Source organism: Desmodus rotundus, chromosome 9 (assembly GCF_022682495.2).
Source record: "Desmodus rotundus isolate HL8 chromosome 9, HLdesRot8A.1, whole genome shotgun sequence".
Classification (NCBI taxonomy): Eukaryota; Metazoa; Chordata; class Mammalia; order Chiroptera; family Phyllostomidae; genus Desmodus; species Desmodus rotundus.
In genome coordinates this window covers 955,538-1,241,949 of record NC_071395.1, presented here as the reverse complement: position 1 = coordinate 1,241,949, position 286,412 = coordinate 955,538, and the positions used below count along the sequence as shown (strand labels likewise).

The following is a 286,412-nucleotide window of genomic DNA, read 5'->3' as shown; positions in this document are numbered from 1 at the left end:
TTAATTTAGCCAGTCTCCTATTTACCCCAAATGAAAAACATTTTTGAAATAAACACACCCAACCGTTCCTGCTCTCCTCTAGGCAGCCCGCCCTCCAAATGTTTTAAGGTAATAAAGGCCGTCCCTCTGCCTGGATCACAAGGGGTACGTCCCTCTGCCTGGATCACAAGGGATACGTCCCTCTGCCTGGATCACAAGGGATACGTCCCTCTGCCTGGATCAGCAGTATCCCTAGCGACGACAGAGGCCCCGACTCACAGGGAAAGCGTAGCTACCCCAATGCGCAACGTAACGCATTTGCTTGAAATACCAATGTACTCAGTACAGCTCCCGAAAATACATGTGTAATCTAGCAAACAGTGTTCCCAGAAGACACACCAGGCTAAGTACTGGGTTGGCCAAAAACTTTGTCCTGTTTCCCATACAATTGCATTAATGGCGCTTAGTTGTCTTAACATCATTCAAACCCGTTTTGTTAGATTGTTGTGACAGCTGTCACATCAGCTTGCATTTAAAAAAACTTACCAAACTGGCGAATTTGTGTGCAGCCATTTTAATATTGGAGATGGCAGAAGATAAGCAACATTTTCATCACATTATGCTCGATTATTTCAAGAAAGGTAAAAATGCCATGGAAACGCAGAAAAGGATTTGTGCCGTGTGTGGAAAAGGTGCTGTGACTGATTGAACGTGTCAAAAGCGGTTTGTGAAGCTTTGTGCTGGAGATTTCTCGCTGGACGATGCTCCATGGTTGGGTACACTAGTTCAAGTTGGTAGCGATCAAATCAAGACATTAATTGAGAACAATCAACATTCTACCACACAGGAGTTGGCTGACATACTCAAACTATCCAAATCAATAAAATTATTGGTGAGCCCTGGCTGGGGTAGCTCAGTGGATTGAGCACTTGCCTATGAACCAAGGGGTCGCCAGTTCGATTCCCTGTCAGGGCACATGCCTGTGTTGCAAGCCAGGTTCCCAGTGGGCGATGCATGGAGGCAACCACCCATTGATGTTTCTCTCCCTTTCTCCCTCCCTTCCCTCCTCTCTAAAAATAAAAATAAATAAAGTACTTTAAAAATTATTGGTGAAAATGAAAAATGAAGGGGAGCAACGGGGGAAAAATCAGGACAACTGTATTAGCATAATCAATAAAATATAATTTTAAAATACAAACAGTCTGTGTTTTACTTTGAGGAAAGAAACTGCACTGTCTTTTTGACCAACCCACTATAATGAGCAAGGTCCACTGATGAGTCGGGGAAAGTGTCTGTCAGCCTCAGCAAGCCTGTCGGGGACATTCTCAGGCCGCGGAGACAGGTTTGTAAATTAACCTACCAAGGTCCTCACACCTGATTAAAAACTATACAACTTTACCTCAGGAACACAGAGGAACATGGATGTTTAAAAAAGACTAAGAAAAGCAGATTAAGACTGGATAACAGTATTATATTCTTTAAATAGGAAAAAGGGTCTTAAAAATCAGGAAGGAACCTCAAAACTTGTCTTGCCTTTTCTTCTGCCAGCAATCCCAGCATTGTCACAAACAAATCATTTTTTTAAAAAAAGAAAGTGGCCTAATTTCTCACTTAAAAAACAGAAGTAAGAAAATTCAGAGAAACCTCATATATACGTTCAACCTTCTCATGCTATCAGGGTTTGCTTTTGTATATCGTGAAACCATATTTATGACTTTGTTTAAAATACAGTTGAAGAAATGTGTGTCTTTCTCTTGTTTTTCCTGCACGGAGGCCAGTGATTTATGATTTGTGTTGATCACACTCAGTGTAATTCCTTCACAGCTCTGTGTGTGTGTGTGTGTGTGTGTGTGTGTGTGTGTGTAGCGATCCCTCGAATCTTCTGCTCCCTGGCTGGGCATAAAGGGGGTTTTCTAGAGCAATGGTCTCCTAACTTTATAACTTTACTGGCTAAAAATTAACTTACCCTTAAACACATGTTTATTTATAAATTATACACCAATCTTATATTAATATACGATATACACATCACAAGTAGGTAATAATGGAAAGAATAATAGAAGACACAGAATAAATGTGGTAAATTTCTAATTTTTTTGTCTTACCAAGATCCAAGCCACTCGTGGGTGCAAGTGTCTGCGAGTCAGTGGCCGTGAATGTCCGCAGACAGCTGGGCGCCTGAAATTCCTCTTCCCTCTTTCCTGCGGTTCTTCTTCTGTCCCTGATGATGCCACCCTTCCAGACATTAAATTTCAGAACTGAGGTAACACATTACCCTCCTTTGAATGCAGTCGGTTTTCTATGTGTCTTACGTTGCCCAGTCCCAGACCTGGTACTGATATTTTAAACAGTAGTCTATCAGCGGTCAGAGGACCCCAACAGAACATTAAAACAGACCTTAATTTTACTTTGGGAATCAAGTTCCTTAATTTTTTAAACAGATACACATAAATTCCATGTAACACAAAGTCTTTTAACAGCTAACTTCTTTTTTTCCTTTAATTCTCACATCTCACCCATTAACAATCACAGTTATGACAGAAATGGTTTCATGGGCCTCTTTATATTCACAGTGAACTTTTGTTTTTTGAAACGTGGGATAAATATACATTTTAGTGGTTAAATAATGAATACTGGCTGGTGTATCTCTCCACACCATGCCCCTCCCCTCTCTTGGAGATCGAATAAAAACTTTATTCTCTCCCCAAAAAGTGAATAAACTACAAAACGTGTGTCCAGTGTTTGCCTGCAGCATGTCAGCCGAAGGGGCGCAGAAGCACCGACTGTCAGTATTTGGAGGGTCCTCAGAATAAGTGTGCAAACAAGTGTGCCTGGGAGCAGGAAAGTGAGGCAGCAGCAACGCTCCTTTTCATTGCAAACCTGAGTTTATCCAGAAAATGCCCCTTGAAATGTGCAAGCACGCGTGTACACACATGTGTGTGCGTGTGTGAAGTGTGGGGCTGTGGGACAGCGAACGACTGTAGGCCAGGAAGAGGAAGGCAGGCATAGTCAGGCCTTTATCTCATTTCAGTGGAATAAAAGGCAAATTTGGGAACTTAGTTATAAGCTCGAATTGTACCTACTTGGAACGCATTTTTATGTGCACCTCTGCAGTCTCCTTTCCACCGTCGCACCTGACAGAGCAGGAGGAAGAACAATTGCGTTGATACTCACAGACCTACAGCGATGTCCTCCCCCGCATCCCTGGGAATTCTCACTCCCACCAGGTCCTTCCTCAGCCCTGTGTTGCCGTGAAAACACAAGTGTACTTTTGCATCCAAATTCCAGTCTTCCCAGACCAGTCAGCCACGGCCACCTCACCTTCCTTGGTTCCAGGAAAAATGCACCACAAGCCTCAGATCCTTGTTTTAATTTTTGTATTAGTTTTTCTCCCTTGTTTTCTTCTAAGTAAAATTAAAGCAATTTTAAGGTAAAAACACTGTGTTATATTTGTGTGTGCATGTATACACATATATATACATACTATGCACACACATATACACATATTCATATACATACACGCACACACAGATATGAGGTCTGTCCAGAAAAAGCCCAGCCATTGTTAATATAAGGAGAAGGGTCTGTGTGACATCGATGTGACCTGGCAGCCAAGGACAGTGGACTGGGATGTGCATGTGTGAACAAAGATGGCTTCACTGTACTAGTCAGTGGGGGCAGTAGCTGCTGTTGGGTGACCACGTGTACTGTGGGGCCGTCACAGTCAACATGTCTGAGCAAGGAGAGCAATGAATCTGCATCCAATTTTGCATTAAGCTTGAACATTCCTCCGCAGAAACTATTTGGATGATTCAGAAGGCCGCAGCTGTGGGCAGCGGGCGATTGGCAGCTTCATCACGACAACTTGCCTGGTCATGTATTACGTCTCCTGCAGAGTTTTTTGGCAAAACATCAAATCATCCAGGTGACTCAGCCCCCCTACAGCCCATATTTGGTGCCCTGCGATTTCTGGCCTTTCCAAAAACTAAAATCACCTTTAAAAGGGAAGAGATTCAGGAAAATACAATGGGGCAGCTGATGGCAATTGGCAAATAGCTGATGGGAGAACTGTGTGAGGTTCCTAGGTGACTACTTTGAAGGAAACTGAGACATCATTGTCCTGTGTACAATGTTTCTTATATCTTGTATCTTCTTCAATAAATGGCTCTATTTTTCATAGTGCACGGCTGGATATTTTCTGGACAGACCATTCTTTCTTTCTATCTATCTATCTATCTATGTATCTATCTATGTATCTCCAAGAACACCGGATCCGTAACTTTCTAAATGAAGTTTCAGTTTATTGGTATTGGTTTTAGCTCTTGACAAACGGTTCATATGATCTGTAATTGGGAAATGTGTGACCCTGGTTGTCCTGAGGGTTAAGTCACACGGTTGGGTGTTGGGATGTCACCTTAGTAGTTAGTGGCTCTCCAATAATCTCTACCTAAAATTCACATTCTAAAGTGTCCCTACAACGTGGCAGATAATCTAAACATCTGTGGAAATATGTACATAACAGGCCTTTTTATTTAGTATACATCATAAGTAGCTAGTTTATATACATCTCTTAATGATGTCCCAACTTTGTAGGAAATGTGAAGCTATTTTCTCTCAATTCTGTGTGATGAAGTGATTTCCTCACATGTTTTTCTAGAAACTGAACTTGATTGTAGATCTTCTCAGTTTTTTACTCAAATTTTTTTGTACTTAGCTTTTAAGTTGAAGAGTAAAGGAGTCTCATGGAACTGTGTGAAATTTCCCTCCCCAAATGCTGAAGCCCTGTGGGGCAGAGCGGTTGGCCCTGCACCACAAGAGCTCAGCTGCCTGCTGGTCGTTCGTCTGCGGTCCCCGCCCCATCAGGCCCCGTCCCGACTAGTAAATACTGGCAGGCTGTTAGCTGTTCTAAAAGGAAAAGGTGAGGAAACCCAAACTTTCTTGTTTTCCTATTTAGTTACACTGTGGAGTGACCAGAAAGTCCATTCGCTTTTCTAGGACGATGGCCCTAGTGGCACTGAGCTGTCTTTAACTCCACTCAAAACAGTGTTGGCAGACTGTCTTGTGGCAGCTGTCATATCAGTGTGCATTCGAGAGGCAATTTATCGAAACTGGTGAATTTTTGCGTAGCCATTTTGATGTTGGAGATGGAAGAAGGTATGTAACATGTTCCGCATGTTATGTTTTATTATTTCAGAAAAGGTAAAATTGCAACTGAAATGCAAATAAAAAGTTGCGCAGCATATGGAGAAGGTGCTGTGACTAATCAAAAGTGTTAAAAGTGGTTTACAAGTTTTCCTGCTGAAGATTTCTCACTGAGCGAAGCCCCATGGTCAAGTAGACCAGCTGAAGTTGATAGCGATACAATCAAGACATTAATTGAGAACAATCAATGTTCTATCACACTGGAGATAGCCGACATAATCAAATATCCAAATCAATAAAGTTATTGGTGAAAATGAAAAATGTGTTTTTTATTTTACAGGAAAAATACCATAATGAAAAATGTGGTTTTTAGTTTACGGGAAAAATACCATACGGACTTTCTGGCCAGCCCGATAACGGAGAAAGAAGAACGTTAGCAAAGTGAAACCTCGCCGACACGCCAAGCCCTCCTCATTCACAGGCTGCTTTGACTGCCCCTCCCTGAGCCACCTAAACTCAGCCGTCGCTGAGACTTAATCGGATCATTGGCAGTGCACTCTGGTCTAGTCCAAGCCTGAACAATGTGTGTGGCACTGGTAGAAGGTAGGATGGGACTCTAAGAAGCACGGCCACGGGTGTGTGAGGTGTTCTTCTCACTTGACTCGCCGACCCCAAAGGGGCATGTCAGCCACCTAAACGAAGCAGGAGCAGGGACGGAGCATCGCGTGGGTGCTGCACCAGGGCAGAGATGGTGCTGACCCGGGGTGGCTCCTGTGGGGACCATGAGACCAAGCATTTTGTCGTTGTGCCTGTGCCCACAGGACACCCTGTGGGGACGCGCTCACTTCTCAGGGCCACGGTACTCAGCATCACTGTCCCAATGCCACGAGTCACAGCTGCCACGAGCTCAGCAGGGAAGGCGCAGACCCCACCTCGGGTTTGCAACAGAGGAGAGATGCTTTTCTCATACGTGGAATTCTTAATGCGAGCAATTGTAGGGGCTGATGAGAATAGGATTATACAGGAGATTTATGAAGTAAAATGCCCTATTTATTTAAATTCAAGTTAAAGACAGTATTATATTTTCCAAAATGGAGCAAGAAATGGTGGTTGTTAAATTATATGTGGCTGTCCCTCAGAACTGTTCACACTGTCCTGTGGTGGTGATTTTTTTTAAGTTAACAATACACCTGGAATATTGAAGATTCTTCCGTCATTGGCAATCTGATGTCTAAAAACGTCTATGTTTGAAACATTCCTTGACTTTAAATATCTTCTTTTTCTTGTCCATAAATCTTTATTTTTATTTCTATTTTTGTAAAAAAAAATAAACTGTGCATATTTGTCTTCTGTTTGCTAGTGGGTTTGTGGAGGTGTTTTTCTGCCACGTTGTAAGCACTTTCATTGTTGAAAGGATTTAAGTCCTCCATAATATACAGCCGATATTTTTGCCCAGTCATCTTTTTTAAAAAGCTGCAATCATCAAATGCTACGATTTTTTAGGTTTCTAGCTTTTGTGACAATTCTTCTCACATAAAAGTTTTCCACACTAAAATGATAAAAATAGTCACACATAATTCCATAGTAATTTTATCAATATTTATACTTCCAGGGTTGGAGAATTTATGAAAAACAGATATTCCCTCCCCCCTCCCTCCCACCCACCGCATGCCCTGGGGCAGGACAGGAGAGCTGAGAGACCAATGGGGACAGCTTGGGGGCTGGGGGAGGGGACAGACACATCTCCTGAGTTTGGACTGGCCTCTCCCATCCTGAGTTGTCCCTTGCATCTCACGGGGACCTCACCTGGGACGTGTCACATTGGGTGTGACCAAGCCCCTTCTCACAGTGTCTTCATGCCATTTGGAATGGCCCGGAGAGGCGGGAAGCAGGGACGTAAATTTGCCCTTCCTCTGGTTCTGCGTAGGCGTTAGATGGACGCTGCCCGATAGTGAGGGTTTTCCCCTGGGAAGGTGAGCTCAGAAACATCTCTTTTTCTATTTAAAGGCGTGGCCATCGCTGCTCCCACTGCTCAGTCAGCAGGCACCGCTTACCCTCAGCATCAGCGCTTGGGAGGGAGCCTAAAACCCACTCTGCTCACCTCAGGCAGGCGCGCCTTTCCTCCGGATCAACCACACGTCTGCCCCGGGCAAGGACGCGCGGGCGCCCCGGGGGCTGCCCCCCGGGGGCTGCGGTGTGGTGAGGCCACTCCAGAATAGCATCTCCACCGCCAGCCCTCAGCGCTGCGGTCTCGCCGCTCCCCCAAAGTGCTGTTCGGGCACCGTGCCTGTTGACCAAAGCGCATCTTCCCTCCCCAAATTCCTGCCTTGGCTGCTTACAAGCTTGTTCACCTCAACAGGAGAGAGAGCAAAGGGGGCTGCCCAGGGCTGTCTGGAGTCTTCTGCACCCACTCCCGGCTGGGCATGAGAGTGTCCCCGGTGCCGAGTCGCTGGGAGATACGATTCTGTGCACACGGCGTCCCCTTTCAATGTCCTGCCAGCCTCCTGCGGGAGGGAGCCCCTCCTCTTACAGAACAGGTGAAGGTGATTGTTGAAAGAAGTACACCAGGATGCTGTACTGGCGGCAGATCCGTGCGTGCGGGCCTTGTCATTGTGAAACCAGGTACTCCTGGGGTGGCTGGGCTGGGCAGCTCTCCATCGGGCTGCCCTCTGTGCTTACATGATCGCTGGACTCTGGGTGAGATGTCTTTTTGCGCATCAGGAACGGGCTTCTGCCTTCATGTTAAAGAAAACCTCCCATAGGCCTCTCTTGTCAGCCCCGGGGACGGGGCCTGTCCACTTCCTGTGAGTCCGGATGACGTTTACAGCCAGTGCCCCCGGCTCGGCCAACACGACAGAAGACCATTGGAGCCCCTGGTCTGGTCAGACACACCGCCGGGCACCACGTCCCAGCGCAGAGGGACACAGGTCCTGGGCGCTCACACTCCTGGTGCCGTGTGCCTTTGTTTTTAGCTGGTTCGACCATAAAGTTCTCTGCTCTCTGTGCACATATCCATCTTCCCTGGAGGGACCCAATGACTCTCCATTCGTCTTGCCTTGGATGTTAAGAAAAGTGATTACTAGACCCCAGGGTGACTGTAGCCCCCCGGCAAGGAGAGTATCTATTCTTCTTCATTCGCTAACACTGAGCACGGTGCTTAGTGTACAGAGAAACATTCAATACGTGTTTGTAAAGTGAATTAACACAGATTTGCTTGTAGGCTGTACATGCTCCCTACCTCGACCACGAGGGAGAACACCGGTTTGTGCGAGTCTGCGTCCCAGTGGCCTGGGAGGTCTTGGAGCTAAAGCTGCAGCGGGGCTGTGGCTGGAGAACACGGTGAAGCCGGTGAGCAGGTTGTTGAGGGTGGATCGGAGGGGGCTGTAAAGGGAAAGAACAAAACGGGAGGGAAGTTAATAGTCAACAAGGTAAAACCAAAGAGCCAGGAACACAGCGGATCCCATACACAGGTGCATCTGAGTGCGGAAGCTACCGGAACTGGAGACCTACAGCCAAGACTCAGTGGCAGAAGCAGACCCTAACAGACCTAACTCCCCGGGAATGACGAGCATCGGCAGGGGCCTTGGCTCACCTGCGTTAATCCTGACACTGCTGTCTCTCCTACTTCCTTCAAGTTCAAAGGGAGGAACCAAAGAAACCAAACGGAACAGAGAAAACAATTTGAAGAGACTTAATTAAACTGCGATATTTACATTATGATTTCTTCCAGAGTTCAAGGAACCTTCCATGGGAAGCTAGAGTCTGTTTCTCCAGTTCCCTGTCCCGTCTTGCCACTCAGAGCCCTCCCTGGCCACACACTTGCGATGACGCATTTGGGCCGTGAGAAGTCACTAAGGAAAGCTGAAGGGGACATGGACAGGCTGACGGACTGGCTGTCCCGGCACTGTCAGCAAAGAGGAGCTGGGCTCTCCTTCCAGCTCCCTTCCTTCGATGTGTACCTGCCCGTTTAGGGAGCACGGGGTCTCAGCTTCCTTCTCCCTGCACCGCTCCCTCCCTGGGAGAACCGAGGTCCATCACCAAGATTTACAGCGACGGTTCAAATGAGGGCCTTGCTGAAATGTTCACTCTGCCTCCAGCCCTGAAAAGCAATTAGTGTTCTTAAAGCCTCCAGTAGCCTCGGCTGGCAGCCACACTATCGATTCAGAAGAAAGGAGAAAAATGAACCTGCCAGTGTGCAAGTAGGGTTATCTATGGCAATCTCTGTATTAATATTTCCCAACCCACCGCCAGAGGAAATATATGTGAGCAAGCTCACTGCCTAGCGTGTGGCGCAGGTATAGTCGATGAGGTATAGCAAACAGGGTTCCTCCACCTTTCTCCCTTTTTAATAAAGCTAACAATCACCTTAGTTATTGGATAGCTTTTTTTTACGTCTTTCCTATAAGGAACCGCTAATAATGACATCTGAGCAAATACTGATAACATATTAATTTCTTAATGTAAAAGTATGTAAACCTAAAGAATAAAATTAGAACTTGTCATGCTAAACAAACAAGTAATTTAAACATGCCTGGATTCTTTAACTCAGTTACATCAAAAATACATCCTACACGTACATGCAGTAGCCCTATTGAAGTTCATATCCGTACCCAGGTGATGCGTTAGGCAAGGTACTCAGTCACTCTGGCCTCGCCTCAGGCCACTCACAGAAAAGGGGAGCACTTGAGGCAGGTTCTCTCAAAGACCCCCAGTCCCACCGTCCTGGGTTCAGCTGTCCTCCCTCTCTCGCCCCCAGTGCGTGGGGCCATGTTCCGGGCGAGGCCGTCCTGCGCAGTGGCGAGGGGGCGAGCAGGTTTGGCCCTGCCATCCGAGACTGTGGAACTGGGTCCCCACCTACACTTGAAAGTGGTAGGACGCCAATTCCGGATGGGGGTCGGTGAAGAGTACACACAAATTACTTAACAGAACAGCTCTCCCGCAGTGCGTCACGTGTGTCAACTACAAAGCTACTGTGAATGTTGCGGGGCCTCCTAAGGAGCCACAGTCAGAATAGTGTCAGGAGATACTCATGTGAGTCCTGTGCCCCAATGTCATCAACCAGCCGTCGCTTGGGGAGGCTGCCCCGCCGATGCACAGCCTGTGCCCAGGCCCTGCGCTGTGTGCCTCTGATGTCCAGCCACAGGCGAGCTGGGTATTACCGCTTTTTAAAGCTCACTGGGGAGAAGAACCGTGCCATTCAGAGTGGAGTAACGAGACCACGTCATGACGTGGCCAGAAGCAGGGCAGAGTGTAAAGTGAGGGGACGACTTGATCAGCTCTCAGGCTGCTCCCGGTCCCAGGGAGGGGGCGGGAGGACACACAGCTGGGAGCGATGGCTCATCTGCTTTCCAGGCTGCAGGTGCCGTTCACGCTCGTTCTTTGTGCGTGCGTGCTTTTACGGATTCCACAGCGAGCCTCTCCACTCTGGTAATACACAAACGTGTGTGTCCGACCATGCTCGCCAGGTGCACCGTGGGCGGGCAGATAAGGAACAGCATTTCATTCTAACTATCTTTCACATGACCAAATTGTTGTTTTTATTTTCACCTGAGTCTTGGGTGTTGTGTCTGTTTTGTTTTTGCAGTGAAATGGTCACTTTTAGAAAACTCACTCATATTGAAGCTGCCATAAATGACCCAATAGTGAATATTTTCTCAGGATTCCAATGAGCCAAAACTCAACACTTTGACTGAAACTCTTTAAAAACCTTAAACACTCAGCTGAACGTTGAATATTTCTTTCATCCATATTTCAAACACTCAACTTCAAACTTCCTGCCTTGATATTCTCAGATTCTGATTTCTTTTAATATTAAACCCCAGTAAATTAGTTTTCTGGCTTTGTTTTTAATACCAAATGGTGAACAAAAATTTTTCACTTAAATATCAAAGACCTTGAATATGCGTATTTGTTTCACCTACTACAGCTGTTTCAGCCCCAGGAGAGGAGCGCCCATAGTGAAGAAGTTCCGACTCTGACGGCAGGCTCCCTGAGCTGTGTGCATCGAAAAGCAAGGGGCGCCCACAGGGCCCCTCAGTGCAAACTAAGGACACGTCCACCGGGCCTGGGGACTGAGGGGGCTTTACAGCCCACGCAGTGGTTCTTGCTGACAGCTCCTCTGACCCAGAGGGTGGATGGAGGGAAGAGAGAGATACAAGCGTTCACATACACATTTCAGGGTGTGGAGAACCCACTCCGCTCCAGAAGAGGCCAGTCCAACAGAAGCGCTGCCGGGAGCCTTCCCCACATCATGCATTGTTGAAAATGGGCCGCTTTCCACGGAAACAGGCTGTTTGTCTCACTCTGCTGTTGGGCTGAGGCCCTGCTCATTAGTGCACCGATCGACTCAGAATTAATCACGCAACGGTGCTTCCTGCCTTCCGCAGGCTGCCCTCCGCAAGAAATGGGACTTTCAGAGCAGATGCTCGAAGGCAGGCCACCGCGTGCACAGCAGAGATTCTGGTTCAGGGGCCAGTGGCAGATGGTCACAGAAAACACTTCAGAGAAGCCGTTCTGAGAGCATGGGGTTTGAAGCCGCGAAGAGCTAACAAGACTTACTAGCAAATGCGGCTCTGACCCAGTTACTTCCTCCTTTTAAGTCCCAGATTTCTCACTTTTCAATGGGTATAGCGATAGTACCTATCCCACCTGGTAGTGATGAAGTTAACTAAAGGACCTAACAAGTGGTACTGGCACAGAACAGCGTAATTGTGCAAAACCGTGTTGTCCGGACCTGTATTATCGTTGTTATTCACGAGTCAAGTACTCAGCACGACACAGTCTTTTTTGTTCACTTGGTAAAGGTTTGGCTACATTTTGATTTACTTTATCCTAAGTCCAAGGTTAAATGCTGATGCAGGTAATGAGGAGTCAAGATCATATATTATGTCTGACCCTGTAGTAAATGTTACTTTTGTCTTGATGAGCAGTAAAAAGTTCTAGGCCAGAAAGCTGTACTCTACATTCTCTTCCATCTAGGAAATGAGCATTTTAACCTGATCAAATAAATAAATAAACACCACTAGGAAAATCTGGTTGTCCTGAAGACGATCCAGCAGTTCCATGTGAGTTACAAGACAGATGCTAAAAACACGCGTTTAAAAACAGCAAGCCTGTCGAAGGGGCACCGCACATATATAGTGGGTATTAGCGACTGTGTCATCGGTCTGAGACTAACGCCATGACTGCCTGGTGAAAAGCCATCTCACGTGACGGAGGTGTGAGGGCCGTAACGCCGGGCAGAACCGCGAAGGCGAGAACAGCGGAGAGAAAAATCATCGTCCAGGCCCATAACTGGTCATGGTTTCTCATTACACAGATGTGCCTGGACTTTCCCTGTGGCCAGAGGGCAATTACACCCAATAACCACTGACCTGAAGGTGGCAAATTAAAGCCAGCCACGCCCCCACTGCCACTGAAATCGGGATGCGCCTCTTGTTTCCTGGCCGAGCCTATCGCGAAGGCCCTAATTACAGACTGGCCACCGTGCACGCTACACGTTCTTAGATTGATTTCGAATTTAAAAAAATAGCTTCTGCTCTTTCCCGTCAACATAATAGAAGACGGTTTATAACACATTTAAAGGAATTAAGTTTCAGCATTTACTTACCTGGTCCTAGAAGACTCCAAGGTACACATTTAAATTAATAACACGGGTGTCTTTTCAGTTGAAAATGCACAGAAAACAAGTGTTGTGATGAATACAATTTACCTTTACTTTCTTTCCGTAGACTTTTAACTAAAATATAGTAATAATAACAGTTCCACTTTCTATATAATCTGTCTTTGGCCAAAGGGAAATAAATAGGCCAAGACAAATTTTATTAAATAAGAATAATAACCAATGAAACCTTATCGCACCCCTACTAAATAATGATAGTCCGTGTGAGTAACTTTGTTTAATAAAGACATATCGTGTTAAATCTAAAGTAGTTATTTCTTGTAACTAATCAAATAAAGAATGAGACTCACAGCAGCATTCTACACACCTCACTTCCTGGTGGAAAACTGAAGCGGGCCGGTGACTTTCAGAGAGGAGACGGAGCTGCTGACGGCAGTCACCTGCTTAACAGGAATTTCACAGGAAACATCCGGCGAAGGCATTTTCTGAAATGTCTTCAACACAGAGACCTTTTACCTGTTACAGTTCTAGCCTGGGCTTCTCGGCCAGTGCATCGGGCAGCATCTCCATCCATCTTGCGGGAATATAACTTAGGGGCTTTTGCCATAACTTACTGGGAACAGAAATGGATCATTTTACCAGCTACTCAACCACACCGCTGTCTGCACGGCTCAGACCCCTTTGAACCGTCCTGTGACGTCACCGTAGCTCCCAAAGCGTCCACGTTTCTAGAGAATTTAGCATCTGTGACCCGTGTCAGCTCGCAGGCAGAGCTGGCTCAATAAGGTTTTAGTGGTGGTTGGTTGTTTTTGCCAAAAGATCAAGACAAGCTACAGACAAAACCCAAAAGCTTTTAATAAGTGAATTTGAGGAAATTGGTTGTTTTAGGTTCAGTTTGTAAAGCCCAACTGATTACAATGGTGTCAGCTTGTAAATTCGGCAGTGCGTTATTTTGTTTGCATGCAGAACTCGATTGAAACATCCAGGGGAAGAGCACCGAACGCTAAGATCTCTACGCAATATTATATATTGTTTGTTCTTACGAGTTTCACCTTCCTCATTTTCATCACTTCAACTTGTGAAAACAAATAAAAACTGGAAAAGACATGCTTTCTTTCACGATGACTCTGGTAAAACAGCGTCGTGTGTGACAGAGAACCCCCCGTCACTGTCCTCAGACTTAGTCCCTCCTCCCTGCCCGTCACACGACTGAGAACGAGCACTCGCATTCTCAGTCCGACTCATCGAAATTCTCTCTCTGCCGCTGGCTCTTGCCTGTGGGCCTTAAAAACACCTGAACTTTTTCTGTCTTTAAGCTAATTGTGTATCTACCTTTTACATACATAACCGTGGAAATGAAGAACAAACCTCTGAGACAGGGGTGTCAAACTCATTTTCACCAGGGGCCACATCAGCCTTGTGGATGCCTTCAAAGGGCCGAAATAATTTTAGAACTGTGTCAATGTAACTACTCCTTAACTGCTAAGGAGTTGAAATTACATTCGGCCCTTGAAGGCAACTGCAAGGCTGATGTGGCCCCCTGTAAAAATGAGTTTGACACCCCTGCTCTAAGACCTCGCCCACCCTGCATCCCTGCAGCCAGGCATGAGTAGAAGCTTTCACTCCTCCATATACTTCAGCGCCTTAAAAATGTTGTGTATTGGGGTAGAATCAAGACAATCAATAAAATATGTTAGCTGGTTAAAGAAATGGATGGTGAGGAAAGGGGACCCAGACCCCGAGAGCACTCAGGACCCCCCTCTGTTGGCTGCACCCCCTTGCCAGGCCCTCTCCGCACACAGCTGCTTGTGACACCAGCTGGGCATGCTCACAGGGCGGAGAAAGATGACTCTCCTCTCCAGCTGAACCCAGGTCCCCTTGCTAGGGTCACCTACCCCCTCCTTCCAGCGATCACTGCAACCAGGAAGATGGAGGACTCAGCATGCGTCTGGTTGGGGTCAAGTGCACGGGAAGACAGGAAGAGTGGAGTGACAGTTGTCACTGTGAGCCATCTGTCAAGTGCTTTTCTCCTCTCTAAGTGTTTTTCATGACCATTGGTCTGCTTTAAATATGGTCCCTAAGTTAGTGATCCCAAATCTGTATCCCTGGTTCAAAGTTCATGATAAGGTTCAGATCAATACTTCAATGGCCCCTGTGCACTGTAACCAAGGGGTCCCCACGCGTCTCACACCAACGCGACCAAAACCCTCACTCAGCTCTCGTCTACACCGCCTTCCCCAGCTCAGTGGAGGACAGTGTGAGTCACCTCGTTCACTGCACTGGAGCTCGGAAATCCTCTTGGACAGTGGCATTCGCCTGGTCCCTCTCATGGTTTCCGAGTTTTTCCTGGGCAGACCCACACTGCCTCAGGGCAGGCCACTTGAGGGGCCCTTACTGGTCTCACTGCCCCCAGGATTAATCACCTCTAATTCTTTTCACAAATTGTCATCTTGCTAAAACAATCATCACGAAATATCTGTGGCAAATGTGAGCTCCACACAAGGGCATGCTAATTAAAAAGAAGTGCCACATTCACTTTATGCCAGTTAATAAAACTGAGTCCGTTCTGAATGGTGTCGCACCACAGGAGAAGAGCCCTCCGTGAAGGCCTTGGAAGACTTCAGCTCCCAGATCAAGGCGAAGGTCCTAGGGGGGCCTCCAACCCCCCACACTGGGCAGACTCGGGGTCGTGCTCGTATCTGCCAGCACAGGGGTACCTGGAGCCCATGTGTCCTTGAGCAAAGGGGGCAGGGAACAGACACCATTGTGGAATGCGTCTCTCTCCGCCCCACACATCCTGAGCAGGCACCTCTTCAGCGTCTCCTGCTCGGCGTCTGCTTCCTAGTTTCCATGATGCGTGTGACCGCCCCCCACCATGGGGCTGCTTCTGCCCCTCGCTCTTCACATCCCAGAGCTCACCCCCCCACATCTGTATGGCGTCTGGACTGGAGAGTCCCAGGATCTCGTCAGCCTTAAGGCTGTTCAGTTTTGAATAAAGAATGTTTAAAAATAGATTCATGCTAACACTTAAACACAGATGGTTTCATGAGAAAATCTGGATTTACAGCTTCTCTTGAAAGACTGAACAGCTGGCTGAACTGGGCCTGCGCTTCTTCACGTGCAGGAGGTGGAGCAAAGGCCCTCCCGGACCCACGAGGCCTCTCTGAGTCAGCCGCGGGGCCTCCCACTCTGTCCTCACGGCTTAGTACTTATTTACCTCTGTGGGCGAGTGTCACTTTCAACCAACTGGGCTTTTTTTTTCAAAAATGGGAAAAAATTAGATAACGGGCATTAAGAAAAACATCAGAGTTATCATATGTGCCCACATGTGAAGTCGTCATCTGACATTTGGAAAAAAAGTAATTAAACATAAGTCAATGTGTTAAGTCATTCCTCAGTCCTACAATTTACACGTTATCTATTTGAGATTTAGATTCAAAATACATTTCAATATTTTGCACACATTTAATATATTTATTATCATTCAATCAAATGGACAGTTTTCTGTCCTAATAGTGCATATGCCACGTAAGTTACTGAAAACAATACTGTTGATTATTAGAATGATGATAATGATGCACTACCCAGCTCTTCAAACATTTTCTGTATTCAGATGCTCTCCTTATTATCACAGGTTGCCAACCTATAAATTCTTAGTGAGTGATGGATTATTAAGGGTATTTTTAAAGTTTGAAACTTAAGATTTGTTATGGTGTCAAACCTGAAGTACAAAAGAAAAAATAATAATTTCAGGGGGTGTGTCAAGCAAATGAAGGAAAATGCAGATTAATGAAATGGCCCCATAGATATGGCAGGTGTCTGATTTTGTGTCATTTTTCATCCTTTTCACTCAGAGATTGCACACTGAGTTTCTGTAATATTAAATTAAGGGTGTGGAGTGTTGCTCACAGACAAACACTGAATCCTAAGCAGCTGAACTACCTACTCTTGTTAGGACTGATCTTTTCCAGAGATTAAATTCCAGCATTTTTCCGGCATCACAGCCTTCCCTGTAGCCTGCAGGCCAGCACATCAGCTGTGCTGTGCTCTCGGAACCCTGCTGCCCTCCATGCAGATCAAAAGAAAGCATGTAGCTCCCCACCAGAGATCCACGTGGCTCCCTCTCGCAGACGCAGCCACGCAGGGGACGAGGGGACAGGGAAACATTGCCCCGTGGCTGCGCGCCGTGTCCTCCCCGGAGGCTGAACCGCTCACGCAGTTGCTTGGTGGCCGTTCCACGGATGCTCTTTGACCTTCACATATAATTGGATTGATTCTTTTTCCATTAACACTTGTCCTCTTGTCTTTCGTTATGGAAAGTCTGTATATTACTGTGAATGGCACAGAGGACAAATTTTGTGTCAGTACCCATACTAGTGAAAGGAGTTAACCTTTACTTTTCAAAACTGCCTTGTTGGCCGACGGTACTGATTATAATTCACTGAGCGTCCACTGTGTGCTGGCTACTTTATACACATTATGTATGCAAATTACTGCCCCTGCTGGAGGAGATGGCCCCCATTTCACCGGGGAGGCTCCAAGTTGTCATAGGGTGAGCGATGAAGCTGAGGTTTGGCTACTACTTTGCCTGATACAAAACCAGTCTGTGGCCACACAGTCCTTTATGGTACCGTCTCTCATTGTTGGGGGTCTTAGATTTCACTCCTAACACACACACGGGCAGTTGAATGGACACACTGAGCAGGGATTGGCCTGGTAGTTTTTAATAAAAGAATAAAATTTAAAATGAGAAAATATGGGTTCTCAAACTTTTACGTAAACATAGCAACACCAAATGTCTTTCGCTAGTTTAAAAAAAAAATGAAATCAACCTCATACATCAATCTAATTACCCTCCTCAAAACACATCAGTGAAATATTTTCAACGCACACGAAGAAGGAAGGGGACGCTGGGTACCTTACAGGCGGGCTGTGACACTCCCCAGACCCGAGTGCGGGACAGAAAGAAGCTGTCAGAGTTACGCGAGGTGTCGGGGGGCATTCTGGGTAGTGGCTCATAATTTTCAGTGTGTGGAAAACTATTTCCTGGGCAGATGCTTCTGCGTTGTCTCGGTGTCCCTGCCTCTGTCAGGTGGCGGACATTTTCTCTGGTTCTGCTCCAACGTGCTCATCATTTCCAGCCTTTCCCGATGACCCCCGGGGACCACTAATTAACATTCGAACGGGCAGCGACCTCAGCGCCCTGGGCAAACCAAGCCGGTCTTCAGTGCCTGGGGCCTTGCTCGAAAGTGGAACTTACCATGAATCCCCTGGCCTTGAAAACTTAGAATTAATTGGGGTTGGGCTGTTTGGAAATTATCTCAGAAAAACATCATTTAACACGTCGTTCCTTCAAATCCGTGACGCTGTGGAGCAGGCGACTGCGCGCAGACTAGTTGGCGCCGACAGCCTGAGTCGCGTTTGCGTGGGTGTTGAAGAGCCGTGATGGGCATCGAACCTTCCTTGTCGAATTTCATTTTAAATTGCCCTTCAATCCGGCATTAACTATTTAGAGGCTAATTATTCAGTTTATGGCTTTTCTTCATCTTTATTTCTGTTCATTTCTATAGTTTTTTTGTGTGTATAGCAATTAAAATCCCCAAAACTGTAGGGAATGGGCAAAGGAATATATGTTGATTATTCAGTTTTATTAATTATACCTACTCCTAATGAAAAGCTAGAGATTATTGATGGTTTTAATGAAATAGGACTGGAAACTTGTACATTTAATTTATTGTGGTTATTTATGTGCCAGAATAATGAAAAACTGTGCGATAACTTTTTGAAGTTAAAAGAAAGTTAATCCTAAAACAGTACTAGTCAATTAAGAAAGATTGGAAATAATCTTAAAATTTTAAAACTATTCTCTATGAATGACTTTCTTATCATCATTAAATTCAGAGCATAATATAAAATGGTATAAACAATAGAAATGTAAAAGGTATCCTATGTAAATGTTTTTAAATATAACTGAATTACATCAATAATCTAATCCCCAAATCAGTTTTAAGTGTAACATTGTCATTTTAAAATGCTCAAAACATGCCTCTCAGACATTAATAGGAGTGTATATTAATTATTTTATTCCACTCATTGATTAAAAAACTACTCCAGTGATTACTTCACAAGCATTTAAAGAATCAGAAAGTATAGTCCACTGTGAAAGCCATTTTTTAAAGAGGCGTATCATGAAAATGTTGTGGGTAAAACACAGATATAATGCTCGTAGCTTTGGGAGTTATCTTTTCCACCGGAAATAAACTTGCAAGTGACCGCGCAGCTTTGCAGTCGCGGAGTTCTGGTCCAATAGCCAGTAACAGGTGAGTGCTGCTGAAGAAATAAGGAAGTTTTAGGTGGGCTTATGAAAACTTCTGCAATGCTTTTTGGCCTAGGCTTATATAGTTTTCCTCAACACGGTTTTTATTGTTGTTTTGGTCATAATCTTAAACAGCAGTGAATTTAACAAGAAGGCTTGTCTCTCTGTGTTTTGTTTGAATGTTTAAACCTGAAGGTGTTAGCTAAGAGTGAGCCTCCTTGAAAACAAATGATTGAGCAACTGCTAGAGCCGTGGCCTTGACCCCGACCCTGCACTTCCGTGCAGAGCACAGGACTGGGCCTTCGGAGAGCCTCTAGTACACCTGACGTACTTATTGATCTTGGGGAACTTCGGTCTGCTCAGGGTCCCCAGAATACCCTCAGGTTTTTGCCTTGCCAGGAAGGGAGGCCAGGGTGCTTTTAGGTGTAAAACGGGTAACAGGCTGTTTTCCTGGAATTTTCTTTTTTACACGTTGCTAGTACGTATAAAGTACAATCCTTGTTATTTAATAGAGGGGTTTTCAGTTCTGAGTCAATGGGATTTATTCTCAAATACGACGCCGCGTATGTCTTGGTGGGACAATCGATGCCGGTTAAGCAAGTCTGGGGCAGGGTCTGGCAAGTGTATGCAGACAACTACGTTGCCATAAAAATTAAGGAGACAGTAAACTATTTGTTTCTGAAATCTGACCTCCAACACAATGGATCATTAGCAAATGAATGACAGACTCGGTGGCTGCAAAGCAAATATTCCTGTAATTGTTCTATCAATACTGCGTTTTTTCTTACCCCTCCTAGAGTCAAATCATTTTGGGGCAGGAAAAATAGCCCAGATGTTAAGGGCAAATTCAATACAATTGACTCAGTTGTACAGGAAAACCAAGAAGTTAACTAATGAGTAACTTCCTGTTGCAGTTGGAGTTGAACTGGAATATTTCTCTGAGGTGACTGCTTTGTAAAGGATCGGGTTTGTAAGCAGCTGTGAATCTCCAAGACAATGTTTTGGGTTCAGTGAATTAGCAACTACTTCAGCCAGACAGATTAATGTGTGTGTCCAGAGAGACCGCAGCATGCTTAACACATCGTCCTTCCCCAGCACACCGGGCTTGTCTCGTTGCACCTGACTTTTCGTCTGGGAAGAAAGACAAGCGCTTCTGAATTAGATGACTAAGATGCACCTGCAGCCCTCAGCTCTAAACGCGAGATAACCCCCGTAAGTTTGGTTCAATTCTTATTCTCAGGCTCTTTCGCTGCTTTTGGTGCAATTAACTGCACCTGTTTATGTGACTTTCTGTGACTCTATACAAAGTCTGTTTAGTAGCTACCTATCGTGAAGTATAGCCATTGACTTGCCAAAGTTATGGTTCCCTGCTTCTCCAGTTAGTGATCTTTTACCCTCCCCACCCCCACCCATTTCTTGGCCTGCACAGACTGACACAATGTTAGAACTAAAACTACTTTATCATAAAACCCAAAGTCTTTCTTAGACATGGGATGGAATAAGACCCAAGAATTTATGCAGCTCCTTTAAGGTCATGTAGCAAGTATGTGGGAACGTCAGCCTGTGACTCCAAGACTCCTAGCCCCGTGTTCTTGCCATTGTGTGTTCCTGCTAAAATGGAAAGATTCAACTTGCGAAGTTCGCTCAGGCAAGTTCTCTGAGGGCGCCGCCGCCGCAGCACCTTACTGCAGTCAGAGACGACTTCTCGCCTCCCGTGGCCTTCGATGGCAGTGGCCTTCGATGGCGGTGGCCTTTGGGGGGACTCTCTCCACTTTACCGAGCTATTCAGAGACTCAGGCTCTTCCCTGTGTGGTTCCTCGAAGACCTTGGGATGACCTTGGGAAGACCTCGGGATGCCCCATGAGAGCCCCTGCATCTTGTCAGGGAACGAGGAAGGTGAGAGAATTGGGAGACTGGGTGGGAGACTTTGCATGTTGGAGACCCAGGCCTGGCTGGCGCCCACCACTTCAGCTACAGGGCTGTGACTCCAGTTCTGTCCCATGTCTCCAAGTGGCTGCAGAGGCCTGAGAAACGGTGTCGAGCAGAAGGCCCGGGAGGAGAGCAGGCAGCTGCTGCGCAGCAGCTGAGCAGGCATCTCAGCAGCAGCTCCTGGAAGGCTGGGAGCAGAAAGAGGGCAGATAGATGCTGCAGGGGTCCCTGGGGCGGAAACTAGTCTCGCCCCCTGCGGCCCCTTTCCTTCCCGTCCTCTGCACCCATTTTCAACTTCTGTCCCCTTGGATCACATTTCCATTTCCTAACTTGTCTCCCCTTCCTTTCTCCTACAACTCTCGTGGAGCATAGAGAAATAGCCTTAGAACTGGAGCTGCTCATGAAGTCTACCCACTTCAGAGGAACTAGGGCCTGTCTCCCTGGGTGCCCCGCCGGGGGCGGAGTGGCCGCAGGTCAGGAAGCAGGGCAGAGTCAGAGAACAAAGTGGCAAAAGGCAGAGGACAGAGGCAGTGTGTTTACAAAATCGCGTTCATAAAGGCAGTATGGAGACCGCAGAGGCCTGTGCAGTTCAAACACAAAGCTCTTAACGTAATTTCACCAAGAGGGTTTTGTTGTGTTTTTATTTAAAAGCTGTGTTCCTACATTAAAGTGTTGTGAGGGCCAAAGGGTTTCAATTATACTTACTCTTTTGTTCTCAAAATATATTTGGTCAAATTTGGTAAAGCAGATGTTGGGAATACAGTACAATGAGAGGTACTTCAGCATTCTAAGATATAACCGATGTAAAAGTCAGCGATTTACTTTATTTTGATTTATCAATGAAGAAAAATTGTTTTACTTTGAAGTAGTATATTTCAAGGAAGTAAAACAATGAAGTAGTATAGCTCTAGAGAAGTCATTTAAACATAGGTTACTTTGCATTTATGTATGATACAAAGTATAAAGCCACTTCATGCAAAATAAATGTGGCTAGCCTCTGTGTTTCATATTATTTATTGCATGAAAAAATGTGAAGCTTAGAAGCAGCAGATTGACAGGCGGGTCAAGGGGGCACTTATATAGGACAGCAGGGTAGGAGACAGGAAGTTCACGGGTAAGAGCAAAACAGGAAGTGGTGGCTTATCCAACACAGTACAAAACCACCAAGGTTCGACAGAACTCTGAGCACTGGGCCATTAACAGGCAAAAGGTAATTTTAAGATTTTTTTCCATAATTTCTTTACTAATGATAAAATTGCATTGTTTTAATAGTGATTAAATATATTCACTGCATGCAAAGAAGCTGAAATAACTTGTTTTCTTAGTATTTTACTGTAACACTATGTTACTTAGAAACTACCTATGGTCCGGAGGGGTCATGGCCTTGGGGTTTCATGTACAGTCAGAAGAAACTAAACTCACCAGGTCTAGCTTACAAAATCAACCAGGTAATTGGGTTCATTTCAAGAATATTAGCTGCTGAAAGCAGGTGGTATGAAGACTGAATTTTGAAATCTTGTAAAAAGTTACATCTGTAAATTGATTATATTTATGCTACATTTATAGGAATATATGTTTGAATATTAACTATGTCCCAGAAAAAAAGTATTTTCTTACTTGTTTTTATAATCCTGCCTAAGCAGGAATCATGCGAAAGGTGAATTCTAAGATTTAAGGCGTAACTAAGTACAAGGTTAGTTACTTAGGGGTTTTTTAGGGGGGAAGGGGACAGAATTACTGGATTAAAAGTACAAATGTACTTCTGTACATGACTCTTTTTTAAAAAAAATATTTTTTAACTACAGCTGACATTCAGTATTAGTAATCAGACATTCATGTGATTTACAAAGTGATGCCCGCAATGCTTCCTGTACCCCCCGGGCAGGGCAGGGTCGTCACAGTGGTGCCCACTGCAGTCCGCTGCTGTACTCAGATCCGGGAGAGTGCTCGGACCACCCCTTTGTGCTTCGTGTTCATCGGCCTTTCCCCGCCCCTCTGGCAGCCCCCAGTCTGCCTCTGTATCTACGTCTGTGCAGGCGACTCTTTCTATGAAAACAAGTATTTCGAGCTGACCGAGAGGGCCCTGACGTCCCCTCAACCTGACTAAACTGTAGACAGCTGTCTTCCTGACTCTAGTCCCCTGGCTTCCCTTTTCTCAGAGCTTTTACTTTAAAAAACATGCCACTGAAGGTTCTTCTTCTGCCCGAGAAGGTGTGAACCTTCCACAGGTCGAGGACGTCTTTCTGCAGGCCCTGGAGCTCACCGCTGAGAAATGTAGTCATCTGAGAAGATGGGCCACCTCTCCCAGTCTCTGTGCGAGGGCAGGGCCCCCCCTTGGACAGGCCAAGCAGCAAGCACAGGTGGCCCGCTCTCGGGGACCGGCCTCCACCCCTAACATCCATGGGGGGGAACTTTCCCCTAGCTTACCCCGCCCTGCCCTCCAAAACCCCTCTGACCCTCATGTCTGTGGCGTGGCACTCAGTCTCTCTCCTGGTGTGGTAGTTCTGGCCTCCACTGCAATCGTCTCCCTCCCCTGTTTCACCATCTGGCACAGTTTTTCTTTGCTGGTCCAGAGCATGGCGCTAAGAATAGTTTAGTATCCGCAAACCAATCTCAAGTGCCCTTCCCGCTGCTTTCTCTTCCAGAATGAAAACATACCGATCCATCACGTCAGTAATTGTTTTCTGAAAATTTTAGGGGACAAGATGAAGTAAATAACATAAGGAGCTGCTGTAGTTTTTCAAACTATTCTCAGAAATCACTGAGGATAACTGAAAATAGGAGGCCTTTGTATGCCCATGTGACAATCTCATGCACCAAACACTGTTCATTAAAGCCTTACGTTTAATACCAGTGTTGGTAAAAGTCTCTAAGGAATGCTGAAATTATGTGTTAATAGCAGAAAATCTAAATTTCAAAATATATATAGCATTTCAGCCGTCAATTTTACTTAATAGAATTGTATTTACACGAAGAAGAAAAGAGAGAGCTGTGCGTAGTGGCAGTAACTAAATATCAAGGTAAAATAAAGTCTCAGTGGCGTGGCTGAAGGTTTAAAATAGAGGTAAAGCCAGAATTTCTGAACAATGAACCATCCGTGTACCTTTGCTGATGAGAAGCTCAGAGACAACTGATGAAGTAGATGTAATCGAGTATTTCGGTTACTTTTATTTTGAGCAAGTTTTATTTTTCCCCCAAAGCTTCCAAAATTTCTAGAAACACGTGAGAAGGTAATTTACACTGTGAGATAATCACAAAGGAAAGGTTTTAGTTAATTAGGCATTGACTTGGCTTAATTATACAGAATTCCAAAAATAAAAGGAAATAAAATGGCCACTTAATTAAAAATGCTGGACGAGTTTTAACTCTTCGCAGAGAGAATTTTCTCAGGTCTCCATGTGCTGGCAGCAGTTAACGGCCCGTGTTCTGGGCCACGGGGTGCTGACCGCCCCACGGTGAACTGACCGACTGAGGGAGTTTCAGAAGGCAGGAGGCAGGAGGCTCTGAGCAGTCATTCTCTGGGGCGGCCATCGTTCTGGACAAATTCACCCTAAATCAGGAAAACGTGCGGTCGCAGGGAAACCGGCGGGAAAGCGCACATATCCCAGCAGCACCTGGCAGTCTGGGGTGAGGACAGGGGCAGACGGGGATGGGTCTGGCAAGCAGACTATGGAAGCAAAAAACCAAAAAAACCCTCCAGAGAGCACCTCTTGTTCTGAACAGATATGCCGCCGTATTCGCAGCAGAAGCGCGGACACGACCGCTCACAGCAGCACAGTTCCTCAGAATCCTGGTCTGGAACCAGCGAATGGTGGTCAAGGGCATTAGACTGGAGAGACCGCGTGCGCGCTGCGCCCTGGGCCCTCAGGGACGAGTCACCGCTGCCCACGCACAGCCGCACGTGCCACGAGGGGACCCGGCGGGGGCTGGCGGCCGGCTCCGTGTCTGTGCCGATGCAAAGGGGCAGCACCGGCTGTCCTGAGGGTCGCCTGGTGACCTGGGTGGGGTTGCCGGCAGGGGGCGGCGGGTGTGGGTGCGGGGGACCTTCTGCTTTGCTGGTACCGTTCTCTCCGTCCGTGTACCGGCTCCGTGAGGGTGCTGACTCTCAGAGAGTGAGTTGACTTGAACTCGGATTATGTCCACCTTTATACTTACTTCTTTTAGCTTTAAGTTTACTTTTACAGGTCAACCTTAAATACATAATACGTCCCTTTTTGTGTAATGTTAACCTGTAAAGCGATGTCCCTTCCCAAAGCCCGATGTGAGATATACAAACTGGCTGGATGGGAAATATGTTTAAAAATACAAGCTAACTCAGTTTACGTTCGCGGTTATCGCTCACTTGGCCGCGGTCATTTTTTGTAAGATGGCAAAATTTACTCAGACAAAGCAGGAGTTAGGATATTTGTTTCACAGTCCATCAGAAAAATATCTAAACCAAATGGAGGTTGTTCCTGTAGTAACAGCTTTGCTGTTCGAAACCGTTACTGCGTGTTACTGGCTGCTTCTCCGGCTCTTCCAGTGTGATGGGCACCCGGACGTCCCCTGAGTTCCCTCCCGTCGCTGGGCCGCAGGTGTCGGTGGGCGCAGGGGCACAGACAGAGTCTGGCTGTGTCTGGCGCTGAGTCCCTGCTGCGTCGGCAGGAGGCTCCAAATCCCTCTGAGATGATTTGCATTCCTTCAACATTGTGCCCGCCCCTCGTACTTGCTTGGTACACAGCAGGTGATACGGATCTACTAAAAGCCGGCGAAAAGAACGAATGTGGGAAATGAAACTTCGCACACCCGGGGCACCCCTTTCTATGGGGAAGTGGCCGGTTTCCAGTTATTCCAAATGGAAGGGTCTCCATGGTCTTGGGTGAGAGAGAGAGGACCGTCTGTCCTGTCAGAAGCTGCGGCATCAGTGCAGGGCAGACAAGGTGACAAAGGGTGGAGGGTCACAAAGACGAGTTAGGAAGACTCGTTGAGGACGGGGCACCTCAGCGCTGATGAGGTTTGTGTCTCCAGGCACCTGTCGTCTTCACACCGACCTGCCCTTTCCAACGAGCCGCTCGCTAGTCTACTGCCCTGTGGGCCACCTGCACTTCATTTGCTTTATACAGTCACCCGTCTGTCCATCTGTCTATCCGTCTACCCATCCAGAGACAGAGTGGTTAGAAGGGAAGCCAATGTTTTCATGCCCCTGCTTTAAAACAAAAGGTGCAGAGACAAGGACACAAGTCACCGGCTACACCGTGAGCACTTCAGCGTGACAGCGAACAGTGGGAGAGTCACGTACGGTTTCCTGAAGGCAGGCTGTTCTGAAGGCATGAAAAACTGAACTTCCAGGCACAGGAGCCATGCTCATTTTACCTTTAAAACTATGCTAGTCCCATCAACTTGCACAAAACCTGCGTGAGAAAATGGACTAAAAACTGCAGCAGTCACTGGCATTTGAAAATTTGCTAAAGCTGCTCAATTTGTGAGTCGTGGAAATGCTGCCGTGTCTCGTGACGCCGTTCTCTGGTTCACAGTGCAGTTCGGGGGTCCGACCTGTCTGGTGTCGCGGGCACCAGGGTGTCACGGCTGCCAGGTGATGGGTGGTTTGAGAACTCGGTGCTCAGAATCTGTGGCTGCAAAGCCAGCTTCTCAGGTTCCAAGCACCAAGGTCTCAAGGCGAACGTCCTTTTATAGTGTCCAGGCTCTGAGTCCCTGAACTGGCAAGTGAAATGCTGACGCCTCCTCCCTCACTGGACACTCTCTGCCTGTCTGGAAAGAGAGAAAATGTCCCGGGTCCCTTTGTCTTTTCTACAGTATTTTGCGAACGGCATGCAAATGGAATCCACTCGAAACAAAGAGCCATCTCGGGAGGCAGCCTTACATGCTGGCTTATGTTCTCGGGCGTGGTCACCTTTGTTTTGGGGCAGAAGGTGCCAAGAAGTGTGTCTGCCAGTTTGAAGCAGTGCGTGACAAGTGGTGCTCGACAAGCTCTTCGTCCTCCCGGGAGAACACAGGAAGACGACCGAGAGCAGAAGGCGTCCACAAATCATGAGTCGCCTCTGCCCACTGACTTTGTCAGAAAAGATGCTTGGCCGTACTGTCAGCGTGTTCTGATTCCAACCGCCCGGGTGAAGTGTTTGGCAGGACAGAGCTACGAATGTTCTAGTTAACACACTGTGCCGGGCTGCGTTTCAGCCAGAGACAGGAGACAGAGCGCCGGCTCACAAAGCGTTTTACAAAGAGCGAGCTCCTTCGGCTGCCTGCTTTGCCCGCAGGCCTGCGTGCTTCTGTGCGGTTGCTGGTGCGTAGTGACATCCGTGGGCCCTGGGGTGATCAATAATGCATTTCACTATTTGAGATTATCTGTAACCAGTGGAGGAGCTCTCTCCTTTCCTCCCAAGGCTGCATGTTTAAACGCCCACAAGCAGCCTGAGAAATGACACGGCCCTCCAGGTCAGACTGGAATGCCAAGAGGCTGAATTAGATGTCGGGCAAGCACAGCGGCCTTTCCTCGCCCTCGGGCAGCCAGGGGTCAGGAGCGAGACCTGGAAACGTGGACCAGAGGCAATGGAGTGCAGACAAATGGTGAAAAGGGACACTTGTCTCCACTGTGAGCGTCCATCCCTGCTGGCCTCAGCGCCACGGAGAGGCGTGTCCTGCAGGGGCCTGTCCCCAACAGCGAGCTGTTCGCCGTACCAACCCTCAACTTGGTCGCCTTCGTAACGGGAAGTGTCAGCTTCTACCACACAGGGAGTGGAATAGTTGGTATAAAGCATTTGGATCCAGGCTCCTAGGAAGCCCACCCTTAAATGTTAGCGATTATTATTACTATCGGTAATGACAGAATGGTGACAAAACCCTAATTTATAATATTGAAATTTATGCAGGGCTTGATAGAAATATTCAGTTGTGAGTTTATAATCATTCTGTATCAAGCGGCTTTCTTTCCCAAAGTTACTCTCAATCACAGGACCCCACTCTTTAAAAACATTTCAAATGTTATCTTACTTAAAAGTTTATTTTTATGTTCATATTATAAAATAATGAATTTTTCACTAAATCAGAAACTTTACATGTGAAATTTGAAGTGAAGATATTTTTTTTAGTTTCTCTGGAATTTGGCGGGTAATCATAAATTCTCAAAGGAAGACTGACTCCAGACGTACACAGACCGGCCCTGCTTGCCTCTTCTCCCGGGCCCACAGAGTCAGTGTCTTCACACTGTTCGGTGCACAGGACAGACAGTTTTCCATTTTCCCTGAGGTGAGCTACCGAATACATCTGAAAAAGAAGCATAAGAATAATCCCTCCCTCAGACCAGGCAGGTCAGAGGGGGAGGCAGGCAGGGCACGGGAGAGTGACACCACCATTTTCACAGCTCCCTCTAAGCGAGGGAGAAAAAGCATATGAAGGGTGGAACTAGGTCTCCTGTGGCCTCGGAAAAACCACACCTGATGTAAACAGCTGATATGTTTAAGTCCTGAGTCAACTTAAAAATTAACCAGTTGGTTAATGCACTAATAGTGGAGGGTGTTGGTCACTTTCCTTTCGAATTTCAGATCCCGGCATTCTCTGTTCCAAAAGGTGCTCGGCTCTCTCACATGTAAATTTTTACTGAGACCTTGAAACAAAAAACTATCAACACATCACCATAAATCTGCTTTCAAGACAGCAGCAGAAATTCATAAAAATTTGCTTATTCACAAGAAGGGTACTAGTTACCTGTCATTTAAAAATAAATCATACATAGTCAGGGAGACAGGGAAAGAAAGATACAGACCTGGCAATATGGAAGAAACATTTTATTATTTGCCTTTATAATTGAATATTATGCATAAAATAGCCACTGTATCCACTCCAGGTGGCAGTGACTGATACTGAACAGTGGGCTCACACCCTACGGTGAGCCTGGGACCGACAAGCCGGGGCTGGACCTGGGGTCTAGCATTTACTCACTCCCACAAGGGAGCGTTACCTAAACTCTCTGAGCTTCTTCTTTTGTCTCTCAAGTGAGACGGAGTTAATACGTATTCCTGAAGTTTTCTGTAAGAGCTACACTACACAGCAAGTGAAGATTACATTGTGCACAGCCAATAAACTGTAACTATAATCTGGAGTTCCACAGGTACAGGTTTTGATCATAAATAGTCTTAGTGTCTTTAAACCAACAAAATGTTTTCTTATTAAATTTCCGTAGTGCTCCATTCCAGTCGCATCTTGTTACGGGAAAGTGAAACAGAGAGTTTCTGCCGTGTGGCCCCTCCTTCCACGGAGGGACAACTGCAGAGAGGGCCCCTTGCTGTGTACGGAGCCCAGTGAGTTAGCATGTCCGTAGGTTTTGCTGTATTGTCGACGGAGAAACTGAAACCCAAAGATGAGATATTTTGATGAGAGTTTTCTTATCTTCTGCCTAAACTACTCCCAGACCTCACGTTAAATGAGTAAGAGGGAATATTTACTTGTTCGACACACTGGAAAACCATTCAGTGAAGATAGGAATGTACCGCTGACTTGGAAATATGTAATAAACATTTGAGGCAGGGGTCTGCGAGGAAAGAAAAAATAATAAACTAATTCTCAAAGAGCCGGATGGAGTCAATTAGACATCAGCCTGCCACGGTCACGACGACTCCCCCGCCTGTGCTGCAGAAGAGATACTTCACAGGAGATAAACGCGGAAAACCTGCATCAGGACCGTTCTGTGGAAGAGGGCGATGGAGCTAAAGGAAGTAAGGACTGGACATGGGGCAGAGCCTGCAGAGGCCAAGCAGAGCACACCACACCTGCAAAGTGAGCGTGTAGAACATGCGTGCACACACATTGATAAACATACACATCTCTGCTGGAACGATGAACGAGTGTCCGCCCGCTCTGCCTGTTCACCACCGACCTGCAGCGAGCTTTCGTCTTTAAGGAGCGCAAGCCTCCCTCCACTGGAGAGGGCGCAGGAGAAGGAATCCGGGCAGCGGTTTCTGGGCGCCCAGGGTTCCCCATCCCAAGAGAAGACGCGGGAGCCTCTCTCCTGCCCCTCAGGCCACGTGCAGACACCAACCCAGAGCGTGCCCCCGAGAAGCTGGAGCCGCGCAGGTGGCGGGGAAGCGGACTGGCTGGAGGCCTGGGCCCAGGCCCGCGGGGACCTGGGTCTCCTCCGGCTCCTCTCTCTCACCTCGGACGCGCTGCCGCCGAAGCGGGCTCCTGAAACCCAGGTGAGAGTGTCCGAGAGGAGGCTCCCCTCTCTCTCAGCCTGCACATTGCTTCCCGCTGACAATCCGACAGTCCCCTCCTGGAGGCGTGTCCAGAAGAGCTGGAATTGCCTCCGCAGCCCACGTGCGCGCCAGCACCGCCCTGCGGGGTTGGGGACATTCGGGAACCGAGGGCTTCCTGGGAGCCCGCAGGAAAGACTCTGGACCACGGGGAGCCGGCCAGGGGACCCTGCTGCCCTCGGGCTGCGTCTCACCGCCCGGACAGCTGGGGGTCAGGAAGCAGCGGTGCAGCGGACGCCAGTGGTCACCCGGGGACTGGACACCCGGGCCGCGGGGCGGCTTTCTCCCGGCTCACGTCCAACTCCGGCGCAGAGCCTGCAAGAGCGCACGCGGCCGCCGCGACGCCGTGTGCTCCCGTGGGCTGGGTCACCTGCCGTGTCCTGTACACGCCAGCCTTGCGTGTGGAGCAATCCGAAGTGAGACAGCGGGGAAGGACCGAGTGGTCCCGCCCCTCTCCTTTGCAAACCGCCCAGTCCCGGCGCCTGACTCGCCCGCTGTCGTCCACGGAGGAAAAGGCTGCGCTCTGAAATTTTACATCTAAAGAAACTTGCAGCAAATACAGATTTTACTTGAAAATGAAAGCTTAGCTGTGGGCTTAATTTCTGGGATAGAAACAAAACGTTTCTACGGATTTTTCACGCTGGGATTCTTCCAGCGGAACGATTTGGGAGGGATTCGGAAGCGAGTCTCATTTTGTTGCAGAGATGGAAAGAACGAAGAGCTCTTAGGAGTCGTGGTGCCCCAACGGTCGCACAGCTCAGAGACAGCGACAGCGGGAAATTGCACTCGCGTCCCCCGCCGCAGCCTCAGGGAGCCAGGGACGCGGGCTCACAGGGCGCAGGGCGTTTCCATGACGAAATACTCCAAGTTAATTGACTGTTTAATAATAAAAAGTAGCTTTGTTTGGATTGAATGGGGGGCTCTCAATTTTATGTGATAAAATGTGCCGTTTCCATTTGGTTTTAAATAGACTCTAAAATGCTCTAAATATTAAGATTAGAGCATTAAGGCTAAGATTAGCCTTAATCTTTTGAGGAAGGAAATTAATGGACATGACATTATGCATTAAGGCCTCATTGCAAATTATATTTATACTCTGTTATACATGTATTTTTACTAAAAATATAAATATAAATAATATATTAAACTTTGTCTTCATACTGTTTGAAGATTCAAATTAAGTGTTAAGAGTAACCCGACTATAAGCGTATCAATTCCCCTAAACTGTCGAAGTGTGTGCAGCTAACCTTCGGCTGGATCTGAGCGGACTTTTGTGCCTCTGTGTTCACCATGGTGACTTACGACGGCAGACTTCTCTATCGCACACACTCTCCAAAGCATCCGTTATTAATGCAGGACCTTACTTCATTAAAACAACAAGTCTATTCCATTTAGATCAGATTTATACATTGGGTAAAAGAAAAGAAGGTTCCTAACTCCGCGGGCTAGAACTACATTCTATCGTGGCTGTAAAGAGATCACTAGATTCCTAAGTGTTTCCTCTACCCCCACACATCCATGAAACCTTAGTTAATAAATTGGCCATATAACTTTATGAATAAATCTTAAAGCCAGAGATAGAAAGCTTCTTTAAAAATAATAATTAATCTTTCAGCAGGCTTCTTAATTTAACAAGTGAAGTTTAAAAAAAACATGGAACTGAAATATTTAAAATATGAAGAGGTTAAAATATCATAGGTCTAGAATTTCTAGGAATTCTGGGGAAAAAAACCTTTCAAGACTGTGGATAAACATTTTCATATAAAGAAAACTACCAGTTTACCAAAAATAGACCTAACTTAAAGGGAGTTCTAAAAACTACACTTTGGGGAGAAAAGTTCTAAAAACTACACTTTGGGACGAACGCGACTCTAGTGGTGACAGAGAGGTTAGTGCGCATGCGGCTCACCAAAGCTCGTCTGTGTGAACAACGGTAACACGGTGTCTTTTCCTTGCGTTGTTAAAGGTGGAAAAGAAAGAACCTCTGCACCAAAATGGCATGGAACTCCGAGGAGTTAATCCTGGTAACTTAGAGCATCCTAAGATCCTCGTGTTTCTTAGAATGCTAAAATATACACGCTGTACTTTAGCAGGTAAAAAATAACCTTTATATTGAAAGGAAGGCAAAGCTCAGCTCCAAAGGAATAGAAAGAAATAGAATAAAGGGTACAAATGCTCAAAAAATTACCTGAACTTTTTTGTGAGGCTGGAGTGCTGAGAGGGTTGACCCGGCGGCGGGAGCTCTTACCACCGTGAAAGGAAGCCTTTAACAACAGGGCCCGACGGCACAGGAGGGACGTGGGACGAGATGGGAGCGAATATTTTGAACAAGTATTAACCAACGATCAAAATAGATACTAAGAGAATACTTTGAACACCTCTATGAGAAGCAATTTGAAAACAAATGAAGTGGATATAACGTTAGCGGATGTCCCCATTCTCCAGAGTTAGAAGTTGTGGACACTGTCCGTGATCGCTCTCCAATGTGTTTTGTGACGCCAGTGAAACTCTCATCGTCATTTTGTTGCACCTTTACTACTTCCTTGCCTCGCTTTCTGACCCCCCAAAAAGCGATCCTCAACTGTTACTCCTTCCTCCTCCCCCAGGCCCCGCGCAGGCCTGAGACCAGTCCCCAGCAGTGAAGAGTGTCCGCTCATCGACGTTCCGTTCTACTGAGAGACGGACGTGGTGTAGCTGTGGGGCTGTGCTTTTCTATTTATGATGTTCAGGACCCAAAATAAATACCAAATAGGAGCCCGGAAAATTATGGTAGTGACGGCGGGAAACCTCTTAGGCTCCTCTAAGGAAATGCATTATTGGATTACAAAGGAGTTAATTGAAGTCATCATCATTACAATAGTTGATTCCTTTGATGTATTGCTTCTGGGCTTGATTAAAGATTTAACAATATTGGTCTTACATCCCGAAATGTGAAAAATACCTAATCATTTGTTCAATAGTATAAGGATTATTTAGAATCAGAAAGCTAGGAAAATGCTGTCTGCATATAAATTAGCCTGACAAATTTAGTTTCCTCATTCTAAGGAACAGATGTCTAAAGAAAAAAGATGTGCATTTATTTAAAACAGAAACACACTACAACTGAAGAACCGCGAAGCGCGGAGTAGTAGAAGGACAACACAGTTCTAAGTCTCAGGGGCTGCACCGCAGGCCCAGCTGCTGGACTTCCTTGTGGGGGGACTTCAGGGCACAGTCACCATCGGGGCGTCTGGGTCCCTTCCTCTCTTAAAACAGTGGCCTCTCCTTTCCTGCCAACTGGAACCTTCTCATCATTCACATAACACAACATTAAAAAATGCCACCCAACATAGAGATTAGTTACTATAACCCGGGGCATTAATTCTAAAGAATATTATAACACTCTCAGGATAAGTTAACTCCAGTGTTATAATTCTTAAACATTACTCAGCATTTCAGGAAGGTTTTAGGATACAACCTCAAGTTGATAAAAAGTGCTGACTGAAAAAACTAGGAAAGAAAAAGATTAAAAATCACCAGAGTTTCGATGCATTTCCGACACGACTAACATTTTTGAGCATCCGCTCAGTGTTAGGTGCTGTTCATGGGAACTGTGTACTGGTATCACACCGAGTTCCCACAGGAACACCGAGGTGCAGGACTTAAGTGATTTTTGAGTTCAAATGCTAGTAAGTCAGAATGAAGGTCAAAACCTAGGCAGGCAAGATGCAGAGCCCACACGTTGAACCTCTAACCACACGCTTGTTCTTGTGTCTGTGTGTGTTCTCTGCCCACCAGCCAGGCTGCACACGTACTCAGTGACCGTCACTTTAGCTCAGTTAAACAGAAAACGGTAGTGAGTTGCTTGCGTTCTGCACCAGCCACATTAGTAGTGGTTTGTGCCGCCGTCCCAAAGGAGCAGTCCTCACGCAGACTATGAGGTGCCGTGGCCAAAATTCCCTTCATTGACTTAGTGATGAACACAGAGTAGACGTTCTGTAAAATATCAAGCCCGGTTTCCTCTAAACAAGAATTGACACCGCAGAGGTCTTTGATATCTGTGAGAATTTTCCCTTTCAAGACCTACATTAGCTCTAAAGACAGGATGTGAGAGAAGGCAGCTCCACTTAGAATCAGGTCACGTTACCACCCCTCACACCTGAGGCTCAGCAGCCAAGATGACCCTCTTCCACTGCAAACTTGTATTGGCTGAGAGAGGTCTCACCTGCCCGCTAGCGGCAGTGGCCCCATGGAAGGACTCGCTCCATTTAAACGGGCTCCCAGCTCAGCACGGCACTTCTGGTCTGTGGGCGGTGTTTGCGTGCGGCACTCGTGCCTGGGAGAGCACTGTTCACAGACTATTCAGCATTATTTCCATGTTCATCCCCAAAGTCCAATAAGCTCTAGAGTCAAGGATGAAAATACAAAAATTTTAATGTGTCTCCTTAGATTTATGCATGTGTATAAGTGGGGTTCTTTAAATGATGTTAGCATAATCGACTTTTCAGTATTTCATTACGATTATAACTGTCGGATTCTGTTTTTCTCCTTTGAAATGAAAATATGTGTTTCTCAACAGAGCTAGAGCATTTGCAATACACTTTGCAGGGGTGGTCAAAGCTGGACCAGTGGAAGCCAGAACGCAGTCTAAGCAGCAGTTAGCTTAGAATTACAACAGACATGAAAATACAGTTTGAAGGAGTAAAAAACTAGTTAAAGACATACAGGTAAAATGGACATCTGCATTTACCTTCTTTTTTCTTTTTTACAAATCTATACGAATGAAAAGTAGGAGAAAAATAAGCTAAATCTACTTTCTCAGTATTTCCACCATTATCATAATTCAGCAACCTTCTGTATCAATACCAGGTTTAGTCAGAATAATTGAAAAGAGGGATGAACACTCCCCATGTGAAAATGCGTCAGTGATAACACTGTACTAACTTCAGTCTGCAAGTGACCACTGATTTTTTTGTTTGAGATACTCTGGGCCTTGCGAGATCTCCGCATCATCGACACGACTGCGAGCAGATGGTGGATGTGGTGGAGTAACCGTGATCGCCCACACAGTGTAAAGACCGTCCTGCTGACCGACATTCCCACATCGTTACTGTTCACAGGACAGCACTGATACAGACGTGAGTCCTGTCCAAACAACCCCTATGCCAAAGACTCACAAAAGCATCTCCAACAGCCTTCGACCAGACAGCTGGGCACTGTCCCTAGCTAAGCTGACTTGCAATCAACCATCCGGGGCACGGCCGCTGAACTCGGAGACTCACTCAGTGTGGAGCGGTGCGGTCCGTCACAGGTGTCGGTGATGGGGAGAAGCAGCTTGAGGGGAAGCAGTGCTGGCTGTGAAGCGCTGGCCAGACTTGGAGGAGGGCAGGTGGAGCCACATCCAAACCCTGGGAACCCACGTGACGGACAGGGGGCTCGTGGAGCAGGGGAGACGCAGAGCTAGAGCAGCCGCGAGAGGGACTCGCTAGGGACTCGGGCGAGTCCCGGGCACAGGGTGCTACAGGGCGTGTGCGGTCAACATTGTCGCTCACCTGGAGGCCACACGACGCAGGGGGGAAGCGTGCTCTTGGACCTGGTAGTGTGGAGTGATGAGTGAGGAATCTATAGGTTCAGTACCTTCTTCAAACCGTTAGCTCCAAGGCGTCGCTCATTACACATCATTTATTCCCTTCTCTTGCATCTCTTGAAAGTTCTTGAGCATTTCAGTATCCAAAGCCACATTTTTTGAACATGTTACCTATTTTACATAATGTAAATATATAAACAGTAATCTGAAAAGTAAATATCTTTTGCTGCTATATCTAATGACATTGAAGAGATAAATCCATAGAGTCCCACACAGAAGACAGAGGTACAGTCACACACCTTCACTGCTGGTCACGGACAGGTGTGAGTCTGCCATGTACACCGCTGGAATCCACCTTGCAACCTCCTTTCCTTCCAAGAACAATCTAGAAAGAGTTACAGATGCACCGAACCTTTTGTTAACATGATATAAATGCCATGATTGAGGATGTCAAGAGGTAATTATGCAAGATATCAATACACAAACAAAAAATTGTGCACCTCAATCTTAAATGGGTAATATGTTAAAGCAAAAGCCAAATGTATTCCATCCAGGGGGAGGAAGTGGTTACGGCAGCATTACACTTCAGAACAAGGCCAGAGGGTTTGCACTTGATCCACCACTTAGCTGTGAGACCTGGGGCGAACTGACCTGCCCAAACCCAGTGCATATCTTTGCCTGTTAAAAAAGCCAAAACCCAGAGTAAAACTTCCTGCACACAGAGCCTCAGAGGACTGAGACCCAGAAGGTAACAGGCACGGTGAAGTAGATGATACAGTGTTACAGACTCGTGTGAGAATGCTCCCTCCCCCCTGCTCTGACCCTCCAGGCCCCTCCCCCTCCAAACGCAAACCCAGAGGGGTGTGTGTTTATTCAGAAAGGGTATCTCTAGGCCCTCGTTCTGTGCAGCCGGCCGGGGGGGGGGGGGGGGGGTGCCTTGTGCATTTCACACTGAATTACCCGAGGGTGTCGGACTCTTTAACGAGCGCCGTGTGCAGGGAAATGTCCCAACCACCAGTCTCCACCACCCAGGCACGCGGAACTTTTCATATTCAATTAACTTCCCGGGGAAGTATGGAAAGCAAATTGATATAAATTGTATTTCTGGCTTCCCAAAATGTAATAAAAGACTCCAATGAATACCTGCCTCAGAGACTCACAACACAATAAGAGTGGTTCGGGTAACGCACCCTCTAAGAGGTAACCGAAGTCGATGCTGCGTGAGCTTCACAATTCTCTTACGCGTCTAATCCTCCCAAACTTAATATCGCTACAGATACATTATTCAAAGAGTGAAGCATTTGGATTCCCTCATCTAATTCCCCACGATTCCTGAACTGCATTTCTGAGTACTGGGCCTTTTTTTGTTTTTCTAATTCAGTTAAGATGTAACAGAGTTCTTCAAAGTTTCAGAGACTGGGCGCTTTAACAGTAAGCTGAGCAGTGGTTTGGGTGGAGCTCCAGGGAAGGCAGAGCTGGGTTTCAAAATGAATGGTGGCGACTAATGCACAGGGAGGGAACACTGCACATTCGCCCAAGTTCATGTGCATAAACGTGTGTGTGTGTATATGAAGACAGTTATGCAAAAAGAATCATGAGAGATATTGTGAATCTCATAACTGAAAGAACGACTTTCATTCATCAGTAGAAACTGTGGTACAATGGCTTCACCACAATATACATCTGTTGAGAGCTCGGAAAACGGCTGCGGTGGATTTACCTCCAGAGGATATCTTAGCCTAGGAAACGCCCGAAACTGGGCCCACAACACGGAAGGGCTCCATGCAGGTTTTTCAGTAGTTAGTCTTAGTGAGCCAGGGACACAGACTGGGAGAATGAGGGCGGGGGAGCCCATAAGTGCACGTGAATCCCTCCTGCACGTGGGACAGGGCCCAGTTCCAGGGCACGCGATCAGAGCAGGCTGCGGGAGGCTGACTGCCCTGCTCCTATCGCCACCTTGGGGCAGGGTAAGGGCGCTAGTCGCTCTGGTTTCAGGTTACTGCCAAGAGTGTCGGGTAACTTCCAGGACATCCACGTGTCTGGAGAAGCCTTGAAACAGACAAGATACTATAGGCACCAGGTGCCTCTGAGCCCGTGCACGAGGGTCCACAGAGCCTCAGCCAGAGTGACACGCATGACAAAGAAGTGGGTGAGGCAATCGAGGCTCCCAGCACTGCCCCGCGAGCTCCATCACAGCCTGTCCCTGAGCTTTCCAGTTGACGGCTGGCGCGCTGGTGCCGGTCACGTGACAACCCTACACAATGGCCCCAGAAACAAACCGTGGTCCCCGCTGTTGTCACAGTCATCGTTTCCCTCTCCCTGCACACATTCTAGATTTTCCTCCAGGGTGCCTGGACCAGGAACGCAGCTGCTCTAGATGACACACTCGCCTGCCCCACTGCACACCACCCACGTGACACCCCATGAACCGTCGGAAATGCTCATTAACACGCATGTCTCTGCGTCTGTGCAGGGTCTGTCTCCCACAGGAAACACATGAGCACCTCCTGCTCACCGAGTGGGTCCGGTCTCCGCGCTGTGAGCAAAGCAGGGGCCAGGGGGGCGGCGGGCAGCGTGCCGGGAGAATCAAGGCACTTCGGAGTGCTCCTGGGAAGGGTGCAGGAAGAGTCGCCCACCCTTAGGCAAGACAGGATGTTCCCAGGTGCTTTTCACAAAGACAAAGGCTTCCATCCCTCAGCTGGAGCAGCGCAAAGAGGGTGCCTTTCCCCTGGCAGCACCAGCGTGCTGAGAGTCGGAGGCTGGGCTGACGTGTTTAGGCAGCGATGCTCCACTCGCTACCACAGACGTGACTGGGGCTCACGACTGGTTAAAATGATGGTGTTCCACCCTCAGTTGTTACTACCCGTCTGGCTTCTGCAAAACCAACACTGTGGAATTGAATGTGGACATGGGAGCGACCTCACCTTCAACACCCTCCAAATCCAGGAGGGCAGAGGCATCTCTTGCTGAGAGGTGTCATCTCTTTACCTCACTGATCTGTCTGGCAGGAGGGGGCAGTTTCGATGCTTCTCAGGAGCCTCTTTCTACCGAAGGGCTGTTACGCCATCGGTCAGAGAGACGATGGCTTTTGCCAGCTGCTCACTCGTCGCATGTGGTCAGACACTGTATCATTTCTAGTAAGGACCGTCTTCGTGTGCAGCCCTGTGACCCAGTCTTCCCTTCCATTCTCGTTTCCCTAATGGGGCACCTGTCTTGTCCCCCAACATCTGCAAATCAAGCTCCAGTGGGCTCCCTGGTGGAGGTGCAGGAGGAAGACACTCCCCGAGTCAGGACCTCCGTATTCAGGCCTTGGATCGCCCCAAGCATAGGGCAAAGCAGTTGGCCTCTGTCATTTTAGGGTTTTAGCTGCTAAATCAGGAGCTCAGATCAGATGGTCATTTGATCATTTATTGTGATGCAGGCATTACAGCTGGGCGATATAGGGGCTTGTCAGTTAAATGTCTAACATCCCATTCGGTTGCCAAGAACATTGCTGAAGTAGGGAGGTTTCTACGTGCCCCGACCCGGTCATTGCTGCACGGGGATTAACCCTGACGTCCGGTCTGAATGGCATGTTTGCTGTGCTAAACGCTTTATTTCTACTGATCGCCCATTCTAATCTCTCACCAAGCCTTTGGGGTTGCGGTTGTTATGACTCCCATGCATGGATGATAAAACTGATGGTTGCAGGAGACAGTGAGCCCAGCTTCATCAGATGGCCGGTGATGAGTGGAGATGTGGTTTGAACCAGGCGGTCCACGGCAGAGCCCGCTCCCCGGGGCCTCTAGGCGGCACAAGCACCCAACACCGTCCGCCTGTCAGACACCCCACTTGGCACGGAGGAAAAAGTCCCCCCGTTTGAGCAGGTTGTCACGCGTTCAGCTCTGCCGCAGGGATGGCCCTGGTGGCTCCAGTGAGGAAGAACGTTTCTTACTCAGCGAGTGTTCTTTATTGACGAGACAGCTACTAAATACACACAGTGAAGGTGAGAAGGACATGAAACATCTCTGCATAACTTGCTGGAGCTCTGTGGTAGAGATTTTAACTTGTCTTTCTTGAGGACTGCAAAGCCAAAGGGGCACAGTTAAAGGAAGAGTGGGCCACCACCTCGGAATGGCCTGGTTTCTTCCCATCGGCTCTAATTCTTCCCTGACAGAAGCTGTGCCGAGAGGAAGTGCAGGCGTGAACTAAACACACCACACTTGACCGTCTGTCTGCACAACGGCTGTGTGGCGGGTGGGGGCCCACCCCGCTGTGGCTTCATCAACCTGCCCCTACTGACCCTCCAGCTTCCCAGGAGCAGCAGAGTGGAGTTAGCAAAAACCACTTTTTGCACTCAAAAGAGTGAACAGCCAGAGAATATCAAGCCGTGCTGGAACAGAACGAGTTTCTTTAAACAGCCTGCATCTTGCCCTGGCCCCAGGGCAACTGCACTGCCCACCCCTCCCACTCCGGAACTCACTCACGGTGGCCGTGGAGAGGCGGCTGGCTGTCTGAACGTGGAACCAGCAGGCACTATTTTGGCTCCACTGAGCATCACAGGTCTTACGTGCACATGCGTTGCTCTGTGAGTTGAGAAGAGAGAAAAGGAACGGTTTTTCAAAGATCGTTTTCTGATAGAGGCTACGTGTAGTAAAGGCTGTGCTTGAATTTGAATGCTCATTTGAATCTTTTTTAAATTCCTCACTACCATCAAGAAATAAAATAATCTTAACCATCTGATACCTAATACATATTTGTCCCATTATATTATACTATGAACTATAATTTGTCCATTTTCTGTGATTTTTTTAAAGACACTGTATGCAAACCTAGGGAAAAACGGTTGTCTTTCATTTCAGTCTAGTTTTTTATTAGTTTTGCAAGAGAGGCTTTGAGGGTTTTCTTTTTTGTTGTTTTTGTTTTTGGATTTTGCAGGGAGGAAAACTATAGGTCAATCTTATTTAAGATATGTTTGGTTTTGTGAAATTCACCTTTGTCATTTCTCAAGTGCTTCTTTTCCTGACATTCTGTCCAAATTATTTCATCCTTGACAACAACAGGGAGAGTCCTCTATTAGTTGCAAGCCTATCACATGAAATTAAACACCAGGATGCGCAGTAATTAGAAATCATCTCGCCCTGGGGCACAGGATGATGGCAGAGCCCTTGACTCAATCAGCGGAGGTGAAAGCCGTGGGTTTCTAGCACATTTGTATAAACCTGAGACAGGCCGCTGATGAGAGAGAGTGGATGAAGACACTACAATTAAGGTGGACTTAATCAGGCAGAAGCAGGGTATTGTAAGCACTGTGTCCTCACAATGGCATCATGCAAGTGGAAGGATCTCCAGCGTAAACTAACACCCGGGCCCTTTCCTGAGCTTTGTCTTCCATCCAACTGCCTCTCGAGGAACCACTCGGCGTCAGAAACAGCATTGGTTCAGAATGTGTGTGAATTAGGAGGTGCGAAGCACAGATGCAAAGGGATGTGGCAACTGTAAACTGTTTGAACAGGGAAAAAAGCTAAGCCTGACCATCTATCCAGTGGCCAAATAAGCATAGACTGAAGATGCAAAACATGAAACTATAGAAGTAAAACCAAGAATCTGCCAGTGTTCTTCGATCAGGGGTTGGGAGGGTCCCTCTACACATAACACCTGACCCAGCTGACACATCACGGACGTCTCATTATGAACAGTGTAAGTGGGCCGACGCACAAGAAGTGTGCTGGATCATACCTGGTAGTCCTGAATGGTGCCGCTCCTGAATAAAGGCACCGCATTCTTGAGAGAACCTCTAGGGACATTGCAAACACAATTTCCTGATTTCTATTTGTTTCCTAATGCTCTATAACTCACATCTCTCTTCTGGTATCTTCTCTACCTCCCCAACAGCAACATGAAAGTGTTTACGCTCACACGCTAATTCCCTGGGTGGCGGTTGAGGCCGGAGGGGTTCCGAGGAGCTTTTGCTGCTGTTGCCTGTGCTTGTCACCACAGCTCAGGGCTCCTGGCCTCGCTGCGCAGATCTGCACATGAAAAGATTCCACAACAGGAAACAAAAGGGAACTTGAGTTCAATACAACATGGGAAGCATATTAAAATTACTAAACTCTTAGAATTCTGAGAATGTGTCACAAAAGATTATGATTAAAAATGAGATAAAGTAACTAAAATGAAAAGAAAAGTGATTAAAATGCAAAAAAATATGTGGGTAAAAATATTAGAAGGTAATTAACTCTCCCAAAGCAATATTAAAATCATATTCAGAGATCACAGAGAACTGAACTAAGACAACAGAAAATAAAAGGAATCTGATAGAGAACTTGGGAACCACTCATAGAATATGTAGGAAAGACACAGAAGATAAAATAATAGGTAAGAAGTTGTTAGAAATCTTGAAATGGTGATCCAGTTTCTCGAAGGAACCAGAACTAATGAAGCAGAAACAATTATCAAATTAAAACAGATTTCTTAAGAACTGTTTTTTAAAATGACTAAAACAAATGTGGTAATGACTCACTGAGATTTCTCAAAATGAGTCAATATAAGTCACCACCCTTGAAATGGGTAGGTGGATTTTTTTTGTAATTTTTAAAAATAAAAAAACTTGGAAGCACTCAGACAAAAAAACTAATGAACTAAATGAACTAATTCCTGCCCCCCACCCCAGCAAAAAAAAAAAAAAAAAAAAAAGCAGCTTAGGAGAAAGCAAAAATCATATTGACCAAAAAATTTTCAACAATAAATTTCGGCACTGGATGACCAATCTTATTACTTAATACTAAGAATTTTTTTCAGTCCTTTAAAGAAATAAATAAGTTAGAGACTCCAAGATTTGAAAAAACAGCATGGTGATATCATTCACCAGTGATGTAGCAAAAGACAGCAAAAATTTATCACGTGAGCACTTAAATATGTGTTGTTTAAAGAATTATGTATAACTTCATAAAACTTAACATAAATGCTAAATCTAAGACATGAGTTCTGAAAGAGAAGCTAGTAAACAAGCACGGAATCCCTAAGAAACATAAGTCTAGTCAACTATAGTGTCCATATCAGTTAGGACAAGGACAGACGAGGGTGAGAAAGGAAATGCTGCTCCTGAGGCTCCGAGGGCCCATGCTGGACCCCGGCTTTCTCATGGCCAGAGCTTGAGCGGCCACCCCGAGACCCCCAGGGAAGGCCCAGGTGATACTGGGGACGCTTGTCCCCTGGTATTTCTCTCAGCTCATGCTGGCCAGGACCTACTCCAGATTTGTTTTTATAAGAAAATCTCCCATTACTACAAGCAAATGTAATTAGATTTTAGTTACCTACAGTCACATGGGACTAGCCTCTTAAGACCTCACTAGCTTCTTTCTCACTAGATTCTTAGACTCATAAAAACCGCTAAACAAGCACATCACACTTAGCAATGAGTGTCAACATAAAGTGACCACCCACGGAATCTAAAACATTATGTACACTACCCAGTTTTTCTAGATCTTAAAAAAAGAGTATAAAAATGGTCCATAACATAAAAACAAAACAATGAAAGCATCAAGAACTGAAATCATAAAACAAAAACAAAAGTTTATTAAACAATGAAAGTATTTAACCCTTTTCAAAAAAGATTGGTATATTCATTATTTATAAAGTATATAATACTGGCAAAGTATAAGTAACAAATTGATCAGTGTCATCAAAGAAATTCAAACGAAAATGCAAGATTAGTTATAGTACTAAACACAAAAATGAAGTACATCTCAAGGTAAAAAGCATTGAAAAGAAAATAATCATAATAGAAAAAAGCTTCTTAACTACATCACTTTGAATATACATGTCACAAATTCTTAGAAATATGACCACAAACGAAAGCAAACATGAGAAACATTAGCAAACCACCTCATTCCTTTAAAATAAAAGTAAAATACACATATTCATACTCCCTATGTAAAAATAGTTTAAATACAAAAGGAATAGAAAACAGAAACTTTGTGTTCACCAACACCCATCGCCTTAAACACACTGAGGCTGTGCGAGGGTGTGCGTCGAACCACACCAGATATGAGGGGCAGCTCTACCTCTACAAATTGTTCCTACTCAGACACCAATAATGGACCATGAAGAAGGTCCTGATAAACTGTAAAGAGGGGCAACTCTTATCAGTCCCGCCTTCTTCAAAAAGCAATAAAATTTAAGTTGACTGACAACTGTGTCACTGAAAATATTCACTTGAATGTTACACAGCATCAAAAACCACGGCTCGATTAGGATATTCTACCTAGAATGTGAGATTACTTCTGGAGATGGGAATACTTTAAAACACATTAGCATGTGGCCACAACTGTTTTCTGAGATAAAGTCAAATGCTTTCATTTTAAAACAATTAATTAAACCTTGAATTTGACAAAAAATTGAGAAATTCAAAGAAAGAAAGGGGAGGACATAGACAAGTTAAAGAAGAATTGTATAAATTAGAGACACACAAAAATACAAATCAATCAATCAGGGACTGTTTCTTTGTGGCAAATAATAAATATATACATATATGAAGGTTTAGCAAATTTCATTAAATCGCCCAATGGAAATGCTATGGCTGCTGAGAAAACAACAAAAACAACGTTCAAATCCAGTCTTCAACATGAGCTCCTGCTCTCGCTCCCCATGGGACCCTGGCTCAGTCTCTGCCTGAGGCCCCCAGGGGCCTGGAAACAACGACTTTTGGGTCGGTCATGCCCCCTGGAAGCATCACCTTGTAAGCCAGCTAAGTGAGGAACCCAGCTGCTCCACAGCTGGAATTTCCTCTCTTATTCCCCTGACCTGATGGCTTTTGTATGTCTTGAATTCCTCTTTGAGTGAGTTTTCATAAAGGAAAAAACATAAAGGTTCCTGATCCCTCAGTCCTGCGTGTCTAACCAGAAGCCTCAGTGAAGTCAGTGAATCAGAAGGAATGAGTCCTTAAGACATGCGTTGGGGTAGCCACATTTTGAATATAAGTGATCAATACAATTGATATAAACGGATCAGAATAATTTTGTGCATTTTATCTCATAATCATGGGTTTTTCTAGTGTGAATTTATTGGTGACTGACACTATGAAGACCAAGCAAACTTTGTCTTCCACGAGGCTCTAGAAATTAGTAAAACTTAGTAAAAATTAATCTGTTCTTTGTAAAAATCTAGCAGCAGAATTTGGAAAAGAACTACGCAGTGAGGTCTGAGACGGCTCATAGGTTTTTCCCCCTTTACCATATTGCTATTGTGAGCTCTTTGTTTTCTTATTATTTAATGCTTCCTTCTCTAAGTGGAATGAAGAAAAAATTGCATTTGATTGATGCTCAGTTTAGCTCATTCCACGTAACTTCAAATTTAAAAGTATATATTATACTAATAATCTGATTTTAAAATGAATTTTAGGTGCCTCTTTATGATAAGGAAATATTTCATAAGTACAAGTTTTTAAAAATTACTATATCCTTTGAGAGACTTTTTTATTCTAAGTCACTGACACCATGTTTTTGCTGAGAGCAAATAAGCTTAGACCTCAAAGGACTGACGTCGGAAGTTAAAAGGTCCTTTTCGGAAGAGGAAACCCGCAAGGCCCTAATGGAATTTAAACATAGCCGGGCCTCGTGGCCACACGGCCATTAACGGGAACAAGGCTCTTCTGACGATGTTTAAGGATGTTTAAGGATCTTCTCCATAAACCCCACAGGCCAACCAGAGTGAGGACAAAGTGGTAACCTCAAATTCAGAGCTTTATTCTCTTATTTCATTTTATGTAATGGTGCTGTGTTACTTGTAGCCAGATTATTGTTTTCTGTAACTTGGCCCTTGAAATAAAAACAATATTGTTCTTTGTTTTAATACTAAAAGTCAATAAGGAGTGAAACAGAATAGGCAGTGTAATGAGACTGGAAACCACAGGCCTGAAATTCGCTGACAAATAACCTTTCCTCGTTATCACACACAGGGGTTTCTTCCCAGCCGTGAAGATCAGGTTTCTGAATCCACCGGGTGGGGTTATTTTCAGTTGCCACACTTATGTAAGACATTTTAAAAGACAATTTCGATAAAATAGACCCAGGCCTAAAATAAAATGACTAAGACAGCACATAAGTACAAAAGAACCAATGAAGTGATATATTTTCTTAAAATATTAGGAATTGGTATCAGCTATGTAATTTTTAATGACTCTTCCTTAGTCACTGTAAACCTTACAAGTTAACCTTGCCACAGAGCGTTAACAAAATGCTAGAAGTTGCCTTTTTTCTAAAGACTATGCTTATTAAAACTTTCTTTTAGTCCTATTCTATTTTCTGATTTTATAGCTCAAAATGCTAGACTTCAGCTTTTCTGCTCCCAGTGCAACAAAGCCTTTTAAAATAGAAAAAAAATGAGATAAAATTTTATTAAGGCATTACTGGCAGATAACTCAGTAGGCAGCATTCCAAGCCAGCCACGCCGGGAGGAGGTAAATACCGTGTCATTTCACTTCCTGCCGCTTCTCACACGTGGAGGCCTGAAGATGAGCCTAGTCTCATTCCAGCTCAGGGTCACAATGTCAGTTCTTTCACTTTGCTTCCTTTATATCAAACTGTAGAGGGTTGAGACTTTCCTGTACAGACTGACTTTGAAGTCATGATGGTCTCACCCCCGGCATCCCCCAGGACCATCACTGGGTCATGGCCATCGGGCTACACGGAGGCTCTGCGCTCCATGATGAAAATAGTGTCCTCCTGTCCCAGCTTCCTCGGTGTCTAAACTCTTTTTTCCTTCATAGCCACACTTCAAGAGTTATTTATAATCTCCACTTCCTCCTCCCTCTCTACATTTTAATCTTTGCTACCTTGTTTCTGTTTATTTTTTTACATTTAGGGATTTTTTTAAATGTAAAAAAGAAGCTTCTAATTTCTCATATTCCCTTCACCCCAAACCAACCACCACTAACACTGTGTTGCTATTACTGTCACATTGTGACACAAGAAGCTGTTGTTTCCACCTGTCTCTGCGATTGTTCTATTTCAAATCAGGTTTCCATGTCTGCTTGGATCTACTTCCATCCAAGCTCTCTCTGAATTCAGTCCCCTTTGCCTGTGGGTTTAGTCTGTGCTCCTACAGCCACCTGGTAAGAGGTGGAAAGGCAGTCTCTGCCCATTGACTTTCTCTGGAACGCCTTTGGCCATTCTTGCTCATGTGCTCTTTGGTATAATCAAGTTGTTAAATTAAAAGTAAAATTCAGTGAAACAAACCATATTGAGAATTTCACTATATTTCCGTCTCCATGAATTTAAGTTCACATTGTAACATTGAGTTTCCCAATCCCTGAAATAGTTATAATTTCTACCATTTTGTCATATTTTCATTTACGTCATAGTAAACATTTATCATTTGCTTTCGATAAATTTAACACATTAAAAAAGCTTTATTTCTATTTTTGTTGCTATTGTAAAGGCCACTTTTTAGTTTATCTTATTAAGCAGTGTGTTGACAGCTGCTACATTTTAGAAATGCCATTGATTTTTGTAATTTGAGACTTGCTAAACTCTCATTAATTCTATTAACTCATCAGTAGATGGGGGAGGGTCTTTGTGGAGAATCATATCTTGCATAAATATAAAAACTGCCTTCTGTCCCTCCCCCCAGTGCAATCCCCATCTTCACCGGTGAGGACCCCCCCCCCATGTTGGGCACAGTCCGGCGAGGTACCGGCAGGACTTCGGAGGGTGGCTCTCATTCTTTCCTCAGTTGACTGTGACACTTGCCAATTCTTTTTGCACGTGTACGCTAGTGAGCTAAAAGAGACTTTGCATTCCTCTATCGCTAAACATTTTATGAAGAATGAATGCTGAATGTGCACATTTTCCCCACCATGTATCAAGGTAATACGATCCCTCACCTTTTCAGTTGCTGTGTAATATGTTACGCTAGATTAATTAGCTGGAGAGTTTCCTATAGTGTTATCTTCATAAACGTCCACGCTCACACACCTGCAGGTCCCTCCGGGCATCCTTCCGGGCAGCGCGGTGCTGAGGGGTTTCCCGCCCCGCCTCGCAGGGCCTGCCGGAAGTGAACCCTGTGGAAGCAGGACCACACGAGGCCCACACATACTGTGCCGAAGACCAGCGTTGGTGCCCCAGACATTAGTGTCCGGACCCCAACCGGGTCTCTGGGCCAGTGCCCTGAGCACACAGAACCTAAGTGACGTCCCTGCGACTGCTCCCGTGACCGGAAACGCAGTCTATCCGTGGGGCACACTTCCGGCTCCAGGCGAGGTTGACCAGGTGGCCCAGCCGGTGAGCCGTCTGTTTGCCTCTGTCCAATTTTTTAAACTTCATCCCATAAGAGCTGCGCCTTCTGCCCACCCTTCCGCCCTCCTGGGAGACTGTCGGCTTCCGCAAGTGCCCAGTCAGGTCTGTTTGCATCACCTAAGTTGTGTTCTTCCATCGTTTTCTCACAGCCTTCGGCAAGGAGGTGCGGCACCCAAGCGGACAGCTGAGGCCCTTGGGGCGAGGACCCGGCCAGGCGCCCCCACCTCCGCGCTCGTCTGCTGTGCTCCCCGCTGTCATCCCCGCGAAGCCTCGGTAAGTCACACTCGGATCTGAGACTCACTACTTTGCCTGCAGCCCTCTGATCCAGACACACTTCATTTTATGTGTGTGAGGTTCCCAGGAAGGTTCTGGGTGGCCGAGCAGGTGGCAGCCGCAGGGGACTCAGAGCCTCCAGGTAAGTCCACAGCGGCACCACCAGGGGGGTTGGGGAATAAGCTACGATGAGAAACGAGGCTGTTTTCACCACCACAGTAAAAATCTGAGTTGGCACAAATCACACTGCGCAACGCGTCACAACACCCCCCTGCGCCGGGATCTCCTTGTGGAAGGAGTGGCGCATCCGCTGCTAACAGGGACCGTAGAAGCCAAAGCCCGACACCGGTGTGCACAGCAGGGCCTCGGAAACTCTGAGACAGGTGCTGGTGGAAAAGAAGAGCCGTTTATCCCAGTGCTGGCCCTGGAGAAGATGGGGCTCCTCATCCCAGAGCCCATGGTGGCATCTCAGTGCAGGCTGAGGGGGTTGGGGGGAAGGAGAGGGAAAGCGGACAGACACCAAGGGCAGGGCGGGTTGGAAAGTTCTCTGCTGCAGACAGCACAGTCTGCTCGGGTGAGGACCTTGTCCGGCCCTGGTCTGCTGTGCGTCGGCCTGGTTTTATGGTGGAAGGTCAGCAAATCCGTGGTAGTTGGAGTGCCTAAAGGTCAGAGTCTGTCTTTTGAAGTTAGTTCCTGGGATTCTTGTAAAAACGTGCTGTTCGTTGATAAGCCAATGTCCTTGACAACTTTTAAGGAGGATGGAGTAGAGGGCGGAGAGGCATCTGGCTTGGGCGGCTCTGGCCACTCAAGTCGGCCGGCCGGTTTCTGTCCTGTCCTCAGAGTTTTGCTGGGAAACTTTGGTGAGAGAAAGCGATGCCTGAAGGTCAGCTTTCTGCAGAATACGTTGTATGTTACTTTAAAGACATGTGCAATGGTGATCTGATTTCTTCAGGCCTTTAAGAGATGTCCTTTATAACTTGACGGTTTTTAATGTGACACGTCAGAGATTAGCCACCATGGTGACAAGTCATATCGAGATGAAATCTGGGCATCTCTGTCTCTCTAGAGGGAAACTGTTTAGGCTATAGACCAAAATATGTTGCATGGGAGCAACTCTAATATGAAATATTTGTAAAATGAACCCAAGCTGTACATAGTAAGAAGAAAATCTTTAAAAAATGTTTCAGATTGTGTTAAGAAAGTGGCCCTAAAATTCAGCATCAATCTTAAAGGCCAATGAAGTGTTTCTCAGTGAGGAATTAGAAACCAGCAGGAAGTGAGCCTCAGTGTTTCTGGTGCTGGCTGTGTGGTGCTGCTCCCGGGCCTCACGAAGGTGAGGAACCACAGCTGGCCGTGGGGATGAACTCGTGTGGAAGGAAGGAAGGCTGGATCAGGAAATAGTAAAAGGAGGAACTAATTTTAAATGAGAATTAAAATGAGGGAGGTGGAGAACAGACTTTCACCAGTGTGATTGTGACGCCACGCACAGGGCGACCTCTGGACTATTCGCGGGTCCTCTGGTGCAGGACGAGGGGCTGCAGCAATGGCCGCTGTTCCACCAGCCAGGCGCTCATTGGCCCTTCCTGTGGGAACAGCACCTTTTTCTGCCTTGGAGGGCCGTGTCCCCACCACCTGGGTATCAGCCCACACTGTGAGTGTGGGGAAGGTCGGGGGTTGGCTCAGGGCTGACTCTTCCCGGAAAACTCATCCAGTTCATTCTGGCCTAGTGAGGGTCAGGGCTCAGCACCTGCTGGCGCTGGGTGGAAGGTCAGTCCATGTTGGTGGGGTGTTCAGCTGGTCCGATATAATTTAGTAACTTTGTGGAGGATCATCTGATCAGATGGAAGCGTCACAAAGGAGCTACAGAGTGGTGTGGAGGGGAGAGAAAGGTGCGCTGCTGACTCAGCTGAGAGCCAAGCCTGCCTTGGGGAACTTTGGGGACTTGAGCGGTAAGCTCCCTTGGTGATGCTCCGAGGATCTACAGGTAATGGTCTGTTACTTCCAACCAAAAAGATCCTGACTAATAAATGTGCACTTTGAAATCCAAATGGGAGTAACCGAAAAGTCAAAATTTTACACTTAACACAGCAGGTGTAATATCTGTAAACTCTGCTCATGGGGCAGTGGCAACAGGAAACTAAATCTATTTTAAAGTACATGAATTTAGGGATAACACAACTGCATATAGTTCTACATTTTGAAAAGTCAAAAACCTAGTATAATATCGAGAACAGCAATACCTGCCACAGAATCGTCTGCTAATGATGCCATTGTTTCTCTTTGATTACGTTGTTTATTCCTCTGCTGTGTGAAAATTTATTTTCTTAAAACATAAAGAAGGGAGATGTTAATAGTCTGTTCCAAAATGAGCATATTTGGTTTTAGTAGGGAGTATTGAAGTGAATATATTATGCTACTGGGTAAATTTTAATAATTTCTTCTTGAGCTAAAATGACAAAGAGATTAGAGGATTCTTAAAGGTTATTCAGGCCATTCTCAAACTTTCACAGTTTAATTATCAAATAAGCATGTAGCTTCTACTTGGATTTTCGCGTACTTCCTTCTGCATCAGGCAGCTCTTTCTGTCAGAGGATTTTAGTTGTGCGGAAGCTTTTCCGTGCATTGACATAAAATATGTCCTCTTTCAAATCTTAACTATTCTTTCTCACTCTATTCTGAAACCATGCAGACCAAACATCCTCGCCCGATGAACAGTTTTCATTTCTGTGTGTCAGTGGCTTATGGTGCCCCCAGAGCAGTGCTGGGCAGGACATGCAGGGACAGAGTGGGCAGAGGACATGTCTCCTCCATGAGTCGTATTCTCTGGATGGAGGTTCACAGAGGCACAAATACAAGGTGATGTGTAGCGCTGCGACCGTAAATAGATGACATGATGAGAAGGTGTTGGGGGAACATTAGGTACCGTGACTGATGAAAACATTCGTCTTTTCGGAGGTGACCTGGATCGTAAGGAAGGGCTGAGGGCCAGGGAGGGTCCGGGGGAGGCCCGCGGGGCAAAGCCAGGAAGTGTCTCCAGGCGCCCGGCCTCCAGGAGAAACTGCTTGGTGATGATGCAATTTCTAATCCCCTCTTTTCTGGCACAGTCTAGATTTTTTACACTCAAAGTGAGTCTGAGAGATAGCGAATTTAAGCTAATTTTCATGCACTCAGGTACAGTAGAAGGCTCCGGTCCTGTGATTGGAGGCTTGGTGAGCACAGCCTGAGCGGGCACCGGCCCTGTTGGCAGTCCGACCGCATTAGCCATTCGTATTAACGAAGCTCCGTGTCAGTGCAGTTTTTAAACATAATTTTTCAGGTAATTAGTTTCATCAACATGGCTCCTTTCCCTCACACTCTTGGGAATAACTAAAATAAGGAATTGGGACTTTGGCACCAGAGTTATATTAGCAGTTATAATTAACACCAAAAAACTGTAAACCCGCCACTGTTAGGAGTCTGGCAAACCTTTCCACTCTCACCCTGCAAGTCCTGAATTTCACCGGTGAGTGCAGAGTTACAACCACCTTGTCTATAACAGGCGACAGCTCTGTAAGATTACCACTTCCAACCTTTCCAGTGTGTTTAACTGAAAATTGGGATTGATTGTCTTTTTCATAAGAATGGTTTATGATAAGAGATTAAAACCAAGTGGCATTTATAGTAAGGGGGTTGTATTCTTTGTCTTCATGTTCCATTTATCTTTCCTGGTGTTGCTTTTGCTCCTCACTCCTGCGCATTGGAACCCCTCCCCTGTGCATGCGCACTCCCTCCCTCCGCTGAGCGGGCTGTCAGTGGGAAGGGCATCCTGGGAGTGTGCTCCCAGTGGGACACTTGGGCGCGCAGCCACCTGCCACACTGATTCTCTCCCTGACCACGTGCGAGCGTAGCATAGTGCATGGGGTTGCAGGGAAACAGACTTGTTTTGGGAAATCACCCACAAATTATTCATGTCAGAAAAGAAAAGAAGAGTAGAAAAGAAAGGGAGGGGGAGGCCAGGACTGGAGGTGGGGGGGAGGGAGCAAAATAAGGCTAGCGGCCTGTTTGCACAACTTCAAGATACTCAGTCATCACTAAAAATAAATGTTGCAGCACGCTCACTGGAAAAGGGAAGAACTGAAAGGATTCCCCGCCGCTGGGACATTTGCTTATTTAACATGTCCCTCCTCCTGTCCCTCACCAGGCACGGCCGCTCAGCAGCAGCTCTGGTAAACGGGTAGAGGGCATGGCATTTTAGTTTCCTGGAAATTAGCTCGCACTTGTCCCGGTAAAACAGCCAGGGCTTTCCTGAGCACTCTTGAGTGAGGAACACCTTCTGGAAGCTCAGAACAGCGGAAGCAACCATGACTCTTTATTTTGCCACTGCAGAGTCTACATATCTATGATAAAATGTCCCTAAAACAGTGGAAATTACTGTGTGAATAATAGGACAGCAGGCGGGCTGGAAGCCCCTATCATATTAATGGGTCGGAATACCTGCTGAAGGTGTTTCTCTTTGTTACTGCGTCAAAGACTGTTTCAGAGAGCCCTGCACATCTAAATACATTTCACAAACGGCTTCCAGCCAGAGCGCAGACGGCACTGGTATCAGATCAGAATCTATAGTGTTAATGTTTAATTGGGCATCTGCGGGGGAGACGTGCCGAGCTTCTGGGTATATTTTTAGGTAAAGAAGTCGGGAAACCACAGACACCTATACCTTGGCTGTATTTCTATCTTTATTTCAAATAAGCTTCTCTCTTATCAAATTAATACCACAAATAGATCATGATACCAAACTCAGGCTCGGCTGCCTGCCGCTTCAAAAGCCAGTCCTCAGAGACAGGTGCTGGTGAGAAGGAAAGTGGTTCATTCAGGGGCCGGCAGACCGCGCTCCTGAAGACCATTCCACCTCTAAGGTGGGCAGAGGACTCCACTGGCACAGAGAGGGAAAGCAGCACAAGAGAGCAGGGGAGGGGGCTGGGCGTTTTCTACGTGTGAGTCAGCACCATCTATTCCGATGATATCTCCAAAGTGGTCAAGCAGAGGGCTGGTCTTACCATCCAAGGTCAGCGAATCTCCTGGAGCTGCAACATCCGGTTGCTGGAATCAGCCTCCTTTGAGTTAGCTCCTGGGACACTTACACCAACATGCTGTTTATCCACAGTTTACATATTAGTTAATGATTCATCTGTCACAAAACCACTCTTAACAGAAACAATATTAAAAGAATGGAGGGGTGGATTACAATTATGCATTTTAAAAGTTGGGTTATATTTTTCTTGTTGAAATATTTGTTTAATGTTACTTGAGCTGTATTAGAATGATGATAATATTTCAATAATAAATATTCAAGAGTTAATTTTACTTAGGTACACAAAGCCATAAGTTGTTTATTTTTTCTAAGCAGTAACTCATACTGGTAATGACCACAGGCAATCTAAACAGAGAGAAGGAAGTGCTTGTGTAAATTCACAGTTGGTTCACACTCACGTGTAAACTTTCAATTTTCTTAAGTTTTTATTATTTGGAATCTAAAATATTTATGTTTGATATCTTGTATATTCAGCTGAGAATATGTATTTTTAGGTAATCTTTCTGATGAATTTTAATAAATATAAATATTTAAATATTTATAAATAAATATAACAAATAATTTACATGTCTGTTAAAAAAGAAAATATAATGACCAGTAAGACTAGACGAGAATGGACAATACACACAGAATATAAAGAAACATGAAACGTACAGAATGATTTAATATAATTTAATGTAAAATTTACTGAAATTTAGTCCAGTATATCATTTTATGTTCCACAAATGTCTATTTTAGTGAATTTTCAGTCAGTTTTTACTATCAGAGTATGTCATTAGGTAGCCCCATAGTTCATATAATGAAAACATGTTCAAGTGAAATGAGTGGTTTATTTGCAAAAATTTGGACTGTGCCTAGAGTTTCCATGAAGTAGGAGAATTTATTGAAACTTGCATGTAAGAAACGAAAGAGCGTGTTGCTAGCCCACCATGGAGTTGGTATGAAAACTATGAGCTCCTTCCTTATCTAGGAAATTATGGTTTTCTCTTTTTTTTCCCTTTTTCCTCCCTTGAGTGCAGGGAGTTAACGACTAAGGAGAGAGTGAGCATGCAAGGATTTAAGAAATAATGCATGCGTCAGTTTTGATATTGAACCGCTACTCTTATCAATCCTTGTAACGCATGGTGTCATCGTTTCGTTGATTTAAATAGATGACTCACGTTTACTAGCTTTAAATATGAGAGACGTACTGGTCTTCCCGAAGACCTTGCAGAGGGAGCTATATTTCAACAGAAGGTTGACAAGTGGAACCTGTCGAGGCTGTTTCTCCGGGAGAGCCACAGTTGGGCGCCTGGCCCCAAAGGCTGACTGGGTTTGGTCCGCTGCACCCTCTCCCAGGCTGGCAGGAAGCTCCATTGGCCTCTCGGCGCACTTCTCTGCCGGCAAACACTGTGCTGGCAGGGACCGTGGTTCGTGAGGAGGAGCGTAGGGCGCAAAGCGGGCACTCCGGGAGGGCTGGTCCTGAGACCGCAGGAGCGCCTGTGCTAGTCTGAGTGTCTGGGTGTGTCTAGGAGGCAAAGTGAGGGGAAGAGTCTCCGCCCCCTTCCCGTTTTTCTGATGTTTGAGCCAATTGCCATTAGCTAGTCATGCAGATGCGGAGCGGTATAAGCTAGTTACACACCAGGAACTGTGATTTAACTTCTGCGAGCCAAGGTGCATACCTGTTACCTATTAACGAATGGCTTCCACTGTTTTTCTCAGAATGCTGTTGTTTGTTTGTTTTTTTCTAAGATTTTATTTTTTATTTATTTTTAGACAGAGGGGAAGGGAGAAAGAGAGGAAGAGAAACATCAGTGTGTGCTTGCCTCTCGAGCGCCCCCAACTGGGGACCTGGCCTGCAACCCAGCCATATGTCCTGACTGGGAATCGAATCGGTGACCCTTTGGTTCACAAGCTCAGTCCAGTGAGCCACACCAGCCAGGGCCAGAATACTGTTATTTCAAATAACGGAAAAATGAATTTCAGGAGCTTTAAGGTCCTGTAATGCAATATTCTGGATGTTTTCAAATATTGTAGTATTAAACAAAAGGAAACATTTCCCAAAGCATTTTGCTTTTGTTGAGATGAACACGGGCAGAGAGAACTTTTTGGTTTTTAACTATACTAATTTTTGTTTTTTAAAAATATGGAAAATGCCATTAGAATTTCAAAGTTAGTGCAATTGTGTACATTACAAAAGTGTTTTTCATATTAGAGTGTAAGAACATTAAGGAGAAAGCAAACAAGTATTGATCTTTTGCTCAAAATTAATACCTAAGTATTACATTTTTAGAATGATTTGTTGGAAGCTAGTAAGATTTCAGTGGTGAATTCAAATTGCATTTGACGATTTCTACACGTATATGGATGACAGCGTAGTGAGTTACATATTGAGGTTTTCTGTTACATACACGTTTCACTGAAGATTGTAGTACGCAGCTTCTTTACCCTCTGACACTGAGGACTGGCACCTGTCTGAAGTATCACTTCTTTGAGAGACAGGCACTGCAACATACTGTAGGCAGTAACTTAAGCCACAGTAAATATTTACTTGTTTTTGTGGAATCTTTAAAAAAATACTTAAAGTAGAGAGTGAGTATATTGTGGGATATGTGGATGCCGATTGTCCTCCTTTACAGTTGCAAGTATCTGCACTAATCCCTCAGCTGATAAAACTTGTAAAGCAACAGCTCTGTAGCTTAACTGTAGCAAGTAATTTATACTCTAAAAAGCCAAATGACAGTGACTGCATCCACATAATTGATGAGTTAAATGAGTTTTATGTTCCCCAAACAATTTTAAAGCTGAGTAACCCAAATTTATTAGCCATATCCAGATGGAATATAAAGTCAATATATTGCTGTTTATGTATCAAGTCAGGGAAAATTATTAAGGATGATTTCAGCCGTGGATGGTTAGGGTGGAGGACCTTGGTTAAATTTTGAGGCTATAATTCAAGGAAACTTTGGTAGCTACAAAGCTAGTGTAACAAATAAGATAACTGTGCTGTAATAGACTTTAGCTGAATCATTTTCCTGACTTAAAAAATGTACAACTGGAGTTGAAGGAGCAACTCCATAAAACATTTCAAAATATACTGTTGTAAAGAAGAACTTATTCAGGCTCAGTAGCAAAAGAGACCCCATATTCGTGGGACTTGTAAGAAAGCATATATAAATAGATATTTTAATACAATTAAAATAGAAATTAGCTATTGACAAGTACCTAAAAATGATTTTGTTTTAGCATCATTTAATTGTAGGAAACTGGAAATATTTTTGTTTTCAGAATGATAAAGTACTAAATGGCTTTAGCTGAAAGTAACAGCATGCATCTTGGACATTAATAATTGCCACATAGACATGAGTATAATTATAGAATATGAAAAGACATTAAAGGGACAGATACAGAGAGAAGATTAGAAATACAGCTTTTCACAGGTACTGGGGTTTTCCGTTCTAGTATTAAATGATATTAGACAGGCCGCACGGGGCCCAGCCCCCAGTTCTCAAGCTATTCACTGTGCTCTTTGGGCCAAGATGCTTAAGTCCTCAAGACAGTGTAAGCAAGCAAGCTTCACTCCAAGGAGTCCCAAGCGTGAGCCTGCTCACCCGATGCTCCGGAGATGACCTGCCCCCTGCTCCAGGGGAGACGCTCAGCCTGTCTTCGGTGGTGGTTCACTACACAGGCAGCCCTGAGCACACACCCAGAACAAAGGAGAGGCCAGTCTCTCACTGCAAGATAGGCAGAAATAGGAGAGAGCTACGGAAATGGGTCCCCCACCATACCAAGCACCGTTCACTCGCTCAAAACCATTGCACAGTGCTGTGCCCAGACACTGTCCCGGGAACCTGGGACATGGTGACGAACAGGACAGGCTGGGCCCGGCCCTCCTGACGCTTCAATCCTGGTAAAAGGGAACACGTGGGAGGACTTGAGGAGGTGACTGGGTTAATGCTGCTAAAAGAAACTCGTGTCTATAAGTTATGCAGTGGACTCAGGGGAGCCTTCTCTGAGAAGACATTTGAGTTGAGTCCTCAGTAAAAATATCTAGGAAAATAAGAGGCATAACCAATGAGAAAGGGAGTAGAAAGACCCCATTAGTTGTATCAAAACAAAGATGGCTTTGTTAATCAATTGGAAATTAGACATAGACTAATTCCTACAAATGTGGTGTGTGTGCGTATATGTGTGTGTGTATGACCTTTTGCAAGAAGAAATATAAAGCATGAATACCCCTAAGGCCTTTAATAAAATTGTTCAATATTTAAAAATTTTCTCACAGGGAGTATTGTGTTCAGGCAAGGTTTAGAAAATATATTGTATAATCAACGAATACATCTCTAAGAATTCTAATTATATGTAAACTTCTCAAAATGAAAAGGAATGAAGAAACAGAAGGGAACTGGCCCCAGCACACCGGGTAAGCCACAGGAATGAAATGAACGCCTCTTCCGGGGAAGATGGTGACGGCAGTGGCTCGCAGGCCAGAAGCCGAGGAGGAGCCACGTGCAGAAACAGAAGCGGTCAGGTTGCTGAGCACCGTCAGGAGCTCACGGGTCATGATCAACATTCTGGGCAATTCCTTCCTCGTGACCTTGACCAAGAGCACTTTCAGGGAGGAAGGCCCGGCTAGCAGCTGAGGAGGTGGGCATTACGCACAGGAAGCTGGTTCCCTTATTTTAAATATCACCTTCTTCCGAAGCCTTTCCTAACTCTTCACACCAACTGAAATGTTGCTACTGTGATTTGAGCCGGTCTCGTTGGCTGTAAGGAGGCGTCCGCCGCTCCCCGGGGGCTGGGCACCTGGAGGTTCCTCCTGTGCCCATCAGAGCAGCACCTGCGGGTGCTAAGTGATTAATCACACGTTTCTAAGTCAAACTGAATCAGAATGTTAGGTAATACTCAAATTCCTCGAATTTAATAACTGTCTCGTCTTAAATAAGGGGTGCACATTATTCTTAGTAAGGCCTGGAGTCGTTCATACCCAGTGGCGGTGCAGCACTAGGGCAGCGGCTCCAAATACTCGGGCAAAGTCCGTTTAGACGTGGGGTCCAGGGCGGTGCTGTAGTGGAAGTCGCCCTCACGGGGTTTTTAAAGGTCATGGAGAGCGGGGGGCTCCGCACTACGCAGAGGCGTCCACAATGTGGGGCACGTGGGGGCGAGTGTGCCGGCCACGCCGAGCAGCATCGTTGCGTCCGAAGTTCTCCCCGCTCGTTCAGAAACCGCGAGGGGGCTGCCGACCCCCGCAGGCCGCCCGGCTCTCACTCGGGCTTCCCCGGAGGAGCTTCCGCTCCGGGACGCTCAGACCCTCCTCCGGGAAGGCGTGCGGTTCTGCGGATCCTGCATTTCGGGCAAAGCCCAAGGTGCTTGTGAAGTTAAATGGGCGCCGTTTCCCTTTGACGGTCACGCCCGACGACAGTCCGACGTCGGCCACACAGGCAACTGGGCCCGGTGGGAAGGAGGAGACGGCTCTCGGGAGCTCCGCTTCACACAGTCCTCGCTCCACAGTGGTCCCGTCGCGCGTAACCGCTGCAGTGTTGCCGGCGAGGAGGCTGCGGAATCGCTCTCACGAGGGTCGTCGTTTCCTGGAAACCGTCGCGCCCCCGCCCTCCAACGGGTCGTCCTTCTCGGCCGCCCGTCTCGAAACGCAGACCCAGCCCTGGGCCTCGGCTTCCCTCCCAGAAAACCCAGGATGGACGCGAGTGTGCGAGCGGGCACGGGACCTCCCTGCACCGCCCCAGCGCGGCGCCCTCCTGACGTCGTCACCGGACACTCCACAGCCAAGGTCTCGCTGCTGGGCTGGGCTGGGCTCCGCCCGCGCGCCGGCCTCCTGCGGGGCCACGTGGGGCTCCTGGCTTCTCCGGTCCGGTCTCCACCCGAATCCACGGACGCCCTCTGCTGCTTTCCGGGGTGGTTTTCCTCGTGGCACTCACCTCCATCTAATACGTGGTTCACTTCCCTTCTGCACTTCGTTTTCTGGCTCGCCCCGCTAAAATGTAAACTTGTTAGTGACGTTTATCCTATAAAATTGTGATTTTGATTATTTCAGAGGCATCTTTTTTGTTACTCCGATATCGTCTGACTTCAGTAACAAAGCAGACTGCTCCTCCGGTACTTGATGCTGATCAGTTTTTCCTTGCATACTCCCATGCTTCTTGAAACTAAGAAAAAGCGATGTCTTCATGTGGAGAGTAAATATATCGTAGATAAATCTGAAACGAATATGCTTTGTTTCTTTTTAGAAATACAGAAAATGTATTTTAGAAATTAAAATTGTTTTCTCTGGCAAGTAGTTCAGTTGCATCATCGATATTTTTCATAAAATTATAAAGTCATTCTTGCTGCGTTAGAACCCACATAACACGCTCTCTTCTGGTACCAGCTCGGTTCCCAGACAGCGTCAGGAAAGGAGAGGAACTCCTGAGTTGGCCTGGACATCTGCTGGAAGAAGTCTGTTCCAGGCTTAAATTCCTTATTCAAAATCAGTCACTTCACTGCCCTTAAGTTGTTTTAATTAATGATTTGAGATGCAAGACAATTAAGACATAGTAGACGCAAAGAGCACCTAGTGGCATAATTATTTTTTTAAAGGCACTGTGGAGATAATGGAGCTTGCAAGGCCTGTGGCCTCACTGCTGCTTCTCCCGTGTGCCCTGACGCTCCACGTTTCTCCGTGTTGTGGAAGGTCAGCGAGGTTGATTTTGCGTCTCTCAGCGGCGCACACTCCGATTCCGCAGTAGGAAGTTCCCGCCTTTTGCACAGATACGTGATGAATGGTGCTAAACATCACACAGTCACGTGGAAGTCAGGGGAGCACAGCTTCAGGAAATGTTAGTGCTTTGGTGATTGTTTGGCAAATAATGTATTATTCAAGTAAAATGCAAAAGCAGGAGAAGAGCATGCATATCGAGATTAGGGTAATAGCTACTGAATACAGAGGTGGAAGATTTAGGTGAAATTAACCCAAGAGCTCGTCATGCACTTATGACGAGACCCAAACATTTCAGCCAACTGGATGTAACCGGAGAGGGAATGGGCCCCCCATTAGTGTATTCTTTATTCCTTCAGATGCTCCTGTGGGCACAGAATACAGTATCTTTGAATATTACAGAATAAAATCAGTTACAATAAAGAGGTATCATTAGTGTTTGGGGGCCTTAGTAATGAATGTTGCTTTCTCGGACATTTTTGTCCCCTATAGGAGCTGAGCGGCTGACATTAATATTCATCTCCTTCTATTCTCGGGTCTAATTAAACATGATCAATTGTGCTTGGTTGATTGTCTTTGATTGGCAAAGTCTCAATTTCCGTAGTCATAAATACTTATAATAACCTTCTGCCTTCGAGGAATACTGTGCTTTCACTAAGGACCGCAGCTGCCTCCCCGGGTGGAGTGAGTGTGCGGGGCAGCTGCTGGGTGCCTGCCCTGACCTGGTGCGCTTAGACGGAGGAGGTGTCCTGGAGTTGTACTGAAACCTCTAGTAGAGATTGTATCCCCTTGCTTTGAGTTCGACTACAGTTTTATGTAGTGTAAGTACTAAGGTGTTTCCAAACGCAGAACTTGGAGGTAAACACATGCTTTTTGTTGAAGCAGGGAACCCATGGTGTAGAAACACAGTGGTCTGTGCCCTGCCCAATCCACGTCCCTGAGGAAGAAGCTGCCCAGTGGGGAAACCTGCCCACCGCAGCCCCACTGCCATGGCCCCGCCTCCGGGCCCCTGTCACCTCACGGGGCGCAGGTGAGGAGGGCCGCCTGTAGACCAAGTGGCAGCTAACAGGCCAGGTGTCTGGAAGGAGGAAGGCAGCGGGTGGGCACCAGCCAAGGGCCAGTGAACCTCGTTTCAGAGAGCAAGGGCAGGCCCTCCTCACAGCAGAGCTTCCTGGCAGAATCGGAGACAGAGAAGGAGCAGACCTACTCGGCTAAGTACACAGTGAAGGAAGCCTGCTGGCTGAAAGGACCAGCTGCAGAAAGAAAGGTTTATGATGCAAAAAGGTGTTGTCAGCAAAACAATTTTTACATGAAATTTTCAAAATCTAGGAGATGGTAACCAAAGAAAATCACAGAAAAAGTGTGATGGGACTGTTGTCATCAGTAGGAATGAAAGTGCCTCCGAAGTCTCCCAGTGGGAAAAGGGCGGAATGACCTTAAGAAGGTAGAAGACCAGTTCCGGGAAGAGGGACGAGCGACATGTTGGTGATAGATTTCATGATATGATTTCATCTGTGAGTTAATGTGACAGGTGATTTTTGGCTATTTCAACTGGGATCCCTGTTTCTTTTAATAAATTAAACATACTTTTTATTTACTGATTATCCATCTGCTTTTTGACTCATCTTTTGAAGTCCCTGATCCAATATCACTTATTTTTCTTTCTTCTCATTGATTTGTAGGAATTTCTTATATAATCTAGATACTAGTCTCATGTGAGTTTTATATGTTGCAAATAATCTCTTCCTAATATGCCTTCTCTCAAAATGATTAAGAATTTTATATCATATTTTACCTTATGGTTGGAGCTAGTTGAATATTATTCAACATCATCTCCCAAAGGTCCTATTTTCCCCTTTTCATTTTATTACCTTTATAGTTATATCTGTAATATTTTGATCTTTAGTACAATAGAAATCTACTAATATACAGTTTTATTTTTCTCCTTAAATGAGAAAGGTTGCAAAACACTATTTGCTAGGCTCTGGCCAGGTAGCTCAGTTGGTTAGAGTGCTGTCTTGATACACCAAGGTTGTGGGTTCGACTCCCGGTCTGGGCACATACAAGTGTCAACCAATGAATGCACCAGTAAGTGGAACAACAGATCAATGTTTCTCTCTCTGTCTCCTTTCCTCTCTCTCTAAAATCAATAATGAAAAAGCACTATTTGCTACACAATCCATCCTTTCTCTACTAACTGATGCCGTTACTTTTACAATAGACGAATGTCCCACATGGCAGCGTCCACGGTAGCACTCTGGGTCTGGTGTCGTCGGTCTTGTCTCCATGGTCACGTTGACACCACCTACCGGGGCTCCGGCCCCCGGGCAGCCCTCCACTCCGCACTCCCCAAGGGCCCGCTGCTCCTGCTTGTCCAAGGACACACCTAGAGTGGTTTTAGGATTCATGCTGATCCACCCACAGAATTTGATTAGAATTGCAGTGCATCTAGGTAATACCTTAATACTCCTGGAATATTGGCATCTTCAAAATGTCAGGACGCCTGATCTCGGAGCAGGAAGTGCTGCCATCTGTCCTTCCACAGAATCCCATCGCTTCTCCCAATTGCAAGGTAACTTCTACTTGACAAGTCCACTGTCCTCGGGATCCCTTGCACCACATCTCACTTCCCCATTGCAACTTCCTTTAAAATGCATCATTATTGATGTAAACAAATAATACCATTAAATTTTGTAATCTATCTATCAGAATCACCTGGTATATTTAAAAATGCTGGGTCCCTAATACTTAGTGGTAGTGAGTGAGCTGAAACTCTCTGGATAGGGTCCCCAGGCTTAGCAAACAGAAACACAGTCCACTTGTATTTCAGATAAAGAACAGGTAATGTTCTGGTATAAGTATGTACTGGGCAAAAATTGGGGATACTGGAAGTTGTTTGTTGTCTCTCTAAATTCAAAACACAGGACACTGTATGTCTTGTGTTTAAACGCAGCAACTTTATTCCCAAGCACTCCCACTTCAAAGGCAATCCTGAAAATAACTCATGCCACTGACTATAGTGCCTGCAACTTCAAATCATTACACTTCGTTCACTTTTAAGTAATTAATACATTTCCTTATGATCCATTAAGCTAATGGAAACATGTACGATGCTTATAGGAAATGTTTTATGGGTCTGCTCCATTAATGCCAGCTCGTGTGCTGGGGGTGATTCCGTGAGGCCTCCGTGTTGAGGGGGACAGCCCTCCTTTGTGTGTGTGTGGCTGTCCCCTCCTGGGAACTCCCCCGAGACACCATCTGAGCTGCCGGAACGCTCAGACCCCAGCCTGAGTGACTCCTGTGGAAGTTTGGGGGCGGAGCCTGGGGTGTGGCCATTGCTCTCCTGTCCTCAATTTTTTAGAACGCTCTTCACATTAAATGTACATTGTGAATGAGCAATAAGTACTCCATAGGTGCATGCTTGCCTTATATTTGCTTTCTCTTCCAGAAGAATTTATAAGTTTGTGTAAAACCAAGCAGAGAACTCAGCAAATGCAGAAAAATAGGAATCACATAATAAAAAAAATAGTTTTTGCACTAAATTAAGTTGTGCTGAAAATACCATTTTACTAACTGATGCAAAGAGGCAGTTCTAGTTAAGGACTGAGCCATGTTCCCGAAAGCGAGGTTTGGATTGCGGGGTGCTGCTCAGTGAGACGGAGCCCACACTCCCAAGGGTGCCAGGCCCCTGGGGTCTCCACCAGGATGGGACAGGAGATGGGACCGCAGAGCCGGAAATGCTTCCTCACGGAGCTGCGCCCTGTGCACCGTCAGTCACCCAGGCCCACCGACCGCAGGTGTTCTTAAAACTAATGACGTCAGCCAAGGACTCAGCATCTCCTTTTGTAGGCTTTGACCCCTGTCGTAGGTTGAAAGGGATGTACATCGCACCCTTGTCTGCCTATGACGCTGTCCAAGTTGAAGTGCTTGAGTAGGAAGACTGTTGTGAAAAGTGACCAAAAATGGGAGAGAGATGGAAGAAGTGAAGCTGGGAATTACCGTCAGCAAACTAACCCTGCTGGACGTTTTTCTCCCAAACTGTCCGTGAATGAGAAGCCCCAGAGGTCACCCCGGAAGGTCGCCTGTATTTGAATGAGACACTACATACTTGAATCTGTTGATGTGTTTATACAAGCAGACATCTCAAAATAAAACTTATTTCCAAAGACGTTAGGTGAAGAGAGAAAATAAATAAGTAAGTGAGCTCACAGACCCATAGTGGAACTTTGCCAACCTCAGAAGGTTACAGAGGCGCCGGCTGCGTCTGTCCTGACTCAGGCCTTCTCCAGGCCCCACCGCGGTTCATCTGAGCAACAGGACACCCCGTTCACCGAAGCTGACCAGCCGGGGTCGTGTCTGTACTGCAGACGGACTGATTGCTGCCTGCGAAGCTGGCTGTGTTTCTAATTAGCGAGGTAACCTAGGTCGAAGCAAATATTCATCCAGGATATTTAGTATCCTTACATGTGAATAACCATGACAATTCTCACCTCAAGGACAATCCAAAGTTAGGACTCTCCCTGAAGCCCCTTGTCCCTCCTGTTCCTGCCCCTCACCTCCTCCATTCCCGAGAGCCTTCTACCCGCCACCGTCCTTTACAACTCGCTCTAGCATTCCACGCACCCGGGTTTAGATACACACCCCAAGGTGTTCTGTCCCTTGTCCCTGCTGCCGCCATCAATGGAGAGACAGCTTCTAGGAGTTTGTTCTCTCTCTTCTCCAAGTGCAGAGGAGTGTGTATGAGCCCAGAGGCGAGAAAAGGGTGGTGGGAGCCAGGGACAACAACCGGTGAATCTGCAGCAGGAGCTGACTCACTGCTGCCGCCTTCCTCTCATTGCCAGTATTGCCTTTATCTGCCTAACTCTCCGCTGGCCCCTCAGTGGCACCCATTGTCACCTTAGCAGACAAGAAGCAGCAGAGCCAGCTGAGTGTCCAGGGTCCTGCCTGAACTCCCTCCTTTGTCCTGGGGTGAGTTCTGCAGAGAAGCCAGCCGGCGTAGACCAATGCACTCCAGCCATCATCCCGTGAGTGTGTGCAGACATGGAACCCTCCGGCCTGAGGTTGGCAGGACAAAACCGACCGAGTCTGAATCTTGCTTTTTCCCACCTGGCTCTGACTTAGATATGACACAGTTCGATGGGACAGGGCGGCCCGCCTGCACAGGTTGGAGCTGGGTTATACGTGTAAAGTGCTTAGCTCTGTTTCTCTGCTTGATGCTTACTAAGAATTCAACAGCTTTTAGGTGGGTTTTCTTTGGGGGGGCATATGGGGGTGGGCTTTATTTTGTTTGGACACCAAAATGTTATATCCCAAAATGTTATATCCCAAATTTCTCCCAAACGTTTTTCCCAAAGTCAGAAATGGGAGGCCAGTTTGTCCCAGAACATCTAATCCCTTTAACACATGGCCACCACCCGACCTGCCCCCCGCATTGTAGTTCGGGGTCCCCTCCCATCTCACTGCCATGCCAGCCTGTGCTTCTGCCCCCCATTTCATCACGCTGCCCCCCAACTCCTCTCGCTGGGTCACCTGGGCGGCCAGCCCCGCTGGTAAACCCTCAGCCCCGCAGGGCCAGCACATTTCAGGGGAGACTTCCTTCTCTTGCATGTGTGTGGAGAGGGCAGCTCCTCTTATTTCTGGTCAGAAAAAAATGGAAAGCGTCTTCCTCCCCCTCACTCTGGCTCGAAACCAGCAATTTTCCACTCTCACTAAAAACAGCCTCTGAGGCACCTCTCCATCCTCGGGAGCTGCCGCCCCTCCTCCCTCCCGGGGACGGTGGCCTGAAGACTGCATAGTTCTCCGCGCAGCCGAAGGCTCCAGACCGTGAGAGTTTTCCATACGTTGCCTGGGACCCACTTACCCTCCACAACGTCTGGCTGCCCAGTAGTTGTATCTTTAAAACAGTCCCACCCAAGCTCTGGCATTTCTCATTATCTAAATATTTGCTTATAAAGTTTTTTGAATCTCAACATTTTTCTCTGGATACAATCCCCGACCCTTTCTGCTTTTAGAATTCTTGCTTCTGGTTCTCCTTGATGTCTCCAGGACCATCCACTTCATCATGTGCCCAGTCTGTGCAAAGCCCCCACCTTCCTACCCCAGGCCCGCCCAGCCCTGGGTGTCCCAAAGCTCTACTGCTGGGCTCTCCCCTGGCGCCCTCCTCCCACGAGGAAAACGAGCCACCCCTGCAGACACGCACCAGCACTAACTGCACCCCACAGTCCCTCGGGTCCTCCCCCGGGCTCTCTTGCAGGGACCCTGCCTCGCACTCTCCCATCATCTTCCTCTCCCACCTGTGTCTGCACGCCCAGAGAATGCTCCCTGACCCCTGAGTGGGCGACCCTGTCCTTACGCTCTGAGTTTCACCCCCACTTGTTCCTTGGGGGTCCCTTGTCCTCCAACCCTTGCTGCATTTCTACCCCCAGAACATATCACACGCCCCAACGGATCATTCCGCTTGACCAGGAAACAAACGGAAGTCCTCAGAACACCCCCCGCCTCGCCTGCCTCTCCATCCCCTGCTGGCCTGCGGGCCTCCTCACCCAGGCGCCAGACTCTGAGGGATCGGCATGTGTGCCTGTGCTCTGGGGCACTCCGCCTGTTCCTCGGACTCGGTGTTGCCTCGAAACACGCAGGGGCTGCTGTCCCCCGGCCCCAGGGCAGGGCACGGGCCACACAGGACATCCGGCCTGCTGACCGCACATCCCCATTTGGAATTCCTTTCTTCTTTGGCCTCTGTCCTCTGGTTTTGTTTGGTTTGCTTCTCTTTTATCTCCAGTGACTCCTTCTCAGCCACCATTTTGCATGTGGACTTCATGCCATTTCTTCACCTTTAGATTTTTTTCCCCCTTAAACCTTTGCTTTTGATGACTTTATTCACCTACAGGTTTTGTAAGGAAAACATTAATGTGTTTATCCAACAGCTAATCATCAGGGACTGTTCCTTGCTGAGCAAGCCTTCCGGCGATGGGAGCGCACAGTGAACAGAACTGAGTGTGATCTCCTCGCAGATCAGAGAGTCGAGCGGGGGAAACAGATAACAAACACAGAAACACTCGTTCTCTGCTGCAGGAGAAAATGAAGCGAGATGAATGGGCCCATGGTGCCGGTGGATAGCAGTTTGGAAGGAAAAACCATGCAGAGTAACCTGACATGCCAGGTGGCCAGTTTGTTAGAGAGGCCAGCAGGCAGGGACACGGGTCTCTGTGCCACATGGTGTTGGAGGACAGCTCTGCAGAGACCGGGCCCCAAAACGTGAGCCTGTGGGGCTCAGAGCAGAAAGCTGAACCCCCACTTGGGCAGAACAGACTGCAGCTGTCCTGTCCTGTGGGGCTCTTCGGGAGAGACAGCGGTGCTGGGGACAGAGCAGCGGCAGGGAGAGAGGGGACCCTGCATGGCGTCATCGACTCCAGGGCTGGGCAGGGCTGTGAGGTCAGAGCCCTGGGCACGTCAGCTGTTTACAGGGTCCCCGAAGTCTGGGCAGCGAAAGGGGCTGTGTCACGAACAGTCGAGTCACGGTCCCTGGCTCCTTTAGGACGTCCTGTGCCCTGTGCGCTAGGTTGTCTTTGCTTCTGACCCAGCCTGGCATCTGGCGTCCCAGAGGCCAGGACAGAGGAACCTTGGCGATCGATGAAACCGCATGCTTTTCAAAGCAGGCTAAGCAACCTGATATGTTGACTCTGCGCTCTACACGGTTCAATGTGAACTCATCACCGGAAAGGAAATACTTTCCAGATCTTTCACTCATTACAACGGCCTCAGTAGCAGCACCAGGGTCAAAACACGCCCCCACCCCCAGCTCCCCTGGGAGGTTGTCCAGAGGAGGGGGCCAGAGCCCCGTGAAGGACTTGGCCCGGTGGCTGTGGGCTGTGGGCAAACGAGGACCTGGTGGGAGTGTCCTGTTGCCAGAAACGTTAGGGGAATAAGTATAAGAGTGAGAAGTCAGTTCAGACGGGTTTCCACTAAGCCAGGTGGGCACCAATGAAGCATTTAGAAATTGTACCACTTGTCATTTTGCTGTTATTTACTCGGTACATAATTGGGTCTGCGGAAGGCCGTGAATTGATAAGTACATCCAACAGAGTTAAGTACGGTGAGAGGGAGCTGTCTGAGAATGAATGCGGTTCCAGAGGGTGGTTCCCATTTATTTCTCATAGGGATTCTAATACAGGTGTGCATTTCCTTCTCATGTGTTAGGTGCCTGTTTATGAAGCATAGGTGTGTACTTGGTTCGGTCTGGTTGCACCCGGCTGGGCCTGGGGCTACGGGCTCAGACACCCGTTCTGGAGACAGACGCAGACCAGGGCTCTTCGCCGTCTTGTGGTCCCACCCGCTCCCACCACGCAGGCCCCTTATTTTCAGTTGTCAGTACAAATTGACTTTCATGCATGAAAATTAAAATCAAGCAATGAGCCGATGGCAGTATGTATATTTAAGAATCATATAGAACAAGCAGATATTGGTCCCAGGAATTTGAAATCCACAGTCAGTATAACTTATCACTTACGTCTACAAAACAACTGTTCTCTCCTGCCGTCTATGTCAACACAGACCTCACCGCCCCAGTCTCAGGCACTAGGCTTACCAGCTGACTCCTCCTGAAAGCAGCTTCAATTCTTTACCACCATACGTGGGTGTTGCCTCCTAAGGGACTCGTCGCTGTCCCCTGGTCGTTCCCAGCAGTGCCCTAAACTTCCCACCCACCCGCAGTCGGGGGCAGGGGCAGGGTGGGGACGACTAGGTGGACTGCAAACAGGCAGGTGACTGGAGCACGTTGCAATTTAAGAGTCATGTGACTGCCCTTGGCAATCCTCGACATGGCGCTTACTTACTCTTTTTTTAAAATATTCAGTTCTAAACTAATTTCTGCTGAAATATTAATTATTCATTACTCCAGACCTTTTATTAAAAAGGTGACTGTAGCCCATACCCACTTCCCAGCCAGGAAGCGGGGCCGGCATCAGAACTGTCTTCATTAGAGGTCATGGGATCAGGCCAGTCTCCTCAAAAGGACAAATAATGACTTCATTTTCATTATTTCAAACAAAAACTAGTGTGTGCTCAGAATTCTTCACACACCTGGTGTCCTCCCTCACTGCCTCACTCACCCTCCTGTTTCACCAGGCACGCTCGCCTCGAGCCTTCACCGTTTGCGAAAACACGATGCAGTGTGGCTCCTGGTGGGGGAAACGGGGGCTCCCAGCCTCCAAGGGTCCGCTCGCCCACCGGGCCTTTCTGTCGTCCCTGAGCCTCCCCAGCGCCACGCACAGACTCGGTCCCTCTGGGTCGGCAGCCTGCCCGTGACGTCTGTGCTCTGCACATTCTGTCCCTCCTCCGTTTCCCCGTGTCCCTCTCCCGTCCCGCTGAAGCTCCAAATCACAGGCGCCCTTCCGCCGGGGAGACGTGCACCCAGCTGGGGCGCTCTCTGGTTTCTGCAGCCTGTCTCCGGCTAACGTGGTGAAAACGAACTTGCGTGAGGGCTGAGCTGAGCCGTGAGCGTCAGCATCCCCGGGCCTGAGTCCTGGGTGCAGCCACCAGGGCCGTTCCAAACGCAGATGGCACCATAACGCTTAGACGTGAGCTGTGGGGAAAATGCTCGAGGCGGAGATTAGAACATTTCGTATTGTAGACTTTATTTCAGGAATAAATGTACAGGAAAGGCACTGATGAACAACCTCCAGGGTGCTAACTAGACACGTCATCTCACCGCAACTGGATGGAACACTGATCACAGGCGCCGCCTGCGCGGTTTCAGTAGCAGGACATGCCCCCGCCCCCCCTGCTGCAGCCAGAGCAGGGGGCACCATGGGCTCTGGGGCTCTCTCCCTCTGGCAGGCCTGGGTTCCGTTTGCCCGTAGCCTGTTTGAGGACGTGTGATGACGCGTCCCCACGGTAGCGTCACGATAACATCGGACCGTTATTTCTGTCTGAGTTAGAAGGCGTGAATGTCTTTCATCCCTCCCGTCTGTGGTGGCTCTGTGTCCACGACTCAGCCTCTGTTAGTGGAAACCCCAGTCCTACGTCCTGGGTCCCTTTCACTTTAGGGTAATACCTACTAATGACCTGAGAGGCGAATTGCGTAGTACTGAGAGGAGTGATTGTTAATACGTGATTCTCCGGGAAAGGTGTGTTTGGACTGTTTCTTTCAGCCCCCGTTTGGGGAGCATTCTGGAGCAGTGAGTGCTGCGTGAGTTGGCTGGTCAGTCTCGCAACGCAGTAACCCTCAAGTTCTAACGTCTCTTATGAGAAACAAACCTTTGTTTATGAAAATAACTCTGATCGCTGTAGGATCGAGATGTCTGTGTGCCCTTTAAAATAGGTTTCAATGCACGGCAGCCCATTTAATGCGCATTACATAAAGGCAGAGGCGTCCAAAGCTTTGACCTTTAAATCTGATAGGTGTGCTAGGGAAGTAACTATGTTAGATAGCGGAGACAACTCTTTGGCAGGAAGTGGGTATCTGATTGAAATTTAACTTATCGCACTTATTCAACAAAGCCCCAGTGTTTCCCCAAGGACGGCTCGCACACCATTTCCGAGGCTGTGAAAACAGCTCAATCCAGCGTGCTGTCAGCTCTGGCGGCGGCCAGTGTCTGCAGGGCCTCACACGCAGGCTGCTTCGGGGGCCGCCTGGGCCCGGAAACACTACCCGTGGTGCGTCTTCAGTTCTTACTTCAAAGGCTGGAGGTCAGAGTCAGCCTCTCAGAACACCCTGTGTAACTTACATTTGAATAGTCACAGAACCTGAGCAGAAAGCCCTGTGCTGTGGTCCTACAAGTCGGTGTTTGTGTTCTGGTTATTTTTAAAGTCAGATATGAGATTCTGCTGAAATTTGAATTTTTAAGAAAATGTTATCGGTGGTCCCATTATTAACGTTATTTAATGCTCGTAGCTTCTGTCCTTGTCTGTCTGTCCTGCATCTAACCTTCCCTCTAGGTTTGCCACACTAGCCAAAAAGGAAGGAAGGGAGGAAGGAAGGAAAAATAGCTCATGTAGACTTGCTAAATCTGTAAGTGCTCAACCAGAGGCAATTTACGTGGCTCGTGACCATGAACTTCGACTAACATCATCTATCCAATCTCAGGCCACCTGTAAAGACCTTTCAAAGGGCACCTGTCTGTGAGGTACTTCGCTCACTGTCCCGGCTACTGTTCACAGCTTTTACTGCAATGGTCTTAAGCGGCTGTTTTCAGTAACCTCGCCATGGAATACATGAAATAGTCTGACGCACTGTGGTCTCTTTCCTCATGGTATGTCGTCGTCAGTAAATTTGGGGCAACTTGACCATTAATATTTTTCTCCCAGTTAGCTAGACAAGACTCATCGTGAATGCAGGTGTTGTGAACTGAACTACAATAGATTTGATTAGACTTTTATCGTTTTCTGTAGTTCTGTTATTTTATGCAGACCGAGTCTTATTCTTGCTGGATTCCTCTTAAATCTCTGGACACACACAGATGAGACACAGTCGTGGTGTTCGTGAACAGCAGCGCGACCAGGGAAGCGGGGAGAGGGACTGGGCACAAACCTAACCACACTTCCTTCGGCGCCCGACTGGCAGATTAGCCAGGCCTGGACAATCGCGGAGGTGTAACAGTCAGTAGGGAGACCGACCCCTAGTCGTTGGCCTGCACACGTGTGACCCTAAAACTGGGCCCCTGGGCGAGAGGAAAACAGGGTTTAATAAAGAGGGGAAGGTCCGTCTGCATAGTCGGCGATGCTGGGGTAGCAGGAACTGCATGAGTGAAGTGACACTCCCACCGGAGGGCTGTGGGCTCAGGTGCGGCGGCTGAGGTGACTCGTCTCGGTTGTGTGCCGTCAGACACCAGAGCGCGTCGCCTGCTGGGACGAGTGCACACCGCCAGCATCTTGGGCTTCGGGGCCGACCCGCCAGGTGCAGCTGGACCGTCACCCTGCACAGCGTGAGCCTCCATGTACACCGAGCTTCATACGTCACCGTACACAGGAACGCCGCTCAGGACTCAGTGCACATGGCCCGTATAGCTTCAGATGCCAGAGTTTACAGGACATTCCGAGGTCACGCACCCTTGTGTCCACAGCACATGCCTGCGTCTGCCAGTGGACACCACTTCACATGCTTGAGGAATTCAGACCAATGTGTTTCCATGTGGAGAAATGGGGGCAGGAGAGGAACTTCCTAAGTATTGTGCATGTAGTTCCATTATCGGTGCTTTTTAAAAGGACCCCTTTAGGGCCCTGGCCAGGCAGCTCGGTTGGGTAGAGTGTGGACCCAACATGCCAAGGTTGCAGGGTCCATCCCGGGTCAGGGCGCATGAGAGAATCAACCAGTGAGTGCACCGATGCGTGGACCAACAAACCAACGTCTCTCCCTATCTCTCCCTTCCTCTCTCCCTTCCTCTCTCTTTCTCTAAAATCAATAAATAAAAAATAAAGGGTCCTCTTTAATAATACCCATTCAAGATGTCACACTGCATGCAGACGGAATGCATAATGCATTGAAGGCATGATTTCGTACATGTTGGCGTGTTCCTCCATACTCAGGAAGTGCCCAGAATAAGCAAGAAAACAATTACAATCCATTAGGCCACAGGTGCTGCGATATTTTAAATGACAGTTTTGATTTTTTAAATTTGATATCTTCTGGTTCGTCTATAAAAAAAAGCCTGCCAATTCTCCGTGTGGCCAGCTGACCTCATGACAGGCCAGAGAAAACCGGGATGGAGTCAGTGAGGGGCGAGATGACTGTTGCCATGGTGCTGTTATTATGGGATGTGGTCAGACCCGGACGTGCCAGTGGGTCAAAGAAGAGAAGAGATGGGGGCAGAGGTTGGTGAGTCCTTTACCTGAGAGGACAAAACGGATCTTACTGTATTTTGAAGACCTGTCGAATAGATGTGCAGGGACACGCACCCGCGAACACAAACGCTGTATTTCTGTAACTGCGCATAAAAGTGTGCAGTACTGGTGACCAGAGAGGAGCACTGGTCACGCAGCTGACAGGTGGGAGGCTGCATGTTCCACTGGTCTCCTAGGGCTTCTTCAGCCAAGCACTGCACTCCACGTGGCAGAAACTTCCCGTCTCCCAGTTCCGAAGCCCAGAAGTCAAAGGCAAGGTGGTGGCAGGGCCACACCCCATCTGAGAACACAGAGGGATCCCTCCCTGGCCCCGAGCTGCAGGCAGTGACCACCTCTGCCCTCCTTGTCCCTGAGACCCTCCCTGTGTGTCTCTCCCTTCTTGTGTTCATTGTCTTACGAGGACACCAGCTGTGTTGGACCAGGGCCACCCTTCTCCCACCTGATGGCCTCATCTCACCTAATCCCAGCTGCAACGCACCTGTGTCCCAGCGAGGCTCCATTCTCGGGTTTGGGGGTTGGGACCTGAGCACGCGTTCCTTGTGGGGAGACAGGTCACCCATCATTTCATTCTACTTAGCCCTATTATTTAGCTTTGATTAGCCACATGTTATGGATAGAAAGAAGCTCTAAACTAGTTTTGTAAACTTCCAACTCCAAATGGAGGAGCTGACGTTCAGACCTTACTTTCCGATCACACAGCCAGTGAAGATATTCTCATGAAAAAGGCTCACTCAGATACAAGACACCATTAAATCAGTGCCCCCAAGAACAGTGGGAGCCGGGGGGGTGATCCCTTGCTTCGGCCTGGAGGGCTCATGGAGGGCAGGTCCTTCCTGCCGTTTCCACCTGGGCTCCTGGGGGAAGGGTGCGGGGGAGGGAGACCTCTGTCAGGGCTGGGAGGCTGACGTGAGAACAGAATGGTCACAGTATGCAAACCAACTGTCCCTTCAGCTGCAAGTGACAAGTGTCAGAAACCCCTGGTCAGTCCCACTGAACCGAAAGGAAATGTGTCGGTTCATGTAATCCACGGTCCGGGAGCAGTGTGGGGTTCAGTTAGCTTCGTGGAGTGGCTTCAGTTCTGAGGGTGTCACCTGCATTTCCCTTGGCCATGCCGCCTCCTTCCACTCCTCGCTGGGGCTGTCCTCCCACGGTGGCCTCCGAGCAGCCATCGGTTCTCTGTGTGGCTGCCAGGAGAAGAGGTGCCGTTCTCGCCCGGCGTGAGGAAAGCGCTCCTCAGCTCCCACTCCCCAGCCCGCGCCCATCCTGTGGGTGGCTCTGTGCGTAAGGGAGGGTGTACGTGGAAAGACTCCAGGACAGGGCAGGACCACCCTTTGTGTTTACAGGTGTTGCTACTACTAGGGGCCCAGTCTCCGGGACCCCGAGAACTCCGCAGCTAGGTCCCTCATTTTACCTAAGACATGATCAGAGATTTCATTGTTCCAGGGTTTCCCCTCTGTCTTACTCACCTCACCTGCCCATTACACATGCCACCAGCTCAGTCACATGGTGCCGGGGGGAGGGGGGCATTGAATCGGTCCTGGTCCTAAACGTATTCACTGGTAAGAAACGCCACGACGGAGTAAACACATCATGTCCACGGTTTCAAACGCTTTTCTCAAGGTTCCAGCAGCATGAGACATGGGCGCACCACCCAAGGGTCATCATCGCAGACGGGCAGGTCCAGGCGCCACGCACACGGCGTTCGTGCCGACGGGAGGCTTCCCCCACGCTCACCCCGTTTTGTCTCGTTACTGGTCTCAACACAACCGGCTACTTTCTGCTTCTTTTCCAAGAAATGTTTGTTACAATTTCAAGTGTAATTTTTCTGGTTATGGTCTGTTGTTTCTCTTACACAGGAAACTCTCCATCTGCTTCTTACAACAAACAAACACTAACAAAACTTATGGTCCTGTTTTGAACAGATAAGATACGTAGTCAGACCTTCAACAGTTGCCATTCCTTCAACCCATCCCATTTATCCGAAGACACTAGTTTGTCCTCACCTTGTGATTTCTGTGCGGTTCATTATGGAAATGGCTTTTGTGAAGTTTCCACTGATTGATTACCTTCTCCATTAATCCAAATAACAGATCTCTGTTACATGAATGTTAGCACTGATTTCCTGAATATTTATGAGCATGCAAATTATTTACTGGAAATCTCTCCTCTTCAGGGGTTGTATCCTCAGACTGCATTTAGTACTTAGATTTCCGAAGCTTCAGTTTAGGCCCAAGGGCTCTCAGGAAGCAGCGGCAAGACCGAGTTCTGGGTGCTCCTGACTGTAGGCTGGACATGGGGTCGGGGTGGAGGGGGGTACCTGGGAGGCTAATTGGGTGGTTCGAGTTTGGTTTTGCTCTTGCTCCGACGCAATGCAAACCCTGAGAGGCTCTGGGAGCGGAGAGGGAGCAGGGAGCAGGGAGCAGGGAGCCGGCAGGCTGGTAGCACCCCGCTGCTGTTCACTCACAGAGCGTCCCCAAAACCCCGCTGCTCACATTTGAAGTTCAAGGTCGGGTGGAGACAAAACTGTCTTTCCTTGGTTTCCTCTAAAACTAACTCCCCACCATGATCTTTTGAAAATCTTATAAATTAAAAAAAATGAATTTAAAAAAAGGTTGACAAATTTTCTTTACCACAGTTGTCTCATGTCACTTGTGCCCTTTCTCCCAAGCGTCCGCCGCATTTTCCCGCCAGGCACGGTGTCCCTGCTGCGGTCACGCCCCTGGCGGCTTCCTGCCGAAATGCTGAGCCTTGCCTTGCCTTACTTTTCTTAAGGGAGGGGTCTCCCCTGGACCGACTTGAATCTTTCAAAATCAAACTCAAGGGTGCCACGGCGCTACTTCGGCACCCTTGGAGCTCCTTCAACAGGCTGCTTCGGGACCGACACTCTCATTTTGAAGAAATCAACTGGAAGGTCATTGTGGAGTGCAAGGTGTCCCACCAGGTGGTGTTAGCGTCACATGCTGCAGGAGCTCCAAGTCCCCACTGAAGGTGGCAGGAAGACCTCCGCCCCCACTTGAGGTGCCAGCGGGGGACGGGGGTGGGGGGGGGCTGTCACCGTCCTCAGAGGAGGGGAGTCTGGACGTTCAGGGTCCTGTGGCGGGCTTCAGTGCAGAGCCGGTGTGGGAGTGGGGGATGGCCGGGGAGGTGGGATGGGGGTCGGGACAGCAGAGTGGAGGCCGTGGGGAAGATCACGGAGAGCACGTGGGACCAGGATCTCAAAGGATGTTGGACAGAAAGTAGACCTTCGATTTACCTGCTGAAACGTTAGACAGTGTTCACCTAAATGGCTACGTTGGTGAGGCCCTCAAACAAACAAGCCATTTGCAACCTTCCTCCTCCTGGGCGGACGTTTTCTGGGGCGGCGGTGATACCGCTATGACTAGACAGTAGAGTGTACCGTGGAGGCTGCGCATCCTCAAAACACACGTTCCAACACGCCGAGACCCGCGGTCCGTGTGTTAGGGCCAGACCCAGGAATCCGCTTCCTGGTCGTGAGGCTGGGGTTCTGCTCACCGCCATGCAGCCCTAACTTCACCCCTCACGCCCCCAAGCATCGGATGATGTACTGTCTCAAGTTTAATTGACTAAGAACGCATTTTGAATACGGAGACAGATGAATTCCAACGGAAAACAATTCTTTTGTGCTTCAGAATGCTAGGTTGCAATTTAACCCATTTCAATAGAGAATATAAATGTATCCAATGAAATAGAAAAGCCATAAAGTTCTTCCTACAAGTGAAGATATTACAAAGCACAATAATATAATTCGAAAATTCAATTTTACACACCCTATGAGCTCACATAATTTGATTTATTCAGTACCACTCTCGCCTTTACAGAGCTTAATTTCAACATTTTTCTGTTTTGCACATTTTGTAGTTAATAATTATAACTCAGTAAACCTTGAAAAATTAGAAATTTTGGGGGCTTCATTCTTGAAATACTTTGTTCCAGTTTTCTAAATGCGTTAGAAAAGGACCGAGACAAAGTAAAGAGAACTAACACATTAGAAAGTACAATGCCACAGGAGGGAACTGAGGTCGATTCACAAAATCGTCCTTCAAAGGCCAGAACTAACTTTCCTGGCAACTGATCGGCGACTCTCAGCAAACAGAGGGCACACCTGCGCCTCACTCAGGGCGTGTCTGCGTGTGTGCCGCCGGTCACCGGAAGGTGCTTAGAGACACCGGGCTCCCTGGGTGTTTGCTTTCGCTTTATCGTGAGACTACAGCTGGTTTCTGCTCTGTTCTTACTTTGCTCCTCCCCTCCCCTTTCTTACTGTTATTATTATTTCTCACCTGTTTGTGGGCTGTAAACGCCACACTTATGTATCCCCTGTGCTCGGGGAAGGTTTGCCCAGGTCCTGTCCCAACCTGGCCCGGATTTTGTTGAAAGTTTGAATGTGTTCCCCTGAAGGAAGCTCAGACCACTGAGCACGCTGCCAGCCCCACAGGAGTTGGGGACCAGTGGCTGCTGTCACTGCCACCTCCCCCCCCACCCCCCGGCGCTCGGTGAGATTCCCCGTGGCTCTGGGGCCATCAAGGTCATTATTACTACTTCGCCTTGTTATTTGGGAGTTATCTTCACTCCCATTTGTTGAGTTCAAAAGGTGAAGGGTTTGAGGCATACTAGCCATTTGTTGAAACATTTCTTACATAGAAGTATCAAAATGGTTTTTGTTCATTTTACCAGAAAGAGAAAGCAGCAAATCAGCAGCTCCCTCGTCAAGTCAGAAACCAGACGGTGAGGCCGCCGTTTGTTGGTTTCATTTTTGACGGGGTGCAGGGTAGCGCTCCTGTGCGCGCAAATCAGTGAGATGCTGCTTTGCCCTCACTTCGAGCCGACTAAAGCACCCAACATGAAAATTTATGTTGAGTGTCTTTGGTTATGAATGCACTTTTATTATAGCACAATCTATTTTCTTCACAATTGCTGCTCTAACAGTAAAATCGATGGTTCTCTAATCCTAAATGGCATCAGTCAAAAAAAAAAAGAAAGGTCTTCCTTCATAAATTTAGGATCATTAATGCCAAAGCAAAAAAGTTTGGTTTTTTTTTAACTCTTTTTGAACATGTACTTTATCCCATATGTTAACTAGAGAGAAAAAGATCTTATTCAGTTTATGAGTGACATTTCTGCTTTGCATCCCATCTCTACCTTAGCAAAGAGAAAAAAAGAAATGTGTCATAGAATGCATTTGCAGAACTAAACAGAGCAAAGACAAATCTAGATATTTACCCACATTTTAAAACCTCTCTCGGCGGGAGAGCTGCAGAGTGGGGGCGGGGGCTTCGGGGCAGGAGGGTCATCGGCAGTCCCACTGTGCTTCCCTCCTCTGCTTTATCTTGAAGCCCTGACCTGTCCCCTCAGATCAGAGCTGCCCATCACAAGGGCACATCAAGGACATTCCACAAGGAAAAGCTTTCTCTAACTTGAGCGTTAGCTGCTCTCGTGGCAGACAGCGCGTGCCCACGGGGAGCTGGCCGGGGGCACCCTGAGACCAGGCGGCCCCCCGGGCAGCGCCCAGAGAGAGCCGCACGATGCTGCCCCAGGACTGGCTGTCCTCTCACAAACGGGCCCGGCGAACTCCGACGCCACCTTCCCCGGCTCCGAGCAGCTCGTCGCTCCCTTTAATGGGGAGTTGGGGATGTCTCCGTGTTTGTCCATAAATTTATAATCGCAAACAATTAAAGTCCTACGGGGAACTGAGACATTAGTCATTCTGCGGTCGTCTGCTTTAAGAGGCCAGTGTCCTCGCTGTGTAATTGAAAGCTCCACTTGCTTCCGTGTTCATATTTAACCCGTTGGCCCTCTGGCTCCGCGCCCCCAGCGAACAGCCTTGTCTACTGGTGCTGTTTACTCGCTTATTTGTGGGGCAGACACGCTCTCCTGTCTGTATGATACAAAGAGTCCGCTAAATGGAATGAAAGTAGGAAAAAGCTTCAGTGATAAAACCATGCAAATGACTTGATCTTTTTACATTCAGTATTGTGGAGAAATATAATAAATCCAGATTTGAATCTTTTTTAATGGAGGCCGTGTTTCATTACATGCACCTACATTAATAAATTAAGTCACCGTTTCGCGATGCTCACGGAAAGGGGAGGCGTTGGATAGAACCGGCGCCACGCAGAGTTACAGCGAGAATGGTCTTGTGAGACTCTCCCGTCTCGGCTGTGTGTGGCGTGCCTCCTCTGGACTGTGAGGCAGCATGGGTCTCAGGAGTCTCCGGTACACCCCTCTTACTCTAACCAGAGAAATAAATTCCACAACTTACACAGACGTCTGGAGAAACCAGAATCTCACAAATGTCCCTCGTCTCATCCCCCGTCAGCAGATGTCCGTGGCGAGACGTCCACGCACCGCTGAGGATTTCTGGGCCTGCCTTAGACCCGCCCACAGCAGCCCAGGGGGCTGCTTCAGCACGGAGGGGTCTTTGTGCACAAGACCTTCGTGGGGCAGTAGAAGGTGGAATGCCGCCAGATTACCGCTCACCTGCCCCGTGGGGAGATCCACAGGACACCCCATCCCATTGAGTGCCCTGGAGAGCCTGCGTTTCAGGGAGCCACCAGCAAGGCCATCGGCCTACGGAGTCCCACCGCAGAGCGCCGTGAGGACAGAGGCACTCAGGGAAACGCTTTGGTGTGGCGGGAGGCCACTGGACGGGACCGCTGAGTCCTACAGGGTCCAGGCCTGCTGCTGTGTCACTGTGTCCCTGCCTGTCCAACGCGGTGATACTGCAGGGACCGCAGGGTCCCTGTGAGACTCCAAACAGTCCACGAGGACGTCTCTGGTGAACGCCAAAGAACTTTCTAACGTCCTGAAGATAACGTACTTCCTGTGTAGATGCATCATGAAAGCGAGCACGTGCAAACTTCTGCAGACAGCAGCGACCCGGCGCAGCAAGTTCCGCTGCAGACAAGGCCCAGCAGTGGGTCCCGCTGGAGGAGCAACTTCTTCCCGGGTAACCTGGGAGACTGAGGTCAGGAGACAGACCAGGTTGTCCCCGATGTGACTGCTGACTGATGCATGCACACGGCCCGAAGGTACTTTGGCAGATGGAAAATATCAATTATTTAGACTTGAGAAGTTGCACTTGATAAGTAATGAGCTTTATTCTGCTGATTAGCGTGACCTAACTTCATCTAAACAATTTATTTTACTTTGGTTTGGCCTTCCAATACAAAGCAAGATCCTGAATCAAAAGTCTACTTTTTCTATTTCTCATGACGAAGAAAGACTGAAAATGTGACCTACAGTTTTATTTATTTCCATTCATTTCTGTTAGTTTTGAAACCCTGTATGTCTTCCTCACAGTCTGGGGAAGGACATCCCATGGCAAGGGGCCCCGAGCCCGCCACCCGTCTCAGAAGTGCGCCCGAGGCACCGCCGAGGGGCATGTGAGCGCTCCTCACCCCACGGCCCCACGGCACTGCGAGGGCCGAAATCTGTAGGCAATGGGATATTTAGAGCGATAGGATTTAATGGCATGGCACAATGCACAAAGTCCCTTCTTCACTACCTCAGTGTAAGTCAGTGCAACATAGCCGTTACTATAAAGGTCATTTGAGAGTAAAGGCTGCAAGTTGTAACTATATTTAGCATCTGTAAGGGCGGGACTTAGGGCTGCTGTCCAGCTATGAGGCAGGGAGGCCTGTGAGCCTGGTGTGGTCAGTGATAGAAGGAGCTCTGGGACCTCTGGCCTTGCGTCCTCCACCTCCCCCCCCAACTGTGGGTGACCCCCTCGTTCATCTCGACCCCCTCCTCACCTGGGGTCTCCTGGTGCCCCGGCACCGCACGGCCCAGAGTCCGGAATTCAGAGGTGCTGGATTTGAGACACAGATGTGGTTTTCCTCTTACCTGCAGCTGGCCTTTCTTTCCCAGCCTGTGGAGAAGCCGCCGTGTCATTCGCATTTCCCCTGGGGTAAATGACTGTGCAGACAGACGTGGTTGCATGAGAGAATGCGGGGACAGAGGCCAAGTACAGGTGGAACTGGGGGCGGGGGCCTCAATCTGCCAGTAAGGAGGACACCAGGCCCCTTTTCCCTGCTTTGGATGAGTCACCTCTCCCGGCACCTGCGCATCCCTGAATCCATCGGTCAGAGGGTGAGGGCAAGTCCGTGCCAGGCTCCTGGTCTCCGCAGCTTTCCTCGGCAGAGACGAGTTGGCAGGGTCTGGGCTCGCCATCTTCTGTGCAATGTTGCCCTCTATGGGAGCCTAAGGTAGTGGAGACAGTAGCAGGGCCACGGGCGCAGCCTCGGGCCCTGGCAGGCGTCAGGGGCTTCATCTCCCTGGAAATGTCCTCCGCCCCCGCTGCCCAGGCAAACTCATTCGTCAGCCCGCTGTCGCTGTCCGGCAGCAGGCCTGCAGCCTCACCGCGCTCGGTTCAGCACAGAAGTCCTCTCATTCCGCTGACGTTCTGTGCCAACTGATGGCAGGTTTGGCCTTCTCTTGGTAATCTGTTTCTGTCTCAGGGCACATTTATTTCCGGTTAATGTACGGTCATTTCACGTGTGATAAGTTCCATTCAGAAAGGGGAAACTTCAATTAAAGCCCTAAAGTAAAACGATGCGTGTTAAAATGTAGAAATAGACAAATTACATTACATGATGGGAGCATTTAGGAGTTACAATGTCATTCTTTCAATCCTGCAAATGCAAATGAAACTAAGTATATATAAACATGTACATACTTAAAGAAGCAGCTCACTAACACCTCTTTGGCCCTGACGAACATACAGGGGGTTGCAGTGGCACGTGCCCTAAAGAGGGAAACTCACCTGGGTTTTCCTGCCCAGGGATCGCTGCAGCCTAGTGTATCTGGGCGTCGTCTGCGCGAGCGCTGGGCTTGTACCTGCGGGATCCGGAGCCGCTTAGGCAGGTGCAGTGAGCCCGGGTCTTTGAGCGGAGTGTGAGTGCGCCCTCCTGGTTTCCTAGCTCTGAGGCGCGCCCTTCATTCATTCACAGGTTTAATTGTTTAGCGGGCAAACATGGGACCCCCACCAGCCGAAGCACGTGTCCTGGAGCTTCGTGAACGCCCACCCTTTTTCTCCAGCCTCTAACAGAACCGCGCTGAAGCTTCTCCGCGCAGTGGTCGGGCGGTGGCACATTTAATTTGCACTGCCCGCCCCCACGGCCCCCCCCACCCAGTGCGCCCTCCGTGCAGCAGACCGATGATGCGGTCCTGGACCCTCCGGTGGGCCTCTGCTGTTCCCTGAGAAGCATGTTCTCCTAGGCAGCGGCTCGCGGGACTGCGGTGGACAGTCCGGTGTGTGTGATCTTGGCCTTTCAGGCCTCCACATTCACGGGGTTTATTTGAAGTCAGACCATGCCGGTTGCTCTCTTGTGGAACAAGGCACTCAAGTGACCCCAGCAGAAGAGTCTTCCTTTCAACCCGCGGTTCCCTCTTTTCCCTCATAAGAACTTGAGGACCAGAGAGATCCAGATGCGTAAGGGGAGCGCTGCCGTCTGCGGCCAGAGGGCCATGGGCTGCGCAGGGTTTCTAGGCACCCGTGTGATTCCAGTGGACTGGGCGCCCATTCGCTCGCCCACGCACGCGCCGGGGCTCCCCTGGGTCACTCCCAGGGCAATCCGAGCCGTTCTGTCCGAGGTACCAACTCGGAGCGTGGCCGTGTGTGTGTCTTCTGTGCAGGCTAGCTCGTTTCAGACAAGACTTGGTGAGAGCCCTTTGTGTGAGCTGGAACAACTGGAAAGCTGCTCATGATAAAAAACATTTCTGCACGAAAAGGAGACGAAGTTATGCCGTGATAATACAACCCTGCCTGCTTAAGCTGCAACACTTTACAGTGCAGATTAAATTACTTACAGGCATTCAGAAGTCATTTTTTGCATTAGAATTAAGAGAAATGAAACATGGAAAAATAAAAAACCTATATTTAAAGCTACAAAATCTATTTCTAATCTGTATATGCATGAGAAGGGTTTATTAAAAATAGAAATTGCGAGGTACTTGCAAATATTTCTTTGGGGTTTTCTTTGCAAATTTCTATTTATTTTAAAATGATGGACTGAAAATTGGCCTTTAGTAACAGTTAAAAAAGAAGTTAATGGGAAAGAAAATAATGAGTAGAAATTTTAGAAATTGTTCAATGTGCTGAATTTTTCTGAAGCCTTTACTATTTCTATTAATAGATATAATTACTCTCTGACTTTGTTAAAAAAAATTAACTGACATATCAACCAAAAAATTAGCTTTCTTTTTAAAATAAATGTGTGGTTTTGTTTTCTGTTTCTTCCATTGAGTGGTCACTGATATATACTTTATGTTCTTTTTTTAAAGATTTTATTTATTTATTTTTAGAGAGGGTAAGGGAGGGAGAGAGGGAGAGAAACATCAATGTGTGGTTGCCTCTCTCCTGCGCCCCCTACTGGGGACCTGGCCCACAACCCAGGCATGTGCCCTGACTGGGAAGCGAAGGGGACCGACCCAGTTTGAGTCGCAGGTCAGCACTCAGTCCACTGAGCCGCACCAGCCAGGGCTACTTTATGTTCTTTGTATGCATTTTAACTGTGTATTATACAATAATTTCAAAGTTTTTCATTTTTTTCAATTTCAAAACCATATATATGATACATTTTTTGAACTTCAAGGAAACTCAGTTGAAAAAAGACATATTTTGATAGCAATTGAATAAAAATATGTAGATCCTCAAAAACTTATTTGTTCAATAAATTTAATTCAATTTAATAAAGATCCATTGAAGCCTGGATCTTTGTCTTAACAGAGAAAGGACAATTATTTTGTACTTCAGTGGGTGTCCAAGAAAAGTAAAAACCGCATGGACAGGCGGAACGGCAGGTTGATGTTTTTCTCCCTTTCTCTCTAAACTCAATGAATACGAAAAATGTTTTAAGAAAGAAAAGTACCTCTGAGTGTTGGGGAGATGGTTTGCCTGGTGGCTGTTATTACAAGCTAAGTAGAGGGACCCTACATCTGACTTAAGTGCAAGGCCCACAAATTGTGGGACTCAGGGCGAGTGATATGAAAACATCATATCACTCGATGATATGATGAGAAGGGAGAGAAGGGTGAGAAGGGAGTTCTTCCCTGACTTCTCCCGCCTTCCGCCTTCCCGCCACGCAGCACTCAAGGTCGTGTGCTTCCTTTCTGCAGCGTGACAGGTCAGGAAATGATAAAAATTAATAATTTCACAAGTAAGTGTTTTAATCCTTGGGAAATATAGTAAACACAGGAAGAGTTAAGAAAACTAGTCAAGGTGCCTTTGGGATTATTTTATTTTTATTGTGTAGGGTGGACACACGAATTTCTCCAACCTCCCCGGAAGAAGGAAAGAAAGCTCTTCTGGTTGGTTTCGTCACTTACGCCCAAGCACACGGTGGGAGAGGGGGCGGGCTCTGCCCCCAAGGTTTAGTTTATTTCTGAGTAAACAGTGAGAACAGGACAGTGAACTGTTTTGTTTTGTTTTGTTTTTCTTACCGTGAAATTGAACTCAGAATCTTGGAGTTTTTTGTTTTTAAAATTAGTATTTAACAGATATTTTAAAGGATTTTATGTTAGAACTTTTTAAATATTTTTTACTTATTGACTTTAGAGACAGAGAGGAAGGCAGAGACAGAGAGGGAGGGAGAGAGAGAGAGACTTGTTGTTCCACTTACTCATGAATTCAGTGGTCGATTCTTGCATGTGCCTGATCGGGGGTCGAACTCGCAGCCCTGACGTATGAGGACTCCACTCTAACCAAATGAGTTCAGAACACCTTCCCTGCTGTTTCGTAGAGAGAGCGTCGATATGTCCAAGTGCTTTCACGTTAGTATTCATTTTACTTCAAGCAATAATGTTACATTTAATTAGCTACAAACAATGTTTATAGACTCACCCTGGAGAGGAGGCTGATCAGCCACTCCCACTTCCCATCGGCTACCCCCGTGCTGAGCCCATGACTCCGCATGAAAACTCGCGTTTCAGCGCCGTGGTTTTGAGATCAAGGGCCCAGTGTCATCGTTTGGTTCCAGTCACCGAAGCCACTCTGATAAAGTGGCTTGCTTTGTTGAGCTGTAAGGTAGAAATATGTCACCGCAATAAAGAACTGGAGTATTTTTTTAACATTTCTTTTCACTTTTGCATACATAAGACAAGAATGATGAGTAAATGAATAAATAAAAAGGCATCACTAATATGAGAAAGTCCATAGGATGGAAAATATTCAACCAGGTTTTGTATTTATTTCATTTTGCTTCTCGGTAGTTAGTGTTTGGCACGATGCTGTTCTAACAGTAACTATTTTGAAAGACACTGCTGGAATACTTAACTATTTACCTGTTAGGAATTTGGATGTGCATCGCTATGGAATTCTGACTTGACCTTCAAGGCATCTTTGCCTCCCAAAGGTTCCTAAAAGGTAGAAGTAGTTCCTGGACTCTTTTTCGAGGATTTTCACCCCGTAAACTTTCCCTTTCGTGTATATTTCAGCCTGTGCACCGGAAAAAGTAACGGAGCCGCGATCTGTATGGTGACTTACCAGTGGCCGTGTCCATAACTCACTAGCTGGTAGATCTTCTTGGGAACGTACCGGATGCTTTCCTCTCCTCTGTCTAGCTTGTGTCTGCAGCTCGCTGACGCTCCAAGCTTTGTGCAGTCCAACAGCCTGGTAACACTGGGTGCTTTAAAGTTATTCATCCAGAAGACCACGTCCCCGGTGAATGCTGAGTTTGAGGACAGGGCCACTGATCCCCCAGCAATCCAAGCAGAACTCTATCACCAAAGACACACACAGCACAGGGGCCTTTGGTTGAGAGAAAAGTGTGCGGCTGTCGTCTCCAGCCTGTGAGGGGCTCGGCCAGTTGTCACCAGCACCTCTTGTTGGGCTCGGTTCGGTGGTGGAGACTCCAGCGAGAAGAACGCAGGGAACCGCAGGGCCCGAATCAGGGAGAGCCCTGAGGCGGGTCTGGTCCAGGAAGGCCCCAAGCGTGGAGTGATGTGGGCGACGTCTTCAGGAGTTAGCGGGGCTGGGAGAGAGCAAAGAGCAGGTGATCCTCATCTCATGCTGCCAAGCAGGAAATGAGACACAGAGACCTGGAGACAAGTGGTTTGGGGAATAAAATTTCTCCATCATAATCCTGTAACTGACCTCAACTAACGAAGCAGTTTACACGATAAACACACACGTGCCTGCGCGCCTACCCGTTCTTCCCGTCTGGTGCGTACTGTGGACAAAAATGCTGTTGCCGATTTCAGGAGCACGGAGCTCCCCGCCACCCTCCCAGGCGCCGAAGGTCCACACCCTTGTCGGCCTTCGTGGGGTTCATGGGTGTGGATCACACACACTCATCACCCAAAACCCCACCTTGAACTTTTCTGTCTTTACCCAAAGGAACCCTTCGGCGTCATGGCTGCGAAGTGGCATTTCATTCTGGAATCCCGTGGGCCCCAGCCCCACTGGGGGAGGAGCGCCCAGTCCACCCCAAGGTGTGCGGCCCTGCGCGCGGCGGCGGGGACGGGCCCCCGTGCACCAGCCCTGCCCGGTGACATCACAGCAGCCCCCGGGCCTCGCAGCCCTCCGCACGCTCCGCCGGAGGAAGCGGCGCGCCTGCCAATCATCCCCGGCAGAGCCGCCCAGCCGGTCCGAGCTGGGGGCGGAGAGACGGCCGCGCAGCGGCGCAGCTGGCCGGCGGGGTCCGGGTGCCCGCGCCGCCGCGCCTGCCGCCCGCCGCCGGAACCCTGCGTCCCAGAGGACAACGCGCGCTCCCGGCGCCGAGCTGGGGCTGAGTCCCTCCCGCTGCCGGCGGGCTTGGGAAGGGCAGCGTGCGTGTCCGTGGAGAGCGCGGCCGGGACTGGAGCTCGAGCCCGATCCGCCGGCGGCGGCGGCGCGGGCACTGAGCTCCCGCTGCACCCGGCGCCCCTCGGGCGCGGCACCGGACAGCTCCCCGCGGACTCGGGACCCCTCCACCGGGGACAGGCGAAGCCAGAAATGCTCCCCTAGGTAAGTGTCGCTTCCTTTGCGGACACCGAGGCGTGCGCGGTCGGCGAACGCTCGCCGCGTAGCTAGGCAGGCGGGCGGAGCACGGGAAGTTTTATCGGGGAGAGGTCTGTGCGCCAGCAGACCGCTGGTTCGCACCCCACCCCGTCCCCCTCTGAGCGCGGCGGTGCCTCCCTGTCACCGCGCTGCGCACAAGTTCTTTTGGCACTGCGAATGGAAGACACAGTGCAGCCTGAAGAAAGAGAACTTGAAATATTTTAAACTGTTGCCGGAATGTCTGCATAATGAACAGCTCGCTCGGTGACAGTTCTGGCCTTTTCATACCGAAAACGCAGTTGTGCGAACTCGGCATCCAGACTGCAGGGCTGTGCGCGTCTCCCCCAGAAGAGTAACCGGAAAATGGCATTCGGGTCCCTTAAGATGGGAACCCGGCGCTTCGGGACACGAGATTTCAGGCATGCTCCGTTCCGTGGTCTGCCTCGGCGAAGCAGCTGCCACAGACGTGTGAAATTATGTGACACAGCTGCAAATTGCTCTAAAGAAAGAGACGCTTCCCTGCTCGGTCCTGTCAGGGCAGAAACATAATTCCCACGGCAGTGCCCGTTCTGCGCCCCCAGCCCGAGGGTGGCCAGGAGGACAGGCCAGACCGACGCTGCACCTGTGACAGCCGCCCCCGCCTCCCGCACCGACGAGCTGCAGCAGCAGAAGTGTGATTTAAGTGACACAGGGTTCTTGATCCATCCCTTCCAGTGTCTGGTGGAGAAACGGAATAAAAGGGGCCCTTGGACCGGCGTCCTTCTGTTAATGTGGCCCGATTGCCGAGACCGTTGCCGAGAGCCGTAATCCCAGCATTTCCAGCCACGATCTAATTTCACGGTGACAGGTTACTCAGGAGCCCGAATTTAGCTCTGAAGAACTTCCAGGAGTTCACACTGTATCACGTCTCTTTCCAAGTCACCTTCGCTCGCTTTCGGAATATTTTTCATCAACTCAAGATTATAACTGTTCCAAAGTAAATGGCATATAAAAATATTGATGTGTTTTCCTAGTGATTGTAGGGTTGTTTTTTGTTTTTTGTTTTTTATTTTTTTGCTTTTCTCACCAACTTTATGGTTCAAATCCTGGATTTTTTTGCCACAAAAGGAAATTGATGAAGAAAAAAAGTGACTGTCATTGGTTGCATTTCTTCAAAGCTAGGATGTAATGATTTTCCCCCCAAAGACTTAAAAGGTGATTTTTTTTATATCAAAAGAATAATATTTATTTATTCTTTTAAAAAGAAGCCAGTCAGCCCCGTCCAGGCGCCGAGGAGGTGCTGTGCGTAGGCCACGAGGTTTGCGGGCGGCAGATGTGCGGGGCCGGGGGCGCGCCGACCACACGGTGCGGTCTGCACGGGAGGCCGGCAGACAGAAGTCACAGGGAGCTCAGCGGAAGGGCCCTCGCCTCCACGCAGCGCCGAGCACCTGCCGTGGCTGCGGGTACTCAGGGGCCCTCGGGCAGTTTACCTGGGAGGGCTCCTCTCACAGAGCACAGGCACCCGGGGTCTCCCGATAAGCTGATGGGGGGCGGAAATTAAATGGTAAACAGAACAGTTCCTTTTTTTAACTCTATCTTGCTGGCAGCCCGTCCGCACCGAGACTGACGCTCAGACAATCCCTGGGGGAAAGTCACAATGGGTGTGACTGATTAGCTGTGACGTGGAGCTCGGCCTCGGAGGGAGGCAGACACCATCCCTGAATACAAAGGGTAAAACTTCATGAGGATTTTAATATTTGATCTCCTTCCAATAAGCCTGCAAATTATATAGATTGCATTTTGTTTTCTGCAGCTGAAGTTATTATCTAAGAAATGTGTCAATTTAAATGATTTTTCCTAAATACCAAGAGGAAGTAAATGGAGATGATTATATATATAAATATATAAAATCATAATTTGAAAATTCTGTATTTTATAACCAAAATAGAAAACCATGCTTATCTATGCCTATTTAGGTATGTATATATATATATATATTCACCTCACAGTTTTTTATATTTTATCCGAGTGTTAACACTATTATACCTGTTCTTTCTCACCCACCCCCAATTCTGTAATTAGATTTAAAACAGACTTGCTCTCTTAATTCAGATCTCAGTGCTAACCTTCCTTCTTAGAGCAGCTGGATCACTGCCTCCAACCCGGTGGAGTTGGGGGTCCCCAGGACGCCTCGTGTTTCCTGATCCCCGGGAACGTTCTGGGTGAGCAGAGAAGGTGCCTTTGAGGATGAAATCCAAAGATCAAACTTTCTGTGTTCACGTGGTAGCAATTATCAGGGACAAAGACAGAGGAGCGGAACGCTTACATGCTTTCTTCAAACCAGAGATGCTGGCTGGCACTGCCTCCCGGATTTGGGGAGCAATGGGGAGACATAAAATAACACTGGAATATTGGCCCTGGCTGGAAGCCGAGACAGAGAGCTGTGGGCCTAGCAGGCTCATTCCTTTCGGGCTGAAATTCATTGATAATGCATTATGTTGCAAGTCTATCCTGAAGGGAGACTTTTTCTCTGGTACCTACTGTGGGATACTTAAGGAAGAAACATAGTTTCTGACTGGAATCAAGTTTTACAGTAACAAAGCTTTCTTCCTATTGAAACTGGCTCTAATGAAAGATGTAGGTAGCCTGGCAGAAACTCCTGCAAGGTGGAGTGTGTGCTCCAGAGCCGCGAGACCCAGGGACGAGGCCCATGTGGAGCATTTATCTGGGCAATGGCAGGGGCCCAGAAACCCTACGGGGACCTGCCCACGCCCAAGCGGGAAGTGCACGGGTTCTGTGACTGTGGGGTGCACCTGGCCAGGCTGGACCACAGGGGCGAGAGTCAGCTCCCACCGGTGTGTGCTCCCGGGCGGGGGCCCCGGAGACAGGCTGTCTGCTGCTTTGCTCTAGGTCTGAAGTGAGAGGGTCGGGTCAGGTGTCAGACAGCGCTCGGCAGTGTTTCCCCCCCTTTTCTGAAATACCTCAGGGCACCCTCCTCGAAGCCTTGCCAAGTGTGAAACGCACCCTCCCTCAAGTGTTTTCGGCACCCTGGGGAGTCCGAGGTGTCGACCGCAACACAGAACTTCGATGAACACAGTCCTGTCTCCAAGCTTCCTTACCTGGTTGCTAAGGAGTGATCTTCTAGAGCAGCATTGACTCGATGACAGGTCCTCCCCAAACCCAAACCAGTCTGACAGTGGAATCCAAGCATCGATGGCGTCGGGCGCTCCGAAACACGTGATTTTTAAAACGTAACTTACTCCTTAACCCCCCTGGTGACACGTTTGCCTGTGCGACTTGATGTGTTTGTCTGCCTTGCCCTCCCATGAGGTGTCTATATTCCTGCGTGTTCACGCCTGCAGGCCGTGACAAGCAGTCTAGCAAAAGCACCTGCACATGACGACCTAAATATTGGCCTTGAAGCGACTCAGGGAAGGAATCTGCATAGAAGGGCTATTTCGGAAATGTTTTTCCAGGAGCTACACTTAAGGTACCTCATTAATACTAAATAAATACCGTGGTTAAGTACATAAGAAGAAAATGAAGGATTAAAAGCATATGTTTGAATGATTGAGAGCTTAATTTGACAATGTCTTGAGGATATTTGGGAAACCAAAAGTGATGACTCTCCGAAGTCGCAGAATTGAGACTTCTCTACCAAACTCACCTCTCACACTTTTTAGAAACTATTGTTTTACATATTTAAAGAATTTGAGGGAGAAGGCAACTTTTAGCAAGCTAATACACACACACATTCTTTTTTCCCCCCAAATTAAAAAAAATTTCCCCTGTTGGGACATTCCCACATCAGATTAACTTGTGTAGTGCTTTAATTAATACATTTAACTTTCTCGTGAAGGTCTTTAATGGGATTTATCTTTAATAATAACCTTGTGGAAGTTGAAAGTCAGCTGGCCAGGTTCAGCATATTTAAGCAAAAAGTAGAAATGCTTCCTGAATCACTCTCTTCTTTCTTCTTTTTTTCCCCTTCCTCCTTTTCTTTCTTCCCTTTTTCTTCCTCTTTCCTCTCTTTCCATCCTTTCTTCTTCCTAGTCACTCTGTCCTCCCTCCCTCCCTTCCTCCTTCCCTTCTTTCCTTATTTGTTTCTCTCCTCCCTCCATCCTTCCTTCCCTCCCTCCCTCTTCCTCTTCTCTCTTCGTGTTTTGCCACCTCAGCTGAAATGCTCTCTTGTGAAGTCCAGAGCAGCCGCTGATGTCACTGTGTGGTGATTATTCATCCACAGGCCTGGTTTGCACGTGGAAGTGGGCAGGAAATGCCCAGAGAAAGTGCCTAGAGTGCGTCAACAATGAAAGAAAGTCAGGGAAAACGGGAAATTCATGTTGGAGTAGTGACGTCAACCTTAACATGTTGGCTGTTCTCCTACCAAGGAATTATGTTGAACCTACCGATTTCTGCAGCAGAGCCCTCTGCTCCCTGTCCATGCGTCTCCTGTTCGTGGTTGGTGGAATCTTTCCTGTGTGGCCAGTGCAACTTACTGACAAAAATAAAATAATAAGTGTCAGTAATCCTTATCCTGGTATTCTAGGCCCTCTAAGTCACTTTCATATTGAGTAGTTTAAACACAGAGCATCCCTATGTGGCCCAGAGGCCGACTGCGTGCTAGTGGAGAGAGGGGGAGGGATGCATTTGCCCACGACGCTTTGGCCAGCCTCCATTTCTGAATCGGAAATTCTGTCCTAGACTGCTGATCCACGGAACTTGTCCTATTTCATTAGGCATCTCCAAAGCATGCTCCTCCTTGATGTACCAAATAGTCGTTCCCGCCTACAGACACTCATTTAAACCCCAGAGACAGAGAGGGTGGCAGGAGGATTAATACAGGAGAGGAAGCAGACGCCGAGAGGCACATGAAGTCCTGATTGGGTGCATTGCTGCCCAGAGCTCCAAACTAGAACTCAAACTGCGCTTCGCTTCCGGCTGGTCTTTCACTGCGAGCTCCGTCAGCGCAGCTGAGACGGCTCACCTGTGCAAAGTTGAGACAAACGAGGCAGTCGTTCAAAAATTACACTTACGAGGCAATAATAAAAACTACACTTACGAGTGCAGTTAAAGTGTTAGGGCTCCTGACACCCCAGTTTATGAAACCGTTTTCCTTGGAATAGGACGTTTTCTGAATAACCACGGGGACAGTGCTCAATTCAGGGCTTACTCAACCTCATCTGGGCACGCTGTCCTCCTCGGCCAGAGAAGAGAGCCGTTCATTTTTGTTTAATAATGTCCACAGTGACAATGCACATCATCCGTAATCTGTTATGTGTGCCAGATGCCTTTGGGGTGCGAGGGGGGCGCAGCAGCTCACAGGAGGCCCCGTGGCAGAGTGGGGACAATGGCTGTGGGTGAGACACTGTGCTGGGTGAAGGGGGTGAGTGACAGCTACAGAGCTGGCCAGGCAGTGCTGTCCTGAGAAACTGATGCTCAGAAGATCTGTTGAAAAGCTACATCCTGTGTGGAGAACACTCCTTCATCTTGCAGAAAAATGTGACGAGGAGTAGCCACTTCTTGTAAGATGTGATGTGACCGGCCGCACTTGCTCTGCCTAGTAGTTCTTGTCCCCGGTTCTGTGAAATCATAGGTCGGGATATGACACACTGTTTACTGTGTTCTCTGGAAAGTAGGAAGTACAACGAATTTTAGAAAATGTAGTTTTCAACTTCCCTTTTACTCTTTATAGCTCTAAAGTAGTTAAAATGGAGACGTGGGTACATTATCTCATATCTTCCCTGTGCCCTGAAAGTTTCTGCTGTCATTGAAACTTGCACAGCAGAAGAAGCAGAGCCCTGTCTCCTCATGCACCAGTGGGCGTCACAACCAATATTCTGAAAACACCACTCGGGTGGCTGGAACAATGGACCTAAAATAAGGAAATTACAAAGAGATACATGTGTTTATTAAATTAAAAAGTGTTTTCCTCAATTACAAAAGTACTTCCAACTCAGCAAGAATAACATGATGAGACTGATACAATGCTAATTCACACCAGGTGAGCGGGTGGGGTCTCAGGACCTTGATTGGTGCCGTGGATACTGGTGGACTAACACAGCAAAGATGCTGGGGGGCATGTTTCTATGCAGCATCAGGAAGAACAATACATTCTAAAGATCGGTGAGTTTCCGGCCAACCCAAACCACCACTATGGCGGGGGGCTCCTTTCCCAGAAGACTCGTGGGGAAGAAACTTCTGTCTTGGGTGGGAAGCCAGTGGCGGTTTCCAAGGTTTCCGGAGCTTTTCACTGCGTGGCTGCAGGAAGTGTGGGTGCCAGCCTCAGAGCCACCGCCGCCCACCGCCACCCACCTATCCCTGTTGGCTAGCAGGCCGGCCGCCAATCCAGGCCCATGACCCTTGGGTGCAGCTACAAAGCAGGGATGTGTGCTTGTGCATCTGGGGTGTAAAAGCAACTTGCATAAAGGACCCTTTGACAAGGTATAATCTCTCAAAGATAACGAATTGATAAATATCTTAATTAGGTAGATTGATTTATAAATTTAATCACACTGCTTTCGCTACTCCCTTGAGACAGTCCAGGAAAGTGCATATCAAAAGATTAAATGGGAAAGACCCCCGGGAGAGACCCCTGGTCCAGGCCCTCCCGGTGGCGAGGACTGTGGAGACTGAAGTGCAAGCCCGTCTGGGGGAGCGGCCAGCATGGAAACAAACGTGAAGTGGGGTCGCCCGGGGGCTGCGGCCTAGTGAAGCCAGGAGGGGAGGTGGACCCTCTCTGATGCCAGATTCTGATTCCCGCTCTGCCCTTTCTTGAGACAGGACCCTGAAAAAGCTTGTTAGCCCTCCCGTGCCTCCCATCAGAGCCCGGCCAGTGGAGGTACTAAGTCCTCCTTCCCAGAATGGCTTGGGAAGCTCCGTGCGACCGCGAATGCCTGGCAGCAGGTGGGAGACAGAGCCCCGCGAAGTTGAGAGTCGAGAATCAGCTCTGCGCGTCAGTACTCCGGCGCCGCCAGCCCCTTCTCTGGGAGGGGGCTGTCCCAGCCTCCTCTGCGCCATCTCTCCTGTACTTTTGATCACATATTTGCATATTAATAACAGTAAATCTAACTTAAAGGATCATATGTCATCAGTTAACATTTTCGTATGACTCATCACAATTTTGAAAATTAACTCACATTCAACTCTCTTAAGGAAAGCAGACCATAAGCTGCCTTGATAAGAGTGAAAAACTGTCAGAAAAAACGTGGTGAGTGGCTTATCTCGACTTTCTGGCATGCTGGGGTAAGGGAAGCAGGGGTTAGAACACAAGAAGGCGAATTTCAGAAAGTGAAACTGGGTCAAACTGAGAAAAGGGAAATGTTACTTAGTTTGCAGTCTGCGCTAGTAAAACACTAAATAATAGTTTGTGTGGTGTCTATATTGACACATCTTCCAGAATTATTACAAAGGTTGTTTATTAATGTTTTGAAAGGATGCTAGGTGCTATAGTAAAAACAATTCACTTAGCAAGCCTATTTGGTAGATCTGAAATGTAAAATTTTTTGTTTACGTTATTTTTGGTCTTGAAAATACCTTTGGAAAAACTGGGGAGAAGGAAGAAATGGTTTTGTTTGACACGTGCCAGTCATGGGCCGAGCTGAGAGCGCTGCTGCGGGCTTCTCCCGCTTGTTTCCTGCAAATCTTTTGAACAGTTTTCTAACTCACTGTGAGGGTGGGCCTTTTAGTGGCAGAGCGTCCGTTCGAAAGGCCTCCTCCATGCCTCCGGGGTCACACAGCAAGGAACACAGCTGGGCTCAGTGACCACCACCCCCGCTGCCCCCTGGCAGGCGCCCCTTCCACAGAAAGCCCCGGACGGTAGAGCAGTGCCTCCAAGTGACCAGTGCTGGCCCGGACCAAGAGTGAACAGTACAAGTTACGCTGTGAGCCCAGCCAAAGCGCGGTGATGCATCTTAAAGGAACCGTACGGCTTTCTCGTGTAAAACAACACCCTCTTCACTCTGTTCTTTTTCTTCCAAAGATACTTTAAAGATCACCAAAGTATTTTTCATTTCAGAATCTCCCGGTACTTTCTCCCAAGTAGGTTTGCCAAGTGAGTTACGTTGGTGCAGTGTCTAAGTCTCCTTTCAGAGCATCCACAGGAGCACGTACGTGCAATCGCTCCAGAGCCCGGTGGGCGGGTGTTAAACCAGGAGCCTCTCAGGACAGGCTGCCTCTGACCAGGGGCAGGATGCTTGACCTCACGCCAGGTCCCCTCCCAGGAGTGCTCACCACGCGCTTCCCCAACGCTGGACGTTCTGCGTCCTGCACTGGTTCTGGGCGGGAGGGCGAAGTTCTGCACAGGACAAACTTACCTGCAACCAGCCACGTGGTTTCTGGTTGGTGGCCAAGCTTGCCTCTTACCCTGCAGGAGCTGAAAGTTAAAATTTAACATAAAATACGAAGCAATCAGATTTAAAGAAAATAATAACAGGCACAGATTGCCAGTGGAGTTGGGTGGAAACCGTCTCCCTCAGGTGAAGGATTAGCCAACTATACCGTGCTGTGTAAGGTGAAGGACGCCCTGGAGTGTGGTGGGAACAGCAACTATCGGACATAGAAAACCTACAGGTAGAAGACAAATCATCGGGAGAACATCTCAGCATCTCCATTTCACTGAAGTCCTTCCGAAGTCTCGCATGTGGCGTGGAGCTCTCCTCTGGCACAGGTGGGGTGCCGTGCAGAGCTGGGGGCGGGGAGGGGCCGAGAACCCTCTGCACTGTGGGTTCGCGCCGCGGTGTGACATGGGACGGGTCCCTTCCTTTTCTGTGCGTTAAGTTCTCCCCCATCCTCACCGCGGGTCCCGTGACTAGTGATCTCGCTAATCGGCATCGGTAGCGGTTTGTGCGCAAGACTGAGCGCCCGTCCGAAAGAGTCTGCTTTCTGTCTCCAGCGGCTCGCCCTCAGTCCTGTGGAGCGTTCCACCTCCTTCCCTGCGAGTGAGATGGTGTGATGAACCCCCGCAGAATTCCCATAAACGCGAGCACCTCAGTCACGCTGCCCCGGAACAGCCTGCATTTTGTCCAGACTTCTGCGGCCGGTACTGGAGGAGTCTCTCGGCGAGAGAGTCAGTGGCAGAGAAGTGGGAGTTGACGTGAGTTGTGGGAGCTGGTAGTCGCTCGTGACTTCCGACGCGGGAGGGTTCCCGTGACGAAGATGAAACGAGGCGTACGTCAGTTCAGAGGCAGGGCGGCCACGCTGCTAACAGGGCGGCTTCTCAGGGGCTCTGGGGATTAGTGCTCCTTACGAATGTGCGTGCAGGGCTACCGGGAACACATTAGCTTCCCAAGTAGGACGCCGTTGGATACAATTTTTTAACATAATTTATAGTTTAATAAAGTCCTCTGTGATTTCTGGAAATTAAACTCCAATATTAAACATTAGACAAGTGCTTTCCCTCTCCCTTTGCTCACTGGCAGGCGAAGAGGCCCATTTCTCTGTGGTGGCCTCGCTGGGGTCCCCGTGTCTCTGTCCCCGCGCCGGTGCCAGCCGGAGGCTCAGTGACCTCCGTGTTTGTGTTAACCGCTCCCAGGACGGTCTGCTGAGAGCAGCCACAAGCACGCAGATCGATACTAAATATAGCGGCAGGGTTTAAAGGAATGATGACCCAGCACAGCAATTGTGGGTGGGCGGCAATCACTTCAGTGCCTCCGGCCCTAAGCTGGCCCCCCCCCCACCCTGCCCCGGGGGCGCGGCAGCCCACGTCCAAGGGCAGAACCGCCCGCCTCCTTCTCTGCTCCCTCCCACCTTCTGTGACCTCACTACACCCTGGACACTTGGCCAAGGTCACCAAAGCCGAGGCCGACTGTCAGTTGTATTTCTCGACTCATCAGTTGCATCCAGTTCCAGGGACGCGTGTCCCTTTGCTGGTGGCTTCCCGGGCCTCTCCCTCTGGCCACAGTCTCCACAGCGGTGAAGGCCTTCCCGGTGCCCCTCTGCCCTGTCGCCGCATGCAGCCCCTTAGTGTGTCCCTCGGCGCCGTGGCCTTGCCCCCCCCACATCCCAGTGCCAGCCCAGACTGGACACCAGTCCGGCAGACTCGGCAGCCCTGTGGATGTTCCCTTGGTACATCTCACAGACGTTCCACAAACGGCGTGTCACTCTCCGCGTTTTCTCCGCCCAGGTCTTCTCAGCTCCGTGGTGCTTTGCACGGTCCCCACCCTGTGCTCCACACTCTGTCACAGTTGCTGCCTCACCCCAACAGTGTGGGAGAGGCTTGCATCGCTTCCAAAGAGCCGGCATGCTTCAGGGGGGCAGTGCTTTCAGCCCTGGGGGGTGGGGGGCAGGAGTTCAGCAAATGCTGCGCGGGTGACTGAGGACACCGGGGTCTGGGCAGCGGCCCTCCCCTCACTGCAGGTTGCCGCCTCCAGGCAGGCGACCTCCGTTTCTCCCTGGACGGGTAGGGTGGGGGTTGGGGTTGGGTGCTTCATACATTTTGAGGCTATGATATTAGATGAATTCGAATTTAAATTTTAGTTACTTTCAATTAGATTGAACTTTCTATTATTATTAAATCTTCAGTAATTCTTTTCACTTTAAATCTGATTTCCTAATATTTACATCAGTTTGCTTTAATTAAGGTATTTTTCCTTTATCTTTTTTTCCAGCTGTTTATTCTCATATGCTTTTACATGTCACTTGTAAACAGCATACACTGGATTTGTGGGAGTTTTGGTCAATCTTCCAGTCATTGTTTTTGAGAGATAACTTAGTTCATTTGTATGCAATGCAGTTACTGAGAAAATAGACCTATTCATTTTCTTTTCCATTGGTCCTACCCACTTTAGGTTTCTTTTTCTCTCCTTTACGTTTTTGAGTATTTTGCTCACATTTCATTTGTCCCCCTCTCCTAGTTTCGAAGATGGATTATTGGTTCGTTGGAAATCAGAGTATATTAACTTACCGACGTCTGGAGCCCATTAATATCATGACCTTGACACAGGCTCCTCAGAACGTTTTTATCTCCTTTCCTACTTCGGACTTCCATTGTATTGTTCTGTTTATGCCAATTAGTCTTTGTTTTCATTGTGAATCCCATAAGGCTTTATTATTACCATTTTATGTGATTAAGGTCACTTAGATTAATTCACATTTTTATCAACTCTCTTACCTTCTATTCAACAATTTGAACACTCTTCCTGTGTTTGAGAAATTTACAGTCTTCTGACTTGCCCCCTTTTGCCTTCAGGGGTCAGCTGTGAATGTCCCGGACTCTCTGATAGCCACGTCATGGGCAGGCCACCGACAGGGGTCTGATATGGTGGACCCCTCGCAGCCTGAGGCAGAAGCCGGTGGGGTGACAGAACCCCCCAGGCCAGGACGCCGGCACCTGCCTCCGTGGGCCAGGGGCCTCGGCAGCAGCGTCTCCTGAAGAACCGCCCAGGTCTGCATGTTGGCAGGCCGATCGGCAGCGTTTATTGGTCAACGGCCACTTTGTCCAAGTGGAGCTGTGCCATTTGGGGTGTGTGTGTGAGTGTGTGCGTGAGTGAGTGTGTGAGTGTGGCCTTAGCCATGGCCAGCCGGGGCAGAAGTGGGGACTGAGTCTGATTCAGAACTGTGTCTGGACTGCGTTCTCCCCGTCTCCCTGAGGTCTGCACCCAGTTTCCGTCTGTGCACCGTCGTCTTCAGAACTCACTCGTGGCATGACAGTCCCTAAAAATTCTTCCCTTTAAAAAATTTTAATGACTAATTTTGAGAAACTGGCTTTGGAGAAAAACTCGAAACATGAATAGGAATTCTATTCCACACTTTTCACATCTTGCTCAGGGTGGTTAATCTGAGTCGATTCCGTTGCACGGACAAGGTGCTAATGCCCCACCATCTTCCAGACAGCCCGCGAAGCAGACGCATCTCAGCAGGTGTTTCCACAGACCCCAGGTTCGCAGTACCTCCTAACGGAAGCGCACGACGTTACAATTCTAAGCTGTAACTGGACGGTGGAACTCAGCATCCAGAACCCTGCCTTTGGAAATCAGCCAGACTGAGTTGTAACTCATTTCTAATGTAGTCGCGTGTTCTGTATTTCCACGCCAGGACTGAGACGCATTTGGGAGGTGACTTGAATCAAAGTGGACATTTATCTGTGTGTGTTGCTTCTTTGTGTTCTTTATTCTTAAGATATTAAACAGTTAATCATTTAAGGGGATCAAATCATCCTTAAAAATCATGTTTTGGGGGGGTGCAAATGAAAATATTGCACAAACACATTTGCATAATAGAAATAGGCAAAACTTAATTGTAACTCTCACAAGAAAAGCATATTATTGTATTTATTTTAGAAATAAAATAGGCATATCCTCTTTGAATTACAGATATACTTCTGTTCTCTTAGAGATAAAGATCTAGATATTAAAAATTCACCAAAGTTAGCGAAGTATTAAGCAAAGATGATATATCATTTGTCCCTTTCTTGGGCACAACACCAAAAACAGATTTAAATTAAAAGCTCAGGGTAAGAATTCAGAAACAGGGAATTGTTCAAGTTAACATCGATCGCTCTCTACAAATAGGAGGAAGGTATGGGCTACCTGTGTTTGCTGCAGGCTTGCTCCCAGACGGCTCTCTGAGTCACAGCAGGAGGCCTACCTGTGAGTGCTGCGCTCACCTGTTCACACTGTCTTTCTGTCTTTTGTTTGGGAAGCTGTCTTGGAGAGCTGGGGCTTCGGGTCCATTTTCACAATAAAAGCGAGAACATATCGCCCTCTAGTGTGGAAAAGATGAGGCAATCCGAAAATGGTTTAGAAATACAGAAATAATTCGCTTCAAAAAGCAAATTTCTTATTTTTTCTTTTCAAATAAATACGAGGTTCTGGCATACAGGTTACCATTTTGAATTTTAGGGAGACAAATGCCAGGCATGATTAATCTACTTTGTGGCCCATGTAATACACAATGCTAACTGAACTGAAAATAAACTTTTTTAAAAAAAGATCTCCGGTTTGCAGGACGACACCCAACTAACTGAGCCACACCAGTCAGAGCAACTTAGGGTTTTAATACTTTACTCTTTGTAATACTGATTATATTATTTTTATGGTAGTTTTAGATGGCTATTTTAAAACTTTAGGGAAGCTAAATTGGTTATAATACTTACCTCCTAGCATTTTTATTACTTTGTATTATGAAAAGTAACTGTAAATATGACTTGAATTGTTAAAAAGTAAAGAGCCCAATTCAGTAGCATAGGTCTCTCCGTGGGCACAGGTGGCTTTGTGGGTCCCGGGCAGCCAGACTCTGAGCCCCGTGAAAAAGCCTCCCCCTTCTCTGAAATGCAAGACCAAGGCTTGGATACCAAGTTCCCTAGGAAAAAACCTTCCACAAAATCACACGAGGAGAAAGTTAGTGACCAGGTGAGAAAGAACAAGAGTTTGTCATTGTATTCATAACATCACAGTCCGATACAAAGCAAATTCTGGAGGAAAATGTGCCAGTATGAGAAAATAACCCAAGTGTCTCCAGCTGTCCACGCCCATGGGTACGGAGTGTGTAAGCACAGGAAGAAGCGTGTACAGGGTTCAGCACCGTCTGCAGTCTCAGGCAGGGCTGGGGGCGGAGGCGCGGTCCTACCCCCTGGGCAAGGAGAGCCTGCTGTCTGTCCAGACCAGGAAGTGCAGCTCGGTCACCTTGGGCAGCTCCCGCATAGATAAATTGTTTATACGGGGAGAAAGACCACGAAGGTCGGAAGTGCAAACCCTGCTGCACAGGTGGGCTGTCCGCAGACAGAAGGAAAACGGTAAATAAAGAGAAATTACACGTGAACGGAAACAAAGAACCCAGGTGTGTGCTGTGATGAGTCAGTGTAGTCACAGAGTCGCAGGTGTGCCTGGGGAGAGGGCGCTTGTGACAGGCTGGTGCACTGACCTGTGGAGTGGGCGCCGGAGGGCGCCTTTGCCCCTGGCCTGGGGGAGAGCGGGGGCGGGGGGGGGGGGGGCGGCGCGTGTCCAGGGCGGCACTGAGTGTCCGCCAGTTCCACTTTCCTGTAGGGGTTGGGGACCTATCATTTGAAAAAACATATATCTTTCTTGAAAGATGATTTTAAGTTTTGGAATGTTCCTTCCCCAGGAGAGCGGAAAGTTCCATGAACATTCGGGAATAAGTGGTTAAATGTTTACACAGCACAATTTTAATTAAGGACCACCGTTTTATTAACGTGAGCTAATTCTCCATAATATTCCTAAAAGCAAAGAAAAATCTTACGAAGCAGAAGCTCATGGAAACAGAGCCCTTGACAAAAGAGTTCCCACCCACGGACCATGAAAAGGCGGCGCTGGCTGAAATATTGCGAATTCTGAGGTCACCCCAACTTCCAACACAGATTCTGGTGGGCAAGTCCCCCGTTCACCTCTAGGTTTTTTCCCACATTTTTGATAGGTATTTCTAACTTTGACTATCCAAATGTTTGATTGCAATAAAACTTGCTGATACGTGAGTTAAATTATTTACGCTAATCCCTGTTTTGGTTTCATGTCACTTAGTCCTTGGATTTTTCACCAGTGCGACCTCATCTGTCCCTTCCGTAAACCCTCTAAATCTCCATTTCCTCTTCTTAGAGCAGGGGTGTCACACTCATTTTCACCGGGGGCCGTGTCAGCCTCGCGGTTGCCTTCAAAGGGCCGTATGTAATTTGAGGACTGTATAAATGTAACTGTTCCTTAACTAGGGGCAAGGAGCTCAGCGCTGCCACTGGGCAGAAACAAGGTGCCGGGCGGATAAAAGAAGGTGGAGGGCCGGATCCGGCCATGGGCCTGGTGTTTACCACCTGTGTCTTGGACTAATAAGGACTAAGCAGGCGGGTATGCCCACGGAATGTAGCCTAGACCCTGGGGAGCAGCCGCAGCCGCCACCTGGTTCTTCCAGCTATGCTGGGCCTCAACAGTGGTAGGACGCGGCCTAAGAGACGCCAAGGACCCGGCGGTTTGCGGGGTCCCAGCCCCGCTTCCCTCCGGGCACCTCTCCTTCCAAATGTGCCGTCTCCCGCCAGGAGCTACGCAGGCCACCCTTGCCGCTTCGGCCGGAGGTCGCTGGAGAGGCCCTGGGCAGTGGGCTCCACAGGCTGCAGGTCATGGGGAGGCAGGTTGTCACGAGGAACCCTGAGACCCTGAGCGGGTCTCCCGGTCCAGACTTCCAGCAGGAGGCTTTCTAGGGCGGAGACAGGCAGGTCTCAGCAGGGCCTCCGGTGAACCTGCCCAGGGGCGCTGAGCTGTCGCAACCTGGCCGCTGCCTGCGCCCCACGCGTGGGCGGCTGCCTCAGAAGAGCCTGAGTTGCGGCGCTGGGACACACCAGGCTCCTGTCCGTGGTCAGTTGCTGGCAGGTCCCGGTTCACCCTGCACGATGCTTTGCACAACGGCAAAATAAACATGTTACCATATCGACGAGCCTCCTTAACCGGGTTTTGACTGCTGCAGCATTTTAACGTCTTCACTGTAGCCCTTAAGTGAATGTCAGTCACTTTATGACTCATTTACTGCGTGTCGTTGCTAAAATGCTCTCACTTTTCTGCTTCCACCTTCCCGAGAGTCTGGGGTTGCTGTTTTTGTCCTTTGGCAAGGGGCACCACGGACGTCAGTGTGTAGAAAACTCCATCCTCTCGGGACCCCCAAGCCTTCACGCCGCCACCACACAGAACACTTCCCACCGCAGGCCTGTGGGTTCTCCTCCAGTGCGTGCTCTCGCTCCAGGCCCCCAGCAGGCGTCCCACAGCTGGGCCCCTTCTCGCCCCAGAGGCGAGGGCTCAGGCCCAGGGGGCTGCCCCTCTTCAGGTGGCGGTCACAGGAGCAGGTACGCCTCTGTCCGGCTTGGCTAGGAGAGGGAGGCCCCCAGACCTCACCATGGGCTCCGCTGTGCCCTGGAGCCGCTCACAGGACCCCGGGCAGCACTTGTGTTCCCGGTTTATAGTGGGATAGGGAGCACAGGCTGCCACCACGTGAGGGAGCCCAGCCACGTCTGGGAGGCCCTGGGTGTGGGCGCGCCCAGCCCTCCTGGTATGTGGGTGTGTTCCCCAACCTGCATGCCCCCCAAACCCCACAGTTTTGGGATTCTTATGGCAGCTTCATCACGAAGGCTTGAGTCATCCCTTAGTTAATTTCTAGCCGCTGTGCCCATCCCAGAGGACTGGGGTGGGGCTGAAAGTCCGGGGCTTCTCATCCTGTCCCCAGCCAGGAGCCCAACAGGCCTGGCCTCATCAGAACAAAGAAGCTGCTCTCACCCCGGAGATTCCAGGGGTTTCCAGAGCCCTGTGTTCCAATTTGAGATGCAGACGAATCACAGGCCACCTCTCTCGGGAACTGTGCCAAACCATCTCTTCTCTCAGGCCCAAGACATCAGTAAACATGTTTGGTATACCATGGTTTTATTTCCCAGGCCGACTGGCCTCCACGGCTGAGCATGGGCTAGTTTGGTTAGGGAGGGAGAAACTGGAGGGTGGAATGGGAAGGAATGACGACTCTAGGTTAAAGCGAGTGCACACATTCAAACGCCCTCTCTACAATGGTAACAATGTGTATCTATCGTTCTTCTAACTCTAAACATATTAATGTTAAATGTCGCATTTAAATTTTATTTATTCTCTGGGTTGACAGATTCTAATCCCATATGCTTTTCCATTTCTTTTTCACTGTTGTATATTATCATGAGCTGTTCTAATATGCAAAGTTGACATCTTTTATATACTCAAAAAATACAAGTCCCAGTTTTGATGTCAGAATAGATGAAGATGTAACAAAGTATTGGCTTTGCGGGCACTCAGTGTCTTTTCAAATTCCTAATTGACTTTATTTTTAAAGCACTAAACAAACCCCACAGAACATTTGGATTGAATAGATTTCTGCCCCCGCAGAGCCATGAGCGTAGGGGTCGGCCTCAGTGGGTTTTTCAATCAGATACATGAGCTCGGAGAAGTCCGGCAGTGGGCACCATTCAAGGCTGGATAAACTCTTTCGGCAAATTTCAAATCTCTTGCTTTATTTACTATATTTGTTATTCATATATATATATATCATTTAATTTACATTTTTAAAATTAACTTTCTGAACGTTTTCAAACATTTACAAAAGTAGAGGGTAGAACATAATTGATTCATCTATTTTGTGCCAAAGCCTTTTTATTGCTGTATTTCATTGCTTTTAAGTGAATACAATTCAATTTGTTTAAAGGGAAATGAATTATGAAGCACATGGAAGGCTTTTGGAGAGCAAATAATTATCTTAAAGAACTATATTTGATAAAAGAGTATTAATCAGTCCTTAACGTGGGAGTTAATCTTCTTTTGAACTGGATGTGAAATCACCAGGGAGATTTTCGAACCAGCTCACTGCCTGTTACAGGGAAAACTCAGGTCTGTTTATACATTTGGAATCTGTTCTGTAGATATTTGAAATTTTTAAGTCATGGACTTTTGAGTTGTCGTAAAGATATTTTTTCAAAAACCTAGGACATAAACAAGTGTTATTTCAATTTATTGTTGAATTGTATTTAACTTACTAACTAGGAAAAATGTACCTCAGTACACAAAAACATAAAATGGAAACAGGGACATAATATAATGTTTAATTATTTAGTCTAATAATCTTCTAAATATTAATAGTCATTAATTACTCAGATTCCTCAAATTAGACAGTGAAATGCAGAAGCAACGTGTCTACAATGTGATGAAATGCACACCCCTCATAAAACATGCTAATTTGTTTCTCTTTAGCACCTGATACACCTTAGAAGGGCCACTGACTAAAAGCATGAAAGTTTTCGGTTGCTTTCCCAGGGACACTAGTTCGGCAAACCGGGAAATGGAAAATTCCAGAAGTAGCTTGATACAATTTTGAGAGGCGTGAAGAAAAATGGTACAGAAAGGAATTCACTAAAAATGAGTCACCCATACCAAAAAAAAAAAAACCACCCAAAACACCTGACAAAGACGGAAAACGTTGTCCATCGTGGTGAAGCGGTTGGGGACAGGTGGGTTTCGACGGCCTCCGTGCTGTTTTTCTTGGAGCTGGGCGCACTGACAGGGACACAGAACGTTGGGCTGTGCCCCTCTGGGGTGCAGCCCAACGAGGGGCACCCGGGGTTGAATCTGGATCACAGGCGCAGGCCAGGGGAGGACTGCGCCCCCAGAAAAGCTGGTGGGGGCTCTGACCTCCCCCGGCCCCGCCCGAAGTCATCAGGGGATGCGAGGGTGGTCGCTCCACTGTGCTCTTTCTCCCCTGGCCTGTCCCTCACTTCGCTTGCAGGGATGGAGGAGGAGAAGCCCCGTCTGTCGGGCTGTTATTCCGGGGGGGGGGGGGGGAGGACAGGTGCCTCCGTATGACTTCAGAACAGGGTGCCAGAAAGGGGGGTCCTGTCACTGCTGTCCACATCAGACACAGCCACCCCTCCGCTTGGCCCTCCAGCCCTTAGCCATGGCTCTCGGTCCCCAAACACACGCCTGGCTTCCCAGCCCTGGGGGGTGCAGAAGGGTCCCTGTCAGGAGACACCAATTGTCGAGTAAATGCATGTTCTGCACTAAAGCTGCTTTCTTGCCTCTTCTTTGAGATGACTGGTTTGAAAAACTATCTGTATTAAAAAATTGTATATACAAATATACAGGCAAATATATATACGTGTGTATGTATGTTTTATAAAAATCGAATAGGTTTCTGTATTCTTGAGAACGTCAAAAAAACCAACCGTCCTCGAGGTAGTGAAACCTGGACTACACACATCAGGCTGCTGCTTTCAGCAGATTAACCACCAGAAGGTGTCTGGGACCTGTGCGTCCCTTCCCATCAGCCAGTCTGCGCGCGCAGATGTGTCTGGTCGCTCGTCTCAGGTGGCTGTCTCCTCTTCCCCAGGTCCCGTGGAAGGGCTCTGCGCCAGTCTTCGCTGCGGGACACACGCAGACCCTCCCCAGCCTGCGTCCCGGGCGCTGCGCCCCCAGCTCCAGCCGCTGTGACCCCCCGGCCCCGTCCATGGTCTGCCATGGTTACATGAACCTGCGGGAAGCGGCGTTCGCACCGTCTCGGCCTGGGTCCACCATGGCACGTTAGGGGACAGCCCGGGAGGAGCTTCCAGAGCAGGCTTATGAAAGATGAATCTCCTCGGGAAGTTTCGCAGAAGCTTCCGCACACTGACCGTGCTCTTGGCCACCTTCTGCCTGGCCAGCATCCTCGTGTCCGCCTATTTTCTCTACGCGGGCTACCGACAGGCGGGGACGCTGGTGGAAACCACCGCCGGGGCCGGGTGCGCAGGCGCCAGAACCCCGCCCGACCGGCCGGCGCCCGGGCCCGCGGGGCTGAGGACCGCCCGGCCCCTCGACGCGGGGCGCACGGACGCCACGGTGCTGCTGTTCGTGGAGAGCCAGTACTCGCAGCTGGGCCAGGACATCGTCGCCATCCTGGAGTCCAGCCGCTTCCAGTACCACATGGTCATCGCCCCCGGCAGGGGCGACATCCCCCCTCTCACCGAGGGCGGCCGGGGCAAGTACGCGCTGGTGGTCTATGAAAACATCCTCAAGTACGCAGGCATGGACGCGTGGAGCCGCGAGCTCCTGGAGAAGTACTGCGCGGAGTACGGCGTGGGCATCGTCGGCTTCCACAGGGCCACGGCGCACAGCGCGCCCCACGCCCCGCTGCGCGGCTTCCCCCTGAGCCTGGCCAGCCACCTGGCCCTGCGGGACTGCTTCGTCAGCCCGCAGGCGCCGCTGCTGCGCATCGCCAAGGCGCCCCGCGTGCACCAGGGCCCCCTGCCCGGGGAGGACTGGACCGCCTTCCAGTTCAACCACTCCACCTACCTGCCCGTGCTCCTGGCCGCGCCGCAGGCGGGGCAGGGCGCGCCATCCGAGCCAGGCCAGCCGCTCCTGGCCACGGTCATCCAGGACCTGGGGCTGCAGGACGGCATCCAGCGCGTGCTCTTTGGCAACACCTTGAACTTCTGGCTGCACAAGCTCATCTTCATCGACGCTGTGTCCTTCCTGACGGGGAAGAGGCTGGCCTTGTCCCTGGACAGGTACATCCTCGTGGACATCGACGACATCTTTGTGGGGAAGGAGGGAACCCGCATGAACGTCAAAGATGTGAAGGTAAGAATGTCATCGTTTTTGCTTTCACTGACTCGGTGGTATTGCTAAGGCTTAATTTCAATGCTTGGGGTTCCGCGTGACTCCAATGTTGAGGCGCAGAAGGTTTGAGTAAAACAGTCATGGAAAAGAGTCTTGAACTAAGGCGTAGCTGTTGCTCACACAGACCCGGATGCTCTGAGGGCTAGACCGCATTATTCCGCAGGTACTCGAGCTCACCCTCCTTGCCTGGTCTCAGCCTGGCCACCCCCACTAGACCCACGGCACAGTCCCCCATTTGGGGCGTGGTGACCTTTGTGCCGGTGAGACCAATGCACCACAGAGCTCTGTCCCCAGAGCTCTGATCCCCTGCCCTGCCGGCTCTAAAATCGGTGGTAAATTCAAGATGGAGAAATAGCCAGGACCTTTCTAGAACCTCAGGGAAGCTCAGCCTGTGCTGATGGGAACTGCTCTGACACTATGCGTCTAGAGATGAAGGCACGCAGAGATTTACAGGCAGTGCGCTTGGGCAAGACTCGGACAGCTTAGGGACGCGCCATGACACTTTGGTCACGCAGGGGTGGGGCTGGGGGCCCTTCTCCGCTGGGGCCAGGCTGACCGTGTAAGGAATGCACTGTGGTCGCTGGGACGGAGCGACACCGAAGACGCTCCACTGGTTTGGCGGGCGGTTCTGGGAGTAATTTCCTGTCTTTCCATCGCAACTCGATGCTGTCGCTTGGCCTGTGCGTAACTGAACTCACGCTGTGGACAAATGCTTTTGGCCAAGATATAAGTAAAGACAACAGGGCAGAACCTGAACGTGTAAAGGAACTCAGAAGGGTCGGGATGTTTTTCTGCTAGTGGGCTTTTTGTCCTCCAAAGATGAAGCCACGATACTTATTCAAGACAGCTTTTTCCCCACCCTAAGGCATTGGGTCACCACTGTAATGAAACATGATTAAAACCAGTGAAAAACGTTCGCTGTTTAAAAATCTTCAAACACCTGGGAACCAGTGACCCCTGGTTTTATTGGGCCGTGAACGAAGCTCCGCGTGGCTGGGACCCAGATTGTTCACTTCGGGAATAGTCGGGAGGGGTTAAGTGACCCCCCCTTGCTTTTTTCTATTTACTACTCATTGTAATTCATTCAAATTCCAGTTTTATTTTCATTTCAAAGGCATAACTTACGAAGTGGCCACGTGCCTCCCCAGGTTCTGTGAGCGATTTGCACCCGAAACCTACACGGGGCCTGGCCCGGCTCAGCCTCATGGCCCAGGGCCTGAGCCGTTCGAAGGTCAGCAGGGCCGCTCAGGTGGCCTGACCCCACACGGGAGGACAGAAAAATGAAACGCAACCAGGCGTGGGGCCGAGTCCCGGGCCGGGAAGGGTCAGGGGGACTGTGTGCGTGTGAGCAAGTGTGTGTGTGTGCGTGTACAGGCGTGTAGAGTCCCATGCTCCACCCACACTCTGAAGAAAATCCTCTTTTTTGCTCCCTGTGGTGGTGTTGCTGGTTCCCCTCAGCCTGCAGCCTGGCTGGCAGGGAGGCTGTGACCCCAGGACTTAGAGGTCAACAGGAGCCACTGTTTTTCCAGTGTTAAAAGTCCAGTCTCCGTCTTGGCATTTAGTTTCTACTTTGATTTTATTTCTTGGACAAAAACAACTTTGTGGACAGAATCCGAGGTTTTGTGTAGAAAGTCAGGAGCCTCCTCCACGCCCTTCTTCCTCGCAGAGATCTTCTGGGGGCGCACCGTTTCCGCACCCACCGGCGGAGGAGCAGAAAGCCAGGAACATCCCTTCACATTGCGCAGGGAACCGGAAATATTTGCGTTTCCCGAGCTGACCTTCTATGATCTAGTCCGACGCCCAAGTCGTTCACCCCGCACCTGCGGGCTCCGCGCCTTGGGCGCCGGGCACTCAGGTTCCCAGGAGCACAGGCGGCCACAGGCACGGGCAGCACGCAGAGCCCCCCACAACACAGGCCCCGTGGACAGTGGGAACACGGAACGGGCGGCTGCGTTTCTTCGTGTAGGAATGGGGAGGTGGCCCGGAGTCCGGGGCTGGGTCGCGGGGACCCCAGCGCACATGTGGAGGTGGGAAGGATGTGCTCGGTCAGGGGCGAGCCCCGCTGGGCTGTTGCTGGGAGCTCCGGGACGGTGGGGAGCGCGGACTCACCTGTGCTGGTTGGGCGGTGAGGGAGACGAGAAGCAGCAGGGGGACAGAGGGCGAGGACATTGGCCGTGTCCCTCAGAGCGGGCGCTGCTGTCGGGCGATGCCCTGTGCCCACCACCAGTTTTAGGCCAGAAATGGGCAGGATCGCAGCTGGGGTTGGAGAAGCACACGTTGTCTGAACCAGGGGGTGCCTTTGAGAAGAGCTGTTTGAGAACCAACTACAGCAACAGAGGCATGATAGTTATTACATGTTTTTAAAAAGTGCTTGTTCAGCATATTAATGTGCACCAAGCACTGAGCTAATTAACCGTTAACGGGTAGCATGTTATTTAATTGATATTCATGAGAACACTGAGGCAATATTTGTACATTTTCTGAATGAATGAAGACAGACGTTTAGCTGATCAGTGGCAGGGAAAGGACAGACCCAGACTGTCTGTCCAGAGTGCCTAGGCTTTCTCCTCGAAACCAGGGGCTCGGGTTGGGGTGGGAGTCTCGGCCCCTACTCTTACTAGTTACCCTTGGACGTGTTCATTCACCTTTCCAGTCCCCAGAGTGTATGTAGATCCGCCACGCCACCTAAACCCACTACAGTCTTAGTATCACGGGAGCACAGGGTGAGACAAAGCATGGGGACTCGGGGGACAGAACCCGGCCTGGTGGGCTGGTGTCCCTGAGTTCCGGGGGTGGCCAGGAGGGACAGGAGCAGCTGGGGAAGCCTGTGTGGGCACCGGGCTGGCAGAAGGAGGTGCCGGTGTGGGCGCCGTGCCTTTCAGCCTGGAAGTGCCCGTTACCACACAGCACCGCCTGGGGCAGGGGAAGGGCGCTGAGCAGATGAGAGTCGGTGGGAGGTCTCATGTCAACGTGGGACACCCGGGTGGCGGCCCGAGGAAAAGCCCGTCTGTCCACATTTCCAGACGCGGGCAGAGGCGGCAGCCAGACAGAGGGATCATGGAGCTTAGCACCTGCCGTCTGTCTGGGCGGCCAGCGCTGCAGGGAAGTGAGTCGAAGAAGGAGAACAGGTCGAGTGCACCATTTTGAATATCCTTTTGCAACCCGAGGTCACAACAAGTTAACTTCACGAGGACAGTTGTCTGATGTCGCAGGATGGGAGCCATCCGCCAGGCTTCCCCCTACCCCCCACCCCCATCATAAGGCAGGAAGCCGGGAGCCTGGGCCTCATAGGCCTTCCTAGTCCTGGGGGAGGAGGTGAAGGAAGCCTTCGGGGCCCAACCCGTTGCTCGGGCTGCAGAGAGGCCCAGGTGTTCATCTGGGATTCAGCCTTTCAGACTCTCCCTTCCACCTGGTCCATGCGTCCTGCTCAACCAGATGCACAGCATGGCCTCCTGCTAACCAGGGGCGGGGCGCGCCCGATGGCTCTGTGGCAAACACAGTCTCGAGATCCGGGGTTAGCAGTGTCGAGAGAACAAGGGAAGTTAAATGCCCGTTGTTTAGTTATTGTGCCCAGAAGCTCTATGGAGAGAATCTCACTTTGTTTCCACGTGTGCACTTTCTCAAGGAGGGTTCATAGAGGACATGTCTGTTTTTTGTTAGAAACAAGGGCTTTAGAGGCATCTTCCACTGAAACCTGTTTCCTGGGTACCCACCAAGTATTTACATCTTTTAAACGCATATTTTAAAGCAAGACCTGTTACCAGCTGAGGATCTTCTGCTCAGAATAATTTTACAGCTTTTTATATACAAGCTATATTTTAACTGAAGCACGGAGATGCCCTGAATTCATTTCCACCCCCACAGGCCAAGTGGGAAGGACAGGAGTTCTCAGTGGGCGCTGGCCGAGGGGTGGCAGGGAGGAGCCGGCAGCAGGTCCCTGGACGGACAGCAGGGAGAGAGGGCAGATCCATCCGCCAGGGCAGATGGAGCCCTGGTCGCTCTGGGGAAGAGCAGACGGCAGAACCTGCTCTGGTAAAACCACCCACCCCAGCCGGCCGGCTTCAGGCAGGTGGGGCAGCGGCCTCAGGGCTCCGCCTTAACCCCCACGGACAGCCTTGGTGGGGGGGGGAGGGCACTTTTCCTGTGGGTTTTGAGTATTTTGTCATTCTCTGATGATACAAATAGTGATTGATTAATTAACCAGCTAATTGGCTCAGATTATAAAGAACCTCTTCAGCCAGGGCTGCTCAGTTTTTGTTGTGAGAATCCCCAATAGAGTTCAAGGAAGGGATTCATAGCGAAAGAATCACGAAAGAGAAAATCAAAACAAAACCCACACTTGCTCCTTTTGTACTCTCTGTAGAAATGCATTGTGTTCGGAAACAATCGTAATCGTCACGGAGACATTTAGGGTGACCCTGTCTTCCAGATGAATTAAAACGTTTGTCGTCATTCTCGTTATGAAGTGGCGTGTAGACCATCTGCGGTGCTTTTTTCACCAAGGCTTCCTTCGGTTTCATTCTGTGACAGCCCCACGTTAGCAGCTTTGCCGGCTGAGTCCTGCTATTCCCAGCCCGTGTCCTGTGCGCTTCGGTGTGCGTCTGGTGACAGAACGTAACTTCGTGGTGCTGGTGGTGGTTTCCGACCACCTCATCAAATCTCCAGAAGAAGACAATGGAGAAGCCGTAATCAAAGGGTAATAGCTGTGACTTTTCACGTCAATGAACCAGCCCAGAAAGCCTCCTCACAGCCTGCCAAAAATAACCCCCTTCCTCCATACATTGTAATGACACAAAGTAGCCCAAGACCAATTATCCTGCTGAAAAAAATACGAGTTAGGCCAGCGGCTGATCTTTTCAAAAGCAGCAGCAGCGGAAGCTAAAATCCTCTTCTGCGGGGATGATTAGTCTTTTTCTTTGCAAGACAGAGCAACCGCTTTCTCGACGTAGAAGATGAACGATGAGTTTATCCTGAGCTTTCAATTCTGCTTCCAACAAGTCTGGTCTGTTGAAGAGAAGTTGCTTGTTTTCCGGACATGGACGTACGTTTTACCGAAGGAAAACAGACCATTATCTTTGGATAAAAATAATACTTGATAACATTAGTTCTGAAGAGAGGCCTGAACCCTGGCTCGCTAGTGGTGAACTATAGCCTTGTGCAGTTACGTAATGGTGAGCATCGCACTTCCCCACTTGGAGAACGAGGTCTAACAACAGTGCGTATTCCACAGGCTGCTGCAAAGACTAAATGAGCTGATCCACAAACACCACCAGGCGCATGCCGACACTCCGTCAGAATCAGCGGATCTGCTTGAAAATGGACAGTTGAAAAGATTCCTTTGATTTTTGTCAATTGTGCCATTGACGCATCTCATTGATTCTAAGCCAAAATTCGCATTCAGCGCCACGTTTTAACACTTTGGACATTAGGGCGTGCCTTTTAATCAATAGCTTCTTCTGTTCTGTGAAGTGCGGGAGTTCAAACTGAGCTCACAGCCCCTCATGCACCTGCCCAGTCACCTGGTACAGGTCCACGGGATGACACCCAGAGGCGCCAACGTTAGGTGTGTTGCCCCTCGTACTGAAACTGAACCTACAGGAAACAACGTTGCCCATCAGAAAGATTCGCGTCCTCTCCAAGACCGGAGTGTTTCCTCTCATTGGTTACAATCAAGCTGCAGGAGGTATATTTACTGTAGCTTTAGATCCACTCTGAGTGATTGCAATGCACCTGATGAGTTTGTAATGCATCGAGTCACAGCACACACTTTTAAATGGAGGAATTCTCTACCTCTTTAAATGATAGAGCACGAAAGCAAAAATCATTTCTGAAGCTTGCATTCCACAGTTAAAACTTTCCGTCAGTTGGTGCTGTGGTGGGAAGAACTTGTGACGTGAGACCTGCCTTCCTGGCCAGTCTCAAACACACGCCACAGCACGGTCGGCTGGACGGTCGGCCTTCAGACCTGGTTCGCACTGTGTGACTGAAACTCTGCTCTCTGACCACCGCCTCCCCACCCCACCCCCCTCCCCCAGCAGTGCCTGGCGCGCACCGTTTGCACTGTTTCTGAGTTTGGCTCTTTCACGACAGATTCCACGCAGGAGTGAGAACACACAGTGTTTGTGTTTCCGCGTCTGGCTCCTTGCACGTCTGTAGCCTGGCGCCCCGCAGGCCCGCTGCGCTGTTGCCAAGGGCGGGGCTCCCCCTCCTTTGAGGCCAAGGAGCATCCCATCGAGTGCACACGCCTCGTTTTCTTTGTCCTTCCCACAGTGGCGGGCGTTGGGGGGGGGGGGGTCGTGTCTTGTGGACTGTGAGTGGCGCTGCAGGGAAGGGGCGGGCAGGTGTCTCTCAGGGACCCTGAACACAGCTCCTGTGGACACTCGCTCAGACGGGGGGCGGGGGTCATTGGGCAGGTCTGTCGTCCTGGCCAAAAGGTTTGTTTAGTCTGTCCATAAAATAAAAGACACATTTTTCATTTTTCACCAATAGCTTTATTGATTGGGGTATTTTCAGTATGTCAACTAGCTCCAGCGTGATAGAACGTTGATTGTTCTCAATTAATGTCTCGATTGGATCGCTATCAACTTCAGCTGGTCTACCCGACCGTGGAGCATCGTCCAGTGAGAAATCTCCAGCACAAACCTTTGCAAACCACTTCTGACATGTTCGGTCAGTCACAGCTCCTTCTCCACACACGGCACTGATATTTTTATGTGTTTCAGTTGCATTTTTACCTTCCTTGAAATGATCGAGCATAATATGCTTCAAATGTTGCGTATTTCCTTCCATTGTCAATATTAAAATGGCTACACAAAAATTCACCAATTTTGATGGTTGTTAATGCATGCTGATATGACAGCTGTCACAGTACAATCTAATAAAATTGTTTCAAATGAAGTGAAGACAACTAAGCACTACTAGAACCTTGTAGGGAAAAAAACAAACGAGTTTTCTGCCAACCCAATATTTCAGAGTTTTTCAAGGGCCCCCGTTGTATTTCCATAATTACTGTCACTTAAACACACTTAGTAATCATGTGTTGAACTTAAAATATGTATTGAGATAATTAAAATATTATGGTAATAATTATAAAGAAATTCTAATCTGAAACAATGGAATCAACAGAATTTATGGAAAATACAGCAAAAATACCGAATTATCATAAAAATAAAAGTTTTCGAGTTGTAAAGCCACGCTTTCATGGGTTTTCGGAGCACGAGCTGAAAACACCAGACACAGTTTGTCAGGCCTTTTTTCTTTTGGTTTGAAACCTCGAGTGTATTACAAGTGAAATATAATACAAGTGTTTCTATTTGCTTGCAGATAACTCTTGCAAGAGACATTTTGTAAAGATACCTGATATTCCGAATGCTTTATCAGATGCACAGCACATATCCGCTACATCTGTCTTCCTTTTTAGTGGAAGGTTGCAGTGAACAAACCACATTTGTGTAACATGAAAAGAGACTGAAACATTGTCTTCTCCAGGGCGTCTGGTCATGTTCAGCTCACACGTCTGAGCAAGTCTTTCTTCCTGTCCTTCCGTCCTGGAGCAGTCTAACTTTTCCCTTTTAGAAAACCGGTCGATTTATTTGTCTGCTCACCTATATTATAGTACTAATGTACAACGTTTACTTCTCTATTAACTTTACATGGGAATTGATCTCAATAAATAAATGGTTTTCTAGTGCCTATTTTAACTTTGTTTATCATTTTCTAGCAAATTGAATATTTCAGAATAAGCCACTACACATGACGAACGTTTCAAACACGAGGTGGATACATAAAAAGGCCCATAGACATCTGCGTGCTCACCACTCTGTTCCTGTTAGCTTCATTTCAGATATGAGAGGAATAGTCAAAACTTTCAGGTTATTTCACATGTTCCAAATAGAGCAATATTCCAAATTTTTATTTTAATATATTCAATTAGGAATCACTTTAAAATACTAATGTGATAAAATTTGCTTGCTTTGGATGTTTTAGTTTGCCTAATTGGTTTAATTATTGTAAGGAATCCTCACTGTTATAAATGCTACACTGGACCTACAACTGAAAGAAAACGCAACAGTTTGTTGTGTAGCGAAATGTGCACATGAAACGCTGCTGCTGGAAAACAGTGTCATTTCTCATCGTGTGAGCCCGCAATGCAAACGGCAGTTGCCACGGGCCTGCGTCGGGCGGTCCCAGCCGCCCCCCCCCCCCCCCCCCCCGCCCACATCCAAGACACGCATTTCAGACTATGAACTGTGCTTCAGGTGTTCTAGTCCTGGCCTGTATCCATATTTTAAATGAAATTTTAATTCCTAAACGCTTAACTATTTTAAATTTAAGTTTCCTTTTGAGTTTCCCAGACTGTCATTAATGGTTTATTTGATTGCAATTAAAGGCTCTCCAGTGGCCTCTCCAGATGAGAAAGTGTCTCGTGCTGTCACAGCCGACAGGAAGTGGCGGCCATCCCCAGCAAACACGAGCGAACTGCTCTCTCTCACGAAGTCTTTCCAGACGGAGACGAGCGGGGGTGGCCGACCCTCGGCCCGACACGAAGCCGTAAATTTACTTAACACGGTATGAGATGTGTCTGTCGGTGCGTGTCAGTGTGTTTAATGGGGGGCCCCGGACAGCTCCTCTTCCTCCAGTGTGGCCCAGCGGCGCCACAAGGCTGGAGGGCCCTGCACCGTCCCTGCTGAACATTGTCCCTCGCAGGGACAGTGACCCTTGCTGGACTTTTTTTCAGATGACAAAACTGGCAAAGGACCTAGCAGAGAGGGCAGGAATGCGCCGGCCGATGGCCCAGAGGCCTGCGTCTGTGCCAGAGATGGCTTCCCTCTGAGTGCCGTGCTCCCCAAACGGGCCCCGCTTGCTACCACGTGGCACTGGTCACTTACCACCCAGGTGTAACCAACAAAGACAAATTCTGAGTGGGAAGTATGGCGGGGGGCGGGCACCTGAGGAAACATGAGAGACGACACTTGAAGTAACGGGATGTTGGAGGTTCAGGGGAGTAACCCCCAAGTTACTACGGGCCTAGTAGCTGCTATCCCAAGGCTGTAAAGAGGGCCGGCAGCCTCGTGAGATCGGGCGAGCCCCAGGAACACTGTTAGGAAGGGGCTGGTCTCTCCCGTGGCTGGTCCTGCCGTGCCTCTGCGGAGCTTTTCCTTCCTTACTGTCAGTCAGAAGCCTTAGAAAAGGGAAATGGGCGGAGCCGATTGGCCACCCGTAGGGAGTACCTGTGCTGAGCCCAGACCCAGGGTGACACCCAGCACTGTGGCGGGTTGGAAGAAGTGGCGGAAAGAGAGAGAGAATCTGCCCTTGAACAACAAGAGAGATGTAAGAAATTTCTTTACAACAGTTTCATAAGGAAAAAGCCCATGCACATCAGAGGCTAATGACATTGTCTGGATCCTGGATGGTTTTCTGTGGCTGTTCTTGGCCCAGAACATCCATGTGTCCCCTCAGCCTACGGGAGAGCGAGTGTGACCTCGTGTGACTCCCGGTGTGAAGTGTCACATGCATCTGTGAGCGCGTGTCACTCGAAACCTCTTCTGTAAGGAAGGGTGGGGGGCGGTGGCGAACAGGACACTGCAATCCCTGTGTGTCCGTGGCCGGGGCTCTGCGAGACCTGCGGCAAAGTGCAGCTTTTGTTACTCCCCGGGTGACAGCGCTCACTCCCTCCCCCAGCGGCCCTTCGGCCGGTTTCTGATCTCTTCGAGCTCGTCCGGATCAATCACGTGGGTTGTCCTAGTCAGGGGCAGTCAGAGGGTTTGCCCTTCGTTTGGCCGTCGGGACGAAGCTGTCAGGTTTGGGACGGAAACTCCGCATCACACTCAGAAAGGCTCTGGCAACTTTCTGTTCAGTCCTGCGTGCAAACAGAAGACAAAGTGCCTGGTTCTTTGCCTCAGAAAAGTCTAGTTTTGAGCACGTGGATGTGCGCAGCTTAAGGACTTTTCCGCTGTGTCAGGTGCTCATCTGTTCTGACTCCACAAAACCATTTTTAAAAATAAAAAGGCACAATAAATTTTTGCTGCCTGCTGGGTTTCTATAATTTAATTCTAAGGCTTTCTTACTGGCATACTTAAAAAAAGGACTTCCTGTGGAGTACAATTTCGCTTTGTACCATTACTCCTGAAAAAAGGAATTGAAAGAAATCTTGAAATCTAAGCAGGCTCTGAAAATGCTCCGTTCGAACCTTGTTACCTTTAGCTCAAGGCAGGAGAAATCAAGTCAGCCTTGTGTTCTGCTGCGGAAGACACATCTTGATGTGAGTGTCTTAAAACATAAAAAAGGGAAAAAAAGGAGAGAGAGAAAGAAAAATAGAGGCGGGAGAGGCAAAGTTAACTACGGTTTAGAACCCCGGAGCGGAGCGGTAAAACGAAACAGGACACCCGCGTCTGTCCGGAACAGGAAAGCAGGACCGGAGGCGGAGCCCGTTCCAGACGCCGTCAAACACGCCGAGTTCCTAGCGCGAGGGTGGTGCTGGGGGCGCTTTGCCTTTCAAATCAAGTGCGAGAACAAGCCCTCAGGGCCAGGACACAGTTTCACGCCATTCCCGTTATTCCGGCACTTGTCAGAAGGGGCGAGAGACAGCTGCGTCTCTTCCCAGGCCCCGCGAGGAGAAAATGACAGGTGGGAGGGGCCCAGCAAGTGGGCAGGTGACCGCGTCCGTATGCATATGCAGACATGTTCACATGCATGAACACACACACGTGGGCTTGCTCACTCGCTCGCCAGTCACTAGACGGGCGCACGTTTTATGGCCTGGAAGCCGTGAGGCCCTCCTACCGCCTGCTTCCCTGTGAGAGACCCGAGCAGCCAGAGAAGCAGGAGCCCACGTGTAACCAGCGCCCACTCGGCCATGTTTGCGTGTGCCTGTGTGTCCCGCACAGGGAACTTCTACCGCAAGCCACAGCGCTTGTCTGTGCAGCCCCGCCGTGTGCTCGGGCATCGGGGCCGGACTGATGTGCAGAAAAAGGAAGAGCCTGACTGGACCCGACTGAAATGCGCGACAGCCTCCGCTGCGTACAAACTGCCCGCCTGCCGGCGACTGTGTGTAGGAACAGAAATGAGTGGATTTTAAATTTCTGAAATTTTTGCCAGATACTTCCCAATTTAGACAGCTTTAATGTATTTACCGTGGTAAAATAAGTTTAAAGAGAAACAAAATAGTAAGGATGCCAATAGTAATGAGTGGAATTGAAGTGTTAAACAAACATCTTTTACCAACAGAACAATAGGTAAAAACTAAAACCACAATAACAAAGATATTTTTTAACTACCTGCTCTGTGCAAAGCCTGATTCTCAGTGCCCCACAGATTTTAACTCACATCCGGGGAACAATCGCGTTGCAGGGGCCGCCAGCATTTCATTTCACAAAAGGATGCAGTGTGGTCAGGACCCATCAGGGTTCTGTATCCGAGGAAACTCAGCAAAGAAGCTGAGGGGCGGAGACAGACGTCCCTCCGTGGCAGCAGGGCAGCATCGCTGTCCCGGAGCGTGGGGGGCGCTCTTGACCCCCCCGTGCTGCTGGTCAGGAGGTCAGCGGCGTCCTGGGGCCACACACCTGCCTTCACCTGACCCCACTCGCCCTTGCAGGGTACGTGAGCGAGGGCAGCAGTTATTGTGGCAACCGTTCCGAGAAACAACACACCCGATTTTTGCATTCCCAGGAAAACACGGTCTGTGACCGTGAGTACCGCTTTGTGTGTGACTGCCTGTCACTCCAGTGCCAGCGGGCAGGCGTGCAGTACCGCATCCCAGGGGTGCAGGGGGCCAGAATGGAGCCGTCAGGGACCACGGCCCAGGGCGGGATGTGGCGGGGAGGGAGCCAGCGGTAGGGCCCACTGAGTAACGGGACGCAGAGGACTGCGCTCACCGTTTCCCCCCAGCGTTACTGGGACGTGAGTGGCACGTGAGGTTGTGTGATTTACAGGCGCAGCGTGGACTTGATACACAGCGTGGTTACCAGCATTCTTGCAACGTTTAAAGGATAAGTCTGTTCCACTCAGTCCACTGAGCATGTCTGCCTTATACCCACTACTGATTCTGTACCAGTGGTTAGAGTGTTCTTCAGTACTATCCAAATTTCTTTGTAAGTCAGACAACAGCATTTTGTTTAAATTGCCTCTTTCAGCTGCAGCTCCTGCTCGCTGGCTCTCAGGGAATGGAGGGAATGGCGTTTCCCTTCCCATTCAGTGTTACTCCACCCAACACATTAATCCCCAGCAACATGTTAGGGAGCTTCTGGTTATCAACAGCTGGACAGGGGCCGGCCGCCCCAGTGCTTCCCCCAGGCTCGAATACACGGCCTCGGCTCCTTAGAGACCGTTGTCTTCTGTGTCAGCAACAGAGTGACACTTTGATATGCAGTATTCCGCATGTACGTGGGGCGTGGTTCACTCTAATGTCGGAATTTGCCGTGTGGGACCTCTACGTAAAGAATCACAGCAGTTTCAATGTGATCATCGTTCGATTTTGAACACCTCTGCCTGGGCGGGTGCTTAACGGTCAGATTCAGTGGGTAGAAGGCACCTGCGAGAGTGTGGAATGTTTAGGGGATTCGCTGGATACTTGTTTGAGGGAGGGAGGGAGGGAGGGAGGAGTGAGTGAAATACTGTGTTCTGGCAAAAGACCAGGGTGGCAGCGTGTGCTTCAGCCCTCCTGTGCGTCTGGGGGAGCCGGGCAAGCTCGAGGGGGTCAGTGCGCGTCGGACAGCCCAGCGGCAGCGTGGCGTGTGGGATAGCAGCAGACAGAGAGAAGCCTGGAGACAGAAAGGTGCTCACGCTTAGGTCCCTGTGCACTTCAAGCCCACCCTCCGTGCCTGGGAAGCCGGAGACCAGTGTCACGTATGCTCTGCAGGAAGCTGCGCATGATAGGATCGCAGGCAAACTGCGTGCAGGAGCTCTGAGGTCCGAGCTGCCGTTGGGGACGCCTTCGAAACTGAACACAGTCCCGAAGGCAGGTGGAGTTTCACAAAACCAGGACGTATAAATAACCACCTATTGCCAGGGAAACAGTAAAAAGAGGGAGCCGGCGAACCCCTCGTTCAGTGACATCTTGCCATTTTAAAAAGAATTCTATCTACAAAATTTTCCCACTTGAAATTACATTTTTATTTCAGTAAGTTTAGAGGTACTTAGAGCAGTTTTACTGAAGTGCATACAATCTAAATAAGATGCAGTATGTCAGTCCCAGAAACCATTTCCCGCTGATGAACTTGGGGACGTGCTTCTGGACCAGCACGCTGCGCTTCCCAAGCCCGTCGTGTGTCCCCACTGGAAGGAGACTATGTGATCAAGGCATGCGTAACCTCCTTGTTTCTGAAGTCATAAGGCTTCAATGTAGCGTAACATCTCACATCTCACATTCTAGAGCTGTGACTAATAACAGTCCTTTGGGGGAGAAATATGCAAACTCAGGCTGGGAGGCCTCGGCGCCCCCACCACCTGTGCGTAGCTGCTGCTGGGAGGGCCTGCGAAGATCAGGGACACGGGAACCAGGCCCAGTCGGGACAGCACGACCTATAACTCTGTTTGATTTGTCGCTGAGGATGAAAGCCGAGTTTCCCACAGCCCGACATCAGTACCGAGTGGCAACCAGAGCACGGCTCTGCAGCCTGGCCCTGACCACGGGCAGCGTAAATATCTCCGCCCCCGGAGAGTCCCGGTCCATGGGACTCCCGCAGGCTTGTGCTCTGAGCAGAGGGCTGTGGGTGTGTGTGTGGCTTCATCCTCAAAGTGGGAAGTGCCCGGTCAGCAGGTGGGGCGTCCAGGTGAGTGAGCGGGCTGCTCCCTCGCATCTGGAAGGCCAGCTGCCACCCTCGTGCCTGCCGGCGCTCTCGGAGCGGTGGCGGCAGTGGTGCAGTGTGGCCGCGGCAGCCGGCACCCGCAGCAAGAGGCCCACCATGCTGTCCTCGGGATCTCGCCTGTGCGCATTTAAGAAACTTCTTCACTTGCGTTCTCACAGGAGGAAAAATGTGAAATCTGTGGGAGTCAATAAGAAGATCCAACAGGAAAGTGAGACAGTGAAAAAAGTCACTTAAGGGTGGGGATGGGGGAGGGGAAACAACAGCCCCACTGGTCAGAAAAGTCGGGTGTCGGTGCTGGCTGGGAACTTCAGACACAACCTCTCGTGTGGAGTCGCTGGGTCCCAGGACCTCACCTGCAGACTAAGGGGAGCCCGCCAGCGGTCGGACTCCCACCATGCACTGCAACAGCCTCCTCCGAGTCTGGGGTGGTCGTCCTGGGTGCGGCAGCGCGGCCCCGAGCGTGTTTTCCGTACCCTCAGTCTTCAACTTCCGTCACGTGAGAAGGAAAACCTCCTGTTTCTTTCTGTTACCCCCAACTCCAACAAATGCGCCCCTCTCCATCCACCATCACACCTGAACTCTTCCCAATTAAGTTCACTTTCTCATACTGCTCTTGTAAACTCGAGAGTAGTTCTAACTTCACTTTCCTGCAAAAGACAGAACCTGGATGAGCACACACCCATCACCTGTCCTCATGAGCGTGTTTCCCAGGTGTCTGTGGGGGAAACTCAGACCTGGAGCTAGGAGCTGAGACACCTCACAGGTGTGCAAAGGGATGTGTTGGGAGGATATCAATGGAACACACCAGATTCTGGTTAAAATGATGAGTAACATTCATGGAGAGAAAAGGTGATATCACAGCTCTGTGATTAAATTAGCTCCAAAATAAGACATCCAATCTCTTTTCCTCGCATTTCTATTTGAGCAACACACTCTCATTCCGAGGTGACCCTTCTCAGACCTGCCGTCGGCCCACCTGTCAGCCCACAGCGAGCCAGCAGCCACCTGCGCCAGCCCGCGTCACCCCCGGGTCAGGCTGAGAGTTCCTCTGGACTGGCTGGCACTTCCCTTCCGTGAACGGGGCGGCTCTTCTGGAAGGTGGAGGCACTCGAGGAATAACTACACAGAGCTAGATTTAGTCAATAATAGATCCAAGAGAAAAACAATCACTTGTTAAATAATTTGTCAAATAGTTCTCTTTGACATACTCGGCATTGCCTGTAAATTCCACGTTGGCTCTGGAGCTTCCACGGGAGCCTGGTTCAGCATTGAGGAGGAATCCCTGGAAAGGGGGCTGGCTGGCTGGCTCACCCCGAGGCAGGGAGGCCTGGCCGCCTCTCTCCGTGTGTGGGGGCGGGGGAGGGCAGCTGCGGATGGCCCAGGCCCTGATCCGCTCGTTCTCAGGGGCTGGAATCCCTCCTCCTCCGTAGTTGGAGCGCCTCTGGCCAGAGAGGCCCCATCTGGCTGCTTCCAAAGAGGGTGCTGGTTTACTGGTGTCATCCCTGGGGTCAGTCACTTGCTCTCTGTTCTCCGCATCCTCATGAGCTAGTGCGTTTAAGCGTGTACAGACGTGTGTGTGTATTTCAACCCACCGCGGAAGTTGTCATCTCTTTCTGACGCTCCCATTATGCCAACTAGACCGGTGGGAACCGTGCACCACAGACATTCTCGCCTCGTCCCGTCTGCTCTGTGGCCTGGAGCTGCATGCGGTTACTCGGCCAGAGAGCCCTGGCTCCGGGGGAGGGGCGCGTCATTCCGTGGCCCCAGACCAGGCGGAAGGATGTGCATTGTTTCCGTAGAAAATGCGTGGCGCATTCGAGCGTCGCTCTCACGCTCCGTGCTCTGGCTGGCCCGCAGGTGCGTCTCTGCCTCCCCAGAGCTGAGAGGTGTCCAGGGGCCTGCGCACCACTGAGGAGCACGGGGGTGGGCGTGTCTCACCACCAGCCCCGCGGGCCTGGGGCCCTCACCCGTTGTGGTCTCTGACAGCCTGCTCCGTGGTCCTCCGTGTCCTTCAGGCCTGTGGACAGAGACGTCTGTGTATTTTCTCCCAGTCATGTCAAGGCCCGGGTCTTTAGAAGAAAGTAACTGAATTTTGAATCCTGCGTATTTCCGTTTACAGAATCTGGGCGCTTCAGATGTGATTGAACCTGTTGGTGTGATCTGTTAATCCTCGTGTGTATTCCATTCGTGGTTGGGCCCCTGCTCTGCACCCAGTGGGTGGCCCAGGGGCCGCCCCGGCGCATGGGGGTGCCAGCAAGCCATGCCGGCCAGGGACAAGGGGCGGTTGGTCCTGCGTGCTCCCAGTCCAGGGGACGGACACCACACAGCAGGCAGGGCCCCGTCGGGGCTGCGCCTGGGACAGAGGGCATGGCCAGGGCTGCGGGAGGAGGTGATGGGGTGTCCAGAGGACAGGGTGCCCCTGGACCCCCGGACAGCAGTGGGCTCATCTGGGTCCTTCTACAGGCAGGCCGGAAACCGGAGGCTGGCCTGGTCCCCTGGATCAGGACACTCTGGGGCAAGGGGACGGTACCTGCAGGAGCAAAGGAGGAGGGGAACCTGTGGTCCACAGCCCGTGGCGGCATCCCGGGTCACAATGGTCAGAGTCGAGATGGTGTCGTTGTTGCCGTCAAAAGACAAGTGACTTCTAATACTGAGTCTCTGGGTAGTTCGCAGCCAGTGGAAACTCATAGCTAATTCCACAACTGCCACACTGAGTTTAGACTCATCCTAAAACAGCTTTTTAGCAGTTTGAAATGCTGGGTAAATGCTGCTCAAACGCTGCCCAGAAGACCGAACAGACGCCTGCGGCCAGTGTCCCTGCAGCGCAGCTCTTCCCTGCGGCCTTCGCCGACGGGGGTGGATAGGCCCGGAAGGTGGCGGCCCTCATCCTCGGGCCGGGCGGTGCCACCAAATAAACACAGTGGCCGTAGGGGGGGGGCACTGCCACTCCACACGAGGCATCAAAATAACCTGCAGTTGGGTTGCAACGTTGAATGTTTTTCAACAGACTGTAGAATGAAACATTCATCGATACGAAGAGGAACTAAATTTATTAAAAATTAGAGATGCACTTAACTACTTAAAATGGATAACATTTCACATTGAAAATAAACTTTTTGTGGGGTGGAGGGATGGGGAGAAAAGGCACACAACTGTAATTGAATAACAATAAAAAATTAAAAAAATAAAATAAAACAAAACAAAAAAATAAAAATAAATAAAAAATAAATAAATAAACTTTTTTCAGCAAGATTAGGTCTCTTAAAATCTCCACAGGTAAAGTCAAAAGATAAAAGCAAATGGAAAGCAGACACTTGACAGGGACCTGTAACCATTTACCAGCAACCGAAGAAGGAGATTCAAGGGGAACCTGTTCGCTTGTTCAGTTGGCAGAATTTTAGCATCGAGGGTCGTGACAGTGGAGGAAAAGCTGTCTTTCCGGAGACTAAAGAGGATGTAAATGTTCATCTTCCAACCAGTGAATCTGATTGTTCCCGGCCAAGGTCGAACTTCTGTAGCAGTGGAAATCTGGGTCTGCCTCGTGCTCCCGCAGGGAAGTGAGCTTGGGTCAGAAACCGTGAAAATGTGTAATATGTCCAAGATGGTTTCACTGAACCTCCTGAGCCAAAACTGTACATCCCTATCGTTGAGTGATACAGCCCAATGTAGTTTTACCTATAATTCTTGAGAAACACAGTCCAAAAACAAGAAGATGATACATTCTGTCAGACCCGGGACCAACATTACTGTCTGTCCTACAGTGTCCGGGTGAGGGCCGCCCCGCGGGCCACCCTCGAAGTCGGCAGGAGGGGAGGGAGAGGCCATCGCCCGCCGGCGTTGCTGCCGTCTGGCCGAGTGCCCGAACGAAACGCCCGCCCCGCTCAGGTGTCACCTCTGCACCGACCCCTTTTCGTCTGGGTTCTGGGAAGCAGTCCCGTCCTGACTGGAGGTTTGGGAGAGGTGACAGAGCCCTGCTTTCAGTCCTAAGCTAGTTTTCCTATTCCCCACCTCGTTTGTGTACATGGCCCGACACAAAATTCTGCCCTAGTTACCCGGATTTTGACTAGGCACGTTCCTGCGAAGGTCTTACCTGACAAGCCCTGGGCTCAGTTCTCACTCAGGGGGCTCCAGCTCCCACCTCCTCCTGTAAGAATCTGTTCTTGCTCAGGGCTCTGAGACCCTCCAGCCCCTGTTCCGTGAACCTCTGCAGTCCTGGTGCCGTGGGCCCGGCCCTGCCTCCAGGAACGGTCCCCTGCTGCCTGTCTTCCCACCGACTTGGGCGTGTGATCGCCTCATCGTCCTTACCTCCCCTCCTTCGACCCGTTTGCCTTTGCTCCACCTAATTTCTCCTCGTGAAATGGTGCTGCCCTCAGTCCCAGCTCAGCCTGTTGTTAATTTTTCTTCCCCTCCAGCTACGTGAGGGAGATCCCTAGGCAGCATCAGCAGCCACATTGGGCTACTGTGTCCCAAATCCGAGCCTGTGCCCACCCTCTCTCCTGAGGTCGGATTCACTACCAACCACCTGCCAGGTGTCCCCCCACCGCTGTCCCCACCAAGGGCACCCAGCAATCCCCCCTTTGGGAAGGAAGGGCTCCATCCTATGTGTTTAAAATGATTGTCCTCTGGTAGCAAGTCCACAGCCAACATTCACGCCCAGGACCCGAGTCATGTGGGGTCCCCTCAGCACCTCTGACATCCGGTCGCGTGTGACTGCGGATCAGGTTCCGAAATGCCCCCGGGACCGTCCGCCTCTGCCCACCTCTGCACCAGCATCTCCACACAAACCACCAGGCGGTCTCCTCTTTCACTCGGGGTCTCCGCGTGGAGTATGTGAGCCGGTCTGCGGAGGGCTCTCACCTCGGTGCTGTCCGGGAACGTTAAGTGCTCAAAAGTGGCCCCCTTAGTTGGTTAACTTTCGGGACAAAATTGGAATAGCTCTGCAGAGAATTTACAGATAGGACACATAAATGGCAAAACGAGAGGGAGACAAAGTTTGCACATGGGGGCCGGATAAAGGAGAAGGGGGTTAGTAACCCACCCAGCATGACCACTGGAGTCTCAGGCTAATCTGTTACTCAGAAAACAACACAGAACACAAGCCAATAAACAAGCAGTGACTGATGGTCCCCGTCGACGAGATCCACCATAAAACAGACAACGACATGTCAACTGTGCAACCCATCATGCCCATCACAGCCAGGTGTCCCTGAGACCACTTTACAACCAGCAAAATGGAATGTTTTCCCGTCTGTCACTGATACCCGGGAGCTGTCGCTTATGAGCGGCCGGGTTGTCTGAAGGGAACTGGAACCAGCGTCGTAAACTGCCGCCACTTGAGCTTCTGGCCCAATGTCACCGCGCATCGGCGGAGTCACTGCCTGAGGTTCCATCACAGAACCGGCACCCCACACCTCAGCCTGTGAGTGCACTGGCCCTCCTTGCTCACTGGGGTTCCGTCACCCAGATCAAGTATAAAATTGCCAACAGCACAGTGAACTCTGCTGCCGCGTGTGAGTGCGTTTTCAGAGCCAGGACTGGGGACCGCGGCAGGAAGTTTCACGGGTCGTTGAGGAGCCTTAACGCACTCGGAGCTTTAAACAAACGCTCTCCCTCCTTGTGCTCTGATCCACTTGCCTCTGTCCCTCTTTCCTCATCAGCGAGTCTGTACTTTCCTGTTTTGTGCAGTGCATTAAGTTTAAAACTTGTTTCCCCTTTACACTGTATGTCCATTTCGCAACAGATTCTTAATACGTGTGCTTTGCTTGTGGATGTCCGTGCGTTTTAGGAAGCTGGGACTTCATAACTTACACTCACTTATATAACTTGTAAAAGTGGGAAAAAATCCCCCATACCCTGTAGGATCCAATTCATTAAATTTAAAGGTCAGCAAATAGCATCCCCTTGATTTAAAGGACTCGGGTCCCTGCGGAGTGTGCCAGGGAGCGGAAGGGATGGGACAGGCGGGCGCCGCAGCAGCGCACCTGGGAGAGTTAGTGCTGCTCCGACCCCCACTCCACACGGATGTTAACGACTGACTCTGGGACAAGATTCCACTGGAAGCCCCCCCCCCACTCAGTTCTCCTTCTTGTGCAATTATCTGTTTTCAGCAAAGTAATTCTCAGAACTTTAAGAAGAGCACAGCATGGTAACAGCACCGTCCCACGTAGCAGTGACCCGTTTGTCCAGAACAGACTTGTCTAGGAGCGCGTGAGTGGTGAACTCAGGGTATTATGGGTTTCCCCCCGCCGCCCGGACTGCGAGGCGAGTTATTTAGTGAAGCGCTGACGGAGCCGCATCTCAAACCAGCGCAGCTCCAAAGTGGGTGGAGGGATAACAGGTGAATTCCATCAGCCCTGGAGAACGGTGCCGTGTTGGGCCCACGCAGGGCGAGGCTGGAGGACGGGGTGGGCTGGCGCAGTGTCAGAGAGCACGCTGCCCGTGGACTCCGTGGAGCTGTGGCCTACGTCTTTCCAAGACAGTCACGTACTGTGACTGCCACTTACAGTTGTCAAATATCCATCCAGACGGGTGAATCCAGTAGAGGCGGATGCAACAGCTTCCGGTTGCGGGTGCCACCTGACATTCTCACGGAGACCAGGAGGGGTTCTTGGGTGAAGTTCAGGCTCAGGGAAGAGGAAGCTCTGGGTATGACGTCGGCAGTCACTCCACAGACGTCTAGTAAACGAGTGGGCAGGGAGAGTGCAAACGGACTCTTTGTAGGCGGCCCCGCTCCAAACACACATAGGTATTCAGCAAACGTTCGTAGAGTTAATGATACATTAAAAGCTGTAACTGTTCAACTTAATCAAATTAAACATCAGCAATTTAAAATTAAAGAATCAAGTCCTTGTGGAAGTTCTCCTATTAGGGTAAGACTGAAAAGTAGTCTCCCTTATAAATGCAACTGTATTTCAGACTGATCATCTGGTAATTAAACTGGTTGCTGCTTAAGTTTTCTGTGAAAAAGGCTAAATTATTTCCCACTTTTCCTCCAATCACCAATTTAGAAATAATCCTAGCAATATTTGGCCCAATTAGCCCAGAAAAGGATGAAATGTGAAGGGCCAAGGCAACGCCGCCCACGCCTCGTGTGGTCTCCTGGACTAAGGTGTCTGTCACCGCGAAGCCAGTCTCACCGCACCCTCACCGGGGCTGCCCGAGGAGCGGACGGGGGCGGGGCGGCCGTGCGTACAGGTGACAAACGGCACTGGGTCCCGTCCAGCAGGGCTCAGAAAGCCGCTGCCCGCGTCCACCGCACTGGGGGCAGCTGAGCTCAGCGTTGGGACTAGAAGTGACCCCCACGCCAGGGGCCGGAGCAGCTGGCCAAGCCAGGAAACCGCCTGTCCTGGGGGAAAGCAGTAGAATGTGAAATGTGATTGTGATTTAAAAAAAAAAAAAAAAAAAAAAAACCTCCAATTAGGTTTTTTTTTTTTTTTTTTTTTTTTTGCTTTAATGGGCTATGGCATTGGGTTAGTGCAAATTATTTTCAGTGATTATATTTTTTAATTATTTTATTTTTAGCTACTCAATTAAAATAAATAAGGCCTTCGGAGCAGAGATCCACAGAGGGAGGCATAGCAGAGGACGTTTGCTTCATTTCCAGAGGTCGGGCGCCACGCGCCGGGCAGGAGCCAGGAGAGCCCGCTGTCCTGGGCTGCCCTTCATCCAGGCAGCCAGGACCCGGGCTCCTGCCCGCCCAGCCACAGGCCAGCACGCGAGCAGGCGACGTCCGTTTAAACGTTCTGTGTCTGGTCGTCGTTTTTGTGAAATGATGGTCACTGAGCCCGTGTTAACCCCCAGTGCCTTCACCGCGCCGTAAGCTGGCAGCCTCACCCTGGGCGGGCGAAGGGGCCCGGTCCGTCTGTTCTCTGACACCCAGGGACGCGGGTCTGACTGCTCGGCCTGCTCCCACCTGCTGGCCCTGCTGCCTGGGGGCTCCATGCAGTGCCAGCCCTGGGCCAGTGCACACATGGGTGGGAAACCCCTCCACTTCGCAAAGGGAATGGAAAACCGCAAACCAGTATTGGAAGCTGAGCACTGAGTCACCAAGTATTTACAGAGCGACTGCCCAGCGCTCTGTGGAGCGACGCTGTGAAAATAAACGCGTTCAGGAAAAGACAGCTAGCGAAAGGCTCGCACACAGGGAACCGGGCCCTAAACTCGGTGTCCGTGAAGTCCCTGGAACACGGAGCGCTTGTTCCTCCAGTCAGACCCGGTCTGACTCCCGTTACTGGGAGCGAGGCCAGTGTGGGGGCTCCCACTTCTCTATCAAGAAGCCGGAGGGAAGTGCAGGCTCAGGAGAGGGAACAGGGCAGCCCCGAAAGTCGAGGTGGGAACGAATGGCCGGGGGTCCCCATATGGCAGCACTTGGACCCGCCGTCAGCTCTGTGGGGGTGCCGCTCCCTGAGCCATGAGACCTGGAGATGGCACATGGCACCCCGCTGAGCTGAGAGAGTCAGAGAGCCTGAGAGCCACCCAGACCTCACGCCGCGCAGGAGTGCGGTGCCGCCAGGACGAGGGAGACGCGTGGTGGGCAGAAGGTGAGTGCTCCAAGGAGGACGTCAGAGATCCTGACGGCCTGGGACAGCCAGGGAAGGCCCCGGAAAGATGCAGTTCTTCAAAGACATAAGCATGTAAAAAGTCAGGTGCAGAAAACTGAAAAGGAGAAAGAGTTTCTGCATAAAGATGAGCATCGTCCTGAGCCTGAGACAATGGAGACAGAGCTTTAAGTCTCTGCCTGGAGGAGCCTCAGGCTTGTTTCATTTTCCTTTCCCGTCTCTTTCAAACGATGGGCAGCCCACTTGGAGCGGGCGCAATCACAGTTCTTGCTGCTCACTTGGAGAGCAGCTAGCGCGTCGAGGAGTCCTTGGTATCTCTGTGATTTATCATCATGAGCTGATTACTGCAGAGATCTGATTCCTTAGCAGGCTTCTGAGGAGCAGCTATCCTCTCGAGGCCGTACACAAGAGGAGTGAAAGATTAAATCACTTGGAAATCAGGTAAAACGTTAAAATGGAGGTCCTTGATTTTCCCGCGCTGTCTATAATTTACGTCAATTAACTTTACCCTCGTTTTATCGTTCCTTTGACTTAGGATAACGGTCAAATCAACTCCCACTTAAAGTCAGATGGCGTGGCTTCCGTGCTATTTAGAAGTGAATTGGGTTGATAAAATGCAGCTTCTGAAAAGCATACGTTTTAATATTTCGAAGCAACTTTATCATCCGTGTCGTTGGGTCACAACACAGAATGGCAGGCGTCCGTCCTGTGGGTAAGAAAGTCGCAGGTGCGCACTCGCTCACGGGTTTTGAACACGTTCCAGAGAGCCAGCCACGCTGCCACTTAAACTATGATTGGAAAAAGGAGGATTGAAAAGTAGGGGTCTGTTCATCCATCACCTGCCCCAGCCCCCCGGATGCCCCCCTCCCCACCCCAGCCCCGTGAGGACCCCCACCGTGAACTCCTGTCCCCTGCAACCCCCACATCAGACCGTTGGGTCGGAACCCCCGGACCACCTGTTCCCTGAAACTACCTCCCAGCGTCTTCTCCAGGGAAGAGAGAAGACGAGACTCTCGGGAGGGTCTCCCAGCCCTTGAAGCTATCGCCCTGGACACCTGTCCTCTTACTCCGCTTGTTAGGCTTTCAGTCTTCCCCACTTGCCAGCGTCAGGTGTCTGGGAAGGGGCTCTGTCCTTGAAGACCTGCACTTGTCCTGGGCCTTCGGGCCCGCCCGGCCTCCTCGCCTCCCAGGTTCTCCTCAGTGTGCTCACTGATGTCCTTGTGCCGTGGACACAGGCCCTCACGGTGGCGACGACGTTCTCCTCCATCCCGACGCTGTCAACCCCTCGCCTTCCCTGCATGTTTCCCGCGTGCCAGGGCGGTTCCCAGCCTTCCCGTGGAACAACTCGGCCACTCCTCACGAGACAGGTCCGTATCCGTATTAGTCCCTCTTCACAGCTGACTGCACAGCGAGTGGGCAGGCGCCCAGGGGCACCCCCATGGTACCCAGCACCCCAGCAGCCGGGGCCAGAGATCCTGCTGGAACCCCGGTGACGAAGCCCAGCTTTGCCTCCACCAGCTGTTACGTCTGGCGGCACACTGGCCCTCCCCGAGCCTCCGTTTCTTCGTCCGTCCAGTGAAGTGAGGTTGGCCCCCAGCTGGCACAGATGAAGAGACTCGGTGGTGTGCGTGCGTGGGGCAGGGTTCACACCTGCTGGGCAGGGAGAGGCCAGTGGCCATGGCGCATTGAGCCCTGTGGAAGTACAGCCTGTCAGCGCATCTGCAAAAACCAGCAGGGGGTTAAACATCTCGGAGAAACGCAGATCAGAGACGCTGACGGGCTCATCCGTCCACCCATGGACGCACGGGCCCTGCGCCCAGAGGACAAACCAGGGACTGCGCTCAGCGTGGCGACACCACAGGAAACAGAGCCACGCCGACGTGGCCTTGGGCAGCGTGTTCTCCTGGTCTTCCGTGGCTGTAACAGACGATCAGCGAGATGCGTTCTCACCTGCATGCGACGTTTGGGCCCACAGCGAGGGACGGAGCCACGCCCCGGTGTGGGGCCTCTGGCTGCATGACCCACCCGAGAAGGCCATGCCATGCCCAACTCCAAGGCACAGGGGAGACATTTCTCTGCCAGCGAGAGACCCTGAAACAAAGGGCCGACTGCAGGCCCAGGGGCGAGACCACAGGACACCCATGGATGACGTTTGGGAGACGTTAGAAAGCATTAAATAAAATAACGCTGTGACTGGGGAACTGCAGCCGGGCCACTGTCTCCTCCCTCAGGGCATCCCTCTAACTGCCTGTCTGAGAGCAGCAAAGCCCCCAGCCCGAACCGTAGCCCTCTGTCCCGAGCCTACCTCTGACCCCAGCCCGGGCCGGCTCTCCCTCGGACATGCATTGCCCCGAGGCCCCGCAGGGTGAGCCGTGTGCTCCCAGGGCCACTGCCCGGGAGGTTGTGGACCCTCCACGTGAGCCACAGCCTCAGGCTCTGAACCTGGAGGAAGCCACCTTCAACATCTTTCCGAGCTGGAAGTGACCCTTCCCAGGAAGGCAGGTTTTCGAAAGCTGAGAAGAAAAGCAGATGTCCACGAGAGACTGTAGACCAAGTGCGCACTTTGGGGACAGCAGGGAACATCGGCCATGTGAAGCAGCCGTCCTTGCAGTTAGCAAAGCCGACACCAAGTGGCAGGCATTCTGAGAACAGAGGACATGACAGGAAAGCAGGCAGGGGACAGCCGCTGGTGGAGGGACGAAGCCCCATGTCCGCCAAGTCCAGAACCCCAGTTCAGAGCACCTCAGTTCCCAGGCCACAGTCCTGCATTTCTGCCAGCAGGGGTGACGCAGGGGCACCTCTGATGACCACTGGCGACAGCAGTGGGGCAGGGAACCAGGGGGTCACTTCCAGCACATCCTCTCACCCTCTTCAGAAAGCCCCCCCTGGGTGAAGCCTGAGGACCAGGGGCATCCCTCCCCTTTAAAGACAAAGTTTGGTGGCAGGAGGGGCCACAGAGAACAGCCCTTATATCCCTCTTTCACACTGAGTCCTGTCCTCTCTGGGTGTTCAGGAAGCCGCTGGGTCTTCAGCCCACTCGGCCAGTCCTGTGGGCCCCGCTCTGCATGGGTACAGGGAGGGTGTGCAGGCCACCCAGCACAGATGTGCGAGGGAGCTGCAGAAACACGAGGGGCGGGGGGAGGGCCTCGGTCCTCAGAGCACCTCTGCCCACCGCTGGTATCTCAGCGGTCCTCACTGTGGTGCGCAGCAGCGAGGCGAGGGGTCAGAACGCCGGGCCCCATCTCCGCACGAGCTTCCGACGGGAAACTCGCAGCCTTAGGGTCGTTCCAATTTCCTGCTTCCTGACACGTGAAGCGACATGTGCACGGCAGGTCTCCACGGTTTACCTCGTCCGTGGCTCCCAGGAATCCCTCCAGGGAGGACGCTTTATCCCCACGGTGGGGGCAGGAAAACCAAGTTCCAGAGAACTCACTCTGAGCAGACAAGTCGACTCCAGTCCCTCCCAGCATTACCGTCCGGACGCACCAAGAAAACAACCAGGTCTCCTGCACGGTAACGGAAAGGAGACCGTAAAAGAATTGCTATTGTAAAGAAAGTGTTAAAGGTATTTGTGAATATCACTACACATTGTGGGAAATGAATGTAAACAAAGTCATTCTGATTAAAATGAATGTTGGAATGTGACTTTGGAGCATTCAAGTAAAATTCGCACAGAAATGTCAGGATCGGTTACTACTCCTTGGTCCCATCTGCCGGCCTGGAAGGGATGTGCTGGGCTGCAGGGAATGACCATATCTCTGTGTCTAATTTAGATGCTTATTCAAACTAACCCTGAGTTTTAATGTCAGAATTACAAGGCACGAAAATAGTTATTTCATACAAAAGAAACGTCAACATACTTTCACCTGTATTGCTTCTGAGGGAACATAGCAGAGATATGAGTTTATGGAAATGAATCAACAATAGAGATTATTATGATTCTAATCTCTTTAATTCACGATGAAGCGTGTGCCGCGGAGTCACGGCCCGTGTTCTGTGTGCAGATCCTGAGCTCTTGCCCCATCCCCTGGACCGCGCTGCCGGCTCTGGCTTCACCTGACGGTGTCACCAGACAATGGAGTCCCAGTGCAGACCCCCCACCTGGTGGCGGTGCAGTGAGGAAAAACGAGCAAGGACACCTCCCACGCTGCTTTGCGGGCCCAGCAGAGCGGCTGTGAAAGGGGCGAGCCAGAGTGGCCAGCACAGCCCTCGGCCACTTTGCTGGTCTGTGACAGCTGCAGACCAGACCCTCCTTGCAGTGCCCTATCCCAAGAAAAGCAGGCGATGTATTCAGAGACTTTTCTGCTGCAGCTCAAGAATCTGTGCTTTTCTCCATTCAGCGGCTCCTGGTTAGCTCATCACGAACACCCAGTTAGTTCCAGCTTGCTGAGTAACCAGAAAACGGAGAGCCATTAACTACCGTATTTTGCTGTGTATAATGTGCGCTTTTTTTGCCCAAATTTTTGAGGGGAAAATAAAGGTGTGCATTATACATGGGTAGTACTAATTCCATATCTATATAAATGTTTTTAATCATTTTATTTATGCTTATGTGTTAAAAGTATAACTCTAGAAAGCAATAATGATAGTTGTATGCAAAATAATACGTTGTCTTTAGCTCAAAACCACCCACATACCACGGAGGCACGTCTGGGGTGGCCCGTTCTGATCCCCCACTGCTGACTTGCTGGAAGTCTTGAAGGAAGTGTGGGAATGAACTATCAGAACTGCTTCCACGAACCAAGCACCCTCCCTATTTTTCCATATGAACACGAGAAAATCACTGTTAGCCGATGAAAAGCTATTCGAGATAAGTAATTGCATGAAATGGCAGGTATAACATCCTGTTACATTCAAAATGCAAATTATATCGAATCTCTTACCATGTTCCCTTCCAAGAAAAAGAGATTGGGTCGCAGTTGTTTTGTTTTGTAAATAACCACCTCATCGGATTATTTTTTAATATGTGTTATCACATATTGACTATTAATGTCGTAGAACAGAGGAAGGAATCTGTCCAAAGTCGACGGAGCCACAGCTGACCCAGGGGACTCCACACCTTGGAAGGGAGAGAGTAAAGACTGGCAAGAGACACATAGGGATGAGGTAAAGCCAAGTAACTCAAGCTTCTATGCGGTCTGTCCAGAGGGCATCCAGCTGTAAAATATGAAAAATAGAGACATTTATTGAAGATCCAAGAAACACTGTACATAGGACAATGATGTCTCAGTCCCCTTCAAAGTAGGCACTTGGGGACCTCACACAGTTCTCCCAGTCGCCATCAGCTGTCCCGTCGTATTTTCCTGAATCTCATCAATGATCTGAAACCTCTTCCCTTTCAAAGGTGATTTTCGTTTGGGGAAAAGCCAGAAGTCGCAGGGCCCCAAATCTGGGCTGTAGGGGGCTGAGTCACCCGGGCGATTTGCTGTTCCACGTAAACCTCTGTGTGAGAGGTGATGCGATACTTGGATCACTAGGTGTGACGGATGCGCCAGAACCCGTGCAGGACGGCACGCTGACACTCCACATCAGCTTTGCCATCGCTCTGTGAATCTAAAACCACCCTAACCTAGAACGCTTATAGCAGAAAACATATACTCCGAGCCAGGAACAACGCTAGCAACGTAAAAAGGTGCACAGCAGACTCACGCGAAGTTCCTGAGGGAGCTGCTCGGTTAAGAACGTCACACGTTATGAAAGGCTCAGCTCCACTGGACAGCAGCGCACAGGGCCGCGGTGACCCCTGGGTGGGACGCGCGACCTCAGAGCAAAGAGAAACGTTTCGGCTTTAACCTAACCGCCCTCTTTGGGGGTGCAGAGGATCCTTCTCGACGTTAACGCTTAAATGTCCTCGTTTCACTCGTGTGAAAAGGGGCGAGAGCAGCACGTTGCTCACACCACGAGTTCGGACAGGACTCTGCGGTATTTAACCCGCCCCCCCCGGGGTCAGAGGCACCTGTGAGTGCAAACGGCACCTGACCTGCAGGACCACCCCAGCGGGCAGTGGTCAGTTCCCTCCGCGCATGCACGTCCTTCTTCCCGACTCACGCTCCGTCCACTTACCCTTCCCGTTATCACAACCAGCTCCCCACCGTGGTTCTGCCCCCACCTCACACCCTGAGACAAAATAACTGAGGGGCGCTCCCCACCCTGGTTGTCCTCTGGCCTGTGCGTCCCAGCCCCTGGCCCTGCGAAGGCCTGCTCTGCGCTCCGCACACCCTGTGGTGTCCGCCGCTCTCACTGCTTGGGCCGATTTCCCCTTTCACCAGGCCTTCCACACCTCAGCTCTCCTGCAGTGGTGGTCTCACCTGTCGTAAACTTAGGGGCCCCTGCGTCCCCGAAATTGACTGCCGTCTGCGCCCCTGAGACAGCACACTTGTCCCCCACCCCACTCTGCTTCCAGGGAAGGCGGCCCCATCTCTGAGGCCCCTCCACCACGGAGAACCTCTTCCCTGCTCTCTGCCAGGGTGTTCTGACCTTAAATTCAAAGAAAATTTGTTATCTCCCTTTCAGAAGAGAGCAAATAATGAACTTACTAAAAGGAAGTTAGTGTCGGGCTTCAGAACAGTAGGGGCTGAGGTCTGATTAGCACTTAGCAACGCACAGCGCAGGCGCTCACACCCACGCCTGGGCGCACGGGCCGGGGAGCCGGTGTGAGCGCGGTCTGATGTTCACCGCCGCCGGCCGCGCCCAATGGTGGCGTCTTCATGTGTTAATACCGGAAAGCACATCGCTTCCCATTAGCCATGAAATGTCACTACAGAAATTGCCCCAAAAGTGTATTATGTAAACATGGGGTATGTCAGTAATTAGCAAGGATGTGTAGAAAATTATCTGTCTTGCTTAACAGATGTAGCAATGAGGAAGAACAAAGACGGCCCCCAATCTCTAAAAGTGACACCAGAGATTTACGCAAAATAATGCAGAAGGTGAGACAGTTTTTAAGGGAGTTTTACCTCCTGTCCAAGGTGAGAGGTGTTCGCGTGTCCGAGTTCAGACTCAGGCGATAAAATGAAACCCCCTGTGGTCTATGAAACGTCCTCCTTGAACTCATTGTGAAGCGCTACCACTTCATTTATGCAAGTACAGAACTCGAGAGGACTTTTGTTTTAACAAATTCTAGTACTTCATAAAGTTTTTGTAGCATTAAATGATCTATCGTTAGTAAAATAATAATTAGGAGGTTTATTGGGTTGGCAACAGGTTTGTTCGGTTTGTCTGTAAGATGGCTCTTATAGAACTTAGCAGTCTTTAATGTCACTCGAAACAATTTTGTTACGTTGTATTATGACAGCTGTCATCTCAGCGTGCATTTAAAAAACTTACCGAGTTGGTAAATTTTTGTGTACCCATTTTACTACTGAAGATGGAAGAAAATAGGCAACACTTTCAACATACTTTGCTTTATTATTTCAGGAAAGGTAAAAACACAACTGAAATGCAAAAAAAAAAAATGTGTGCAGTGTGTGGAGAAGGTGCTGTGACCGATTGAACATGTCAAAAGTGGTTTGCGAAGTTCTGTGCTGGAGATTTCTCGCTGGGCAATGCTTATAGTCGGGTGGACCAGCTGAAGTTGATAGCGATCATGTCAGCCTGTGGGCGGAGGGCTGGGCACCCCTGAAGGGAAAAGAGGGCAGGCCCCAACCAAACGGCGAGGTGTTGCCTGCTGTAAAAACTCCCGTGGTGCACCGGGTGACAACCGCCGCTGAACGAGATGCAGGGAGGTGGTGTGTTGGGAGATGCCGCCGTCCTTCCTGACACCTGCCTGGGCCACCAGCCCTCGAGCCCCGTGTTGGGCAGGGCCGGCCTCTCCCTCTCCGACCGTAACTGAACTGCCACCTTCTCAGAGGCCATCACAGGCCTCAGTACCCGCCCCACTGCAGGGCAGGTTCTGTGTGTTAATTTCAATGATAGCACGTAATGCGATTATTTTTGAGCCACTAACAGTTTGCAGTTGACTAATTAGTTCGCTGATTTGCCAGGCGCACCGCTCAGCAGTGTTGTCTGCCAGGCACATTTCCGCTCCAGAACCCCGTGTCACTCGTCCAGCTTCTCTGTGCCCCCTTCTCCCTGTGTGTGAGTTCGGCCTAACAGGGGGGTCGCAGGGGAGGGTTACAGGGACGGCTCCAGTTGTTCTGTGTGTGCTCATTAACACTCGCATGTCTTTCTCCTTATCGTGGGAAGACATGGGAACTTGCCGTCCTTGAATTCTGAAGACCAAAGAGCGTCTACTCGCAGTGAGCGGGGAAGGCTTGGCACCTTTTAGGGTTTCTTTTTTGTCCGTTTGTGTGGTTTTTGTTTACAGAGATGGCCGTTTCCACTCCAGCCTTAGTCAGGAGTCCGTGTCCGCAGGCTGTGACAAGAGCAGTGGGACCGGGGAAAGGCCGCGTGTTCTTCAGGTGGCTTGTTGGCACGAGGGGAGAAAGTCCCCGCCCACCAAGGGGAACGAACATGTCACCCCAGATCTGTAACACAAGGTCACAGGACGCCCTTCGGTCCCTGCACTGGCGGGATGCAGCGCCCCGTCCATGGCCCCCCAGGGTCCTCTGGTCTGCGAACCCTGGTTCGCACTTACCGTCAGGGACACGTTAGTGACCACAGCAAAGGGACCAGTTCAGTTTATTGTTGCCGTGCGTCGATGTGGGTCTCCGTCATGTTTTGAGTGCTTTCCACACGTATGAAAATAGGTTTAGCAACATGGGAGTAATACAGCTGGACCTCCTGCAGGTGCTTAGGGACCAGCAGGAGGAAAAGAGGCGGAGCGGTGAGGGGAGTGGAAGACGGTGCTCGTCCTGAGAGAGATGGTTGAGGAAGTCACTGCGGGAGAGCAGAAGAGGAAGCTTTGAGAAGGTTGTGGTGGAAGGCTTCCTGCAAAAGGTGGCAGCTGGACGGGCCTTTAAAGGCTGGGCCGGGCAGGGAGGGGGATGGGGGGCGGAGCATGGAGAACCAGGAGGGGAGGCCGGGAAATGTCCACACTGGGGCCAGTCTGGGGCAGGGTGACCCGGGGAAACAGGGATGCGAGGTCTGAACTGGAAATGCGGAGCCCGGGGCACCCAGTTGTGGGAGAGAATGCCCTGCGGTGCACTCATTAACAGTGCTCTCTGAGCCCCTACTGTGTGCCAGGCCCTAAGCCCCTACTGTGTGCCAGGCCCTGCTTCAATGAAATAGGAACCCTGAGAGCCAGGGTGATGCGTGACCCCACCTCACAGGGAAGCGGAGGGTGAGGGGAGTGAGGTGACCCGAGGAGTCCCTAACCCAGGGACCCCGGGGTGCAGGGCAGGTGCAGCTGGGGGCGTGAGCCTGACTGGTGGGGCGGGGGCAAAGGGAGGGCGGGGAGCGGGGGCGGGGGTGGGAGCCTGAGCACAGTGGGCAGAGGGCAATGATTTAGGAGCCAGGGAAGGAGACCGGGAGGCCTGCCGTGAAGGAGGCAGGTCCACAGGGGAACCGGGTACAGACGGAGGGGTGACTTCCAGAACCCAGAGGTGGACTGTCAAGTGGATGGGGTGGGAGTGGTGAGGAGAGGAGGGGAAAGGGGAAACATTTAAAAAAACTGTGTCAAGATACAGAGGCTCAGGAACTGTGCTTTGGTAAAATAAGAAAGCCAGAAAAAGTTGCTCACTAGGAAGAAAATTCTAGGTTTTATTCTAAGGCTCTATTCCACAGTATTTCCCACCAATCAGCTCAACCAGTTCACCAGGCTTATTTTTAATTCCACCCATTGTTTAATATTGAGTTTGTTCTTTTTGAGAAAGATATATTTCATGTAACTGAGTCAAGTTAATGTCTTTTTTCCATTTCAATTTAATCAATAATATTTAAACAAGATTGGCCAGGATAACTGTGATCTTGGATAATCGCTGGCTATGTAGCTCATCAGCCTATTAGTTATTTGGCTCTTTTTTCTCTTTTCTTTTCTTTAATTAAACTAATTTGCAGGAGAGCCCTCTTGACTCTGGGGAAGTAAGTAGTTAGGTCACAAATTTTGAAGCGAGCGCTCGGCCACCGTGACCCTGCTCAGCAGAAATGGTCTGTACCCCCAGCTCCTCGCTCCCCCTGCCCCACGGGGAGCAGACACCAGGGGTCCATCTTATTAATGTCCCTGGTTTGAAGTGGGGGTCTCCTGTCTGTCAGAACAAAGTCGGTGCTCTCTAACAGGCTGCAACAGGTAGAAAAACCATCTGAATCAACAAGCAGACTGAAAAGCCCGGGGCGCGAGGGTCCCCGAGTCAGGCCGCAGGTGCAGGTGCAGAAAGGACGGGCAGGAAGTCGCAGGGCCGGGCCGACTCGCACATCATTGTCAGTGTGTTCGCGCCCTGTCCACAATCAAGAAAGCAACACCGACTAATCACAGAGCAAGAAGTTAGGGAACTTTTTGCCACACTTACGAGATTTTTCTTTCTAAAATCGGTCCTCTACTTCCTACCTGTCCTCTCTGTTCGTATCTCAAGATTTGCCGTCAGCATCTTACATAGTACACATCACTCTTCAGTTTGTAAAGTAAGACCCCAAGCTTCAGACTCAATAATTGTGCCTTAAAAATGGCAGGAGAGGCACCACAGTTAAATAAAACACCAAATCGCAACTCCAACAGAAGTTGTCTTTCTATTCCAACAAATGCAGGACTTGTCTATGTCTAGTAATTCTGAAAATTTTCCCCAAGAAAGTAAGTGTAATAATCTGGAGTCCAGGAAATCCCACACAGACATAAAAGTGATCTCAGTGCTGTGTGTCAGAACTGCCCCTCAGGCACGTAGCATGTGCTCAGGGCTCGACCACCCCTGAATCGGGTAAACGTCCATGAACTTGACGAGGATAGTGCTTGTGATAGGAGAAAGAGGAGCGCCGCGTGACGGTGCCTGTCGGACCCCCCAAAGCAACCGAGTTCATACTTTGTTTCACTCATGCATACACTTGGGAAAAAGAGGCATCCCAAAGCTTCATATTTATTTTTCTAAAATCATGTTAATTTCTTGTTTATTTCAGGCATTACTAGAGACTCAAAATTTACTGCGCACTCAGGTTGCAAATTTTACCTTCAACCTTGGATTTTCAGGGAAGTTTTACCACACAGGTAAGAAGGGGCTTGGTGTTCTCAGGCAGCGCCATATAAATAGGAGAGCGTGTTTTGGATGGGTCGCCAGGAGGCGAGCAGATGCCCAGAGTGACTGCGGGGAAAACTCGGGCACGCTCTGTGAGCGGCCAAGTCCAGTCACGGGACGGGCTGTTCCCAGTCGTAGAAGGACTGTAACCACTGTGCCAGGTGTGCATCTCGGGTCTCAGGAGAAAGTCCAGTGACAATGGCGCTGACAACATTGTAAGAATAATTACAAAGGACACTGTTTTTAAATTGTCAGCTAGACGAGCTAACAGACAGTTTTGTAAATACCATTTTCCCTTGGAAAACACTCATTAATGAGAGGGGAGTGTTGTAGCCTCGGGAAATTTAATAGATGGGAAAGGTCATCCCTTGCAGGACGTTGGCCCAACACCATCGCCTATCGTTTGGCCCCGCATTACACTCAGCCCGGCACAGTCAGGCCTGCGTTTCCTCCCGGCTCCACCCAGCCGCAGCCTCACTTCTGTCCAAGTCTCGGCCGCTCCAGAGTCTCAGAACGTGACTGGTGCCCACGCACGACTCTAGGTCCCGATGTTTCTCACCCTCACCCGTCCTCCCCTCCAGAAACTGACTCTAATTTTCTGAATATCAGCATTAACATGCCTAGCAGGAGTATAAGAAAGCACTGCATAAAAGTGATTCCCTCCTAATAATGACAAAAACAGCACAAGCGTTGTGTCGGGGCCCGCTTCAGGGTGCAGCCGGCTCTCTCTGCATCACGCGTGGGCGATGCTGTGCTCAGGACTCTGCCCTCAGCGTCTCGGGGAGCACATTCCGTGGTTATCTCTGCATGCCAGCTGTCTGTTGACAAGTTAAAGATGTCCCGTGCAAAGGTGTCTTTAATTACCCTAAATGCAGCTCATTTACCGAAAGAGGCTTTACAATGTTTTTCCGAAGAGGCTCGGCCTGATTTATTAGGTTATTGAAGCAGTGATGTCTTACTGGCCTTTCTGTAATGCTTTTTCCCTCCTGCTTTGAAGCATGTAAATCTGTTTAAAGTAATGGGAGGAAAATTAGTATTTCGACCAGGTGATAAATCAAATGATTGCATGTTTTAAAAGGGCATGTTACCGAGTTTTGGGTCAGCATACCTGCCCAGGCAGAGACCCCGGCTTGGAATTGGGGAAAGAGACCCAGTTTCCTCTGTCTTCTGCAAAGCCCCTCAAACACGAGTTCAGGCCTGAGAAGCTCTGACTTGACGTCAGGACGCACCTAACTCTACAGGCCGCATCTGCGCACTCGTGATAAAAACGCGGGGTTCTCTGCACTGCACCCACGAACGATGCTCTTTTGTCTAAACAGCTGGATAGTGCAAGGAGAGCCGTTCCCGGCCTGGAATGTGTCTGGATAAGTGCCGCAGTTTCCATTTGCTTTTCACACTCAGGCCCGTGAAGCCCGCCGGGCAGCCCCAGGGTCAGCGTGACGGAGGTCACCGCTCCTCCTCCTTCTTTATAGCCCCAAACGTGCACACAGCTCACGTCCACTGGGAAACCAGCGGCTCACGAGTTAATACCACAGGGACAGTTATTCGAGGAAGATACAAAAAACCTGCATTTTAACTGTGTCTCTTAAACGGACTCAACTCTTTACGTTGGTATTAACCTAACAAAAACGATGGAGGAAACGCTCTATTCTATCACGCTGTGGTGATAGTGACGTTAGAGTCACATGTGCGAATTTGTAAGTCCCAGCAGTTTAATCGCCTTCCCAGAAGCAGGAAACTTCAATTGATTGGCTAGTTCATGAAACGCATCCGCAACGTAACATATTTCCAGGGTGCCGTTCTAGAGTGCCAAGTGCACGTTAGTTCAGTTCACTCGAGTGCAGGGAGACGTGGGTGCCGCCCAGAGCGGAGCACACTCCCCTCCCCCTCCCAGCCTCTATCCTCAGAGGAGCTTTAACTGGGCCCTGCCGTGTAACCCCGAGGAGGTGGCCTTGTCACAGGACGGTCTCTGCTCCCTCCCCGGGCGCTGCTGAGTGATGAGCCTTGTTGTCTGGAAGACATGTAATCCCACACGCCCAGCCTAATAAGGATGGATGCCGCCTTCCTCACGCGGCTTCTCATCCGTATTTCCCACGCATCCCTTCCGCTCAGTCTCCCTGTCCTTCACGTGCTGAAAACACTCTCACCCAAACCGCCGCGGCGCTGCGCCTCCCCGAAAGCCAGTCACTCGTGGGTGCCCAACTGAAGGAGGAAGGACATACCGCTGATTAAAAAGAGAAAAAATAATACAAGCGTGGAGTAAAGTATTTTGGTTCGGAAGTGTTTAAACCTTGACGGGAAGTGCGCAGCGGCGGCTCCACTGACAGCGGAGACGTCTCAGCGTGGAGATGCCTCCCCGGGGGAGGGGCTGCAGGTGTGTCTCACAGGACGCGACTTCTGCAGGCAATCACTGCTGTTCTTCCTCGTTAACAACACCCTCCCTGGGACTCAGTCAGTTACTTTGGGAATAATATTTGCAAATTGGGTTAATAGTGGTCTTTTCCACTAGAGTTCATTTTACAGAAAGAGACCCTTTATAGACAGCTATTAACTTTCAAACGTGAAAGTAAAAAACCAGAGTTACGTTCCTTCTCTGCTTGTTTTCGCTCTTCTGTGGCAGGGGTGTCCAGCCTTTTGGCATCTGTGGGCCACACATTAAATACATTGTGACACGTAATTGCAAAAAACCCTCGTAATGTTTTAAGTACATTTACGATTTTGTGTTGGGCCGCATTGAATAAGCCATCCTGAGGCGTGTGCAGCCCGTGGGCCCAGGGTGGACACCCCAGGCGGGTATTGGCTCTAAGACCAGGTGTGGGAAGCAGATGGCTTCTGCTCAGAGCAGGCTCTGAGGTTTCAGGTGCGGTGTGAGAGGTAGCGTAGCCTCTCTGTGCCTCCTTTCTACGTCTCCACAGTGGGCCCAGTGACCCCGTCTCTCCTTCCGGAGCAGCGCGTAGCTTGCTGTAGGTGCTAAGAAAGTGTCTGTTGTTGCTGCTTTTAAAAATATATTTGTGTCAGTCAAATATTATCAAGAAAGCAAACAGTGAACAATTCACATATCTCTATGTTCTTATTTTGGAAATATAGCTAGCTTTTAATTAATTTTTATCACAATATAGTTCTTTTTATTTAGTGTAATATTTAAAATTGGTTTCTCCTGTATCCAGCTGTGTGAAACCTTGCCAGCTTATCATTTAGGAATTACAACAATGACATATAATGAGCACAGATAAGGTGGGCGTGTGCACCCACCCAATAACGCAGAGACTGAAATTTTATGTATCTCATTTTAATGTTACAATGGTGCCTTACGGGAATTAACCTAGAGCCCAGATCTTGCCAAAATTACTCTTATTTTGGCAGACTTAAAGAACTTGCAGAAACATACTATTATATCACAGATCCTCCAAAAGTGGTAACAAAGAAATGAACTCTTCAATATTTTACTTCTGAATTGAAACACACTACATTTCCTGGGAATCAGAAAAGTAAAAGGGAAAAAACCTTTAAATGACTACAAAAGTCTTTAAATGTAAAAAGCCTTTATAGTACAAAACCACTATATTTCCGATTAACAACGACGTGAACTTGAATCTGGGTCAGGCTAGACGGGCGGCTCGGCTGGGCCACGGACATGACAAGGCCTGTAACCCCAGCTGGAGACGAGCCTGAACGAACCATGGCTTGTGCTCTCACATGTAGCTTAAGTGCAGATGGTGTGTAGACAAATGTTTACCATGAGTGAAAATTTGTATCTTTATTTAGTTGGATTTAATGACATTTGAAATTCTGCTTTGCCCGTCAAGTGCCACAGTGTTCCTCCGGCACCCGATCTGCCACCCAGCTGTTTCGGGTGTCAGGAGCTGTCCCCGAGTCTGTGAGCTGTGCGACCCGGATGGGGCGAGGGGGCGCTGCCGAGAAGTCAGCCCACCCAGTGAGAAGAGAAGTTCTGGCCACCCCTCTCGGGCCTGTGAGCAGGGGTGATAAACACACATGATTTCTAGGATGAAAGTTCCAAGATGTTATATGATGCAGCAACTGCTAATCCCAGTAGTCGGCCCACCGTCCTCTCTGTGGAGTCCGGGGCCCCTCCTGCACCCCAGCAGCCATTGGGAGGGGGGAGGGTGGGACGCCCTGGGGATAGTCCAGACCAAGCATAGTGGGCAGTGGCAGAGGACCCAGTCACTCAACACATGTGACAGGTGACTCTCTAACCTCCGCCTTGCTCGGCTACACTGTGGCCACAAGAAACACGCAGTCTGGGCTGAAAATCCATCTGGGGGAGTGATAAATGTCTCTTCGTTTGGATTTCAGTAGTTGATATTCTTAATAGATTATCAAAAGTCAATGGACTGTAAGTCTGTAGAGAAAGTTAACCCAAGCTAAGAACTCTGTTGCGCTTCTGGTCTGTAAGACCACATCACCTCCTGAGCCTCTCTTTCCTCTTTGCGTAGCAGCAACCCCGTTCTGGCAGGGCGCCCAGACTCTGAGCCTGGGGCCTCACCCCCCCTACAACTGTGGGCTATGGGCTGTATCGGAGACCAGCGCACGCCCTGGTGCGGCGCACACAGGAGTGGCATGCCCAGAGCAGATGTCGAAGCAATGGCGGTCACCACCCTGCAGACTGAATTGCATTACTCCCCTCTCCCTGCTCCAGGAGCAGCGGCCGTGCAGTACGAGCAAAGGGGTCCAATCCCTGACGGTCAAAAACTAGTAATCCAGGCAGGGGATGTCCTGAAGAGTGTTCAAAAATATATACATGTATAACATTGCAAGTATGAACTACTAGATATCATTAAGAAGAAAGAGATACTAATATTTATGAGTGCTTACTCTCTGCAAGTCACAGTGCGAAGTGCTTTAGTAAATTGATCTCACTGACTCTTCACAAGGTCACTGTGACAGAGGCATTTACGTCCCCACTGTCAGTCCGGGAAGCCCAGACTCAGAGAAGTTACTTGTCCGAGATCACAGAGTCGGGTAGATGGCAGAAGGAGACGCTCTGACCCGGGCGTGGATCGGCACCAGAGACAAACTTTCCCCGGTCACAGCACTTGATACTGCGTGATCTGTGAATGCTTCCCGGCGGGAAAAGATTCCTCTATAAACACCCTTCATATTAATTTGCTTAAGTAAAGAATACAAAACCAAGCAGCCCCTGTAAAAAAAGTAAATAAACCAAATAAATACACCTCCTGCTGTAAGCCAGGATTCATTTTCCTTCACTTACTTGGTTAAGTATCTAGAGACTAAGTAGGGAGCAATGCTCACGGCAGTGATTCACAACATTTTTAAATTGAACTGGATATTGTAAAATTGTACAAACACTAATAATTTCATAGTCAAAATATTCTTGAATAGTTGCACTTAGTGAATTTTCTTAGCATTGTTGTTTTCACTTTGCTACGACAGCTAGTTTTTTTTCCTATGCATTAGGCACTGTTAAATTTTCCTAATAGAGAATGGGAAGTTAATATTAGTTTTAAATTCTCAAATCATGTTTCTAATGTGTTAATAGATTCATTGTTTACATCTTATGAACAATTTTTATCAAAATGGGAAATGTTTATGTTCATACTATTAAGTTAAAAATGTAAAGACACAAAAGTGTCTTTATACAGGGTGAGATTAACTTTAAAAAAAGTAAGTAGAAAAAGATTTTAAAGATACCAAAATGTTTCCACTGGTTTGTTCTGCAAGTCGGTCTCTGTTTTGTTTTGTTTTTGAGCTTTTTATATCACTAGTCTGCACTCTCCACATTTCTTCAATCGCATATATTACTTTTGTAATCAAAAAACATGAACAAACCCCATCCGTTAAATTTGAAGCTCAATTTTAGAATCACAGCATGCAATAAGGGAGCAAATTATTGTTTGATGAGTTTAAAAGAAAAGTCTAGCACAAAGTTTGCTTTTTGCTCCCGCCCTCTGGCAGCAACACGGGGCAGCGATCCCATCCCCTGCCCCTGAGCCCTGAACCAGCCACTCCCCCGCTCCTCGCCGCCACACCCCGCCCCCAGCTCCCGCCAGCACGACCCCATGGTCTCTGTGTAACTTAAATGAGGGTCATCCCTTTCATTAGAACACCACAAAATTGGATTGATGGGTCAGTGGTCAGGACAGAAATCTGACAAACGTAGCCTTTAAGCTAATAGGGAGTTTTCACTGAAGCCACTGTGACCACCTGTTTTCCAGGGACCGTGGAGGAGGACGAGGGCGACGACCTCCTGCTCCGGTCCGTGGATGAGTTCTGGTGGTTCCCACACATGTGGAGCCACATGCAGCCCCACCTCTTCCACAACGAGTCCTCCCTGGTGGAGCAGATGACGCTCAACAAGGAGTTTGCACAGGTGAGCGCACTGCAGTGTCTGTTCAGCCAGGAGTCACGATCTACTGGTGGGCAGCAAAATCAATTGAGTTGAATCCAGTAGAAATAGGAGAGGAAATGTTGGCGAGTGCATCTCGTGTGCAAAAGGCACACACTGTGTTTTGTTTCAGGCCTGTGCATGTGCGTGTACTGGGCCATGATGTGACAACAAATGTCTTTTATAGAGTAGACCATTGTCAGAAAGCCCCCCCACCCCGTTTTGTGGAAGGGTTATTCTTGCATCTGTGAAGAACAATGGCACTTTCTCCGTTGTATCCCCTGCACACGCATTACTATCAGCTTCCCAAAAGCCTTGTTGCAGGATGACTGGCTGGGCGGGCGAAGGGAGTTGGAGCGCCATGGATCCAGACCAGCAGGTCCCAGAGCCTAGCGCATCCCCTTCCACCCAGCAGACTGTCTTCCACAACTACAGTACGTTGTCAGAGCCTACGAGTTCGCATTTCCAATGAGTGTCAGGTGACGTGTGTGAACCTAAAAAGAAAGGGCCAAAGTGAGAGGCAACAAGCATTTGAAGTCCAAGGAGAATAGCTATTCAGGAAGCTCTGATTCCGGCAGAAGCCTGAATTGTGTTCTAATTGGGAGACAAAGGCGAAGCACGTCTGCGAGGAAGGGGAAGGGAACAGTTACACCAGTACACGTAAGCTAACAAAATGATGCTAGTCCTATGTCCGGAAGTCATTTTCAGTCTGGTACTGTCAACCAGTGGTTATAAAGACACCAATTCAACCCCAAAAGGAACCCCTAACATGGGGTGCAGTGGTGAGAGGGAAGCTATTCAATGCCAAACAGTTCACCCGTGATACAGCCAAAGTGAGGCAGCCCTGGAGCACAGCTCTGCTCTGCTCCTCACCAGCATGCTTTGTGCTGCATGGCTCTCCCGCGCTGTGCTCTGCTCAGCCAAGGAGACACAACCAGCAGTTTACTGAAGAACAGGAAGGTGCGCTCCCAGAGCCCGAGGGGAGCTGGCCTATATGGACTGAGGTCCCCACCCATGGTCCCTGATTGGTCCATGTCATGCAAATGAGGACTCTAAATCTTCACAGTTTGATTGGTCCAAAAGGCACTGTCCTGATTGGTCATAATAGATCTGCTGTGATTGGTCAATGGAAATGCTGATGAGAGTTATGGCTGCACAGCCCCGATTGGATGGGGAAAGCCTCAGTCCTATTGGTTGAAACAAGATTCCAGGAGCTCCTGTGTAAGGGCTGCTCCCAGGACAGGAACACTGTCTGCTGCTCCCTGTCATGCAGTGCGCGGCAGCTGTGGGGCTCTGTATCTTCATTGGGGCCCAGTTGGCCCTTCTTACTAGGTGCCTTCCTTCTCAGGGTCCACAGTCATCACTCTTGTAATCAAGATATCTGCTTTCTTATTCCTTGTAAAATCCTTTGGGATACAAGGCTGCTTTTGCCCCGTGCAAGGTTATTTCCCTGCTTTAACCCCAGAGGTTTGAGGCATGAGGCTGCCCGGCAGTCCCTCTGGGACGGCACCCCCGCTCCGTTTTAAAGGGGCTCCATTTCTTCTACCTTCACCCGTGCGTGCTGCGGGGGCGGCAACCCCCTGCTCCAGACTGGGGGTGCGATTCACGACCCAGGGGCCAAGCTGGCCTGCTGTGCGTGCTGTGTCGTCCTTGAGCTGAGAAGGTTCTGTTCTTTGTGTGTTTATTTGCCTTTTTAAATGGTTGAAAAACGATCACGGGTGCAATAGTACTTTGTGACATGAAGCTGTATGCAATTCGAACTTCAACGTTCCCAGATGCGTGTTACTGCAAAGACGCTGCCACGTCTTTCCCCACCGTCTGCAGCGGCTTCTGCAGGGGCGGAGCGGGGTCACTCCAAAGAGACCATCTTGCCCCAGAGCCTAAACTTGTCACCCTCCGGGCGTCTGGGCCACACCCCGGAAGCGCGCACCCCGCCAGCAATCTGCGGGAGGGAAAACTGTCGCAGAAGAACGCTCGGATGCACGTCCTCAGGTTTTCACCCGGCGGCAGGCGACCATCCTCACTCGCAGGAGCCGCTCTTTGCGCAGAGCACGGGCTGACGGCGTCAGGGTCTCCAAGCACGTTCGGAGGCACAGAGCCACGGCCACCTGAGGCCTGGATTGTGAAGCTGCGCCTGTGAGGATGCGAATGGCTCACCCACTCAGGGTCCGAGTCCCCGGCCTGTGTCACTTCCGCACGGGGGATCCTCACCGCACGGTGCGCAGCTCAACCAGCGGTTCCGATCGTGAACGTGGCACCGTGAGACCGGGTTCGAATCCTGACTTCCACCCAGGGCTGCTCCATCTTAAATACATGACTCAGCCTCTCCGTGCCTCAGTTTCCCTGTCTGTAAACTGAGAGTAATGGTGACTACCTGCTAAGATTGTGTTGAGGATGCAAATACTATGCTTGGAGCAGTGCCCACTCCTAAGCACTCAGTAAGCTACTTAATGAATTAATCATAATTGCTTAATTCATCATAATTGGTTAGTTAACATCATAATTGGTTAGTTAACCAACTATGGTCTATCTAAACCCAGATGAGTATGCAGTTGTGTGTTGCTTTAAAGAGCCCAGTATTTTGGAAAATGTAAGTTTATAAGGATATTCGTATCTACTTACTCTCAGGGAATGGCTAACCAATCTCGTGCTGCTTCAGAACGTTGCAAAATTGAGTAAATATTCCCTTTCGCAAAAATAAACTGGCCTTGAGTGAGCTGCTGAATTCTCTCAGTGCGGTTACTTTGAAAAACTTCCTCACTGGTGGAAACCTCCCGCCTCACTCCCACACCAAGGCCTTGCTCGGGGGCAGGTAGGTTCTTCATGAAGACTGATTTCACCCGCCCTGTTTGGGCAACTTCTTTCTGAAAGCCCTGCCCACCCACCGCTGGGGAGGACTCCAGGTGATTGCTTTGTAATGGAGCCCCGAAGGCTATTTCAAGTCCATTCAGAACAATTGCATTCATTACGTCAGTGTGGCCAAGAGCTAGATGGAAACCTATAAATACATTTTGTAAAAAAAAAAAAATCTGATTATAAGTTGCATAGTCAAAATATTACAACTAAAATGAAGTCCATTAAACACACACGCTGAAACGACATTGTCCTTCTGGAGTTGTGACATTTGGAACCTTGCCTTTAACTGTCCACACGGGGCGACACGCGTGTGTGATCCAGGAAGCAAGCACGCACCTTTCCTGTGAAATCGCCATCTCTCCGTATCCAGGAGATGTGCCGTCCGCGTGGGCGAGGGGGTGGGGAGCCCCGACTGCTCCTTACGTGTGCTCACACAGGTGGCAGCTCGTTTGCTGTCTTCACACCTCAGTTTTCTGCCCCGAAATGGTGATGATTCCCTTTCTCATTCTCTGAACCACAGAGTTTTTAGACAATTAATGTACACAGGCTCACGCGCCAGCCCGAAGCCCTGGTCCAGATGACCGCCCATCACTCCAGGCCTGCCGCTCTGATCGCCTCGACAGCACCGTCCGCAGGCAGGAAGGCGTGTCCCGGACACTCACCAGGCCGCAGTCGGAGCTGTTCTGGGCGGAGGGTCTCAGAGCAAATGAGTGGTTCCCGCTGAGAAATCCGTATGCTTAGATGTCTTTTTTGTCTCATCCTCACTGACCTTGGTACGGGCTTGGCTGGCAGAGGGTTTGTCCGTGAAAAGCGCCGTTGTCTCGCACTTACAAAACGGAGTCGGATGCCGTAGAAGCTTCATACTGATATTTCAGAAATGGTTAAACAGTCGATCAAGACGGTTTTATTTGTAAAATTTCTCGAGATTCCCTCGGGGTAGAGTTTGTTTTCTGTGGTAACATGTCCAAAAATCATGAGCGAAACATTCTGCAAGGCTGTTTCTTTACATCAGAAGAGATTTTTTGCCGCAAAGCGCCGCCATTCCTACTGCAGACACACACACGCATGCAGATGACTGTAGGCGGGTGCGTGTGGAGGTCACGTGTACATGCCATGTCTGATCCAGAGCATGTCTGCGTGCAGTGTGCACATGTGTGTTCACACTTCGCCCATGAACATGCGTGCCATGTGAGTGCGCACACGTGTGTGTGTGCATGTGGAGGCATTAGTCTAAGGATACTCGGGAACAGCCAAGCATGTGTTGTTTCGAGACACCGTCCTTGCGTGGCCGTGGGGTCGGGGAAATTCAGGGGGGGCAAAAGCAGCTTCGCAGTCGAGAGCACACGAAACTCAGGGTTTATTCTTGTATTACTGTCTTATTTCCCACAGGAACAACTGTAAACCCACTCTCGTCCCACCCTGTACCTTTTTATTTTCTTCCTTTTTCTAAATCATACATTTTTGCTGCCATTCAGTTGTGCGAACGTGTCACTTAAGGGGAGCCATGCTGCACAGGGGATGGAAGACGGAGGATACGATATGCCAGCCACGTGAAAGCGCTTGACGGGGAGTTACCAGAATCCTCCCCGGCTCCCCCTCGCCTGCAGCCCAAACCCGAATGATCTATGTTCATTCTGCACTAGCTCTGTGCGGAAAAAGTTAAGAAATGGGGTTTGGTTATATTAAGTTTCGCCTGCGGACCCATTAAAATCTTCAAATGAGTGCAGCCTTTCTGTCACCTATTCATCAGAGACCAAAAATATCCCCAAGGAGAAAAGATCACGTTTTATCTACAGAGCTAACTTTTCAATAATGATGTGAGTTTTTCTTGACATTTTTCCAAGTGGTCAGAAATCTTACTCATGAGTCAAAAGTGAAGGATTTGAAATAAAGGCGTAGCTTCCAAATCCTGCTTTAAAAACACGACATGTATTTCTAAACTCTGTGTAACTTTTTCCATAATTAGACACAATCCTCCTGATATGAAAAATGCTGACATTTAACTTGTTCCATAAAGACCCCAGTGCACCAAGGAGCACCTCTGCAAAACCCCTGCATCCTGGGAGCCTGCACAGTGAGCTGCTAGGCGGAGGCTTCCACCGAAAAATGAAGTCCGTGGCACAATGAAAGGCAGCGGCTGTGCCCAAACCTCCCCAGAGCCATGCAGATGCCGCCCTGTGTTTACAGTACACACGGCTCTGTCTCCTTGTGACCACCCCTTCCCGGCAGACTCTCTGCCCCGAAGCTCCAGACCTGAGTTAGGGACACAGGGCCTCTCCTCTCAGCGCGACACCCAGACTTATGAGCAGGGAGCTGGGTTGGGGTGGCAGCTTCTGGTCTTCTCAGTGTGCCTCTCGTGGCTTAGAACCACCACCTACACCTGAGCTGGAACCAGGACAAGTCAGGGACCAGTCTTCCTGGTCCCCTGAGTCTGCACACAGCTGCTGCTCTGGGACGGGCCCCCAGGGGACGAGGGCTCCTCTGCTCCTTCTAGGAGGGAGCTCTGGTGCCCAGAGCCCAAGGGCAAGAGATGCTGGCTCCTGGCCCCCCCAGGGAGCCAGGTGGAGAGGAGCCCCTGAGTTCTTGGGTGCCCCCAAGTGGGAAGAAATTTTGTCAAAGCTGGGGCGGGTCAGGCAGGGCGTGGGTCATGGCTCAAATGCACACACTTTCACGGTTCTTACCAGTCTTAGCAGGTTCTCGTGAATAAATAGTTCTTCATTTACTGTGTGTCCTCAGCTCACCTTATAAATACTTTAGATCTTTTAAGAAACAATGTCCACACTATGGCTGTCTCGCTGGGAGAGGGCCCACCTCACTCCTCACAGCACCGTCCAGAAGTCCAGAGTCAACCGCGCGTGCGGGCAGGCAGTTTGTGCCCACGGCCCGCGGGCCCCAGGTCACGGCTGGCCCTCCTGGTCCATTCTCATCAAAGCAGACACACAGACCCTGTTGGCACGTAACTAAGATGCCGTCACATTTGACTCAAAATCCCCCAAACTCCCCTGAAAGGGGCCCCGAGGTTGAGCCAGCAGGCCCCCTGCCACCTGCGTTGTCAGCCTGTCTGGTTTTTCCGTGACTGGAACTTGAAGGTCCCTGTGGGCTCCAGGCCTGCCGTCCTTGGTGACGGCTGTCATCCCCGCTGTTACCGCCCTTGTGTGCTGCTTGCTCCTTTGCCTGGTTTGGTGACTCTGGTTTAGACCCCAAGAGTCCCCTCTTCCTACAAATCACTGCTGAGGCAGCTCCACCCAGGCTCTGGATTCCTGAATTTGGAGGAGCGCTTCCCAGCCCCCCACGCCCCCCACCCCACACGCCCCTGAGAACCACGGGTGGCGGTGCAGGCTGACAAGCACCTTAGTGACCTCATCTCGTGTCCACTCATGCATGTCCTTTCCAGGACCGAAAAGGGGGGAACGTGGGGAGGACGCGCTGCCTTTCTCTCTTCCTCAGAGGAGGTTCCCCCTGTTCTCACGCCCTGCGGGTGGGAACGGTTTCGTTTTACTGCATTTTTATCTACTTCAATCCACATAACCCCTTATCCTAACTCTCTCTGCCTGAGTGGCCACCTGGCGTCGGGGTTAAGCTCTGGGGTAGAAATGCAGCTGCAGCTGCTCGTGGTCACCTCTGACAGCCACCGTTTCCAGGCGGGGCTTCCAATCGAAACCCACTGTGGTTTTGCAGGTAATTTGGTTGTTAAATCTGTTGTGTGTTGTCTTTCTATCACTATTTCAAATCCTAAAGTAGGGTCTGCAAAAAGTGCTTTTAGATGTGGCAAAAGTATTAAATGACGAAGTCAAGGGTTAGTGGCGTTTCCTTGGGAGACAGAGCGATGGAGGTTTGTGAACATGTAGAAAACGGACCGTTCCTGCGGTGGTGACTTGATGCTGTTCTGCTGCTGGGAGCTGTGGTGAGGAAGACGGCGGCAGGGAGGGGGAGGAGGCAGAGCGGCAGTTGCGGGTGACGGCAGCAAACGCAATGCTCATCCCACAACTTGTCAGGTGACTGCACTCTGGACTGTGGGACGCGGGCTCGCAGGTGGCACTTGGTATATAGCGTGTCCATGTGTCCGCGTGTCCGCGTGTCCACGTGGGTATTCCATTAGCTATTAATTTTCATACTGCTTAGCGGTGAGTTTAGAGAGAAATGGCATTTCTTGCCTCGCGTTGCGTCGTGGTGAGTCCTGGACATGCTGGCCTTGTCCTGGCAGGCAGGCGAGAGGAGCCGCCTCGCACAGAAAAGCTCCACGGCCCAGATGCCTCTGTTTGGTTTTCCTGGCCGAGGGCAAGTCACACACGCCCGGCCCCCAAACTTCTATTTTATCTGTCGCTGCTTTCTTCTGTCAAGTAGCTGTTTTATTGCTGACCATGTCTAACCTCGGAGGACTAAATACCACCTACAAAATGCACTTTAAAATTAGGCAGCCGTAATTGAAGGAAATGAACTATTGGTATCACTTAAAGCGCATCACTGCGAGTCTGCGGAGGCTTGTTTTGGGCACCCGAAGCTGCTATTTCTGGTGAAGTGTGAAGCCTTGAAAGACGTCCTTTCTGCTTTGTGGTTTCTGGGCGCTGAAGTCACCTTCTCAGATTAGCCAGAGGAGCTCTGGTCCTTCTCAGGAGCTGATGGGAGCCCATCACAGCAGAGATTCCCCAGGAGATAAGCTAAAGATGGCTTAGAGCTGTTGTATTTAATTTACTTGCCTTAAGGCAAATAAACATTCCCTCTAATTATTAAGTTTTGTTTACATTACACTGAACAATGAACTATGCTCAAAATACAGAAGGAAAAGCCAGGTTGCTTTGAATAAAATAAGGCCTGAGCTATTTTGCCTGTGAATCTTCTGTGACTTGATTTGCCCCGGGCAGGCCACTGCTGATGGTCAGCACCTGTGTTGGGCTTCAGACCTGTCTGGGCTCAGATTTCATCCTTGCCAGTTACTGGATGAGTGGCCTTAATCAATGACTTACAGTTGCTGTGCCTTAATTTTCACATAGATAAAATGGGGATGGTAGCAGTTCCCACCGCATATATTTTTGTGAGTAGATGAGATGTAGCTACATCTGTGTGTGTGTGATGCTGGGCAAAGTGCTGGCACATAGTGTTTCAAAAAGCATTGTCACCATCCTCACCATCATCATCACCACCATCCACACCATCATCATCACCACCATCACCATCATCATCACCACCATCACCATCATCACCATCACCACCATCATCACCACCACCATCGTCATCATTGCTATCATCACCACTTCCACCACCCCCATCATCATTGCTACCATAATTTTCACCATATTTCTTCAAGAAGTATATGATCATTCCCTTCGAAATAACAGGATGAGGATGATGACAAAACCAACAAATGACTTTTTGCATGTTTGACGTGCACATTGGAACAGGTACACGGATATTCGCATTGCCTCACGGTCCTCCATCCATTCGTAATTCAACCCTGAATATGGTTGCTGATTGTAGGTGAAGGGCTTGGTACCGTCCATGGGGTCAGGCATCCACCAGGGGTCTTAGAACATGCCCCCCAAGGAGAAGGGGAGACTACTGTGCCCATTTTCATATGTTTGCTTCTGAATGAATCCAGAGTCATCTTGTGGAGTCAGAGAGTCTGGCCAAAGGGCTGATTTCTCAGCTCTTATTCTAGGGTGGAGCACCTAACACAGTTCTGGCCAATCAGAGGAAAGCCTCGCCATGTATGGGGCCTCCAGGGAAGGAGGACAGACACACGGACCCACCCTCTGCCCGTGGCCTTTGCTTCTGTTTCTTGTGCATTTAAGCTCTTGGCTGAGATTCATCATAAAACTAGATCAGGGGACTCCGAGGCTCCCTCCTGGCCCTCGTACGCTGGGACCCACCCCTACCCTCCCAGACTCACCATCACTCAAGACAAATAGGCGCTTTCTGGTGCCCTGTTTCTGTCTGCCCGTCCGCACAGCTTGAACCCGGGGGGTTCCCACTGCGGGTTTTTCTTAAGCTGCTCTGAGTTTTGCCTGCTTTCGCGCCGCCCCATTGTCTGAAACCTGCAGCACACGAAAGGCGTGTTTACGTGGAATACCCTGGACACAACGGCCCGGCCCTCCTCAAGGAGTGTCCATAGTGAGACTTTATGCCTGTTTATCAACCAATTATCAGATAGCAGTTCTGTCAGTAGAGCCTTGAAGTGGTCAATAGTAGCCTAATGAGCTTTCACAGACAGATTTTAATTTCATGGCTTCAGTGACCAAACTTGTTTTTAATTATTAAATGACTGAAATAGTCAAGAGCCAAGATTTTAAAGATTTTTTTAATTTAACCCCTGCGGTACTGAACACACACTTTCAAATTAGACAATCCAGCAAACATGCCAGTGACCACGTTTTTCTTTTTCTTTTTCTTTTCTCCTTTGCATTTTTCAATTTGGAAGATTCTTTCAGCTTGACTGCTCATCTTGTGCTTGGCCATCCTGAGTGTCATTCCCTCGGTCCATGGTCCCCTCCTCAGGGCTGACCCCTCGGCTCCCTGCGGTCATGCCTGTAGTGACTTGAGCAATTTGAAAACCTGAGAAATTGCCCCCAGGCAGTCGGTGCCGGTTAACAATGTAGGAGGCGAGGTTGTGCTCGAGGTGACGTTGTCCTGAGACGAGGTCTGCACTGATACTTGGGTCCCCAAACACGCTGCCCCTTTAACACGCTGGTCACAAGGCGGGGGTATAACGTCTGGCGTGATTTTTGTTGGAAACACGTCAGCATGTCCACAGAAAAGGACAGTAATTGAATCATTTTGACAGGCAGTGACTTAAGTGAGCATAATTTATTTGTTTTTTTTAACATGTAGGCACAATTTGTTAACCTAAAATTACATTTTGTTTGATGAAATTTAACCTATTTCACATGGTAGTGAAGGTTCCACAAAATTAAAAACAGTCACAGATGTGAATTATTCTAAGTCTTAGAGAGGCCTGGGATGTCCCCAAAGGACAAAATGTCACAGCAGCCAATATTTGGGGGACCGGGCTGCCAACCAGAGGGAGGGCCTGTGCCCGCCCCGAGGGCTTAAGACACTTTTCCGTAAATGCGCTCGGCTGACATTAAGGGGGAAAATGACTCTTAAGGGAAATCTCAGCTCGACTCAAAATTAATATTAGAAACGATTCCTCTGCCGGGAGAAAGTAATAGTTTGTGCAAAGCTGCATCTGCAGAGGGATGTGTTTGCATCAGTGAATCCGAACCATCGTCTGCGTGATCGCGGAAGTCTCTCCAAGGTTGGGGTGTGCCCTGGAGTGAAGGGCACTCGAGCCAGCGTCACAAAGGACCCGCCACCCTCGTTGACCACACACACGTACACACACACACTTGCACACACGCGCGCACACCCACACCCCCCCAGCTCCAACCTACACCGGGGCTCTATTCCGTGAACAGGGGCAGTAGAAGACAGAAAAAAGCGGACCATTCCGTGTGTGCTGCGGACAAACGCCCCAGGCACTGAGAGTGGAGCTGAGGCTCGGAGAGATGAGTCAGCGCCTGTCTTGGCAGCTCACAAAACTCTGAGTGAATGCGCTGAGAGGGGCGTGCCGTGTCCTGAGCAGTGACTGTGAGTGCTTTCCTCCTGCTTCTGCTGACAGTGACTATGGGAATGATGTCACAGTGGGGTGGGTAGCGCTACTCCTCTCTCCATCCCACTCTTAGTGCACTAACCAGCCTTGAACGCCATCATCGCTCCCAGAGCAGACGTTGTTAGAGGCTCCAAGTTCTTCATCTCTGGCGCCATTGCTCTTGCCTGGCCTCGTGTCTTGCAAGTGCAGCCTGAAGCTCCCCCCTGCTCTGCCAGACCCTCCCTGGAAAGTCTCTGTGAGGCTGCAGCCCACGCTCCCACACGCTGCCCCTGGCTCTGCGGCGGTGTTCTCCATCGCTGGGAGCACCTTCTGACAGACCACACAGTTGACCTGCCGACCGCGCCTCCCCTGGGTTGCTGCACTCAAACACGAGCCCCCTGACGGCAGCGACTTCTCTGCTTTGTTCTCTGCTCTGTCCTCCCACCTGGAGAGTCCCCGGCACGTTGTAGGACGTGGAAGTACCTGTTGCACAAAGGAGATTTCTGAACTGAATGCATGGACTGTCTTCACTGTCACCAACGGGAGAGTTCTGGCCGGACGCCCGTCAGCAGTGCAGGTGCCGAGTCAGCCCCGCGTAAGCCGTGGGGAGGGGACTGACTGTGTGTGTCTGTTCGCTGCCTTTAAGCAGAAAGCAGACGTTCCATGGGGTCAGGAACATTGAAGGAATGTGTCTCACTGGCCCAGAGTGGCTCTACTTCGGATCAACAAGTCCCCTGCAGGAGCCCCGCATTTGCTGTGCGCTTTCCTTCTCAGAAGAAAAACCCATCTGTGACTCGGGGCTCTCCGGAGATTGTCACTGTTCTGGGCTTCGGCCCACAGTGTGCCAGGAGTGACCCAGCCAGTCTCCAGGGTCACACGGCCACGACTCCATCACTTCTAAAACCAGAAGACAGTTTCAGTTCTGGAAACAGCAGAGACCCGGGGAGGCCCGGGATCATTTTCAAAGTCGACGATATGATTCCAAGTCCTTATTAAAAGGAAGACCTGATCCTGGGGTCCGCTTTCGTTAACCCCAGTGTCTCTCCCTAGAAGGTGGGCGTTCAGGAGGACAAATCGGTACACGGGGTGGGGGGGCCTGTCCAGTGCTTTCTCTTGTCACCGCATGTGCCTTCACACGTGGTCATCATTTCATTTATTCCCCTTTCAAATTCCTCCACTAAACATCTGTGATGAATTTATTGCACAGCATTTTATATATTGTTTCCTTAACAAAACATTTATTAACCACCGGCTATGCCCCAGGCACACTGCTGAGGAACGGATGTGAAACCACCCCAAATACTTTCCCGGTGGGCTCGTCGCACCAGCCGTGGGTCCCTGCGTGCAAACACCAGGCCACAGTCACAGGGACAGTGCCCTCGTCTGCCTCTCTCCGCTCTGTGCCAACACCTCCCCCAGGCTCGGGCTCCTGGGCAGCCACGTGTCAGGGGTCCAGGGAGCACTTTCCGTGCATCCGTGAGCCTGTCCTCCCCACTCCCGCTTGTCTCCCCATCTGCTCCGGTCCCCGTGTTGTGCCAGGGCTTCTGGAAAGCACACCCGTGGCTGAGCACCAAGTGCATGCTGCTCGCACACCCCTGTGGCTCCCTCTAGCTCTGCAGGGGAGGCCAGGGACCCTCTGCCCATGGACAAGGATGCTGCTGTCCTCACGGGGGTGCGCAGAGGCTGCTGGCCACCTCCCATCGGGGCGGTGCTCCTTCGATGGAACTGTGTCTCGCACCTCCCATCACCTACATCAGATGGTTTTGGCACAGTGTTGACCTGGGCCAACTGCGGGCGGTATTTATTATTTAAACAGATTAGCCCCTTATTGTTTTCCTGCTCTCTGGGCACGGGGCGATGGTCCACAAGATTTAACAGTCTCGTTTGGAGCATGCCAGAGTCCAGGGAGACCAGGGGTGTCTGCCGTGGGTCAGCAAGTGTCCCTGGAACAGTACTGGGCAGCTGACTCTTCAAACCACCGACTCTCACCAGACCTCCCTCTGCCTTTCATGCTTGTTAGAAAGGGATGAAGACTCGTGCTATCATTAAGCTTTCTGTGCTCGACGCAGAAGCCAGTGGGCCATTTTCCACAGCGAGCATGTGGGTTTGGTGACGTAAGTGCCCCCAAACCTTGGCGGGCTGACAGCAGGACTCTCGGCTGGACTCCTCAGGGGACGCAGAGCCAGGCAGGGATGTCCCCCTGGAGGTGGCTCAGGCAGCAGCAGGAAGCGCCTACCCTGCCCTGTTGACCTCTCCACGGCTGCTTCCGGAAGGCCTCCTGCCCTCCAGACCATACCTACCAGCCACAGGGCCGCAGGTGTCAGCTGCTACCCATCTCCTGCCCTTGAACTCAGTCCCGGCTCCTTCCCATTGGCTGACCCTGATGTGCACCAAAAATAGTAGCTGCAGAGCAGTCTGGGAAATACAGCATTTTGTTTTATAACCTCCAAGTAAAAATAGAGAAGACAGGAGCACTCCATATTTTTCATCAGAAATATAGACTGAAATCACTTCCCTTTGGTCATGAACTGGGGTCACAGTAGCAGCAGAAAGTGGTCGGAATGAAGAGGCTGGGTCTGTGAGCCCAGCAGAGACTTGGGGCCGAATTCTGGCTCCGACATCTCACACCCTGTCTGATCCTCAGTTTCCACATCGACAGGGACGCCAGGCCACCCCCCGCCCCCGCTGGGACACGAGGACCACATCTGACCACATCCGACACAAATGTAAAAGCCCGTCGCGAGGGCTGAGCAACAGCGAGCAATCAAAGAGAAATGACACAAGACCACATCAGTTACACGTGGAGACTGAGCACCGTTTTATCTTATTCTAATTTTTGAAAAATGGTGACCCTATTTTTATTCAGCCAGTAGATCACCACGTCACCTCATTTTCCTATCAACTGGGAACTTTGTGTAACGGGTAAAATTAGGTCAAGTTAAGTGTCCTGTGAATATGTGCGGCGCCCTTCACCTTGTCATGGGACCTCCCGCTCCTGCGAGAGACACTGTTGTTTCCACCCATACGCAGCCCCGCCCAAGCCAGTGGACCCTGTCACGTGTGTGTCTGTGTTTATAGTCCCACAGGCCCCCTCTGTTTGTGTTAGAAAACCTTTCCAGCTCTGTAATTTCTGTGATCTGTGTGAGCACCACGTTTGGTTCGAGTTCCCGCTGACCAGCCTGCATGGTGTGCGTCCCACACCCAGGATAGTAAGGAGTGAGGCTGTCCAGCCCCGCAAGCCCCTCGATGGCGGGAAGGGAGAGACCCCAGAGAATCACTGTCCATGGTGCATGGTGTTTGGATGGAGAAGGCATGCGCTCTTGTGTCATGTGAGCTGCTGCTCTGACCGTGAGGGGCCCCCGGGGGCGGGGTCCATCAAGCCCGGAATCAATAATGGCAATAAACCCCTTTTGCTGTCCCTCCCTTCCGCCTCCCCAGATCGATTGCTTTCTACCTCTGGTTTTTTCACCAGCGGTCCACAATTCATTTTACTATCTGTCAGGCGAGAAACGCCTTTTTTCCCTCCCGAAGAGATAGAGCAGGTTGATATTTCAGGTGTCTTCATGATTTCACTTCTCGCATCTTTGTTTCCAGGGTGTCACAGACCTAGCGTGCATCCTGGGCCCCGAATGCGGGGCAAACGCCACGCAGCGAGAGAAAGAAGGGCCGACGAGACGATTAGCGAGGACTGTTAGGGTTCGCGTGTGGCAGGCGCTGCTGTTCTCCCATCATGGACACACTATCACAAAACCTCCGTGACAGTCACCGGAAAGAGCCCTGAGAGCCGAACACATTGCTTCTCCCTTCCATGTAAATCGGGGGTCTCTGAGCCGCTGACGCTGGTCCCAGCCCCCAGACGGTGGGCTCAGCACCCCCACACCACAGGGCTCTCCTGAGGAAGTCCATCTGACTTGCACCAGAGCACCGAGTGCTGGCTCCCCGATGCCACTCAGGTGCTTTGTGACAACTCCAGGGCATCCCGCCCCAGTGAGGTGTCAGGGACAGGTGTGGCCGCCCCCCCCCCCCCCGGTGGCTTCCGGGTGGCTTTGTTACTGGACTTTCCAGCCTCGCCATGTCCCTCAGTCACAGCTCCTGGGAGAATGGTGACTCTTTGGCTGGTGCCAGGACCTGAAGGACTGAACTGCCCCTGCACCCTGTGGAAGCCTACAACTCATTTCATAGCCTCGCCTTCATGGCTCGGTCTCTAGAGTCACTTCTTGTGGCACATGGTAGAAAGCAGCCCGTCTCGGTGCAGAGAGGCTGGGCGACGAGGCCCACTCCCTGGAAGGGGGGATGGCAGAGGCACGCGGGTGGCCCGGGCTGCCCCCAGAGCTGTGTGTGGACAGGTCTCAGGTGCTGCGGCCACGGACCCCCTCGCCGCCCGCTCATTGGTTATGCCAGACACGGCCGTGTGATAGAAAGTGTGAATGAATTGCCAAGTCAACACTGCTCTTTATGGATTCAATCAGCTCCCATGTATTACTGTGCGTTGTCATTTAGAACCTCAATGGAAGAGATTCAATCCTACAACAAGGCCTTATAAAGCCGAGAAGCGTTTAAAGGGAGAAATATAAAGACACAAAAATTAGAAAATTGCAGGTCTGAAGCACGGACCTTGCAATATAAAACCATTCTCTGGCAATTTTTTCATATTCGTGTTTTAAATGTATACCTGCTGCCCTCAGAGCTGACTGGTTTTCACCCAAAGCAAGAATCCCATGTGAGTGTTCACTTTGTAACAACAAAGTGAGCTGCGCAGGTCCAAAAACGGGGGGGTGGGGGGGGGGATGCCTTACGCTTCCCTTCTCCTTTGCCCTCTATACTCACCTCGCTGCCTCCGCGCACCTGCGCCTGGCTTTGAGCCCCACCCTGCGCCCAGTGCAGGGGCCCAAGGCCCTTGCACCGCCCCCTGCAGCAGCTCCCGCCGCACCGACCCCGCTCCTGCGGCATCCTTGCGCCTGTCACTAAGCCTTCTCCCCGAAGGACGCAGCAGGAAGGTGCCCCGAGAGCGTTCTGTCTACGCTATTCAGATGGATGGATTCCTCCCACGGGTGAGCAGCAAAAGCTCACCGCTTCATGGTCTATGCTCACTTTTCTGCCTGAGTTCAGCATCACACACACGTCACACACACGTTCTCATACGTGCAGTAACACTCGCATGCACTCACACGTGCACACACAGTTACACTCACATACATACTGACGCATGCGGTAACACTTGTGTGCGTGCACACTCACACACATACACTCCCGTGCACACACTCACACTCGCTGACACACACACACACACCGTGCTCTTCCATCTCCTATTTGGGCACTCGTGACCCTTTTTTCTATGTTTTCTACACCTATCTCAGGAAGGGCTGCGTTCCATTCGGTCCCCTCCCCACCCCAGACTCTCTGTGTTCAAAATCCAGACCCGGTGTCAGCCACACACACCACGTGCCCAAAGCGTGCACTGCGCCTGTCACACCATCCGCTGTGTAAGGCTGTGAGCCGCCAGAAGACGAGACTATTCGTGTTTCTGTTTCCCACAGCGGCACAGAGGTCCGTGTCTCCTCCGCAGAGGCCGTGGCCACGGTGCCGCTGTGCTCCACTGACCCCTGGCGGGACGTCTGACTGTCTTGCAGGAGCACGGGATCCCCACCCACATGGGCTACGCGGTGGCCCCGCACCACTCGGGCGTCTACCCGGTGCACATGCAGCTGTACGCGGCCTGGAAGAAGGTCTGGGGCATCCAGGTCACCAGCACGGAGGAGTACCCGCACCTGAAGCCCGCGCGGCACCGCAGGGGCTTCATCCACAACAGCATCATGGTGAGCGCGGCGCGGGGCGCAGGCGGGGCCCTGCACGTCACTTCTGACCCCCTTACACCAGCATCCCAAATCCTGCCGCCCTGCGGCGGTGACCGGTCCGCGGGAACACGTGTTTGTCCGCACTCAAGCTTCTTAAACAGTGGGTGGTTCCGGCGGGAACAAGACCAGTGCCAAACGTGGGAATGGGCTTTGTGCAGACGATGCGCTGCAGTTTCCGGACCGAAGGCTTGCCGGGGGACCTCACACTTCCGGGGGATTTCTCTCATGTCTGTCGGGTGGATGGTTTTATTGAGAAGTGTCCAGGCAAGAAAACACCCCACAAGTCACCACCACAGTCTGGAGTCTGTCAGCAGACTCCGCCACACAGCCTCCAAGGGACAAATGTCTCCCTCAGTGTATTTTGGCTTCCAGGCACTTTCCTGGTATACTATGGAAGTGAAGGTATATGTTTTCATTTCAGATATATTAATTGAAAAAAAAATCTGATGTAAGAATGAGGCATCATTTCTTTTATATGAGAATAAAGCCAAATGAATTTTAGATGGGAATTTACAACCTTACAACGAAAAAATGGTCTTCTTCACTTCGAGATAAAACAGCCCACCTCCTGATCCGTTGCCTAGAGCTTAGCTAGGTTAACTGACTCTTCTCCCCGCTTCAAATATGCCTATCTCCCCCGCGCATCACTCAGATGCCTGTGATACAGAATTATCTCCCTGTCCATCTATGTCGTCACTATCGAAAACCAAAGAAAAAGCAAAATTACTCAATAGTTATTCCTCATAAAATATTAATGTTTCATTATAAATTGGCACTAGAAGCCTCAGGCTTCAATGGAGCTACTGATAATGCAAATGGTGGTATTGATCTCCATAGAAAGCAGGAGGTAGAAGAAGTACGAGTCCTGTGATTCTAAATCAGAGTGACAGGGCCCAGCTGTCCCACGGGTTCCATCACCCTTTGACATATTAGGAAATAAAAACATTCCCTTTAACCAATATTACGTGCATTCATTTACCTTGGATTTAATACAGACTGTTATGAAAACTAAGCAAAGAATAAATACAATTAAAGCTACTCTGTACAATTGGATGCATTTTTCCATTAGATAATGAGTAGTTTATTAGTCAAAATAAGTTCTTGGAATAAAACCACTTATTTGCTTTCTCTGTTGAATATTCCAATTTACCACAGAATTAACCACAGAACATGCCAGAAGCAACCATTAGATTGTATAACTACTTCTGTGATTAAAATTTCAATTCAGAGTATCGGAACAGCCAAATAAGGTGGAGGTGGGCGTGATGAGGACCGATGGTCTGAACCCCAGAGCCCGAGAGCCGGGTCCGCCCGTCGCGCAGGAGTGGGGAGACTAATGCCTAATGCCATGAAAAATGTAACCTCAGAGAATCTCCACGTTTGAATTAAATTAACCCTAAGAAGGCTTTTATTTTTTGCCAGTCCTCTAACATAACTCCACTGGTGGGTAAGATTGATGGAACTGAGTGGAAAAGCTCCACACACGTATGTGCCAGAAGATGGACAGGTGGGTCCCAGAGCAAATTAATCCTGAAAGGTCGCTGGGGCAGATGACAGACTGCAGCTGTCCTGCTGGGCACCTCGTGAGCAGGCAGGGCTCTTTGGGAGAGACAGTGATGTCGGGGTCAGAGCAGCAGCAGGGAGAGAGGAGACTCCGCGTGGAATGGACTCACTCCGTGAAAGAAGCCACAGGCTGAGTCTCCTGGGCTGAGCAGGGGAGTGAGGACAGGACCCTGGGCACCTCACCCATTCACAGGTCACCTGGAGTCGGGGCCACCTGAGCAGCATAGGGCACACACCTACAGCTTTGAAGTGACAGCTCCCTTACTATTTCCATAATCCCACCCAAATCAGCTCTTGATCACAGAGAGCCCCAGCTCCCGAAAGCTGGACCGGGCAGTAGGAAGGGCAGCTGTGAGCTCTGGTGGCAGCATGGTGGCTAACGAGGCCATGTCTCCTGTGTCCCGCCGTCAGGTGCTCCCGCGGCAGACCTGCGGGCTGTTCACCCACACGATCTTCTACAGCGAGTACCCCGGCGGACCCCAGGAGCTGGACCAGAGCATCCGCGGAGGCGAGCTCTTCCTCACCGTCCTGCTGAACCCGGTAGGCTGTGTGCTGTGTGCACGAACATCAGGGTTTTCGGGGATGTCCTTCCCTTGTGTCTGTCCCCAGTCTGCTCCCAACAGTAGCTGGCAGATCCCGGCCCTGCCAGAGAGAAGTTAGGCTGCGGCTCCCAATTATTCCATGCCCTGGTGACCTACCTCACACCAGGCGAGACGCAGGTGTGCGCATAGCCGGTGTTGCAGACAGTGATCAGTCTCACAGGAGCCCTGCAGGTCAGCTCCTGCAGCTGGACGGCAGCAGTGCCGTCCACGTGCCGCGCTGGGGCAAGGCCGACCCTTCACGGTCGCACCACTGGTGCGCTCTGTCCCTCAGCTGGGTTTGCTTCCAGCTCAAGACCTCAGGAGACCCGCTCCTTCTACTGGCACCTGCACTGGTTTTATTGGGGATCAAAGGGAGAATCTGGGCCTTTTCTCCCTTTGAATGCATCCTTTCAGCTTCCAGCGTGCCACTGTTTCACTTCCTGCCACGTGAGGACAAGTGTGGCGGTGGGGGGAGGTCTCGTGAAGCTCCCCGCTCTGAGGACTCCAAGAGGCATGTCTGCTTTCACGCCCTGGGGCTCACGGACGTGGGACGGGTCGTGTCTCGGGGAGACTCACTCCTGCTTTCAGCAAAGCAGCAGTGCACTGTCGTGGGGGGTCGGGGGGTGGAGCTCCAGGCACGCCTAAAGGGGACTATTGATATAAGTCATATTTGGTATTTATTTGGTATTTTAAATTCCTGATGAAATTAAATAAAAGCCTACCCCATGTAGAGGTGGAAATTGTAAAATGGATGGGGGGTGGGGGGTGAAAATGCTTTGTTACCTGAGTAAGTACTGACCCCCCCCACACGCTGCACAGTTATTAAAGCAAAACAAATGCTGACCACGGCGACCTCACTTAAAACGCCTGCCGAGCCGCCCGGGTTGATCTCAGCTGCAGGCGGAGCTGCGCGGTGGCAGTCGGCGCCTTCTGGAGGCTTCCTGTGTCCAGCCACCAACCACACCTGATTATCACTGTGAAGTGGTGGTGAGCTTGGGATAGGGAACACGCGTGAAGGACAGAGCCCCGGGCAGACCCAGCAAGAGGAGCTGTGCTGGGGGGAGGCCAGGACGTCCTCCATGGGCCAGAGTGAAGTCTGGACCAGGCAAGCAGTGCCCACGCCCAGGAGACAGGGGCCACCAGGCGATGTTGCTCAACCCCTGGGCATGGGCGGCCCCAGCAGTGAGGGCAATCCTACCGGGGCTCCCGGGCGTGGGCACAGAGAGCGTCCGACGAGTGCAAGCCACAACAGGGCTCCGTCCAAGCTGCGGGCAGCAGCTACTGTGTCCTGGGCAGCCCTGTGCAGAGAAGCAGACAGGCAGGAGGCGCAGCAGGAGGGTTTACCGTAAGGAGTTTGCTCTTGTGCTTGCAGAGGTGGACCAGCCCCAGATCTGCCTGTCAGCAAGCTGGAGATGCAAGAGGGAGGGCTGATGGGCAGGTCCCGTCACAGGGCCCGCAGGCTCAAGACCCAGGAGCAGCCCAGGCGTCAGTTCAAGTTCGAAGGCAGGAAACCGTAATGTCCCAGCTGGAAGCCAGTTGGGAGGGTGAGCACTCACTCACTGTGTTCTGTCCCTCCACCGACCGCTGGGGCGGGGAGTGCGCTCCTCGGTTGACCAGTTCAGGCACCATCGTGTGAAAACAGCCTCACACTCGCACACAGCGATGTTTGCGCCACTGTCTGGGTGCCCTGTGACCCAGTCACAGTCACATTTACTCTGTGACCAACCACCCACCAGATGAGGAGCCCCCTGGGAGGGAGATAGAAGATGGCCGAAAGTGGAAAATGCAGGAAAGACCACATAAACCTGGAACCTTTGTCCGTGTGTCCGTGTGTGAATAGAGGCGCCGCAGGTGGGGGGCTGTGGGCAGAACCCCCCTCGCCCCGCAGATGTGAGGAGAAGCGCTGAGGCTGCTGGATTAGCTGGTGTTTCAAGTGAGACGGTTCCAGCAAGGGTGGCAAGGAACGAGCTCAGGAGCAGAGGGAGGACAGGAGGAAACAAAGAGAAAACACGGGAGGATGCCGGCCCCATGTCCGGCCGGTTGGTTCCCTGTATCTAGCCAACTCTTCCGTCTCTGTCCAAGGAAGCCCTTTCTCCTGGTGTTTCTTCAAACGCCTGCCGAGGGAAACATCTCTGTGCCCGCGGACGGGAAGGTGAGTTACTGACGTAGTTGATACGTGAACCCGGGACAACATTATACTCTGACAGAGCTGGTTCCCAGTGGGCAGGCCTGTGATCACGTTGCTTTCAGCATCAGTCGAAGTTTCCTGGGGAAATGTGCTTGTTTGCAGCGGGAAGCACTCAGCACCCATGAGGTCATCCAGAGCGAAGACCACCTTCTCCACCGGTGTTCTGACCCACTCGGCAGCAGGAAAGCGACGTCTGGGGAGGCCGGCACCAGCGCACGTGGTCCTGGTGTTGGCCTGTGCTCTGAGCACTGAAGGCCAAGTGACCGACATGCACACCGCAGAAACCCTGCAGACGCCGTGGATCGTGACGGCCGTCTCACAGGGCGGATTTCTCTGTGGATCTCGACTGATCTATCAATTTCAATCCCCAGTGTCGGGTTTGCCTGTGCTGGTGATGGATGAAGGAGGTGGTGATAGGACCCGCCCCAGACGATGGTGTTAATAATCCAGGTTCTCTGAGCACATTGGAACGAGAGACCAAATCCAGTACAATAAAACTTAACGAGGAGCACAGGAAAGCCCCAAGATTGCTTCCAAAGGAACTAGTGGTATAATTTCAGCACTCGGTAAGGATAAACATTACATGAGGGTCGATTAAATCTGCCAGGAAATTGTCCCGGCTGCAATCAGGACATGCGCTCCTTGTCACTGAAGCCGTCCACACAGACACGCTGTAGGCAGGTGGGCTCTGTTGCTGTAGCATCCCTTTAGCATCCCACCTGACACTAAGAATCCGTGTTTCTTTGCAATCCAGTCAGACCTGGGGTAGAGCCCTTTTATTGTGAGACATAAAGAAATACAAGGCAGGTTTAATTTTAGATGCGACAAACCCACCTTATAAATCTGGTTAGATCTATGGCTGTAAGGTCAGAGGAAAGGGTGCACTTACCACGCGATCAAAGACTGAGGTGAGACAGGAAGATTCAGCAGAGGTCTTTAGGGAAGCAGAGGAGAAAGCAGTTCCACCATCAGGGCACGGGCAGAAGTGGGACAGCCGGCCTCACACGGCCAGTGTGAGCTCTGGGTAGTCCCTGGATTCCTTTGTGGGGCAGTACCCTCTAAGGACACCAGTGCTCAGACAGTGTGTGGGGATGTCCCGGAACGCCACCCCCCACACCCCAGGGCACTTGAAAGCAGGATCGACCACGGCACCGTTCTTTCTCCCTGCCGTGGGAGCTCATCTGCCTGAAGGAGGGAACTGGGTCAAACAACCGTGCAAAGTTGCATTGTGTGTGTCTGGTTTCCAATGTCCACGTCCACCCTGCCGTCGGGCAGGTGCCATCCCGAGACCAGAACACTTCTCCCACGTCCGTGTCCAGTGTCGGCTTCACGTGAGTGCCGTCACCCTCTACAGTACGCCAGCACCTTCACTGTGCCCAACGGTCTCTGATACGTTTTCTTTGTGCGTTTCCAACAGCTGCTTGTGTGTGTTAATTTTGACTCTTGCTGATACCCTATTTTCTTGTGCATTTTAAGATGTCATTATTTTCTAATATACCGTGAGGCAGAAGATGCAGATTGGAATGGGATTTACATCTTGACTCACCTGTGAACTGTTACTGCCACGTATGAGATCTTTCAATTCAGAGACCTGCCAGGAATGGGGCTTCTTGATTTCCTTGGTCACCAGCTCCCTTTGCCCAAATGAATCGTGCAATTGAAAATTAGACGATGGGGGGCCGTGTGAGTGGCATTTCAAAAGAATAGCTGGGCTGCGTCACTTAACATTCAGATAACTTCCTCTCCTCAGATTCCGTCTCGACCTCATCACAGACTCACATTTTCCTGCTCCGCTCCACACTGCCGAATACTAACGTGTATTTCCCTGGTGCCGAATCCTTCCTGTAGTTTCAATATAATCTTTGTTCAGACAGGAAGAAATATAATTTAATCATGGATGAGGTGAAACAGCTTATGCCAGGTAAGCCACCATCAGTCAAGTCCAGACACTGCTCTATAAAATATGTAGCAGCTGACGATGACGAGGAAGTCTGGGGCCGTATCAGATGGCGCGCCCACGGCTATAAAAGCTGGAAATGAATGTGCCCTACCAGCTGTCATTTTCCTCTTAACTCATTTCAGTTTTCTCCTGCACAAAGAGCAGTATGAAAATGGAATTTTCCAAGTTTTCTTAATGGACATGTTTAAAGATGCTCAGACTCTGGAATGCTTGCAAATGGCCAGGAAACCTGCCTCCTGTTCCCAGGTGCAGAGTCGGGACCAGACCCCCAGCGCTTGCCTGTCTGGGGCCAGTTGCAAATTCCAGTGAACTTGTTGCTGACCTTGGAGTACAAGGAGCTCCTTAATGAGCTTCTGGCTCCCTCTCTGTCCGTCCAGGAGCCCCGTGTCTGGCGGCAGGCCTGCACGCTGACCCCTGCGGCTGGAGAGTGGAGGGCTGTGGGGAGAACCTCAGCGTGGGAGGACCTGGCCGGACCCCACGTCCGTCCTCGTCCCGGTGCCTCGATGCAGGGCCGGGTGCAGGGACAGTTCTCAGAAGCACGTCGTACGTGCAGCGCAGCGAATCAGATTGCGAGAAGCCTCCTGAGTCTGCTTGGAGCAGGTGGAAAGGAATTATTGGTGACTGACATGCAGGCATTCAGGTGTTCTCTGGTGACTTCGACTTTGAGTTTCTATAGTCACCGTGTGCTATACGGAAAATTCGAACAACTGGATAAAACTCCATGCAGAACAAAGCAATTATATATTTCACCAAAATATACCTCTGTGTACAGTAACACAGGGTAGGTGCACAGTCGTGAGTACGTGAAACACGGGGTTTATTCGTGTTTATTATGTATTAATTACTGTGTTATTCCCCATAAGAACAGCTGAGAGCCTCCTCTTACCCCGCCGTTGGTCCCCATCAGTCACATCTCTAACTGGGTCACAGGAGGCTGGGATTTGTGCTGTGTGTTTGCAAAATCGAGTCAGCCTAGCTGCTCTCCTCAGGGGAGCCCTGCCTCCTGCCGGCTCAGGGACCTGCAGGCCCTTGGTGTGATGGGGTGGAGCCCTGGGCTCAGGTGCAGCCTCCCTCCCACCTCCCGCCTGGGGCCGGTGGGACCCCGGCAGAGGGTACAGACTGTGGGAAACCCTGTTCCCACTGAAAGACCGCATCACCTCACCTTTTCCCTTGCTCTGTTTTTTAAGATTTTGTATTTGTTAGAGCGAGGGAAACATCGTGTGGCTGCCTCTCGCGTACCCCCTACTGGGGACCTGGGCCACAACCCAGGCCTGTGCCCCTACTGTGAATCGAACTGGTGACCCTTTGATTTGCAGTTGGCGCTCAATCCATTGAGCCACACCAGCCAGGGATCCTCAGTCACGTTTTTTAAAACTTTTCTTGAAGATTTGCAGGCCTGCTCTTCACTAAAGGACATGAGTCACCAGCGCCCAGTGACTCACGCTCCCAGCAGGACTTTGCGTGGTCTGGGTCCAGGGATCCTGGCCTCGGCAGGGGGGGTCCCTCTTGTCCACGCGGAGGGGGGACCAGTGAGCACAGGGGCCTGGAGAGCGCAGAGAAACGGCAGCCTCCCTGCGTTCGGGGTGGTGCAGGCTCTGCGTCACCACCCAGCGTGGGGTCCCTGCGGGGTGTGAGCTGCGCCCCCCACAGGGCGCACAGTCTGCAAACCGGACTCCACCCTCCCCTCGGACAGCAGGGAGCGAGGCCTCCACCCGATGCGGGGCACCAGGCCCGGTGGGAACGCAGCCCGCATTCCTGCGTAGTTCCAGACCAGCAACAAGTCAGAAAATTACATTGTTTTCTTCCGTGTCGTTTCCCTTGAACAACAGTAAATGAACCCAGCAGAGCTTTACGGGGACGTCTACTTCGTCGAGTGTAACGGGATAATTTAGTTTTCCCAGAGCGCACTGTGGAAGGCGGCGGACAGCCCTTCTGCAGGACTCGTTTCCCGCAGCACGAAGTACGGCCTCGGACCGGTGGGCGTTACTAGATGCGCCTTTTTTCCTCTGTGTTGAGTGACCTAACGTATAAATGCGGGTCCCAGTGCTCTGGGCCCTGAGCGGAGTCTGGAAGCAAGATCGCTGAATCCTTGGCAGTGAGAGGAGGGCGCTTGGCCTCAGGGTCGCCGGCCGGGGAGTCCGCGGGGCTGCAGGCCGAGGGGCGCGGCTCTGTCGGAGAGTTTTCTCCCCTCCGCGGAGTTCTCGCGTCTCCGATGCAAGCAACGCGGGGCCTGAGCCTCTCCGAGGCAATGCTTCCCTTCCTCCCTGCGCCTGCCCCGGTTCATACTTTCGTGTTTCAGGAACTCGAGTTATTTTGTCTTGGATTTTCCGTTGTGGTTTGCAGGACGTGCTGATAGGATAAGGAGTGTTTATGTCAATACTTGATCTGCGGCGATTCGCTGAGGAATTTTTTTTAAAGTCTTGTAATTTTCATCCATCCAGTTTCATCAAGAGAGGCCCCAAGAGTTCTGTCACTCAAGTTAGCTTGCGCTGATGTTTACTTGTTAAATCTTTCTTTGAGGTTTATTGAATCTTAAGTGTAAAAATAATTGAGAAAAATAACTGGAATCGCGGAGGCCGGTGGGCTCAGTGGGTTGCAGACGCTGAGCTGGGCTGCTGCGGGTCCGATCCCCAGTCAGGGTGCAAGCAGCAGAAGGCAAACGATCCGTCTCCCTGTCTCTCTGGGGTCAATGAGCGTATCCGCAGGTGAGGAATTTTAAATAATAACAATAATCGGAAATCTGGCGCTTAGTTTATAATGAATTGTTACAGTGCCACCTACGGCTTACACTGCGGTGCCCACGGCTGCTAGTCTGTTACTCATCTCATTTCTCGTGTCTTTGGTTTTTCCTCATGGAGACCTTTGACAGGGTCGCTGTGAGATGCTGTCTCTGCGTGTGTGTTTATGCGTGTGACCGAGTCGGGGTGCATGGGATGTGTTTCCTGGCAGACTAAATTCTGAAGAAAAAGTCATACAGTTTCTCCCTCCTCGTCAGGGTTTGTCTGCAAAATGGGGGAAAGAGCTTGAGATGAGACAAAAAGGAACGCGTGTCGATTTTTCAGAGAAAATGTGAGTCGCTTGGACATAATTCTTATTTGAAAAAGTGGATTTCAGTGTCACTTTTATCATCTGAGGGGAGTTTGCAGCCCACAAACTCCGGGCGTATTTGCGTTTGGGTTTTGCTCGCCTGCTTCTCCCTCCCGATCGTGAATGACGTGGGAAAGAGATGTTCTCTTTGCAAAGGTTTTAGTTCATTGTGTGTTTTCCTTCTGAAAACTGTTTTCAGTTGGGCCACTTTGTTGTGCTTTCTGCGCTATTTTTAAGTGGTAACATTTCTATCACTGTTATTATTCCAGGGAAACAAACTGAGTCCTCAAGTGCAAGACCGCTTTTTCAATTTGGCTTTGTTGTCGGACAAAGCCCCTCGGAGGTTGTTGTCAGAGGTCGTTGTTTTTGTCGCGTGTGCTGCTGATCTTAAAGCTGGTTCTCTTGTTTTTACTAGAAGACAGGTTTCCTGGGCACACGTGGTTCACGCCCCAGAGTCAACACTGGCTGTCTCTCAAGTTTTGCTCAAAATGTGAATAAACTGAGTCAGAGCGAGCTCTGTGGTTAGCACATAAAAATTAACAGCATGAAAAGTGAAAGACCTTCCCAAAGGTCACGTAATTGTAGGTAATATAGATGAATGAGTTGAACCTAGTAGAAATTTTAAAAGCCCAACCCCACCCACTAAGTAGAAAAGGCTAGGCTGGGTTGATGCCCCCCACAGAGAGGGGAAGCTCGTGCGTCCGCAGCCACGGACCCACGGGTCGGTCTCTGCTGAGCCTGACACATGGCAGAGCGGTCAGGTCCAGCAGTCCATCCATGAGAACGGCCACCGGGCTGACACAGTTCCGGGTACCCAGGCATGCGGTTCGAAGTATAAGTGTCCGTAGCGGAATTTCGCTCCTTCCTGAGTAGCTATTACAGCCGCTGAAACTCTTTCAAACCTAGGTCCACAGTCACATCCAACAAGAATAGAGGATGTGAATCGGAAATTTCTGTCTCCTGCAGTTTCCTCCCAAAGCCCATCTGCCGTCCACCCAGCCACCTGCTGGGCCCATCGAGCCTGCGTCGCGGGCTCGCCGCACGGCAGAGGTGTTACACCCACAGACGTATTTAGGGAACACGTTCGTGATAAGGATGAAACTTAACAGCATCACATGGCCCCAGATTGGAAGCAGCCTTCATCCCTTCTTTTGCTGAGCTCATCTTTGACAAATGCACGCTGTGGTTTATAATGGCTCCGGCATCGTCGGCCTTTCAGACTCGGGGAGAGGAGCCCATCCGTGAGCCAGAGGGTGTGGGCACTGGTGGTCGGCAGCCCCAGGCTTGATGGTTGTGTCTTTGAAGTGACTTTCAAGAGACCAGCACAGCGCCAGCCACCTCTGAGACCTTCCCCTTCTGAGCGTGTGCCCATGCGGGCCCGGACAGGTCTGCGGGAGGAATGAATTCTGAGAAAGTACTGGCAACACCACTCCTAAACATACCCCAGGTGGCGGCTTTTCTCTCCGTTTCCGCAGCAAGCCTCCCGGACGCAGCTCTGTTCTCTCTGCCTGCAGAGCTGCTCCCATTCCGACCACACAGACGCCACCGTCCCCAGAGCAGTGGGAGGGATGGTTAAATGCAAGACGGCATGCCTGGCCCCTCTCGAAGCCCTTCAGGGCTTCTCACCCTGAATCTTAGGACCCAGTTCAAGCTCTGGGCCCTGACTGGGCCGTCTGCTGCCTTCTCCCCACTGACCAGGTCCCCTCCGTTCTCACTTGCCACCCTGCAACCAACTCCCACACATCTGTCCCATGCCCCGGACACACAGGGCGCTTGCCCCCCGGGGCTGCCCTGCAAACCTCACCAGCTCTGGGCTCCGAAGGAGCTGCCCCCAGGCGTCTGGGAGGCTGATTGTCCTGCCTCTCGGGTCTCATGTCAAACCTCTCCTCCCTCTTCAGAGAGCGGTGGCCTGACCTTCGCCATGAGCACCCGTCCAAGTCGTCACACACCAGACAAATGAGAACACAGGGACAGTCCTCACAGGCTGTGGGGGAAGGGGACACAGAGACTCGGGCCCAGGTGTGATGGGAGCACCTGCAGCCGGCATGCGGAAGCAGACAAGGGGTTTCCACCTTCAGGAAAGGGTCGGAAAAGCCAAGGGCGCTGTGACCTTCACGTGAGGCGAGGGTGTGGATTCTTGACTGATTTGGCTGCGAGGAGCTGATGGTGTGCAAGGGGTGTGCGGGGGGCACAGTGGACAAGGACAGAGGGACCGCTGAGAGGGGCCTGGGAGTGGCCGGCTGCTGGGTTCTGCCTGGGCCACGCCACTCGGGGGCCGTGTGTGGGGCCTCAGGGCTAGAAAGAGAGCCGACGCCTCTGCTCCCAGTCCTCGAGCCGCTGTGCCCTCAGCGTGGCGACCCTCCTTAAGGCCAGCCTTTCTTTCCTCGGGTCTTGCAGGGTTTGGGCCGGTTGCTCAAACCTTCAGACACCTGGGCTCACCTCAGAGAGCACAGACCAGACGGGAGGGCGGCACCTGCTGCCCTCCCTTTCCAACCAACCGGCAAACTGTCACCATGGCAACTGCGCCCTTCTGCATCCACAGTCACAGTGTCTCCCTGCGTTTTCCTCTCTTTCCATCTCTCCTCCCCTTCTCCCAGCCTTCTTCCCACCCCTCCCTCCCCCTCCTTTTTCTCCTCCTTCCTCAGTTCTCTGTGATGAGCAGCTTCAGCGCAGCACCCCTGGAGCCGCTGCTGCGTCATTAGACCAGCGAGAACGAGCAGCGAGGCTACGCGGTCCACCCCCCCGCCTTCTGAAGCCATCGTAAGGACGGGAGTAGCCGCTGACGAACAGCCAGTGAGGGAGAGTTTAAAATGAGCTTGCTTTCACAGACCACGCAGGCTTTCTGCCACTCCACTAGTGCCTTTGCTGAAGTGTTCTCTGCGTCAAAGGAAAGCAGAAAGCAACCCGTTATCTGTTCCTAAGACTTCATCCCACCTAAGAAAAGTGAGGTGGGATAAAGCCTCTGAACTCATTCCGGTCCTGACAAGGAAGGCGGTGATTCTTTGCACACTTGGCCTGCTGACAAATTCGAGGCTTATAATGGAGAAATAAACGTAGTCTCTGGTATATTTATCTTAACTTTTAATTGGACTTATTAACCTCCTTGCCTCCTCCCTGGTGTCGGGGGCAGGAAATGGAGAACCGTGAAGAGATGAAACTGAGTACCCCCCACCCCACTGGCTCCCTGGCCGCTGCTGCGTGGACCAGGTTCCAGGGCTCCGCCCAGGAAGTCTGCGCATCTCTCAGGACGCTCCCACTGCGACCAGAGGGTCGGGCCCTTAGATGGGAGCTGCGTCCCAGCCGAGCACCCTCCCCGAGGCCTCTGCCTGCCCGCGGCCCGCTCACGCTGCTTCTGAGCCCTGTGCCCACTCTGCCCTTTCTCTCAGAGCTGCCCTGCTGGCCCCGCCCCTTATCACGTGGTAGGGCCATCTCTTGGAAGATCTTGGGAGAAATTCCTGAAAAAACCTAGTACCAGAAATGGTCCTGTCCCTCCTGAGCAGTTGCTGTCTTATTCTTATGAAATGGTGACCCGCACAGCGGACTAGTCCCCATTCCACTCTGGCTCCTCAAAGGCTTAGAGCCATATGCACCATTCCACTGGGGACAGGTGATTCCACTGGTGATAGGTGATTCTTATTCACGTGTCTTATTCAACTGTTCCCGGCCATAGCTAGCGCCTATGAACTCTTTCCTCCTCCCTGCCTGCCTTTAGTTTGTGTTCATATTCTTCTAGCCTCTCTTTATGCCCATTCTGGAACCAGGTAAATAATAGCACTAGAGAGAAAGTTAAAATTAGGAAAGGGAGCAGGGGATATGATGGTAACTTTAATATAATTTTTAAAGCAGTGTAATAATTACATACTTATTATAATAAATTTGATGGCAAAAATAGGTTGGCAGACCATGGAGAACTCTTTTAAAATCTTCATTAGCCAGCATTTTGGGAGAAACCATTTTGAGGTGGCAAAGGGAAAAAGAGTGTCAATACCCGCAGTACATTTATAAAGTTTCTCGGTTTTCTGTGAAAGAGGAATGAGACGTTTGATCCCCACACCCCGCGTTTGTGCTGCGTGGCGTCCCTGTGCCGGGCAGCGTCCCAGAGGAGCGAGGCCACCCACAGGCGGCGCGTGTGTGCGAATACGCCCTCCTGCAGGGACAGGGAACAGGAAAATTGCAACAGGTGCGCTCAGAGCAAGGAGGGAGCCGGCCGGGGTTGGGAGACCCGTGTGGCCATCCCGAGTGTGGACCCCGCGGGGAGAGTGGCCCCACAGAGAGGTTTAAGGACCTTCCAGAGTCCAGTGTGCAGGAGCCACAGTGAGCAGAAGAGGGGTCGGGGATAAAACCCGCGGGGTCAGGGGACCAGCACGCAGGGCCCTGCTGGCCAGGGAGGACTTTGCCTTTTATCCTGTACATGTTTACAGTGTGGTTTTTGCATTTTTATAAGACCCTGGCTATCCACATGGGATGTCTTTGGAAGGTTTTGAATAGGGGTCTGAGGCAGTAAGATTCTGTAGAGAGACACGGTCTGACTGCCAGATGGAGGAGAGTCAGTACCCAGGCGAGCTGGGACCTGTCTGGGGGGCCGGTGCTGGAGGGAGGGCGAGAACCACGGCTGTGCACACATTCTGATCGATGGTGGGGCGGGAGGAAATGTGCTGGGAAGGGGCCGGCGACGTCCCGGACGGCTCAGCATGAAGAAGCAGGTGGGCGGCCAAGCTGACTAAGGCGGGGGTGTTGGGAGAGAAGAGCTTGGGGGAGGGAGTCCGGAGTCCGTGACCTGGCAACTTGGTTTCGAGATGTGCTTCAGATGCCCCCACTGTTAGTCCGCAGTCGAGCCCCACGAGGGGACCCGTGGTGGCCTGGAGGAGGTGTGTGCAGTTATGGGACTGAACGACCTACCCACAGAGCAGAAGAACAGATTCCATGGAGAATTCATCTCTCATGTTTTCAAATGCCACCCCGACACTGCTCGCTCTTGTTCACAACTGCGAGGCAAGTCCTCTCGTTTTCCCTGGGACAAAGAACGAGCCACTGGGTGTGAACACACAGAACCCACTCCCTGGCGTGAGCCACATGTTGAAGCAGGGGGACACTGCAGGGCCTGCTTTTGTTGTGACAGAAACATCCGCGTCCTGAAACCCAGGATGTGGGGGACTGAGAGCAGATGCCACTTGTGGCCTTGGCAACGACTCCTGCCACCCCAGCTGCTTTTATTTCCCCTGCCTCCCTCCCCCGGCTCTGAGCGGGTCTGGAAGAACCTGCTCTGACCTCGTTCACACGCCCCGAGACGCAGGCCGTCCCCGTGACCTCGGCTCTTCAGCGTCCACCAGCTCTCATGCACCCACCTGGCCCGCTCCCTTGCCGTTTTGGAGGACAGAGAGCCAGCTCACTCGTGTTTAGCAGACATGGTAAGCGAATAAAAACAGCCCTGAATCATCTCCTTCTCATAGTCCTGGGATCGTTCCTTTTGCCAACCAAGACAGGCTCTTCATAAAGCCACACTATTTAAGTCAAAATTTTTTAAATCTGTACTCCAAGTGAATTATTACCAACTCTTCCGGCATTTTAATGTTACATGTTCCTCTCGATAAGCTTTTGATTTCATACTGATAAACTTGTCTTTACTTATGAGTAAGAATTTACCCCAAGACATTGGTAGTATCTGAATTCATAAATTCTTGAAGGGCCACTGAATTGACCTAAATCAGACATGCAGGTTTCTAAGAACAGGTCGTGGTGGCAGAAATGCCCTGAGGGGCACCCCCCACCTGCCGAGGCCTCCTCAGCCCAGGTGTGACCGACCACTGCCCCATCTCCCCGAGCTCCTGCACCTCATCCACAGTCACCATGACGACTGCAGGCCAATAGGACGCTTCTTATTATCATGGCTGTTGTTTACTTATCACTGAAGGCTGTCCCTGAATAGGAGGGGTAATTTTTTGATAGGTGAATTTTAAAAATAATAATAGATATATAAACATTTTCCATTGAACCGTTTGAGTCAAATCAGCATCCGTCTGGGTGAGGGTATTGGTGGGGGGGGGTGATAGTAAAAAAGACCTCGTCCTTTCGAAGCTCCGTGCTTGTAGCCCATTTTTCATAAAATTCCCCTGTGACTGTAAACTTAATATCAGGACACATCTCACGTTAGCTAATTAAATAACGTTTTTAAATATATTATTTCAGTCTATGGCTTACTTTCTCACTAAACCTGTAAAAACAGAACACCGTGTTAAGTCAAAATTCCTCAGAATAGCAGAAGTGCTGACGTGGGAGAATTAATTCATTGTTCTAAGAAAAAAGACTTGAAACCTCCCTGCGTGTGTGCACGCGTGTGTGAACGTGTTGACACGTTTCTCAGCTTCGCTCTGTTTCCCCGAGTCCGGCAGAGTGGGGAGAAGGCCCGACCCGGGGTGATGCCGGTGGGCACGCATCTGTTGAATGGACTCTGCAGAACTGAACTGTCGGCCAGCACAGCTTCCATGTTCCCAGAAAGGGCACTGTCCCAGCCAGACGGACGTGCGGCGAAGTCCGTGAGAGCCCAGGCGGCGAACCCCGGGCCCCCGTGAGCTCACGGGCCGCTGGGGACCCCTGTGCACCCTCAGGGAGGTCGCCAGGACCCTGGGCGTCCATTCCCTGTGGGCGTCCATTCCCTGTTCTCTGGAGGAGGTGTTCTCTCAGCACCTCATCAGGCAACGCGGCAGGAGTGAGCATAAGCCACTTGGCCCAGTCGTGGAAGGAAGTCAACATTGGGTTGCCCCAACGGAGGCGCTAGGAGAAGATCAACCATTTACCAACCGTTCAGCTCATGTTCCATCTTGGAAAAGGAAGTGGTCTCTCCCAACAGTGAGTGCCAAGCGGATGACACTGTTTTAGATTGACAGGCAGAGCGACATGCCAGGTCTGGGCAAATATCCTTCATTCTTGGCACCTGAGAGCACAGGTGGGCGTACTTACCAAGTGATTGGTTGCCTGGGACTGAGAAAGGAGTGTTTGGGGCACCCCAAATCCTCACCCAGCAGTCACGCCGTGTGTGTACACCTGGAAGCGTGCCCACATCCCCGCTGCCCGCCCATGGAGCTCTGTCTGACACCCGGTCGCTCACCCCGGCCTCCCCCCTGTGCTCAGAATCCCGTAAAGACACAAGATTGCCTTCTGGGGAGATGTGAGTGCAAAGCCAGGGCCGTGGAGGGGCCACCGGGGACGCTGCCCTGCGTTCCATTTATCTTCGCACTTTATGAGAACCGAGAGCCTAATCAATAATGTAACAGGCTAATGGACCTATTTTTAAACACAATGGACTCATGTGCAGAAGCTCATCCGCCGGCCACCGAGGGCCCGACGCAAACCAGCCGCACATGCGCACTGCAAGTCCGGGGAAGTGCTTTCCACGCGCACCCCGGCCAGCGCAGCTGCTGTTTCTGTCGGCCTTTCTCCTAACGACGCCTTTCCTCTCCGAACCAGACACGTGGGGTCATTTTTACAGGCACCATTTACAGATATTTAACTTGTACCTCAAGTAAGAATGCATGCCCTAAAAGACGAGTTCAGATTTCAGTGGAAGGCGCCGTATTTGGCACTCGGCTGGGGTTATTCGCACCCCACCCTCGGCAGGGACGGTGGTTGTCACCCAGGAAGGACACTGCCCTGCTGCTGCCGTCTGGCACATTCTAACTCCATTTGGAGGGTGAGCGCATTTATCACTCCGTGGATAAATGAGGCCTCTATTTTTTTATTTTTATTTTTATTTCCCCTGTTTCCATCCTCCTATGTTTGGTGCGTTGGCAGCTTCACCAGGGAGACGAGGTAAAATCTGTACAAAACTAGTGATTGGCTAACGTGTCACGAAAGACTCGGGAAGGTGCCTGCTTGCCCACATGTCCGCACCCCCGTCCCCTTTGCCACGAGGACACCACTTTCCCCACATTCCCGTCGACCTCAGTTATTCTGACTCGATTCCCGACCATCACGACTCACGCACCTCCGTGCACACAGCCCCCTTTCTCCTCGGGCTCTGCATTAGTCAGTGAACGACTTTATCCCACAGGCAGGGGGTGCGCGCTGCGTCTGGCCTGCAGAAACCGTGCTTCCTGTTTTCACGAAGAATTGACTCTCGAGCCTTCGAGTTTGGTTTTCTGTGTTTGCAAAGGACAAGAAGAAAACTCAGACGTGTTTCCGGTTGGGTTATAACAGACCTGGGGGTGTTGAGGGCTGAGGGAGGGACCTGGGTAGAAGCTGAAAGGCGCGTGGGAGGCAGCCCAGCCTGCGTGAGGACACAACTCCGGGACCTTCTGGACACCGCGGTGGTGGCTCCCTGGGATTGGCCCCTGATGTCTCATCCTAAACCCATCCGTTGGACAGTGTCCCCGCCGATCCTTGTCACAGGAGGGATGAAGCCCCGCGTGTCTGAGCCCACGTGCCCGTGTGCGCTGCAGGGATTCCAGGCCCAGCAGTGCGTCCGCGAATGACGGCGCCCACGTGGCACAGCCGCGCCTCCCGCAGACGGTGCTGGGGGGCTGGGGGCCACCCGGTGGAGGGGCCTGCTCGGCCAGCTGAAGGGCAGCATTGCGTCCCATCAAGGACATATTTGTGCCTCAGCCCACGCCCTCTCCTCATGGTCTTATTCCCCCACAGGTCACGTAGTTTAAACGGGACATTTGTCCAGAAATACTGGATCGCAATGCTCCGGGTGCCCCAGAGGCGCTTCTCGCACAGATGTGTGTCCCAGGGCGGCCCGCAGAGCACCCGCCAGGCCATCCCCAGGGCTGTTGTGGCTGCGGTGCCCACGTCGGTCCTCAGCGAAGGGACTTACACTGAGACACGGGCTCAGCTGAGAACCCACCGCGTCAGGCTCAGCCTCCTTCCCCGGCGGCTCCCTTGCTCACCAGGCACTGTGTTTGCTTCGTGGGCAGAAGACGGCCTGTTCGCCCACAGAAGTTCCAGAACACGAGTTAGCGCCAGGCTGCCGGGTCCTCTTTAAGGCCTTCTGCTAGCGCCGTGATGAAGCGGAACCAGACGGCCGACCCGGTCTGACAGTGGTCTTCGTGGTTCTGTCCAGGCCCTGTTTTATTTATGCCTCTGTCGGATTTTAGACACTCAGGTGCCTTAAACTTCCATCTTAGACCGACAATGCGAGCCAGCAGGCGGTAGGGTTCTGCGACTTTATTATATTCCTCCGGAGTTCCACCTACAGCCCGGGTTTTCTTCATAATTTCAACCTGAGATACTGAAATTACCCCGAAGCACACTGCTTTGTACGCTCAGCTCTTAATTATAGTGGTGACGTGCGATTCATTCATAGTTACTGGGATCAAATGGATGTTATTTTCTGCTTATAAAATTCTCGCGAGAACAACTGCAATTATATGGCCATAACTACGACACCATGTTCTGTTCTAGAAACTCCGGGATTGAGGCCCGCGGAGCGGACACAGAGAGAGGCAGACAGACAGACATTGGCCCGTGTAAACCTCAGGGACATACGCACCCCGAGCTGGCTCCAACAGGGCCGCACGAATCTCGAGAACATTTTATCACCTAGCATTTGGGGCATTTAATTTGAACTTCTGTCTAAACAAGCTACGTAAAGACTTTAAAAAATAGCCTTTCTCTTCTGACCTTTAGAATAAGAAGCTTTGGATGCAGCCCAGGGGGACAGATGGGCTGAAGGAACGGTGGGAGCGATTCCGCCTTCAAAGGTGAATTTGCAGTCTCTCTGTACTATTCCCCTCAACTGCGGCCATCCAGAAGTTCTCACGTAGGAGTCCCCAAATAATCTGTCTTCTGTCATTTCAGCTGAAAAGAAAAAACCCTTTAGGTTACCGGGCTAATACATGGATTTTGCATCTTCTCCTGTAGACAGATAGTCTTTGTCTTTTATTTTCAAAAAGGCAAAAAGAAAAACAACGCCGGCCGCCAACCCCTCTATGAGGCTGTTTGGGTGAAGGTGTCGCCCAGGAGACCTGAGGCCTGGATGCAGGGGCCTCCCCGGGCTGGGAGAGGGGGGGTTGGTGGCTGTGCCACTGCGTGGGGGTGGGGAGGTTTCATGTTTCACGTGGACTGGCTTAGACTCACTGGTCCAAGCTCTGTGCCTTCCGGTTATTATCTTGTGTCTTGCCCCAACCCCCATCTTCAGCCTGGCAGGGAGGGTCTCAGGTCAGGTTAGTGGTTTCCGGGAGAGGCCTGCAGCGCCCTCTGCATGCAGGGCGCAGAGCGAGCAGAGGGGACCTGCACAGTCAGCTGGGCACTTCGCGGGCCTTGGCCTGTGACTCACACCTGGTGGGGCCTCCAGGGCGCTGGGCGCAGGCTCTGGGGAGAGCCAGGGCTTCCTCTCGTTCAGACAGAAGTGCGCTCCTGGGGCCCCTGCAGCCCCTGGGAGGACATGCCTGCTCTCGGGAACCACACTGCAGTTCCCACCAGGCTGCGACCACGTCATGGAGCGGTGGGCACTGAAAACCATTTTTATTTCCAAAGGAACCCTCCCCAGGGAGGGGGACCAGGCCGCGGCGCCCGCCCTCCCTGCGCGCACTGCCCCGCCGCGCTCTTCCCCGGGTTCATTTCACATGTTCTGTTTGCTTCGCTGTTATTATTTGCGACATCTTATTGCTTTTGCTTTTCTAATGAAGTTAACAGAGCACATAATTATAAAATAGCTGCTCTGAAGTATTGATAGAGCTAAATCACAAGTGACAAAGGGAATCTCAGCACCTCCCTGTACAAACAACGTGGATTGAGGAGCAACTGCGCGTGTGTCTGTGGTCCATCTGCGAGCCGCCTGTGAGCTGCGGTAGCGCCCTCTGCCGTTCAGATGGAGGCTGTGCGCATCCTCCGCACTGAGTGGCCTTTCCTTCCACCGCGCGCCGCGTGGGTTGTACACTGAGTCACATCGGTATTCACGTTCAGAGTTCTCACTGTTCTTTCAGCAGCCATGGATCTAGGTTTCACTCTTTCCTAGTCTCTGATCCACAGAAATACATTGAAAAATACTGAGGTAGGAAAACTTGCAAGAGAATTAATGAGTGTGGAAGAGTTGTTGGCTACGTGAAGTCAATTCCTTTATTGCAGTAAAAATTCCTCATCAGACGAGGAAGAAGCAAGTTTTCTTGAGCCTCTCTGCACACCTACAGTAGCAAAGGTCTGGGACAGGTGCCTGTTTCAGAAGCGGGTGGTTCTGCCTCGTCACTGGCGGGGAAGGGGTGTGGAGAGTAATCCTGTCCATTGAGAAAGCAGGGAAGGAATGTGCCACCCGGCCTCAGCCTTAACTCTCGGCGTCAGCTTAGGAGTGACGTCTGAAGTGGAAATAAGTGTGTGCTCTCCACCCGTGTCTGTCTGCACAAGCTGCCCCAGCCAGGCCCCGCGGACGGGGCGGCTTAAACACACGTGTGTATTTTCTGCCAGGTCCCAGTCCCCGAGGCTGGGGTCTCTGGGCTTCTCCATGCACTGCTGGGGGCGGGTGAGTGGCACAGAGACAGAGAGAGACCCTCTTCTCATAAGGGCAGCAGACCTGTCACCTGAGGCCCCACCCCGATGCCCTCATTCAGGGCCTCCCTAAGGGCCGTACCTCTGCACACAGGCACATTGGGGGCCACAGTCTCAACACACGAATTCTGGGGGGGCTACAGTTCCATCCGAAACGCCACCTAACGTGATGATTGTCCTTCTCAGAAATTCCAAGGGCAGGGCAGGTACCGCACAAAGCTTCTCTGCCACTTTTGGGCCTTTGCCTGTGATGTTTCACGGTCGTTCTTATTCACCTTTCAGATCAGCATTTTCATGACCCACCTGTCCAACTACGGGAACGACCGCCTGGGCTCGTACACCTTCGTGCACCTGGCCAACTTCGTGCAGAGCTGGACCAACCTGCGACTGCAGACTCTGCCCCCGGTGCAGCTGGCCCGCAAGTACTTCGAGCTCTTCCCGGAGCAGAGAGACCCGCTCTGGCAGGTAACCAGGTGTCTCCAGGGTGGGCCCGGCTGGAAAGGAACCAGGAGGGTGGAGCTGTGTTAGGACGCTGCGGGAGGCAGTGAAGCTGGCATTGAACACGAGCTGCTTCGTTGTCCAATCGTTTCATTCTCCCCAATGATATACTTTGATTGGTCCATGGGCTGTTTGTATTTCTTGGCTGGCCTGTCTTTCTGAGGTTTTGTTCATGGGTTCGGTTGGTGGGAACTTTTGCTTTCAGTTGGGCTCAGTTGGCTAGAAAACAGAAACCAAAGCGCCGTCGCCCGAGACCCCAGAACCAGACCCCGAGGCGCATGCATACAGCACGGAGGGTGTAAATAAAGCACAAAAAGCCTTCTTACCTCCTGCCCCATACAGAGTCTGTCTTCACTGTGTCTTTATGTTCCTTTGAATCTAACTAATCTTTCCCTGGGATCAGATCCGCTGATAAAAGGGGCTGTCAGCATCAGCACTGCCTTTCTAAACAGTCCAGCCTCACATGGGAGCCCTAACCCTTGGCCGTTACCGAGAAATGCGACCTCCCTCCCCCCGGTGCTGTGCATGTCCCCAGCATGTCCCCTGCGCTGACCACAGGACCACAGGGCCGGCATCCTGGCGGCAGCAGGCAGGTCACAGGGCCCCGCCCAGCAGGAGGGACAGAGAGGCATCCTGGGACGTGAGAAATCACTGGGGCAGGCTCTCCATGCTTCCCCCTCTCCTCAAGACTGTTGCTCTGCACCCGTAGTTCCTGCTTCAGTCACCCGTCTGTGAGTCGGGGTTCACCCCACCCGTGTTCCCTCAGTACCCCTGTGAGGGAGGCCACGGCTCCCGGGAATGCAGAGTAAAATACGGCATTTCCTCTCGAAGCCCGTGGTCGGTTTCCTTGTCAATCTTACTCATGGTCACAGATTTCAAGAAGTGCTTAAACATGACAGCTGCAGAAGTCACAGCTCGCCCTGCGATGCTGCGTTTACTCAGCAGCACCACACCTGTTCTGTGTACCTGGAACCACGCTTCCCAATCATGTCCCCTGGCAGCGAGTCGCTCGGCCGTCTGTAGGTCTGCTGTCTGTATGTCTGGTGTCTGGCGTAGAGAGGCGGGCGGGGAGCTGACAGGTATTGCGGGGCGCACAGTCAGCAAGTCGCTGCTGCATCTCACGCAGACAAAGCGCTGTGCCCCGAACAAGGCAGTTCTCAGAAGGGTTCACACACTTCTAAGACTGTTAAGTTGGGGAGGAATCCCTTCCTTCCTCACATGTGTTTGCTTGCATGATATCTGCAATTCATGGTGCAACACAAGAAAAAGTAGCCAACCGGACAAAGGCTGCAGAGAGCTGACCTGGAAAAAAGTGAGTCGGCCGTGCCACGCTCTGCCCTCCCTTTTCCTTTGGAGAACTGGTTTTTTAATGAGGAATCGGTACCTGTTACTACTGTGTGAGTTTTTAGAGAATGGTGCTTGTTGCTATTGTTTCAATAGCAGTGACACTCTTTATTGGTTAAGCAGAGACTATACTCAAAGAGCAGCCAGCTGCAGTATCTGGTCACCACGGTGATTCTAAACATCGAGTGTCCGTTCAGTGCAAAATGCTGGGCTAGTTCATTGAGGGCACGAGTGAAAATCAGCAACGAGAAGTAGACGTCGTTCTCAGGGGCCGTGTGCCCGTGGGAGGCGCCAGAGCAGGCGCTGACACAGGCGAAGCTTCCGCAGGCCCTGATGGTCCTCGTTTTGATTCCCGTCGTTCAGGTGGGCTCCTGGGAGGATCTTAACAAGCGACAGAACGAATCAGAAGACGCTTCCGCGAGTTCACCTGATTTCTGTCCCTATCGCCGTCGTTTATATAAGTTTAGAAAACGTCCCATGTATTGTGGAAACACAACTTGTTATAAGAGCATTTACACAACTCAGGAGTAAGTGGTCAGAGCACTTTATTAAGTGGATGACAGCGTTTCCATGGTTTCTGTTGACCGAGCATGAAGCTGCGAACGTTCCCAGAACGAAGGTGCCCCGGTTCTCAAGTGCCTTTCAGGAGGAGAACGGGGAGCAGGATGCAGGGGGCGCCAGGGTTCTGGGGCAAGGCTGCCACGCTGAGGAAGGGGCGACAGGCTCCCTGGCCCTGAGCGACCTGCAAAGGCTGTGGAGGATGAAGCTGGTGGTGCCACCCATCTGCCTCCCCTCCCCGGGGTCTCTTCCTCTCCTACACCCTTTGGAAATGCAGACAGCACCCTGCGCACCCCATCCTCTGCCCCTTACACAGGGGGGACTCAGCCTTGCAGAAGAATCAGCACTTAACCGGCCCCAGTTACAGTCTGGGAGCCCCTCGCCACGGCCCCTGGAGTCAGGGGACCACCTGCATGTCAGCCCTCGCTCTGTGTCACAGGTCGCAAACACAAGGGCTGAGGGCCGAGTCCGGCCAGGCACCTTGTTTCTACCCGGCGGCAGCACCGAGCTCTTGCTTACCTGTTAAGGGTAGTTACATTTGTACAGTCCTAAAATCACATTCGGCCCTTTGAAGGCAACCGCGAGGCTGATGTGGCCCCCGGTGACAATGAGTCTGACACCCCTGCTCTACATCCTCCAACGTAAACGGGCACCTACCTTTTTGTGTTGGCAAGCAGGCATTCTTACTGCGTCAGCAGCCGCTTTTCTTTAGATTTTCAATTCACACGTTTCCATCGCCACAAGTACGAAGAGAACGAGCAAAATGACCCTCTTCAAAGCCCCTTACCGGCCTCTGGTTCCCTGTGTAAATTTGCGTTAGCACCAACTGCCCTGCGTGGGGGCCGCCTTGTCACCCAGTTAAAAAGTGCGGCATGCAGATCAGCCCGTGGATGGCATAGCCAGGCCCCGGAGCGTGTCTTCTTCCACCCCCCTGGGAGGGAGATGCTTTCAAAGCTGTCACGTGTGGCCCCCAGCCCTGTGCATGGTCACCCGCAAACCCGTGGCCTGTGTGAGGGCCAGGTCACCAGCGCCACCCCTGGACGGGCTCCGCAACTACAGGGGCTGGGCGCAATTTTAACTTTTTTTTTTTTTTTTTTAAGTTTCAATAAATCTCCAGTGCTAGATACTTAAAGCAGGAAAATGCTGTTTGGAACAGTCGCAGGCGTGCAGGAAGCACTGAGATTGGACACGAAAGGGAAGTCATTGCTTTGTAATTTCCTGACTTTTAAGATCAACACAGCAGCAATGGAGCAAGCCGGGCATGAAAGTGCGGGGCAGTGGGAGGCCTTTGGGGGGAGACCCTCCGGCTGCCTCTCTCTCTCTCTCTCTCTCTCTCTCTCTCTCTCTCTCTCTCTCTCTCGCATACACACTCACGTGACTTAACTCAGAGACCAGCCTGGCGTCTGAAGCTGTCCTGCCGCGTGACCCTCAGCGAGGCACACAGAGCACCTTGCTCTCAGCTGGCTCGGCTCTCTGGGGGTGGGGGAGGGGACACGCCATCTGTCTTGCCAGGTTGCTCCGAGGATTAGCAATAAAGTGCGTCCAGCAAGTGCCCACAGCACAGACGATGGTCAACAAAAGTAAGACGTTACGTTAGCTGTTACTGAAATATTCCGACCAGAGAAAATCAAAGGGGGGAAAGTCTAAGCAAACATTCCCCGCACGTAAAACACGAAATGCAGCACCCTGTGAGTGAAGTGATTTACAACACAAGGGAAACAGGCCAGGAAAAGACGAGAGAGAAGAAACGGGGGCCCGGGCAGCCCTCAACTAGCAAAGCAGCAGGAACGGCGATGCACACGGACGGTCTCCCAGACGGGGGTACTGGTGTGCCCACCGTGGGCCCCAACAGGGAGACCTGGAGGAACGTGAGTGGAATTGGCTCTGGTGACGTGTTACAGCCCGGATGGTGACCTCTGAGCATCCTGGGGGTTTAGCCAACGGTTCACACCTGTGGGTATAATTCCCCGAGAAGTGATAGGTGTCTGTCTAAGAAAATAGGGGTTTACCCACATCCCACGTTACAAAGAAGCACCTTTCCTCATCTTGTTCGGAGCCCGTCCAAGGCCAGCCTCCATGCTCTGCCTCAGCAGCCTCCTGAGCAGACAGCTGAGTGGTGGAGACGTGGCCTGCAAGCTGGGGGTAGGTGGCCAAGAGCAAGCTTGTGAGGCTGAATGTGGGAAATTCACCTACGTTTAGCATTTGCTGGCATGTCTCCTACTTTTAAGTAGATTAAGCGTCATTCAGAGATGGATGGAATGTGGGGAATCTGGGGCTCTGCAGAACCTGCATTTGAAAAAATGGCCCAAAGAATCATAATTAAAGACAACTTACTGACAAGTGTCACCTTGAAAAAATACTTGTCAAAAAAAGACATTCTAAATGGAAAATTGCTGTGAAAATATTGCTGCCTAATATCTAGACATTTCTATATGGGAAAAACTCGAATTGAAAACATTTCCCTTTGGCAGAATCCACACTGAGCTAACCTTGACCTCGACCCCGACGCCACAGAGAAAACACCCGCAGGGAGAACGGCAGCGGCCGGTACAGACGATCGGCTCAAAGTGCCAGCGCATGACTTATTCCCGCGAAGCACCTGTGGGGGACTGCTGGCAGTCTCACGGGAAAGCAGGAGAACCCGTCGCGCGGGTGACGGTCTTCAGACGCGCTTCCGGGACGCAGGACGGGAGGGAGGTGTGGACCGGACAAAGCACACCCTTGTGGACCACAGATGAGTGGTCATCTCAAATACCGGGATAAAAAGTATAATTGTCTTCATGCCGGACACATGTTGTTTAGAAAGAATTTTGTGAGCACAATGTTTGAACTCCCCGGTACAGTGAAGCCAGCTCTCCAGTCCGTGAATGTCTCCAAGAACTTTGTCCCTTTCGTGTCAGGACCCTTTCAGGGCTCCCAAGTGTCGCGGTCCAGGTGGTGCCTGAGGGTCACAGCCACGGCTGGGAGGGCAGAGCAGGGAAGGCCAAGGTGGGCAAAGCTGGACGGTGCAGAAAAGGTGGGCATGTCCAGAGTTCAAGGTGGGCCGTCCAGTCTCGGGGGGGGAAACTGGAAAGACCAGGACAGAGTGTGGGGAGGAGAGGGGGCCAAGAAACTACGCTCAGACCAGGGTCACACACGAGAAGGCTGAGGAGTAGAGACGGAATCTCGGCAGCCGGGACCGAGCCGCAGGTCGGAAGAGGGCAACCGTGGGAGTGATGCGACAGGCCGGGAGGTGCCGTGGAAGCGAGAGCAGGGTCTGCTCCTGGCCCAGGGTGGGCGTGTTTTCAGTCCTGTGCTGCGGGCCGTTCCTGTAGCCTCACTGTTCTCCCTCGTTGCAGAACCCGTGTGACGACAAGCGGCACAAGGACATCTGGTCCCGAGAGAAGACGTGTGGCCACTTACCCAAATTCCTCGTCATCGGGCCGCAGAAAACAGGTGAGACTCGCTGGCACACTCCTCTCTGCCTCGAGTGGGGTTGTCCCGCAGCATCGTCGGACCGCTGCTGGAATGGCAGACCCCCCACAAGTTCCCCGCTGCCCGCCCCCCGCACCCCGCACAATCCCCGCTGCCCGCCCTGCCGTGAACCCACTTTCCATCCGCCTGGTCCTCGGAGGGACCCGGGCGCCGCTGGAACCGGACGTAGGGATGGAAGTCCTAACAACAGATGCTGAAACTATCAAACAGATGTCTAATTTTTGACAACTCTGAGTTTATGTTCTGTTCCATGATTTTTAATTTACAATGTTCCATGGCGTACAGCCTTGCATTGGTGCTCCAGTCACTGTCGTTATTACTTTCCCACATTGTACATGTGTGTGTCTGTGTGCGCGTGTGTGCGTGTGGGTGTGTGAATGATCATTAAGCATAAGTGTGGCCTGGGCTTGTTTTCTGATGCACCTGAGGTTCATCAGCCAGGTTTCCTCGTTTGCCGAAGGACAAGGGTGCAAGGGAGGGGAACTATTTCAGCAACCAGATGACATTTTTAATTACAATATTTTATACTTTCTTCAGGATATGACAGTTTTATACACGTTGCTCATGTCCTGATTAATTAAAGTTTGTATTGAGTTGCCGTATTCTGAATTCACTGCTTTGACCAGAAGCGTATTCATCAGCAAGCACACCGAGCATAGCACGAGCAGGCGAGGACGATAAATTAGGCCGGCCCACATGGAGGTGTGACGTGGAGGTGTTTGCGGTGGAGGAGGCAGACTGCCAGAAGGTCGTGGGAAAAAGCTTCCAGACCGCTGGGCCCTGGTGTGGAAGTCTCCCCTCCGGGAACGTAAGCTGCACCAGGACAGACGGTTACCGGAGCAGCTCCCATCCTCTGACCGGCCTCCACCGCTGCGGCTGTGGTTGGGAATGGGCATCGACTTCCTACCGACCCTCTTGCGGTGGGGTCAGGTCTGGAACGACTGCAGAAGAAATACAGCAGTCCTGTGTTGTAAAATCATGTGGAAAACCTAATTTAAAGGCGTGTCTTCCGCCATTTGTCCTGGAGCGTGACTACTTGTTCGTCCCACGAGAAAACTGCCCGTTAGAACACGGGTGTCTAGTTTCCCGCCGCGTCTGTGTTTGTGGAGACAACTGTTTGCACACTTAGATTTTAACGTTTGACGCACCGGGATGGAAATGATGAAGCTTTTAGCCGGGTTGCGGCTTTCCCAAGACAAAGTAAAAAGAAAAAAAAGGCGATAATATTCTGTACGCCATGAAAAGGCTTCCTCGTGTGAAAAGCGGCTGTGGCCATTCTGAAAGCCCACCCAGCCGCAGCCTCGGGGAGCCCTGCTGTTCTCAGACGGCTCCGGTGGGTGGAGCCGCTGCTCCGCCCGAGGCTGCGGTTGCCGGGAGCACAGGCCCAGGCAAGGTCCTAGCTCCACCGGAGCTGTTAACCCCCACGTGGCTCACGCACCCCGTGCATCCACACGAGATGCAAAACGACCCTCCAGCCGCTGTTTTCCAGGCCGCCAGGTGGTGCTGATGGACATGAACCCCACATCTCCATGGCCGAGCCCTGGGAGGGACCCCAGCAGCGGAAACTGCTCCGGGCCAGGCTTGGGCCTCTGTGAGACCCCAGTCCGCTGGGGTCCTGGGTGCAGAGAGGCACCTTCCCTGGTCCTAGTTCCGGGTCTGATTGTGATGTGGCCAGAGTGGGGGAGGGCTTCCCAAAGGGTTTGATCAGCACAGGGACCCTCCAAGCACCAGGCATTGGCCTGGACTCGTCCAGAAGGCCGGTCAGTGCCTGGGCGGGCCAGGTTCCTTCCTACGGCAGACTGGCTCGCCCTGAGAGAGCAGAGAGGAGGTCGGTGGTGTGTAGAGTGAAGCTTCCCCTAGGGTGCTGGGAGGTGGGGGGCCTCTTCCACTTCCTCCCCAGAGTGTTTGCATCAGACACCGGGTAGAAATGAACGAAAACCTGGGGTAACAACCCTCGGCCTCCGTGCAGAGGCAGCAGCCCAGCTCTGATGGCTGATTATCTGAATGTCCAGCCACACATTCGCGCCCTGGTGTGGGGGCTTCCTCTTTTCTGTCACGGGGCTCGTGTCCCTCGGCTGCGGGTGCGCAGGCAGCTCAGAGCACACAGGCTTTTTCCATGTGTCGGAAAGCACCCGGCTCTTCTCCCACAGTGGGAGGGGCCTGTCTGCCTGGGCTGTAAATGCCCATTCCCTTGATCCAAGCCCCCACACGTACCCCTTCTGTGCAGGGAGGCCACCAAAGGCGTCTTTCTGATGAAGAGTGGTCACCTCCAGCCCTCCCTGGGGGGAGCTCACAGAGCAGCGCCAGCTGGCGCCTGCTGGGGGGTCACGTTCTATCTCATTGACCTGGGGACCCACCAGGTTCAGGGTCGTGCTGGACACCCTTGGTGCTGTGGCTGCCCGCCCCCAGGAGGGCGTTGAGTGCCGTCCCCGATGGGCTGCAGCGCCAGCCTGCCTGCGTGGGCCAGCGGTAACATGAAATCACGAGTTGCGGCCAATAGAATCGTGCGGACCAGTGAAAAAACACTAGGTTGCTGTCCCATGAAAGGTACCTCGCTGGTCTTAAGGAAATCACCTGGACTCTAAAGAATCGAATGCTACTTTTTGAGTGTAAATCCTGCTAAAGTATCTTTCCTGTCCCCTCTAACTGCCCCCTTCTCTGCGGCAGGAACCACGGCCCTGTACTTGTTCCTCCTGATGCACCCGTCCATCATCAGCAGCCTGCCCAGCCCCCGCACCTTCGAGGAGGTCCAGTTCTTTAACGGGAACAACTACCACAAGGGCATCGACTGGTGAGGGACACCACACCCCCCGTTCGGCACGTGTGCACTCCCCACCGGGCGGGTATCAGCGGCGGGCATGCCGCAGCTGCGCAGCTATAGGGCGTGGGTGTTAGGCCTGCCTCGGCCACAGCGCGCTAGACATTAACCCCTAGTGACGATCCCGTAATCAGCGCAGCCCGTAATTGGGTTTGGGTAGTGCGGTGACGATGATATTTTTCAGTGTGTTAATGCGATGGGGTATCGAAGATTATGGAATATCTGTCATGAGAATTATTCATAAGGATATTTAAAATTCTCCATAAACATACTTGTATTTCACTGTGCCTAGAAATTTTTTAATTAAATACAGGATTGGTCTTCACAATGATGCCCAAGGAAAAAGCAATCAGTAGGCTGTTTTATGTCCAGGACACGCGTCCTCATTGGCCACACGGATTGTAACCGAAGCCGGTGCTTGTAACGCCAATAACGGAGCGTTTCCGAAACCGTATTAATGCTGGTCACACGAGCACGTGAAAGGAATATTATTTTGCATCTGATCACTTGTGAAAAAATATTTAAATCACAGTATTTTTCCTGAAATGGAATAGAATAAACCTGACAACCTAAACAGAACAGACCTCCTCTCTGGGGCTTTCCCTCGATTTATCCTAATTTTCTAAGAGATTAGGGCCCCGGTGTCCAGACCCCAGGCACACAGGGCACCCTGAGGGCAGCCCCCTCTGCCGCGTGGGACAACTGTGACCACCTCCCAGGACCCTGCCCCGTCAGACGCACCGAGGACCAGGGAGGGCGGGCGCTGGGAGCTGGCTGGCACCCACTCAACAGAGACGCATCCCCTCTGTGCGCAGGGTCTCACTATTGGAACGAACGCAAAAAGTCTAGATGGACTTTGGAATCTCAGGCAGGTCAGTAAATGCAGAGCCTCGATGGCGTGCGTGAGTTCAGACAAAAGGCAGGGAGTTCAGCGGGAATGAGGCTGAATCTTTCACCCCTCTGCATGGGGGAAACATCCTAGCAAATGTCGAAGAGGAAAACAGTGTCTTCTAGGCAGTGTGCCCTGCTCCTTGTTGCTTCTGGAACGTCGGAGGGTCAGAGAAGTGGTGAGCCACAAGGAGGGTCGCACTGGGCCTTAAGCCTCGCTCAGCATTAACCTCGGAGCATGCCCATGCCACACGGGGCGCCGCTCCCCTGGCATGCAGGGAGACAGCCGGCTGAGGGCTGCCAATCATGGGCAGGAACACCAGGGAGCGACCGGACGGACAGACAGACTCTCTAGCGCTCACAGGGTGCGCCCACCACACTGGCACAGGGGTGGAGAGCGGCAGCGCTTCTCAGCTTCTCTGACTTCGTCCCCGCCTCCTGCACACTCCCAGCTCAACGGAAGAAGTTTGCGTTCGAGTTTGCAAACATAAATTTACTGTTTAAAGATAGTGTTCACTAGGCAACATGGGGTCATTTGCTGTTTGCCAGGGGTATGCTTAATTTCTCTGGATTTGGCTTTTGCCAGCACAGAACATCAGGAGAATCTGAAGGGTCTTCCCTCTGTCCCCAGCGGCCCACTGGCTCCGCCTGGACCCCTCCCCTACAAGGTCCACGCAAACAACTCACAGTGCATAGAGCAGCCGGCATTTCGACTGTTTTCACACCGATTATTAGAAATCGACAGAAATGAGTGTAAAAATGCGCAAATCATTTTATATCCCTAGTGTGTGAGGCAGGGAAAGCCTTACCCTCAGGTGGTCGTTCTCTGCCCTCAGGTACATGGACTTTTTTCCGACGCCATCCAACGTCACCGGTGACTTTCTGTTTGAAAAGAGCGCGAACTATTTCCACTCGGAAGAAGCGCCCAAGAGAGCTGCCTCCCTGGTCCCCAAGGCCAAGATCATCACCATCCTCATCGACCCCTCGGACAGGGCGTACTCCTGGTACCAGGTAGGCGGCAGCGAGGGCCAGGCGGGCGTGATTGGACGAGGCGGCAGTGGTGGAAAGAAGGCAGGTGGGAACCCGGGGTGGGGGCAGGGAGACTCAAGAGTTGCTCAGAGGTTGAAATCAGAACCTGGTGGAAACAGGGTCAAGGGTGAACTGAATTTCCCGGATGGTGACCAAGTGCAGCAAACCCCCGAACATGCCTGCGTTGCTCAGTGGCATTTCCTCGCGGGGTGGACGAGCAGCGCAGGAGCCGGCCCGCCTCCAGTAAAACTGCCCCCGTCCTGCGTTCTGTTGCCGCCGGCCAAGAACCTGTCGTCGTCAACGCTGAGCGAGGGCTTTCTGTGTCCCCGTGAAAAAAGTCACAGCACAAGAGACAGGAGTGGGGGGATGGGCAGCCGCCGTGACCCAGGTGATGTGGAGTCGGGGCAGTGCTGCGCAGAACCAGTGCCGTGAGCCGGCCCAGCTGGGACAGGGCTGAGCCCTAGGCAGATGCGCGCATCAGAGCCAGGCGGCTACGAGACACGGCGGTGCGGGCCCGTGGTGGCCTCTCCTTCTGAGGAGCTGAGTGTGGCAAATCCGGTGAAGCAGAGGGGAGCAGGCAGGCAGCTGCCAGAGGAGAAGGGGTATGAAGGCCAGTGCGGGGCCGAGCCAAGGGCAGTCAGAGCGACCCATATGGTCCCAGACACCTTCTCGCTTCTGATCGGACCCACACGGAAACCCCAGTGCCCCGCCGCATCCTGCACCCGGGCGCTCTAGGCGTGCCTCCTGCCGCGGCCTGTCTGCACCCCCGGTGTCTGTGCGAGGCTTTGCTTTGCACCAGCAACGCGGCAAAGCCTGGGTGTTGGCATCAGCGCCTGTCACCACAGTTTTTATTCTGAAACCGACTGCTCACGAGTGTCACTTCCGTGGAGTGCAGGAGACACACGCACACGGCCCGTGCCGGCCCAGAGGACGCGGATCTCACCCGGCTTTCCCATTGCAGCACCAGCGCTCCCACGAGGACCCGGCCGCCCTGCGGTTCAACTTCTACGACGTGGTCACCACCGGGCCCCAGGCCCCGCCTGCCCTCAAGGCCCTGCAGCACCGCTGCCTGGCGCCTGGCTGGTACGCCGTCCACATAGAGCGCTGGCTGGCCCACTTCGCGGCTTCGCAGGTAACGTCCCGGAACCGCCCGCTGCGGCGGGTCCTGTCAGGCCGCAGGTAGCGATTTGCGCTCCGAGACGGCCGTGCCTACGGCAGGGGTGTGGGTCTCACGTGTCCGATGTCAGCCGTGGTGTTGAAACGTGGGTGAGTGGCATGAGCCCCTTCTTGGGGTCTCCCTTTGGCAGCAGCTGGCCCCCACGGGTGAGCCCTCACACAGACACCCCGTGACTCCGCCCAGCTGTGCGGAGCATCCAGGTGGGCAGTGTACCTGCGGGACCCCATGGGCACCCCGCAGGCTGTCGCCCGTGGGGCTGGCACAGGGACATGGCTACATTTACTCTGTCACCGTGGGGGTGTGGGGCAGAACAACGAATGAGGACTGGAGGGAAGTGTCCACCTCGCTCACCCTCCTCCCCCAGACCAGGCCAGGGCCGGAACCCGAGTTCTCAGTCGCAGGTCGTAAGGAGAAGAGTGGGGACACTTCCCCGTGAGCCCCACCGTTTCTCAGCCCTCGGCCCCAGGTTAGATCTCGGGATTTCGTAGGCTGGTGGTTATCCGACCGCACAGCTGGGAAAATCGGGTTTCTGCTGCACCGCCACACCCAGAGAACACCTGTGCTTACTTCCGGTTTACAGCCAGGTTCCCGGAGGGCCGCAGACACGCCACGGCACGTGTTAACCGTCACGTCTCCGGAGACACGAGGGTGGTGAACAGCAACACGTATCTGTGCTGTGCCCGTTCTTCCCAGCCACACTGCGGGTGTCATCCCGAGTCCGGGGAGGCCGCTCGGTCCGGGTGACGTTTTGTTCATAAAGCCGCTATTGTTGACTTTACAGCTGCTCATCATTGACGGACAGCAGCTGAGGTCGGACCCAGCTACCGTGATGGATGAAGTCCAGAAGTTTCTGGGCGTGTCCCCTCACTACAACTACTCCGCGGCACTCACGTGAGTCTGTCCCCGTGCTTGGCTGCGTTTCCAGTGGTGGCCGTCACACATGCCGCCTGGCGGGCGTGTCCACAGCCTCGTTAACACGGGCTATGGATTCACATGCCGTCACATGATGCAGAAGCACTCAGAACAACATCCTCATCACCCGCCGGGGCCCCCTTGACGCTACACATCTCAGATGGCCTTTCTGTGAGCTTTCCCGTGTGAGTTTGGTTATGTGCCCGCTCTGGGCAGAGGGGGTCCTAGGAGTGAGGTTACAAAGGTGGGGAGCTCTAGTCTCTTCCCCCAGGTGACGGACAGGTTAGCGATAAAGCGCTGACGATGTCATGAGCTCCGTGACCGTGGGCGGGACTCGGAGCAGAGGGGGAGGGCGTACCTGGACGCCTGCCCTGCACTCACCACGTGAGGCCATAAACGTGAGCAATGCCCAGCCTTCTGCGGTTGCGTGACAGGTCATCTCCGAAGCTACCAGCCTGTAACCACGGCCACTCTGTGGGCTGGGAATTGAGACAGCCTGTCCCTGCTTGTCACACCTGGGGCCACCGCTGGGGAGACGCTGATGTCTGGATGTGACTTCAATGGCTGGGGACTGGAATCTTCTGGAGGCTTCTGTCTCCCCTCCTTAGCCACATTTATTCCAAAGTGTTTTATTTTCCTTGACGCAGCCGCGAACGGGGTTGTTGTCTTGGTCTCTTTGAGGCAGTCTGTTACTCGTGTGTGGAGGCACCGCCGATTTCTGGGCATTGATGTTGGGCTTTGCCGCGTCACTGAGTTCCTTGGTCAGCGCGCACGGGTGTCTGGTAGAGTCGCAGTGCTTCCCGAGGGCTGACCCAGCCTCGCATCCCCGGAATAACTCCCACTGGATCGCAGAGCATGACGCTTTTTGTGTCTGGTTGGATTTGTGGGGGATTTTTGCATCTATGTTCTTTGGGACATGGTCCCACATTTGTTCATTTGGGTGGCGTCCTTGTCTGATTTTGCTGTCACGAGAGTTGGCCGTATAAAATGTGTTTGGGAGATTTCCCCTCTCTTTGGTTTTTGGGAAGCATTTCAGAAGGATTGGCATCTTCTTTGCATGTTTGGTAGAATTCGCTGGCAGGGCTGTCTGGCTTGGGGACCCTCATTCTGTGAGTGTTATTCCAGGTGATGTCCCACAGAGCCCTTAGGGTACCCTCCCTGCTGCTTAATTCTCTTCCATCTGCTGCCTTATTGGTGTGAGCGCCGTTGCTTCGAGTCCCAGCTGACCGACTCGCCGTCCTGCCACACCATCTGCTGGCCACACGTCAGTGGACTCAGTCCGGTGACCAGTGCATTTTGCCCCCTCGGGAGACTGTGTCTCCACCTGTCCTTCCTGTCTGGTGCTGCTCTTCCATCCTCTGTTGGGGCGGAGGCCCCGTGCACCCCGGTTCCAGGTCCCTTGTCCAGGGAGCTGCTCCACGAGCAGCTGTAGTTCGTTGTGTCTGAGGGGAGGTGAGTCCGGGGTCTTGGCCACTTTGACCCGACTCTTTCTCCACGTCCTCACCGCATCTCTGGCTCTTAAACGTGGACGGATCAGAGGCCGAGCTCAATGGGAGGACACCTCTCGTGAGGCTTTCCCGTCATGTGGCAGCCATCCTCTGAGGGTGGCCTGCCCAAGAGATCTGGGCCTTCCTGACCTTGCGGGCAGGTCACTCAGTGTGACTAGTGCCACAATGTCGATTCCACGCAAGTCCCTGCAGCCACCCAATCCGAGGGGAGGAAGGGGATCCCCCCCATGAGGGACTGTGGAGGAGAGGCCTCGTGACCATCATCTTGGGGAAATAAAACCACCCCTCGTGTAATTAAAATGGAAAAATGTGAACAAACAAAATGACAAACAGCAAGAAAAGCCTTCAAGAAGCCAGAACACACTTGCCAGGGTGACTTCCCGACTCCCTCACGAGGCCTGAAATAGCCTCTTAAACTTCAGACGGAGCCTGACAAGCCCCATCATGGACTTTCCCTGCTCACGGCAGGTTGGAGTCAGCGATCAGATGACCAGAGAGGTCAGGGAGGACAACGGCGCAGCAGCAGGGATGGGGCCAGGTTCTTCCTCGTTCCGGAAACAGCCGTGATGACGGTTCGTGAGCACAGGAGCAGCCGGCGTCGCGGCTCGACCCCGGGCCGCTGACAGGCAGCACAGGCCTGTTACTGACCAGGGCAAGTCCCCTGCGCCCTCGGGGCCCACGCAGGGAACGGTGCTCCCCGTTCACCACGAATGGGGGCTTATGGCTCAGCAAACCCGTCAAGCCCTGCTCTGAAGGAAGAGATTATCAATGGGGACGGATACATGGTTTCTAACCCGTCTCCCCGTCACCAAAGTGAGTAACTACGGCGACCCTCCATGTGATGACCGGGCTTGTAGCAACCTGCACGTGTCCTAAAAGCATCTAACCGTCGTCTGAGGGTCTCGCGTCTTCATTTCACAGCCCCGCACCCACTAAACACAACCGTAGAGCAGCGGACAGGGCAGCCCTGCCGGAGACTCAGCCTGCACACGCTGCCGGTGCACTAGGCCAGACCAGCACAGCAGACTCAGGCGGACCCAAGGTTGTGACAGCCTGATCGGAAGACGCCCTCCCCCATTCCAGAAGGTTCTCCTTCCTCAGACTGTACAAGCTCTGCCTCAGCTGCTGCTATGGTGAGCAAGGGACCCTGCAGCCCGGAGAGCAGGGGAGGTGCCCGCAGGCCGGAGAGGAGGGAGATGCTCCATGAGAGCCTGCGGGTGTCTTAGCTGTGTTGCCAGGAACGCATTTCACCCCAGTGCAGCTCAGTGTCCTCCTCTTGAGGCCGAGCTGCAGTTCAGGGCACCAGTCGGCCGGCTTCCCGACCGGCTGCTCAGCAGGCGGAACTGTCCTTCCACCCGAGGAAGGCCCGTGCCAGGCGAGGAGCAGGTGGAAAAGCAGGTGGAAACCGCTCTCTCCCCCTTTCTCCGTGTGCCCACTGATGCTTTGAGGCTAATCAATGACACGGAAGAGGACAGCCTGGACCACAAGGGTCACGTCTCTGAGAATAGGTTGGGCAGGAACCACGAGGAAGTTTCCCCGGGACCACATTCACTCGCGTGCAGAGGCCAGCTGCGCGCGCCCGGATCAGAGCTGAGGGCCTGGGCAGCAAAGCGTCCTGCAGCCCATCCACTTTGCCTCCCAGTCATCTGGGCACCTCTGAAACGTCACCGAGTGGCAGGACACCCCCCCCACCCCACCCCCACCCACCCCCGACACCATGCGCACCACCCACCCTAGAGCAGCACCTGGCTGCGCCCTTCTCGCCGGGTTCGTTCTTCCTGTGTCCGGGCTTGTGCGTCCTGAACAGGGTTCTCGTTCCAGCTTGCTCACATTCTTGGCTTAAACAAATTGACTAGACCACACCTCTTTTTTTTTTTTTAATTTTTGTAACTTTGTGCAACCCTGGGAGCGAACCAATGTTAGAATTTAACAGCACAGGGACCGGAATGATCTGCTGGGATCATCTCTGTGCCTCCAATGCGGAAACGAGGAGCCCCGCCCTTCCGCTTGTGGTTAGTGCCCCCACGCCCCCCGCTGCCCCCAAATACAACACGTTCTGTTTTACACTTTCAGATTCCCCTGAGCTGAAGTGTAAGAAAATATGGTATTTTTCCAAAGTAGAAAGATTAATTCATGTTCACATTCTCAGAATTATATTTACCTTATATTCAGTCATTTTAGTCTGCAGGGTGGGGCCAAAGTAGGTCTACAGCTGTTCATATGGAAAATGACAACTAAGGAATAAGAACTAATAAATAATAAATAAATAATAAATAATAATACAAGAATAAACTCTGCTTAGTGTGCTCACAACGATAAACCTACTTGGGCCCCACCCTGATGCCACTGAATGATTTCAAAGAAGCCTATTAATATATTTATACAAGGAAATCGTAGTAATAAGTAAATAAATCTTCTAAAGGGCCTTTATAATGAGTTGTGGTTTTGATGATTAGCCCTTGATCTTTTATGGGTGAATGCATACAATGTGGAACTTAATAATTTTAACATAAGATTGGACTAAAGATGCCTGTCTGTTTTCATTACAGTAGAAATATTCTGAACTGTATAAAAACACAGTTTATTTAATGTCAAATAGACTCTCACACCAATGTGGTCACACTCGCAGAAGTGAATTAAATCACACTGAAGCCGTGGGCGTGGGCAGTGGCTTCCCTCTGCCTGTGGGCGGCCCTTTCTCACCTCATTCCACACACACCGCCCTCATTCATTCTCGAGGGTCACGCCCACCTCGGTCTCTTGTAGGTTTGATCCCCAGAAGGGCTTTTGGTGTCAGCTGCTGGAAGGCGGGAAGACCAAGTGCCTCGGGAAAAGCAAAGGCCGGAAGTACCCGCCGATGGACCCCGAGGTAGCGTGTTCCCAGTCTGGGGCAGAGAGCCGAGTCAAAATGAGCAAGAGCAGCTTGCTCCCTTTTTCTACCTCGTGCTGCTATCAATAGTTTTATGCATGAAGAAGACAGACAGACAGACCGACAGAGACAGCGATCCTTATGAATATGCAGACATTGCTTGCCACTGGGATGCACCCAAAGCAGAAACACCAGACAGCGACCCCTTTCCAAGCATGCAGTTAACAGGTGGTTTGGGATGAGCTGTGTGTAAGCGTGATACTATGTATGAAGAGTGTGCACCCAGAGCCTGCACGGACTCGGTGCTGAGGCAGGCGGTGGAGAGTAGCATGTGACAGGGGCACGTCCCCACTGACCCTGAGCCAAGCCGGCACCAGCTGGGCCCTGAAGTTCAAGTCCCTGCTGACCCCACCCGCCCACGGGCAGCATCGGATCCCACAGGTCGTGGGCTCCATCCTTCAAGAGGCTCCTCCCCACCCCCACGTCAGGTGACATCCACACTCCCAGCTTGTCACCTGGGCTTTTCACTCCCTGGCTATGATCAGAGGCTGCCATGCCCCTTCCTTGGGTTTGACTCGTTTGCCAGAGCAGCTCCCAGAACCCAGAGAAACCCGTGGCGCCCGCTCACAGTGTGTGAGGAAAGGCTGCACCTCGGGCACAGCCCCTGGGAGGGACGCACGGGGTGAGGCATGGGAAAGGGGCCTGGGGCTGCCACGGCCTCTAGGCGCCCCCTCCCCACACCTCCCCTCCGCGTTCCCCCACCCGGAAGTTCCCAGAACACTCTCCATTTCGGGTTTCCGTGGTGGCTTCCTGGCCGGGAAGGACTGAGGAACTCACTGGCCACTGCTGAGCGCTGCCTCCAGCCCAGGCCCCTCCTGGAGCCCAGGGCGAGGCTGGAGATTCTACCTTCTAATCACAGGGTGGATCCTCCAGCCCGTCCTTGGGTGGGGTCCAGAAGCCTCCTCATAACCAAACAAAATGCCACCTTGTCCTCCCTCACCTGGCACGTGCCAAGAGTTTCAGGAGCTCTGTGGCCGAAAGGGGACAAACACCACACACGTGTCCCTTATTATGTCACAAAATCACGGAGAGGATACAGGACACAACAGCTGTGGCCCCGGAGTCAGTGCAGGGAGGTAAGCGAGTTGTGCTCAGTGGTGCATAGTAAGACACGCGAGACGGGCGACTACAGAAAGGCGGGCAAAGGTCTCTCGGGAGGAAAGCTGGCAGGAGGGGCTGCAGTGGGATTGGGAAGCAGGGAGCTCTCAGGGAGCAGGGGCCGGAGCAGCTCTCCTAAGGCGGGGGCGGGGAGGGGGTGCAGGTTGGACAGGATGAGCCCCGCATTGCCATGGAAATAGAGGGACCTTAACAAGAGAGGTCCTTAACCAGAACTTTGAACGTAAATGACTTGAATCTGCAAGGCATCAGTGAAGTGCTCCCACCACTTCTGTGAGCGTCTTAGCCAGAATGTAAGTGCCTACCATCTGGTCCAAGGGCAGAAACATAAGGAAGCGCCCAGGGAAGGGCGCCCAAGGGAGGGTGCCCGGGGGAGGGTGGTGGTTCTAAGCCCATTTCCGCAGTGGACTCCGAGGCTGCTGAGGGGCTGGCTGAAGAAAGAGACTCACTTGCGCTGAGACGCTGGGAAGGGCTGGGGGGGGGGGGGGGAAGGGCGCGCCTTGGGCCTGGCGGCAAACAGGTGCAGCTGTGGCCACGGCACTCAGTGGGCACAGGCTCATCTCCACACGTCCAGCGGGGCCCCGGCTGACTGGGGAGCAAGTGAGAACCCACGTATAAAGTTCGCTGTTTTCCAGAAATAAAGGAGAACGTGAACTGAGGCCGCGGATGAATCTGAGAAGCCTTTTTCTTAACCATCTGTGTAGTAAGGACCCCACGCCCGCTCACCTGGGACCGAGACGCCCCAGGACACCACCGTCACGCCGTTGTGATGAGACCCTGCAATACCTTTGAAGTGGAAGCTCTTGATGAATTTTTGAAAATCTATTTTGGTCCTGAATAAAGACAGGAAGTATTTTTGTAATGTTGCAAGTGATTCCTTTAATCAGGAATTTCAGTTGTTATGATTATTTATATTCACTTTTTATTTTTATTCTATGGCCCAGTTTTACAGAAAGGGGCCAAGTTTAACAGAAATATACGTGTTTTTGTAGCTGAGGTCAATAGGTTTGGCCCCAAATCTGCCCTGTACTTTGTTCTTTAGCATTAGACACGCCGTCAGGTTCCTCCACAGGGACCTCCCCGCCCCTCAGGGCCTCAGGGGGCCTGAGCCTTGTCCCGTGGACCTGCACCTGGCGTCCTCTCCTCAGCTGCGCTCCTGCCAGGTGTTTGCAGCAGGGAACCGAGCGAGGACACAGACAAAGAAACGGGCTGGGGGAATCTCCCGAACAGGGCAGGGGGCGAGCTGATGGGGGGCGAGCTGATGCCTCCTTCAGCCCCCTTTCCTTTTGCTTCTCAGTCCAGAGCCTTCCTGTCCAGCTACTACCGGGACCACAACCTGGGGCTCTCCAGGCTGCTGCACAGACTCGGGCAGCCGCTGCCGGCCTGGCTGCGACAGGAGCTGCAGAAGGTGACGTAGCGCCGGGGACCGCCCGGCCAGCACTGAGAGCCCCGCCACCGCCTGCGTCCCTCGACACGCTCAAGCTTGTCGGAGAGCACCGTGTGAATCAACCCGCTTCCTCCTGTTCGTAGAATGAAGCCTGTGTGTTCACGCATCGGAATTACTAGCATCGAGCCTGTGTGAGCTCACGGTGGGGCCTTGTGGCATTTTCTCGTTTCCAGGGTGGGGACCACAGCACAGCCGTGTGGCTCTGCTAATGGGGAGGTGACAGACACTCCATCTGGGACCGAGAGCCCTGATTTTGTGCGAGTGGCAAGTTAGAGTCCTGAGCAAAAGGCAAGGACTGGGATCGTACTGGAGGTCGGAAGTGACCTGGCGTCTGAATCAAGGGCTCCAGTGTCCCCGTTTCCTGTGCTGTGAGGAGAGACCATGCCATCCTGCCCCGGGTCACCTTCTGGGTCAGTCAGTCCTCCTCGACCGGGGACCCGGGAGGGAGCCCCGTCACCGGCGTGGCTGGCTGACCTGCAGCGTCTTTGGTGCGCTGTGGTCCCAACAGCATCTCCCCCAGATTTGGGCAAAGTGACAGGGGTGTAGACTGCAATCTGGGCTGCCGTCCTACCAACGGCATCGCCTGGCGCCGCTGCCCTGCCCGTGGGGGCGTCTGTGAGTCTCCTCACTGACCGCACGAGAAAGAGACGTTACCAACAGGCGTTCACAGGCCCCTCGGGGCAGCGGGGCTCCGGTGTGTGCCACGTGGGGGTGCGCACTGAAGACAATGTTTTAATGCCTATTTAAAAGAAAAAATATATATATATATATATATACACACGCAAATATGTAATCCGAAACTTACCTCTTTCAACATCACTAATTCTCAGCTAACCCTGCTCTCAGCCGTGTCACCAAAATGTGACCTTCTAGAGAGGTCAGCCCTTCCCATCCTAAGGTTGCCAGGGCCCTGCTGTCGGGGACTGCAGTCACGCAGGTTGGGCTTCTGTCCTGTGTTGTCGGTGAGGATGCGGAAAGCCTGTTGATGAAAGCCTGTTTCAGGGACACGCGAGGCAGAATGTCCACCCGGCGGCGAGTCGGGCCAGCCTGGTCGTGCTGCCTGCCAACCCCTCCTTCCTCCAGAGGGGCTTCCGTAGGCTTGAGGGGATTCAGCTTCTTGCGGGGATCTGAGAAATTATGCTTGACATAATTCAATGTCTTTAAAGGAAACTGAAGATCTTATTTTTGTTTATTTTTGTCTTTTTAAGCAAGTAAATCAAATCAATCTAAAAGAGAATCGAGAATTTGTTTCATTTCAGACATCATTAAGATTTGACTTTCCTGCTCTTTTCTGCTGCGTCTAGAGGCTCTCGATCTTTTTAAAAAAGAATCATAAGGTTTTCCTTGGGCACGGTAGATGCCAACCACCCATGTCCCTGGCTGTCCCTTTGTCCACGGGGACAGCCCAGCCCCCCCCTTGTCACTGGGCTGAATGTGGCATTGGCCGCGTCCCAGGAAGCACTGAGGTCGCGGGAACTGTGTGCTTGGAGCTCTAATGGTGCGTTTGTTTGGTCTCTTGTTTTCCCCAGGTTGTATTCTAATGTCTGTTTTTCTAGAACTAGAAGTTGTTTTTTTCCAAATGGGATATCAGGTATATTTATAGAAGGAGGGAAATATTTTTCATATTAAGCAGCATGCACCTAACTCAGAGTGTAACTCATCGCCAGATTTTTTAAAATGTAGCTCATCGTACGCACTTTCTGATTTTTGCCTAAATGATGTACACGGTGTCATTCCCCGACCTACACATACTGGAGAGCGAAGTCCCCCCGGATTCAACTCATGTGCTCCCCGTTCGCTCCCCCGGTTCGCTCCGCCGGTGTGCACGTTTTTCTCGTTCAGGCTGACCGCGGAGACAACAAAGTAAATTCTAATTACATACTTTGTCTTCATCTTACAGGAAGCTCCTTAGAGGGACTCTGGGCTATGAGAAAACTATGATAAATCAGGAAAATTCTTAGTTTTAAGACTGCCTTGATTTTTCTCAATTTTCACCCACTGGCTACTTCAGAATTATAGGCTTAAGATTTAATAGATGTAATTCTTTAAAATCTTAAGTAACCCCACCTCGTGGTCTGTAACGACGTACTTCCTAACCCTGTGGGCCAGGCGGGGTCTTCCCCTCTTTCCTTCCTCCCCTGCTTGTCCGGCTCACAAACGTAGCCACCAAACAGGTCCATCATAGTATACTGTGTGTTTGTCAAGTGCCAGCTCTGGAAATTACATCACCAACATCCCTCAGGACCCAGTCCCGTGTGCAGGGAAACGGTGTCCCGGGTAGCACTGGTGGCACCGGGGAGGAAGGCCGGCGGGAAAACCGAGGCTGGTTCCGAAAGCTGCAGCCAGAGCTCCTCGCCCAGGTTCAGTGTGTTCGCCCCGATTCCCACTCACATTCTGAGTTCACACTGGGTGGGTCTCTCACACTTATGGCCCGGAGCTCCCTGGACAGCCCTGGCTCCTGCCTCGTCTCCCGCTCCTCCCACATCCCCGCCCAGAGGGTGGGTCCTGCCCATGGTTATGGGGGCAGCCTGTCACCCAGCACCCGGGCCAGGACGATGACTCCTGCCTGGGCTGAGAACACTGCCCACTGGCCGGGCCACACGGGCTGCCCTGGGAGTGTGACCAGCAGGGTTGAGAGACAGCAGCAGGGCTGAGAGACAGCACCAGGACGGACGTGTCCCAGTCCCCACTGAGCATGTGATAGGAGCTGGGGCCACTACACAGGGAGAAGCGGGGACTGTCCCCAGCCCACTGCACAGGGACAATTATTGGCTGGGTGCCCTTCCCCACAGGAGCAGAGTGGGCAGGAACTGGTGGGGAGGCCATTTGAGGGCCCCCCCATCCTACCAGAAGTCCAGCAGCCCAAGCTGGCAAGTCTTAGGTCCTAGCCTCAAGTCCCGTCACCTGCGGCCTCACGGTCTGCCTGTGACAGGGTTCTGCCAGCAGCTCTGGACGGGAGCGCTGTCTGAGCCGCACTCCACACTCCTGAGGCGTTGGCCTTTCCAAGGTGTAAACACACCTTCAAATCCACCGAATGTCCCCAGACCCCAAGGACAATGTGAAACCGATGTGCTCTGTGCAGGTGTGTCCCCACCGCCCGCCAACCCTTCCCCCCTCCCCCCGCCAAGGCTGGTAGAATCGGCGCCTGCTGGGGTCAGCAGGTCCAGATTGGCAAAGTGCATCATAGCCAAGCTAGATGAAGGAAGTTGATTGCTTTGCTTAATTTTGTGCCCAACAGACCACACCCAGGACCAGAACTTCCTCTGGGGAAGAGTCACGCTGGGAGGGTGACCCAGGGCGACATTAGAGCCCCATGGGCCGTTGCCCTTTCTGGGAAAAACAGGTTCCCCATTCACAGAAAGGGCCAGTTTGCGTGTCAGCCGGAAACCACGACCCCTGCCTTTCTCCCACACACCTGCATCTCCCACACACCTGCATCACCCACACACCTGCATCTCCCACACACCTGCATCTCCCACACACCTGCATCTCCCACACACCTGCATCACCCACACACCTGCATCACCCACACACCTGCATCTCCCACACACCTGCATCACCCACACACCTGCATCACCCACACACCTGCATCTCCCACACACCTGCATCACCCACACACCTGCATCACCCACACACCTGCATCACCCACACACCTGCATCACCCACACACCTGCATCTCCCACACACCTGCATCACCCACACACCTGCATCTCCCACACACCTGCATCTCCCACACACCTGCATCTCCCACACACCTGCATCTCCCACACACCTGCATCTCCCACACACCTGCATCACCCACACACCTGCATCTCCCACACACCTGCATCTCCCACACACCTGCATCACCCACACACCTGCATCTCCCACACACCTGCATCTCCCACACACCTGCATCTCCCACACACCTGCATCACCCACACACCTGCATCTCCCACACACCTGCATCACCCACACACCTGCATCTCCCACACACCTGCATCTCCCACACACCTGCATCACCCACACACCTGCATCTCCCACACACCTGCATCTCCCACACACCTGCATCTCCCACACACCTGCATCTCCCACACACCTGCATCTCCCACACACCTGCATCTCCCACACACCTGCATCTCCCACACACCTGCATCACCCACACACCTGCATCTCCCACACACCTGCATCTCCCACACACCTGCATCTCCCACACACCTGCATCTCCCACACACCTGCATCTCCCACACACCTGCATCTCCCACACACCTGCATCTCCCACACACCTGCATCTCCCACACACCTGCATCACCCACACACCTGCATCTCCCACACACCTGCATCTCCCACACACCTGCATCACCCACACACCTGCATCTCCCACACACCTGCATCTCCCACACACCTGCATCTCCCACACACCTGCATCTCCCACACACCTGCATCTCCCACACACCTGCATCTCCCACACACCTGCATCACCCACACACCTGCATCTCCCACACACCTGCATCACCCACACACCTGCATCACCCACACACCTGCATCTCCCACACACCTGCATCTCCCACACACCTGCATCTCCCACACACCTGCATCTCCCACACACCTGCATCTCCCACACACCTGCATCTCCCACACACCTGCATCTCCCACACACCTGCATCACCCACACACCTGCATCACCCACACACCTGCATCTCCCACACACCTGCATCTCCCACACACCTGCATCTCCCACACACCTGCATCTCCCACACACCTGCATCACCCACACACCTGCATCTCCCACACACCTGCATCTCCCACACACCTGCATCTCCCACACACCTGCATCTCCCACACACCTGCATCTCCCACACACCTGCATCTCCCACACACCTGCATCACCCACACACCTGCATCTCCCACACACCTGCATCTCCCACACACCTGCATCTCCCACACACCTGCATCTCCCACAAACCTGCATCTCCCACACACCTGCATCACCCACACACCTGCATCACCCACACACCTGCATCACCCACACACCTGCATCTCCCACACACCTGCATCTCCCACACACCTGCATCACCCACACACCTGCATCTCCCACACACCTGCATCTCCCACACACCTGCATCTCCCACACACCTGCATCTCCCACACACCAGTTTGCCTGCAAACTGGTCACACTCCAGCCCATCCCAGAGTGCCAGCCCTGGCAGGGCCCCTCCGGCACTCCTCTCTCCACCCCTCCTCCTGGCTCATGGTCCCCAGCAGCCCCTCACTGTCCCCCCAAGGAGCCACCTGTTCCCTCTGCCTCCTCTGTGACCCGCCCCATGCCCCCCCAGTAGGTGCCGCTAGGACAGGTGAGCTTTCGTCCTTGGTCTGCCTCCCTGAGCGACAGACAGCACAGGCTCCACAGAAGGGCTCTGTTTTCTGGGCTTCTCTCCGTGCCCGCGGCTCTCAGGGACACCATGTCAGATCTTTGATAAAAAATCAGCGAAAACAAAGCCGTGACACTGGAAGAGCTCAGGTAGCGATTGAGGATGTCCCCACAGGAGCCCGGAGGAGACCAGGGAGATGGAGGGGGGACAGGAGCAAGAGCAGGACCTGGGAACTTATTTGTCTCAAGAATCTGGCACAAACGAAGGCAGAATGAACATTTCCTATTATCAGATAATGTTTTCTATTACTAGATATTAGACAAATATTTTTTAACAGCAAATGTTTATTTATGATTGAAGGCAAGAAAAATTTATAAAGGCATGTTAGTGCCTTGCTGATAAAATAGGAACGCTCCCCCTTTGCAATCTTGTAAGCAACACAGGAAGATACCGCTAAGGCACTGATGTGCATCTATCATAACAGGTAGTGAGAACACACACCACACACCAACTTTTCCGAACGGCGGCCCGAAGCTCCACGGGAGAGCTGAGGAAACAGACTCCACGGTTGCAAAGACAGGGCACCTGGGGAGGACGGGTGAAGCAGAGGACAGCACAGGAGTCAAGGGCCACTTTTAAGCGCACGACAGTAGTGAACACTGAAAGCGCGTGGCGTGGGGAGGTGGAAAAGGCTGTTGGGCACGTTCCCAAAGCACCCGGTGATTTCAGTGCCCAAGGAGGCCGTGCTGGGCACCGTCCGGCCTCTCCAGCTTCTCGAAGTGCCTCCCAGCATTGCGGATGTTGATCAGAGTCGCCGCGGACGGGATCGACGGGTCCGACATCACCACCATCACGCACATGTTGGAAGTGAAGGCGTGGAGGAAAGCGGCGAAGTGGGAATTCCTCACCTCCATGCTCTGGAAAGCGGCGGCCAGCTTCCGGCAGCTCAGCCTGAACTGCCGCATGATGTTGCTGATCTTCCCCGCCCGGCGGGCGTCGCGCTGCTCTGCGCGCTGGTAGTGGGCCATGACCAGGAACGTGACTCTCTCGAACAGCAGCACCTCTTCGGCCTCGATAATTCGGGCAAAACCGCTCAGGTTCGCCTCCAGCTGCTGGACGTTGGGAAGCAGCTGGTAGACCACACTGGACCAGGCCCTGTACAGGGTTTCGTCCCAGATGGACGTCGGGAAGCACGCGCACTCCAGCGGGCGAGACAGGCGCCGCAGGTCGTCCTCGCGCTCCGCGAACACCGGGTCGCGCTGGTCCTCCTGCACCAGGTCCATCTTGTGCACCAGGCAGAAGATGCTGGCCGCAGGAGAGCTCCGCAGGATGGCCTCCAGGCACGACTGGTAGTAGTGCACGTCCTGCTCCAGGTCGCGGCTCCCCACGTCGAACACGTAGACCAGCGCCGCCACGTCCCGAAAGACGCCGCCCCGCCGGCCGGCGACGCAGCTCTCCAGGAAGGCGTCCTGCCCGCCGCAGTCCCACAGGTTCAGCACCAGGCCGCCCGGAAACCGGATGTGCGAGCGCTCCACGTCCACGGTGGCGCCCAGGCGCCGGGTGTCGAGGGCCACACAGTTGTCGAAGATGATCGACCTCATGCTGGTCTTTCCCGACCCGCTCTTCCCCATCAGCAGCACCTTCTTCTTCATGGCTGTGCCCGGCTGCAGCCGCGGAGTCCTCGCAGGCTAGAGCGCAGGGGGCCTCAGGGCGCGGCCTAACCGCAGCGGACAGAGGGGTGGCCGGTGTGGCGGGGCCTCCAGGGGAGGGAAAGGCGGGCCTGCGCCGCCAGGGAAGCCGAAAGCAAGGCCGCGCGGGCCCGGAGCAGATGCCGCAACAGCCCGGCAGCCCGGCGCGCCTTCCGGTCAGGTGAGTCGTCGGGGCCCCTGCCACCCACTTCCGGCGGCCGTCTCGCGAGAACTTTGGGGTTCAGAAAAACGTTTTGTAACAAATAAGGCAATCACGTGAGTTGTCAGAGGCATAGGAGCTGCCATGTGTCTCAGTGTTTGAGGACAGGCTGCATGGACAATTCAAAGGAAAGTCATAAATTAATCTAACCCCCCAGCCCCGTCCCGTCCCCACTCTGCACAGGACGCTAATAGGGAAAGGAAAGAGAGGATGCACCGTGGGACGGGAACAACAGCTAATGTTGGGTTAAGTGGCTGTCCGTGGAGAAAGTTTTTTATTTGTCCACACATTTACTGTGTTCTTTTACTCAGTGATGCGGCTAAACAAGTTGGTCCCATCTGCAGACTCAGGAAGCCGCACGCGACTCATGTCTGCCCCAGACTCCTCCAGAAAGGTGATCGTCATTTCCATGTCCAGCCATCAGGAGAACATGCATGTTATCTATATGTTACATGTTCTGTGTAAAATTCTATGTATAGGAGACAAACAGATAAGTGCACACGTGTGTGTGTGTGTGTGCATGCTACAGTGACACGGACACGGAAGCACGCAGCTGGGCCGGCTCTGGGCAGAGTTTGCAGAACTGAAACTCCTCCTCCCTGGGGTGTGGCACAGGCATCTTTTTCCAGCTGTCTCCTTCTCAAAAGCAGTGAAAAAATACCTTTTATTTTGTCTGTGGCATTTTATTCCTCATGATATCACACTCACTTACCACCTAACCCCTCCATTCTGGTTGCCTTTGTGATTCAGCTTCTGCAAGGAACGTTTCACAGCCAGAGTCCAGTGCACCCAACCCTGCGAGACAGAAGGTAGCTGGTCTGTTCAAAGCTCAGAGTCACAGTGGCAGGTTCCACAAGTGTATCGCAGCCCCCGCCACCATTCCAGCGAGGGTGCTCAGTGCCTTGTCTCCTGGCTGTGTTTACGCCAATTTTAAAGGCAGAAATGGCGAGATCCATCGCTCAGAGTCTCAGGAAGCCAGGGACCTAGGGAAAAGCTCAAAAAGCAAAGCCGTGGCAGATTCCATGTGTGTGCCTGGGAAAATAGGGGCCATGGCGGGTGTGGGACAGACAATGCACCAGGGGCTGGTTTCCCAAAGCCCGTAAGGCGACTGGCCAAGGAAAAAGGACGGCACAGACACAAGCCACTCCCTGGGGGCACGGCAGAGCAGGCCTTCGGCCACCTGGCCAGCGGGTCCCTGGCTCCAGAGCCCCAGGAGAGTCAGCCCCAGGGTGTGGAGGGGCAGGGCCGTAAGTGGCATCCGAGAGGCCAAGGCCGACAGGAGAAGAAAGAGGCCGTGTGTGGAGGCCACGCTGCCCGTCTTCAGCTGGCACATTGTAGAAGGGGCTGCTTTTGCTGCTGTTGCCGAGGAGACCAGGAAGAGTTGAAAGGCTGGCCTGGGCTTGCCATCAGGCACACCAACGCTAGCTAATTGTCCCAGAGGCTAGTTTCGCCACAGGTGTGTTTGTATCAATTTAGGTAAGGAAGGCAAAAGAATTGAAATCATTGAATGTATTGGTAAAATAACTGAAAACCAGAAAAAGATTAAACATGGCACTTACCTGATTAAGCAAATGACATTCATTTAGTTGGGGGAGGTGACATTTATTTCCCATACATAAGTCATTAAATCATAATTCAGCAACTGATAATTTGAAGGGATTTCAATGTAAGTGAAACAAGTGAAAAATACAAATGAAAAGTTGCTAAAAATTCAGTTTTCCATTTTTATATGCTTAAATCTTTTTTCAAAGAAACAAGATGGTTAGTTCATCAGTTGGTAAAGTATTTTTGATAAAAACGATGAGGGTAGAGCTCTGGAATGAGCGTGTGACTGAACCCAAGCTGGCTGCTGCCACCACGAAAGCCAAATTCCGGGATAGGTGCCGGTGGAAAAGGAGAGCAGTCCATTCACATGCTGGCCACCAGGGATCCCAGAGCCCGTGGCACCATCTCCCCGAAGCAGAGGCTCTAATAAGGATGGAGAGGGAAAGCAGAACAGGGAGGTCAGGGTGAGGAGGATGGCGGCTTGAGAGCCCTCCACTGAGGGATCCCCACAGGAGCCAAGCCAGTCTGGTCAGACAATCGGTGGAAGGTCAGCAAACCCCCAGGAGCTGGATGGTCCGACAGCCTGCTCTCGTCTCCTGCGAAGTTAGGTCCTAGGATTGTTGAACTGACACGCTGCCCGCCCACAAACTAGGTTTCAGGTGGAGTCGCACTCCCAGAAAGAGGCCGGAACAGTGGTGCCTGTTCAGTTATTTTGCGGTGCCAGAACAGTAGATAAACATCTTAATCCTTTTAAGGTTTTAAATGGATTGCACTATACACAAAGTAGAATTTAAAGTGTCATTAAATTATTCAGTTTTTCCATATGTGTATTTAATTCTTTTTGTATAAAAACCATTATATGTAAAAAGTAATGCTTTAGCCCTATATCATTTTTTTAAAATTGTGTCGTTCAGAACACGGAAAATCTTGAGCGTAGTATTGACATGAAAGCACCTTTTAAAAGCCTTACTGTGTCCGCGGGGGCTGGTGCCAGGGTGAGCCCACCACTCACATCGAGCGTGCAGAACCAGAAGCCAACGGCAGGGGGCGCAGCTGTGCCGGCAGGCAGCCTGGTTTGCTCGGCTGACCTCGGGAAGCGCGTCCTGCACAACGCCCAGCCATGCAAACATTCAATGTTTTACATTCTGGAACCACAACGGCTAATATTTCAAGCTATCAAACGTAAGCAAAGGTAGCATTCGCTTAATAATGTAACAGTGATAGACCCCAAAATCCATCGAATAAAAATCCGTGGTTATGCAAAAGCAAAAGTTCTTAAAGAACAAAACAGGAATAACAATATACAAAAAGGAGGACCCAGAAGTTAGTCACGAGATGGAAAACACTGCGCCTCGATGCTGTGTCTTTAGGGACTATTATGCTATAAAAATGTATACTCTAGGTTTGCTCAACAATGCAGTCTCAGAATGTGGCTGTAGAAAGCCCTGTAACGAAGCGTCTGTGGCAGCTTTCCTCGGTGCCTGCCGTATGGCAGCCTCGGCACTGGGCCCGAGGCCCACACCAGTCAGGCCTCTGCAGGCCAAGCGCAGCGGCTGCCGAGCTCATCCGGGACGGACGGACAGACGCCACGGGCAGGGCAATGACGTGAACCCTGGCGGGGCTGTGCTTGCTCATCCGACACACTGCACCTGCCCGCAGTCGGACAGACAGATGCAAGGACGCGGAGCTCCGGGCCTGAACCGGTTCCCGGAGCAGCGCCCTCTGCGGCGGCCGGCCGTGCCTGCAGCTGCGGAAGGCGGCTCGCCCCAGGGCCCGGGCCGCAGAAAGGCTGTTTCACAGCAGATCCACCTGCAAAGCAGCTCGTGCAGGTGAGATGGGTGAGGCTGTGATTACGTCTGGAGCGAGCCCCTGCTGCAGCTGTGGACTCGGCTGCCTGCCGGGCGCCTGTGCCGGGATGACGCTGCACTGCTAACGCCTCCGAGTTCACCTGAGGGTGAAACGCTTCCCAGGTGGGAGATTGAAACCTGCCCCTGTTTTCGCAGCCCCAGGTGTGCGGCAGGGGGATACACTCAAAGGGCTCAAACTCGGGCTTCCGGGTGGGAGAAGCTGGAAAATACAAGCTTCCGGCACAGACTGTTCCAGCGTCTCAGAGGTCGGGGTCCCTGCACGCGCGTCGCAGGCGCACACTTGTCGGGAGGAGCTCGACGGCCGAGCCTGAGCCCTGGGTCGGACACACGTGTGATGCCGACCTGTTCCCTGTTGAGCGGATTTGGTGAAAATGGCGGAACTGGTTTAGAGTGCTGAATTCGTGTTTTGAAAATTCAAAATGTCACTGAACCTTCAAAACTCTTCCTAAATAGTAATAAAAGTCCTTTTTTGTGTGTGGTAAAAGACTAGATTTAAATAAATATCCCAAATATATGTCTATGGTGTTTTCCAAGGGTTTAAGATTGAAATGTTCAACCCTTCCCTTCCTACCACAAATTACATGCTTTTTGCAGGGCTCACATTTTATCCTCACTTGCTTGTTTCTAAGTAACTTCCACATTCTGACCCTCAGTCTCTCCCTCGGGAACGTGGGAAGAGTAACAGCAGCGCCCCGGGTCTCCCGCGGGTGAACCAGGCGACCCACGTGCGCGGTGCGCCCACGCCCACGAAAAGGGAAGCAGTGCAGGGAGGTCGGCCCTGGCACCCCTCCCCCCACCCCCTGCTGCGCTCCACCCGCTTTCCAGTCTGTGTCTCCGCCCACTGCGACGCCGTTCAGGGCTGTTCCCCGCGGCAGAGCGCCCCCTCCCGGCCAGTCCCGCGGGTGGGGCAGCAGAGCCGCCGGCGCAGCGCCCCCTCCCGTGGACCACGTGACATGACTCAGCCGGGCCCAGTTTCCCGTCAGGCTCAGCAGCCTCGCGTCCCTGTCTTGCAGCTGGAAAGTCCACGGCAGGTTTCGTCGGGCACACAGCTGTGGGGCCACAGCTTCCTGCAGGAGGACGTGGGGAAGGCGGCCCTTCGCCAGGCTGGCGGTGATTCCCCAACACCTGCGCCGCAGCTCTCGCAGCCCCGCGGTTCCCGCAACCAAAGCCCCGGGCCGCGCAACTCCCTGGCACTCGGCCTCGTGGGAGGGAGAATCAGCACGAAGGGGTCACACACCGCCTTCCCCCGGAAAGACAAACACACGGCAATAAACCCACGTCCAGCTCTAGCCCCCGGAACCTTGGAAGACGCTAAACCAATGCTAACCCGTGGTTATCTTTTAAAAGTAAATGCCTACCGGCAATTACCAGAAGTCTACCACGTTTCACTGGTCCACTCATAATTTCTTGCTATTTACTTGTAAGGAATGTATCTTATTTTTATGGAGGCGATCTTAAGAATCTCTTATACGTTTATTGCCCTGGCCCATGTTGCTCAGTTAGTTGGAGCATCTTCCCGAACTGAAAGGTTGCAGGTTCGATTCCCAGTCAGGGCACATGCCTGGGCTGTGGGTTTGGTCCCCAGTCAAGGTGTATGCAAGAGTCAACCAATCAATGTTTCTTTCTCCCTTCCCCTCTGTCTAAAATCAATATACGTGTCCTCGGGTGAGGGGAAAAAAATCTACATTTATTGAAAGGCTCAAAATGGCGCCGTCACTTTGGAGACGTCCCCTGACGCCAGCGTGCTCCCGAGAGGAGAACCCTGCCGTCATCTCTTCACGTGCAGCGGCGGGCGCTGGTCGGTGATGTTCTTGTCCCGCTGTAAAGCGGCCCTTCACTCCGCGGCACTGGCGCCACACTGACCACCTCGCAGTTTACCTGCCACGACGCTGAGCTGGGCCCCTCCCTACACAGGACCACGTGTGCGGGGGGGGGGGGGGGGGGGCGTCAGACGCTGGCTCCTCACCGTGATGTGGCCTGGGCATGGGGTCCATCACTCCCCCCCGAGGGCCTGCATTTTCCCACGTGTATAATGGAGGCAGCAATGCAATGGGAAAAGACTGGTGAAGATCTGAACAGGGAGCGTTCCAGAAAGTGTGGGTCCTCCCTCCCCCACCCCTGGGTCTGTGTGCAAATAATCGGAAAAACCTGCAGTAAATGCTGTTTAAGGCTCCACGGGCGCCCAGGGGCCCCAGGGCTGGGTCAGAGCGGGAACGTGGGAGGAGGCAAAGCCTTTCGCACCCCCTGCAGTGAAACACAGGCGCACACGTGAGAAACGCACCCAGCCTTGTCACGTGGGGCCCAAGGTGCATTTGTAATGTTTTGTGAAAACATCCAAATCGCTGTAGGAAACAGTACATTGAAGCTGATGGTTGTGGTTTTCTGTAGGTTCAGAGGATGGAAATTCCTCGCATAATTATTTTAAGTGTTACATAAGCCGTGAGCTATGGAAGTCTGGGCTCCTCATGTGCCACAGGGAGGCCCTCCCTCCTCCTCTTCAACACAAACGTGGATTCGGTCTTGGAGAGGTCCACAGCACGGTGGGCGTCTGTGTGTCCGGGAGGGTCTTTACCATCCAAGCTTTAACAACGGGGCAAAAACCTGGCGGGAGGGCGGGAACCTGGGGCATTTAAAGGGGCCGGGACTGGACATGACTGCGCATTCCTGGTCCTGAAGTCTGTCTGCCAGGTGGTGCTCGTGTGGCCAGAATGACTCCAACTCTTGTGGAAACAGAGCATGGGTTAGTTTGACTGCTGGTCTCCCTGGCATGAGGATCAAGGACGGGACTCAAGCCCTTGTTTGTGACTGTAAGTCTGTGACCTCCTCGGAGGTGCTGGACGCTCATAGTACAGCAGCGGACAAGTGGGGGTTCTGAGAAACATGGGTACTGACTTGGGGGGTAAGCCTGGGCATGAGGGCATGACGGTGAGGGGACTCATAGGAAGAACACAATTACACTCCCCCTGCCTGGTCTGGAAACAGATGTGTTTGACACCAGCCTTCATCGCTGTCCCCTGGGGTGTCCTTATTTCTGATTCTCGTCCTTCTTCCACGTCAGACACGCGGGGCCCTAAGAGGACATGCAGGCAAGCCCAGGGTCGAGCTGGGGTCAGAAGGGACCTGGCTGGGACGGAGTGGGCCAAGGACCCCAGTTCGGGGAAAACACCAGTGACAGGGCTTCCTGAGAGCAGCATACGGGCTGGCAGCTGGGGCGGGCTATGGGGGGGGCAGGTGGAACTCCGGCCTCATCTCTCAGGGAGGCGGTGCCCCACTCTCAGGGGCAAAGGGTCAGGGGTCAGCTGAGAACGCTGAGCCCTCTGGTCGGTCCTCGTCGCCAGGGCTCCCGACAAGGCCCCATGGAAGAACCCGCTTGTGAAGATTCCTGTGACACGGAAGAGGAGTAATGGCTCTCTTTTGATTAGAGAACATTCATACAACACAGACAAAAATGAGTGCAGTGTTTGTGCCTCAGCAGGGGAGGTATTCGTCACGGCTGACATTCCAACCTTTTCTGTGACAATACAGAGGAGGTTACTTTCTTTAAATTTTCTGTCTTTGTAGGATTAAGATAATCACTTCCTTAATGCTCATAAGCCAAGGGTTTAAAAGAATGGATGGGAGAGAGTCCTTGTGCATTGTACGGATTTAAATGTCTTCGAACGTGAGTCCCACCTTGGAGGCTCTGTGGAGGGAGCAGTGGTCTGTGTCCTCTCAGACCCCTGCTCGGTGTCACCACCAACAGGCTGGATGGACAGAGTGATAGTTTTTCAAGCTACTTTAAAAATTTTCGCCCTGGCTGGTGTGGCTCAGTGGTGGAGCGCCAGCCCGAGAACCAAATCAAAGGGTCACTGGATCGATTCCCAGGCAGGACACATGCCTGGCTTGTGGACCAAGTCCCCAGTAAGGGGTGCACAAGAGGCAACCACTCATTGATGTTTCTCTTCCCTCTCTTTCTCCCTCCCTTCCCCTCTCTAAAAAATAAACAAAATCTTAAAAAATAAAATTTTTGAAATAAAAAAATAGAAATTTCCAGTTTATAATCACTTTACTTTTAATTTTCAGTCTGTCACCCTCTTTCAAACGTCACCAAACAGATTTGGGAATCAAACGTTTTTTATTCTTTAAAAGCAAACTGATTACAATACTTTGTGAAAATAGCTTCCAATGACGACCGACTGACCATTTGTCGTTGTCAGCTGGACTCCAAAACTGGCTCGTCCCTCATGGGGGACAGACGCAGAGATGGAAAATTTACCAACCACAGTGGGAGGGGCACTGGCTGGCGGAGAGGAAGGCCCTGCCCCAGACTGTCTGCTTTGCCTTCAGTGGTCGTACACAGCAGGAAGGCCGCAGAAGCCGTGCACGTCTGCGCCCGAGGAAGATGCCAACAGGTGCTCATGGTCAGTCTCCGCTCCCCACGTGAGGACCTAACCTGCGATGCGTGTCTCCACGAGTCTCCAGGACCGGGAGCTGCAGGGGCCGTGGAGGGCTCTCCAGCATGTGCCTGGGCCGCCAGCTCTGGATGAGTCCTGTTGATTAAAAAAATACACATTTTACTTGGAAATGGGCGAATGCTCGCTGCGTCCTGAGCAAAGCTGAGTTTGACTTTCATGCAAAACACAAACGGCCTGTCAGCCTCAGATGAACCCTGAGACAACAGCTGGGGGGTTCAGACGCGGCCCGTCCAGGGTGAAGAGTGTGGAAAGGCCAGGCCATGAGATAGAAAAAGCAAAGACGGGGTTTTGTTTTTATCCCAGGAAATCGATGGAAAGGTTCAAAGAAGTGTTATCATGCTTTGTGTTCCAACTGAGAAAGCATATTTTTCACACGATGTAAGGTGTCACTTTCTCATGAAACAGATTAAAACTGAACCCGCGACACTCAGGTCTCTACATTGCACAGACCTCTGGCAATGAGAATGTCGCTGAGTAATCCCCTGCTCCTGGTGACTTCCCCCAATCCCTTGTTACAGGGCAGAGAGAACTGAGAAGCTCCAGGTGAAAGATTTGTTTTAAGAACCATGAAGAGCTACGGTTTGTCTAAAGATTCCGTTAAAGAGTAAAATGTGAAGGACAGAACTGAACTCAGATGTTCTGCCTCCTGAACAGAAATGGCCTCTTTTAATCAAAAGAATACAAGTTTTTAAAGAGAATTGATTGCACTACAGACATTTTAAGCCCTTTTTTGTTTAAAGTGAACATTCATTCCTTAAACACACATGTTTTCAACTGAAGCAGGAGCATAAGTAAAACGTGGAAATAGTTTAAATTCAAAGATTGAGGTTAGAAGTTTTGCTAGTGCAGCTGAGACTAGCCATTTGGTGTACAAGTATATTAGCAACTGCACAGGGAAACCCCACAGTGCGTCTTCTCAGCCTCAGTTTCCCTGCTCTGATCTGTTTCCGTGTTGTCCGAGGCTGTTCTGCTCTCATTCACTGACGGCCCGAACGCCCCGACCACTAGAAAAGGGGATATTTGGCACACTCGAGTCACATTTCCTCAGATTCCAGAATGGACAGGCACACACCAGGTTCTCTTTGAACTTGAAAACCCCAAAGAAAGAAAGGGAAGGAGGAAAGAAGGGAGAGAGAGAGGGAGGGAGGGAGGGAGGCCACCGTGGCCGGTGCTCCCAAGCTTACCGTGCATCAGTAACAGAGTTTTCCAAACACCGCTCTGCATTTAGAGGCTCCACTGAACTGAGTCTAAACAGGAAAGAGTGAGGCCAAAGTCTGCTTAGAAAACCCTGTATTTTCCCTTTGACCTGCCACCATCATCATCAAGTTCCCATTCAGGGTCTCACTGAAATCTACAGCCAACAGTCACTGAGCCTCAGGCATGGAGCCTGGTCCTGAATATACTCACTGGTCTTCCCAACAACACGATCAGCTAGATTTCCTCAGTTGGCGGATGGAGAAACTGAGGCTCGGGGAATGCCGGTGACTCCGAGCGTTAAAACTAAGAAATGGACCCCAGTCTTCCTGACTCTCTCTCGGTAGGACTGAAGCCTTTGTGGGTTTCACTGACCACAGGAGGCAGAGTCGGAGTCTCAGGGCCTTTCCTGGGTTCGATGGTGTCTGGGGCCAGCGCTGGGCCCCAGGCGCCACCCTTCTGGCCTCCACTGCTCAGTGTCTCTGTGACAGACGTGTCCCACACATGCCATCTGTTGGATGGTCCCTCTACATGGCAAGAGCCCGAGGACCCCGACTCTGCGCCCAGTGCCATGTCCTCTGCACACTGACGGACACAGGGCCAGCCTGTGGTGGGGCCGGGAATCGCCTGTGGAAGGAATCGGTTATGAATCACTGTGACCTGCTGCGACTCCAGCACACTTGGGGCAAGATAACATTCTGTGCCCGTGGGAGCCTCTCACAGCAACGGCTTAGATGGCAAAGGCAGACACAGCGTCTCAAGTCTGGTCATGTGAGCAGAGATTCGCTGTGCAGACCAAGGACAGGGGTGACCCGGGTCTGAAAGACCAAGGAGGGCAATGGGGACACCCCCCTATTTAGCTCTTTGTGCCGAATCATCGCCAAGAATCACAGCACCCACGAACAAACGATCTCACCAGAAACACGGCGTCATTAACCACACAGGTGGGGACGCTGATGCGTCCACAGTGCACGCCTGGGGTGAGGAGGGGCCTCACGCTGCCCAGGAAATCAGACTGTTCTCTCCGCACTGATTGAAGAAGTGCAACTCCACGTCTCCCACCTCCACTGACGTGAGGGTGTTGGCGACAAATCCACTGTCTGGAAGTTTTACAAGACGCGATGCACCTGTCTGCAAAGCCAACGTGACCCTGCAGAGTGAAGGCTATTTGTTAAGAACGGGGGCTCTGGAGCCAGACTGGGTTCGAAGCCCCGCTCTGCCGCTGACCAGCTTTGGGAAGCTGAGCGGATTTCTCCATCTCTGAGCCTCAGGGTCACCGGGGGCAAAACGGGACCAGTAAGTCGGGAGCCAAGTGGGAGGGTGCTCACTTGACTCTGCACACGGCTGGCCCTGAGTGAACCCTCACCAGTCCAGCTGTGGTCCTAACAACTTCAACTGAAGCATCACACACACACACACACACACACACACACACACACACACACACACGTGCACGCAGAAGAGAGTCCTGTTTTATTTTGAAAAAACGACCCGAATTGGCTGAGACACACCGGGTCTTCCCTTGCGTAGCGAGCATTTCCCTCAGCTCTGCCGTCCACCCCTCTGCACGGCTTGGGAACTTGCACTGATGTGACCAGATCGGCTGAGACAGCGCACCACCCCGTCCTGCCGGTGCTGCTCCACTCACCGTCCCCGAGACCGCTGAGCACGCGGGTGGCTCAGAACCACAGGGCTCCCCCGAGGGGTGATGGGCGTCTAAGGGGCACGTCTGTTTCCCTGAAATTTCTTCTTCTCTCTCAAATTACATTCTCTGCCACTGCCCCCTCTACACTACTGTATGTTGCTCTTTCTTCTCTACTGACTGTGCGCCCACCATTTATTCCCCAGCCCGGGGACACCTACGCCTTTAGCGACAGCTGCAGCCCTCACCCCCAAGCAGCCCGTCAGCTGCCCCCTTGGTTCCTCCTCCTTCAGACTCTCACTTCCTCCGGTTCCCACTGCTGTGGCCTTGGCCCGAGCCCCAGGCTCTCATGTGCCTTAGTGCTGTCCTGTCCCCACCAACCCGTCCCGCGGCCCAGCCAGGACCCAGCCAGGGCTCAGCAACCGCCAAAGATGCCATCAGCTGTCACATACAGTTAGCACTGCTTAGTCAAGTGTTCAAAATGGAAAATTTTTAAAAATTGCACTAAGTCTTTTTCAAAATAAGCGATAGTTTAAATGACAGGCACAGTGGAGAGAGACTGGGAGCGAGGGGGACGGAGGGGCTCATGGACTGTGCAGGTCAAGGTCGAGCTCACACTCCGTGGGGTGGCTTCAGAGCACTGGCCGGCATGCACCCCACCTGCAAAAGGAGGGCGCCTGGCGAGACCTCCTTTCATGCATAGGAACTTCAAACATTGGTTGTTCTTAAAAGTTAACATGAAGCAAACACACGAAACAAAATGATGACATGGCCTTGGGCTCAGGTCGCTTCGGGTCACAGCTGCTTGGACTTCTATCCAGTGGGGCATGCCGCCCGCAGAGCTTCTGGGTCCATCCCACACACAGTCGCCCCCCTGATGGCTCCGGAAATGCGCTCCTGCCGCTGACTGTAAGGACGCCACCTGCTCCATTACAACAGCGCGCTGCCTCCGTTTCCGCAGGGGTGCTGAGCATCCGGGGTGCATCCTGGTGGTGAGGACAACGAGGAGGCTGCACGTGCTGTGAACGAGGAGACACAGACGGCCAGGCTGCCCCGAGGTCAAGGCCAGGGGTTGGGAAAGGCACTTGGATGGCACCACTGGGGGCCCAGAGGTCCCCCCAAGGGCAGTGACCCCAAGTGCTCCTCCCGCAGGCTGGCGCCCTCTGTTCTGGGACCCCAGGGAGGGGCCGTGAGGCCTCTGTGCGCACCCTCACTGCACGAGGGGACAGTGTCCTACATCGCTGAAGATTGTTGTGTTTAAACAAATACAGTTTTAAAATATACTCAGAGTTTTGAAGACACTATATAAAAAGAGTAAAACGTATCTCACGCCCTGGCCGGGTGGCTTCATTGGTAGAGTATGCCCGATGGGTTGAGAGCCCACGAGCGTCTGAGGAGATGGAAACCATAGAAACTAGAGCCATTCCCCCAACAAACATCATCGAGGCCAGTGATTGGCAATGCTCGTGACAGCAGGCCCTGAGACGAGACCCAGGTGCTGGTCCTGAGGACTCGGAAACCCCAGGTGGGGAGGAGAGAGCAGGGTGCTCAGGCAGCAGGGCTGCTGGGTCTTCCTTCTCCATGGGGGAGTCACTCCCTGCACCCACCTCACATCCGACGTGAGAGTGATCACAGGCTGATGGAAACAAACAGGAAACAACATACAACTGGAAGTGAGAGAGAAAAATGTCTCGACACCTGGCAGGAACAGGTGACCGAAAACAAGAGGAAAAGACAGATGAGAAAAAATTAAACTGTTATGCACAAGCATTAAGGCAAATCATAGAGGAAATACATTTGCCAAAAACCAGGAAAGCTTAAGAAAATCCTGAAAAACTTTAAGTCGTAACAGACAGACAAGAAAACGCGTGCAAACAGCTTTTTGGTGAAGAAAGGAACAGTAGAGGAAACTGAAGCACAGTCTCACTTAGCACAGTAGCTGAAGAAGGAAAAGTAAACTCACTTCCCTACAGTGACTCGAGAGAGAAGGCGGCGCTGGGGTTTCTGGAAGCAGCCTGACGACGTCCAGAGCGACACAGCGGGCCGCTCCACCCAGCCCCACAGCACGGGGCCAGGACTCCCTCCCAGTAACACACCGCAAACCCTGCAGGAGCACAAAAGACGTTCCTGAAGGCATTTCCGTAAATGACAGGAAAGAAACGCACAGCGGAGGAAGTGCGTACATTCGCGTGAATGGACACACGCGATGGCCAGAAAGCCACGGCCTGTCCTCTGATGGCCTGGAGCCAACGCAGACCATCCTTCATGGTGTGGGAAACGCCTGCTCTGCAATGTCAGGGGGCAGGGGCGGGGAAGCGGGAAGATCACACACGTGCAAAGCTCTACGTATGCTGACGAAGACCAGAAAAAAACCTCCGAGACGTTATTCTGCAGTTATGCGCTGTTTGGTCCTTTCTCGTCTGTCTGCCTCCAGCTTTGCAGGCAGTGCGATACCGGCTGTCCTCAGCTTCCCGTCCCACAACTGTGAGGTTCGGCGGTGGGATCAGAGCCCACCACCGGGGACGCCAGGCACAGCTTGAAGAGCTATATTTTGGGGCAAGAACACAAACACTTGCCATCTCTCCTGGAAAACAGAAGGGCTCGAGAATCACATCAGGCAGCGCATCAGGGAAAAACGAAGAACAACAGAGGTGGGGGAGAGCAAGGCAAGGGCGGGGGTGTCCTGCCCCGACCTCCCGCGCTCAGGCCAGCCTGTAACCCTCCAGCTACAGACATGCCCCCCACTCACCGGGCCTCCCTGCTCCACAGTGCACCGACGGTGACTCCGATGGGACTCTGGAACATACATCCTTGGTCCCCGGGAGGACAGGTGACGCCAGCTCTGGAGCCTGAGAGAGGCTGCCAGGTGCAGTGATAGAACCGCCTTTCTGTGCGCACGCTGGCACCAAGGACACGTGCACGCTCCCTGAGGAGACCCCTTCCGGGGTCTCGCACACGCCACTGGTTCCACTCTGCAGGGGCCCGGCCGTGGGCCCGCCGCCTCCCCAAACACGCGTGCGCAGCCCTGAGCACTCAGGATATGTGTTCCAAATATTTTATTGTTCATTTGAAGTAAGATTAATGCCGACCTGGTATAAAGAAAACATCTATTTCCCAAGGAACTAGTCACAAAATTATACCCTCTCTCACTACCCGCCGGCAGTCACAGGTGAATCAGCGTGGCCACGTGCAGAGTGAACAGCGAACTCAATCTGCACAGCCACGTTTACGCCGGTGAGTGAGGCTGGAACGGGCTTTGGATTTAAACACCTAAAGTAATTAAACTAACTGGACAATTAGCAAAATTCCAATTCCTTTTATGTGAACACACCTAAGCATCATTGTGATTTTTTGCTACTCTCGGGCAGAATTTCGTTCCAAAGAATAAATAAGACACGTAGATTTCATATCACCAAAGACAGGGATTCAGAGAGAGTCGGAGTTTATCCAGTCCAGCATTTTTATTCTAAAAACAAGGTTGAGGTTTGAAAGCGTGAGTTCACGCCCACATCTGGTGGCGGATCTGCCTGGGAGCACAGGCCCTGACGGCTCCGGCCCGCGCTTCTGAGACGAGAGCACGAGACCCAGCTCTGCGTGGGTTCATTTATGAACAACACAGACAACTTTGTCCCTCACGGCTCAGTAAAAACCAGAGACTTCATTGGCAAGTTATGTTGCTTAAACGTGAGCATATAAAATGGAAACCTAGACCAAGAAAATTGTCTGCCACTCATTAAACTTAGTCCCTTGTCCCCAAGACGCAATGGTAAGGAGACGACCAAGGTGGACTGTGGAGGGCAGCGGACGTGCACACCGACCCCCGTGGTGCCCCTCGCAGCCTCAGGGCCCACGTCAGGGCCCACCGGCCGGACCCGGAGCAGCCCCCAGGCCCTGGAGGTCCCTGCAGGGAGAACACACACACCCACGAGCAGGGAAGCACACTGTTCTCCATTTCCTTCTCCACACACATTCCTCCCAATAAGAGTTGCCTCTCTTTTGCCTTCCCCTTTGTTCGTAGCCAGTTTTAAAGTATTTTTCTGAAGAATTTCTCCATTTTGTCCTAATCTCAGCTCCAGACGAGACTGTGTCCAAGGTCGGCATCCTAACCCTTTTAAAGGGGGAGGCGCAAACCCCTATTTCACCACCAGAGGGCACCAGATACTCACGCATTTGGCAGCAGCACCGACTCCAGAGCCAGACCCAGGCAGTTTGCTGGAAGCCATTTGCTCTGACCCTCTGCCTGGCCAGGAAGCCCCCAGCCTCACACCCCAGTGCTCACCACATGTGCTGCCACGGCCTCGATGCCTTCACGTTCTTGCAAACACCTCCGGGTCAAAGCAGAGAAAAAAGGGCCGTTGTGGAAGGAGGCACCAAGCATGCTGAGTGGAAGCGGGTGCTGAGGAGGCGAGCAGGGTGGAATATTCTGGAAGTGGAGAGCCAGGTGAGGACAAGCGTGGCTCTGGCTGGAGGTGATGAGTGAAGAGGAAGAGGAGAGAAGGTCAAAGCTCTGGCAACTCCAGAGAAACTCGATCCACACAGATCAAAAGCTTCACCCAGGAAAGGGAGGGGCCGTAAAGGTCACAAATCCAACCTCCTGAAACAGAACGAGGTGTGTGCCCTGCGCGGCGGAGTCAGCCGGACTCAGGTGGCCCCGTGAATGGGTGACGTGCCCAGGGTCCTGTCCTCACAGGCCCACTCAGCCCCGGGGACTCAGCCTGTGGCTTCTTTCACGGAGTGAGTCCTTCGAAAGCAGGGTCTCCTCTCTCCCTGCCGCCGCTCTGTCCCCGGCATCACTGTCTCTCCCGAAGAGCCTGGCCTGCTCACGAGGTGCCCAGCAGGACAGGACAGCCGCAGTCTGCTGTTCAGCCCCAGCGACGTTTCAGGCTGTAACCTCCAACATTAACTGAATTGACTTATTAACTAATTGAATTGATGTTAACTATTGACACGTGGTGCCCCCTAGAGGCAATTCAGCTCCCTCCTCTAAGGTGTGAAATCAGTGAGTTTCGTTTTTATTATTTTTTATTATTGTACTCAATGATCTTTTTATTTAATGACTTTAATGATTATCTATTGAATGATTATTTGCATACGGACGTTTGCATTTTTTTTCAGAGGACACGGTTTCCGTGATCTGGAGAGACGGAGTTTTGGTTCTCAGTCAAAAGCACCTGAGCAGCATTCACAGGAGCGGCAGCCCGGCGGGTGCGGCTGAGACCCCTCTGGGGCGACCTTTAAACTGCGTCTGCCTGCAGAGGCAGGAAGCAGCCTCGGGCCCTCCCCCAGGCTGGCCGCGTGGCCACCGGCTGAAGCCCATTGCTGCCCTTGTTTGAAGGCAGCCCCGGGCTCGAGATGGAGGCGCACTGAACTCTAAACACCAGCACCTGACTCGGGACCCTGGGTCTGTGAGGAGATGAATCAGCATCTGCCTCTGGCAGAAGGCAACGCAAGGCTGTGGCTTCCCCTGCCCCTCTCCTCACTTTCTCTCCAGGAGTGAGTCAGGGTCCAGGGGTAAAGCAGTTTTGTTTCTCCCTGTCCCCGACGCATGCCACTTGTGGCCAGGCTCGAGGACATCGGAGGCCACTGAGCCGGGACCTGAGTAAAAGGTTAGCAGACACGTGCAGAGTCTTCGCCAGGTTTGCCTGCAACTTTTCCTCATTTTATCACTTCATGGCCTCACTGCGCCCTTCCTCTCTGGCAGAAAAGGTCGCTAAGCCCAAGGGACTGTGACTGCTGAATCGCTGGTCCATGGTCACGGCTGTGTGGCATTTCCTACCCAAAGGGCCGCACCTGGTCACCACACCGGGTCCCTATGCCGTCCTGGGCTCCGTGTGTCTTTCTGCTGCACGCACTTTGGAAGCTTTCAAAGCCACAGCTGATCTGGTTCTGGGACCTGGGCCTGGTGTTGGGGATACAGGCTTGGGGGGAAATGCAGATTCGTGAGAACAGAGTAAGGGCTGCGGAAGCACAGCCAAAACCTGTGGGAAGAAACACGCGGTCATCGGAGAGTACGCACAGCTGAGCTTAAACTGTCTAAAGGGCGTCCGGCCTGCGGCCCAGGGTGGCTGTGAATGGGGCCCATCACAAAATCATAAAGTTACTTAAAACCTTATGAGATATTTTTGTGATTACGTGTCACAGTGTATTTATCGTGTGGCCCAAGACAACTCTTCTCCTTCCAGTGGGGCCCAGAGATGCCACAAGGCTGGACACTCTGGGACGCTGTGGGGTGGGATGTTGAGTTTTCAGCTTCCCGCCATCACTGCTGTGCCCGCAGCAGCCTCCTTCTCTGCAACAGATGACACGCGGTGGCGTCTGCACTCGCCTTTCACTGGGACGGCCGCCTCTCAAGACCCCCGTGACCCCAAGTGCTGGTCCGTGTCCTGGGCACCTGCTTTTCTTCACCGACTTTGGGAAACAGATAGTGAACTGCCGATGCTGCTGGACCCCTTCTCACAAGCACATTCTCGTCTCTCTTCCTTCAGACACGCTGAGACGCCGGACACAGGACCAGTCTGTGGGTCTCCTGGGCAGCCAGATGGCCCTTCCTTTATGCCTGACAGTCTGGGGACAAGAAACCTGACCCCAGCTGCCAGCACAGGGATGGGGCAGGGCCCTGGGACGTCACCGAGGAGCCAGAGCACTTGTGCTGGACACTGGTCACTGGAGACCCGAGAGGACTGTCGTAAACGTTTTCCTTGGCAACATGGCCCTCTCCCCCCTCCACACACTCCTGCCACCACTGCCCCGTAACCACAGGACCTGCGACCCGGAGTTCTCTGCACCCATTCTCTGCACTTGTTGTAATTCAGTGCCGCCCACCCCTCCCGACCCTGTGCTCCGACGCCAGGCCGGCTGCACGTGCCCACAAGACACCCCACCGCTTCCTGAGCTGCTCAGTGCGGCCCTATCTCCACCCTGCGTCCCAGGGCCCGGCACTGCACCGGCAGAGGCAACAGTGCTGCACGGCGTGTCCACAGGGATGGAGCACGGCGCAGTAACACTGGGCGTGTGAGGACATGGACACAGAACGCGGCTTAGTGCCGGAGCGACGGGTGTGTTCTTCAGGTCACTGCAGGTGGCAGACAAGGTGCTGACCGTCCACAAACGTGCAATGGTCCACAAGGTGGCTTCGCCACGCACTGAAGCCCTTGCGTGCTCTCTCAGCACGTTCCACGCCCCACAAGGTCTTATTAGGACATCCGACCTGCCCGATACCCCACAAGGCAGGCAGCTGGGCACTGGGTAGAGCTGATACCCGCAGAGGAGGAGATGGAAGAAACGCAGGTGGCCACCAGGTCCTGGCAGGAAAGGGGCAGGCAGGGCTGGTGTCCCACCCCACGAAGAGAGTCCCTGAGGGCCAGCACAGTGGGTCTGGGAGGCTGGATGGGGGGGGGGGGGGGCTGTGTGTCCCCACCTGGGCACAGGTGGAAATTCTGACACGAGACACATAGAGGAGGCTGCTTGGGGTCTGACCCCAGGCCTGAGCTCGGAAACCCGGAGACTGTCCCAGACAACGTTCATCGCAGCCCCGGGCAGCCAGACAGCCTGAGTCTCAGGGCAGAACCTCTCGCTCCCTTCAGCTTCAGTTAGAACCCACCGCCGTCCCCACCAGCAGCTGCCCACAGTCCCGGACACCAGACCCAGCCCGCAGCGCGAGCAGGGCCCACTGCTCCGCATTCCAGGGCAGTGCGTCAGCCCCTCTGTTGTCTCACCTGACGTGACCACAGCTGGCCATGGAAACTGCTACGTGAAAAACGAATGAAATCCTTCTTGAAAACCTGCTTTAGTGGAGAATCTAGCCCAAGTGTGGAGAGTTTAAAACCACTCGATCTACCCGCAGTGGCCAAGAATTGGCTCTTTAGGAAAACCTGCAGCTGACCGTGGCGACTCTGGGCCGAGTAGAGAGCCGCGTGGATGTGCTTGGAGGGGAATGGACCTGCCTGTGCAGTAACAAACGTCCCCACAGGTAACAGACCCCCGTGTTCACTCAGACACACAGGCTGGACGCCTCTCTCAGAAACACGTCTAGCACACACGTGCATGCTGCGGTGACATGAAATCTGAACAGAAGTTGCATTCGAATGACACGTCTCCATTTTTACATCATGTTTATTGTTTAAGTTTGTCACAGTGAAGAGAGGTCGCGCTCCATCGCCCGGCGAGGGCTCACTGCCAAGCGCATCCCGTTCCAAACACATCGAAACCAGCCCTTTGCACACTCCACGCCCAGCACCGGCCCACCACTCACAGCCCACCTCTTCCCCGTTTCCACGGCCACATGACTCGAAGGCATGACTCGTGCGCCTGTATGGATGTCACCGTTTCCTCAAGTATTCCGAGAGCCGCACACGCGTCTGCACGGCCGGCAAGGAAACGGCTGATGCCCACAAGCAGCGCGGCGGCTCCTGGTGGGAGGGCGTGTCACCGCGTGCACTGAGCGGGCAGCACTCAGAACGTTCACAGCTCTCCCACACTGGTGAGCGTCACGGGGAGTCAGACACGGGAGGTCAGACGGTCAATAAATAAAGGTCGACACACGAAGTGCAAACGCTGAGTAAACAGAACGACCTGAAATAAACTCCGAGTTGCTGCCGACGGGGTGTTCGCCGGGAGTCCTGACGTCACCCTCTGACGGGCACCTCTGCTCCGTGGTGGGTGCGGTCCCGGCCTGTCCCTTCGGCTACCACAGCCGGAAGCCGTTGCTGGGGGAAGAGCAGGGAGGGGGACAGGAACTCATTTCCAACACTCGGTTTCTGAAACGGCACGCGTTCTTGGTCACTCCTGCATAGCACGGAAAGTCTGGATTCACCAGATCGGACAGAGCGGGGGACGGGGGGAGGCCACAAAGGTCCCCTGGACAAGTTACATGTTGGCACCTCCGTGACGTAGATTGTGTGGCCCAAAAAACAGAAGGCATGACGAGGACGGTTCTTTCAAGTTAAAACTTTGGAGTTCCGACACCTGAACAGTCAACAACTGCACTTTACGAAACAGACGCCACAGGAGCAGGAATCTTCACCTGTCAACTGTAACAAAAGGCAGGGCCTGGCCGCTCTGTCTCCCCCCAGAGGTAACACAATGTTACATGTGAACATGAAATAGAAAAAAAAACTAAAATTTTTCCAGAGGCCAATGACTGGTTAGGGGAAAACAAAACAAGACAAGCAATTTATACATTTACTCAATTGTACATTCTTCCCCCAGGAGCGTCCAGCCTGTAGGAAAAGGATGACGAAGCCAACGAAAACACTAGAACAGAAGCACAAGAGTACAAAACCCGGTGCTCTGATCGTTCCTTTTCTTCCTCTGCGTTCAGCTGGGAGGGAAAGGGCTGACAGACAGCCCTGAGTTGGCCTGCGTGAAGCTCTGCACAGGGAACACCGGACCCTCACTGCCTCTCTAGTCCACCGGAGGGTGCCACTCCCTCCCCATGTGGGAGAGCAGCCGGGTTACCATCCCCTCGGCACGCACACACGCACACGGGAAGGAGACCGCCCCTGCCCGGGACACACACGCCCAGGCCCAGAGCTAAGTCTGAAGCGGGCCCTGCCTGACGGGGCCAATTAAGGCAGCTCACAGGTTCCGTGCCAACCTCTACGTCGGCTCTGGAACGAAGCACGTTCTGCAGGCCAGGGCTGGGCATGCGCAGACACCTGACCTGCGTGGGGCTGGTTAGAAGCTCGGAGAAGGGGCGTTAGAGCTGCTTGCTGACACGGCGCTGGTGGGTGTTAGACTCACGGACAGCGGGGACCTGTGGGGACGGGGGTCGCGCGCTCACTTCGCCTTCTTCTCGTGCAGGACTCGGCCATTCCTCCTGCACCTGCCGTTCAGGACCCCGTTGTGGTGGCGCCCGTTCGCCATGCTGGGCTTGCGCCCGGGCCAGCAGCTGCGGAACCATCGATAGACGAGGGGCGCAGCCCGGGCCAGCAGGGCATAGAGCAGGGCGGCGGCCAGCAGCAGCACAGCGGCCACGTCCAGGAGGAAGTACTGCCAGAAGGACAGCTGGTGAACGGCCGCCCGCAGGTGCGGGGCGCCCCGGTGACGCAGGACATACTCGATCCAGTACACAGCCCGCTGCACGGGGTGTCCGGGCTGGTCCCTGTGGAGCGTGGACAGCTGCCGGGCCCTCCGACGATAGCTGTGGGCAAGTGACACAGAGTGACCACAGTTGCATGGGCCCCGCGACTCTGAGGGGGGGGGGCCAACTACAGACCCCCGGGAGGTGCCGGTGCTCATCTGGAGCCCCGAGCACAGTGTCCTCTGTTCACCCAGCGGGCACGGCAGCAGCCACCGGGCTCGGGGTTGATGCCTCATTTCCGGCTTGGTTTGGATATTTTGAGACTGTCGGCTCTCTGCCACCATTGGCTTCCAGTGGGCAGAGGCCAGGGGTGCTGCTCAGCATCTTCCAATGCGTAAGACAGCCCCACAGCAAAGAGTTATTTGGCCAAAATGTCAATAGTACCAAGAAACCTCACAAACCACTTTTGACACATTTGATCAGTCACAGCACCTTCTCCATCCATGACACAAATCTTTTTTTGTGTTTCAACCTTTCTTGAAATAATGAAGCATAGCCCAGGCTGGGGTGGCTCAGTGGACTGAGTGCTGGCCTGTGAACCAAAGGGTCACTAGTTCAATTCCCAGTCAGGGCACAGCCTGGGTTGTGGGGCCAGGTTCCCAGCAGGGGGCGCACAAGAGGCAACCACACATTGATGTTTCTCTCCCTTTCTTTCTCCCTCCCTTCTCTCTAAAAATAAATAACTAAAATATTTATTTAAAAAATAAGCATACTCTGCCAAATGCTGCATATCTTTTTCCATCTTCAATACTAAAATGGCTGCACAAAGACTCACCAAGTTTGATGAGGTTTTTGTAAATGCAGGCTGATGTGACAGCGTCACAATACAGTCTAACAACATTGTTTGGAAGGAAGTTGAAGACAGCCAAGCGCCACTAGAGCCTCCGTGCGGGGAAAACCCAATGCACTTTGCGACCGCCTGACACAACCTGCCTCAGAGCCCGCGGTGCCTCCCGCTTTCCACACGGACGCCATGTGCACAGAAACGAGACTTCAGAAGAAAAGCTGCAGAAAGCAGACACAGGGGTCCCACCCTCGGCGCCTCAGGTCGAAGACACAATGCTCCGAGGGCCACAGCTGTGCCGAAACGCAGGGCCCCTGCCCCAGAGGCTGCAGGCCCCCCAGGAGAGTTCTCCCTGGGGGGGTCCCCAGACTCTGGCCGGGGTTCCCATTCAGTGTTGAGCTGTATCCCCTGGGTAGAGACAGGGAAGTCTCACCCTCTCCCCAGTGTCACTGTCACTTGGACACAAGGCCAGTGACCTGTCCTTAGAAACGGGGCCGCTTTGCTGCAGGCAACTCAACCCACATCAGAGTTTTACAAATAAGGTCAAAGGTCCTGACCAGCTGCTGACAAGAGGGACGCCCCTGATCCCCACGAGTCACGCCAGCAGCAGGACGCAGGCCTGGCCCACGGCTCCCCTGCTGGGCCCTCCCGGGAGCGTGGGCCCTCGAGCCCCCTTTCACCCCCACCGCACAGAGCCCACTCACGGCACCAACAGTGTGCCTCTGTGCCCGGCTCCCAGAGACCTGGCTGCCGTGTGCCCTGCCCCACCTGGGCGGACGCTCACCTGGGGTCATTGATCACCGTCACCAGGGCCTCGTGGAGCTCGGCCTCCGTGACCGTCTTCCACTCCAGCAGGATCCCCATGCCCTTGGCCTGCACACGGGTCATGGTGTCGTAATGGTCCCCGAAGAGTGGGATGCCCACCACGGGGACGCCGTGGTACATGGTCTCGAAGATGCTGTTCAGCCCGCCGTGGCTCAGGAAGGCCCTGATGTGCGAGTGCCCTGTGGGGCGTCAGAGAGAGCAGCTTATGGTGCTGCCACGGGGACCTGGGGTGGGGGTCCTACAGACACGTGTGGGACGTCAACACATCTCACACACACACAAGCACCCAATCCGCACACACCTGTGAAGCCGCTTCCCTGAGCAATTCCTTCCCTTCATCACACAGCCCTTGGAGGGTCCCTACAACCCAGAGATGGCCTGTGACATCCTTCCTGTATTTTAACACCACCATTAGGAGCACACCGAGTGTGACATGCTTGTTTTCTAAATCCAGCACCACTATGGGATCCGTTTTTAAGCAGCAAAGGTATGTAGCTTTGAGATGTTTATCACAACTTTCTCTCAAATGTGGACATCGGCTGACCACCACCACCTGCTGGAACAGCCAGTAGGGAACAGGAGGCCGATGGAAGCGAGAAAAGGCGTCACCCACTCGGAACGCAAAGGGCCTCCACTGTTCAGCGCCCGTCCACAGGGAGGCTAGACCATCCCTCGCCCGCAGGTGGCTTCTCCTCTCAGCCGAGGCCCCCAGGGGACCCAACCTTCCTCCTCAAAGGGAGTGTCGCCCAGGCCCAGGAGCTGGGTGCATGAGGAGTGGGGGGCGCCTCTGGTCCTGCTACTCCCCCCGCACCTCGGGCCATGGTGAGAAATCATGGGTGTCCACAATGCCTGGTGCTTTACGGGGAAATTTAGGCAAACAACCCAAATACAGTCAAAATAAACTGTTTCCTGGGCCCTCTGCTTGTCTTTGCTGAGACACAAACATTGAACCTCTGCGTGATGACACTGTGACACCAACCTACGTGTTCAGTGCTTTAATTTACTGCTTTAGGCAACCAGGCTAATTAGGTGTACCTGCACTCCCTGCTAATGCACATAGTTACGGGAAGTACGTGGTTAAATTAAGCATATTTTCCAAAAAAGTCAAAATTAGTGACTGGTCTAAACGTTTCCACTGACAGGCCCAAATGATTATACGCTAAAGTGTTTCCCGATAAACAAAGATCTGACTCGGTGTGAAGTCTCAGAGCCGAGACACCAGACAACAGACATCACGCTGTCCCAGAAACGGCACACAAGCCCCGCCCCGGGCGTGACAGTCATGTGTGCAGGTCACGTATGACAGCAGGGCCAGGACACAGGCACCCGCCCCCGAGCGTGACGGTCACGCGTGCAGGTCACATCCGACAACGGGCCCGGGGACTCACCCAGCAGGTCATTCTGCGGCAGCCACTCCATGAGCTTCGTGTTGTTCCCCAGGTTCCTCGGTCTGGGTCCAGAAAACCTGAGTGCACAGCAGACAGTGAACCCCCAAAACCCAGACGTCGCCCCCGCCCGGACTCGGCTCCTCTGTCAGACTTACAGTGTGAGTTTACACTGCTGACAAGGAACCACCTTTCACAGCAAAAATGGGGGTTCCTCTTCCACGTTCCCCCAGCTGAGGGGTAAATAGCAGACACTCCGCTCGTTCTCAGGCCAATGTCCTTTGGCTTCTCCCACCTGGACACAGGTGGGGCAGAGCACCCACGTGAGCCCCTGCTAGAAACTCACCCCCACCAGGGCCCACCGGTGAACTGGGAAGGACCTAAGGCCCAGCAGTGGGCGGCCACCCCTCCATCCGGGACACAGGGCCTTGGGGAGACGGGGAGAGAGAGACAAGAACTTGCTGTCCCCCCAGCTGTGCCCGGGGACGGTTCCAGGGGAAGCCGTGATGAGGCTGAGTCCTGTCTCGGCCTTCGAACAGCAGCTCTGACAGGCTCACAAACCAGACACGAACTGTCCTCCACAGGCAGATGGGCGTTTCCAAGGCAGTCTGACAGGAGGCCCCCAGGACTGGGTCCAGGGGTCTGTCCACACCAGTTCCACGTTGGCCAGGACAGGGTCAGAGGCCAGGCCTGCTCACCCAGTGTCCGCGGCCACGGGTGCGTTACTGTGTTTTAAGGTCCTGGTCTCAGGTGGGACCCAACAGGCCCCGTGGGGTATTCTTCCTCCTCGGCGTTCCCCCACTCTCCCTCCTCCAGCCCTGACCTGAAGGTGCACAGGGACGTGACCACGATGGGCAGACGGCCAAGTGGGGAACCACCCTGCTCCCCACTACTCCCCACTGCAGGCTACGTCTCCTCACCCACAGACCGGCTCGCACTCGCGCTCAGGTCCCCCCCGCACCACAAACACAGCAGACGGCCCACGGCGCCCTGGGTGCCCCTGTGCGGGGCCACATCACATACCTCCAGACCACCCTCTGGGGCAGCCTGCCCAGGGCCCCGGCCAGCTTGTGGGCGATGTCCTCCGACAGATACTTGACGCCAGCCCCGAAGGACACGAGCACAAAGCCATGCTCGCTGGACCCGTTCACCCAGCTCTGCAGGTCCTGTGAACCGAGCAACACTCCGCGTCAGCGAGAGGAAGGCCCGCGGGCTCCCTACCAGCATCCTGGCCTGGGAGAGAAAGCCCCCAGTGAGATGAGACGGTGAGAGTGGGGAGGAGGACTGTGGGATCCCTCAGAGGAACGGAAGGGCGTTAGGAGGGCGGAGTTCCCAGGTGAAACCAGCAGGGAGCGCTGCCCGCCCCGGCAGGCCCAGCACTGGCAGTTCAGGTCCTGCTCTGCCCACAGGGGGAGCCGCCCCCCCGAGCCAGGGCCAGTTGTGTTCACCGCTGCTCACGCACACGTAGTGTCCGCAGTGCCCGTGTCTCGCCACCTCCCTGCGAGCGGCACTTGCTGACACACGTCTTTCAGGACTGCGCACGCACTGGCACTCGGGGCGGGCCCTCCCTGTGCCCCGACACGTGTGTACGCAGGGTGCACACTTCCGCACACCGTGGGTCACAGAGGGCCCGCCCCACGGAGCAGGGTGTCTGGGCCCTGCAGGGTCCCCAGCCTCACCCGCCATCCCAGGCCCCAACCCAGAACTCCTCTGAGGCTGTCGTCCCTGCTCACCAGCTGGGGGCGCAAGTGACAAATAGATTAAATGTGGGGCAGGAACCGACTGTCACCGTAACTCCTTCCCCACACCTTCAGTCCCTGGAGATGCTTCCCCACACTTCACTGCGAAGGGAGTTTTACACACAGCTTCTGAAGAGACAAGCTCTCCATACAAACAGTCACCTGCCTCCCTGCACGGCCTGGCAGGTCAGGTGTCTTACGTCCTTTGAGGACACACGGATAATAGATTTGTCACAATCAAGTGCTGCATGTGCCTGTGTTAGCGTGTTTCCATGACGTGTCTCCAGTCCTGCCAGTAGCTGCACCCCACACGCCTGGCTCGGGGGTCAGTGAGGAGAAGAGAGGGGTGGTCCCCCCACTGCGGTGCCCTCAGGACCAGGGGGGCAGCCTGGCCCCAGAGATGGGAGCGACCGCTGCCCACATTCCTAAACATCCAGTGACACTGATGTGACAGACCCTGAGAAATGGGGGGAACGCCGGAAGGAGGCGTGGGAGCGGGACCTGCGACTTGTGCTGGAGAGTCACTGGGGGCTCCTGGGGACACTCTTCGGCCCCTCCACAAGCCGACAGAAGCCCCCCTAAACTGTCCCACAGGACACAGCCCGCCCCCAGAAATGGGAGGGCTGAGTGTAAGGACCACCCCTCAGGACCCAGGGGAGAAGTAACCCCCATCCAGGCTGGGCTCCCCGACGTCAGAATCGGGGGCCCGGGGCAGCCGCTCACTGCTCTGCGGCCCTCTGTCCTGATGGCAGCCCGTGACCCCACCACACCCCCCAGGAGCCGCGAGATGCCCCGCGTGTTGTGAAGTCACACCACATCCCTCGCAGCCTGTGGTCCTACGGGAGGACGCCTGGACTGCGGGTGAGCCCTGCACAGAGGGGCTCCTTCTGGTCCCCACACGGACAGCCCCCCTGTCCTCCTGAAGGGTCCAGCACAAGGAACATGCCGCTTCCGCCAGGTGGGCGGCAAACACTCATTCTGCAGTCAGTGTGGGCGCGAGGTGACCACGAACACTGTTACATAAATGCCTCCAAACCACCGAGGGGCAGACGTGGCCTTTGACCACTGCTAAGCCAGTCAACCAGACCCTGTTAAACAAACAAAATACCGTCAAAAACACAGAAGTTACCTTTTGGAACGGAAACGTACCAGCACCGTGTCCCTGGATTTGACGGGCAAGGGCCTTGGGTCGAAGCCCACCCCCCGAAGCCCGCCCCCTCGCTGCCCTGCCGTGTGACCGGCTGCAGCAGAGCACCCGGCCCGGAGCCCGGCTTTCTCTTCTCCGGAGGCGCCAGCTGCCCCTCACAGGGTGTCGTGCAGGTCGGGGAGGCCAGGCCTCGGAATGTGCTGTATCACGCAGCGTCACCCCAGGTACCCTGGTCGAAGTCTGACAAGCAGCGTGACCGCGGCCTGAACCGACGGGCACGCTGGGAAGAGGGAACCGGTCCTCTGGCTCACACCCTGCCCACTGTGCGTCAGGTTCTGGGGAGTAAAGCCGATTCAAACAGCGCAGGAGGAGGAAGCTGTCCACAGGATGACGTCCGCACGCAGTGCCCACAAACCTAGCGGCCAGCCTCTCTGAACACTCAGGGATTGCCAAGGTGACCCACAGGGTCGGCCAAGGTGACCTGCAGACGCAGCAGAGGCCGCCGTCAGGGTAACAGCCCCACTGAGTGATCTCAGCAGCCCCGTGCACACGCTGAGCCTTCAAGGAGGATGAAATCAGCACCCAGAGGGGTGGGTGCATGCCCTGCGGTTCTGCATCATCTCTGTTCTTCCTCCTGAGGCTTTTGACTTTGCTGTTAGAGCGACAATGAAAAGAAGTAAGCAAAATCTGACACCCTGGCTGGAAGGGCATTCAGCTTTCAACGTCCCTAAGACCTTGAAGACACGGCACAGGGTCGGGATGGCCCTGGGGACGTGACCGCAGGTGGCATGGTGCAGAGGGAAGCAGTAACAGTGTGGGCAGGGACCTCGCACAGGAGGCAGGAAGGAGGGCCTGCATTCTCTGCTCCCCTTTGTCATGCAAACCCGTGACCCTGTCGGCTGCCTGTTCACGGCTCTGCCTGGATAAAGGCAGGTGACAGTTAGGAGCGGGGTCCACTCCTGACTCAGCAAACATGACTGGGCACCTGCTGTCCCCATCTTCCAAGCTCCAGGGTACTCAACCAAGAACTCCCGTCCTCCCAGCATGGCCACAGCTCCCTCGGTCCCCTAGCCACCCGTCATGTCTGGCCGCTGTCCACGCCTCGTTCCTCCAGCGGCCCCTGCCACTCCCTGAGAACCTCCTCACGTCACAGCCACTCTCCAAGCCCTGCACTCACGCTCCCTCTGTCTGCCCCAGACGGGTCCTCTCAGGGGACATGAGTCAGGTCACTCGTGTGTGACATCACACACGACTTCCCGGACGTAAACATAGCCGGCGCTTGCTGACGACTTCTTTTAATAAATCAGGGAAGCTAATAGGAATGTACCTCCTTGAAAAGACAATATCGGGTTGGCCAAAAAGTCCATTCAGGGTCCCGAGCTGACCAAAAACTTCGTTCACGTGTTCGGTAAAATGCCTCTAGTAGCGTTTAGTTGTCTTTAACTTCCTTCAAAACAATTTTGTTAGATTGTACGTGATAATGGTCATCTAAGTGTGCATTTAAAAAAACTTACCAAAACTGGTGAGTCTTTGTGGAGCCATTTTACTACTGAAGATGAAAGAAAGTGAGCATCATTCCCAGCATACTATGCTGCGCTTTTTCAAGAAAGGTAAAAACACAACTGAAATACGAAAGACTTGTGCAGTGTCTGGAGAAGGTGCTGTGACTAACCGAACATGTCAGAGGTGGTTGGCGAAGCTTTGTGCTGGAGAGTTCTCGCTGGATGATGTTCCACGGTCAGGTAGACCAGGTGAAGTTGATAGCGATCAAATCAAGACATTAACTGAGAACAATCAACGTTCTATCACATGGGAGCTAGATGATATTCTCAAAATATCCAAATCAACACAGTTATTGGTAAAAATGAAAAAATGTGTCTTCTATGTCACAGAAAAAACTGAACGGACTTCTTGGCCAGCCCAGTAAGAGGGAAACCTGGCTAAACAGGATGAAGTAACATCTCCAAGAAGAAGACTCAAGGGTCTCCAATCGCTCATATTTCTTCACATTTGTGGCTTATTGTACCCTGTGCCTCCATGGAAAACTGGAGCAGTGACCCCCGGAAGCTGCAGGAAGGCACGAGCAGCTTCCCGCTGAGAGGAAGCGGTTTTACCACAAGGATCTCAGGATCCCTGAGAGGAGCCCCTTCTGGGCCAGGACACCAGCAGCAAGCCCCAACCCTGAGCAGGACGCCCAGCACCACGCGGGCCATCGGGCGCCACAGCCCGGCTGCCCGCTGTAGAAGCTCTCCACGTGACGCTCCGACTGCCGCTGTGCGTGGGCACACCCGTGCCCCGTTGTCTGCACCACAGCGTGGTCCTAAGCAACAGCGCAGAGAGAGCCCACCACCCCACAGTTCACAGCAACGCAGAGCCCGGGAGGCTGTTGAGGCGAAGTGATTCGGCCGTGGGGACCGAAGGCTGGGATGAGAAGATTAATTCAGACGATGGAGAAATTCAGACCCTATAATTCCTTCAAGTTTAATTCCACGTGTTTTACATTCTCAAAATCGAATAAAATCCCAAGCGTGCCAGGCTGGTTCATCATTCAAAAATAAATGAACATGATTTATCACATCGACAGGCTAAAACAGAAAAATCCCGTGACCATATTACTATACTAAGAGAAAGCCCCTGATACAATCAAATACCCACTCATGGTAAAAACCCTTAGCAAGGAACAGGGAGGCGTTTCCTTGCCGTGATAACTACCATCTAGGAAACCCCGCCAGCCGCCGTGGTGGCGGGCGGTGAAACACGCGAGGCTTTCGCACAGAGTAGGCACCAGCAGGTGGCCCCGACCCCTGCCCTCACCGTGGCACCAAGGTCTGGCTGTTGCAGAAAGGCTAGAAAGGAGATGGAAACACACAGACTGGGAAGGAGGAAATACCACCTTTGTTCACAGATGACAGGATCGTCTCTGTAGAGAGTCGAAAAGGACCGTGGTTACATAAAATGCTGTGTCGTGGGTATGAGAAAACCACAGCATTTTTACGTGGCGACGACTCATCATTTTTTGTGTAACCATGATTGGGCATTTTTGTGACGCCATGACTCAGCATTTTTACGTAGCCGTGGCTCAGCAACCAAGGCCGGGTTGCAGGTTCTCAGGTTAATTCACAGAAGTCGATCACTTTCCTGTGTACCCATAATAAACAGTGGAATTTGAAAATAAAAACACAATATCATTTAAATTTGCATATCCAAAATTAAATGCTTAAATACAAACCTAACAAAACATATCCAAGGTCTAAGTGAGGGAACCTACACGACCTTGACGCATGAGATCAAAGAAGAAATAAGTAACTGAAGAGAAATCCCATGTTCATGGACAGGAAGGATCGATACTGTCAGGACAACAACCTACAGGTGCAACACGGTCCGAATCGAAATGCCAGAGACGCTGTGAGCGTCAACAAGCCAATCCTGCGGTTCCCATGCAGGCGAACACCCACCACAACCCACAAGACGCTGACGGAGGACGACACTGACCAGCTGATGCCCACCGAATTCAGGCTGAGTGTGCAGCTGCTGCAGGAAGGAGCAAAGAACGGACACGCACAGCAGGGGGCAGAACAGAGCCCGGAAACGGACCCAGGTACACACAGCTCGTCTCGGATAAAGGAGCACAGACCCCACAGCAGAGCCGTGCACAGAGTGCGGCTGGAGCCACTGGAGGTCCACGTGCAAACACACGAATCCAGACGCAGGCCTCACACCCTTCAAATAGACGAGGTCAGAATGGACCACGCACCTGAATGTGAAACACAAAACCATGAAACTTGTAGGAGACAACAAAAAGGAATATACAGATGACCTTGGGTTTGGCGATGACTCTTTAGATACAAAACCAAACGCGCATCTATGAAAGAAGTAATTAATAAGCTGGACTTCATTAAAATTAAAATCCTCCGCTCCGCAAAAGACAATGCAAACTGTAGGAGACCAGGTGCAGGCTGGGGAAAATACTCGCAAAAGACACATCTAACGAAGGACTGCTACCCTGTACGTACGAAGAACTCTTGAAGCTCAGCAGTAAGAGGCCCTGGCTGGGCTTGAGCGTCGTCCCGTCGCGCCAGGGCTGTGGGTCCGATCCCCAGTCAGGGCACATACAGGAGTCGACCAGTGATGTGTAGCAGGCGCGACAACAAATCGATGTCTGTCTCTCTCAGCCTCCCTCCCTTCCTCCCCACTCCCCTCTGTCCTTTCCTCTCTCTCCGTAAAGTCAATAAGTAAAAATTTTTCAAATACTCAACAATGAGAAAACAACCTAATTTTTAAAAATGGGCTCAAGTGCTGACCTGGCCAGGTCGGAGGCAGACCCCGAAGCGTGCGGGTCGGCGCCACGTGGACCGTAGAGCCATTCCCTCTGGGTTGACTCGGTGACCGTTGGTCTGGCGCTGACTGTAAGCAGCTGAAAAGGCTGCGTTCCCACCTCCCCAGGAAAGACACACAGGTGGCAAGAAGCCTATGTAAAGATGCTTCCCAGCACATGTCCTCAGGAAAATGCAAATTGAAGCGATGAGCTGCCCCCACACACCTGTCAGGTGACCCGTCTGGAGCGCTGTACAGGTGTTCTGAAGGGTCTCCCCGTCCCGGCAGGTCACCAGGCTGTCACGTTTCGCAGCTCCCAGCGTGCCTACCATGCGGCCGCACCTGCTGTTTGCTCTTCCGAGGCCGTGGAGATGGCTCACCAGCTGCTGGGAAGGCTGTGCAATCAGGGGAGTTCTCGACAGGGGGGGCCTCGGGGGACCCACGAGAGTCAGGGGCACGAGCTGGTTCTGACATCGGGCTCTCATTCTGGCTTCTCAAAGGCCTTTCAACTTGCTTTACGTCTTGGTTGTCACCCGGAGAAGTGGGCCGGCCGGAAAAAGCCTGTTTCTGGCTGGAGTTTGCGGGATGCTGCCTGGAAAAGCAGCTCATCTTAGCAAATGATGTTTATAAAATTCAGTATTTTAATCGACTGTTTAATTGAAGGTACAGCTCCTCCAGGTGCTTTGGCGGTCCTTCCCTTTCACATGATGCCCCCTGACTCGGAGAGACACACCGATGTCTTTCCTACTGGTCCGCAGTGAACATCCATGACACAGAAGAAAGCTGCTCCCTCCTCTTGCAGGTAAGGACACTGCGTGTGACCGCCCATAAAGACAGGGCAGCCGGGACCCTCCATGTGGGGACACGGGTCATCCAGGCCAAAACCACCGCATGCTGGGAGCACGAATCATCACTTCACAGCTTCCGACACGTAGCTCTCAACGAGGAACGTCCCCAGCAAAGCCCTGCGATGTGAACGTGTTAAGTTCTGCGCTTCTCGGCATCTCAGGAAGGTCACATTTTCTGGCCTAGCCAACCTCCAGGCAGCAAAGGGGAGGCAGACCCCGAAGCGTGCGGGTCGGCACCACGTGGACCCGTGGAGCCATTCCCTCTGGGTTGACTCGGTGACCATAGGTCTGGCGCTGACTGTAAGCAGCTGAAAAGGCTGCATTCCCACCTCCCTGGGGAAGTGCAAACCCTCAGACACAGCCACGCATGTGCGTGGGCGGTGAGACCGGATGCTGAACACTCGAGCAGTGTGCCCGCGCCACTGGAACCTCATCTCTGCCCTTCACTAAGCCGACCGCCAGTGCTGGCATTGATTCTCTGGACTCATGTCTTCCTGCCTCTGGGCCTCCGGTTTCAGCATAAAATATTCACCATCCTGAAAGGTGACACGCACCTCGCTGCCAGCACCCACACCAAAGGGGTCCCTGCTCCGCTCCCGGCTGCATGCCGAGGTTTGGGAGCGGCCATCTCAGGGAGGGAAAGGACAGGGTCCTGGAGGAGGCGGCAGGGTCGGTACTGAAAGGGAGCAGAACAAGCGGAGTGACGGAGAGAACCGGAGGAGGAACCACCGAAGGCCGAGTGGGAGCCCAACAGGCTGAGGAAGGCCGGGCTCCCTTAGAGGACGACCAGTGGACGCGAGACTCTGAGCAGCTGGACACATCTCGTTCGGCACGACCGCTCCACCATGCAGCCTCTGACGCAGGAAGCTCGCTTGTCCGTGTCTCAGACAGAGACAGGGCTGTGTCCACGGCACTGGCTCTGTGCAGCCTGTGGGTCTCACTGGCGAGTACGGGCATGAGGCGGAGCCGGCACAGCTGTGGCCTCCAGCTGGCAGTGGCCACGGCAGGGACCACAGGGCCTGCCGCCGACTTTGAGAGAGAACAGGGCACTCGGGGGCCCAGCTCAGCTGAGAGGAATGACGGCGTCCGCACAAGCAATGGTTACACGCGGAGCGAAGCGAGGAGCCCCCACGAGGAGCTACGTGCCCATCCCGGGCCCCCGAGAGGGACGACTGGAGCGCGCCCTGTGCTGCTGGTCTCCCTCCTCTCACACCCTGACCTGCTCCCAGGCAGTGAGAGTCCAAGGAACCAGCTGCTCAGTGTCCCCAAGGCCATTCTAGCGAAAGGACAGAATGACAGGTCCCTGCCTCTTATCTCATGTCTCAGTCCCCACGACCGAATTGCCCCACGTTAAAAATGTCTCTGAAGCCGGGAGAACGAAGACGCCCCAGCACCCACAGCCTCAAGGGGAGGGTGCAGCACACAGGCCCAGCACCCAGGTCTCCTGTGCAATGGGCGCAGCCCTGTCTCCGCTGAGGTGCACAGAGGACACCACTGGCTCTCCCAGAGTGGGGTGGATGGCGACGTCCTTCCTCCATGCCAGGGACATGGCAGCCACCCTGACTCGCTGCAGTGGTGCAGCCGGGAGGCCGCTCAGGGATGGAGAGGCATTGACACAAACCTAGGGAACAAGCCAGACACCTCTGTTTGGCTGTTTGTCTAAACAACCCCTGACTGAGCGCCTGCCATGGGGCTGGGGCTGCAATGGAGGAGTTACCCACCGGTGTGCCAGAGCGGGACCCACTGCAGCCTGCAGTCTGGGGCGGCCTCCCGGGGCCCGGCATTCAGGTGTGGCTGCAGGTCGAGATCACAAGGCGGCTACATGGCCGAGATCAGGCCAATGGGGCTGACCGCGTCGCTGGGGGAACCCACTCACAACCAGCCCAAGGCCTGTTCCTCTCAGGTCAGATCACGGGCCGTCTGGGTGCTGCCACTGTCCTCGCAAAGCCACCAGAAGCTGCGATGGCACCTATCGGCCATTCCTCCTTCATCCACGCCAAACACCCATCGGCCCTGGTCCAGCAGAGAGCCCGGTGACCGGCCTCCTTGCCAAACGGAAACTTCTTTTTACCGTGTGGCCCTAACTGCACTGGGCCAGCCCCAACGGTGACCACGCCAGGACCTGGACATGGTCCAGCGTGCCTCTGCCCTCAGCCAGGCCAGCAGTGCGCCCAGGGCAGCCCTGTGTGGACAGCCTGATGAGTCAGACAAGCTGCTCACACGCCCACGCAACGACCCCACGATCCAGATGCAACCGCTGCACCCACCACCATGGCAGCACCTTGTCATCAGAGCTCGGGGTTCCGGCTGGCGCCCAGGGCCCACCCTCTAAAGCACACTGGGTCCCACAGCTTCATTGCACCATCCTGTGACGTGCTCTCAGTCTCTGATATAAGATGACCCAGAGAGTATGCTGTCCATGCGTACAACTGGAGATGGGAAAAGGAACGGCAGCAGGTGCCACGGACCTGACAGAGAACCTCTCCGGAGCCCCGTGGCCCGCACCCACCCCGCTCTGCCCCCGGCGACCCGACTCCTTCCCAGCCTCTCAGACTCGGTCTCTCCTGTGGGACCAACGAAGCAACGGACTCTCCTCGAGTTGGGGAAAAAATCAATGAAAGAAACAGAGGTGAGCAGACACTCAAGAGCTTCCTTGGGCTCAAATGTTCAGAGAGCTCAGGTGGTGTCTGCAGAAAGTCCCCCAGCCCTTCCCTGCGGACTGTGAAGCCCGATCCGATCCCACCGTCCAATCACCTGCAGACGTCTGGGAACCAGCCCACCCTGTAAGACACCCACCAGTAACCACCCCACAGAGCTGCTGCTAGTGAGGGAAGCCGGGGGCCTCCACCGGCGGGCCATCCTAGTGTCCCGGCTGTGACCTTAGGATGGACAGGCACTGGAGAAACTCGTCTAGTCCTAGGCCCTCACAGCACAGTTCACCGAGGCAGACACCAGCAGGGGCGCCGGGCCCCTTGGCATTTGAACCTCCCCGAAGGAGGCACCTCGGAGAGTGAGAGCGTCCCTGTGGGAGAAGACTGTGGGCAGCCCAAGCCAGTGGTGGCCCCGCACACAGAACAGCTCGCCGGCTGTGCACGGAGCGTGTCCTCGCACACACGCATCTCTGTGGGGACAGAGCCGCACCTCAAAAAGCCCTCGGTGAGGAAGAGCGGGGAGCCCCGCACAGGGGAAGCCGGCACCAAACCAGAAATCACCTGAAGACAGAGAGTGCCACCTCCCGTAACGTTCCAGCCACAGAAAAGATGCCACAAAACCCTCACCAGAGTGACGGTGATGGCAGAGGGGCCCACGGGAGGAGCCGAGTCTGGCTGTGGGAGGAAGGGAAACCGCGTCGCTCGCTGTGCACGTTGACGTGGGGACGGCGACCAGAGAGCACGGGACCCAGGGCCTCAGCCCGCCAGCCTCTCAGCTGCTCCCACGACCCGGGTCTAGGGTTTTGGCTACTTTTGGGGAGGGAGGGAGGAGAACAGCTAAGGATTCCAGGTGGGCCCAGCGAACCCGAGTGGCCGAGCCCACGGCCACCCTGCACATGACGTCACAGGGCACCTGCTGGCTGACAGCCCCCAGATCTGGCCAGGCCCACGCTCCTGGGTCTCACGTGATACATCAAGGTCTTGTTCCTTAAACGGGCTGCAGGGGGAGGGGAGGGGCACGGTGCTGTCAGCAAAGCCTGAAGCAACGTTCCCATCACGTCACTCTCCAAGAACGATAACCTCTGCCCTGAGACGGTCCTTGCCTGATGCTGAAGGCGTGGCCCCTCCACCCCGGGCCCCGCCAGGTGCTAATGTGTGGTGACAGAGCCAGAAGTGAGCAGGTGAGCAGGGCTTTAGGGGAGGAGGAGGAATGATCTCATGCAGAAGCCACAGCTGCCGTCAGATGTGGACCGTGGTGCCCAGGCCCACCTGGAGACAGAAACTCACCTGCCAGCAAGAGACTCAAACACAGAGAAGACGGAGGACGCAGCTCAGCAGGCCCAAAAAGGAGGCGCAGCCTGGGGTCCCTAAAAAGGGCCACCCTGCAGCCTCGGAGGGAAAGTGCAGCTCACAGCTGAACTCAACCTTAGCTGTTACAATGCCAAGAAAAGAGCTCTGTCCACGTGGCTTCTGACCACTGCGTCTGTGCACCTGGATGCAGAGGCCTGTCTGTGACTGTGTTTCACTACACAGAATCACCCACACACACCGAGCATCTCATACTTTCTGCCCACGCTCCAGGGAGGGCACCTCTGTGAGGCCCTGCAGCCCAGCCCTGAGCCCACAGCCAAGCAGCCCTGGGCGTCAGACGAAGTCAGAGCAGGGCCAGGGCCCCAGGGACACGGACCCCCCGACAAGGGGACCCTGGTGGGCTCTGTGTCCTAACTGCCTTTAGCAGCATTTGGTATCAAATAATCATCCCTGCCTCTTCTGAAAACCCACACTGACTGCAGACCTGCCGGCTGACTCGGGTCCCTGGGATGCGCAGAGGCCTCACCTGGGGCAGCGGCCTGGCCGGCTTGGTCAGGATGCCTCCCACGTACACGACGTTGGGCAGCGTGGGCCGCGGGAACTCCAGCGCCACGTCGGTGCAGAGCATCCACAGGCTGGAGCCGTGCACCAGGTCGTACATGGACTTGCCGGGCAGCAGCCCGTGCTTCTGCAGGATGCGCTCATACTTGGGCAGCACCAGGAGGCGGACGCCCAGCCGGGACACCAGGTACACGCCCGCGTTCTTCATCCTCTGCACCAGGCTCATGCGGTCCGTGAGCAGCGAGTTGAACTCGGGCACGTAGGCCAGGGGCGCGGGGGCGCCCACCTCAGCCGGGTACCACAGGCCGGTGGAGAACACGGCGTACTGCACGCCCAGGAGGTGCGCGATGACGAAGCCGCACATGTCGTTGGGGTCCACGAGCAGCAGGTCGAAGCGCTCCCGCCTGAGCGCGCGGAGCAGCGGGCGGTTGCCCAGCACCAGGTCGCAGTTCCGCGTGTACTGCTCCAGGATGTCGAACAGCTCCACTGCCGTCAGCCGCCCCGAGAAGATGTTGCGCATCTTGGCCTGCAGAAAGGCGTCGGAGGCGGAGCTGTTGAAGACGCCGGGGTAGCGCCGCAGCCCGTAGTGGGGCGAGGGCGCCAGGTCGCGGCCCTCAGACAGCAGGAAGACGGTGCGGTGGCCCCGCGCGTGCAGGGCCGAGGCCAGCGTCTTGAAGATGTACATGTGGCTCTCGAACATGATGGGCGGCACCACGATGATCTTGGCGGCGTCTGCGACCCCGAGGGCAGCGCACAGGAGCACGAGGCACAGCACGCAGGACGCCATCGCTGCAATGACACACAGCCGCGCTGAGCAAGACACGTCCTCACCACCCCGCCCGCAGGCTCCTGTCCCGAGGGCCCGGCCTCCGCTCTCACCCCCGTCCTGCAAGATCACCTGCGAGCCCAGCCTGGGCAGCAGGCTCACAGCTGGGAAAACCTGCAGGTGACTTGAGAGGGCTTCCTGAGTGACAGGCGTGACAGCTACGAAGCAGCAGATCCTCTTTTCACAGAACGCGAACGTCAGTCCCGGAGGCAGGAGGAGACCTGCGTGCCTCCGATTTGGACTGTTTGTCTCCCTGCCCCGCTACGACCAGACAAACTCTGTTCGACAGAGTAGCTGTTTCAAGTGGCCCTCCTACAAGAGACACTGCCCACAGGGGGACCACAGCTATCTGTCTGTCTTCGGTCCCAACCCCAGAGTCCCCTGCAGATGCACACCAGGGCAGCACCTGGAAGGGACCCCCAACAGCTGGTCCCAGGGAGTGAGTGCGGAGTGTCTGTCCCACCCAACCTGCTGCTGGTCCCGACCGCCCAGAGCTGGCTGACAGCCTCCCGCCCTCACGGCGACGGACAGGGAGCAACGGCGAGCGTCGTCCGCTGTCTCTTTACCAGCAAAAACCCTCCTCTGGGGCCGGCAGGTGCAAACACAGCGCCAGCCAACTCAACGCGACGAATTAGCCCCAAATACAGAAAAGGTCACTTTGCAACGATCCATGAGCATCAGGAAGCCAGTATCTGCTCACCACGCGCCGACCACCCACCCTGTCTGCTCCAAGCCCACCACCTAAAAACACAGCTCCCACGACTGTACCTTCTCAGCACCCAAGCACAGCCAGCAACCTAGAAAGAAAAAGAAAAAAAAAAAATCAATGGTGGGCAAGGGAGAGACTGAACTGTAAACACGTTACACTTCCAGGGGCTCCCCCCACACCCCAGGGAGCGTCCAGACTGTCTGCAGATGAGCCGTTGCTGCACCACCAGAGGCGACAGCAGCAGTAACTCACTGCGCACATTTCGAAACCCACGGTAACTGCCGCTCAAATTAATACGAGGGCCTCACAAAACCAGCCAGGAGAGGACGCCGCCTCCATCACCCCGACTGCAGCAGTCGCCCCCACGAGGCCCCGGGTGGGGAGGGGGGCTCTGAATGCGAGAGCACCAGACCCGCCGCTGCCCTCGCTGGGCGACGAGGCTCCCCACGCGCCACCGAGAGTTCGCAACAATGAGAACTCAACTTCACCGGCCCCTCAGCTCTCCCATTTTCTCGAGCACCAGAGTTGAACCCCAGAGTCGAACACCACATGCCCCAGCTGTTTCCATCTACTCATTCACTGACAAAATGGGGCTCCCAGCCCCACGTGGAAGAGCTGTTGCCCCGGTTTCCCCCAGCCGATGCAGGATCGCTGACCGGGCAGTGGGAAAGCACAGGCGAGGCGAACACTGCCAACGCCGTACCTGAGCCGCGGGGCAGGGTCTGGCCCTGGACAGTCAGCGTCCCCGCCAGTCGGCCGTTCAGTCTCTCGTGGCAAACGAGAGCTAACCCCAGTGCAGAGCCGCGTCCACACCAGCCGCCCAGCTCGCAGGAGCAGGAAGGGCAGCCCGCAGCCCAGCCCCCTGCCTGCGCCGTGGGCATCTCGTGGGTGGCGGACGTGAGCAAACACACCAGGCCTACCTGCAGCTGGGTCCCCCGGCCACCGTGAACACGGTCACAGTAACTACTCCTCTCTCCACGTGAGCCCCAGAAAAACCACCCAGCAAAGCAAAGACTTGCAGGGCACCGTGACTGATGCCTTTACGTAGACACGAACTTTAACATCCATCCTTCCACGTCACAACTTAAGCTGCTGAAAGATGGAAGTTTCAGCCAAAGTCGGCGACTGGTTCACTGCCGTGGCCTGAGCGCACAGCAAGTGCTGAAAAGGCCTCCGGAGTGCGTGGCCTTGACTTTGATCCCGGAATTGCAGCCCGACCCCAAGAACCACCACCGACAGCCTCGCTTTTTCCTTTCATCTTAGCGAATGAGCTCATGTGACGTCCATGGCTGCTCGAGGCGCTGAGCTTCATTCCGCAGCTGGACTCTGGGACTGTTCCCAGTGACGTCCTGGTAGCAGGAAGAAGGGGCTCATCCTGAGCAGGGGCGTCTCACCTTCCCTGCTGCTCACTCGCTCCCACGTCAGGGTACCGAGCACACGGCCCAGCAAGTCACAGGAGGACGCTGGCCTTGCTGACTGGATGCCGCCCTGGCACGGAGGTGTCTGGGCTGCACCGTCTCCCCGTTCTCCAGCAATGGAGCCTTCACTTTCACTTGGCTCACAGCCAAAGCCACCGAAACCACATGCCCCAGCCTCTGTCACGCCAGGTTTGGCCACACACGAGTTCTGGCCAGTGGGCGCAGACAGAAGCCCAGCCCTCAGAGGTCCCCAGTCTCAGCCTCCTGCTGGCTAGAACAAGCACAGAGAGGACGTGGTAATGATTAACATCCCACCGGCGGCAGGCACCCCCTGGCCGACTGCTGGAGCCGGAACCAGGGTCCAGGCCAGTGCCCAGCCAAGGCCACCTATAGGGAGCCCAGCTGTTCTCAGTCTGCCCTTCACCCATCCTGGCACCTAACTGGGGCAGGGGGGGACCTCATGACACGGGCCAGTCCTGGACACGTGGGCAAGATGGTCACCCTGCAGCCCTGGCCTGCACCCCCACCCCGTGGCCCAAGGGCCTCCTCCCATCCCACCGCATCCACCGGGGCAGGAACAGCTGCCCGGTCACAGGCGTGAGGCTAAGACTGCAGTGCCCAGGAATGGGTGGCAGCCAGTCCCAAACCCACTCTTCATCCACTCGCAACCTCCCCCACCCCCCGCAAAGGAAGAAGAAAGTGACGCTGGAGAAACACACTGTGCCTGGGAGACCCAGTGTGGCTGCCAGGGCCTCACCCAGCCAGTCTGCGGACACGTGTCCCTCCCACACAGGACATGGTGCGCGTTCTGGCCTGAACCAGCCCCTGCCGGGCGTGAGGGGTCCCCAAACCCACACCAGGAAAGGCAAACACTGGGGGAGTCCTGGGCAAGACCACCCACAACATTCAGGCCCAGAGGGGCAGGGCTGGAGTTAAGGTTTGTCGGCACCCCCAGAACGGAGGGCCACGGCCAGGCAATGGTGGCCCGGGGAGTCAGTAAATGAGAAAGAGGCTCAGATCCCCTCTGCTGCCTCCTCCCTACACCGGTGCTTCCGAACTGTCTGCAGAACTCAGAGATGCTGGAACGGCAGCACGCAGCTCCGCGGCAGAAACACCTGGGACGAGCCGGACACAGGCAGACGCCTGGGTCTGCTGCCATGCGTCACAGAACACACTGCCCAAAGCCGCCCGCCAGGAGGTGCTGGCCACAACTTCTTTTTTTTTTAAAGATTTTATTTATTTTTGGAGAGAGGGGAAGAGAAGAAGAAAGAGAGCGAGAGAAACGTCAGTGTGTGGTTGTTTCTCATGCACCCCCGAGTGGAGACCTGGCCTGCAACCCAGGCATGTGCCCTGACTGGGAATCGAACTGGTGACCCTTTGGTTCACAGGCCGGTGCTCAACCCACTGAGCCACACCAGCCAGGGCCTCAACTTCTGTCCGTTGCCTTTTTCCATCTACCAAAGTCTTCTGAAAGGGATGACGGAAAACGTTCCATTACTAACACAACCTCCCTCAGGCCAAGCTTCCCCCTTAGGGAAGCAGGACCCACAGCTTCCTTAGGAAAGCTGGGGCTCACAGCAACGCCCTGGGAGTGCTGGTCCCCACTGTCCTCGGCTCAACGCCACCCTGTGGCCCAGAGCACGCACACGGATCGTTTCCCGCAGGGCCCACCAGCTGCTGCACTCGCCTCCGCAGACACCTCTGTGCAGTGGTGCGGCCCAGACAGAAACGCAACACCCCACTTACCAGTGACAGCTGGCCCTGGCCTCCAAGTCATCAGTGGAGATAAGATAAAAAGGAGAAAACAGAGAGGAGGGTGGGCCAACAGGGACCCGGCTGGGACTGCACCCTATGCCCACCACTGAACATGCAGACCCGTCACCGAAGGGAACAGCTCCCCAACCACCACGATCTCTCCCGGAGAGCCGGGAAATTGGGAATGTGCATGGCACGCACCAGGGGTCCCCACACCATCGGCCTCCGTAGCTGTCACTGGACGGACACCTGCACACTGCCGAGCGCCCAGTTGGTGACTGAAATGCGACGGCCTAAGCTCAGGTTACACACACCAAGCAGGGAGTCGCGTGCATCTGAACTGAGACTGTCTCTGGCCCTCAGACGGCCGGGCACTTCCTCATCACGTGAGAGAACCGAGCTGACCACAGCGAGGGTCACCGATCAACCCTAGCCAGCGGCAGAGCCGTGCGGAGAGGTTGTCAGGACGAAGGCTGCGGGCCCAGCTCGGAGTTCGGTTCCACACTGGTGACCGTTCGCTGCACGCCCGGTTTTCAGACGCACGCACACAGATGCACATGGGATGGAGACAAACAGACACGTGGGCAGCAGCAAGGTGTGGTTTCTGCGTGTGCGCGTCCTCCCGCCCCTCCTGGTACCAGGTCCCTCCCCCACCCCACCCCACCCCCAGCTTCCGCACCCCGGGACCCACGGATGGCCCGCAAACGATGGAAATTCTCTGCTTGGGCTGCGATCTCGTCCTTCCTCGCAGAAGTGAGCAAACGCTCACGGGTCCCACGGCCGGGCTGGCCCGAGTCCCCGAGTCCCGACAGCCATCTGCCTTCTTCAAACTGTGATGCTGATGCACGTTTCACGGCGTCTCCTCGGGGCCTGTCCTGTCCCCACTGGCATTTCCTGGCATTCTCACTGGCTGGGGAGCAAACCCAGGAACTTCGCCGGCCCTCGCAGGAGGCAAGTCCACGTGTGGGGAAGAAATGGGAACTTTCTCGGCACCTTTACTGGGAGGCCAGGACCACAGACTCCCTGGCTTTGATTCCTGCTTACGAGTAACACCCTCCCCTGAATCAGCAGTTCCAGGGCACGCTTCACCCCGGCTACGCCAACATCAGAGTCACAAACCAAGCTGCATGCGATGTCTCCAATGTGCTTTGAGACCGAAAACGTCTGGCCAAATATAACCAACCAACGGAATCACAGACCCTTCCCTATTCGCTTCCTCGTAAGTCCTCACGAGGGACTGGACGAGGACGCTCCCCCTGGAGTCCCGCACCCACAGCAGCATCACTAATGACGGAAAACTCTAACGGAACAGAGGAGGAAACAGCGGAAGCATCATCACTCCCCAGAAGAGAAAGCCCTGGGATGGGGTGGGGGGTGAGTCTGCAGAAATGCACAGAGCACCTCGAGAGGCCCTTAGGAACAGGTGGAAGCATAGCCCTGCATCCTCTCAGCACCTGGGGTTGTACCTGGTGCCACAAGTAACGCCAGCCGCCGCCTTGCAAACCCAACATAAATATAGTTCAACACTGGTACTTCTCATATTGTGACAAAAGGACAACAAACATTTCTAAATGTGTGTGTTCAGGTAGGAAGTACGTGAGGGTCCCCACTGCAGTGAATGCTGAGTTTAAGCCCTCTGCCTGCAGAGGGGCCCGGCATGTGGGGACGCCCTGCCTCTCACGGCCCGTGGTCCCGGTCGCTCAGTGGCGGCTGGACCAGCACTCGGCTTCCTGGGTGCTAAGCCAGCGTCTCCTACCTGCTCTGGATTCAGGTGCCACAATGTGGCCACCTCACATCAGAGAACAGGTGGGCTTTTTAAAAGTCTGGGGCACGCAAATCAAAACAGCAGTCTTTGACAACCCTCGGTAATGACCTTCTTAAACCTCCGTACGAATGTTACAGTAGATAAAAAATAAATCGCTGTGTGTTCTGGCTCCAAGGCAGGTTCTACCCTGTAACAGGCTGCTTGTTGAAGGAGCGGCTGAATTAATTCTCACAGGTTACAGGTGCGCACAACACAGGCCTGGCAACCACTGTCTGATTCACACCCTCCCTCGCCCATGCCCTTCACCTCCTGGGCGGAGCTGACAAGAAAGGCAGGGACCTGAGGCCGGCAGGTGGAAAGCACCCCAGGCCCACATTCAGGCAGGACAACCTGAGCACCGTGACCCAATCCCCGCCCCCTCCCCCAGCCTCCCACTTTGTAACCACTGGGGGTGTCCTCTGAGTCCCCTCCCAAATGTCAGGACAGAGGCGTCAGCTCCAGAGGGCAGGCAGGGGTAAGAGGAGAGGATGGAACAGCCAGGAGGGGGCAGGACGACTGGAGCCCTCATTGCTGTACGTTCCACGCAGTTTCACAATCTGGACAGAAAGTGCGTCCGCAGCCTGAGCCGGCAAAGTCTGAGGAATCCCAGCAGCACGGACACCTGTCAGAGCCCCCGAGAACTGTTTAAAACCGGCAAACAACTGACAGTCAGTCACCACTGCTTGTTAAAAGTCCAAGTCAGCCTGTGTGTCTCCCTACCTCCTCCCTGGATGCCACGCTGCGAAATGCGTTCTTGTTCCCCCTCCCAGAGCCTCAGCGCCGTCTGCAGAGGAGGCCGGGAACCCGCCGCAGAGAAGGGGCTTGCCCCTGGCGCGGGGGAAGGCCCTAGCAGACCTCCTTCAGCGCTGCTCCAGGGCCGCGGGCACACTGACCCTCAGGCACAAACACAAAGGGAAGGCCGAACGCACAAGTCATCCGTCACCAGTCACCACCATCCTCATCCAGGGGCGGCGGGACCTGGGCGTCTACCTCCTGGGAGCCCCGACCGCTGTGACTTCACAACGCAGAACCTGCAACAGCGCCCCGACAGACAGCGCTTCTGCTGTGACCGAGGACACCGCGGTCTCCTCGTCTCCCCAGGACCGGCGCTCACTCACAGAACGTTTCACATAAAGCCGAGGAAAAAGCGCAAGTGTAACCGACACAGGTTTGGAAAAACCGGAAGGACGGAAGTACGACAAGCAGAGAAACCTCAGGCTGAGTGCCTGCTGCCTCCGGGGCCGGGACCCTGGGAGCTCGAGCTTTTGGAGGGAGGTCTCCTCCAAGGGCTTGGACATGAAGGGCAGAGGGGGCCCGAGTGACGGAGCCGTGGAGGATGAGCCCTGGAAGAACGGGGCCATCCCACCGGGGCACCGGGCTGACGCCTTCGTGGATGGATGGGGTCTGCAGGGGAGGAAAGGACAGAGCAGGTTGGCCCAGGGGGACCAGAAGGGCCTGAGGGCCAGGGTCTCTAATGGCTGAGGGACAGAGAGTAGAGGGATACAAAGCCAAGGAAGAGGCACTGGTGTGGCCGTGAAGTGATGGGATGGGACAGACAGCAGGGATGGCACCTGCCAGCGTGTGGACAGTCTTTGTGACAAGGACTGTGGTGCCCAGGGGCCAGACCAGGTTGGGGGGGGTCAGGCAGGTGCACCCCGAACACCGGAGTCCGTCCCCGGAAGGCGGGGCCCCGAGGAGTGGAGGCCCGAGCGTGGAGGCCGAGCTGGAAGTGGACGTCAGAGGGCCCTGAGGGGTCAGCACCAGAACTGCCGTTTGCCACAGGAAGACACCCCTGTGGTGAGTCACGCCCCCACCCACCAAGGTAGTGAGGACACTCGAGGACAGGTATGGGCACCAAGGTTCAGGGATGGCCGCCAGGAGCAGCCCAAGGGGCCAGAGGGTCTGAGGAAGACGTGCCCGCAGCTGGCAGGGCAAGTGCCGCAGTGAGACCAGGGGCCTATAAGGTCGAAGGGTCGTGTCAAAAGTCAAGGTTTCGCTCTGAGCAGATGGTGGTGCAGGCAGGTACTGGGCAACAGTCCCGGTTCTTGGCCTGGGTCCCCGGACTGTCTTCTGACCCCCAGAAGCCCTGAGGGCTGTGTCCCCTGTCATGGGTGTGGATCTCGGCGAGCGCTTGGTGGACCTGCCTGCAGGTGACTGCCTCCCCAGTGATCACAGCCCGCCCCCAGCGTCCCCTTGAACTCTAGCTGGCCCACACAGGGTGGCCTCCCTCCTGGGTGCTAAAGGCCAGGGGCCTGTGTCCCCACTCCCCGCTACGCAACCCCCCCCAGCGCTCTGGGTCCCTGCCAGCAGCTCCAGCCCGCGCCCAGCAGGCGCCCACCTCCTCCCGCTTCTCCCCTCTCCCCACACCTACTCTCAGCCCCAGTCCTTCTCGCTTCCCTAACAGTCCCCTCACTCTCACACCAGCCCCTGTATGAAGGTTTTCAGAGCCAGGATTGGCATTTGTCCCCCTCCCTCCACCTCATGCACGGCCCCAGGCTCCCCTGTAAACGAACAGGCAAACCTGTCTGACCAGCTCCTTCCAGCCCTGCTCCAGGGGCCCTGAGCTCAACTGCGTGCAGCTCCAAAGCAAACCCCCGAAACGACACCCCAACACACCGGGGGCCCCTGCCCAAGTCCAGGGCAAGACGGGGCAGCGCCCTGCCTCCAGGAAACCAGCTCCCAGTCCAGCCTCCTCTTCTGAGTGATGGGCACCACCCAAGGGTGGGGTGGAGCATCAGTTAAAGCTTTTATCTCAGGTTCCCAAATGTAGGGGACTCTGGGGGTCAGGACCCTGGGGCGCAGGATGCCCACATGTGTGGGGGCTGCGTGTGTGTTTGCTTCCGTGACCTAGACGAGGAGAACCTGAACTTGCAGATCGGATTCGTCAGCACAGGACTTCCTGTTCCCAGAGAGACTCAGCTGCACCTTGCTCAGAACAGCCACGTCCAGGGCACGCGTGAGACGCGAGTCTACTGATGCCGTCCGCACTCCTCACCGAGAGACACTTGTCGTGCACGGGGAGCACAGCCCTCAATGCAGCGCACACCTGTGCCCCATCACCTGCGTCTATGAACGCTGCGCGCCTTTCTCTTCAGGTTGTTTTGCAAACGGAGGGTTCTAGAACACAATTCAATTTATAAAAACTGAACTTTTATGCAGCTTTCCCAAAAACGTATTACAGAAAATACAGCATATTTGAACATTCGATTCTACTTACTTTTTAAGTTTTTTTTTAAATTCATGGGAACATAATATTTAAACTAAAACATCTCACTTGGTGGAAGATCAGCCCCATGGGTATTACCTATAAAAACCAGTTACGGCCAATGTGATAGCTAAAAAGGTCTGATTCGGTGTCTTGAAAATATTTCAAGTATTACATTTCTTCAGGACAGAATCGGAAGTGCAAAGTAGTTCTACGTATTTTGTAGCATTATTCTGAAATCAGGCTACATTTGCCAAAGCGGTTACAGGGCAGATTCACTCGGCGACGAGGACGCCTCAGCTGCAGGTCTGCTGTGTAAGTCAAGGGGGACTGGTCACTCCTTCAAACCGAAACCGGCACAGTGACAGTGTTCCAGGCGGACGGCCTCCCCCACTGTCCCTAACCGCACAGCCTTCCCCCGCACCCCGGGGTGGAACCGCTCGCACACTTCTGCAGCAGAGAGCAGGGCCCACCCAGGCGTCCAGGGCGCCCGGCCGCCCAGAAGCTCAGGTCTGGGGCCTGCACTCTCCTGCGCTGACCGCGGCGGCGCTCGTGTCCATGTGGACCTCCGCTGGCGCCTGGCGCCTGGGTGGGCATGAGGAGCGGATGGTCCACAGCCCCAAACCCAACTGTGGACACACGGCCTGCACCTGTCGGGAGTCCCGGCCGAAACCTCCCACACAGACCGCCCCAAAGTACCCGCTAATGACAGGGTCAAAAAAGCCACATACACATTAGAATATAAATCTGGATTTAGGTGTTTATCTCTGATAAAAAGCCTACTTCATCCAACTAGAGAAAAGCCTACAGAGAAGGCAGGAATACTTTAAATGTCACTAAAGCAGACTCAATTACGGAAAACACCCGCCACTGGCTCCCCCTCCCCCGGCCAACCGCTGCTGCCCAGCACCAGTCCTCGGCCCTGAGCGGTCAGGAGGGGCCTTCACAACCTTCGGGCATCAAGTGAGACCCATCTTGTTTTTCTGGGTTTTCAGATTATTTTAAAATGAGTAATCTCAGTCCTCTTTAGATTATCTAAGAAACATGAACTCACAGTACCAAGAATACTTTAAAGAGGATGTTAAAACCGTCTGTGGTTTGATGACCAGATGCTTTGGGATCAGCCCAGCTGTGTGCCTCGCCCCGTCTGGTGCCGGGGAAGGCAGTGCCTCCCACGGCTCTCTCTGCTCCCTGCAGAGCCTCCAGCCGCCTCTTGTTAGCTTCTTCCCGGAAACTGCCCACACCATCCCGTCACCGTCCCAAATGCGCACCCTCTCATCTCCTCCCTCGATCCCAAGAGCAAGCGCAGCTGGAAGTGGCGACAACCTCGTCACCCAGCCCAGGGACCTGCCAGCACTGACCTGGCAGCCGCCTGGCCTCCCTGGAGCCCAGCAAATGGTCCTCAGGGTGCAGATGAGGAAAAGCAACTAAGTCCTGAGTTCGAGGTCAGGGCCCTGTGGGTCTGGGGCAGACCCGGGACAGCCTGGGATCTCACGTCTGTCCTTGACCCTGGCTTCCTGAGACTCTTCCCCTTCGGCCACTAACAAGCTGCTGGCCTCGCTCTCTAGCCCTGCGCTCTGCGCCTTCCCTGTCCAGCACGTCCAGTGGCAGAGCCGCCCTCCCAGGCCTGTCTGTCCTTCTCACTCTTCACACCTGCCCCGGAAGACCTAGTAACCTCCTTTCCTACAACCACCTGTATGCTGAAAACTCCTAAATCCATCCACCCATCCGCTCGCTCACACCTCTGGACAGAGACCCATCGGACCCTCCTTCCCAGGCCCAGACCTGGTTCCTGTCACCCTACAGCACCTGTCCCCTCTCCTGTGCCACCGCCCACCGTCAGTCACCCCCAGTGGGTGTGACCACACCTCTCTCTGCCTCGCCTCAGGAGGTCCTCGCCCCACCCAGTCTCAACAGCCTGTGTCACATCCTCGGCGGGGCCTCCAGACTGCGTGAGTCAGGTCCGCACAGCACACCACCTCTTTGTTCCACCTACCGGTCTCTCAGGTCACCTCCTCCAGGAACCCTCCAGCCCAGGTGGAACTGGCGGCTGAGGGCTCTGCCTGCGGGTGTGTGGGCTCACTGGGGCACCTGCTGTCCCCACTTCCTGAGACCCTCGGTTTTCCCCGCCCCACCCAGGGCCCCTGCAAACCCCCGGCCCCACACAGGGTGAGAGGGGGCTTCCTGTAACCACTCGCTGAGAAAGGAGGAGTGTTTGCGAACTACTTCCGAAGAGGGAGGGGCGGCGAGCACTCTTAGAGACTAAATCAAACCGCGCTGCTCAGACTCATTTGATGACACAGCCCTTCCACAGGAGATGCAAAACAGCAGTGAAATGACTGGCCTCGCCCCACAGGAGGGCGTCGGGACCCGCGCATCACCCTGCGTCCCGGCCTCCAGACGGGAAACAGCGCCACGCTCACTGCCCACGGCCGCGGCGTGACCGGGCAGGAGGTGCCCCCTCCCAGCACTGTCCCCGACCACGCTCAGTGTGGGCCACGGAGACCAAGTCCACGTTGGGGCTGCTTCCGTTTCTCAGAGAAGCAAAGACATCCCAGGACACCGATCTGCCTGAAAGCCAGGCACCCGCCTAGAGAGCTCACACACCAAATTTCCTGTTGAGAAAACACGTTGAAACCACGTGCACAGAGGCCACCCTCCTGGAACCTTGGCCACTCAGCTCGCGATGCAGCCCAGAAGCACAGCACAAGGACAGCCAGCTGTCGTGCGGTCACAGCCTGACACGCGGGCAAGGCCCACGGGATCTCACGGAACACGGCAGCGGGCCCGCTCACGGCCCGCCCGCCGCGAAAGCGATAGCTGACAGCGGAGAGAGACCAGAAACAAAGGGGAGGGCAGTCCTGTCTCCGCTCTAGAGTTTCAAGCCGGCCGAGCTCACCTGCCGTGAAGCAGGCTCGCTCGCCGGCAGGTCGTGGCCCCGTGATTCCCGTTCACACGGACGGCCCCACTCGGCCCCGACCTGCCGCCTGGGAGCCAGTCAGAGCGTGAGATTCAGAGACGCTGGTCTGTTTTAGGAGCAGTTTTTTGAAAGGTTCAGTAATTAATGGAGTGAGGGGTCAGCTATGTAGAAAATGTGCTCAGGTAAACAGGCGCAACCCAGATGGTGTCCGGCAAGTGAGCCGTTTCACGCGCTGCAAGGACAATCAAACACCCCCACCCGCCCCGTGCGCTGTGGTCGGCTGGCGGGACCTCAGCCGCGGGGAGCCGGCGTTACTGTCACCTGACACGTGAACACCTGTGCAAGGACTTTGAGAAGTGAGGGAGGGGTCGGTCCCTTCCTCTGTCATCAGTATCTATTTAACTGCGGGCTGATGATCACTGGGGAGGAACCCTGCAATGTTTTAAGCCATATAAGCTCAACGTCAATGTCAAACGCTTCACCAAAAAAATCAATTTTACCAAAAAAATTGTTGTATCTTTACTCTCACTGCTTTGCTTAATCCAGCGCATGCATTAATAAACTTTAGATGGAAGACTTTGAGTCTCTACTCAAAGCATATTTCCCAGAGAAAGCCAGGGGAACCTTTCTACTCAGTTGTGCCCAAGCTATTGAGACGCCGGGTCGCAGACGTCAGCCACCTCCTGGGCCCGGCCACTGCGACCCCAGAGGGTTTCCCCTGGAATTCTCCAGACCGGTTGCTCAACAGGGACAAGCCCCACAGCCAACCCCCCTGCACGCAGACGAGTCCGCCCTCACTCTGGACAGAAACGGCGGACTGACCGTTCAATTCAGTGACACGAAGTCTGCGCCGCGCGCGGGTGCAGGGCTCCCTGGCTGATGCGGAATCTGTGGGGGCAGAGCGGCGCCCGGACAGTGCCCGCCTCCCCGGAAGCAGCACTCGCCACCCTCGCTCGCAGGGGCAGGACGCGCAGCCCCGGGACTTTCTGACCCGCGATTGTGAGGAATACACAGCAGCAGGCTGGCACGGGGCCGCCTGGCGCCGCGTCAGGTCCCCAACAATGAAAAGCTCATTGTACAGGGTGGTGGCCCAGCGTTTCTACCTTGTCTGGGCGGCACCCCGAACACGAGGCTGCGCCAGTTCCGCACCCTGCGCACAGCGGGGGTGGGACTCCCGGGTCACCGTGGGAGAAGCCCGCCGCCTCGGCAAGTGCCCGTTGCTGACTCCTTCTCCCCCCCCCGCTCCCCCCCCCGCCCCGGCCCTTCAGGTTCGGACCCAGCGGTGCAGGTGCAGACGCAGGTCCAGGGACAGGACCCCTGCCCGGGACGCGCTGGGAGGCACAGCCACCGCCCTAACTTCTCAAACCTCTGCGCTCCGCGCGCTCCGGCGCCCCCTGCCCACACCTGCGTCCCAGCCCCTCGCATCCCAGCCCCTCCCCCCTGGGGGGCTTCTCAGGGGCGAAGCCCCCACAGGCGCGCTCACTTGGGACCCGAGCGCGGTGGGGGTGGGGGGCCGCGTACCGCCGGCCCCGGGACACCTCACCCCGCGCGGCCCCGCTGTGGGAGGGGGCGCGGCCGGAAAGGTCCCGGTACCACCCACCGCCCCCGGTGGTCCTCCGCCCGCCCGCACCTGCCCTAGGCCCCGAGCCCCTCACCTCGGCCTCGCTCCCGGCGAAGGGATCAGCGAGGCAAGTGTCGCGGCCCGCAGCTGGTCGTGCCGGGTAGGCGCGGGGGTATCTGGGCTCACGGTCGACGGCGCGGCCCCTCTACCCGCCTCCTCCCCGGCGGCGCGTCCGGCAGGCCCGGACGCCTCTATTCCGGCCGGGACCGCGGGTCGCACGCGCCCCCCTGCTCCGCTCCCAGGCAGGTGAACGCAGCTGGAAGCCTAGACCCTGGACTGCGGACCCCCGACTCCGAGCACACGTGCTCGGCCCGCCCCTTGCGCCTCGGCCGCTGCCGCCGCTGCGCCCCCTGCGCCCCGGACACCACGCGGCGCGAAGTGCCAGGGCGCCCCCGCTGGAAAGTTGAAACTTAGGCCGGCGGTGGGGGAGGGGCGGGGGGCGCCGGGGAGGGGAGTTCGGCCCAGCCCGCCCGCGGCCGTGCAGGGGGGCGTCGCGCACCCACCTGCGTGCCCGTCGGACTCTCCGCGAGCGCTGCTGTCGGCCCCGCGCCCACGGCCACGGCGCTCCGGGAACTGCGGGACCGGGCGCCGGCCGCGCGCTCCCCCTGCGGCCGTCCCGCTGCGCACGCGCGCCCTCCCTCCCAGCTGCGGCCACCCCGCGGCGCGCTCCCCGGTCCCCAGACAGGTGGGAACTCGGTGCGCGCCGCGGCAGGAGGGTGGAAAGGTGCTCTTGTCTGCGTCGCCACGTGACGAGGCACAGGGAGAACACTGACCTTCGCCGGCCGTCTGAGTGTTAACGCCGCGCGGTCAATGACGGCGGGACCAAAGAGCCTTCACCCACGGAGACCCTTGCAAGCAAGCAGGTGCAGTCTGATGCAGATCAGAAATGTGAAGTGTTGTGAGAACACTGGGAATATTTTGCCAGCCCTGTACCTAACCTGAGGAGGGACATATTTCTTTTTAATTGCATTTTAAAAGCCTTAAAGTATTAAACACTAATCGGGCAAAGTAACAATCCCACATGATGGAGGGGAAGCATTTATTTCAAAAGCTCTGTTCTCTCAACTGTCAAGCGTGAAGCTGCAGTTCAAGCAATTGCAAGCTATTGTTTTGGTGGTGCAAATATTAAAAAAATAGAAATTAAGAACTTTAAGTCATGAAAATCTTTCTATAATTTGTCACATTCCTTTGCATAAAATTAATTTTACTTATACTTTTAATCATTCTGATCGCATGATGGTAGACATCATTATAAAAAGGGGTTCTGTAAAAGGTAACCCCCCAGGGTGGTCTGATCATAAATCCCTAAGGGGGCAGGTCCGGGCGGGCAGCGTAGGCCTCCTTTAGCGAAAGGTTTTAAGCCAACCCCGTGCATTGTTCCTACGTGTGAGGCCCCACACCTGAGAAATGCCAGGAGTGGTCCCCCCCCCGACCCCCCCCCCAGGGTGGGAGCTTCAAGAAGGCACGTGACCTTCTCAACCGTCCTGTAACCCACTGCTGCCTTGCTTTCTCCCCCCTCCACGGAATCTTCCTACTTCCCTCAAAGGAAATGCACAACTGTCATTCTCGGAGCGTCTGAGAAAATGCTCCCCGGCTCGTGTCGTCAGTTTGCCTGAAACTCTCATAGAACTTCTCTGTCCGGGTTTGGACATTTCGTCCATCAGCGTTAGCTTATTATGACTACACGTCGTATTCTAAAGCAGTATTTTTTCATGATTACAAAATGTCATCAGTGCAATTCACTCCGAAATCGAGTTAGTACCCAATAAGTGAAATCTTTTAAAATTCCCAAAACTTGATGAGCCTTGTTCAGAGTTAGCTGCAGAAAACACGGACACAGGCCACCTGCGTGACGACCTCGGGCCGTTCAGAACTGGAGGGTCGCGGGGCTGGGTTCTTAGGAGGCCTGAACGGCGCGTCTGTCGGCCGGGGTGCTGAAGGCCAGCGAGGTGCGGGGGGGCACAGGACGGCGCGAAGACAGGGCTGAGGCTTGTCCCGGCAGCTCAGGCCCCTCCACTAGGCACCTGCTGCTCCTCACAGACCATAGGTAGCCCGTATGCCTCCTGGAGAAAACTCCACCACGTGTGACAACCGCCGCGCCGTCACTCGGCACTCGTCTGACCCAAATGCACTGCCAGCTCCAGGCAGTACCGGCCGGTTCCAAAGGTCCAGCACAGTTCGGGCACGTTCGCCGTGTCCGCTTTATGCTTTTCTAGATGCCGGTCTTCGCCCACACCTTGTGCTCATCGCCTTCCACAGCCGCCCTGCACACGCGCGTTCCCACCCCCGCGGGGCTGGGCCACGCTCCAGCAGCAGCTGCGCGGCCCGAGGAACACTGGTTAAGAGCCACCTCCTGGGAGCACGGGACAGAGCGCAGGAAGGAACTGGGGGCACGGCCGCCTGCGCGGTTCAGGGCGTCCTGCAGGCACGGCCCGACTAACACGGCTAAGGGACAGTCTGCATGCAGCCGCGGGTCTGTGGCCGCGCGGCGCCGGGGGACCGTGGTAGACGTGGAGTCACGGAACACACTCTTCCCCCGTCCAGAAACGGCCTCCCTCTCGGCGCCCGGATCTGCTCTGTCTGGTGTCTCCCTCCATGATGTGGTCTGCGGGGTTCCTGTCCCAGACAGGCTCCTACCAGCGCGTGAGCGCGCCGTGCGTGTTCTCCGTGTTCGCCCGTGCTTGTCTCTGACACCGTGTCCTCCACCCCCCAACACACTGCCGGACGTGCACGCGGACGTCCACTCCCCTCACACTCCCGGACGTGCACGCGGACGTCCACTCCCCTCACACTCCCGGACGTGCACGCGGACGTCCACTGCCCTCACACACCCGGACGTGCACGCGGACGTCCACTCCCCTCACACTCCCGGACGTGCACGCGGACGTCCACTCCCCAACACACTCCCGGACGTGCACGCGGACGTCCACTCCCCAACACACTCCCGGACGTGCACGCGGACGTCCACTCCCCTCACACTCCCGGACGTGCACGCGGACGTCCACTGCCCTCACACTCCCGGACGTGCACGCGGACGTCCACTCCCCAACACACTGCCGGACGTGCACGCGGACGTCCACTGCCCTCACGCTCCCGGACGTGCACGCGGACGTCCACTCCCCAACACACTGCCGGACGTGCACGCGGACGTCCACTCCCCAACACACTGCCGGACGTGCACGCGGACGTCCACTCCCCTCACACTCCCGGACGTGCACGCGGACGTCCACTCCTCTCACGCTCCCGGACGTGCACGCGGACGTCCACTGCCCTCACACTCCCGGACGTGCACGCGGACGTCCACTCCTCTCACGCACCCGGACGTGCACACGGACAGCTCTTGGGAGAATTCTGAAAGAAAACTATAACCCGATGTACTTAGGGGACACGTGTACCTGACATTTTCTAAAATAAAGCAGGATCAACCATGGAAGAAACACAAAGGACATCAAACGGGCGTGATGCACAAGTCACGATTTGACAGCGAGAACAGGCACCAGCCCTGGGAGACAGTGTCATCGATGTTAGGGAGCTGGTGTCGGGCACTTTCGCGGGGGACTCCATCCCTCGGCTGCTGGAGGCTCTGGGAGCAAAGCATCTGCGCGCACCAGTGCCCTGCGGTGACCCAGCGGCAGCGAGGGGTCCTTCCCCCGCAGCCCCCCACCGCCCACCCGCAGCGAGACCTTCGGCTCCTACAATGAGCAGCCTGGAGCTCGCGGGCCGAGTTCGGTGCGGCCGCTCGTGAGTCTTTCCGCGCTCCGGGTGCAGTCCGAGGCCACAGCGGCTCCTCCGTGTCCCAAGCAAGGAGCGGCCGGAAGCAGAGTCTTCCTCTCTCCCAAGGCAGGTCCTTCGTGGGAGCTCACGGCTCCCGCGTGGTTCTCTCTCTCTCTCTCTCCCCCCCCACTCCCCCCACCCCCACCCCCGCATTGGCCACCTTACGAAGCTGTGTGACTTTACAGGATCTTTAAATAACTGAAAATAGAATCACTCCAATTGAACCCGAAATGCCCACTCAAGTCACCTGAGGTAATGAAACACATTGTTTTAACAAACATACCGAAACCGACGTGCACGCGTCGGGCATCAGCTGACCTCGGGCATCCGCTCGCTCCCGAGCAGCCGCCGGCGGCAGGACCAGGACGCCAGGCGCTCCCGCCGCGCACCGGGGGGCGGGGCCCGGTCTCGGGAACATCCGCGACGACGGGAGATGGGCCCCCACGAGCGCGGCTGCTGGCGGGAAGTGGACGCCGTCTGGGCCAAGCCCGGCAGATTGGGCGCAGTCCGTGGGCAACGCCATTCTTCGCTCGGAAAGTACTGAGCGCTAAGGAAGCCCTTGCACGTTCCGCGTGGCTTGTTAACGTGGGAAACGGTTCCAAAGGGGGAAGCCCCGTCCTCCGGGAAATGGAAATGCCGGAGGGCAAGTTCCAGACAGAGACAGAAACGCGGAAACCAGTTTGGACCTGTGTGGGCACCTTCACATCAAACCGGTGTTTGATAATATTAGCCTCAACCATGGGGTTCAATATAAAGCACATTACCTGCGAAAATATATTTGAAGTGAGATTCTCAACTATTAAAAGTTCTGTCCTAAGTGCTCAGGACAGACAGGCCGGCGAACGCGTGCTTGGAAGCGGCGACCGTAAGCCGCAGTTTGACGCTTGTTCCCTGGTAGCGAATGCCACCCCCCGCCCCAGCGGGTCGTTTGCAGACCCGGCTTTTTTCGGACAAGCAGCCGACAGACACCTGGGTGTCACACGGAGCAGCACCTGCGCTTCCCCCTCGCCGAGGAGGCGAGAAGCCTCCTGACGCAGAATAACAGTCAGAAGCAACGCAGGCCGCGGACTGCAAGCCCAACCCGGCCGGGCCTGGCTCTGTGCTCCCCACCAAAACGAGGCGGAATTAGTAAGCACCGGCGTCTGCAGGGCCCCGGTGGCTGAGGCACTGAGCTCGCCCCAAGTTAGGTGATGCATAACTCAAGTCCGCTCAGCCATTTAAAACTTCAGGTGCCCAATTGTACGTCTCACTGGTGCTATTTGTGGAAATTACCCTGAAGTGGTCCGTGGGGTTTACCTACCAAAGGGGCCGGGTTTAATTTTAACCACATCTGCAGGAAGGGAAGTTAGTCCACAGAGAAAGGGACAAACTGGTCATGGGAGGCCTCTAGGTGCAGAGCTCCGCCTGCCTCGCAAGACAGGAACCAGGCCAAGGGGCTCTGAAGGCGCAGCCAGCGCAGCCTCTGGTGTGCGGGGCTCGTGGGACTTCGTCTGCGTTCGGGCAGCACCCTGATGGCAGGTCGCCGCGCCTTTTAGCCAGCGTGTCTCCTCTTCATCCAATGTTCCCACCGGCACAGGGACAGGACACACACGTCCCCGAGGGCGTCTCAGAAGGACGTGCCTTTATCAGAGGGGCACTCGGGTCAGGCCTCTCTTCAACTTGCTTCCCTAGTGCCGGGCGGACAGCGCAGCGTGTGAGGCGCTGGGAACCGCCAGACTGCCATCCTGGGACCCGTGCCTCCCTGGGCGCTCCCCAGGTGCGTGCAGAGCACGGGGCAGGTGCGCTGATGTCGCCAGGCCTGTGGGACAGGCCTCCTCTCTTGGCTGTGTCCCTTTGCTTGCTTTTGGAAACATCACTTTTCCTCCTGAGTCACACCTGTTTCTCCTGCGCTGCGCTCAGTCCCTCACGGCGTGGGTCCCGCATCTGCTGGCATGACCGCCCGGAGTCTGCGCTCTGCAGTTCTCCCCTCAACACGAGCACATGGACATCTGACATCTGCGTTCCGCCGCCTCTTCCCTCTGATACACAGTGTTATAAACATGCTCTGTTGACTCCGTAGAAAGGTTCAAGTTCAGAGGGTTAAGGATTGTTGTCCTCAGTGCTGGTCTCCCCCAGAGAGCACCCTGGGAAATCGCGTGCCCAGTCCCCGGCGCTGGCCCATGGTGACTATCGTGTGTGTCTTATACAGAAACAATGGTCTGGGGTGAAGGCTGACCTCCTAACCCAGAGAATCGGACATCACTGAAGGCAGGTCCAGAACTGCATTAAGAGACCCTGGTCTCCTGGCCAATGGCATCACACAACAAATGACATCACGTATGCAACTAAATACTAAAATGTGCCCTCACAGGAAGCGGCCGTTCCAATCGCACAGAGACTCGGGGATGTCTAGAGTCATCCCCAAAAGGTTGCCCTGCCGGGGCGCTTACCGCGCAGCGCTGCAGTCTCTGGGGCACAGGGGCCAGGGGCAGGCCGGCATGGTGCGGCGGGGAGGACAGCAGGCGGGTCCTGGCAGGTGCACCGCACACACGCCTGCCGACCACGTGCATCCAGGGCCTCTGTGCGCGGTGGGCGAGGCTGTCACCCTGCAGCCCCGGAGCTGCGGCAGCACAGAACCCGCCAAGTTCTCCACGAGGGCTGGGAACCAGTGGCGGCCGCACCCCTTCGAGCAAGCAGGACCACCCATGCGGGGTGAGCACTCTGAACCTGGACGCTGGCATTCCCATTGTCATCAATGAGGACACGCCCTGTGCTATAATTCTTCCTTTTTGACTTGACAAAGTACGCGGATGCGGCTCTTGTCTGGGAGCGGCCTGGCCGGCCCAGTCAGGTGTCAAGTTTCTCTTCCTGGGAAAATTGCTCCCAGCCGTGTGCGCGCGCGCGCAGGGTAGACTGCCCTCCCTGTTTGTCCTGCCGCCCCTCCCCCCCGGCTCTACACCACTTTACTGTTTGGGTCGGAGTCTCCAGCTTCTGCGGACTGCAAGTTCCGTCATGGCAGACACACGGACACAGTGGGAAAATGATAAACTGATGAATGATATGCCTACCTCCCGAATCCCGTGGCTTGAAATGTGCATACTAACCACCCCCCCACCCCACCCCCACCCCCGTGTTCCAGCCCCCGCCCCAGGAGCTGCAGACTCCTGGGCTGAAAACCACTGATCTGTGATACAGCCAGAACTCTTTACATAAAAGAAATGAGGGCACTAACTTGCTACATAAAGCGAGTGACAACCAGAGCAGCAACACCTGTCATACTTCTCTCTGCCTGTGTGCTCAGCGGCTCTCCTCGTTCTCAATGAGCTTCTTACAACTTCAGGGTGTTAACGTGTTAACGCGTTTCCCATCTCAGGGCAGGTGGCGTTTATCAAGTGCAGTAACCAAAGGTCACAGTGATTCCTCGAAGAAGGGGTCAGGGGTGACAGCTGGACAAGCCACCAGGCAGATGCCCCTCTAGGACAACCTCTCCCTCCAACCCCCAGGCCCCCAATGTCTTGTCACTCTGGGGCTCGGTGAGAAGCCACATTTCAGGGTCTCCAGGAGGCATGTTAGCTCTGCCCCTAGTGGAGGACAGGGAGGGGGCTCCTGGCTCTGATCCCCTGGAGCCAGCCCTGCAAGGGTCCTCTCCCCTGGCAGCGAGGGAGGCCAGGGAGCCCCGTCCTCAGACTCGGGGCCCTGAGTCCACTGGCCCCACCCTACGGCTCTAAATCTCAGTGAGTCCTCTCTGTTGCCCTGCCCACAGCCGGAGCTGTTGAGAGGTTGAGAGACCCAGCTTTCGGCATAGTTCACCTAAACAACGTCACACCGAGGTCACATTCAGCGGCTGGTGCTGCTCCTGGTTGGACCTTGAACCCCCACAAGGTCGTACAAGCAGCTGGGACGTGCCTGGCAGGACTGAGCCAGAGACACGAACTCTCACCAGCTTCTCAGTGGTTCCTAAATTACATAACAAAACAACAGCCAAGAAGTAAATTATCAAAGACCAATTCAGTTTGAAGCTTGGAAGTTGTCAAACATCGATCTACAATTGATTGTGCAACCACACAGACTTCCTTAAGGAATCTTCCCACTTCTCATAAAACCGCAAAACCCAGCACGAGGCTCCGCACAGCGGCCGTCAGCCCGGACCGTGGAGATGGTTACCTAGCTGGCAAGAGCTACGTTTCTCTGTCTATCATCTATCCATCTGTCTCTGTCTAGATACATAGAGATACATACAGATACACACAGATACATAGAGGGGGCTAAACCGTGCAGCTAAAATTGGTTGTGTACCTGATACAAAGCTAGAAACCCCGACCAGTCCAACTCCCCTACTTCAGGCTTGGGGACGTTTGACGAGAAGGTCCAGAATCACCACTTTTCAAACCTAAAAAGCATGATTAGATTCTTCCCACGCAGACACACTGCACCCTGGACGTCTGAGTTTGTTACGCTTGCACGTGTGACATCACAAGATTGCTGCCCCGCTGCTGCCGTTGCTTCCACACCACGGAGTGGCACATTTGAGTGAGTTTTCACGATGTCTTATCTGGAGAATTCCTGACAAGTGGTCCGAGTGGCCATCTTCTGTCACCAAGCATTGGAATCACTCATGTGCTGGTCCAGCGCCAAGCGCTCGCTACATAGCCAGGGGAGACCTGGGGCTCCTGGACTGGCCCCCCGCCTGGGCCACAGGGGAGACAGATGGGAGCCCCACAGGCCTGCTGTGAGAAGCATCTAATTGCAGGGCACTTGTTTCTGAGTTTTGGGGATTTCTGGCGAAGACACCTCTAAGTATGCTACTGGACACCAACCACCAAGATGTGAGGTTCCTGTTTAGAAGACGAGGTCATGGTCTCAGTGGAGGTCAGGAGCCCCCCAAGGCCTCAGCAAGACCGAGAGCTGCTCAGTGACTGCGAGTCGACAAGCCTGCCTTCCCTCAGCGCAGGCCATACCCCAAACTCCAGTGTCTGCGCTGAGTGGGCGACGTCTGCGGGTAGCAGTTCTTACACCCATGCCCTGGTGTAATGAGCGTGGAGGGGCTGGGTTTCCCGGGGCGGGGGGGGGGGCGTGGGGCTCCCAGGCCAGGCACTGTCTGCCCCCATTCCAGGCAGCTTCCACGGTGTGGTTTGCTCACACCGCTGCGGTTCCCAGGATTTGCCAGCCAGGAGGCTGGTCAGAAACGCAAAGGTCGGAGCCCCCACTCCGGGAACGCCCGCCCCAGTCCAGGGAAGGCTCGGGCTCTGCCGCCACCTGGCATGTTTTGTCAGCAGCGTGGCCGGCGGGGAAGGTCTGCTGCCACAGACTCCTCGCTGGGGAGGCTCTCCAGGGGCCCCGGCGCAGCCAGGGTGCAGCCAGGAGAGGGTATGGCGTGCGCTCAGGTCCGGGGGACACTGCGCATCTCGGGAGGGCTGTCACTGTCACTGAAGATCACGGTTTCCAAACGTGCCCAATGCTTAGCGTCCCCCCACCCAGGTCACTCCGCAGACTGCATCCACTCCCCAGGCGCGGCAGGCACAAGCGCTGTTCGACTTTCTTTGCTGAGGTAGAAGTGCCACCCCGCTGACCGGTCTCGGGTGTCCAGCCTACGATCCCATATTTGCATATGCTGTGAACTGACCAGCAGCGCAGGTCCAGTCGCCGTCCGTCACCACAGAGGCGCAGAATTTCGTTTCTTGTGATGAGGACTTTCCAGACCTATTCTGTCAGAGCTTTCAAATGCCCGATACAGCATGTTAACGAGGGCCACCACCACGCTGCACCTGACGTCCCCAGCGCTTACTTGTCTTCCACCTGCAAGTTTGTGCCTCCTGGCCCCTGGACCCATTCTGCCCTCTGTGTCTGTGAGGAGGAGTCTGCTTTGCAGACGCGACCCCCGCCCGTGAGTGACTTCGTACCGCTTCGTCCTTCTCCGTCTGACAGCCCGTGAGTGTTTCTGAAGCTCCGTGTGGTCTGGACGAGCACCGAGGTTTGAGGGGCGCTGGGAGACAGAGCCCAGAGCCGGGGTGCTGACGAGGAGCCAGGTTTCAGCCAGAGCTCCCCATGATGCGTGAGCACGGAGTCCAGGCATGATTGGAGCTGGCACACCAGGACCTGGCTCCGGGAGTTTAAGACAGGGCCACCCACACCTGGCCAACTCCGCCTGACAGTGCAGACCGGTGGGCGGGGTCAATAATTCTGACAGTTTTCAGCTCAGACTGCCTACTTCTGGCCGTCACAGACAAGTGCATAGAAAACACGCCCCCACACGCACCCACAGTGTGGCGTTTGTGCCCTTACGCTGTGAAGTGGGACTGAAACACACAGAGCAGGGTGCTACCTGAAGACTTACTGCCACGCCGAGAACACACTGCAGCAGAGCCGCCCCGAACGGGAGTTGAGGGCGGGGGCAGAACCACTCTCCCCGCCCCAAACTCACTCCTCCCCACCACTCCTTGAAAGACGGAACCCTGTCCTAATGGCCGCTGTCCGAGCTGGCGCCAGACCCTCCTGTGGCATTGGGGGCCCTCGCCACAGCCACCGCTGCCCGCCGCTGGCACTGGCTCCCACCCGCTGGAGGACCCCACCTTCGTCCCTGGTCACTTGGTCCCAGGGCCTCTGATTCTGCAGTCCCCCCCCCCCCCGCCCCGCCCCCAGCCCGGGCTGCCTGGAGAAAATGGCAGACCCGCCTTCAGTTTTAGAGCCTCCTCAGGAAGGCGTCCAGGCTCTCCTCCTCCTGCCTCCTCCTCCCCAGGGCAGGTCTGCTGTCGCCCTGACGCTGCGGGGCCAGCATGCGACTCACAGACTCCAATGGCGGCTGTGGGCTGGGAGCCACGCCGGTCCTGTAACCGGTGCCAGGCTACTGGTTAACCGCCTCCAGCGCCACTGGTTACCGGCCGCAACGACTGAGCACCGAGTCGGTGCTGAGAATCAGCGGATCGGGAGGCGGCAGGAATTTCGGAGGAGGACAGCTGGCAGCGGGGAGCAGTGTGTCAGGATAACCTCATGGACGGGTCCCTGCTGACCCCTGAGGAGCCGCTACCCCCGCAGCCAGCCGGGCAGGAGCGGCCAGGAATGGGGCCGAGGAGCCACCTGTCCCCTGGTTGGCTCTCCTGTGTCACTGGCCTTTGCAGTAATGAACAGATCCCGTGGTTTTCCCCAGAGCGACAGGTTCCCCGTGTGGGGACCGGCCACCGTCGGCCTGGGGGAGCAATCGAGTGGGCTCTGTGAGGGTCCTTCCAGCTGCCTCAGCCACGGACACTCTCATCCCTCTGCACCCCCCTAGGGGCCGGCGGCCTGTCCCGACATCTCTCATGAGCTGCAGATTCCCAGGTGACCCCTGAACAATGCGGGGTGAGGGGTGCCCACCCCGTGCAGTCGGAAACCTGTACAGGACTCGCCAGCCCTCTGCATCCGTGATCCCAGCAAACACCAAACACACGTGTACCCGACCTCCGAAGATCACCTCTCGACAACGCCACGGGCATCTTAAATGACGCGCTCGCCGCGGAGCCCACCGCGCACGAATGCAACCCTTGCCTACCCTGCAGACGCACTCAGCTGCCTGACGCAGAAACGGCGGCATTCTTGGAGGTCGGCTTGATTAGCTAACCGCTCACCAGGTCTCACTGATTTCCCTTCCCAGCTCTCAAGTCTCCCCATGGCTGCGAGTCCAGTTTGCTCCGCCGCCTCCTGATCTTCACGTTGTCCTCAAACGCTCCTCCTCAGAGCCTACCCCGGCGGCCTGCCACCCGGAATGCAGGTCCAAGTGCCTTCCTGCGAACAAGATGCCTAGCCACGCCGCCTCCTCCTCTCCACCGTCCCCACGCCCTCCCCCACCCCTCAGCCACGCGCTGGTGCAGCGAACACCGAGGGCCTACTGTGTGCCGAACAGTGGGGTGAGCAAAGCGAGCAACAGGAAGGTAGGGAAGGCCTCTCCCTAGCGTGGCACCATAGCTGTCGTGTGTGTTTCCCTCGCTGGTGACACAGGGGCTCTGTTGTTGCTACCCTGGGTCCCTAACCTCCCGCACCCGCCTTGGGGGGCTGTAAGCGGAAAGGTACGGCTGCCACTGAGGGGTCAGAGCATGTCCCGGGAGTACCGTTCATGCAGACCCTGCCCTCCACTGCTCGCTTCCCCGTGAGGCTGGCTCTCGAGCTCTCCCTCTTGTCCGGTTCACCCAAACACGAACCCCATCCACCGTCACGGACAAGGGCTTGGGGAGCTAAAGGAGGGGTCGCTGAGGCCGAGGACCCACGCCGCTGCCACTGGGACAAACACAGCCTTCTGCCCGCAGCGCCTGCTCCCGCCCTTGAGAGGAGGGGCCCGCACTGAAGTCGGATATCCCCTGCCCACCCCGCAGGGCTGCACTCGAGCCCGCTGACCTGGCCTGTAGGAGGGGAAACGCTCGGTAACGTGGTGAGACAGTGTCTGTGCCCAGTTGAGGAGGCATTTGGAGACGGTGGTGAGGTTTGGGGAGGTGGCTTCATCCATGGGCTTGGGGGTGAGATCAGATCTTGAAAATGAAATAGAAGTTCGAAGCTTCCTGGCTTCGTTTCCGAGCCCAGGCGTGTCGACGTGGATCATCAGATGTGAATCGGGCCACCTGCTGAGAGCAGACCAGACAGAGTCACACAAACCCAAAGTGATTTCCTTAACATCACCTCTGGTCAAGTGGGCCCGGTGGGCACTGGGCTGCCCGGTGACCTGCAGCCTTGGCGACCTCCCGGAACCTGTGTCGGTGGCCCTCACTAATGACCTCTCCTCCTGCCCGTCCCGCACAGCAGGAGGCCCAGGGTGGCCGGACAGTGGGGTTGGCAGGGGAGAGCAGCTCAGTGCGGACTGACCCCCGAACAGTTTCTGGCAAAGGGAAATGGAGACAAAATGTGACAAGGCCAAGTTCAGGACTGACAGTAATGTGCTGGACTTTAAAGCTGGAAGGTGCTTCATACTAAGACTTTCAAACAACACGCTGTTCTTACCTGACCCACGTATCTCTGTGCTCTGGTTCGTGCTGCTTCCCCTCCACCTCTGTGCCCTCAGGCACAGCTTAGGGTCTGAACCCCACCCACCCCACCGGGCTCAGATTGCGCCCCCAGAAGAGGCCCCGCCCTGCCTGCCCGTAACGGTGACCTGGGGCACCAGGAGCAGTGCCAGGCTTTCCTGCCTGCTACACCCCAAAGGCCCTGTACTTGGTACAAGTTGGCCCCTGGTTGTCATCACCACTCCTGTGAAGACCGACCACCGGAGGCGGAGACCAGCAGAGGCCTGGGGAGTGCGGGGAGCACAGCACACCCAGGAGCAGCACCTTCCAGGGGGAGAGAAAAGTCACCACGCAGCTTCTGGGCCAGGCCCGGCGTGTTTGAGCAGCAAACAGTAACCCGGGGCGACAGGCACAGGTGAGGGAGAGGCGATAAAGGGAAAGAAAAAGCCGAGCCCCTGGGAGCTCTGAGCAGGTGTGACACAGTCCACCTACCCGCACAGGTGGTGGATGGCACTGATCCACCCACGGCTGCACTTCATAGGCCCGGGAGAAAGAAACCCTAGAGCATGGTCTGCACGAGGGTTAAACTCAGAGCCGGCTCCAACTGGGGTGCGGCAGGCTCAGACTGGACAGAGGGCAGCGCCCTTTCAGGGCCAGCTACAAAGCCTGCGGGTAGGAGGGCTGCGGTCACCCCGAGTGTGTGCTCCTCACCGCGCTTCCAACAGGTTCGCAACTTACACACACACGCCCCATCTCCTGAGATGGGCCGTCCTCCCTGTACCCTGGCCCTTCCCCGCCTTTCTGTTTCCCTGCAGGCAGAGCACTCCTCCCTCCTGGAGAAGCTGCAGGTTCCCGAAAATCCCAAAGCCCTGGGACTGGAGCCCTGCAGGCGGCTCTGAGCTGGGACCGTTTGCCTGCTGTCGCTGCCATTCTCTTTCGCCATTCCATTTATAAAATTTAGCTACAAATTACCATCTAAGTTATTTGATGACTGCAGCTAAAACCCTCTGGCGCGCTGAGAGCCTCCAGACGGCCGCTGAGGAGCCGAGAGGCCGGCTCCCCGTGCACCGTGGGGCGCGGGGGGCTCAGTGCCCAGCCGCTGTGATGACTCGTGACATTTTTATTCTTTTCAATAAGAAGAGCTGTAACAATTAGGCTGTGTTATAATGAAATGTGCGTTTGTCCAAACCCTGATCCTGGCCCGTCAATGCCCCTTTGTGAGAGGGACGCCCCTGAACCGGGCCTTTGTCCCCGCGGAACGCGCCCAGCACACAACGGGGCTTCAGAGCAGCTGGGCTGGAAGTGCGTGTGCACTTGTTCCGTACCATGTGCTCGCCCGCACCTGACCACAGAGCCCCTGCCACGGGCCACCTGTTCCGAGCGTCATGGAGGAGCGCCCACAGGTCCCAGCGACGATTCCCTGCCTCAGGGCAGAGCCCGGCAGCCAATGGCTTTATTGCATATTTTTGAAGGATTTCAGTTCAAAACTATGCAATGGTTTTACATAGCACATGCTCGCCTGGGAACATTTTCCATTTGTAACTTTGATAAGAACTGTCCACTGTCTCCCTGTCTGAAACGCAGCTGGAGCCAGTGGGCATATCTGACCTCCGCTCCTGTCCCTCAAGCCACCTCTTCGCATCCACAGTCGGTACCCAGGGCGAGCAGGAGAAAGGCCTGTCTGCGCCCCACCCACACTCAGCCATGCTGGGCTCACGCCCCCACAGCAGGAGGAGCCATGTTTGTAGACAACTCGAGTGGGAGTGGAAGCCACGGGACAAAATCCCAGGGATTCCCGTTGCCCTAAGTCGGTTACGGTCCTTCCCCAACATGCCACAGCGGTGACATGTGTGTGAGTGAGGAGCTGCAGAGGCCGCTGGGGCCCTGGGCATGGCGGGACAGCAGGGATGGAGGGAAGGACCAGCGTTCCACTCACCACTCGGCATCTGGGTCCTCTCTCTGGCCAGAGCTTCAGGACGAGGCTTAGAGATGGAGCAAGGTCCCATGTCCCTGTGGCTTAAATGACGTAACATGACAATGACATGGGGTGACAGCCACCCCCCAGACAAATCGGGGGCTCTCCCAGCAGGGCCGAGGCAGCCCCAAGGAAGCCAGGGGCCGTCTCTGAGTTGGACTGAAGGGATGTGGCAAAGGACACCTCCCCTGGGGCGTTTTTCCAGGTTCGAGTATGATGGCTGTGTCCCCCGCAGCAGTGAGCACGAGTGGCAGCAAACAAGGCCGTCGTTCATGTTCGCCATCTCGTTGGCCGCTCCTTTGTCAGTGTGAGGACCCAAAGCAGCCTCCGACAGGTGCCCTTGTATCAGGGATCACTGAGAACCGAGGAGAGAGCCTGGGGTCCCTGGGGGTGGGGGAGCATGGTCCCGGGAGCCGAGGGCCGGTGGGTAGAGAGGCCCAGGCCCTGGGCTCTGGGCCCTGAGGGAGCGCGGGCAGGGAGCCCCTCGCTGCAGGAGCAGGTGAGAGGGCCCAGGTGTGGCTGAGCAACAGTGTGGCTCAGTGCCGCGCTCCTGTGGAAGGACAGCGCTGACCCCAGAGGACAAGGGGCCTCCTCACCGCTGCAAACACGGACGCTGGGCATGGACGTCCTCTCATACCGGAACGTGAGACACCCGAGTTGTACGCGTTGGAAACAACAGCGAACTCCGTGTCGGGTTGCTGGTTGTTAGTTTATTCATCATTTCTGCTTCACTGGGATGGTGTTCTCCAGTGAATGCGCGTTCTGCGGAGGGAAACTAGTTCGTTTATGAGAAACAATTCAAAATGTCCTTCAAGCATGAGAGTGGAGTGAGCCTGGCGTTGCAGCGGTGCTGGGTGAGTGCGTGTCATGCTCGGGGCCACCGCGGCTCCGTCACGCGTGGGGACCCGCTCAGCGGTGACGATGGCTTCCAGGCAAATTCTCCGGGTGCACAAACCATTTCACTGTTCCTGTTTCCCCCATTCACTGCTCGGCAGTTAGTTCCCTATTCCTCAGACGTCACTGTGTTTGCTTAAAGTTAACTTACATTTTCATTGTTTGCTTTTAACCTTTAAAAATTCAGACTACCATTTTAACACACTGGACTTTACCCTTGTGTTATTGATACGGGAAATTGGAGGACATGGGGAAGATAAGGCGTGAGGAGGTTCCCATGTGCGGACAGCACTCGGGTGCTGACCGGGTGGCCGTGCCGTTCACATGCTGAGTCACGGGGCCTGTGCGTGGAGGGGTCTCTGTTGATCAGTAATCGCTTGGAATGCAAACGGGCTTTTTGTTAAAGAGCATTGTGAGGCCAAGCGGATGTTCTGAGGGGTGTTTTAGAGCTGTCCTGGTCCCACTCATCAGAATTTGAGGCCCAGCCACCTGTCACTGTTTCGTCTAAACCCTCCCAGCCGAGGGCTACCGAAGCCTCTGTGTGGATCCCCGGCCTTCGTTTCGCTCCAGCGTCACGATCTGGTCAGCAGAGGCGAGCTGGCTCTTCCGAGCGAGTCGTGTCTCCTCCTCATGCTTGCTAGTTAGTGCTCTCTACACACACGCCGCCGTCCGTGTCTCTAACTGACCAGCGGCCGCCAGGGCTTTGGACGGGGAAGCGAAACCTGTTGTTAGAGATCAGCGTAATGTTATTTCCCAGCTTACACGAGGGACGGACCGAAAGTGCAGATGAGTGAAGTGTTACGTGGACCTGCTGCTGAAACCATGGCGATGGAGTCGGTGACTTTAACACGGTGACAGATGCAGGGACATCAGGGCATTTTTCTGCTGCTGCTGCTGCTGCGGCCGAGGCCCCTGGTCATAGGGCACCTGCTCGGCTCCACACTGCTACGTCCTTCGCCTGTTTTAAACTTTAGTTTTCACAGTTGGTACATGCCTGATGATAAGAATGAGGACTTTTTCCAGGTTATGAGAGGGCTAAGTATCTGATGCAGGTCACATAGCTGGTGAGCGGATAGAGAGTATGAATTCGAATCAGTTTCTGAGTCTGTCGGAACGTGGAATACTCATTTCAGAAACACCTTTTTACATTCTTGGGTCCCTTGTACCCCCCAGAACAGTCTGAAGGCATTGGCGTGGGTGTTCTGGACGGGGTCAGACTCAAGAAGTCCGTGCGATACAAACAAGGCCCGTGAGGGGGATGGTGAGAGATCAGAGCGCCGGCTGGACTCGCGTACAGTGACCGGCTTAAACGCAGAAAGAATCAGCTTGCGTTCAGACCAGGGGAGTCTGTCCCCATAAGCAAGTCACAGAAAACGTGACGTTACAAACACAATTTCTGCATTTTGAAAGAAAAGTCGCAGCAGGAAACAATGGTTATTTAAAATGAATCCTTCAGCGCATCATGCCGATGCGCGTCTTGGCGCAGCCAACGCACCTGCGGAACCGGCTGCACATTCGCACAGGCAGACCACCAGGGGGCAGTGTCTCTAACCTGCGTCCACCTGAACAGCAAACGGCTGACACCGGACACAAGGCAGGACACTGCGTCACGATAAAAAGGCCAAGTGACTGCAGAGACGTCGCCACTACCTCACCAGGACTTTAAACCCGCGAAACCACCGACAGAAACGCGGGCCGGGCAGGACCCGCACACCCAGGGCGGGACCCACACACCCAGGCCGGGACGTCAGTGCCTTCTCTCGGTGTCCAGCAGAACGCACGAGCAAACCCCAGCAAGCACGCGGAACACTGTGATCAGCATCAGAAACCCATTTGATCTAGTTAACATTTAAGAGTAGTTCACAAAAATTGAAGACACAGTTTAACCAGTCACAAAGTACTAATGCAATGGGATTTAGCTCAGTTAATGCGAGGTGGCCTTTGTCTGAAACAGAGCTCCTAAGAAATGTGAAGTGAGCGCAGGCCAGGCATACGGCACCGCGGCTCTGCTCCCCCCAGGCCAGCCACGGCTCCCGTGTCCAGGACCGTGTCCCGCACTTGAGGGAACATGTCTCTCAGAATCGTTACTGTTAAATGTCTCTAGCACTGTCTTTACAGCTTCTCGTGCTCCTACTGGCTCGGGGGCATCTGAGGAAGAGTTTTAGCGGGATCACAGGGAGACTGGCCCCCTGAGGGGACACGCCTCAGCGGCCCACACAGGCCGCCTCTGTCCCATCCTGAGGAGCTGCCAGGACAGACAGACAGTGGGTGTTTTCACAGAACAAACCGCACACTTCCCCAAATCCGCCTTCCAGCACACGCGGATCTCTCGAACGCTCAGGAACACTAAATTAAAACAAACCAAAAACGACCCGACACGTTGCACAAGCTCGAGGTTCAAAGCAGACAGCACGCGTTTCTGGGCGTCTCCCAGACGCCAGCGGCTGGGGCCCTGTGGCCGCGCCCGTCCCCACCCAGGACACCGCGGGCAGCCCCACAGATTCTCCATTGTGTCCAGGGCACTGTGTGTGTCACGTTAGCAGAAATTCTTTTTGTTATCCAGAAACAGAGGAACCATTTTTTAAAGCTATAGCTTTTCATATTTATAAAGCTTTCTTAATCCCTGACCCTGATTATAAAATTTAAGTGGAATCATTCGAATTAAAAACTTCCTCAATCTAATAAAAGAAATGAGGCGGCTCAGGGTCAGGTCTCACTGTCACTCACTTATAGCCTTGGAAGGTCTGTGGGTTTTCCTAGTGTCCCGTCCCCAGACCCCCGACCCCGAGCCAGGCCCCTCGAGGACACTGGCCCCAGCCACTGAGCGGGACGCACTCCAGGCCTCACTGAGTCTGCTGGACAGGAGGCCGTGGGGTGCTGCCAGCCCCCCAGAGCAGAGAGCAGACTTCCCCCCACCACGAGCACAGGCCCACAGCACTCCTGGAGACCGTCTCAGAGGTTACAAAGCCTTTGCCTCCAACGGATTCACCTCCGCAAATAGAACACCAACTATTTAGTACGAGGAAACGCCACAACCCGGAGCCCGTCCCCCCCCATCCGTCAGCACACGTCACGGACTCAATGCTGTGTCTCCCCCAAAGTGGGCCTGCTGAAGCCCCCACCCCCAGCAGGACAGGGTTAGGGGGTGGGGCCTATGGGAGGGAGTAGCTCCGGATGAGGTGACCAGGGCAGGGCTCCCAGGATGGGGTTGTGTCCTTCTGCCCCTGACCTGAGAGGACACTATGAGGTGCAGTCACTCTGTGCCAAGGCGGCCGCCACTGGGTCCCGACCTCAGCCTGCAGAACCGTGGAGACCGACATCTGCTGCTTGACCCCTTTTCTCCCCCCAGCTGTAGCATTTTGTTATGGAAGCCAGAAGAAAAAAGCAAGACGGTACGAGTGCGTGGTGTCACCAGGTTTTCGCCAAAAAATGGTCGAACAATAAATTAGGATCATACCCGTTTTAAAAATTCATATTCTTTCAATTTACTTTTCCTGATCCACATTTCTGTTCATCTTGAAAACCGAAAGGTAACGACTACTAGGTCTAAGTTCTCAGGTCAACATCTCGCTGAACTGCATCCCTCCGCCCATCGCTGCACTGACCCCCGGGGGCACCACATCTCCACCACCACATCTGCGCCCATCCACGCCCGTCCCCGGCCCCACTGCACACCGGCCCGGGGACACGGAGACACCCAGGGACACACACACACCCCTCCTTCCCGCAGCCACCTCCTCTCTCCCACACGCCCGAGTTTCAGAAACTGCGGCACCAATTCCGTACTTACTATACACAGGTCCACATTTAAGTATTTTTTCTTCTATGCCGTTCCTTCCATTGGGTCATGTATCATTTTATGGCCTAGAACCCAAATTTATTCAGCACCTAACACGGACCTAAGTAACTAACGTGCTCCACTAACTCGTTCTGTGTTACGACGGCCGACGTCACATCTCTGCTTCAGTGTTGACTTCTAGTCAGAGAAGGAGATTCAAGAAAAGTTTTAGGGGCTTTTAAGAGGCAGTTAAAGAATTATTCAAAAATCATTTAATCACATCAGTCTATCTCTCCTACGCACTAAGCAAAGAACTCTCCTTTTGAAGAATATAGACGTTTATATTAAATGGAAAGCAGCTAATGATCCTCTGGTCGTTGCATCTTTGTCAAATATCTGATTGGCCCCCTGCACTCGTCCTTCCAGCATTTCGTTTGTCACACACGACGCCGCTTAGCGACTGGACAGAACGGAGAACGGAAATCAGGATGGCGGTGACGGAGCCCTAACTTGGAAGGTGTTCACATGCGGGTGGTGCTATTACAGACAATACTCAAATGTGTGCCCCCCCCAGCTGTTTCCGGCAAGTGGGCGACTACTGTGCTTCATTAGAAATTGGTTTCTCGTCTTCAGTGTAGAAGAGGATAAAAAATAAATAAATAGTTTACATGTAATTTAAATTCCTAGAATTGTTAATCTATAAATTACAAAAAAATAGAACACTCTAGACCCAAAAGGAAGCTCTGTTTATAGGAGCACCTATAATTGTTAAAAATCGATAATCCAGGTATTTTAACGGACCTTCCCTGTCTAGTGCGGCCAGAGCAGGTCATGCACTGGTGCACCCCCTGGCACTGAAGACAGAAGTGCCGGCTGAGAGTGAACAGAGTCCCAGGGACCCTTGGAGCTGAGAGGGAGACTCCCGGGGATGTGGCTCCTTCACCCAAGAGGGGCCACCCGCTCGCGGTGATTTCACACATGTCCCGGTGTTTACCAGATGTTAGGGCAGAGGAACAGCAAACCTCTACTCTCTGTGGATTAATTAAATGTTTGAAAACATTCAAACATTTTGTGCAATTCTTAAATATTTTGTCCCTGTTTTAAAGATTTCTCAAAATTGGTCTAGAGTTTCTTTCCCAGGTAAATAAGCCAAGAAACAAACAAACAAAAAGCACTTTTTCAGAGTGTAAGCGATGTCTTCGGGAAGTAACAGTAAGCAACAACCCCTCTGTCTCCCCCCTCACCTGCCCCATTCAAAAGTGCAGCACCAGCCGCCCACGTCTGGAGGGCACCCGTCAGCCACGGTCTCCACGAGCGGAGGCTGCATCTGCCCGCATCGAAAGAAGAGAGGGCCGGTGGGGACAGGGAGATTGTCCAACAACAACTAGGGAGTGGCATTCACTTTACAGCAGGATGGCCTGGAGGTCCTCAGCAGCTCTGTTGATGAAAGTGTCACCTGCAGCCTGTGGGCCTGTTTGGAGGGACGCAGGGGAGGCGGCAGGTCCCAAAGGCTGAGGGCCTCGGCTCTGCACCCTCTGGTGAGGTTGCCACCTCATTCTCTCATCTCAAACACAGAGTCGTCCTATCACTCCAGAGGTACAAGTCTGTACGTCCACTAGAGAAAGCGACCAAGGTGATTTGTATGTCGGGACCCACAAGACAGGGGCTGCCCCCGTGGCCCAGCCTACGTCCCACATCCACACCTAACACAGCCAGACACTCACCCACCACGGCCCCGCCTCCGCCATCTCACCTTTCATCCCAAGTCCTGACCCTCCCACCTGTGAACACAGCTTCTGTGCAACACGAGTTTCGGTGTTGCAGTCACTGAGGTATTGGGTTGGCCAAGAAATCCATGTAGTTTTTTCCATAAAAAAAGACACACGTTTCATTGTCACGAGTAAGTTTATTGATTTGGATATGTGGAGCATCTCTGCTGTCTCCCGCATGGTGAAACGTTGATTGTTCTCAGTTAACGTCTCTATTTGATGGCTATCAACTTCAGCTGGTCTACCCGACCGCGGAGCATCGTCCAGCGAGAAATCTCCAGCACGAAACTTCACACACCACTTCTGACACATTTGATCAGTCACAGCGCCTTCTCCACACACTGCACAGATCTTTCTTTGCATTTCAGTTGCATTTTTACCTGTCTTGAAATAATAAAGCATATTATGCCAAAAATGTTGTATATTTCCTTTCAACTTCAGTATTAAAATGGCTGCACAAAAATTCACCAATTTTGATGTTGTTTTAAATGCACACTGATAAGACAGCTGTCACATACAATCTAACAAAACTGTTTTGAATGAAGTTAAAGACAACTAAGCACTACTAGGGCCATCGTACGGAAAAACCGAACGGACTTTTTGGCCCACCCAGTGTTTCAAATCTGATCTTACGTTCCAGAAACAGAGCCCTGTGAACTGGCTCAGGTTTAATAACTTCCCAGGTTTTTCATCGTCCGGAATTATCTGAGACTATACAGCTGCTCACAGACAAGCAACGGTTTCCACAGCATGCACACCCTGGTCTCATGGCACCTCCGTGCAGATTCCTGGGCGACACCCCGAGGCCGCGTGGACGCCCCCGTGTGCTCAGGGTTGGCAGGACTTCCGGAGAACTACGGGCGACGTGAATGCGGCCTTCGCAGATTGGAAGGACGGGTATGGAAGTGGTTGTAAATACTTTTAGATATCACAGTGATTTTTTTCAAATAACAGAAATCCATTGAATCAACTTTATGAAAATGAAGTCAGTTTGGTTTTGAAAAACACTCCACACTAAGTTTCCTTTATGGGTATAAGGAATGTGTAAGCATTAGTCACAAGAGAAGAAAACAAAGGGGAAAGTAATAAAACAGGGAAAGGAAGTAATGTGGATTCGGGGTTGAGGCACAGGGGCAGATAAAGCAAAGAAGAGCAGAAAACAACTCAAAAGAAAACAATGCCATGACCCCCAACCGTGAAACACCTAAGACATTAGCGTAACAAGCACAGCATGTATTTTCCCCAACAGCGGGGCCTCTGAAAGTCCCTTGTCTGAGAACTCAACGGAGATGAAGCCGGGGCTTGCTCTCGGTGACAGACTGGACCCTGCAGAGTGGAGTTCAGGAGGGCGGCCTGACTTCTGAGGAGCAGTGCATGGTGGAATTCTAAGGTCCCCAAAGTCCCCACCCCTGTGATCCTCTCCCTTTGAGGCTGGTGGGACCTGGGCATTGATTGGATGGATCGGCACCCTTGTGACGGGGCGACATCAGCAGATGCTGGAGAAGATGCTGGAACAGTGAGTCATGCCCCACGGTGGCGGCTCTCAGTGGCAGTGGGGCCTGGACAGCTGTGAGGACCAGGCCGCTTAGGCCCCTGCACGGCCACTGCATGGCCTCCGCCTGTGCCTCGCACACAGCACAGCATTCAGAGCGACCACAGGTGCTGGGACAGGGCGGGGACTCCGGGGGAGGGGAGAGCCAGCCAGCAGGGCCCAAGTTCCGATGGTGAACAGGACAAGCCTCTGCCAGCCCCAGAAGCACCATGCACAGGTGAAGAGACCCCGTCATGCAAAGGAAAATGGTCTTTGTGTGGTGAACAGCAGCTCTCTGGCCCTTCATGTCCTCGGCTCTCTCTCTGCCCAGCTGTTGAAAAGACCCTTTAGATGACGGTTGGAGACGAGGAGCTCCGTGGCATGTGGGGCACAGGGGCCGGACTGAGCATGATGCTTGTCCTCCGGGTGTCCCCAAAAGTCCCTGTCACAGCGAACACCTGGGTCCTGGCCTGGTTTCCCTGAGCCAGCCACTTAAAGACAACACAGTGTTAAAGTAAAACAAATTATCCCACTCTCGGAACTTCTGATCTGTTACAGACAAACTATAGTGAAGTGAAAAAGACATCAACTGTCCATGGGCCCAGCACTGGCACAGGATTGGACAGCTCGCGCCTTCGTGTCAGGGACTGACATCGCCTCCCTGCAAAGCCCAAAGCCCACCCAGGACGCTATGAGAGACAAGCTCAGTCCCCAGGAATGACGCTGCCACCGTGTGGTGGGCAGAGGGAAGCACTTCCCACGCAGCCGTGCAGGAGCCAGCCGCAGCCTCTGCTGGGAGGATGGATGGATGCTACATACAGGTAAGTTAGGGCCTCAGTTGTTGCACCAGCGAAGCCACATCTCCAAAAACGTAATTGAGCCCTTTCACCCAGAAGTCGTCTCTCCGTCCTGGCTTTTAGTTTGAGGGGAAAAATCCTTTAGCTTTGTTACTCTGTCAGGAGGGGGAAAACCCAATATTTAAAAATAAAAGTAAAATAAATTATGATGCATGAGAATTAATGACAAATAGTAGTAAAGCAAAATAGCAGAGGATGATATAAATCATATCAAAACAGAAGAGTCAAAATCTCCATGGGAGCAGGTTTCCCGTGACGCTAAGGAACCTGAGCTCAGGGACGCTCAGCCCGCGTCCCCAAAGGCTGTGTGGCTGTTTTCAATTTTGTCCCCAAAGGCATCCTCCTGGGTTGGGTAAGCTCCAGGCTCCACAGAACCTGGGTCTGCCCTCTTCTGTATCTCTGCTTGCCTATTTAGATGATAAATTCTATGTGTGACGCTGTTGCTGCAGGGACGGGAGACACTCCGGCCTGCCACCCCCGACCCCCAGGCCCAGGCAGCCGGCCTCCCGGTGCCACAGCTGAGGCAGTCTCTAAAACACCACTCTTTCGGAACTCAGAAGTCAGGTGGAGACCAAGGGCGCTTCACAGATTATAACACAGGAAGGGTCAGGAAGCGGGACTGTTTCGGAACATTTGCACCACTTCTGAGAATGTCCTCCACTTCCCGAGCTTCGAGGACACGGCGAGAATGACGCCGAGCGTCAGCCAGCATCCGAGGCGGCGAGCTTCGAGTCAGGCCAGAGCAAACACGTGTGGAGGCAATTTTGTGGCAGTCAACCACTTTAAAACCCCAGAAACTCCAGAATCGTGTCATGTCCTAAAACCCAAATATTCTGCCTTTTAAAATGATGGTTTATCTGACAAGCCCACTAAGCGTTAAGATACTGAATATACGTCATCCAGGGTCCCTCGCCCCACAGCCTTCTCTGAGCCCCTGTGCCCTGAGTCGCTGAGCACATTTCCGAAGCCTGACTCTTTCCGGGGGACATTCCGCGCTTGCCTGAACTTCTGACGACATGTGGGTGGAGGCTGGGGCACTTACTCATCTTTGTTATTTCAAGTTCTTGTTCTCAGATCTCAGCGACCAACCGCACCTACCCTACTGCTTCTGCGAGGAAGACTTTTACTGATGGTTTGGGGCACAAAGCGGTGCCCAACTGCGAATACCTTCGGTGCGTACGAGGTTCGTGTGTTGACTTTCTGAAAGCCTCTGGGGGTCCCAGTGCCACCAACTCCGCAACAGCCACCTCCTTCCCGTAAGCACAGCCCACAGCTCTGCAGATGGGGCACTCTCTGCCTCACGGCCTTTTCCGACTCTCTTTGCCCAGAGTCCTTGCTGTCCCTACAA

The 286,412-nt window shown here is 52.6% G+C and overlaps 3 protein-coding genes across 5 annotated transcripts; 1 reads left to right on the top strand and 2 right to left on the bottom strand.

Moving 5' to 3' along the window:
• The first annotated feature begins 86,687 nt into the window (after nt 1-86,687).
• Nucleotides 86,688-204,907, top strand: LOC112312510 (bifunctional heparan sulfate N-deacetylase/N-sulfotransferase 4). Its single transcript, XM_053912104.2, has 14 exons — nt 86,688-86,902; nt 105,737-106,962; nt 140,348-140,435; nt 146,658-146,812; nt 162,899-163,084; nt 165,098-165,226; nt 184,263-184,445; nt 189,719-189,815; nt 192,522-192,645; nt 194,397-194,571; nt 195,551-195,721; nt 196,548-196,657; nt 200,953-201,055; nt 203,529-204,907. The coding sequence occupies exons 2-14, from the start codon at nt 105,973-105,975 to the stop codon at nt 203,646-203,648; spliced, it is 2,631 nt and encodes an 876-aa protein (XP_053768079.1). The 5' UTR covers nt 86,688-86,902; nt 105,737-105,972; the 3' UTR covers nt 203,649-204,907.
• A 4,847-nt stretch (nt 204,908-209,754) lies between these two features.
• On the bottom strand, nt 209,755-210,681 carry LOC112312511 (ras-related GTP-binding protein A-like). The gene has a single exon (XM_024569018.2). The coding sequence runs from the start codon at nt 210,679-210,681 to the stop codon at nt 209,755-209,757; it is 927 nt and encodes a 308-aa protein (XP_024424786.2).
• A 19,053-nt stretch (nt 210,682-229,734) lies between these two features.
• Nucleotides 229,735-262,611, bottom strand: UGT8 (UDP glycosyltransferase 8). Of its 3 annotated transcripts, none has more exons than XM_053911850.2 (7): nt 262,048-262,611; nt 248,881-248,909; nt 247,252-248,075; nt 235,739-235,881; nt 234,719-234,795; nt 233,290-233,509; nt 229,735-231,781 (listed from the first exon to the last, which is right to left on the bottom strand). In XM_053911850.2, the coding sequence occupies exons 3-7, from the start codon at nt 248,071-248,073 to the stop codon at nt 231,418-231,420; spliced, it is 1,626 nt and encodes a 541-aa protein (XP_053767825.1). In that variant the 5' UTR covers nt 248,074-248,075; nt 248,881-248,909; nt 262,048-262,611; the 3' UTR covers nt 229,735-231,417. The 3 variants fall into 3 exon arrangements, with proteins under 3 accessions (XP_053767825.1, XP_053767826.1, XP_053767827.1); XM_053911851.2 differs by lacking the exon at nt 262,048-262,611 and adding an exon at nt 261,579-261,910; XM_053911852.2 differs by lacking the exon at nt 262,048-262,611 and adding an exon at nt 250,216-250,399.
• Nucleotides 262,612-286,412: the final 23,801 nt, after the last annotated feature.

Coding starts and splice junctions, on each gene's coding strand:
- LOC112312510 (XM_053912104.2), top strand. CDS start 105,973: ATGAATCTCCTCGGGAAGTTTCGCAGAAGCTTCCGCACACTGACCGTG. Junction 146,813..162,898: donor TCAACAAGGAGTTTGCACAG/GTGAGCGCACTG, acceptor ACTGTCTTGCAG/GAGCACGGGATCCCCACCCA. Junction 189,816..192,521: donor CATCGGGCCGCAGAAAACAG/GTGAGACTCGCT, acceptor TCTCTGCGGCAG/GAACCACGGCCCTGTACTTG.
- LOC112312511 (XM_024569018.2), bottom strand. CDS start 210,681: ATGAAGAAGAAGGTGCTGCTGATGGGGAAGAGCGGGTCGGGAAAGACC.
- UGT8 (XM_053911850.2), bottom strand. CDS start 248,073: ATGGCGTCCTGCGTGCTGTGCCTCGTGCTCCTGTGCGCTGCCCTCGGG. Junction 235,882..247,251: donor CGGCCAGGCCGCTGCCCCAG/GTGAGGCCTCTG, acceptor CTCGGTTCACAG/GACCTGCAGAGCTGGGTGAA. Junction 233,510..234,718: donor GCCGCAGAATGACCTGCTGG/GTGAGTCCCCGG, acceptor GACGCCCCACAG/GGCACTCGCACATCAGGGCC.